We start from the raw sequence: 288,358 nt of genomic DNA on the forward strand, positions 1-288,358 counted from the left end.
TATTGGTGAAACCTAATCTCAGTTTAATCTAGGAAGTATTGTTGATCGATTCTTTCCCCATGTTGGTGAACCCCTGACTGAATCTTTGGGAGTCATTTATATTGGGGTAATTTTGCACTTTCAGAGATTAGGGTTTCTCTATATTGTAACACGACAAAACGCTATAATATGGGTTTGATCTCGTAGGAGAGGTCTGTGAGTGTGAGGGTTTTTTAATTCTTCATCAGAATAGTGGAAACTCTGATTTATCGCTCAGCCATGGACATAGCCCATCTTGGGTGAACCACGTAAATCTTTGTGTTCTGTGTGTGTGTATTTTTTGTTTTTTCATTTTTCTTTTGCCAATCGTTGTTCTGCTGCGTTAATAAATCCTAACATAATCTTCATCCTTAGCTTTATCCCTTCATTCATAACTCACCGATTCACTAAAATTTTCCCTAATTCTTCACATTTTCTAATGCAAATTCCAAGTCTTCATTCTTTTGGTTCAAAGTTTGTTTAAACAGATATTCATTGGTTCTTCATTTTCCGATGAAATCTCAAAAGACCAACATACTCTCAAGTGTCCCATTCTTCAAAAACCCACGAGCACTCTACAAAACATAAGTAAAATAAAATACAAGTCTTCGAAATAAGATACTTCTTAGTCCCCCCCCCCCCCTCCCCCCTTTCCCCTTTTCCTCACTTCTCTTCAACCTATAAACACTAAAAACACTTGGCACTAATATTATCTAAATTAAAAGAGAGAAAATAAATGGTGCTCAACAAGAGAGCTATGTACAATGCTCCTTACAATTTGAATATAACCATAACCATTTGATGCATCAATTTGATCATCATTGATAAATTAACCCCCAAGATCATAGCAAATCCATGTAAGTGTCTTCTATAAATCTCTTGAAATCACCCAAGTTTTCTCTTCAGATAACACTGTTTTGAGGATCAATGAATCTGTGGGCTTTGTGCACTGTAAGGGTTGTAGGGAGCATCATGTGTTCTAGGAGAAACAAAAAATATTATATCAAAATAGAATGTTTTGAGGGATAGCCTAAAAAGAAGAATTTTCTGCCTAGTAGAAAGATATAAATCTCAATACAAGGAATCCCATCATGCATTACCCTTTAATGAATCAAAAGTAAAATAAATTAGATTTTTATCTAGGAGAAATAAACCAAAAATTTCAATAGAATACAATGGGGGAAATCAAAGAAGGAAAGTCAGTTGCTCGAGGAAGAAAAAGAGGAAGGAAGAGCACTTAAATTCAAAAGGGGAAAAAAAAATCTCAAATAAAAAATGGAATGGAATTATGAAAGAATAAGGTGGAGAATATCAGTCAAACAGTCAAACTTAAATCACCCAAACTAAACACACAAGTTACAAACACATAACCCATATAGAATAGAATGACAGCAAAGACTTTTCCCTATATATGTATATAATGGGTGCTCTATACTTCCACCCATATTCATTTCATCTCACTCTACTCTCTTGGTTCTCTTTCTCTTCTCTTCTCTTCGTTGTCCCTTATTCCTACTTACCTCTTTAGAGGGGTGTTAAGGGAAAAGAAACTCAGAGAGAGAAAGAAAGGTTTAATAGAGAAGAAAACACAGAAAGATAAGAGGGAGAACCCATGAAGATTGTTACTATTAGGCTTGAATTTTGTTCTTTTCACTTTGGTTTTTAATTCTCCTTTATTTCTCTCCCTTTCACTTCATTAAACAATGAAAATGGCAGATTCCCAATCATCCTTTCCCCTCTATAGGAAACACTCATCATTGCTCCCAGCCATTCTTTTTTGCCATGGAAACCTGAGCTTTTAAGTAATTCCCTTCTTCTTCTTTTTCTTCTTCTTTCATCTTTCAATTTAAATATCTCTCCTTTATCACTTTCTCTCCTATAACTTATTCCCCTCTCATTACCTTTTTTTTACGATGGATCCTTCATCCACCACGACCTCTGTCAATGGCTTCTACTCGTTTCTCACTCGTGGGATTGATGATCTTGAACGCTCTTTCCTCTCCAACAACTTCATGTCAATTCAATTCCTTCAAAGGGCTCTCTTCTTACTTCGATCCTTCCATACCCAATTAACAATTCTAGTTCAAAAGCTTCATTTACCTGTGGGAGAAAAATGGCTGGACGAGTACATGGATGAAAGTTCAAGGCTTTGGGAGGCTTGTCATGTCCTCAAGGCAGGAATCTCAGGCATGGAGAATTACCATTCTGCAGGAGCTGAGATTGCTTCAACCCTCGATAGTCATCGTAATCTGAACCCACAGCTCTTTCGTCAGGTTAATCTTAATCATCCAAGAAAAACCCAAAAACCGCAAACCCGGAATTCTCTGTTTTCTTTGCTTTATGATCAAAAACAAAAAAATTGGTTCCTTTTCCTTTCTGCTTTTTTTTTTTTTTTTAATATATATTTTGATGATACAGATTAGCAGGGCAATCTCCGGATGTCGCAGAGAAGTTGTGGGTTTGGAAGAAGAAAACAGGGCTTTAATGGAGAACAGAATCCAACCTCTATCTCTGAGGCTGGATGAGAAGGTCTCGATTGAATCCAGGCTCAATGGGTTCTATGGTTTCCGTGCCGTTCTCTATGCAATGAGGAACGTGAGCTCACTTCTTCTGATGATCTTGCTCTGTGGATTGGTTTATTGTTGGCCAGAATCAAGCTTCAGACGAGGAGGTTATGAGGGTTGTTTATTCTTCGGATCGGCTTTCATGGTGTCCATGGCAAGGTTACAGCAGAGAGTAGCAACTGAGATCAATCGGATCGATGGGAGACCTGGGATTCTTCTGTACGAATTCAGGAGGGCAAGGGTAGCCATGGATGAGCTTAGAGCAGAACTGGAAAGGAGGGCTACTCAAGGAGGACTTGCAGACTGTGAATCTGAAGTTGGAATCCGGGAAAGTGTGGAGAACTTAAAGGGCTGTTTTGGAGTGTTGAGATCTGGGGTTGAAAGCATCATTGGTCAGCTTGATGATTTCTTTGATGAAATTGTTGAGGGAAGGAAGAAGCTTTCAGACATTTGCAGTCACAGGTAGCAAGAGAGAGAGAGAGAGAGTGAGAGAGATGTTAAATAGAAAAGGGGGAAAAAGAAGCAGTTGTTGGGGGGTGATTGATCTGTTTAGTGACCCTGTTTCTTTATTTTTGCTATGTACTTTTTCTTGTGTTCTCTCTTTGTTTGCAGCTACTACAGTTGAAGATTTTGAAGATGTTTTGATGAAGAACACTCTGAAGGAGAGAAATTTTGGGGAAGAAGATATTAAATAAAATAAAAATCTGGTATGAATTTCATGGAAGGTAACATCATTGTCCAAGAGAAACAAGAAGGAGAAAGAAGAAAATCAGACAAGCTTCAACAGAAAGCCTAAGTATCCACATCCCTCTCAACAACCTCACTCCAAGCAAAGCAAAACAACGGCTTTCTTCTACTTTGTAAAAGGAAATATAATATAATATTATTAAAAAGAAAAGGAAAGGAAGCTTCTTGACTTCTGATTACATTGTCACAAAACCAGTCATTAGAGACAAATCCAATGTTAGAATGTATTGAAAATTTTGATAAGTAAACAGGAAGTTAGAAAAAACTCTTTCCTTCCTTCTTTCCTTTCTTTTCTCCTCAAGTCTTCTTTACCTTTTTCTCACTTGCTTTTCTTGTTAGTGTTTCCTTTTCTTTACTCAAAATCTTCTAATTTCTTCGTCTTCTTCTTCTTTTCACTTTTTGGTGGGTTGGAGAATGGCCATTGGAGAGGGAGAAAAAAAAGCATTCCTAATCTCTGGTTGTCATAGTAAATTGGTAATCATTTCATTTGTGAAATAATGATGAAAGAAAGGGAACTGGGGACTGGTGATTCCTGGGTTTACTTTAAATTCAAAAGTAGTTCCTTTCCTCATAGAAACTTTTGTCTGACTCAGTTATTTTGAAAGCAATGGAGTTAATGATGAAAACTTCTCAACTCTCTAATCTCAACAACCCCCCCGCCCCCATCTTCTTCCCCTGTTTGCTGTACTCTCAATCTCTAACTCCCTCCCACTGTAGAGATGGACATGGACCTCAAAAAAATTATATTTTAACAGGGGAGGGGATTGATATTTGATACTTTTCGAAGTCCTTTATCAAGTAACAATGAAATTTTAATACATCTCACAACAGAGTTCAGTAGGAAAAACAAATGAGAGAGAGAGCAGTAGAGTTTGAAACTTGGGGGATTTGGGGCATGGAAAAACTGATATAATAAATAAGAACTCATGATTACATATATAGCAAGTTGCCATTGTTGCCACCACCCAGACAAGGCTACCTGTCTGTTCGGCTGTATATATTCAAACACTTGATTGTTGATAGCCGTACAATTACAGAGCTTAGTAGTCATGATTGTCCATCAGTTTTGTTGACCATTCAGCCATACTATGATGATCACCTCTCTCATTATTTTTTCCTTTTTGGAGTAATTGGTTTTCCCCCATATCTGATTATACAAAACCGCCAGCTATTAATACATGAAGAATGGAATGCCATTTGTAGACGCAGATATTTTGTTCAAGGAGTATGTATTTTGCAATCTAAAGAGAAACATTGGAGCATTTTTTCATCCTTTCTCAGTTGATACAGATTATGGTTTGAGGTATTGTAATCAGATCGCCCAATACGGCCAATCTGAACAGTTCTGAATGTGATCGATACTGATATCGCTACTTGACCGATATCATATCAGTGAATCGATACGGACAAAGGATAGACTAGTAAAAAAAATTCATAATTTAAGGAAAGCCAAGAGTAAACTTGTCTGATATAGCTGATCCATATCAATACCATATTGATATGTATTCGTCTGGAAGGTGACTACCCAATCTGATACTATGCACTAAAACCTTGATCCAGAGAACAATTATTAATCCCTTCCCTCATTTTTTTTTTTCTTGGTTTAAATTGTATCTATAAGATTTTAATTGTAGACCAATAATATCTCAAAATTAAAGGACAGTATCTCCATTATCCTCCAATAATTTGTTGATTTCTAGACAGATTTAGAGTGGCCTGACCTCTTACGGTTTGAGGAATTGGTATCAGATAAGTCAGATCGGCCAATTCATATCAGTATTGGAAAAGGCCGATATTGATTCATGTTAGACCCTTAGTCCATGGATCTCGGTAATTCTTCTTTTTTTTTTCTTGATAGAAGGATCAAAATCATAATAGGCTCTTCTGGTTCACTGGCTTCCCGCATGAAAGGTTCGATCTCAAGTATCAACCATCGAGGAGTTCACTGTACCTGAACATAAAAAACTGGAACTGAATTTCTTAGCCCTGGTTTGAAACTGGTTCCTAGTATCATTTTTTTGCATTCACCATGAATGTACTGCAGGTATCAGATGCACAGCCATACAGATAAGCAACAAACTTAAACATACCATACAGCATCATTTTCACAAGGATTGAAGGAGGCAGTTTCCCTTCACTCATGGTGAAAAAGGAATTCCTTCACCCATGGGTGTGTCGTGTGTGCGCCTTGGGATGGGCATCAAGAACAGTAGGGAGAGCATTATCAACTCCGTACACAACAGGAATAAAAAAGAACCTAGATGGGTTTACTTTTCCTTCATCCACGGTAGAAGAAAACTTTTCCCCTGAATGAAATACTCTCTTCCGGATCTGTCGCAAAAATAAACAAATAAAATGCTATAGTTGCCCCTCCCAACACATTACATGTCAAATCCTGGCATTGCAAACTGAGATGCAAAAGCTTCAACATGGTTTCGAAGCTCAACAATATCCTTGTTGTTCTGAAGACCCTTGAGAAAATCCCTCTGCAATTTCCCATGCTCCCTCTGCACAGTGCTTGCTATTTGTGCAGCCCTAAGGAGAAAGTCGGCCATTGTCTCAAAATCAGCCTCTAGACAACCTCTTGATGTCATGGCAGGAGTACCTGACAAAAGATGACGAGAAACCATGAGCATAGGGAGACTTAGCCTGGCCACAAGCTTGAAGAACTTTGAAGGTGGTAGCAAAATGCAACATGGGTTAGTTTTTACATACCAATCCTCACACCTCCAGGAGAAATAGCACCATTATCACCAAATATAGCATTTTTATTGACAGTAATGTGGCATACCTCACAGACTTTTTCATAGCTTTTACCTATAAAATTGAGAAGAAGGTCCGTCAGGACAAACCTCAATGGAAAAATATCAGGCTACCAAACAAAATAAGTCATATATCACATTACACCACAACTACATTTCTGTTGAATGGTTTGACGAAGTAGGCACTACCCACAACTTCAAGTTTCCTGCACCAGCTGTCAAAGACCCATTCTTGAACAATCTCTTATATCCACTCTGTGACAGCACAGTCAGTGCTCTGAATACATCGACATGTCTGTTTCAAACCCATTATCACCATACACAGAATGAAGTTTTGAAGAGAGGTTGATGATTTAGAAAATTTTGAAAACAGGTGAAAAGTTTTGAATAAAAAGGGGGCTTTACACATGTATGAACTTAGTTATTTGTATGTATTTACATATTATCTTTTGTTCAGCTATGGTCTAGAGTTACTTGCAATTTTATACAAGTGCTATGAAAAAGAACCATTTGTGAACGAGGTTTCAAGTGTTGGAATTGGAACAGCTGGAGTGGCCATGAAAGAGCAATCCGATATCGATACCAAAATTTCTTCAATACTTTTTGCATGGTTATGACTTGGTCACACTCAGGATCAGTCAGGATCAGGTTAGAATGGCTGATCAAGATTGAGGTCGCCCATGGCCAATTGGAGTTAAGATCCCGAGTTATAGACCCTTGTGTCAGAGGGTGTTAAGTAATTAACACTGCCTTTAATTTTGGGGTTTCCAGTATTTGGATACCATTAAAATAATTCCACGAGTACCATGAAAAAAGAAACCAAATTCTTTTTAAACACTTAAATAAGGGTGGTGGACATTTATAAACATATATTTGCCAGTAGTAGTAGATGGAGGAAGAGGATAAGATGTTTTCAAGTCATGCTGGTGTCAAAAACTCTTCCCACATATCAGACATTGGTGTAGATCCCATTTTGAAGTGTCCAGTTAACACAGCCAAATGTATATATTTCTGTAAAACATGCATTTAGACACTCCTAGCTTTCCAAATCTAAATGACTAGGAGAAATGCCCCTGCTATCCATACCTTATCATGACAATGAAGATGTATTAATCATGCTAAATACTGAAAGTAGTATAATGTAAAAAATTACTCATTTCTAGGGCCACTTAAGATATAATCCATATATTGACATGGACATGCAGAATGAATCTCCAAAACAATCTGGCATGGTTGGAACAATCCGAGTGTCAAGCTGATTGGTGAATAGGGTAGCACAACAAAAAGTAACTAAATGAGCCTAGGTCTTATTTCAAATAAAAGTAAACGAAGACAGTATCCACGTAAACAGAAAACACCAACAAATAAGTATACTTATGAAGTTGGTTTAAGTTTAAACAGCATCACATAATCCAATACAAAGCAGTATCCATGTAAACAGAAAACACCAACAAACAAGTATACTCATGTAGTTGGTTTAAGTTTAAACAGAATCACACCTCCCCCAAAACAAAGGCCATAGCATCATATCACACAGAAATCCTTTTGTAGTTTATAGTCAATATATTGTACACTTAACAGGATCAACGTTTTACAGTTTTCTGTCAATACATCACACACACTTAACAGCATCAAACGAACAGAGAAATTCTCAGCACCCAGTTCAGATATCACCCTATCATGACACCACTCCAAGGCTGCTATTAACACATAAGCACCCATTTCTTTTCTCACCCCTTTGACCTGACGCATCATTATCCTACATCCTTTTAACAGCTCGAATTTGCACATCATTACTTGCCCCTATGGCATCTATTTGTACTAGTGCATGATAGCACCATCTCAATCACCTACCCCTTTCGTCACCTAATTGTGTTTTTTCTGATTCTACCCATTCTACTAGAAAAAGAAAAGGATTAACATAAAGTGCCAAAATAAATAAATATTGACTCCCAACTAATAATGATAACATCATAGACAACAGAAGGCAGGGAAAGGAAAGTCACTTGGCCCTTCTTCTTTTAGGACCACTGCATTCACTTTGTACGTGTTCTCTTTTTTAAACAGATCCGTTTGTGCGGCATCAGTTTTTTCTGGACTGCAGTTAAAATCTTCTCTGCTTCTAAAAGATGGTCATATCATCATTAAATGACATATACAGGAAAGACTCGCTATCAAAATTCCAAAATCACTGATCACCACCATACTGACCCTTAATGCTAAAAATTCTTTGATCTTCTTCTCTCACCAACCCCTTTTTTTTGGCCAAATTTATCTTCTCACCCCAACCAAAATAGAAAATCTTGAACAATAATGCATCTAGGAGCACCCTACGCTTCTCACCCCAACCAAAATAGAAACTTTTGAACAATAATGCATGTAGGAGCACCTTGCGAATGATCTACGCAATCTTCCCAAACAGGTCATCAACAAATGTCTAGTCTGCATGAGTGTAAACATTCTTTAAATCAGATTTTTACTATGATTCCCATGTAAGAGACATTACTTGTTCAGAAACGCAAGAAATTTCTTAGAAGAAACAAAAACACTTAAAAACAATTCTGTTTTTTTTTTTTTTTTTGGGGGTTGGGATGGGGGTGGGTCGTCCTGGTTTATTTTAAAATGCTTTCCAATCCTAATTGCTTCTTTTCTATGGAAAGTACAATCGCTTCTACAGCAATTTTTCCTTTTGAAAATAACATTCTCATGACACCCACCAGTTCAAAATCCTCATCTTTTACAGAAACAATAAGAAAAATCCTTTTTTTTTTGGGAGTGCTGACAACTTTCTCCCTACTCCTGAATCCCCAACTCACCATTGTTAAGGAAGGATTCAATCCCAGAACCTGGCATAAGCAATGGTCTTTACCAACTGAGACAGCTGGAAGTTTCCAAGTTTAACGATATTTCACTTCAGTTTTGTTCCCCCCAGCTCCTCTAAATCACACAACTCAAAAGCCAAGCTTCAGCCCCAAGAAAGAGGTCGCATTAAATACCTGCTTCAAGGTAGATCTGGATAAATTCTATCTATACAGATCAGGAACCAGGCCCTGATCCAAAAAAACATTACCCGTCACAGATTCAAGTACAACCCCAGTTGATCCCAGATTCACAGATCAATCGAATGGTTGATAAGTAACATTACAAAATAAAGCATAGAGTGCACACTTAGGAAAGCAACACACACACACAGATAAAGAAAGAGAGAGGGAGAAATGAACTACCTGTTAACCCTAGAGTTCTTAGATCCCAAAGTAACAAATGGTTGTCTGTTCCTCCAGTGACCAATCTGCATTTTCTTCTCAGCAAAGCACATGCTAAAGCCTGGGCATTTTTTTTCACCTGTTGTATATAAGCTTTGAACTCAGGAGTAGCCACCTGCTTCAAGGCTATTGCAAGCGCAGCTATATGGTTATTGTGAGGTCCACCTTGCAGTGACGGAAAAACAGCAAAGTTTATTCTTTCCTCAAAGTCATATTGGTCATTATCGTCTCCCTGACTCAGAAGACTCCCACGCTTTCTCAGCTTTTTGCCCTTCCTATAAAATATTATACCTCCCCGAGGACCCCTGAGACTTTTGTGAGTTGTTGAGGTAACAATATCACAGTAGTCAAATGGGCTTATACATTCCTGTAGAAGGCACATCCAGACACAATAATAAGAAAGGATGGTCATTGTGAAAGGAAAAAAACATCAACAACAAATATTATCTTAAAAATCCATGGTAAAGATAACTCAAACATTTCCAGTATAATATAGAGGAGGAAAAGTGCAAGTGCATGCAGGGAAAATGAATTACTCATCACAAACAGCAGTAACAGAGTATTATAACTAATAAAACATTACAGAAAAAAGTAGAGTGACTAAAAAAAATTAATCTAGAATGCAATGTAATATGTCTTAAAGAAACTGATCCAGAGAATCACAAATAGCATGAAGATAACTAAGAGTGTCTCTAACCCCGAGCACGAGCAAGTAAACTGATAATTACAAACATAAAAGAAATATTCATCAATTTACTAAGGTCCAATGATCAAATCAAAACATACAAAGGTTTATTCTTTTGTTCTGCTATTTCATAAATTATCACTCCCTAAAAAAGGAAAAAATAATATACAATTTACTGCAGATATTTCAGAGGCTTTGAATTATAATTTCTGATAAAAGGCACTGCAATATAATTATACCCTGACTACCATACCTATGTCAGCATGTCATTCACATAGAAAACATATGTGCAAGTGCAACACCCTCAACTTCCAATCACTGAGGACTCTTCACTATCTATAACTGTATATTTCGTTTTCAGAGAAGAGATAGGGCCCCTCTTGATGTGGACCCAGGTTCTGAAACCCTTAAATTGGGTCGCTATGGACCCACCCAAGTAATAGAATGCTCAAATCAAGTTCTTAGTGGCAAAACAGTAAATATTTTGAAATTTATACGAGTAATAGCAGAATTGTAAATAAACTGAAATTTACAATACGGTGGGAATCCCATAATTTATTGGAACTTCAATTACAAGCCAAAGGACTGTAACGATAAGTGGAAGAGATAAACTTGGAATGAAGAATAAAATAAGGGTACAGGGTAATAATCTTAAGAAGGAAGGGCAATATTGAAAGAACAATAACAGGATTAAAATATGGGAATAAACTTAGAAGTAAGGCTTTTAAAAGAAGAAACACACAATTGGGCTGTCTTCAAACTTGGAATGACTTGCAGGCGGTAGGACCAGAATCGACATGGGAGTAAAGGAGTTCACTCATATGGCCACGAATCGATATGGGCTTTTAGATAGTGGATCACAACTCATGGTCCTCTAAAAACAAAGGGTGTACCCAGTGCCAGAGGCTCCCAACACTGCGGGGTCTGGAGAGGGTTATAATGTACACACCTTTACCCCTGCTTTCGCAAGAGAGGCTGTTCCAGACTCGAACCTGTGACCATAGTACTAAAACTCGCGAAATTTCGGTCGAGATATCGAATATTTCAAGTATCTCGACCTGTCCAAAACGAAATGCAAGTCCGAAATGAAAAAATGCAATATTTCGGTAATTTCAATGAAATTTCAACGAAATTTCAGAAATTTCGGTCATCTCGTTTCGGAAATTTCGGAAATCTCAGACATTTTTGGCATTTTACACCCACAGAAAAATACCATATTTCGACCGAGATTTCGACGAAATTTCGGTATCTCGGAAATTTCGGTCAGACCAAAACACCGAAACGAAACGAGATTTAGTACCATGCCTGTGACCACTTGGTCACGGTGGAGCAACCTTACTGTTGCACCAAGGCCCGTCCTCTAAGTCCCTAACAAAAACCAATCAAATCAGCAGCCGAAAAATCAAAGAGATCTAACTGAAGTAGGGCCTGACAATAGAAGAAGAACCAGGTATGAACTTCAGCTCACAACTCTTATTTTAGCAGAGTGTTGTTGCTGAAATCCTACAGATAGGATCGCCTATAGGTGTGCAAACAAGCCACCAATTTTCAATCCAATCCGTTAAGCTTTAGTTGGGTTACAACAAAACTTCTAAAAACCAGCAAGTACCACTGGAAGCAGGGTACAGCAGGGAAAACTGCAGGGAACTCAAAGTGGTAAGACAGAATATGGGAGAAAGAAGAAGAAGTCGAAGGAAGGGAGATAAGAAAGAATACCTGAGAAAGAAATAGAGGTATGCTCAGCTCCTGGCAGCCTAGTAGTTGTATGACCCAGAGTCCAAGTTTTGATCAAGATAACTTAATCTTCAGCCTATTCTTCCAGATTTTACCAAGGTGTCCAACAAAAACCAACACCAGATGAACGTTACACTACATATTCAATCAAGGATTAATATATCTGCTGTTTTCTAGGCTACAAAGTTGTCACAGTTACCACCAAAGATCAGCTGAAATAATATTGTCCATTTCCATTCTATTACACAAGGCAATCCTTCAATAAGATGTGACATACCTGTAATAATAGTAGTAATAAAAAAAAAACATACCACTCAATAGTATAAAATAACTGAAATTTGGATTTAGTATCCAATCTGTATTTTCATGATATGACAGAAGTATGAAGGCACGAAACTGCAAACATGGTGTTACAGACCAAACTAAAATGAAACTTATCTCTAGACAAAAAACTAAGAATCAATAAACACAAATATGTTTTCCAAACTACTTTTATCTGTATAAAACTAAGAAACACTAAACAAAATTGACACCATGAAAACTATGAGTGAAACAACAGTGCAAGGAAAGCATCAAGAATACACAATTTTCAGGAGTTGAACACAACATAGCAAGTAGCATTCACACCTTAGCCGCAACAAGACCACTGATATGAGCCATATCACACACCAACACTGCTCCACACTTATCTGCAATCTGTCTGAACCTCGCATAATCCCACTCACGTGGGTATGAGCTCCCACCACAGATAAGGATCTTTGGGCGGAAATCAAGTGCCCTCTCCTCAAGCTTGTCATAATCAATGTAACCCGTGTGTGGGTTCACCTTATATGGAAAACTCTCAAAGAAGATTGATGCACCAGAGACCTTCTTCCCACTTGGAGTATAATAACCATGGCTCAAATGCCCCCCTGATGGGGAATCCAAGCCCATGATTCGATCCTTAGGAAGAAGAAGACCAGTGTACACTGCAAAATTAGCTGATGTGCAAGAGTATGGCTGAACATTTACGCCCCACTGTTCAGGATTAAGATGAAAAGCAGCCAGAGCTCTCTCCCAACAAAGAGATTCGATCTGATCAATGTATTGGTTACCACCATAATACCTTGCACCGGGCATTCCTTCAGAATATTTGTTCGTTAAATGGCTACCAAGAGCTTCCATCACAGCCCGGCAAACAAAATTCTCTGAAGCTATCAATTCAATTCCTTTGAATTGTCTCTGTTTCTCCTTCTCCATAATCTCGTAAATTAAAGGATCAGAAACACAGAGTGGCTGATTGCCCCAAGCCCGTACCGCAGTTTTCCTCATCTCAAGGCTATGTTCAATCGAAATTCTCTTTGAAGGATTCAAAGAAGACGAAGATGTAGAAGAATCCGAATCTCTCCTCCTCTTCAAACACATGGGATGACCCAGCAGACTAAACTGTTCCTCTTCTCTCTGTTCATCCTCTTCGACCTTCTCTCTATCAACCCATGCCTCATTCTCTCGATTCTCCGGTTGTTGCTCAAGCAATTGCAACGGAATTGATGGAACCGAGTGCGATGGATTACGAAAGCTCGAATCAATCTGTAACGTGATTGAATCGTCAGCAATTGGAACTCGTGGAAACACTGGCGAGGCATGCGATGGATGAAGCCCTAGCGAGAGACCCGATTGTGCTTGTGACAGATCCATAATTGAATTAATTCTCTAAAGTTCCACAATCAAACCATTAACCACCAAAATTTTTTTTATAAAAAAAAACTCTAGAGGTGAAATTCAAGGCTGGGAACAACAATAGCAACAACAAAAACAGCGGCAACAGCGTCTGAAGTTGCAGAAGCAATAACGATAGCGAGAAGTGATTTGGCCGTTTGTTGCAGGCGAATGTTCCATAGAAATCTGGAGAAAAACTAACCCTAACCCGAGATCAAGAGATCGAAAGAGAGCGGGAGAGATTTACAGAGAGGAGGGATTGGGTTTTGGCGTGGCGTTTACGAGCTAGGCGAGGGATAGTTAATGGTTGGGTTTATGGGATGCCACCGCACCTCGATGGCATTTCGGTATTGGTTCGAATGGATCAATTGGTCCCATCAATTAAAATCCTTTGCACTGATCTTTATACTCGGTAATTCTCTGTCCGGTCCAGTTCCCCTAGTGTACCTAACAAGGTGGCGCAATGACCACTCCACCCCTGCTTGAACGGTCATTTTCAAAGTCGATATGATATCAATATGATATTGGCACGAATCAATCATATTTGATAAATTTACCCTTGATTTTCCTTTAAAAACGGGTTTTGACTGTTTTACATTTACTCTTTGTGTGCACCGTTTCACTGATATACCGTATTAGCACAATATGGGTATCAGTCACTTTCAAAATCTTGCATTATCGACATATCGGGTGATCCTATACCAATACCTCAACTCATGCTCGTAGAATAGTGTGTAGAGTCGGTTATCAGTCCATAATCGAGCTTAAGGTAATCAAGTTAATTGAATTTTAAATGGAATAATTGACTAATCTTGCTATAACTGATCCTTAAACAGATTACAATCAGAATAATCGGTCTATAAATGGTTGATCATAGTATTCGGTCAGTCCCAGTTAGGTAACTATCAGGCCACTACTTTACACCGAAAACACCCGATTATGAATCGATCATTGCTTGAGGCCAAAACATTTAGTAATTTGTCAGACCAATCTCGAGCTTCAACCTATCAATTCAGGTTAGACCTACAGAGGTGGGCCAACTTTTTGACACCCTAAAGGTCTAACACCAAACCCATTTTTATTTGAAAATTTGAGATTTTTTTATTTTTTTATTTTTTTGTATGGACATAGAGACTTGAGAGGTCATAACAAAAGAATATTAAATGTTCATTTGTAGACTATAAGAGGAGAATCAAGCCGGAATTGTAGTTGTATTCAGTGGGCCCATGCCAATCTGGTCGTGTTTGTAGTCTATATTCATTTTGTGTTCTAGTTCCGTATTCCATCTTTAAAGTCGTGAGTTGTTTTTTTTTTTTTGATGATTTACTGATGGAATATATTCACCAAAAAAAAATCATGGAACATATTCACAAAAAAAAATCATGGAACATATAAAAAAGAAAAAGAATGATGGAAAATGGTATAAGCTTATTTTCCACGAGGGAAAACGTCACGTTAGGGTTACCGACGTTAAAAATTAAAATTTATAATAATACTTGATGGTGATGGTACTTATGTGTTTGGCAAAAGTTTTCTTAGAAGAGCACCTTTGCATATGTTCTTAAGATGAGCATATCAAAATTTGTCATATGGAAAAATGATGTGCGATGATTTGCTCGTGGATATTCGGAGAATGTTTTGAGTTAATGACGTGATAAATTTCATACTCAAATTCAATCAGTGACGTTCTTATTTAGAGACAAATTTTTATACATGAAACTTTTATTTTTTTTGTGACATGTGATTACCACAAGTGAAGAGAGAGAGACAAGGGTGGATGAACGCCATTTTTGGTGCAAGGTGAAAGCTATAGACTCTGAATATTGAGTTCATGGAACTTGACAACAACTTCCAAAGAATCAAAGCCAACTACGCTAGTCAACTTCTTCGACAAATAGGGTTATGTCAATTGCGGTAGTAAATAGAAAGGGAAAAAGATTGCTACACTGCCATTACATAGATTCATTTAAATCCTCCTCACATAAATAAACTGTGGCACTCACATTGAAGATTCTCTCTTCTACTCTAATCATGTGGATCTTATGTAGGCGTCATATGGATTATATCATTTTCCAACCCTCTAAGAAGGTGTTGAAATGTTGTTAGATCAAAATCCAATATTAAGCAGGTCTCATCTAAAAGATTAGATAATATATAAAATTGAATATGACGTCAATGAAAATGTGTGATTTTTTTTCCAATATTGCTTTTAAGACACGATTGTTTTATGTTTTGACCCTATGAAGTTTGAATAGGTGAAAATGTGGTGTGTATTTCGTGCCCTATTATCTATATAATATATATTTAAAATTGAATTTGATAAGATGATGTCGCACGTGTTTCATATGTATGAATATTAAAACCAATCAATTATTGAGGCATTGTAATTTCTTAGATAAGATTAAAGGTAAGTGATGACGACCCATGTACCATTTAATCATGGGATGCAAGAATAGATTTTTCTTTATGTGTACACTTGTTGGGTAGAGGAAGTGCTACCTTGACAAGGTTTTTTTTTTTTTTTTTTTGGGCAGAAAGAACGTCACCCGATCGCGCCATGTCATGTGAAATGACCACCACACCTCCTGGTCATTTCTCGGGTTTCAGGAGGTGTGGTGGTCATTTTGCACATCCTGTGTCAGGGTACAGAGGTGACATGCGCTCCATGAGTAGGTGGCATTCTCTTTCCCTTTCATTTCTATGCGATTTGTGTGTCACAAAAGCATTTGTCTCATGTTTTTTATCATAAAAAAAAAGAAGCATTTGTCTCAAGCTAAAGTGTTTCAAGGAGAAAAACTATAGGGAATTATACCATCCACACTCAGACACAAGGGTGGCGAAATGGAATCGTTATCACCTCCAATTCCTGCCCACTCCAATTCCCTCCAATTCCTCACATAGGAGCGGAAATGACCACCTTATCCCCTGCCTGAACACATTGCTTAAGGTGGGGTAGGGTGGTCATTTCTACTCCTATGTGAGGGACTGGAGGGAATTGGAGCGGGCAGCGAATTAGAGGCGATAAAAATTTGGCGAGAATGACCTCAACCCCACAAAAAGTTATTTTCCCCCCTGATGCAATTGCGCATTAATTGGCCCTTGCATGTGCAAACAGAACGCTTCCCCACGGAGAACGCCAACCCCTATCTGGGAGAGGGATACCCTACGTGTCTATCCTTTAAAGAGAGGTAGAGAGAGACACATAGATTACTAGCATATGATATACCGCTAGCGTACGCAACCTTTTCCATATCTGCATACCTATTAACAAACCTTTCTTATCTGGTACGTCTCTCTCTCTCTCTCTCACACACACAATCACACACACAGTGGATGGTTTTTTGAATTTTGTTTAATAATGGCGGTACTTCAGTTGGGATTCCTTTCCTCGTATCTCCTTACAAACTCTTCTCCCGCAAACCTTTCGACCCAGAAGCTTAACCATTTCCCGCCAGAATCCAAGTCTCGGGATATAACGGTTGGAAATGCTGGCCACAAAGACATAACAGAACGATATTTGCCGAACCATCAAGCCCATATTACTGGTTTTCATGCAAATTCCAAAAATTCTAATGGAAGCAACGAAAGCAAGGATGAGATCAACCAGTGTCTCAACCTCTTGAACCGCTGCAGTTTAGATAGAACTGGTATCTATGATTCTAGGCAAATCCATGCCAGGGTTGTGAAATTGGATCTTTTTGGTGCGAACAGATTAATTGTAAACAAGCTGGCAATCAGTTATGCTAAGAATTCGAGCTTATTAAGGGAAGCACGACTCTTGTTCGATGAAACTCCCGAAAGAACAGCTCCTGCTTATGCTGCTTTGATAGGTTCATATTGCCGATCACAGCAATGGGAGGATGTTGTTTTAGTATTTGGATTGATGGTTCAAGAGGGTCTACGACTTGATAAATATCTTGTACCCACAATTCTAAAAGTTTTTTCTGCGCTTCAAAGTTTGGAGATGGGCAGAATGATTCATGGGTATATAATAAGGAAGAAGTTGGAGTTGGATGTTTTTGTTGGTAATGCACTTATTGATATGTATGCCAAATGCAGGGACTTGAGATCAGCGAAGTGTGTATTTGATAGCATGCGAAAAAAGATGTTGTTTCATGGACTGCCCTTGTTTCTGCATTCATGGACGAAGGACTTTTGGTTGAAGGCAGGGATACTTTTGATTCCATGCAATTGAATGGAGTAAAACCCGATTTGATCTCCTGGAACTCATTGGTTTCAGGCTTTGCACGGAACAGGGAGATAGATGTGGCCCTCCAATTATTAGAAGAGATGAAAGAGAAAGGTTTGAAGCCTGGAGTCGGTTCTTGGAATGGAGTTATCTCAGGTTGCATAGAAAATGGGTACCATGAAGATGCTTTGAATGTATTTTATGAGATGTTGTGGTCATTCGAGGAGCCAAATGCTATGACAATTGCAAGTGTACTCCCTGCTTGTGCAGGCTTGAAAGATTTGGATTTGGGCAAGGGTATGCATGCCTATGCTCTTAAATGTGGGGAATCTGGGAACATATTTGTGGGGGGATCACTGATTGATATGTATTCAAAATGTGGCCAAACTGATTATGCAGAGAGAGTGTTTATGGGGATAAAGAGCAAGAACACTGCTGTATGGAATGAGATCATTGCAGCTCATGTGAATGAGGGGAAAATGCAGTCTGCATTAGAACTTCTACACCTTATGCAAATTGAAGGTTTAAAGCCTGATATGATCACTTATAACACAATACTAGCTGGCTATGCAAGAAAGGGGCAAAAGTATGAGGCCTTTAAGTTTCTCTTAGAGATGGGTCAGAAGGGTTTGAAGCCTAACATTGTCTCATTTAATGTACTAGTCTCTGGTTTTCAGCACTGTGGGCTTAGTGGTGAAGCTTTGAAAATTTTCCGCATCATGCGACCCGATTCAAAAATTATCAAGACTGTCATGGATGGTTCCTGTGGCCATTTTCCTACTGAATTGCTAAGTGTCTCAACCAAACCAAACCCTGTGACTATTACTAGTGCTATTGCAGCTTGTGCTCATATGAATTCTTGGTTCCATGGGAAGGAAATCCATGGATACATTTTGAGGAATGAGTTTGACTCTAACATCTTTGTCTCAAGTGCCCTGGTTGACATGTATGCAAAATGCCATGATATGGGTTCAACAAGGAAGATTTTTCAGCAGATTGAGGATAGAAATATAGTTTCCTGGAATGCTTTGTTGTCTGGTCACAATAACAATGGGGAGCCAAGGGAGTCTATAAAACTATTCCTGAAAATTCTGGAAGATGGCCTCGTTCCAAGCATGATTACCCTTGTTATTCTCCTTTCAGCTTGCAGTGATGTAGCAGCTCTGAGGTTGGGAAGAGAATTACATGGTTACATTTTAAAGTGCAAATTTGAGGAATCTACCATTACACTTGCTAGTGCTTTGATAAACATGTATGCAAAATGTGGAAGCATTATAGAGGCCAGGTTAGTGTTCGACTCTGAAGTTGAGAAAGATGTAGCTCTGTGGAATGCTATGATATCTGGTTATTCAGTTCATGGAATGGCAAAGGATGCAATTGCATTATTTGAACAATTGGTACAGTCTGCTATTCAGCTAGACCACATTACGTTCACAGCAGTTCTTTCATCTTGTACTTGTCAGGGACTGGTGGAAGAAGGATGGAAATATTTCAATTCCATGGAAGGTGGCTATGGAATTAAACCCAGTTTGGAGCATCATACATGTATGGTTGGTATCATGGGCAGTGCAGGTTGGCTAGAAGAGGCTTTGGACTTTATTGGAAGAATGCCATACAGACCTGATGCTTCTGTGTGGGGAAGTCTTCTACGAGCATGCAGGGTCCATTTAAATACAGAAATAGGAGAAAGAGTAGCAAAGGCCCTTTTTGAGCTTGAACCAGGTAATGCTTCAAACCATATTCTCATTTCTAATATCTTTGCCATGGCTGGAATGTGGGATTCTGCTAGAGAAGTAAGAAATGCAATGAGTGCCCGTGGGTTGATGTCTATTAAAGAATGTAGCTCCATAGATGTCGGTAACACAATAGTTGCATTTAAAGCAGGAGAGAGTTCACATCCCAAGTTGGGGGAGATTTTGGAGATGTGGGATAAGTTGGCCAGTGAAATGGAACATGCATGATACTTTCCCCTTGATCCAATTTTAGAGGATGAAGAGATTAATATCTTTTCCTGTACGCACACTGAAAAGCTAGCTATTTGTTTTGGCATCATTTCTTTGACATCTCACCACCCCATCTCTATTTTAAAGAATGTGAGGATGTGCATTGATTGCCACACATCAGCAAAACATATATCCAAGATTAATGAAAGGGAAATTTTTGTGAGGGATGGTTGCTTCTATCATCATTTCAAGGATGGGATGTGTAATTGCCAGGATAGATGGTGAGATGTGGTGGTAATGGATGCATAAACAAGAGCCATACGCCTTGTAATATAGTGATGTAATTAAGAGTGATTAGATATAGTGATTATACTAGTTTATAGAAAAAATTCTTTCTTTTAGACTTAAATTGGCCATTGAGGATTTGGTGAGCTATAATCAAAGAGCTTTTATCTCAGGTAAATTTATAACTCATAACATCCTTCTTTGTCATGAAGTAGCTGGAGGGTTGAAAGGCAGCATCTTTCCCCTCCTGCCGAACTCAAGCTTGATATCCACAACACTTTTGATTCTATCCATTGATTATTTCTAGTGCTCATTTTTCAGCACTAGTTAATGAATCCCCCCCTTAGGGTTATTTTGAGTCTAAGGTGAGAATTCGACAAAGCTGTCCTATATCTCCGGTGTTATTCTCCATTGCAATGGAAGGCTTGTCCAAATGTTTGGAAGTACGAACTTTGCAAAATCTAATTGAGCCAATTCCGAAGTGCAAGGCCTTGAAGATTTCACATTTAACGTTTACCGATGACCTTATGATTTTTGCCAAAGGTTCTCCATCTCCATTTCTTCAATCAAGAAAGCTTTGGATACAACTTTCATATTAATCTTCTTAAGTCCTTGGCTTTATTCTCTGAGGTTTCTGATGATATCAAATTTCAACTAAAAGATATCTTGGATATTCCTAAGGGTCATTTCCCAATCAAATATCTAGGTTTTTCTTTACTCACTTCAAAATTATCTGCACATCATTGTTCACCAATTTTAGATCGACTTTGAAAGAGACTACAATTATGGAACAGTATGATTCTTTCTTTTTCGGGGCCGTCTTGAACTCGTCAACTCTGTTATGCGAAATTCATATATTTACTAGTCTGGTGTTTTCAGGCTCCCGGCATTTATTATTATTAAGATTGAATCTTTAATGGCTTATTTCCTTTAAAAAGCTCAGGTTACTCCCTATTAATTAGTCTAAGGTTTGCTTTCCAAAATATGAAGAGAGACTGGACTACATAGAGTAAAAGAAGTCAACATTGCAAAAATCATAAAACAAATCTGTATGGATACATGTCTTCTTCTCAATGGTTGTTGGATTGCTCAAGTGCTGATTTCCCTAAGAGAATCTACGTTTTTGGATTACTAGGTATGTCTAAAACCGTTCTATGTATTAAATAGAATAACAATTATTTGTTTACAATTTTTTTGAAAAAAGGTAGAAAATTTTACAACAAAATCAGATAGCCAACCACCTTGATTGTGAGGGGATAGATAAGGCATCTTACGATCTTAGATAAAAGCTGACACTTCTCTAGGCTCCATTAGGTTACAAGTAAAAAGGAAGGGAAGAGAAGTGAAATTAGTTTTTTTTTTTTTAATCCGTAATCATGATTATGTAACTTATTTTAGATCTCAGATATAATCTATATTTTCCTTTTCAAATCTCTCAAGGTTATGTTTGGATGCCAAGAAAAGAAAAGAAAAGAAAAGAAAAGAAAAAATTCAAGAGTGATAAACACATGAATTAATCATTGCATTGTCATAATTTTTGTCTTATTATGTTTTTTCTTTTCTTTTCTTGGCATCCAAAACATAGTAAGAATTGATTGCTAAAAATATAAATAATTAAAAATAACTTTAACAACCATATCTGAAATGTTTTGGAGTTAATTACATAATTATGACCAGTTTATATTTTAATTGTGTCAACATCATTGCCCTGCAACCAGACATAGCCTTGTGACCATTTGTGCCCAGAGGAAGTTACTGGCCCCAAACTGAACATTAAAGGTTTGTTTCCAGGTAAATTAACTTCTTATGGACCTTTCCAATTGATTTATTAGTGCAGAGCTGACTAATTTTTGGTGCTTCAGTGCCGAAGTTCACTTTCTGAGCTCAAACCACAAGGGAATTTGCACACAGCCACACAGGTGATGGAAACAAAATCGTGAAATTTGATTTATCATTTTCTGTACATATATAACTGAGATGAACCCACTATTTCAGAATTCAATTCCACTGATCCGTAGAACAATCCAAGCCCCTTATACAATACAACTCATCATGGGCATCTCTAACCATCACGGAGTATATTCTCATCACGCAAGGTCACCTACTTAATCTTACAAAATCTCTCTGCGCCCCCCCCCCCCCCAACAAGAACAATCGCGCCCAATCTTGGGATCTCCAATCCATTCCCACATCACTACTTGGCTCAGATGTGAATTGTGATAATCATGACAGATGCTTACAATCTACATACATACATCCATGCACAAGCAGCCCTTTCACTCATCCCATCTTTTCCATGATCATCAACAGATATTACAAACTTCTTAGTGTATCCACTCTGTCCATGACATCCAAAGCCTTGATCCTGTCAATATCTAAATCGATCGCAGGAAGGGCAGATGACCTCGTAATGGGGAAGAATTCCTTCTCGCTTTCATTCGTTGGTGAGTGACTACTACTCTTGCTCAGCCTATTGTATGTGCTTAACTTGGTCTTTACAGTATCAAATTCCTGACTTTTACTTATTCCTGGAGTCAGTTTCCTTTTATTCACATCACGCAGCATCACCTGGTCTTCAACAGTAAGGGAAAGCGATGGAGCATTTGGCTTGTGTGTGGGCAGTGGAATTGTTTTCTGCGTAGGAGAGCGGATTGGGGATTTAATGGGAGACCTTATGCCACAATTGGGCCCAGATTTTGATTGGCTGATGAGATGGTGAAGCCACACTACCAATTCAAGCATATAAGCTTCGGTCTTCTCCTTATTAGCATGGTGAAGTGTCTCCATCCGAATTAAGTCAGTTTGCCCAGCTTGCTTTCGGTTAACCTCAGACCTGAAAAACACAGAAATCAGAGCATTTTGTATTCCGGTTTGGCTGATTATGAAAGCTTTTACAAGAGTGGGAAAAAAAAAATGAACTAGCCATAGCTCACTCACCCTGTATTTGCCCACTCGCCAACCCAACCAAAACCATGATGGGCTCTGATTTGAAAAACGTTTGTGGTAGAAGACAAGAGAATAATTACTAACCAAATACGCAAATAAACAAGAAAATATAGGGAACACACTAAATAAGACTCAAACAGAGAGCTGTTTTTAGAGGCCAGCAACTTTACTTTGTTGTGTTAGTGGCAATTGGAACAAGCCACTGCAAAGTTTTCTCCATCTCAGCTTTGATTTGTGAAACAGTGAGCTGCAAAATAGTCAATCATAAAACAGTTAAAACCAAATGAGTAGCCTGATACAATAAATTGAGAGTTCTTTCAAATAAATTCTAGTGGGCACAAGAAGCCTACTAGAGATATTAAAATGGACTTGCATGAGCAAGCATAGATGAACTATTTGATCAATGAATACCTCTTCTTTGATCTGAAATGACTGCAACTTGGAGCGTAAGGCCGATTTTATACTTGGTGGCAGTCCTTGGTATAATGTATCCCTGCTATTTGGAGGCACAGAACTTGAACGGGAAACCTGATCACATACAGATGTTTACTCAGAAAAAGTCCCACCACATGAATTAACAGAAAGCATATCCATTATCCTAGTTAACGGATATCAGGATTTTTGGTACATTGTGAAGCACACGGACAAAACGTACAAGAGAAACAATATGCGACATGAAACTAAAACAATCACCAAAAGTAAGCGTCAAATGAAAGCAAAATGCATTCACAAGTTAAAACTACTTTACTAATATTTTAATATAAACTAGAGCATTAAAAATGAGTGCATAGTTTATTAGAAAATAAACAGGAAAACAATATCATGAGCTCAAGAGAAACCTTGGCAACATCAATCTAAAAGAAAGCACGACAGATGGAATATATTAGAAATTCTACTCTACAATATTGCTTCTATAATTTGCTCATTTCCATTTCTTGTAATAAAGACTAAATATCCAATTTCCATACATAAATCACAGTCAAAAAGGATCCACCACTTGTGGGCCCTACTTATATTTTAGTGAGAAGGATGACCTTAGTTGGACCAGAAGCTAAGTTATCTGAACATTTTTGTTTCTTTCAATAATATTTTTAATAGCTCTTCTAAACTTCTATTGGCAATCAACAGCTCTGAGTAGGAAGGCCCACCGATAGAAGTTGCTCAACAAGCCTTGGAGGGCGGATGGGACTGTTTTTACCAAGTGGTGATTGTAAAACTTCGTTTTAGAAGAGCTGAAGTAAGCTAACAAAGTGCAAATGAGGTGAAGGCTTCATAGTAAAACCATGATCCACATCTTCATACCATGGACGGGGGGTCCTACCTTGCATCCTGTTAGGTTGGAGAAAATCTAGGGGCTTGATTCCTCAATTGTATGTGCCAGTGGAGAGGCTCAGGCTGGTAAAGTGAAAAACCAGACTTAGGCCAGCATGCATTTGTTTTTCTCTTTTAGGTTGACTGCCAGTGGTCCCTGTGGGTTTGTTGATAAGTTCTACAGTTGCTGGTTTTGGGTTAGTTTGGGGTTTCTTCATATTCGGTTTTACAGACTGTGAGGGGTGGGATATTTTTGGTGGCATGGCTTGGTTTTGGATTGTGCTCTAGAAGATTATCCCCTCCTTTCCACTTCTCCCCATTGTTCCTTTCCTTATTTCTTAATATTTTTTCTGTTACCCATCAAAAGAAGAAAAAAAAAATAATAATAGAAAGGAAATGAAAATGGACTTCATTGACAAAGTGCCTGTATGTAAATTCGATATCATCAGCTCACTGCGAAAGCTAATAGGATGGTTGATAGACTTCATACTGAAAGAACTTTTTTTATGGGTTTAATGGATGATAGGAGTTAATGGACCACATTTCCTGCAAACAGTGCATTTTCCGGACCTTGATATAATTAAATTGTACCATCCTCACCTTGCAAAGTGAGTTATCCTTGCTCAAACCTTATTGTTAACTATTATACTGTGGGGAACAATCTGTTTGTAGAAAACCTAGGACCTGTAACCAGTAACTTTAGAGAGGAGAAAAGAGAGAAGAGACGATGGAAGTTGTAAACTACTTGAATTAATTAATTGATAGGTAAGCCCCTCTATTTATAATAGAGGGGAAATTACAAATAGACTAAACTAGGCGATGTGGGACTAAAACCCACATAGCCGACATAAACTTAATAATATAAGAAGAATAAAACTACCACAAAAAGACCAGAATACCCCCACGGTATTTTGGAGTACATATTCCAACACTCCCCCTCAAGCTGGATTATACAAATAAGTAAAGAAAGAAGATCCAGCTTGAACTAAAAAAAAAAAGAACTCCTAATAATGCTAACACTCCCCCTCAAGTTGACGCATACAAGGTACTAATGCCCAACTTAAACAAAATGGGAAAAAACTAAGTTGTAGTAGAATGCAGCTCCCAAATAAACCTTCAAGAACTTGAAAAAATAGATCTTCAAAACTTGGACAGGCATGATCAGTAAACCGGGACTGGAATGTCTTCCAAAAAGACAGTTTTCAACGATCTTCAATAGCTATCCAGTGATGAATCTCAGATTGTCATAGTGACATAGAATCTTGAAGTGAAATAACCTGGAGCAGCAAGCATAAATCAAACTGAATCGCACGTGAAAAAACTGTATCAACCCAACTGAAAGTCCTCAAATAGACAACAACCAAATATCTTCAATACTCTTCAATACTTCAATCTCCCCCTTACGACAAACTCAACCCAATAACAAAGTAGATACCCATTGGCAATGGTGAAAACTCTGATCTTCTATGTTTTGCACCAAGTGTTCTTGCAAGTTCTGCTTCTACAATGTCTGCAGGTGTACTGTACATAATCCCCCCCTCACGTGTAGTACACGTGGACATAAGAGAGATGATGTAAGAGATAGGGCAACAACATATTATTCCAGAATTTTCTAAGAGGTGCTAAGGGTAATGAAAAAAAAGGAAGAAATGACAAATGAGAGAATACCATTAACTTCCAAAGGGGTTATGGGTATATGCCAAATGTATGGGATATAAAGGGAATTAGAATTATTGAAAGGGAACGGTGTTGGAAATAAAGGATGGCATGGCTGCAATTTGATGACAATCCACTTTTAAATACAATCCAAGCCAAAGGGCAAACTGGTAATAAACCAGAATATTCAAGGATAAATTGGGTAGTCCAATTGGGGAATGTATTAAAAAGTAATGGCAGTTCCGTAAATAACCAGAATATTGCAAGGGCCTTTTGGTAAACAAAAAGCAATGGGATGCAACAAGTAAAATACTGCTTATGGAGAGTGGCAATTTGGTAAATAACCAGAATTTTCAAGGGGTAATTGGCAAATAAAGAAGTAAGGGGACATGAAGGGAATTTAGAGTAAAATAAGGACAAAGGTAGATAAGAGAAGATGACAAGGGCATGAAAGGAAACTTAAAGGAATAAAATAAGACTTTAGGAATAAAGTAACTAAAAGGAAACCAACTCATAAAAGGAAACCCATTGTGAAACATTCATCGTCTTCCTCAAGCAACCACCAAACCGTGAAAACAGGATCTCAAGGGTTTCGATAACAGGGGGGAAAATCAGCCAGAAGCGATAGAAACTACAAGAACATCTGCAAACGACAAGCAGCCAACAGAACTGGTAGATCGAGATGGATCGAGACGCAGCTGGTCTTCAAATTTAATTTAATTTTTTTTAATTTTCAGCAAATCGATAGCATCAATCAAAGAAAAACCAGCAACTGATTCAGTCTATACCAGAGAGAGCAGCAGGGTAACAAGGGGCTTGAATCAACCCAAAAGAGTGGATCAAAGACCTACTGTGAACAGTATTAAGTAGTCCTCAAGAGAGGAGTAGAGCCGTATGGCAGAAAAAAAAAATTTGCAGCAACTCAATGGTGGAAAGACAGAGACAAACCAAGCTATATGTCTGCAACCTTCAAACGATTCAGCAAAGCGATACCCAATTGAACCTAGCGGAACAACCAATGGTAGAAACAGACTTGCAAAAGCAAAATAAAAAGTAAACAGCGGCAGCCATAGTCGCAGAACTAATGAACCATCAGCAGTCTGGTTCGATTTAAACAACACCAACGAAAACCATCTTCTCCAACAGAATCATTCTATGTTTGTGGCTCAAAAGCAGAGCAAACGAAACGCAAACAACAGATATATATATATATGCAGCGCTAACATTGGCTGCTCACCATAACGGAGACCTTTAAACGACTCTCAAAACTGCAAACCAAGAAGAGAATCAATCACGGGTTACAACAACTCTGATACCATATAGAAAACCTAGGACCTGTAACCAGTAACTTTAGAGAGGAGAAAAGAGAGAAGAGAAGATGGAAGTTGTAAAATACTTGAATTAATTAATTGATAGGTAAGCCCCTCTTTATAATAGAGGGGAAATTACAAATAGACTAAACTAGGCGATGTGGGACTAAAACCCACATAGCCGACATAAACTTAATAATATAAGAAGAATAAAACTACCACAAAAAGACCAGAATACCCCCACGGTATTCTGGAGTACATATTCCAACACTGTTGTAACACGATAGGGGGAGTTTTCTCTCTATCGTGACTTGGTGTTTTAGTGTGGGTAGTTTAGTTTTAAGTTTAATTTTATTTTTATTTCTGATTCCTTCTTATCTACTATGTACTTTCCAGATTATAAATAAAGCCATTGGGTGAACTGGTACATCATCGACTTCTCTTCTCTAGACAGTCCCCCTTTCTCTCCCATCTCTTCTTTTTCAGACTCTGGTTGGTAATTTGAGATTTTGTTACATGGTATCAGAGCTAGTGGCAGCTCCATGCATACAGCGTGGATGTAAGGACAACTGAGCCGTGCCCCACAAAAGATGGATTTTGGATCCCTGAAGCTCTTTTGCAACAGCTACCACTTATTTCAAATTTGCGTTAGTTTCCTCAAGGGTTTCACCATCTGGTGCAATACCCTTATTATCATGGAAGCACCACCATTCAACTCCAAGTTTTTCTATAAACTCAAAGTTAGCTCTCATTCTTCTTTTGGCCATTGCTAATGGATTGGTACCATCTTCCCAAGGCCAAAGCTTTGTGGGTGCTCCAAATGGGTCAGCTCCTGATCCACGGAAAGTGTGCCAGAAGGCAACACTGAATCTCAGCCAATCCTTCATTTCCTTTCCAAGAATCTCTTCGTCAGCTTACACCATTTAAATGCCAGATGATTCTTACTAGAAGGACCCTCGTACTTAATTTTGGCAATTCCGGGGAAGAACTACCCTTCCCATTCATCAGAGCCACTGCCTCTGCATTCACTTCCAAGATCAGCAGGGCAAGTTGATGGAGCAGAAGCACTGCTGAAAAGCAAACCACATTCAAGCAAAGAAGCAGCAATAGGATCTCCGCAGACTTCATTATTTATTCTTTCTTTTCTCAAAAAATCTCTGGTTATTTACAGAACAGATACTTTCTATTTGTATTGACATATTTTTTAGTATCCTCGTGCTTGAGAGGTCCCATAAGTGTGGCCAATGATTGAGTTTCAACCTGGGACTGCATGGATTATTTACATAATTGCCATTGGGCTTGAATATATGCAAATTTTATTTCTTTAGTGGGCCCCAGATCGCATCAGTTTGGGGTTTGCATTTTTTTTTTAAATGGCACTTACATGGGGATTACTTGCTACCATGAGGGGGAGAGATTGGAAATTATTGGTGGGATTTTATTTGCTACCTTGAGGGGGAGATTGGAGATTTTTTTATTGGAGATCATTTGTAGCTGCTCTGGATTATGGGGTTTTTTTGTGACAGCTCATCCTTTGAGATTCTGATTATTGATGGTCATTATTTGTCCATGTGTAATGCCACACGTGAGGGGGAGATTGAAGATTATCATTCTCTTTATGCTAAGTCATCAGCTCAAGACTATTTTCATCTGAAGATTACTATTATTTATTTGTTCGTGTCCTTTGCAACAATTTTATCTGAAGATGGTATTCAACAACAATTCATATTTATTTGGTCTACAACCACCTGATGCTGTCTAGTCCACAGTAACCTATACTGCCTATTTGGTTTGCAGTAATCTATACTACCAATTTAGTCCACAGTAACTTATACTGTTTATCTGGTCTACAGCAACCTGATGCTGTCTAGTCCGCAATAACCTATACTATCTATTTATTATTGGTTTATCTGAGACCTCTGTTTGGGGCTCTATATCTACCTTTGTTTGAGCATAATACTACTTACTACCTGCCTTCCTTGAGAAGGGCTTTTGATGTAGCCATTGCATGCTGCACTTTTATCTTTCTTTGCACAGATGACCAACTACTGGCCTTCTTTGTGAAGTGCCTTTGATATTGTTGTTGCTACTATGATATTGTGGATTGCAATAGTGTTCACTACCGCCTATTTTGCTCGTTTCATATTCGACACAAAAATTATTATATATTGAAGTTGTTGATGATTGATGTGCTTGAGCTGATACTACTACTTGAACGAAGTTCTCCCTGTGCCCACTGGCGTTTGCCACAACTGTTTGTGCTCAAGACTGATGTGGCTTTTAATATCTGTTCTTGTTGTTCCAAGTTGGAGCCTTTGATATGTATACTCCAGCTTGAGGAGGAGTGTTAACTATTATATTGTGGGGTACAATCTGTTGTAACACGATAGGGGGAATTTTCCCTCTATCCGAACTTGGTGTTTTAGTGTCCTAGTGTGTCTAGGATTGGTTTGTTTAGTTTTAAGTTTTATTTTATTTTATTTCTGACTCCTTCTTATCTACTATGTAATTTCCAGATTATAGATAAAGCCATTGGGGGGACTGCTAGATCATCGACTTTTCTTCTCTAGACAGTCCCCCTTTCTCTCCCATCTCTTCTCTTCTCTTCTTCTTCAGATTCTGGTTGGTAATTTGAGTTTTGTTACACTTATCGAATAGGATAATTACCATAGCAGCAATAGTTAATTCCAAGATAAAAGAAAAACCACTACAAGATATAAAATTCAAGAACTTACAAGTGTATCAATTTGAGAGATTATATTTGCATAATGCAAAGCAAGACCAGTAGAACCCAATCTTTGATTGTTAGTCTGAAAACCTTTCACTGGTCTATCTCCACCTGCAAGTTGACAATGGGAAGAAACATCAGAACTTCTCAAACAAATATATTCAAAAATCTGGGCAAGAGAGAGATGCAAAATAGTTTAAAAACAGAAAGCTACAAGCACAGAACAGAGCATAAAATGCTGCCCACCGAAACAAGAGAAAATATATGCTTTCTAATCCAATTGGTGAAGTCATCTCCTATTAATTAAGTCTAAACAACTCCTAAGAACTAGTGAGAAAATCAAGGGCCCAACTCCCTAGGAGCTTCAAACATAGCCTTATGGTCGGCCACATGGATCCGAGCTCTCCAATCAGCTCTATTCGAAGTCATACATGATACGAGGCCTAAGTTAAGCATGTCTTTCCTCACTTCTCCCATGGTTATTTTAGGCCTGCCACTGGCTGATGCAGATTCATCACCGAAATAAACTTGTTTTATTAGGAATAAGTCCCTCTAGGGTTGGGTTTTATACATGTTGGGCATTTGATCCCATGGGTTTTCATGTAATTAGGTCACTTTTATGGACCTAAAGTATGAATAATAGGGTTGCATACGGGATTAGATGTTTTAGTTCCATACTTAGTTTTATTTTAGTATTTTTATTATTAAATTGAACCGGTTCAACCAGTGGTTCAATTTAAGTGACTTTAGTAGTTTTTCTTATAAGTGTTTAGTTGGGCTGTATTAAGACTTCGTTTTGAGTCTATTTCAGTTTCCTAGTCAATTTAGGTCATCTAAAATAGGTTAAGGAATGTAGGCCTTTTCTTTTTAGTGTAGGAGTCTGAGGTTGCAAGGGGGGCAAGTATTGGACACGAATTTTGATATTAATGAAAGTAAGGGTGTCAAACGGTGCGGTTTCGATTATATGGTACGGTACCGGTTCGGTGCACATTTTGTATGGTAGAAATCAAAACCGCACCGGATAAGAATCACCCAAAATCAGAATCGTTTTATATGCGATGCGTTTTAGCAATTTCTATTCGGTTTTCGTTATTTGGTTTACATGCGGTGTGTAATACCGGTTTCACCTTTGTAGCCTTAATTTTTTTTTCCATATACTTGTTATGTGGGAGAATTATATTGTTTCATACACATCTAACTCTAGGCAAAGTTCACTTAGACATGCTCGTTGCAATGATAATTTTAAGCGATCACTCAAGGCCGCAAAGTACCACAAGGGAAACCAACATGAGGACATCACCAATCCATACCCCACTCGGTTCATTAACAAAGTCCACTAAGTCATGCTCGTACTAAAACCTTTCATCCCTTCATGAATTTGGCATTCAAACTGAAATTCAAAAAAATCTCAGTAATGAGTCCTAATATTTTAGAGTGCTTAACCCCATTCTTAAACAAATAAGAATATTCCTAATCTCGGTTTTCTACTCAGTTTCTATTCGGTTAACCGATGGTTTTCTGGTTTTGAATCGAACCGAACCGGTAATAGAACCGATGAAATCAAAAGCGTGTCGTTTTTAAACGGTGCGGTCGGTTAGATTGTAAACGGTCAGTTCCAGTTCCAACAATCGGTTTCAGTTTCATTTTGACACCCTTAAATGAAAGCTTTTTGTTGCTCTTCTTCTCCATTGAAGATATTTGTTTTATGTTTGATTAAGGCTGGTGAGATCGGTGTCTGATCCAATCGACACCTTGGGGTGGGAAGCCCAGTAATGTAGTTCTAGATTGGTAGGAGACCAACTAGAAGCCAATAACCAGGATCTGCTATGCACTGGGTAATTTGGCTAGATCAAAATAGTTGAAAATTGTAAAATTAGGGTTAGGGTTTGATGGGACCTAGGGTTTGATGGTAGGGTTAGGTCAAGGTGATGTAGGAGAGCCTAACTCAATCCTTGACCTATTAGGTAACCTAAACTGACTAGGAAACTGAAATATTGAAGAAAATAGACTCAAAACATGGCTGGACTTATAGAGTCCTAATCCAGCCCAACTTAAATAGTCACATGATCACTTAAGTAATCACATGACCACTAATTACATAAAAATAAAACTAAGGAACCACTAATTACATAAAAATAAAACTAAGGAACCACTAATTACATAAAAATAAAACTAAGGAAGGAATCTCTTATGCAATCTAATTACCCATATTTTAGGCCCATAAAAGTGGCCTATTACATAGAAAACCCATGGGATCAAAAGCCTAACATGTATATAACCCAACCCTAGACTTGTTTCTAAGCAAAGAAGCCTAGTTTGGTGATAAATCTGCATCACCTGAGTGGTTCGTTTGAAGGAATCAGTGTTCGATCCGATTGACACCTTTCGGTGGGAAGCCCGGGTGGTTTGTTTTGGATACTTTGTTTTCTCCATTATTGTTCTACAGTCAAACTATCTAATCTCAAGGGTTATACATCATTAACAAGTAATTTCAAATCCCCAAACCCTTGGAACTGCAAAAAAGATGGAAGGAAAAGCTCTTTTCAAAGATGAGAAACTTGAGTACTTATGATTTCTTACCCCCATCCCTAACCTAATATATTTGGGTTCCCATTGTTCTCTTGGTTTCCTCATACGATTTGATGTAGATCGAAGCATGAAGAAGACCAAAAGGGGGGGGGGGGGAAGTTACTGTCCACGTGGTCAGTACCTCACGACACTGTTCACATGAACAGTGATTTGGGGGCTGATATGGACAGCTGGCTTAAAGGAGTTGATTTTTGGTGTTATTTTTATTATTAGACATTTAGTTTCCTATTTGAGTTGTAATCCTAATTGGGAATCCTAGTTAGAGTCTAGTTTCTATTTTATAGGTTTAATCATAGTTGTCAAGGTGTCGCCTTGGCGTCCAGGCGGAAATACAAATGCTAAGCGAGGCTACGCTTAATAAGAGTTACGAAAGGCGGCCGACTTGACCAGCTAAGCATCACCAAGGCGGTTAAAGCGACACCTTGGTACGCCATGTGGTAAAGTCAGCCGCCAATCTTGTGTGGTTTTGTTTTTTGGATTTTTCATGCATTTTATTTTATTCTTTTTGTTTAATTTTTATTTGTCGGTGTATATGTATTTCATGTATGCTGCTACATGGGATCAGGGTAACCTTGTAAAACTAAAAAGTCTAAAATCCCTAAAAGGCTAAAACTTCTCAGTAAAAAACTAAACCCTCGAGTCCTCTCTGCGCAAAAGGTTATGCGAACCTTCCAGTTCTGGCAGTATCTCACACTCACTATCTACTATTCCGGCAACAGCAACTAGACTCAGCCAATCAGGCGAAGCTTCCTCCTACCTTTCCGGTTCCGGCAAGGTAAGTCCTTACTCCCTAGTCTTCTTCTTCGTCTTCTACTTTTTTTTTTGTAACGCTAAAGGTTATGCGACCCTTCCATTTCCGGCTGTGTCTCCCACTCACTCTCTACTATTCCGGCAACAGCAACTACACTCGGGCAGTCAGGCGAAGCTTCCTCCTACCTTTCCGGCTCCGACAAGGTAAGTCCCTAGTCCCTAGTATTCTTCTTCTTCTACTTCTCTATTTTCCTTCTTCTTTTTTTTTTTGTAATGCCTGCAGCTGCTTCTGATGCAAATTTATCACCAAATTGGGCTTCTTTTATTAGGAATAAGTCTACGGTTGGGTTATATACATGTTGAGCCTTTGATTCCATTGGTTTTCTATGTAATAGGCCACCTTAATGGACCTCAAATATGGGTACATAGGTTGCATACGGGATTAGCCCTATACTTAGTTTATTTTCATGTTTTTAATGTTTTAAATTGAACCGGTCCAAAGTTGGTATGAACTAGTGTTTCAATTTAAGTGATTTTATTAATTTTCCTTTTAATTGTTTAGTTGGGCTGGATTAGGACTCTATTTTGAGTCTATTTCAGTTTCCTAGTCAGTTCAAGTCACCTAATAGGTTAGGGATAGGGTTAGGCCTATCCTTTTTAATGTCTAAGTCTATTTTTGAGTCTTCAATATAAGTTTGTAAGGGAGGCCAGCATTGAACACGAATTTGATTAATAAAAACTCAGGTTTATGCTTGCTGCCTTTGTTGCTACTATTGCTCCTTGAGAGTGTTGCATCCTTGTAGGTTTATCAAGGTGGGAGGGATTGGTGGATCTCCAATCGATTCCTTGCATCGTGAAGATCGGGAGGGCTGTTACTTATCTCCTTGCACCGTGAAAATCGAGAGACCCCATTGTCCATCTTCAAAGCTGCTACCATTGAAGATCAGTGTTCAAGTACTTTACAGTTTCAGCAATCACCCTTCTTCTCCTAATCCTCTACAGCCTACCCTACAGCCCCCCTTTTATTTTTATTTGAATTCCCTAAACCCTAGTTCAGTTACAGCCCTATCCAACCATCTAAACCCTAATTCCCCCTCTTCTCTGTAGAACCTAAAACAACCTAAAACCTGTTCAGACCTAACTAGCCATTAAAAACCTAAAACCTACAACTATTCTTCTTCCCTTCTAGAAGGTCACATGCAAGGTGAATTTCATGAGAATTCTGCCCAGCCAAATCTAATAGTTAGAACCTGCTAAAAATTTGATCGAATCTTCCTCAAACCCTAAGAGAGACTCAATTCAAATTTCAGCACCATCCACCCAGCCGGTTGTCTGAAAATACAGTTTTACCCCTCTCTCCTACTTCAACTAGGGAATTCCTCCATAACTTCAAATCTGTCCATCAGTTTCAAATCGAACTTTCAGCATACATCCCTTGCATTGTTATTGACACTCGATCCAAGTTTCATCAAACCCCCACCATCCTAAACCCTAGAATCCCCTTCTCCTACCTACATTAGGAATTGTCTCAAATAACCTTATCTTGCTGTCCAACTCATCTAACCTACTTCCATTCACTCAAACATCATAAAACCTATACCATTAGACTTCCCTACACCTGCCTATCATTACCATATAAGATAACCCTGAACTAAACCTAACTTTAACCCTAATTTTGACCTAAAACCTCAATTCTGCCTCCATCGAACCTGCAGTTCTACAGATCCTGGCTGAACTGGCTCCTAGTAGGTCACCTACCTATCTAGGACTACATTAGCTTCTCTCATTGATTTTTTGCTTGGTAACTTTTATGCATCTTCTTCTCTGTAGTCTGTAGTCCGTAACGCCTACTGCTGCTTCTTTTTCTTTTTCTTTTTTCTTAGTTAACTGCTGTTTGATTGTTTCTTTTTCTTCTTATCTGTAATGCATGTTGCTGCTTTTTTTTTTTTTTTTTTGCTTGGTTAACTGCTTCTAGCCGCCTTCTTCTCTGTAACTCACTAACTCCTGATACTGCTGCTTTTTTTTTTTTGGCTTGGTTAACTGCTGCCTGCTTTTTCTTCTTTTTCTTCTTCTCTGTAACGCACTAATGCTTTTTCTTCTTTTTCTTCTTCTCCGTAACGCACTAACGCCTGCTGCTACTGCTTCTTCTCTGTTTTTTTTTTTTTGCTTGGTTAACTGCAGCTGCTTCTTCTTCTTCTTCACCTGCTGCTTCTCCGTTTTCTTTGTAATGCACTAATGGTGAATGAATCACTGAATCATGATCTCTTTTTTTTCTTACCCTTCTCTGCTTCTCCTTTTTTTCTTATCTAATATCTACATCTGTAGTCTGTTATTTATTTATTTTTTGGTCATGAAATTCTTTATAGTTTGTCTTGATTTTTTACTTTTTTGTAGTTACTTTTATCCGTCGCGGCAGCACATTGCAAGTTTGCAAATTATTGATTATTGAATATTGATTCATAATTCATTACACAATGGATGTCACTCATGGTAATGTTGCTAGTAGGGATACTGGCAGTACTGCGGGGTACGGTCAATCCAAAGACCCAAAGAGGAAGGCCAAATCAAATGACCCAGGGTGGAAGTATGGGCATTGGCCTGACCTTACAGACAAAAACCTTGTCAAATGCAATCTATGCAAAAAAGATCTCAAAGGGGGGATTAAAAAGATAAAGCAACATTTGGTGGGTGGATATGGAGATGTTGCGAAATGCACCAAGACAACTGCAGCAATTGCTCAAGAGATTAATGCAACTATAAAGCGGAATAACAAGAATAAGTTAGAAGAGATATTGGATGATGCTGAGGGAAGAGAGACACATGTAGAGGTTGATGAGCAAATACACTCTGGTCCTGGTAGGTTCCAGTCTTTTACCAAAGTTTTTCCAAGCTTTGGGACAGCTGCAAAGAAAAAGAAAACTGTCATAATTCAGCCACAAGTAAGGGGTCCCACGGATGCTCATGTGAGATGGACCCCTGAACAAGTGGTTGCTGACAGGAAGCTTAAAGGTCATAATCAGACTACAATAGAGAACCAGATGAGATCAGTTGAAGAAAAAAAAAAGAGTTGATAATCACATTGTAGATTGGCTTTATGAGTGTGGAATTCCATTCAATGCACTAGAGGCAAGAAGTTTTGAGGTGATGATTGAATCTGTTGCACGATATTAGTTAGGATATAGGCCCTCTACTTGTCATGAAACGAGGGTGCCTTTGTTAAAGTCGACAAAGGAGAGAACTCCAGAGATGAGAAAGACATATGAAGGGTATTGAAAGCAATATGGATGCACACTCATGTCTGATGGGTGGACAGATAAAAAGGGAAAACATTTGATCAATTTCCTTGTCAACTGTCTAGAGGGGACTTACTTTATGGGTTCTATTGATGCATCGAGTTATGTACAAGATGCAAATATGTTGTTTCAATTGCTTGATAGCAGGGTAGAAGAAATTGGGGAGGATTATGTTGTGCAAGTTGTTACAGACAATGCTGACAATTATAAAGCAGCTGGTGCATTGTTGATGGAGAAGAGGACTAGGCTATATTGGACTCCTTTTGCAGCCCATTGCCTTGACCTTATGTTGGAAGATATTGGTAACTTGAAGGAATACAAGACGGTGATAGTGAAGGCTAGGAAAATAACAACATTTCATCTACAGGCACACATGCCTTCTAGATGTGATGAGAGCTAGAACAAATGGGAGAGATCTTGTGAGGGCTGTTGTAACTAGATTTGCAACTTTATTTCTGACACTCCAGAGCTTATTGAGACATAAGGATGACTTGAGGAATTTATTTATTTATGATGAATTGAAGAATTCTAATTTGGCAAAGACAGAGGCAAGAAAGAAAGTGGCTGGAACAGTCTTTGCTACTACCTTTTGGAATGGTGTGGAAGACGGTATTAGAGTATCAAAACCACTTATTGTCGTTTTGAGGATTGTAGATGCTGATGAGAAGCCTGCCTTGCCTGAAGTCTATGTTGCCATGAAAGAGGCTAAAAAGAAGATTAAGGAAAATTTTGGGGATAAAGAAAGGTTGTGGGGGAAAGTGATAAATATTGTTAATAGGTGATGGGAGTGTCAGATGGAGCGCCAATTGTATGCTACTGCATTGTTTCTTAATCCTGGAAAGTTTTATTAGTATATAGAAACTAAGAATTATCAAATGAGACAGACTTTACAAATGGCTTTTAATCAAGTCACTGCAAGACTAGTGCCTGATCCATCTTTACAAGACAAGATATGTCATCAGGCTGGTGAATATAGAAATGCTCGAGGTCCTTTTTCGAGCAGTATGGCGATTAGACAACGGACAACCATGAGTCCTAGTAAGTAGCTAACTGCCTAATTGTTTTATATTATTTAGTTATTTTGTTTGTAGTTTGTACCTACTTTGTATGATGTATTAATCCAATTTTTTCTTATATTTATACTTTATAGTTCTTTAGTGGGATACACATGGAGGTGTTGCTTTTGAGCTTTCAATGATTGCACGGGGTTTATTGGGCCTTTGTTGCACCTCTTCTGGTTGCTAGCGCAACTAGAGCACATTTGATTTTGTAAGTATTTAGTGATTACATATTTACATTTAAATTTTTTTTTTTTTTTTTTAGACTTTTAATTTTGTTATTAGTTTATAGAAGAATGACTTGGGATCCTCTAATGAATTCAGATTCACACCAAGAAGGGGAATAGACTGGAGCATGAACGTTTGAATGATCTAGTCTATGTTCAATACAATCGCCGCCTTCAAGAAAGGTTTCGACAAAGGCATTTGGAGAACAGAAATTATGATCCCCTACAGCTTGATGAGGTAGACTGGATTAATGAGTGGATGGTTAGCCAACTAATGGATGATTTAGTCCATCCCCAGGATAACTCACATGGGGCGCTGCTGACAGAGCAATGGGGCATCTACATCATTTGAAGGCCAAAACCGACTAAGGAGAGCTCAAGCATCAGCCTTTGGAGTAATCAACCTTTACACACGTCGTAATAGAGGGATGGCTGTTGTTCAAGATGATTTAGGATCAGATGGAGATATGGTAGAAGAGGAAGATGTGAATGACGACGAGGATGTGATAGATGATTTTGGAGAAAGGGCACATGGTTCCATGAAACAATAAGAAGATCAAGATCAAGATCAACTACTAACCACTGCTTTACTTGATGATGATTTTGATTAAATCATTTGACATTTGTATTTGGATATATATGGATATTTTGAGTCTTTGACAATTGACACTTAAACTTGGATATTTTGAGTCTTTGCAACTTGTATTTTTTTAATATTCATATTCTTCGTTTTATTTCCTTCCCCCCCCCCCCCTTATTTTGATTTATTTCTTCTTTCTTCTCTATTAACTATTTTTAACAATTAACATGCTTACTTGCATTGCTAATATTCAGGATTGATACATGGAGTCATGGAGACATGGATATATGAACATCCTGATTCTTGACATCTCTTCAATTTTTCCATTTTCTTGGTAGCATCCTGGTGAAGGTATGCTATGCAGCTATGTCTTTTATGAAATGATGATAATAGTTAGTTTTTTTATCTAGGACTTATTGATTACTGATTAGTGATTAACTGATTACTAAATAAGAGAATGTTGATTAATCATTTGTGCTAATCTTGGATCATAGGCGTATGCTTCATTATGTCCTTTTTTCTTTTGCTGCCTTATTATTTTTGAATCCTATTTGTAATTTGGCAGTCACTTAGTTGTTTTAGTTTCTTAATTAATTTATGATGTTTGATATTTCTGAATTTTGATGTATCACGTATGATTTTTCATTTTGATGACTTGAGGTGGCTTAAATTTAAATTTTAGTGATATAAGGTATGATACTATAATGCATCATGCCTTGAGTATTGGGGGGAGGGGGGAAACTAACACTAGACCATCTTTACCGCCTAGGTGGTCGCCTTACCGCTTAAGTGCTTAGACAGGCCTCCCCTGCCTTGGACCGCCATGACAACTATGGGTTTAATTAATTAGTTTCTTACTTGGATTAGAATTGGGTTGCTTTGTAATTGGGTTATTATAAAAAAAAGTATGTGGCTGAATAAAAAAGAGAGAGAGAGATTGAAGAAAAAGAACAATTGAAGAAGCTGTGAGATGCGGCAACGGTGAGATATTGTGGGTGAGAGGATGATGGGCTGAGATAGCTGATCCTACCCCCCCCCCTCCTTCTATATCCCTTCTTTCTTCTTTCCTAATCTTCAATGTTCTTCTTCATATGTAAACAGAAAATAGCAATAAAAAAAGAGTTTCAGTTATTCAATTTTGTTCTTTTATTGTATTGATTCTGTTGCAATCGAGGTCGATTTTGCATTACGATTTCTTGCCTCATTTTTCTCCTGTTTTTACCCTAAAACTGATTCACCTTTAATAAAGATCCTGGTTTGGTTCCTAGTTCGACTACTCAAACCTAGGACTACATTATTGGCTCTTTTAGTTCCTTCAATCTGAATCATATCACTCCTACTAGAGCATCCCAAGGCTTCCGTTCAACATGGTTATGCCACCTCAAACGGCTCTCTCAAAGCTTATCATGAATCGGAGCTTCTCCCAACCCAACTCTAATATGGTTATTCCTTACTTTATCCTTCCTACTTTTTCCACACATCCATCTCAACATCCTCATCTCGGCTACATTTGGTTTATCTATATGATGCTTCTTAACTGCCCAACACGCACCATACATCATAGCCGGTCGTATGATAGTCCTAAAATGACATGCAAATAGGCAATACAGATATAATTGATGATAATCAACCCTTGCCAAAATTATCATATTTTATTCCTCCAAACACTTAGGGAATGGTAGTATGATCAGCAATTGCTTGCAAAAAGGTGATCTAAACACCTTTTTTTTCTGAGAATTATCTTCCTTAGTTTTAATTTTCATTGGTTTAAGCAATTGCAGCATTCACACTTGCAATATTGTGAAGGTTATAGTTATGAATTAAATATAAAATGATAACCACATATTCTTGAAGCATTCACGTTTGAAATGTTGTAAAGGATATGTTTTTTAATTAAATATAAAACGGTAACCACATATGCTTCCATAGGAACATAAATAATATTTTTATTTAAAGTTTTGAAGTAAGTACCAGCACTGCCGAAGACATCATGGATCTCTAGATGTAAGAAGTGAACAATGTCTACAAGCTTCTCCATCACCTGCAGTGAATGGGATATTAGATTGTTGGAAAGCTCTATTTCCACAAAAATAATCAATCCACAAAATTCATGACTATTTCCATTATGGTCACAGTAGAAAGAGGAACAATTCATGGACCATGGTGCCTCTACGTATAAGAAAGCCACAGAGCAGCACTGACTAGCTACCTCTTCCAGGATCTTAGACCATAGCGATTTCTTCTTCAAACTTTTTACATGCTTCCTCTGGTTCTTCAACTCCTGTCTCAAAATTGCAAGGCCGTCTCCTACATATCAAAGAAAGACAAATATGGTTATAAACTCGTACAAAACCCATATGAAGCTTATCTCCTGAGGCTACCTTCAACCTAAGCCCTTAAGAGAACAAATTAAGGCTTAAATTCAAAAGTTCATTAACTTGAAAGAGCGAGGCATCACCCCATGATAAGCTGGGGACCATGTGCTTCAACAGAACAGTAAGATTGACAAGTTAGTTATGTATTGTCTAATTTATTAAAAAAATACATTGTAACCAAGTGGTCATGTGTTCGAGTCTCAGGAAACAGTATCTCGGTGAAGCAGGGGTAAGGCTGCGTACATTATGACCCTCCCCAGACCCCGCAGTGGCAGGAGCCTCAGATACAGCGACACTGGGTACGCCCCTTTTGTCTAATTTATTAAAAAAGAAAAAAAGAAAACTTGACTGCTATGTATTTCCTTTTAAAAATTCTTTTCTATTAATTAATTTATGCTACTGACATTCCCAAAGGAAAATTAATTAAGGTATTGTTGATGATAATGGTCAGAAAAAAACATTAAAATTCCTTATTCACCATAACATGGTACCCTGGGAAAATGAAGCTTCACAACTTCCACCTGTATCTTAACATTTAATATCCGCACAAAATAGCTCTATTATTTTGGATTTCTTCTATTTCTGTCAGACTAAAGATAAGCGAACCATTCAACTTACAACCAGGATTAGCCATGCTGGGAAGCCATCCATAGCATAACTAGTAGAGCAGATTTATGCACTTTTCCTTCTATGTTATTCTACTACATGCTGATTGTAATCCTAAGGAAGTAGTATATACTTGTTTCTACCACTTGCATGGAAACCACTCAAACTGCCACATCCCATCATCTTTCAAAAGTAAATGAAATAGAAATAAGACGAATACTTTGCATTGTGATATTAAATATTTATAGCCTATCGGAAGCTTACTGAGAATCAGACTACCTTCTAAGTTCTCAAAGACATGCTGCCATACTACCTATCCATATCTAGAAGGTCCTACAGTTGGAAGGAAAAAATCAACTCACCTCTTTGAGAAGCATTTGTATTATCCTCTTCGTGACGCTTACGCTGATAATCTTGTTCAAATCTGTCCAAGGCATGCAACTCATGGTATAATTCCTGTGCAAAAAGAAGCAGTGACATTTATTTTCCTTCATTTAGGTTCATAAAATTTATGGTACCTTCCAAATGTTTACATTTACACACAACACAAACAAAATAACATCCAATATTGTCTACTAAACACAGTTGTCAAAGCATCGCCTAGGCGTACTGCGTACATGCTCTTTCTTGGGTCCAAGGCGACAACACGCCTTGTTGACACTTCATGAGTTTACGTTGACTTACGTTTATTGCTTTGTTTTTTTATGAATATGCTTATATTGAATCCTATGCTGTGTTTATTATATGTTGGTTTTCTCAAATCCCAAGCTTTGTTTATTATATGTTGGTTTTGTCATATTAGGTCATCTAGCATAATTACATTATATTGCATTGATATGGATTTTATGCTACATATAAGCATAATTGTACAGGATTTCATTGTTATATTATATATGATCATATACTGCACACCTAGGCAAGCGCCTAAGCGCCCCTCCAACGCCTTGGGTCGCCTAGTCACTGTGACAACTATGCTACTAATATGTCTTAAGAACCACTATCAACTCAATTTAAGGATTATTGTACTTTATAAAAGACTTGAGGTGAGTTCCTGCACTGATAGGTCTACCATTTATCACATCCTAAAGATTTCACATTAATCCTTTATACTGTATAGCCATAGGTCTATAAATACAATGCAGAAGTGGGTCTTTTCAACATAGAGCCACTGATGGGGGGTTAGTAACTTAGTATTGATAGTCAATTTAACCATATTTCAAAGGAAGATGTCTTAGGCTGACACTCAAACATGACTAAGAAATGCTGAAGAAAAAGTGACCACAAGGATTTCTTTTTTTTCTTCTATTTTTTAATAAGAGCAACTTCTTAAAATCTATTCAGCAAGGGCCAATTCTGCAACTTTTTTTACAACACGATTTCAATATAAGATGTTTATCTTAACTACCAGTTAAATATTAAAATAAAACAATTTCCCTCCACTACTACAATGTCATTGATGCGTCAGTACCGAGTAGACACCTCCACACTCCAAAGCTTGAGTTTGCCCAAAGTACATTCACCAACTTTAGTAGACAAACCGAGAAAAGAGCATCAGAGACTAGTGCAGCACTAATAGATTTCTTACATTCTATATTCTCTAAGTTGCCATTTTCTTTCTCTTAGCCCATTTGATCACCTCTCTAAATTCAATTACATGATGTAGCACCAGGGATAAGCCCCAAATAAATAATGAACCAAAAAATGAGGCTTACAACTGATGCAGAATTCCAACAAGAAGAGAAGAGCCTGTTGTTCTGGGTTTGGTTCAGTTTTCAATGTCAAACTGAACCTGCGATTCAAGATTGTTTCCAGTTAGACTCAGATTTAAGTCAACAATGGGTTTTATGAGTCGTGGGCTGAGTATTCTTAGATTTTCTATTGGCCTAATTTATAAGCCAAGTATGAAGAATTTGAGGCCGATATGAGATTAGGTGTTTGTATATTTTCTTAGAGTTAAAGAGACTTCCTATTTTAAGAGTTTTTGTTGTAATGGAACTTCTCCTTAGCCACGTGTGGGAGAGTTCCTTTTTCTGTTTCTCCTTCAAGCTATAAATTGAGAGAAGGGGCCACAGTTTCCCACACGTTTTGAGTTAATGAGGTTTGGCTTCAGCCTTTATTTTGTTCGGTGGTGATCATAGTGTTGTCAAGGCATCACCTAGGTGTCCAGGCGCTAGCTCGCCTTGTTGCATGCACAAAAGGCGACAGCCTTGGCCACCTGGGCGTCGCCTGGGGCCCTTGAACTGCCTTGGAAGCTGGGTGATCAATTTTTGTGTGTGTGTTTTTTTTTAAAACCTTATAATGATTAAGTTGCTTGATTCCATTTCTTTTCTTTATATTTGCTTGTGTACAAAATTATCTTACCCTGGACAACAATCGCTCTGGCAGAATGACTGGAAGAACCCTATATTTTGTTTCTTCTTCTGTTCCTTGTACTAGTGGCATGAGCAGAAGAAACCCTCTTTGAAAGGGAAATAACCAGCGATGCTATGATGGACCAATATCAAGTTTCGTATGAGGATACTGTCTGATTTTATGTTAGGATAACCATCTAAATTATTCTCTGATGTTAACTCCCTGGATTTGGTTGAAGTGGGACTAGGTTTGTGGATCTGTACATGGAACTAAATCTCGATCGAAACTGACCGAAATCTTCGAATTGTCTCAGTTTCGAGCCTGGCTGAAAAGAAACTCAGGGTCGAAACCCAGCGTAGAAACCTCAAAACCGAGATTTAGAACCTTGGATCTATCATTTTTTTTTTTTTGGTAAATAATTATATTACCGAACGCCAAGAGGGGGCAGGGAAGAGCGAACCAAAGAATCAATGTACAAGAAAGTGAAGGGGGAGAGAAAGAGAGGGGGGGGAGTAAGAGGAAAAAAGGAAAGAGGGGAGGGGGGGCGGACTACCAGCCTACACAGAGGAGGACCGCAGGAGGGCAGAATCAAGGCCCCAGAAAGTCAAAATGTGCCTATTTCTATGGCTATCCTGGCAGTGCCTCTGGCGGATACTCCTAAGCTTGATGGACACATCAAAGGAGATGGCTTTCCAAATCACATCGAAAGATCTAGAGTTGGAAGTCCATCTCCTGAGGTTCCTTTCCATCCAAATATGATGAATAGAGTTGGAAGTCCATCTCCTTGGGTCTATCATTACTCATTATTGTTAAGCTCGTTTGCATTATATCACCCTTTGATGTTGAGCCCATTTGCTGTTAAAGTGGGTTTGAGTTTGTGGGCTTGTCTAAATTATTCTTTGATATGTTGAGCCCATTTGGATTATATCAAGTAATAATTTGATTTTATACTGCTGGCCTTTATGGGCCTGCCATTCCTGTTGAGCACATTTGTAGAAACTTCACATTAACATTTGCATGCCTATTGCTAGGTGCCTAGCCACCGCTTTGGGCTTCCTTGCGCTGTGACAACTATGTATTCATCACAATAACTGATGGATTGATTATGATTTTGTAATCCATGTTGCCAATACTATTTAGGAATTTCTGCAAAGAAAATAAGAGCATATATCCCGAAAACCTAGTGCAATCTCAAGTGGAAGCAGTTGGCGTCTACAGACTTATCTATCGATCCAATGATATGTCTTGGATTTGGAGAGATGTTTTTATATTCCATCTTTTTTCAAGAACTTGATATCTATTCAAGATCAACACCTAAAGGTTTTGTGTTTAGTTTTGATGGTATAATATTTAATTTGTATAGAAACAGTGTTTTAGTCAGATCTGGTTCGTTGACTGATGGTTTATATCTATTGCGTTTAGATCCAGTGTTTGAAAGTAATTCACTTTCTTCATCTAATGCTATTAGCATTAAGATAACTATTGTGGATGAGAAATATAATTGTGGCACCAGGGATTTGTCACATCTCTGTAGTAAATAATGGAGTATTTGAGACTTTAGACTTCACTGACTTTGGTACTAGTGTGGACAGAATTGAGGGAAAGCAAACCAACAAAATCAAAAGGGTGTCAGAAGAAGCATTGAGATGCTAGAGATCATACATACAGATATATGTGGACCATTTACCACACCTTGTCTGAATAGTTGGAGATATTTCATATTATTCATAGAAGACCATACAAAGTATATGTAACTCTATATTCTAGTTCATAAGGATAAGGCATTACATGTCTTCAACACCTATAGGGCAGAAGTGGAGAAATAAACCGATAAAGTCATTAAGAAGTAAGATCAGACAGAGCAAGTGAATATTATGGAAGGTACATATAATCTGGACAAAGATCCGGTACATTTGCTCGTTTCCTTACAAAACACCTCAATATATCATGCTTAGGTCTGTGGGCCAAAGTGACACTGCTGAAAGAAGGAACCGGATTCTTATGGACATGGTCAGAAGTATGATTATTAACTTTAGTCTTCCACTGACCTTGTGGAGAAAAGCCCTAAAGACTACAATGTATATACTGAATAGAATACAATCAAAAGTTGTTCTAAATACTCTTTTCGAGCTTTGGAGAGGATGAAAACCTAGCTTAAGACAAACACATGTATGGGGCTATCCAACAGAAGTGAGGGTTTACAATCCATGAGAGGAAGTTAGACCTAAGAACAATCAGTGGATTTTTCATTGGCTATCCGGAAAGGTTTAAGGGCCACAAGTTTTATTATCCATCTCATAAGAGTGTCATCATAGAATCTAAGAATGCCAAATTTTTGGAGGATGGCAGCAAATCAGCAATAGTAGAAGTTCATAGTTATGGAAGATAATCAGACTGTACTTATGCAGTCATCTACTCATCTGTAAACGATTCCAGACTGGAACAAACTCAATAGCTAATCGGAGAACAAGAAAATAATGGCTGACGAGCATATGCAGGAGGAATCTTCTATTTCTGGGTTCCCTATAAGGAATTTAATAAAGGACAAAAAGAGCATACATTCAAAAGGAGGACATTAGATGAGTAGAAAGAAGGGAAAAAACAACAGGGAGTTTTTACCAAAATTTTCCATCAAATCCATATGCATGGAAATACCAATTCACAGCCTCAAGCAAACATCAACTAATAGCACTCACAAGATTCTTATCAAATTGGTGCAAGATGCAGAATCAGAAAATCAGGATTCCAGCTTCACTTGGATTGCAGTAGTTCTGATAATATATGAATTACTCACAGCTGTATATTGAACCAAGATCATCAGTTGCTGCATCACTGCTTCTGCTTCTTCTTTCAATTGCTTTAGTGGTGTACATTCTGCAGCCAGCCTAATCATAAAGGAATCACAAGAGAAAAGCATGAACAATGTATGAAAAACATAGCAAGACACAAAAACAGAAGCATAGAAGAAACAATTAGATTACTTCTCAAAGTAACGGTCCAGATTGTGCCACTGAGGATCTTTACATCGATTTCCAAAACGAACCACTTCTCCTGAGAAAACTTTTAATTCTTCCCTGTAGATATGATACAAATTACCAATAAGATTAAATTCCAGATGTGAAGATACGAAAAATAACAACGCTACTAGAGTCCACATCAAAACAAACTAGCAATATGTCATTACCCACCTTTTGTCAGCAGCGGCAATCCTTAGGAGTTCATCCATATCTTTCGATACTAGATTTTGAACACCTTCTGAAGGAAGTACCTCTTCTTTCAAATGTTTTATGTTTTCCTTTGAAAGTGATTGCATAAGATTCGCACCCTTAACAATTGTGTTTGCAACCTCAAAAGCCAAAATTGAGATCTTATTGCCTTTTGTTGCCACACCCGAGACAAATCCACTGTTTGAGTTCAAACTTGTCATGCTACTTCCAAGTGTATCCAAGACCTCCACTGCCTTGCCAAGCCCGGCAGTACCAACTCTACCCAAACGTGAGCCAACTTCTGAAACCTGTTACACCACAGCAAACTATTAAAAACACACATACAATAAGATTTCAACAATGCAGTCAAAATCAACTAATTGTATGGTGTATTTCTTATTGCCTGAAAGATAAAAGGGTCTATATTGTGAACGGCATCAACCACTTCAAATTATATCTCAAACACCCACGCTGGATTCTCATGGCTTATTAACAATGCAGAAACATTAAGGAGAATTAGAAAGGTCAACCAACCCTTTCCACTGTTTGCAGATAAAACCATGCCCCATTGAACCAATGAAACAGAAATGTTTTCAGACATAGAGGAGGTGCAGTAATGGCAACAATGTTCTTGAATAATGGAAGAAGTAAGACGCAGATAATGTAGTTCTAGATTGGTAGGAGACCAACTAGAACTAATAACCAGGACATGTGATGGATTGGGAAAATCAGCTAGGTCAAATTATGTGAAATTGTGAAATAAGGGTTAGGGTTTGATGGGACCTAGGGTTAGATGTTAGGGTTAAGTTAGGAGAATATGGATTATATGGGAGAGAAGAGATGCTGAAAGTTATAGTTAAATCAAATGACTAAATCTGAATTATTGAGAAATCCTAATAAAAATACAATTGAGGGGTAAAAGAGTAATTTCAGACAATCGGCTGAGTGGATGGAAATGAAATTTGAATCAAGTCTCTCTTCGGGTTTGAGGAAGATTCAATCAAAATTTCAGCAGGTTCTAACAGTTAGATTTGGCTGGGCAGAATTCTCACAAAAATCACCTTGCATGTGACCTTCTAGAAGAGAAGAAGAATAATTGCAGAATTTCAATTTCAGACATACTTGTCGTTTGAAAATATCTTGAACCTTGCAGAGAAATTCCAGCAACTGAATATGTTTCTTCAAGGGATCGGCTATGGCAGAATTGAAACTTGAATAGAGCTTGATTGGAGATCAATGGAGGGAGTTGGGGAAGGGGATGGTTATCTCAGCTCACCCTGGGCATCTCACCCAACCTATCTCAGGATTTTTAACAAAGGCTAAAGCCAATATTTCATTCATCAAATTCGTGTACCATGCTGACCTCCCTTACAAACTTATATAGAAGACTCAAAAATAGACTTAGACACGAAAAAGGAAAGGCCTAACCCTATCCTTAACTAATAAGGTAACCTAAATTGACTAAAAAAGTGAAATAATAAAGAAAACAAACTCAAAATAGGACTCTAACTAAACTAAGGAAGTAAATCCCGTTTTCCTATTTTCTACCCATATTTTAGGCCCATTAAATTCGCCAATTACAAAATAAACCCATGGGATCAAAAACACAACACCTACATAAGCCAACCTAAAGCTTATTTTCAATAAAATAAGCCCTCTAAGTGACTTATTTAAATCAGCAGACTTTTGTTTGGTGCGATGCGATACCCTCATATTCACCACATACACATTAGAAAGCAGCATGCTTGCCCCAATTCCTATTGCTTCAGTTATGAAGAGCTTACATGTTAAACAGAATAAATAATTTTACAACAGAAGGTTGCATCTTTCCATTACCCTCTGTGATTATGCATAACAGGATTGTCCAAGGATGGCAACTTGCATCTTTCCATTGCCCACGGTGACTATAGATAACAGTACCATCCAAGGATGGCAACTGAAAATAACAAGCAGAGCCACCAAGTTCAGAATGGATTGGAGTGGTTCCTCTATCATAGCCCAAGTTCTTCCAGCCCAAGGAATTGATGTAGGAGAGTCAGTATGGTTGCTAACACATAAAAAATGATGGACAACAAAAGGTGAGAGGTTCTAAGTTGATAGTTTAAATGAGTGTTGCTCTCACCTATTCATAGGGATATTATTTACTCAATCCAAGTGAACACAGTGTTGTTCTCAATTTCTAATTTTGTGGTGGAAGCACTCACAATCCTGTTGCCTTAAGTTAATAGGTCTATTTGAGTCTGTTACATTTTTTACTTGACTTTAAGCGTGTCTAACATTAGATTATTTTGAGAGATAATCATAGGGGTTTTCAGGAATATAAAGATATCCTAACAGCTGCAAAGCAATTATTGAAGGTTATTCAGCATTAGTCATTAGGTGGTAGCAAATGAAGATACTTGCACCTCAGTAAACAGGCTAGATTGATTACCCTTGTTTTTCCCCCTTTTGGGAGGGGATTAATAATCTAATTATGCTCGGGTACCCTTTACTTTTTTTTAGAGGATGAGATCAGCTAACTCGTTGGCTAATGACATGGATAGACAGCAGCTGCACTAAGGGAATTATCCTATCTGGTAGTTATCGTCTGGGTAATGGCCTTTGGCCTTTCTTGTTTTTGCCTTTTGAATAGATGTCATTAAAAAAAAAAAAAAGTCAAGGTCTATCTCCAACTACCTAAGGGTGTCAATTTAGAACCGAAACCGCCCGTGTAAAACCATACCAAACCGTACCGTTACAAAAATGGTACGGTACGGTATGGTCAAACGGTATTGACCACGGTATGGTACGGTATCGGTATTGGGTACAATACCGTCGGTATGTACCGAAACCATACCATTATACCGAAATGGTCCAAAACCGTACCGTTTTAGAGGGTATACTTGTAAAATTTTAAAAAAATATATCTAAAGTCTAAATGGCTAAGACGTTACCTAAAAGGCTAAAACCTAAAAACCCTAATTCCTTTCGGCCCTTTCCCCTTCGCACTTCCCTTTCTCCTTCGCCCTTCCTGGTTTCCTTGCGGCGCCCAGAGCGGCACTCCGGCAAAGCCTCTCGATTGAGCAGTTACTCATCATTGTTCTCCGGTCGTTTTCTCTCTTTTTTTTCTGTTTTCTTCTCCAAATTTCTCGTTCTTTGTGGAGAGGGTTTTGGGATTTTATAAGTTTTTATCAGATCTGGTTTTGTTGTTTTCCTGTTGCGCCTGGGAATCGTTTGAAGGTTGTATTGGAATCAGATTTACTGTGGTTGCTGTAATAGTTGAAATCGAATAGGGAAAAGAGATTCATCCAACATAAGTAGAATAATCGGGTAATAGAGCTTCGTAACGCTGGATCTTCAACCACAGAACAAACTAACGAAGGAGAAAGAGAGAGGTTGAGACTGGGAAGGGGTGTGGTTTTGTTCTTTCTAGAAGGTTTGCAGTGGATTAATTACGAGAAGGAAAACGGGTAAAAGGATTACCCCACCACAGCACCAGACAAGGAGAGAGAAAAAAGAATCAGAAGCTCCTCTTCCCTCCTCTTCTCGCAATGTCTTTCTTTCCAGCATCGTGACTGTAGCTCGATTTCAACAAGAATCAGCTTGAGAGAAGCTGCAGCAAACACTGCCCTCCATTAATCTCCTTTTTTTCTTTTTGGTCTTTTTGTGTATAATGGCATACCGTTTTCTATACCGTTTTTATACCGTACCGAAACCATACCGAAACGGTACGGCATCGGTATTGAAAATGGTATTTTTAAACGGTACGGTACGGTATTGGTATTGGGTACCTATTTTTGATACCATACCGGTTGACAAGCCTACAAATACCTAGACATACAAGACCCAAAAACAGCCTACTATCCATCTCCAAGAATTTCTCTTTAATATCTCGATCAGATCAGATGACCAGTCGTCTGTGATAACCTGCTTTCACCATACCAGTAGGTGGGATCAGAATTGTAACCTCTCTGTAAGTTCTTTATTTACTATTTTTCTGCATCCTAATTCACTCATTGATAGACCTACCAAATTCCCCTCCCATAAAAATCTGTAAGAAGCTCCCACATTCAAAGGGAGACTTTCTTCATAATTTCTCTAAATTGCTTCTGATAAAACTTCAATAATCAATCTAATAAAATTAGGAGATAACTTCCCAAAGCTCACATTATTTGGCCATTAAACTGGGTTTCCATCAACCACCTTCTATTATGATGAAAACGCCAAGAGTGCCAAGAAGCAACATATCGGGACACTCAAGCAACACATGACAGTCCCTCACCAAAAGAAATAGCTAAGGGAGAAATCACAAGATGATCCCAATGGTCCAACTCCAGTATTAGGTAGGATTAGGATCTCAAAATTTTTGTTCCTTTCATCTCCGCTTCTCTTTATATAACTATTTTTGGTAAGTTCAGTATCACCATGTTAAAGTATGTTTAGCAATTATGGGTTTTAATCATTGAAAAATATAAAGCTGCATCTGGTTGCAAGGGAAGAGAGGTAAATTAAATCAAAACTAAAATGGAAACTTTTGTAATCATGATCATGTAACTACCTTAAACTATTATTAAATATAGTAATTAAACTTTTCAAATGGAGTCTCTATTTTCCTTCTTAAATACAAGGAAATTGATTGCTGAATGTAGTAAATTTAATAACCAGATTTAGAATGTTTTGAAGTTAGTTACACAATCAAGTTTTGGGAATGTAGTAAATTTAATAACCAGATTTAGAATGTTTTAAAGTTAGTTACACAATCAAGTTTATACAGATTACAAAAGTATCGATTTTTATTTTTAAACTGATTTCACTTCCCTTCCTTTACCTTTACTTGCAACCAGACGGAGTTTTGGGGATTTTTCTCTTGTCATTCCTTTGTGAGAGTTGGACAACCAGAGTGATTATCTGAAGCTCATTCTACAAGGAGATACTAGCTTTGGTGCTACATAAAAAGTTGAACAGCATTAATTTTGTTTTCACAAGGCTTATGCTGTATCATCTTACAAATCAGTTTTCATGGATGTTATCCAAAAGTTTATCTACCTCACGACGGGCATTACTTGGATCTTGCCAAAAATCTTTCTAGAGCTCATTTGTAGTTGGTGGTGCAGCAATCTTGATACAACAACAACAACTCAGCCTTATCTCAACTAAATGGGGTTGGCTACATGGGTCCTTACCCTCCAATCAGCTCTATTTGAGGTCATTCCAAATACAAGGCCAAAGCTATGCATGTCTTTCCTCACCACTCCTCAAGAGTCAACTTAGGTCTGCTCTTGGCTCTTTTAGCTCCTTCATTGTGAATCAAATCACTCCTCCGTACTAGAGCATCTAAAGGCCTCCGCCGCACATGGTCACACCACCTCAAATGACTCTCTCGTAGCTTATCATGTATCGGACCTACTCCCAAATCAGCTCTAATTTGATCATTCCTTATTTTACCCTTCCTAGTTTTGCCACACATCCATCTCAACATCCTTATTTCAGCTACACTAAATTTATCTATATGACGTTTCTAAACTACCCAACATTTTGCACCATACAGCATAGTCGGTTGTATGACTATTCTAAAAATTTTCTTTTCAAGTTTTAAGGGAATACATTGATCACACAACACTGGATGCACCTCTCCACTTCATCCATCCTATTTTAATTCTCTACTAAACACCATCCTCTATATCACCTTCTTCAGTTATGATTGAGCCCAGATACCTAAAATAATTACTTTGTGAATCTCCCTCTCATCAATTTTCACCACCTCGTTATCCTTCCTAGTGTAATTAAAGTTACAAATTCTATACTCCGTTATTGTTCTACTTATCTTAAACCCTTTTAATTCCAAGGTTGATCTCAATAACTCCATCTTCACGTTAACCCCTGCTTTTGTCTCATCTACAAAAACAATAACATCAGCAAAAAGCATACACCAAGGAACCTGATCTTTAATGTCTCTAGTTAAATCATCTATGATAAGTGCAAACAAATAAGGGCTTAAGGCTGATCCCTGGTGCAACAATCTTGATAAACTTGGTTCAATCTGGAGGAGGATGATCCCTTTTTCCTTTTTTTTTTTAATATTTTTTTAGGGAAAGAAATCTCACTTTTTTCTTTTAAAATTATCATTAACCAAGAGAATTCCACAAAGCAGAATACTTCCCATCAATATGCACAAGAATTTGAACAAGTGCATAAAGTGGGTAAAAGAGTAGGGCTTCAGATTTCTATTTGCACATGATTGCGCTATAAAGCAGTATTCTGATGCCTTCCCAAAGGCTGTGAGGTGGGGGGTTACCAAAATCAAAATGTGAACATGTATGATTACAGAATCAAGTGAGGAAAAGTTCAATTTTTGGGAAAGGTCATCCCAAAATTTTCTTGCAACCATTGCGTACAAAAATTGTATGGGGAAAAAGTCAAGGACGAAAGTGAAAGAAGTGACGGAATGAAACAAATGCAATACTGCTACTTGTAATAACAATATAAAAAAAATTTCTTTTCTTCTTTATTTCTCCTTCAATTCTGAGGGAAAGTGACCTTCCCTAAAATCTTTCCAAGAGTGAAGCAAAAGGATTTGGCCCAATATGAATTAAAAATCCATATTGAAACCTTGGAGAAGGTCAGACCTTCACAAATCATTCTTTTCCACTGTGTGATCCTTCCAAGGACTTGGAGAGGTCAATCAACAATCACATTGAAAAAGGTTCAAAGGCTAGGTGAGGGGTGCAAGAAGATGTAGTGGCTGGGAACAGGAAGAAGAGGAAAAAGACAAAGGTACATGATCCAATTGGAAGGTATTGGAAGAGGTGTAGGGTGGTGGCAGTTGTGTGGACAGGATGAAGCATGAAGGTTCCTTCTAGAGTATTTTTGTTCATGGTGGGAAATTAATATATAGGTATCTGCTATACATTTTATGCTGGTTCAGGAGATGAACCAATTTCTTTTTCTCTGTTTCTTTCCTTCCTTCTTTTCTGTTTCTGGGTGTCTCTCCTCTCATTCAATGATTCTCAAATTTAATATATTATGTGTTATCCATTTAACTAAGCTAAAATCTGACTCCTCCCACTCTCAATCTCCTCTTTTCATGGCACCAAAAGCAGTGTTCTAATGTAGCAATCAGTTTCTAAAGTTGCTTGTCTTGATAACATGGGTTTTGTACAGAGATTGGTTTTTAATGTTCATCTGACTAATGCAAAACAGGCTAGTAAAACTATTACATTCATCAATAATATAATAACTAGCATAAACCATTAAAGAGACTGGAGAGAACGGCCGCGGGGGGGGGGGGGGGAATTATAGGAAAAGACTTGTCTTGAGCCTACCTTTGCAACTGTCACCTGCTTGGACTTTGTTGATCTAGATTCGCGAGACAGAGACCTGGATAACCGGGGAATCCCATCATCAATTACATCATCCGGATTGGTCTTCAGGTCTGGAAACGAAAATTCTCGTAACTGCTTCTCCATGCCTTCCTCACTGGATGGGGGAATCAAGTTATTACCCTCCTTCAACCGCAATTCATGGGAGTCATGGGACTGATAAACCTCACCAGACCCATGATCAAGAAGCTGACCATTGATATGAGAGGAACTTCCACTGGGAGCATTATCTACAGTGGATCTCCTCGAGCATAGCCCTCCCATGGTGTCGATAGCTACAAAAATAAGCTCACTTCTTCGAGCTTTCCCATACAAAAAAACAAATAAGATTATTAATAATAACTAAAATTTGAGGGGAAGTCCCTAGCAGCTCAGACTGAGTGATTAGCAGCAAATGAAAGCTTAGCCTTCCTCAATCAGTCAAGCACAATACTTCTTCACTACAGAATCCGAGTTTCTAAGTCTATAATACCCGCCCAGCTCCACAAGTCTGATCCCGAGCTCCACCAAAAAGTTCCACAGCTTGGATTCCGTTCACTATTCGGACTCCAGTCCATCAAAATCAAACTGCAAACCAAAAAACCAAACCGAATACACATTAAAAAGACAACGCAGTTAAAAAAAAAATGCGGTTCTCAGAATCAAGAGAACACAATATCCCAGAAACCCCAATTAGTAAAAACTGATTAGAAACACCTTGAACCTACAAAATAAGAAAAACCCAAATCATCATCAAGCTTAAAAGCGAAACTGAACAGCATGGCATTCAGTACGATGAAAAAATTTAACCCTTGAGATCATTCTCCGCCATTCAAAGCATCAAACCCAGAGAGAGAGAGAGAGAGAGAGAGAGACTCACTAGCAACAGAGAGAAGGCCAGGAGGATTGGATCTGTGAGAACCCAGATGATGATATTGCAGCTCTGTTTTCTCCTCTTACTTCTGGTTGCTCCCCACGAGAACAGATGCAAAGCAAGAGATTAGAAGAAGATGCTTAGAGGGAGGTGGGGGTGAGGAGAAGTGCTACAGGAGCAGCAAGTCCACCACACCCAGCAAAGACACGAAACCGAACCCCACGGAACAAAGAATGGAGAAGATTGTCAAACCCATAGCTTCTCGAGCACGCCCCCGATTCACTCCCCCTTACCAAATCTAACCATGGTTTAGTCAAGCCTTTCAAAGGTTTTCAACTTTCAGACTTCCAAGTTTCAACACCTTCCCTCAGTCATGGTTTTTAATAAGGTATCAATCGGATCGGTGATGAATCTTTTGGATGGGAATTGGCTGGCTTTTTTAATCGGAATTGGATCAGCCAAAACAGATCCAAATCGGTTGATTCCTATGCATTTTCTCGACATCATGGCCTGATTCTTGATTCCTGAACTGATTCGATTTTTAGATTACCGATTCCTGAACCAATTCAGGTTGATTCAAATCGGAATAATCTCCAACCGATTTTGTCCCCAAATCCGAGTTTTAAAACCATGATTACACTCATCATGTGTCGGGTTAAATCGGACGCTTTTGCTCTTGATTTTAAATAAATAAATAAAAAATTGGATCACCTTGATACGTATCGTTCCACCTATTCCGTGTTGATGTGCCGGTGTGGTTCAGCCCATACTGCCAAACTGATACTGTGTTTTGAAACCGTGTCCCTCACTAGTCATTATAGTAGAAACACACGCTCACAGCTCCCCCCCCCTACTCCCAAGTCCCAACCTGTTCAAGAGTTTGGCTCAGGTTCATGTACGAGAATCATATCATATGCCGCTGAGCTGACTTGATGGAATCCACAAAGAGGGGTCTACAATATGGATTCCATCAAGTCGGCTCAGGAGCGTACAAAAATATTATTGTACGTGAATCTGAGCCAGCGTCCCCCTTCAATGGATCAATGTTCAATTCCGTGGTATCTTTCTTAATAAATTAAAGGAAAAAGGTTTTTTGAGCCGTAGTGTATTGTCGCATTTCAGGTGGGATTTGACATCCTCATATAAGCATATAATAATAGGATCTATTTACCAAATGGGATGATATTCTTTGCCTGGGAGCGTATAGGGGTGCAACCGTACAGGCTATGCCCAAACACATGGGGCAGGATGCAACGGTCATTTTGGCCATTTAGGCGAGCAAAATGGTAATTCTACCCACCCCATGTGTCTGGGCGCATCTTGCCCCCCTCCCCACTGCAGAGACATTTCCCCTTACCAAATGATATAATAATAGGATATAACCTATTGCAACCTTGAATCACTAATAATAATTTGGAATATTGAAACGCATATCACTTGACTTTAATTGGCCATAACTCTGTCTTTGCAGCAACTAAGGCAATTCTAATTTCTCCTTCTTCATTACCTTTAATGCACTCCATTCAATGGGTTTATAAGTGACTATGTGATTTTAAATTTTTCAATACTTTATTTTATCACTTGGCAAACATTGGAGTGTGTTTGATATGCATTCTAAGTCGATTTTTCATTCTCAGATGATAAAAACAACTATTTTTATCATCAAAGAATGTAAAATCGATCTCAAAAGCATTTCAAGAATGCATACCAAACACAGCCTCTATTTCAATTGGAACATGAAATATGAACACAAAACCTTTAAATGCCTGTCTATAAAATTTCAGACTCATTCATTTTGCAACATGGCATAACTTGGGATGCTAATGTAGAGAAACTATCCACTTTTAGATCCCTTTGAATATGGTTCATAATCCACCGAAACCCCTTTTCCTTCTTGAGCTAACCATATGTTCGGCTCCAGATCTCTTGCTTTTTGAAGAAGTCCCTACAACAATCCCCTTGCTTCTGGATCCTGTGCACGCCATGTGTGACCAGAATCCATTGAAACAGTTACAAAGCATTTATTACAAGCAATTACCGAAGCTCAGTCTGCTTCAGATGTTTCAAAATTAAAACTTCCATCACATATAACAGTATAAACCCCATAAGGGAGAAGCTCATGGTACTCAATTAGGGCTAAAGGGGAAGGCCAATGAACCGTAGAGTGAAATTTGATATGGAGTTACAGAAAACCCATGCTTTAAAGTGCAGCTTCCAGAACATAGCTGTAACAATCATGATTTTAAAAGTCGGATCAGAATCAACTGAGATCGATTCTAGGCATACTAAGTCCAGCCAATTCCAACCAAATCTGACCAATTTTAGGATAATTCGATTCATAATCAAAGGAGATAGACCCTGAACCCAGTTCCGAGTTTTTCTCTTTTTATTTTTTTATTTTTTATGAAACACCTGCTTGTGAGTTTTCAAACCTTAGTGATGCCCAAGGCGAGCCATGGTGGAAGGCCATCCGCTTGATGCCTTTGGCAATGGCTCAGAGGGGCCAAGGCACCCATGGCAAGCGACATTTTCCAAGTGTCATCAAATAAACACACAGTAAGAATTAGATGATAGCAACATACAAAGCTAGAAATGAGAAATAGATTGATACATAACCAGGAGGGTAAGATCATAAGGCTTTGGCACATAAGTCTACTCGTCACCTTGGACCTCATGGAGCACCCTGACAGCTATGTTCCCAAAACTCACTTCCATCCTGTTGTATCCTAAAGGTTCAGTGCCCCAGTCACATACATCTGTGCCACTTATGTCTTTCGAGGCACTGTGATTGTTGAGGTCAACTTGTATAGGCATATTCATGGTTTAATTGGGAAAACAAAAAAAAAATCTCAAAAATTTTCTTTCAGCAGGAGTTCAAACAACAACATCGTTAAAATCTGCCCACGCTTTTAATATAAACCCAAATCTAAATGTATACAGCTCTAAGGACAGATGACAACAATCAAATCCAAATACTCTCCAAGTTTCAGTGCAGATATTCATGTTGAAACATATTTCCCCGTTGCAACACCACTTTAAAAGAAATGGGCATTACTCCTACAAGCTATAAATAGGAAAATGATTAGCCATGGAGCACCAGAAGAACCACCATAATAGTCACCGTACTGGCATAGTCTCTGACTTTCACAGTTACTTCTAGTGGCAGAGCAGGAAAGTGATCAGTCCTTCCTGAGTTCCATAAATTCACGTCGAATACCATCTAGTTTAACGACGACAATTTCTAACCTGTCACCCTGCAGCACATGCATAATAGGATAAGGTAACATGAAACAAAGGGTGTAAAAGCAAATGGCATAAACTTAATCATTTTAATTTCTACTTTCCCTTTTTGTTCTATGATGCATCCTTTTCATGGATCTCCAGTAAATATCAATGAAAAGAAAACAAATAGTGGGCTGAAGCATGTACATCATTGAATGGTGTGAAGCAGTGTCAAACCAAAATACCCAACAAGCATTAGCTCTCCCTGAAAAGGAGGTGATCCAGCCGACTTCGATAATCACAAGGCCTTAAAATCTTGTTTCAAACACTCCACAAGAACTCCCCTGCCAAAATAATGAACTAGATCTAGATGGATAATCTCTCTAAGAGTTTGTTGTCCAGCAACTAATCCCAGTAATGCAAAAGAGAAAACTTTCAGAAAAAAAATCACCTTTTTGGTTTTCTCCCGTCATCATTCCGAGATTTGATCTTACTAGGTTTTAAGTGGTGTTAAATTAAGGCAACTTGTGAAAAAAAAGACAAACACAAGCAGATTCCTAATGTACTTAACAGAGAAGATCAGAAGAATACTGATCAAGGCATTGTTATAAGTTCAAATACAATTTGCCATCAGATATGTTGCAACATGTTCAATCTTTAATTGTGTTGGATGAACTATCCCTTGTCTCTCTTTTAGAATCCATTTCCCACAACCAAAGAATCAGGAATAAAGAAGGTACAATATCCATGTTCAAGCTGTGCCTTCTCTTACAGTTTCAATATTATACAACTTCCAATAGTTCTGGATTCTAAGCTAATACCGTTTGCAGAGTCCAACCAATCCTAACCCCTAGATAAAGCAATGGGAGCTCACAGTTTGGAAGTAAATTATCAGCATATGCACATATATAAAACTGTGGTCATCATCATGGTGGCATGCACCAAGAAATCCCGAGTCAACTTTCAATTTCTAGGTTTTCTAGCAAAACACTAGCAATATCAATTCGGTCATCTTAAGAAGGAAGAGATACAGTTGTTACCGCTAATTTTCTAAACAAAATTGAGTGAATGGTCTTCAAACCCATACATGTTAACAAAAATTCCTTAGAATACCCTAGAATGATATGATTTATGCCACTTATTTTAGATTTTCCAGACGAGGGGGGGAAGGAGAAAAGGAATTGAAATGTTGGATGAAAATAACAAAAGCTTACAGTATATATATCCCTTTCAACCGCAGATGCAAAAACATCTTTCACCAAGTCTACTGCTTCCGACTCCAGTAGTGGAGTCACGGCATCCTGCAAAAATTATTGGTATTGAGTTTGACAAGTGGAACAAGAATTAGGAACAGACATCTAACAAAGCAATTGAAGTCAGGCCATCACCTTGGCAGGTAATATGAGAGGACTAGGAGACTTCAGCTTATTGTCCAAAACAGGCATGATGAGTGTTGAACCAGAACCTTGGGTGCTGTATCCAACCCTTTCATAGGATCCAACTGCATCATATGTGAACACGCAACCCTTTCCTGAAATATTTTTTGGAGCAACCATAAGTTCACATGATAGATTGGGGACATAAATGTGGCTTCAGAAGATAGTAGTCCCACCCTTTTCGTCGAGACCACCCAAGACATTGAAGGCATAATAAGGGAAGAAACGCTTGTAGTACAGAGTATTTGAGAGAAGTTGGCCCATTGCAGGGCAGCTCATCTGCTTGTTGTGCTGATGCTGATAAATCTATGTCACAAGAGAAGGTGAATCAGCAATCAGTTTCCATAAAATTACAAAAAAAATTCTCAGATCATCAAAACTGCAATCTCCACGAATTAGATGCAGCATATGTTGAATTTGAAAATTTTAATTTTGGGAACTTAAATTGTTACATTGCATTTAATTTCACAAAATAATGATCTCATCTTTTCCCACTTTCAATATCAAGCCTCAAACCTTTCCTCCAAAAGGTGAAAAGCAAATAGTTTCTGGAAAAGTTTGGAGTTAAGAAAGTTGGGGGTGTAAATTCCCAAGACAGAGACCATTGATACAACAAAACTTTTTTGCTAAAAGGACAACTAACTTCTAAGCTCCTTTGGGAGAGTAACAAAAAAAAAGGCCTTTCCCCTCCAGATTACAAACCAATCAAGTAAATCAGAAAAAAAAAATCATTAAAGCATGTCTGAGCATTAACAGATTAATATTCAAAGGTCTGAATATATTACCCTACCAACTTCAACAAAATCCAGAGGATTACTACCATAAATTGAGTAGATTTTGACACAACTCTTTATGAATAATCACTCCCAGCAGCAAATATAAGACTCACTTTTTCCCAAGTAGAAAATGGAATTCGTCAAAGAAAACAGTAATAGAGACCAAAAGGTAGAGAACTCCTAATTTTTACTTAGATATTCACAATAATCTTACAAAGAGAATGGTTGTTTGAACCCTTCAAAACGTAAGTCACTGTCCTATCATGCCTCGGATTCTCCATATAGAACTAGTGTAGTAGTAATCTCTTAGTTTTTTTTTTTTTTTTTTTTTTTTTGGGGGGGGGGGGGGGGGGTTGCACACTGGGGCAGTTAGCCATTGCTGGCCAATAATATGAACCTGACAAGAAGTTTTGGGGGTTGAGTTGAGAGATATTTGACATAACAAGACATGACAAATTTAACAAATGAGTTGATGGTTGAGGATGTGCAATCCACCAACCCGTTTAGCACACCAACTTTAATCTAACATGACCTGTCATGACCCATTAACACAAAACTATAATGGCATTGACATGATAAGATCCTGCAATAATATCCCCTAATAGCATAAATTATACATCAGCCGTATTTCAATTTTTCATGGAGGAAAACTATGATTTGAATCAATATGCATTAGAATATTCCATCACATACCAAATGCCTAGCTGTCAAAACCTTCTGCAGAGCTCTTACATCAGCCTGAAACCCGGAAGAGGCTATTAGACATTTGTCTGCTCTGCAAGGTCAAAAACATAGAGATCAACATGAAATGAGATAACTTCGACACAATGATAATAATTCTAAGCAATGAATAATGAGACCACAATGGTACACAGGAATTGAATGCCCTTTTTAATAGTTGATATTGGTTTCAGTTTCGGCATTTTGTTTCGTTCATAACAGTGCTTTGAAGGGCCATTGGAACAGATGATCACATTGATCAGATTGAGTATGACTGTTTGGACAATCAACTAAAATGCTCAACAGTCCACAGCTGTTATGTAATATTCCAGTCCGATCCCAATTTTTAAAAAAAACTATGTTTGCTTATTGATGTAGATCAAAACATGAAGAAGAAAAGACCAAAACACTGTTTACATAAACAGTATCACAGCCCCCATCAAACCAAGTTATTGGGCTAGCATTGGACCAGGTAATGTAGTCCTAGATTGGTAGGAGACCAACCAGGATTTGTTATGAACAGGTGAATCGGCTAGGCCAAAATAGGTTTTTGGTGAAAATAGGGTTAGGGTTTGATGTATGGGTTATGTCATGTTGAGGTAAGGGAGTCTATCACTGAAGGTCCTGGGACGTTTTAATGGATGGAAGTATGTAAACTTGATTGGGCAGCAAATTAAGTTTAGGGTTTCGGGCTTTGGAAAAGAGGAAAAGAGGTGAATCTAGGGTTTAGAGTGGGAATTTGGGGCTAGGGTTTGGATCGAGTATTCCTAGTGAAGGGAATGAAATTCGATTCAGGTATGGTGTGTTTCTGATGGTTGGATTGGTCTGTGAAGAATTTGGGAGATGGGATGATATCCAGAGATGGGATGGGATGTTTAGGGTTTGGGTGGTTTAGAAGATTAGAAGAAGAAAGGCTAGGGTTTGGAGCTTCAAACTTTGGAGATGATGACCATGGAAAATGAAACACCAAAGAACCTGATATCAGATTGCTTGACTGTAGAACAGTAATGGAGAAAACAAAGTAAGCAAAACGAACCACCCAGGCTTCCCACCGTAAGGTGTCAATCGGATCAAACACCGATCCCACCAGCCTTGATCAAACACAAGACAAAAATCTCCAATGGAGAAGAACAGCAAAAAAACATTTCATTAACTAAAATTCGTGTTCAATATTTGCGCCCCCCCCCCCCCCCCCTCTCCCCTCTCCCCTCTCCCCTCTCTTACAACCTTATATAAAGACTCAAAAATAGACTCCTACACTAAAAAAGAAAGGTCTAACCTACTTCTTAACCTATTAGGTAACCTAAACTGACTAGAAAACTGAAATACTCAAAACAGAGTCCTAATCCAGCACAACTTACATAACAATTAAATGGTCACGTGATCCCACTTAAGTGATCACATGACCAATAATTACATAAAAATAAAACTAAGGAATTAAAACAGCTAATCCCGTATGCAACCTAATTACCCATATTTTAGGCCCATAAAAGTGGCCTATTACATAGAAAACCCATGGGATCAAAGGCCCAATATGGATATAACCCAACCCTAGACTTATTCCTAAGCAAACAAGCCCTATTTGGTGATGAACCTACATCACCAGGTCAAGCCAGATCAAACCAGCCCAGCTGGCCTTTTAGAAGATCCAATTTGCAGCCCCATGATTTTGACAAGGATGCGGGTCTTGATCAGTCAAATCCTAGTACCTAGTTACTAAATTTGTTAGTTACTATTTTGGTTATTCTTGCATATGACTAGAATATAAAGGCTTAGTAGTTTCTAATTCTAGTTTGTTTCTATTTTCAATTAGTTGCTAAGTTTTATTAGTTGCTACTTTTTAGTTTCTAATTTTGAAAGTTGGTCTAGGTCAAAAAATAGGCAGCTTTTGTCATAGTTTGAAAACAGAATTGATAAATAAAATCTTGAGGCATGTTGCTGCACTCGACTTTGGGAAGAAGCTCCCTGTTCAACAGGGATATCGGTTTGGATTCAGTTCGGTATCGGTTTTATATAACTAGTAAGGTTCGGTTAGTGCTTATTTTTCTTCTCTTTCTCTTTTAACTACATAAAAGCCTCCATCATATAACTAGTCAACATAATAAGATACCAATGCACAGGCTTTCCAATAACAGAATTGAATTAATGTTAAATGCATTTCTACACTAACTCATACAAAGTAAGAAAATCTCATGAAATAGTAAAAATTTCATTGCACACACAATCATTTCAAAAAATAATATGAATACCCATGTTCTAGATACTGAGTTCCCTTTTTACCAAACTAAAACAGTGAAGCTTCAAATTCATACAAAAACATAGAAACCCAGATGAAGTTTCTAGTTTGAATTCCCACAGACTAAGGAAGCCCAACTGACTACATCCTCTACTCATCCAAAAACACTCAAAAATCACAAATTCAGACAGAAAGAACACTTTGTTTCAGCAAACAAAGAGAAAGAACAACAAAACAATGCAAACCTCTGTTTCCAGTTTGAATTCACACAGACTAAGGAAACCCAACTGACTACATCCTCTATGCATCCAAAGACACTCACAAATCATAAATTCAGATAGAAAGAACACTTTGTTTCAGCAAACAAAGAGAAAGAACAACAAAACAAAAGCAAACCTCTGTTTCAGCTTGTGAATAAAAACAAAGTGTGTGATGATAAAACGCAAAACCAGTAGCTTTTAAGTGGAAAACAGGGAGTGATTACACTGCGTATGCCTGACTCTCCTTGAAGGTTTGAACCCTTACAGTAAACTGTAAACCTCTCACTCATGCTTTGAGTGCTTCTCTTATAGTGATATTGACAAATCTGAAATTGCTGGAGTGAGAATCCCATCTCCCATCACCATAGAAGTACCAATGATAGCACACAAGAACAGCAGGACATGAAGTACTTGACTGTTCTCCATAATCACTTTAACAAACTTTATTGTTCAAAATTTCAAATGGTCTCTTAATGATTTGTGACTAGCTACAAGAAGCCTAAACCTAACCAGAACCTAATCCCCTCCGTAGAGCGAAGTTGAGATGGAGTAGCAATTAGCATCCACACAAAGGGAAAACCGAAAACCTAAAAGAACTCACTGGGAACAACTGAACAAGGTTAAGAAGATGACCTGAGTGTGCCTGTGCCGTGATTGTTGAGACTCGAGAGCCTGTGCCGCCGTTGCCGGTGCCGCTGAGAGTTGAGGATGAGGTCCGGTGTCTCTGCCACTAAGGCGCTGAGAGAGAAAGAGAAAGAGTTGAAAGAGATGAGGTCACCGTCATCTGGTCTTGAGGCTTGAGTTCCGGCGGCGCTGAAGCCTGAAAGGCTGAAACTATGAGAGTGAAAGGGAAAGAGTGAAACGAAAAAGATTGGATCGACTGCTCGAATAGCGTCTTAGCCTCTTAGGGCATTTAGGCATTAAGGTATTTAGATTTTAGATTTTTAGGGTATTTAGGTTTTTAGTACAACGGTTCGGGTCGGTTTGGGTTCATTTTACCGGGTTCACCGGTGCACCGTCGGGCTAGCCCGAACCAAACCGAAACCGAATGGTACCTAAGTCTACAAACCGAACCCGATCCAATAAGGGATCGGTTCGGTGTGGTCTGGGCCGGTTTTATCGGTTCGGGTTGGGTATTGACACCCCTAATCACGACACAAAGAAAAATTAAAGGAAAGACCCTATGCGGAAATCAATGATGAAAACCATGAATGACCAAAATAAAAGACAACATAAACATCATCAAAACATCTCTAAACATTATTGTGATCCTAAACCTAGGTTAATCACATGTTGAAAATTATAAGAGTTGCCATTCTATAGACAATCATGGTATATGCCATTAGGGAGTATCCATGAATGGGGAATCAAAATCACATTCATGTTAAACATGATGAGCATAACAATTGGAAATATGGAATTACATTGTAGACACCTCATTTTGTCTTCTCCCTGAAGGTTTTTCGTGATGATAATGAGTACCCTCCAAGGCGTAGAGTCGTTGTATCTATGGATGTAGCGTCAGTGTATACTACCTAAATCCGTTTACCGATCGTCAATCCCCTTACCGGAGCCCAAAACCAGAGCCTCCAAGCCCTTCAAGATCCCCTGGAAAGACAAGTCCTAACCTAGACCCGTTGGAACCAGCCTGGCCCAGCACAGAACCTAGCCGAAACCATCCCTGTCGACACCGAAGTCTAGATCAACACTCAGAGACCCTGAGTCAATATCGACCCCACCTTCCATCGACATCGACATATCCTTACTCACTGTCGAGTAGAGCATTCCTACTGTTTAAATTACCTCGACAATCAGAACATTCGCACTGACACCCAAAAATACCCCCTCGATGTTGAAGACTGTTCATCGAAAGTCACTCGATGTTGGCCAAATCCCCCTGCGATGTCGACTCGACCCTAGTTCAATGTCGATCCTGTGCAAATTCGAGAAGCCCAAACTTGCCATGTTTATCTCCAATTTCGATTCTTTTCACGACCAAGCTTATTTTTGGCAACTTGGATGCGTATATTGGCTTCCTTTGGTCCCAAGAAACTTCATCTTTGGTAACTAAACACTTTCCCATACCCCCATTGGCCATAACCTTGACCAAACACCCACCGTTGATGCAAAGACACCTACTTTCGACGATCCAGATCAAATCCAACATCCTTACCAACTATAAATAAACCTCTCACTTACATGAATTTGGGACTCCCTCTCCCTCTCAATAGTCTGCTTGGCCTTAGCCTATTGCCTTCATAGCCTCTTGAGCATGCATACTTGAGACTTCAAGATCACAGTTTAGAGTCACTTACCCGGTGATTTTGGTGCTTGACAACGAAGTGTCACTTACAAGAAAACAAGAGAAGCCATCACAAGCGGCGATACTTGCTCCAAATGCAAATCTCTTGAGTCATAAAAGGAAAGCCTTCACTTTTTCAATCTTCGATCTTTTACTAACAGTTTGTAGGTGAGAGACCCAAGGCTGAGAAAGTCCAACCTATCCTTCCATCCTCTTCTTCTACCTTTTCCTTCTTTATTTTTCAATCATTCAAGTGGTTTGTGTTCTGCTGCAACCTATAATCGATCCTACTGTAGAGTGGTTCTTACTAGAACCTCTCTTATTTGGTATCAGAGCTATTTGGTATCAGAGCTAAGGAGAGGCATTTCAAAATCGATTTTTGTTGCATTCTACTTGAAGATTCATCATGCAAGTCAAATTCGGCATCTGTCCCAAACTCAAGGACGAGTTTTTTTTTTTCAAGATGAGGAGAGTTGATGTAGATCGAAATATGAAGAAAAAAGACCAAATACTATTCATGTGAACAGTGTCACAGCCATATTTGCCTTGTGTAGGGATGCTTTTTAGAAGATTTTGTGGGCCCATCAAGTGGAGAAAGCTTCTATCCTAATGCTGCCAAAGTTTAGTTTTTATTTTCATATTTAAAAAATAGGCTTAAGTTTCTAATTTCAGTTTGTTACTATTTTTTATTTTGTTCTCTAAAATAGAAGTTTCTATTTTGATGTATGGCATCTAGATTTTATAGGAAGTTTCTATTTTATAGGATATATGAATTGGTAGTTTCCTTTTCTAAATTTATTTAGTTTCTTAATTAGATTGGGACTGGGTTGCTTTGTAATTGGGTTATTATAAATAAGAGTATGAAGCTGAGCAGAGAAGGACAGAGATTGAAGAGAAAAGAGTTATGGTTGAAGCTGTGAGACGCAGCAACGGTGAGAGAGTCTGGCTGAGAGGGCTGATCCTATCCCCCCTTCTATATCCCCTTCTTCTTATTATTATTATCATTAGTATCATTAAAGAATCAGTTATATTCAATTTGTTCTTCCTTATTCTGTTGATCCTGGCAGCAATCAATCTCTAACTGGTTCCTTGATTCGAGGTCTACTTTGCATTACTTATGTTTCAAATATTATGTTTGGGGTTCCTTATTAGCCAGTTTTATTTTGTTGTTGTTGTTGGGTAAATTACAGCTGCGGTACATACTGTTCAAGAAAACTATGTTTGGAGTACTTTACATTTCAAATTTATGTTTGGGGTTCCTTATAAACCAGTTTTATTTAAGAAATTATATTTTTGAACTTGCCCTCATCAACCAATTCCCTTTGGGGCATCTTGCATCTCCCCCAGCATCTCTTCTCCAGCCCTCTCCCCCACCCCCACTCTCTCTGCGTTTCTCCCCCCTGCCCTCACCCTCAGTCCCCACTACCTCTGCCCTTCACCTCCACACACACCCTTTGTCCTCTTCCCTCCGTACTACTCATTACACAACACATCATCTATACCCTTTAAACTCTACCCCTCTCTATCTCTCTCAATTTGCTCAACCGACTGAGACATCCAAGGAAAGAAAAATCCATCTGTCCTGTACTTCCTAGTTCCTCCTCTTCCGTTAACAGTTAAAAGAGTTAGACTGGAAGCTCTCTTCTTTTATTTGTGTGGAAGTGATCATTCAACTACACCAATGTCGGGTGTTTGGTTGTTCAACTAGACATAGTGAGTCTACTATTTAAAAGTAGAGCTCTTAAGGCCCTTCTGCTTCTTACCAATGAACCAAATGATCAATTTGCACGCAAAGCTGGAGGAATGTTTACTGGAGCTGAGATGGAAATGCTACAACAGCGGCCAGCAAAAAACTTGATACAGTACCACCACCAATGGGGTCTAGGGTAACAATAACGCTTCCTTCTCTTTGCTCAAAGTGAGGGTGGGGAAAGCGCAGAAGGCAGGAGTGGAGGTGGAGGCAGAGAGAGAGAGAAAGAGGGCAAGGGGGAGAGAAATGCAGCGGGAGATGCAAGGTACCCCAAAAAAAACTGGCTAATAAGGGCAAAGTTGAAATTATATGTCTTAAATAGAACCGGCTAATAAGGAACCCAAATCATAATATATGAAATGTGAGGTACGTTTGCATAGGGGTACCACAGTTATTGTGTGTGTATATCATAACATATGAAATGTGAGGTACGTTTGCGTAGGGGTACCTCAGTTATTTTGTGTGTGTGTGTGTGAGGTAATATCCTCGAACATGATCTTTTTGTAACTTAGTGTTAGTTCTTAGAACAAATCATAATATATGAAATGTGAGGTACGTTTGTGTAGGGGTACCTCAGTTATTGTGTGTGTGTGTGTGTTTCATTTAGAAATAACTGAAGAATATAAGTGATGTAGATCGAAGCATGAAAAAGACAGACATAATTCCAAAAAAAAAAAAAGTTACTGTTCACGTGACACTGTTCACATAAACAGTGCCACATGAACAGTGATTTGGGGCTGATATGGACAATTGGTGGAGATTGAATACAACTTGAAGACTTTATTTAGTTTCTATTTTTATTAGGCCTAGTTTCTAATTCAGTCATTATTAAGTTTCTAATTTTATAGTTTCTAATTTGTTTAAGTTTCTATTTGTGGCTGAATTATAAAGCCAAGTAGATTTAGTTAATATCTCTTAGGATTTAGTAGTTTCTATTTTATTGAGTTTCTATTTTAGAATTAGCTTTTATTATTGGAAGTTCTATTGTAAGCTTGCCTATTAAAAGGCATCAGATCTTAATGGAAAAAACAGAATTGACAGAAAAGAAACTGCAGGCCAAGTTAGCCATCGAGTATGGGTATTCCCCTATGCTGCAACAGCTGAGATAGCTGTGGGTGAGAGACCCAGGGTGAGTCGTGAGAGGCCCATTCCCGCCTACCCCCTTCTTCTATCCTCTCTCCTTCCCTACCCCCTGTTTCGATCTCCACTGCAGCTACTACCTGTGACTGCAACAACTAATGAGAACACAACCTGAAGATCTGAATTCATCTTTCTATTGACCCCCAAGACTGTTGTTGCTACTTCCAATCAAACCAGGGCAGTTGTGTCGACACTCTTGTGCCCAGAAGGTCAATCGAGTGCTGCTGCTGTTGTCCCAAATTGTTGCTGCTGTTGCACACCATTAATAGATCCATATCATGTTGATCCTGGTTGCAATCGATATCTCACTGGTTTCTCACTGGTTCCAGGTCGACTTTTGCATTAATAAGACCCAAGAAAAGAGATAGAACAAGTACTGATGCAGTTGCATTAGACATTAATCTCATATGGAGGCCTATGCACAAGCATGGGAGGCTCATAAGGTGCTTATAGCAGTCCAATGGGCTGAAATTGACCTTTGGGTAGTTATATTATAGGTTGGCCCTTTTATTTTTGGGAAAATCTTGTTGTAACCAAGATTGGTGAAAAAAAGTTATACCCTTACTTTTTTGCCCATAACAAACTTTTTTTTACAATGTGGGTAAGTCCTGTCATTTCACATGCCTACTCAAAAAATGTGCAGCTTTTAATAAATGACATAATGACAAGTCCATTTCAAATTATTTTGAGAATAAGACAAGGGGCAATCAAAAGAAGGTTACAACTCCTCACTTCACCATTTTGGTGACAACAAGATGCACCCTTTATTTTTTGGGGCTTTATTGTAACGGGCTAATTTGTAAAACCATAAAGTGGGGATAAAGTTAGTACAAAGGATTAGTAGTTAAGTTGAGTGTTTGAGTTAGATTAAGACACTTAATAGCTAGACAAAATTCTGTTTTGAGTTTATTAACTATATTGATTGTGTGAGAGTGATTAGAAGTACTTTTATGAGTCAATTTAAGAATTTAGAAGGTCTTTATATATGTAGTACATCCCCCATCAATTAGGGATGATTTGAACAAAGAATATGAGTTTTTTTTAGAGTTTTGTACTGTTGAGCAGTGCATGAGGGATTGGTGTCCCAAACCTGATTTCTTCTGTTCTCTTCTCCTCTATTTTTCCACATGTTTTCTCTCTTCCCATGAAGATCAATCTCATCTTTTTTTTCTCTCCCCTTCCATCAATCCTTCCCTTAACAACACAATTGCTTCCTTTATCTCAGATCTGATCCCAGATCTTATTATTGGGCCTATTTGCATCTGAGATCCTTAATCTGGATTTTAAGATTGCATTATTTTGTACCAGAGCAAACCTAGCCATGGAGTCCTTCGTGTTCAAGACTAGAGTTTGCTTGCCCAACAGAAAACTTGCTATTAAAATCATTGATGAAAAGAAAATTGACAATTTCATCTTGCAGTCTATGGTGGGCATGTTATCAAAGACCAACAAAATTATCATTGAATCTGCAAATGATGTTTTCATTGAATTTTCAATTTCTCTGTATATTGATGGTGCTTATTGATAGTGATTCATTCTTCAAAAAAGAAAAAGAAAAAAATCATCAGAGTTGGTTGACAATGGTTGGAAGATCGACAGGGTGTTTTCGATCTTTAAGCAAATGTATGTATGTTAAAGCCTTCTCATCTACAACACAATTTTGAATTGAAAGGGTTGCAACGTTATAACACATTCATTTATTCAACTTGACACATGGGAAGGGTTACTCTTTGTCTGGCTCGGCTTGGTCTCGCTCCCTTCCCGCACGCTTGGACGATTGAGAATCTCGAGAACCTTTCTGAATGTCCGAGTAGAAGTTGGTAATTGAGGAGGAAACTATTTTGTCTAATATGCCATCAGATGAGGAAATCAAAGAGGCAGTTGTGGACATGGATGCAAACGGGGCCTGAATGGAAACTTTATAGTTTATACCAAGTTAGTTGAATTACCGGCGCTCAGAGCATAGCTCTGAGGGAAGCAGGTGGCGACTGATAAAAGGTCTTTATATTTGATGAATTCCTCAATGTCTTCGGCGGGCATGACCTTCTGAAGGAGTTTGTTCTTCAGCTTTCTCTTCTTCTTGGAACCTGGCGCTCGGCGGCGTCTAGTCCTTTGAGGAGCCAAAGTTGAAGTTTTGATGTTGTTGGGCATCCCTTGCAACAGCTACGTTGTTCTTTTGCTGACAAAAGTTTGCCACTCATCGTCGTGCAACTCGTCCTCTGAAGCTGATGAGTTCAAGTTTTCATCAGAACAGGAAGGCAACTTCTCTCTTAGGGAGAGGACAGTCCTCATCTGATTCGTTGACAGGAAAATGGATGTCTCCAGAAATCCTTACTCCAGGATCGTATCAGAGAGCTCGAGACCCCTAGTTGAGGAGTCAAGCCGATCCAAAACCAAGGCAGCCAACTCCTTAAAGCTAGTCAAAGTGATGCCAACGATGCAACCATAATAAGAGCCGAAAGGGTCCACGCAAGAGGAAGACCGCTCTGATGTGGGACAAGAAGTAATGATAAAGGGAGAAGAGACGGTTATGGTTATCGTGGGTGAGGCAACAACATACTCTACTACAATGATGTTCATATTGAGTTTGTTATTCCTTAAATATTTCAAGACATCATTGCAACAGATATTTTGGATCTTGTTCAAGTTGCAGACAAGGAGCAACAAGCCCCCCCCCCCCCCCCGGTTAGAGTGCTATTATTACTTCCCTTCTACAAAATTCGAGGGCAAAATTTTCTCAACATTGGTGGAATTGATGCAATTGCATTAGACATTAATCCAATATGGAGGTGTATGCACAAGCTAAGGAGGTTCATAAGGTGCTTATGACAATCTAATGGGCTGAAATTGAATTTTGGATAGTTTTATTATAGGTTGGGCCTTTTATTTTTTTAGGTTTCGTTGTAACGAGCCTAATTTATAAGCACATAAAGTGGGGCTAAAGTTAGTATACGGGATTAGTAGTTAAGTTGAGTGTTTGAGTTAGATTACGATACTTAATAGCTAGATAGAGTTCTGCTTTGACCTTATAAAGTGTGTGAGAGTGATTAGGAGTTCTTTTATGAGTCAATTTAGGAATTTTAGAAGGTCATTATATATGTAATATCGCCCATCAATTAGAGATGATTTGAATAAAGAATATGTATTTTTTATAACAGTTTTGGTGCTGCTGAGCAGTACATAAGGGATTGGTGTCCCAAACCTGATTTCTTCTCTTCTCTTCTCTTCTGTTCTCTTCTCCTCTCTTCTTCCTCCCAAGAAGATCGATCTCATCTTCTTCCTCTCCCCTCCCATCAATCTGATTTCTTCCCTTAACAATGCAGTTGCTTCCATATCTCAGATCTGATCCCAGATTTGATTATTGGGTCTACTTGCATCTGAGATCCTTAATCTGGATTTTCAGATTGCATCAAGTACCATCCCTAAGAAAAAGAATAGAATTCCAAACCCATCAAATACCATCCATCTGACAGATGAATTGCTATCTAGAAAAAGATACTACATTGAACCTCTTTAAAAAGAAGTGGCTACACAATCCACCGGACCAGATAACATTTCAATCTCCTTTGAACTACTTGGAAAGACGATACACTGCCATCGAAAATCAGCTCTTCCGAGTCCTTCCAACTGTTCTAGGATCTAGCCAAATGCAGTAATGCTATCCTATACCATCCTGGCTAGCTATGAGATCAGAGTGATTCCAGAAAAATCCATTCAGCCTGGAACATGGCCAGCATTATCTCCCACACTTCCTGCAAAAAGAGATATTTAGCCAACTCTTCATCAAACCAAGTACAAGAGTATTGAGCCCTCCATTGATCAGATTGTCCTTTGTCATCAGCTTCTCCATACCTAGCAATCTCATCAAAGAGCCCAACTCCAGGCCAGGCTTCTCAGACCAAACCAATCTTTCTGGAAATAAAAAGTATGCACATCTCTTAGTTGTATTGCCTTGAACAGGAACTTCAATCAAAATTTACAATTTGGACTTTTCCATATTCATTAATATTGCCCTCGCACTATCTCCACTTCACTTACACCTGCCAATAACTGGGCAATAGTACCAACCTCTCACTTAGAATGCTCTACCAATGAGTTCCAGATTCTCATCTCTTCTCCACTCTCCATAAACTCATTTACAAAAGCTTCCTTATTAGTATTAACCCCCTACAGAGCATGAAACCAGTCCTTCAGAGAACTTTCCCAGCACCAAATATCAAACCAAAATTAGACTACGGCTGAGTTGGAGACATTCATAGAGGGGATTGGAACTGTCTCTTGTTAATGTTTAGATGGATGTGATTACAGAAGGTGACTCCCAGTCGGCAATTCAGTGAATGCAAGCCTTCTGTAGAGGGCTTCAGTGTTACCTTTCTCTTAGAGAGCTAGAGTTTCATGCGTGCAAGGGAATTTCCTTTTTGTGGAGAGTGAGGGTCAGCTAACTCTTCAGCACATGATCTGGAGCAGGGGTTGCTAATATGGATTCCTTGTACATAGAATCATATATTCCTTAGTCTCTTTGTTGGGGATGTTTTTGTTCTGTATCTTAGGCCTTGTATCTTAGCTACGTTTTTTATCAATAAATTTACCATTATCTACCCAAAAAAAATCTTACTCTTTAACAATCAGCAACTAGAGATTTCAAGTAGCAGTCCACCAATGCCAGGCATTGCAGATGCCCTTCCCTATCTTAGAAGATGAGTTCTAGTACTTATATGTATCTCCCAATCGTTGCTTGAACAAACATACTTTGAGCCACTACTACTTCCCTACTGAGTGTTTTGCTGGTAAAGAGGTCTAGAAATGAGCATGACCTTCTTGAGACTCTTGCACATGGTGAGGTTGAACCTCAAAAGGAATCCCCGTGCTTGCCACATCATCCTTTATACATATGGAAAACAAGCCCCCCTCTTCTTTTTAACTTTTTTAAGATTAAAATATTGAACTTGTATTGCGATGTGAACAGCCAAGTGTATGATGGTTATAGAGAGCTGCCAATCCAGTAGATCCATCATTTGAAGAACAGTCTAGTACTCTGTGACATGCTTCAACTCGCTTAAAGGAAACCATAACGAGTTCAAGTTGACCCACCTAGAGCCCTTTCCATGCAAATACGGTATTTCAACTAGAGATTTGCATTAATTTGGGTGGTTAACTATTTAATGGATACAATCTTTTAGTTTTTTATTTATTCTATATGTCATTTTCCATAAGAATGGAAGATAGTAATAAAAAATTGCCTTGCCTTAAGAAAATGAAGAGGGCTTTCTTAGGAATAGCACTTGGAGTAGAAAGCACAAGGCTACATTCTGTCTCAAGTATTGCCTGCTTTCTGTATTGCGACTAGATTAAACTAATAAAAGTAAAGCCCTTGTTTCCTCTCTTACTTACCAATGCTCGCTTCTTTTCAGAAAAGGGTTCAGAAAAGAGATGCACATATTCCTGCCTCCCTAAACTCAAGTTTGGCTGCAGTGGAAGTTTTGATAGCTCCTACCAAATTAGCACACAACCAATAACAAAAACATTCTTACTATCCCCAAGAAAATTATCTTGGTGGATACAATAAATAAAATTTCATTTCTAAGTATCCTTAACTTAATTAACTGTTATTATTTACATGATCCCTAAGCCCACCCTCACTTTGAATTCTTCACTTCCACCAGGTATGGGGTGAAAAATTAAATCAAGGACCCCTACTTTATGCGGTCAAAAGAAGTAAACGAGCATTTGCCCCATCAGGTAATTCAAATTCTATTTCTTTGCTAACAAATTAACAATCAATTAACTGGTAAAATCTACAAACCGGCCCCGTGATACGGAATCCCCTGTATTCACTAACCAGAAGAGGATATTTGCAAGTCCCAACAAGTATTTCATCAACACAAACATCCAACGATCAAAGGAAACTAACCAAAGCCAAAGCTCAGTACAATTAATAAAATATAGAATCCGAGAACCCCTACTCCCCCCTCGTAGTAAGGAATTCCAAAACAACAACAAAAATAACAAACACACAAAAAATCGCAGATCGAGAAGCCATGGAGCGAATAACTTACAGTTTGCAGATTTTGGAGTAATCTCGAGTAAGAATATTGTAGCCACTGGACATTCGAGTATCGGCAGCTATAACACAGTAATCGGCCCCAGCAATGGCTACGCATGTTCTGCAGAGGAAGAACAAAGTAATATTGATGACAGGATATAGTTAAAAGAGTCCAAAAGAATTTGGAAAACCTACGAATGAAATTTACCCTCCATTGTTGTCGTAAGGAGACCAGTTCGCGTGTTGCTTTGAAGCCATGGCGGAATCCACAGAAAATGACGAAGAGGAGAACTAGAGCGAGTGAGGTAGGACTGCAAGTCTTTTCCCCTGGTGCAGAATGCAGATGCAGCTTTCTTTGGCCCCTTGAAATGGTATTTGCCTTCTGCTTTGCTTGGGGAAGAATCCTTCTTTCCTCGGGACTACCCCGGTCGACCCTTTTTGGTCGGATTATAATATAGATGAACCAAACCAAAAGAGCCAGCTTTAGGCCATAGCCATACTGAGTTGGTCTCGGACAAGAAGTCTCTCTCTCTCTCTTGAAAAAACTGTCACTCCCCAACAACTGCTAGCTCAGTTGATGAGCCGTGGTGCGCTTCATGCCCATGCTCACCAGGAGGTCTCAAGTTCGAGTCTCCTGGCTGGTACCCTACCCCCTTCCCCATTCGATCCCCCCTTCTATACAAAATATAACTATAAAGCTCCCAATTCCAAAAAAATAAAAATAAATGGCAATGGTATTTTTTTACTTGGAAGAAAGAACGCCACCCGGTTGCACAGTGCACACTGCCCCTGTGTGTAATAACCGTCACACCCCTAGAAGAGATGGAAATGACCAGGGGTGAAGTGGTCATTTCAGTGCTTATGTGTGTCTGGGCACGTGCATTGCACAACCAAGTGGTGTTCTCTTTCCTTTTTTCACTTTTTTTTGGTACAGCTTTGATGTTTTTTTACTAATCAAGAGAACAATTTTCATTACTAACACCGAGATATCTTTAATTAGCAATTGAGAGTAGCCCAATCCACCACAACAGTCAGGTGATTTGTTCAAACTTGCAACCACACCCTGGAAATCAGAGATCAGAATCAGATGTTGAAACCATAGACTCCGAGCAAGGAGGATCCCATCTCGTACAGCTTCACCCTCCATAGAAGTTGCTGAGAACCCACTGCTATGTTTACACTTTAGCAACAGTAAATTGTCGTTGACAATCATAGTTTTCCGCCCATGTGCACATCGGTCGACCGCCCATTTTTCAACAGATCGATTGACAGGTGCAGAAATGACCCTTTTCAACACAGCATTCGGACATAATTTCTAATAGCTCTTATGTCATACCAAGTGAACAAAAATAATGTCCTTCTACTTCATCACAAAAAAATAAATAAATAAATAATGTTCTTCTAGTTTACCACAAATCTAAGTCAATGATCATGATAAATATAAACCATTTAGGACCAGTTGACTTAATCAATCTACGCTAGAGCCACCTATCTTACGTTTAAAGGTAATTGAGCTTGAACTTGAGCATGAGCATTTGGACCATTACATCCTAGGATCATCTATATATTATAATGAAGTATAAGACCTAGGATACATTCAAGCAAACTACAAATTAGATCTGCCATTTCCAGCTTGAGTTGTTTAAATCCTCATGGATAGGCTTGACTTATTGATTTTCCAACTTTAACTCTTACCAATTCAAGACAAATCTCTTGAGCAACTTGATATTTCAGTATGACGTTTGGGCTCAAAGACATGCTTCTTCAATGCTTGAAACCTATAGACGCATTACAGCACTAGGAAGAGCATAACAATTTTTTCATAGCATAAATAAAATGTAGGGCTGATGTTCTCTGTGCCGCAGTGCAGCCTATGCCCAAACACATGGACCTGTCATTCAAGGGGCAAGGTGGTCATTTCACCCACCTCATGTGTCTGGGCGCAACCTATAGTCCTGGCACAAGGAACATTTGGCCTGAAATGTAATCACCAAAACATAATATCCATTTAAATCAATGATTGTACATATAACATGACATGCCTCAACAATTCCATCCTTCTAACGCCTAAAAACATAACATGGGAATATGGGAACATAGCTTTTAAAGTTTTTCTCAAACTTTTGGTAACCTCAGCATATTTTTCTCTCTCATAAATTCTAGGATGCAATAGTTCATTTCTCATACAATGAGAACTTCTATTTTGCTAGAATGATCTGTGAGATTATGAAAATTTCATCCATTCTTTGCCTTACGTAGCATATGTTAGAAAAATAAATGGAAAACTTGAGAATTTATGTTTGCATTCTGCCCTAAGTCAGCATAAATATTGAAGATGTAATATGCCGTGATAATACAAAACCTAAGGAGGGCTGCATTGATCAGCACAATTCACTGATACAAATATGATCACATCAACCCACAAACCTCAGTAGACTCGTCAAAGTTTCTTATTGAAAAATGAACAAAAGAATAAGAGAGGAGAAATCAGTTTGATATGTCTGATCATCCAACCAAAAGGTGGAACTCTACCATTTTCTGAACGACAGTAAATTAGATGGCCAAGACTCAAGAATGAACAATGTGCTAACCAAGAATGACACATCAAAATTGATTTAACATTACAAAACGATTGCAGTTTCAGATTTATTGATCACTAAAAACATTATAATTCTCCTCTGCACCCAAAAACTACAATCTTATCATCTCCATGATTGAGACCACATCTGGAAATGCAAGATCATTCTTTTCCTCTTTCACTACAAATGCAGGGATTAGATCCTTCCCCATACAGTTAATTGAACTAATACAACAAAAAGAATCAAATGGATCTACGTTAAGATATCAAAGAGAACTGAAAGCCATCCCAGAAATACATCTAGTCTGCTACTGTGCTGCAAAAGATAACTGCTTTCAGTTGCACACCTGGCTGGATTCCAAAATGGAACAAAAAATGATCAAATAAACTTGGCCTGCACAAGCAAACAAAGCTCCCCGAGCTGCAAGTGTAGAGTTACTGAAGTGGATGCAGGAATCAGACTTCAAACCACCAGTTTCATCTTCAAATATATACAATGATAGCGGCTTTCAGCAACTACTTTTGTGCTTGCAAGAGCCACCAGCTAGCTGTGTTCACAGAACTTGGAAGGTCACAGAAATACATCTAAGTAAAGTAGTCTTGTTGAATAATGGTAACAAAATCTGGGGACAGCCCCTCATCATCCTTTTGCTTCCATAATTCCCCATTGACTTGCCACGATATTTTGGGTGAAAGTGGAGTATATGAATCTGCAGGTATCACAAATCGGATATCATACTTTAATGTGTATTAGTGTTTGAAAGGGAAAAAAAAACTACTAGGATTTACATAGATTTATATCAGAATATTTGAAAACAAGAAACTTGGGTCCTTTTGAGTGATAAGCAAATTCTTTACTTTTCTTTTGGAGATAATTAGGGATAAAAAATTATATATTTATTCAGTACCGAACAAGTGACCCCTAAAAGAAAGGGCTTGAAGGACATCTCTATAATTATTCCAATGGGCAGGGTTACAAATTTTGAGAAGATACAATCAACAGTACAGAATAGCTCCTATCATCATCTCATTTTAAGATCAACTCCCAGTCAAGTTTATGTATTAGCTTACTCATCAGCAATCAGGAAAACTCCCCCCTTAAGCTCAGAAGACATCCTTGTATGTGTTCAAGCGATGGAAAGTCCAACTTCTTGTATATGGTTGTCATGGTGCCAAGGCAAGCCAATGTGGTGGCCAGATGCCTTAGCATATGTTATGTACCAGGCCATATTTCCAGTTATTTTTCATCATGTAAATGTGTAAAGTGGTATGAATGATAAAAACTTTTTTATGGAGGGCAAGATCATAAGTTTTTTAGTCTAGCCACCTTGGCACATATTGTGACTGACTGTCTTGGACCTCAAGTGATGCCTAGTTTCCTAGGCGATGCTCCTTGTCAGCTATGTTCATTTGAAAGAATATATTTTTCATCTTCCTTTCCTATGATTAATGCAAACCGTATGAAGTAGATCCAAGGTACAAACAGTGCTATACACATAGGGGGAAGAGAAGGCCAGCAAAGCCCCAGTCCATACCAGCTTCAATAAAACAGAATTTAGTTGTCTTAGTTGTCTCACATGAAACCGATCAGATGGGGATATAATTCTGGCAGGGCTATTAGCCTATTATGTGGGAGGGAACAATGGCTTAAGATATATCCTCAATCCAATGGTTGGATATGGTTTTATGATCAGTTCCAGAATTATATACCCATCAGATTGGTTGCATTGTTGTCAAGGAGTCGCCTAGGCATCACTTAGGTGACCACCCTGGCATTCAGGCACCTTCACAACTAGTGGTCTCCTTGGCCGCCTAAGCAAGCGTTTTGGTCGACTTGCGTCCAGGTCCCTAGATGCTGTGACAACTAAGATTGGTTGCGTGTGAGACAACTAACACCACTAAATTCATTTATTCAAGCCGGGCTGGACTGGGATTTGCTGGCTGTCTTTTCCCCCTATGGAAATACCACTGTTTGTACCTTGGATCTACATCATATTTCAAGGCATTGTTCCCTCCCACTTAATAGCCCACTGGCTAGAATTATATCCCCAACTGAATGGTTGCATGTGAGACAAATAAGACCACTAAATTCTGGTTTATTAAAGCTGAGGTGGACTGGGGCTTTGCTGGCCGTCTCTTCCCCTACGGATATACCACTGTTTGTACCTTGGATCTATCACTGTAATTTAATGAGACCTCCAAGATGTAGTCACACTTGCACTTGTGCATATTGCATACATCCACATAAAGCATCCACGTTTTGTAAGGTATGCTTGCTGACATGTATGATTACGCATACCTGTAAGAGGAGATGGATCTGGTTCTCTTGTACTGTGCAATACAGTGGTCCCAGAGAGCACAGTGATGAATCCACATAGTTCTGATACAATACTACTTGCACTCTGACCAGACCAATCCTACAAAAACAAAAACAAAAACAAACTCAACTAACAGTGGAGAGGGCATGGAGGCATGTTTCAATGTGCACGTGTGGGTGTGGCCCATGCGCATTTTCCAGAACATAAATCCATACCTTAAACATTATGGCACTTGCAAAAATAGTGAGAGAAGTGAACATAGCATAATATACAGGGGAAACAACTGTAGTGTTGAAAGTATCCAATGCCTGCAAACATGTCAGACTAGACCATTAGTTGCATAATATTTCATATCAACTCCAGACAATGGTTCAAGCAAGTTGCAACTTCAAAACAACAATAACAACAACTGAGCCTTATCCCAGCTAAATGGGGTCGGCTACATGGATCCTTGCCCTCGAATCAGTTATATTCAAGGCCATACTTGATACAAGGCCTAAGCTATGCATGTCTTCCCTCACCACTTCTCCTAGGGTTATTTTAGGTCTGCCTTTGGCTCTTTTAGTTCATTCAATCTGAATCAAATCACCCTCTGTACTGGAGCATCCAAAGGCCTCTGTTGATCATCGTCATGCCACCTGAAACAACTTTCTTGTAGTTTATCATGTCTCGGAATTACTCCCAAATCAGCTCTATTATGATCATTCCTTCACCATTCCACTACCCCGAGTTTATCTATATGATGATTCTTTACTTTCCAAACATTCCGCACCATTCATCATAATCAGTCGTATGACTGTCCTATAAAATTTTCATTTTAAGTTTTAAAGTAATACGTCGATCACACAACACTCCGGACGCACCTCTCCACTTTATCCATCCTATTTTAAGTCTCTGTGAAACATCATCCTCTATATCACCTTCTTTGTTTATAATTAGAGGATAGGAAAGTATACGATCCCAGTCATACTATGCACTGTACATGATAAGAATGAAATATCTTCATAATCTAAAGGGTAAAATAAGAAAATCATGCAGCAAGAAACAACATGAGAATAACTAAGTTGCCAAAAGTGACTCAAAAACATCTTAAACAATCAACTACCAACCAACTCATTACCGACTATTACCTAGTCAAAAAATAAATGTTAGCAGCACAAACAACCTCAGCAGATTTCAATTTCAACAGGGAATATGGCCAAGACAGCAACAGTTACTGATTTTAATATTAGACATGGTTTTAGAGGGAGCAGCAAACCAGGAATCATGTAGCCAGACCAACAGTGGCAATAAAGGTTTGTTTATCCAATACTTAGGTTTCTATAGGAACAAGATTTACACTGGTTATTGTCATTTCAATTTAAATTATTTTCAGCAAATTCTTAGGGTTATGTTTTGGAGTTTTGAAAGTAAATTCTTAAGATTAAACTTTGGAGTCTCTGAAAAGAAACTAAGGATCTTTTAGGAACAGTGGAAGACGAAGGGCAGAAAAAGCTAGTTGTATAGGGTCAGGAATGGAAGCAAGGAGGGTAAAGAAAGCAGTAAGGAGGTAGGACGGGTATGATGTTTAGAAAATCATTGCATCCAACATAAATGGTAGGAAGGTGTACATAGAAGGCATAGTTGTCAAGGCCTAAACCCTAAGGGGGCAAGGCCCTTCCAGATGGGCAAAGCCTTCATTCGTTTAGTTATTCTACAACTTGGCCCTTGCTTTCCTCCCCAAGGCCTTGTCTAGGTGTCGCCTTAGTCACCAAGGCCTTGCTTAGGCATCATTACGTTGGTCATCTTAGCGAGGTTTCGACCATGGCAGTCACAACTTGCGATTTTGGGTTTTCTTTTTTATTTTTCTTTTAACTCATGTATGTTTGTATGCTTTTGTGGTGCACCTTATTGCAGCTTGTCATGTCTTTTAAGCCTTTATCCCAACTACATGTTGTCTGTCATATGAACCCTGTTCTGCCATTCCACTTCTTTAGGAAAAAATGCAATGTTTTTTTTTCTTTGGAAAATAAACATGCGTACATTATGATCCTCCCCAGACCTCGCAGTGGTGGGAGCCTCGTACACCGGGTACACCCTTCAAAAAAACTTTATCGTGTACAAGTTGTTGCCATGCTAACAGAATGATGTACATCGGGTTTATTTTTTACCTTTTAAGAATGCATTAAAACTAAACGGACATGTTCTTCAACCAATTTAAGTATTAAACAGAATCTTCAAAGCTTTCCAAGAAAAAAGCATGTCATTCTTTCATAAACAATGAATGAAGATATGGGTACCAAATCTGCAACAAGTCTAAGAGGAAGTACTGACCATGTTTAGATAATTTAGCTGAGTTATGATACATGTTATTGCAACCATTGCAAATACCCATGTTTGGAAGTATGTGGCCTGGTTATTACCCTCCAATGTGAGTTTTATTGCAATGCCTATAGCTTTAATGCTCATTACCTGTAAAAGATAACATTCAAATAGTAAATTTGGGCCCATTTCATGAAATAACCTAAAGGAACCTCTAGGATCAGAAAAGGAGAAAACTGAAGATTCGAAGCACATCAAGATAAGCCTTAGGCACTGAGAACATCGAATTTAAAGAGCATAGTAGAGAGAGACACATGTTCACAGATTTAGTAACTAGTAAGACATCTGTCTATTAAATAAACAGCGTAACAATATGGTATACCAATATGATATATAGTCCAATACTTATCCATACGCTTTCAAGCATAAAAATTCATTTACCTGTTTTTTTTGTGGGGGTGGGAGGGGGTTGGGAGGAGGGGAAAGAGGATTCATGCTAGATTCAGCTAGATGGTCTATTGTGTAAACTAAGGACTTGTATATCTGAGGTGTATTTATCAACAAGTTTCAAACTCAGATTGTGATTCTTCAATCAAAAGGCAATAACTGTTGGGTTTCCTCCTCATAGGAGGGGACCACATATTGGGCTTCTTCTTTATAGGAGGAGGCACATGGATAAGTTATAAGAGCTATACGTGAAGTAAGGCAACTCTTACCTTTCTTGAGGTGGTGACACTCCACATGGTCACAAGGTGAGGCGGTTAGCCATACCAACTCAATATTATTTTTATTTTCTTACATAAAGAAAAGAATAAGGAAGGGAGGATTGTACGTACAACTCAATTGAGAGATCTTTTTTCATCTCTGTTTTTTTCTGCGAGTGGGAGTGGAGAGAAGAAGGAAGAGAAGGTGCTCTCTCTTGTGTTCTTGTATTGGGTTGCTGCCTGATGGCATTCTCTCTATCAAGAGAAAAAGGGAAAGTATTTTGACTTCTCCATATTTGTCACATTAGGTTTTGAGATGAGAGTACTGTGAGTCTGTGATCTTGTGAGTCCACCTTTGTTTGATGAGTTGCTTTGTAACCCAAGATGGTATTTTTCTCTGGATGTTTTGTTAGCCTCTATATTGTTTAGAGAGTAGATCTTGGAACCCCATTATTTATCATAATGAAAGTTTTACCTAGAAGAAGTCCTGTGATTTTTCCCTTTCGTCTTGGAAGGGTATTCCATGTTAAAATTGGTGTGTGCTTTTGCAGTTGGGTTGATGTTTTTCAGTGTGATATTACTTTACACATATTTGGTTATCATTGTGGATCTCCGTTAACTTGCACACAGGTGAGAAAGGGTTATTTTTTCCAACAAGTGGTATTAGAGTTAAGGACATGGAAATTCCCATTTGGCCGAGGATTCTCAGGTTAATATGGCGAGTTTATAAAGACTTGGGCACCCTCTCCTAAATGGCTAGCTTTAAGGATGAGTTCTACCCTGTAAAGTCCCTAACAAGTGGTATCAAAGTGAGTTCTCATGTGCAAAAGATTGAGCGAAACACCACAACACGGATGATCAACTTGAATGGGAGCAATTGGATGATTTGGAAAGCGAAGATAGAAAATTTTCTATATTGCAAGGATTTGTACGCACCTAGAGATAGTGATACGACGAAACCCGAAAAGATGACAGATGCCGAATGGAAGACCATGGATCAGAAAGCCGTTGGATTTCTCAGCCAATTTTTGGATGATACTGTTTTCCATCACATATCCACAAAAACGTCAGTGTATTCACTGTGGAAGAAATTAGAAGGGTTGTACAAAAGAAAGATTGCTAGCAAAAAGTTTTCTTAATCAGAAAGCTTGTGAATCTGAAGTACAAAGAAGGGAGCTTAGTTGTAGAACATTTGAATGAGGCACAGAGTATTGTGAATCAATTTTCCTACATGAAGTCATGAAGATGGTGCTTGACGATAATTTACAAGCCTTGTTACTTCTCAACTCGTTACTTGACAATTGGGAAACATTGGTAGTGTCTCATAGCAATTCTGCACCAAATGGGGTGCTCTCAGTGAGTTAACAGGAGGCATTTTGAATGAAGAGGCAAGAAGGAAATCCTTGGGCTCACCTCAACAAGAAGCACATGTCACAAAAACTCAGGGGTGAAATAAAAACAAAACAAGGAAAAAGATTACATACCACTACTGCAAAAAGGAGTGCATGAAGCTCAGAAGAGACTCAAAGAAAGAGGATGAGGATGAGAAGACACCTCCGCATTAAAGTGTTCATACTGATGACCTCATTGATCTTGTTCCAGATCCTACTCTAATGGCACCTATTTGATGGGGGAGATGTACAACAAGATAATAGGATGTAGATGGTGATGATGATGCTCTTATAGTTGGTATAGGTGATGTGGACAGGGGAAGCCAACCCTCTCAAGAGCCACTAGTAACCTCAATTGATGAGATAATCTAACAAGGAGCAACAGTTGTCTAACTAGAGTTATACCACATCAATATATGAAGGTAAACCGGAATGCTTTGAAGAAGCAAAGGTCGATGAGTGTGTGAAAGTCATGCAAGTGGAATAGCTGTATGATGGAAGTACAAGCAACCAGTGTGAAATTTGATCCGTTCCATGATCATGAATTGTGTATCCGAGGAACTAGCGTTGCACAGAATGGTACACGGACAGTGTACACAGAATTGTATAGATAGTGGTGTATACAGAATGAATGCCTGCAGAGATAGTGTTGCACATAGAATGATACATGCACTGAAAATGCGCAGGGTGAAGAATGAAATGAGTAAGCCATTTGTATATGCAAAAGAACCATGTTGTAGGATTGGCCAGATGCGATGGGCACTCTTACAACGTGAAAGCTTGGTGTTCGTCATGGAGAAAGCATGTGTTGCAGCGATACACAAATGTTGACATGACAGATTTAGGAGATCCCTCCTCATGAGTCGGAGGGGGGGTTTGTTGGGTTTCCTCCTCATAGGAGGCGACCACATCTTAGGTTTCCTCTTTATAGGAGGGGACCACATGGATAAGTTATAAGAGTTATACGTGAAGTGTGTAATACTCTTACCTTTCTTGAGGCGGTGAGAAAAATCCCACTTCACGTGGTCACAAGGTGTGGCAATTACCCATACTGACGCAATATTATTTTTTTCTTTTCTTATATAATGAAAAGAATGAGGAAGGGAGGAGGATTGTACGTACAAATCCATTTAAAGGTCTCTTTTTGTCTCTTGTTTTTTCTGCCGTAGGAGTGGAGAGAAGAAGGAAGAGAAGGAGCCATCTTTTGTGTTCCCTATATTGGGTTGCGGCGTGACGGCATTCTCTCTGTTAATGGAAGGGAAAGTATTTTGGCTTCTCCGAATTTGTCACGTCAGGTTTTGGGATGAGACTACTGTAAACTTGTAAATCTACCTCTGTTTTGTAAGTTGCTTTGTAGCCCAAGAGGGTATTTTTCTCTTGATGTTTTGTTAGCCTCTATATTGTTTAGACAGGAGATCTTGCAACTAAACCCATTATTTATCATACTTTGAAGTTTACCTGGACGAGGTCCCTTGGTTTTTGCCTTTCGTCTTGGAAGGGTTTTCCCTATTAAAATTGGTGTGTGCTTTTGTAGTAGGGCTGATTTGTTTCAGTATGTTATTACATCACACTTATTTGGTTATTGTTGTAGATCTTCGTTAACTTGCACATAGATGAGAAAGAGTTATTTTTTCCAACAATAACAACTTACTGTCAATGACCCAATTATGGAGCATATGCCGATGTAAACCATCATGTTAGTCTGCCCATAACGAGGACCACAATACAACATCAGTACCAGCACAACAGCTATTGCCGATGTCGTATACAGAAGAAATGCTGCACAAAACACATCAAACCAATTAAAAGAAAAGCTAGAAACAAGAGAGGATTAATAGTAAGAGAACAAGGCAAGGATGATAACTCAATCAAACATACCAGGTTGGGTTGCCAATTCCCAGATTTCTTCTACCGAAGTCAGAGTGCGCTCATCAGGCGCATGAAGAACAATCACTGTGGACCCCACCATGCAAAGAACACACCCTAGAATCCCCATCTTCGTCAGCTTTTCCTTCAATAAGAAATGTGCTAGCACAGCACTGTCCACAAAAGCTAATCAAATCAGACCCACTTACTAGTTTTCGAATTCTAGTAAAAATTGAAAAACCAACAGAATTTTAAAAAAAAACAAACAATCTTACCTAACAATTATACTCAACGCTCCAAGTGGTGTAACAAGAACAGCAGGAGCAAACATGTACGCTACAAAGTTGGCAATCTCTCCAACAATCACTGCCACAGTTTTTCCAAATCTATACCAATTTAACATTTAACTCAAAAAACGATTAAAAAGAAGCAACAAAAAACTTTAATCCAGCTTTCCAAACTTACTAGTTACCATGCCCACCCACCAAAGCGGCTCTAACAAGTAACCGTATCCTCCAGAGCCTTAAATAAAATTTAAAAAGAAACAGAAAGCCATCATCAGTAGAGCTTCAGAGAAAACCAAAGAAACCAAAATTAGGGTTAACCATTTGAGACAACTCAGAGCAAGTTCTTCCACTTACTGGCACGAGGACCCGAAGCACCAGCCCGCTTCAAACCCTTCTTCTTGATGATAAAGCTCGACCCAATAAAAGCACCAGATACGACCGCAAGAATAAACCCTTTCAAATTATCAGATGAAACAGTAGTTCCTACGTACGCGGCCGACGACGACATTGCCATCGCTCATCGGTTCGGCAGATAGCTCTTCTACTCAGAAATTAACTCAAGAACAGAGAAACTTGTGGAACCAATCGAGAAAAAGAAGATTGGAAACCCTAGAATTGAGATTTTTGTAAGCGAATAAACCTAAAAAGTACCTCGTAGATCTCAGCTATCTTTCTTTGAATTGAACAAATCGTTCAAAGAGGGAAGGTATAGCTTCTCCCACCTGCCAGTCCACAAGAAGGCGCAGGTCGTTGTGAGAATTTAAATTGTTTTGTTAATAATAAATTTTTCAACGAAATGAGTTTGTCCGGAATTCTTAGTTAGTTAAAGCGCGTGTATAATGTTGTCTTTCTTCGTATTATATCGTTTTAAACCTCCTTTTCTGTACCTAATCGAAAGCTATGGGAACATCCAAGTATAGGGAAAGAGACCGCCACCCGGTCTAGCCGCGCACGTCGCCCATGCACCCTGAGTCCCTGACATAGGACCACGCAAAATGATCGCCCATCTCCCTATACCAAGGGTGTAGCAGTCATTTCACACACATTTGTGTCAAGGCACAGGGACAATGTGTCTAGCACGATCAGGTGGCATTCTTTCTTCCATAAGTATTTCCAAAAATAACTGTTGTACAATCAGGTGACATTCTTTTTCTTAAGTATTCTTATGTGGCTCTTATGATTAGACAGAGAAGCACACGAAAGTACTACACTATCCCATGAAACGGCAAAAATCTCACTTAAGTCAATGTTTGAGGGCGAGCTACCATTGGTCAGCTCGTGCAGCTCTAAAAGCCCACACACACAACCATCTATTTCCCAAAAACATCCACATTTTTTCATTGCCCAGACCCCCTCCTGCTTTATACATGAGAGAGAGGACTCCTTTACCCAAAAAACAAAAAGAGAGAGAGAGGACTCCGCTTTTAGGAGTTATACAACTCAATAAAAAGAATTGAGAGTAAATGACTCAAACCTTCCTAATTATAGTCAGCACCTCTGGCATGAGAACAATTACACTCCTTAACCGAAAGGAGCTGTCGAGCCCATTATTTTTAATTTAAAAAAAAAAGAAAAGGAAAGAAGGAAAGAGAATAACTTTAATCGAAGATTAAGGCTATGTTAATATTCTAGGTTGATATTTCATTCTCGAGCGATGAAAATAACTATTTTTATCATTCGAGACTACGAATTTGACCTAGAATGCATTCTAAGAATGCATACCAAACACAACATAAAATTGTCAATTTCCTTTTATCTGTAATACCTAAGTTGGGACATGTGTAATTGTTGTAAACTCAGGGGTGTTGACTGTAGTTAAAGAATAAATCATGGGAGATCTGACTAATTTAGGGAAGAATTGATATAAGCATCATTCAAACTCTTTTACTTGAAAGAAATCATGCTACTGGGACCTGGTATACTAGGTCAAACAGATAAAAACCATCAAACCTAACCAAGGAAGATAGTGACAGGGAAGTGGGAACAGCTAATCAAGGCTACAATCCGATTTTATTGGACAGTTCTCCCTCAAATAGATCCTTTAATAACACTGATCTACTATTCTACTTCCAAGCCACATGGATGATGCCATGTTTTCTAAAGAGTCAAAAAGAGTAGCAACAACCAAACTGGGAGAACAGTTCTAATCAAGTGAGTTCTGTGCCAACATGTCTGATGCCATGTTTTCTATTTCCAGGCAGGTGTTTGTAGAGAAATAAACCAAAAGAAGTTCCTGGATTTGGAACAGCTTACTGTGGGTGTGCCTAAAACAACTAATTTCACAGAATAGGACCTAACAGTCAAATTCGATTAGTGATAAAAACAAGACTTTTTAATGGAAGTTAATGCACTCCAAAATTGTTTTGATTGCATTAGATGATCTGCTATAAATAAAACATTGGTACTCGACAAATAACAAATCGAGCATGAAGGACCATATCTTTACATTGTCAATCAGTTTTCAAAATTTGGACCAACTGAAATGCAAATAATAGTAGCAACTTGCAATTACAGGCTTAAATAGACATAGTAATCACTTCTATGGAATTAATCATATTTAACTCCCTATAAATCTATAATTGAGAAACGAGGTCATAGCTATCGTTATCAGAAGCCATATCGGCCTCCGGTATGAATTCTCAAGGAACATACTAGGCCCATAATCCCCAGAATTACTTTAGATGAGCCACTCAAGACCCTCATCAACCTTGCCATTGCTTGGCCTCCTTGAAATATCACAAGTTGCAATTATCCAGCTCTCGATAGACAGGTTGAAAGCAATTAATGATGAACATAGATCACGAAGATGAGCCACCAAATACCTGCAGAGAGCATGGTGGTTGAGTTCCAATGTATGGCAAAAGTCAAGAGGCTCATGTTTGGTGAATTGGCACTCGTGGGTAAGAGGACACTTACCCCAGCCAGGACATCTTTGGAAAGTTTGGTCTGTGCTGTCTTGTCTGCAACTGGTCGTGTCTGAGAGAATCGACGGATCACCTTAACCTCCATCTGGTCAACTGGGGACACAGAATTTGTGCCTGAACCTTGTTGGACCTTCTGCTTCTGCATGACAATGAATTATAAACAGGAAGCAATCATCAGTAATGCCTTTAAGCCAACTCAAGCTGAAGAGACTTATTCGATGGTCACAACTAACCGCTTTTGGTCCCGAATCTTTGGGGTTGTACCAGAATATATCCAACAGAAAGAACAAATAAAAGCCTATAGGGGATGTGATTACTCGGTGTCTGATCCTTTAAGCCATTAATTTATTTTTTTCTAAAAATTCAAAGCAGATAAATTTTTAACACCACCAATGTTACAGTATTATGTTATCAATTTGTTTTGTAAGCGTAAAGTTGAATTCAAAAGAAAGAATCCAGTCTAAGGATTGAGGCTCCAACCAAAAATGGATTTAAAAAGCCAAACTTAAAGTCTTTCTTGGAACCTCAGTTACCTTGGATTTTATTACTGTTGGATTCATAGGAATCACACTTCATATGTGTTACTTCTCAAATCCCCTTATATAATTGAATGATATCAAAGACTTCTTCATGCGAGTTTCAATTTTAATGGCTTGTTTCTCCTGCTATTTTAATGGGTTGGTATTTTCAATCGTTCAAGCAGTTCCACAACCAATCATTTGGGTTCAGACAATATCCAAAGATCAAGGCTTTGGGATAGAAGGTAACATTAAGATAAAAGAAATATGACATGAATTAAGCACAGAAGGCGTAATTCCCTTTTTTTTTTTAAAGGAAGGAGGCCTAGTTTGAAGCTGCCTAGCCTGCAGCCAATGTTTACAGTGAATTGAGAGATCAGCACCCCTTGTTTATCCACAACAGCTGACCATCAGATCCTTCTCTTGTGGTGGTGAACAGTTTCCAGGTGTCCTTAGGGACCTATTCGACCTTTATGAGTAGCTACATAGCTCCATAACAGTAAGGGTGAGCCTTTACCTAGGTGATTGTACAACGGAACATGTGAATTTATTTGTGATGTATTAAAGGGGGTAGGGGCATACAACATCAACACAAACTCTAGGCATGGTCCCTTCTTAGCTACGTACCACTTTTTAACTGCCCCACACTCCACTCTAGGTCTCGAAATGTAGTGTAATACAACAACATCATCACATCATCATGGTCCAACTAAATGGGGTCGACCACATGGATCTTTGCTCTCCAAGAAGCTCTATTTGAGGTTATACCAGAAACAAGGCCTAAGCTAAGCATGTCCTTCACCACTTCTCCTATGGTTATCTTAGGACTGCCCCTGGTTCATTTGGTTCCCTCAATCAGGATCAGGTCACTCCTCTGAACTGGGGCATCTGGAGGCCTCCATTGAACATGGCCATACCACCTCAAACGACTCTCTTTAAGTTTATCATGTATCGGAGGCTCCCAACTCAGCTCTAATATGGTCATTCCTCACTTTATCCTTCCTAGTTTTCCCACTCATCCATCTCAACATCCACTCTTTGCAACACCAAGTTTATTTATATGGCACTTCTTCACCGCCTAGCATTCCGCCTCGTACATTATAGTTGGTCTAATGACAGTCCTATAGAACTTTCCTTTAAGCTTTAAAGGGATACGCCGATCACACAGAACTCCGGTTGCACCTCTCCAGTTCATCCATCCTATTTTAATCCTTTGGGCAATGTCGTCCTCTACGTCGCCCTCCTTGTTTACAATTGATTCCAGACATCTAAAGTGGTCACTTTGCAGGATCTCCCTCTCATCAATATTCACCACCTCATTATCCGTCCCAAAGCAACTAAAGTTACACACCATGACACCATATATTCAGTCTTAGTTCTACTTATCTTCAGACCTTTTGATTCCAAGGTAGTTCTTCATGGCTCCACTTTGCCGTTAATCCTTGTTTTTGTCTCATCTACCAAAACAATATCATCTGCAAAGATCATACACCATGGGACCTCATCTTGTATGTCTCTATTTTAGTTGTCCATGATAAGCACGAACAAATAAGGGCTTAAGGCTGATCCATGGTAATGTAGCTCTAGATAGGAGAAGAACCCTACTAGAGGCCAAGCAACAGGATCTCAAAGGGGGGCTGATGGTTCGAATGGACAAAATTATAGTTTTAGGTCAAAACTAGGGTTAGGTTTGTGAGAATGGGGTTAAATTTTATATGGTTTTAATAGGCAGGTCGAGGAGAAGCTAATAATATAGATTTAAATGAGGTTTGAACAAAAAATTAAAATTCAGAAATTTAGGGTTAGGGTTTCAGGTTTTGGAAATTAGAAAAAGGATGAACATAGGGTTTTGAGTTGGAGTTTGGGCTAGGACTGTTGGTCAAGTGTTAGAAACAGTGAGGAGGTGATTTGATTGTGATATGGGTAGAATTTGATGGCTAAAAGTGATAGATCAGTAATTCTAGGGTTTTGGATTAATGGAGGTGGAAGGGGGAATTAAGGTTTAAGAGCTGAGATGGGCTTGGGGTTAAGATCGAGTGAAGGGAATTAGGTAAGGCTGCTGGGGTTGAATTTTGGAGGAAAACTGATGGTAAAATTGGGCTGGACAGCTTAGTGAATATTTAGGATTCATAGGGGTCGATGGGGATAAATGAGGGAATGAAGCTGGAGGTGGTTTAGGGTTAAGGAATTCAAATAAAATAAAAAGGGGTGTTAGGGTTGGCTGTAGAAGGTTAGGAGGAGAAGGGGATGACTGAAACTATTAATCAACTTTTTGGATTAAGCAGATCTTCAATGGCAGCTTGAAGAAAACATTTTGAAGAATGACCTCCCAATCTACAAGATGCAAGGAGTCGTAGGAGATCCACCTACCCTTCCACCTTGATATGACTCACAAGGTTGTCTTGATATGACTCACAAGACTCACTCTCAAAGGAGATAACCAGCAGCAACAATGGCAGCATCAAACGAAATATTTTTTTTTTTTAAACTGAATTCTGTGGGGGAGCCTCCTACATTTTCTATTAATAAAGGCCTAAGGGCCAAATCCTAATACAAACTAAATTCTTTCTCTCTTCCAAAATCGTGGAAGGAGTGTGAGACTAATAAAATACTTAAAAGAAAAAGACCTATTGACCCTAACAACTTAAAACACTTTAAATAGCTGAAATTCCTAATTAACCAATAGGATATAAGATCCTACTAGCCAATAGGAACACTTCACCTAAATTAGACCAACTTAAATTGAACCAATTGGATGCAACCAATTTGAACCGGTTCAATTAAAAACATAAAAATAAAACTAAGTATAGAACTAATCTAAGGCTCCTACTATGATCCTATGCCTAGGGTGGCTTCTTCAACTCGAGGAGGCTTGGACATAGTTCGAGAACTCGCGAGATCTCGCCGAGTTTCTCGGTTTTTGGAAAAGCCAAGACGAGACTGCCTACGAGTCTCAAAAGTGCACTATCTCGGCGAGATCTCGGATCTCGGTTGGATCTCGGTTTCGACCCATTATTTTAACCCACCTACCACTTAAATACCTTACCTAATTGGACAAAACTCGACATATCTCGGTGAGATCTCGGGTCCAGATCTCGGGTTGACCCAAAGTTGAGGCTTCGAGTAGGAAAAAAAAAAAATGCACCAACTCGGCGAGATCTCGACTCATCTCGGTTTTTCCAAGAGTCGAGTTGATACCGAGACCCGAGTTTTAGTACCTTGGGCTTGGATCTACATCACATGGAGTAACCCAATTGAGAATGGGAATTCACTACCTTGGCCCCTCATCGTTCTAACGCTAGTCACCACATCAGCATACATATCTTTAATTATGTCAACTTATTTACATGGCACCCTCCACTTCTCTATAATATTCCAGATTAATTCTCTAGGGACTCTGTAGTAGGCTCATATGGATCTATAAAGACCATATGGAGATCTTTCTTGCCCTCTCTATATCTTTCCATGAGTCTCCTCAGTAAGAAAATTGCCTCCATTGAGGATCTTCCTGGCATAAATCTGAATTGGTTTTCTAAAAAAGTAGTCTCCTTTCTCAGGTGAGTTTCATTAACCCTCTCCCATAACTTCATCGTATGACTCATTAACTTTGTGCCTCTATAGTTATTATAATTCTAGATATCTCCTTTGTTTTTATAGATTGGGACCACAAAGCTTCTCCACCATTCATCTGGCATTTTCCTAGTGGTCATAATCTAGTTAAACAACTTGGTTTGCTAGGATAGACCACAAGTCCTACGTTCTTCCACGCTTCAATTGGAATCTCGTTTGGGCCTGGAGCTTTGCCAACTTTCATTTTTCTTATCGCTTCTTTTACTTCAAGCATCCTAATTTTGCGTATATATCTACGCGAAGAGGTGTCCCTATGAATGACGCTTTCCGCAGCCTTGTCACTCATGGAGTCTTCATTAAGGAGCCCGTAGAAGTACTATTTCCATCTCCCTTCAATGTATAATGCAGTCAAACTAGTGCATTGTGCATTATACTGAGGCCAGATTTGAGTTGTAGCTCAAACGGTCATTTGCATGACTTGCTTTCAAGAATTGAATGACGAGTGTGCATGTGAGGATCGTTTATTCACCCCCCCTCTCAGTGATACATTGGGTATAACAATAATATCGTTTTGTTTTTCCCCTTTTCTTTGGGGCAGGGGTTGGGGGCACACCAACACACACACAACCCGCACACAAAAGGCAAAGAGAGAATTTTATGATTTAGGATTTTACCCTTATGATATAAATCCAATCAAATGTCGATATGTCTAGATCCCAATGTAGCTTGGCTTAAGGTTTGATTACTTTGATATTTAACAGCAGGCTAGGTTGCTCAATCCCAATATAGAAAATTGATATTTAACAGCAGATTTAAATCATAATTCCTCAAATCAAAGGGTTCTTAAAACCACTCAAAGTGACTCTTCAATAAACAAAGAGAAACAAGGCACTTGTTTACAATTTTTCATACAAGTCATTCAACTATATTAAGTCACTAAAAGTATTGGAATATACTAATTCAGACAAGGCAGTTTATACTTTTCAATAATTATTTATTACATTTTGGGATTATGAGATATACTCATAAATGAGCTTTTGGATGTTTGACTTGTCTTCACCAATTCACTAGCTTTTTTCTCCTTTTTTGTTAAAGAAAAAAAAATATGGTACAACAACAACAGGTGAGCAAGCTGGAACAAAACCAGCACCAAATGGATCCACGAGACTGAAGAAAAAAAAAAGAGAGAGAAAGAAGAGCAAAAGGCTACACCTTATAGAGGCCAATTGAGTAATATGCTCATCAAGCCTTATTTACCAGGTTCATCAGCTAATTCATCATGCATTATTTACGAAGTTCATCAGCTAGTTCATGTTTTCTCTTCATTTCCAAAATAAAGAAACATTTGGTGAAGAGGCCCAGTGAGTAATATGCTCAAATAAATGGGCAACCCTCAAAGGCTGAACCCCCCCCCCCTTCTCGCTGATACACCTAATGACATGCATCTCCATTCACCACAATATTAGAAGAACCAGATCTGAAGCTGTCTCTCAAGGATAAAATCTCGGACTTACTGAATCACATTCTCCTATGGGGCATAAACAAACACCAAGAATTGTCTCAGCAATATCCCTAACCCGTCTCAGCAATATCCCTAACCACTCCTCTCAACACTAGAGGATAGCAAATTCCCCAGGGAAACCCATTGAAATCTAGTTTAACATAATCCAACAGCTAAGGCTGCCACAATTTCATCACCCTCTCTTAAAAAAGTCTGGAGCTGATAACCTGAACCCAATCACAAAACAGAAAACTGACAGGGACGTCTATAAAGATGGGATCATCCACTGTCCAACAAGTAACTTTAGTCTTAGTACAGCACTACCACACAATGATAAGGCTGCCACAATTTCATCACCCTCTCTTCAAAAAGTCTGGAGCTGATAACCTGAGCCCAATCACAAAACAGAAAGCTGATGGGGACTTCTATAAAGATGGGATCATCCACTGTAAAATAAGTAACTTTAGTCTTATTACAGCACTACCACACAATGATGAGGACCTGTAACTCTTCAACTCTAAACAGCCTTGCATCAGGCTCCTCCCAAGGCTAAAAGTCCTTGGATTAAGAAGAAAAGATAAGCGTGAACTTACTGTTTGAGTTTCAAGATGAACTTTCCAAAGGGCTGAAGTGTTGTCATTAAGAACTGTTATCAATGTTGTTCTTTACATTTGTTAGGATTGAGTGATTGTGGAAGGATACTGCAACAATGACATTCTGTCTAATCCTTTGGAGGAACTGTCGAGGTTTGTCCAGTTCATCAGGCTGATATATCTCACGTCCAGATTGGACTGTACTTTCCACTGGATCCAAGGACCAGAATAAGATGGCTGATGAATTGGCAACATGGCAGATTGTCCTACTGTTTGTTAGGGCAATTGTATTACTCTATGAGAGGATTCTGTTGAAAAGATAGTTTTGTTTTGTTATTGTTGCTATTGTATGCCAGTTGTGGCTTTGCCCCTCTTTGGAGGATTGTAGTACCAACCAAAGGCGAAAACATGGACAGGGGAAGAAAGAGAAGAAGCAGTCATATCATAAAAAATGTAGTAAAAAGTATATGTACCTTCTTCAGCCGTTCTTGAATAGAAAACAAAGCACGGGACTTGTCAACCTTCGAGAGATAGAAATCTCGCTCCCTCTTAGCAGCAGATACCTCTAAAGCTAGCTTCTGCTCCCGAATGGCACTCTTGTAAGCTGCATTGCAATCATATCAACTTGACAAATAATTGAGCATTTAAGCTTCAGAATGTATCACAGAACACAACTCAAGCACTTGCATACCAATTTCTTCAGTAAGATCATCCCACTTGAATTTACTTAAATACTTGATGTTCCAAAGATCATAATAGAACGATGACCGCTTCCTCCCACCTAGATATGGAAAAGTGGCAATCCTGAGAAAACTCATTAATAAAATGGGCTTTAAACAATTATTCAAGTTTAAAAAAAGAAAGTCAAGTAAACATATTGTCCACACATACAAAAAAATAAGATAGGGCTATTTGAAAAGAAAACCTAAGAGATTTGCAGATCGTAAAAATGGAAGCTTAAGAACCCAGCTAACTTATGGATATTGCAAATAGCTTAAACCCAGGCAGTTACATATACGAGCACTCCTGTGATGACCTACTTTTATCTCCTAAAGAAATCTATAATGATGAAATTAAGTGCAGAGTAATCTTAATGAAGTCAACATATAAAACTCAACATGATAAAGGATGAATTTCTGAACAAAATAACTGCTAATCTTTTAGACGCACCTATCTGTTCACCATTTATCATACTTGCAACCCGCTTCGCAACACGTTTCTTGGTAAATTCAACCCACCTACATATACAAGAGATTGTTACATGATCATATGCTGATAAGGACCACATATATGGGCTTTGAAAACTTTTCAATGCAAAGCTAACATGATCAGTCAATTAAATGGAGAATGAGTCAGAGAATGCAAACCCATCTGATTTTATGGACAGGCTAATAATAATTAACATTCTTTTTATAACAAATTTTTAGTTTGTTAATACCCTTCTGAAAACTCTTGACCTCGAAAGCCACCGGCCCGCTTACGGTGTACTTGTGCTGCAGGGTCTGTCATAGAAATTAAGAAGAAGAACATGAGGACCAATCCCATGAGAAGAACCCTATAGAAGCAAATCTAACATGAAGACTTTAAAATTTAAAATCTTACAGAGGAAGCAGCACAAAACCAATGATCAGAAGAAAAATAGAAATGCAAAGATTATTTAGATAAAATAATTTCCCAGAGACCCACATATACGAATAATTGAACTACAATAATGAGTATATATTGAAGAGAAACAAAGCTATTGACTACCTTCAGGTGTGAGATAAATCCGTTGTATCTCTCCATACTGGGAAAGAATCTGACGAAGCTTCAAAGGATCCATGTGGGGAGGAATCCGGCTCAGATAGCAAATTCCACGTTTGTCAGCTTTCGCAGCTTCCTTTAATAACTGTTTTTTCCTTTTATTTTTCTGTTTTTGTGTCTTTTTATCATTGGCTTCTGTCTCTAATGAATTCCCTTCCCCTGGAGGATTGGTTCCATTTTGATCTTGTTCATCCTTAGTCATGTCAAAGTCTAGGAGATACCGGAGAACACGTACCAATAAAGCTGAAGATTTACAATGTGATCATAAAACCATAGGGCATAAGAATAAAATTTAAGGCTAAGTTTATTAAATAATGACCTAGATAGTGTTTAAACAATGAAGAGATAGTTATGTAATATAATGTGATGGCAATCATGGCGTAGACGCACAAGAAGAAACCATGATTTACAAACATCAACAACAGTTGGGACCAAATACATAATCTGAAAAGTTCAAAGTAAAGCATAACAAATTACAATAGTTCTACAAAGCAATTTGGAGACTTGGTGTCATAAAATACTGTACCACAAACTTATTTACACCCTCAAGAGTACTTCAAAGAGAGTTCAGTGCTTAGTTTAATTCATGAGCATAAATGAAAAAAATAAATGTAACAATACACAAAGTATTTACAGAGAATTGAGGAGAAGCGGGAAAGAGGACTCTGCATAAACCAGCCGGAGAATTCAAAAAGTGAGAAATAGCAATTTGGTGTCTATTGAAGTAAATACTTCAAATCATCAATCCATTTGAAAAAAAACACAGAAGTTTTCAGAGAGAGTGGATGAAAAGAATACCTAACTGAAATCAAAATGATAAACTAGAGGATTTGTCCCTGTCACCACTTCCTTGCCATCTCCAAATGCCTTGGAATGTACAGGACAATTTTTTTTTTTTTTTTTTTAAAACCTATAGCACAAAATTTGAAGAAGGACGACTACAACAGCTTCTAGACAAACTCATTGTGGACTGTGGAGTAGTTCAATTGACGGGATCTAAATCTCTCAGAGAGATTTTTTTTTTTAAAAAAGACGTTCAAATTTTAGCAAAGCAAATGCAACAGAATTCGAGGGTTCTAAAAAAGTCAACTGGGTTAAAAAGGCTAGGGAAACTAGTTTTCTGCTAGATTGCCAAGCAAATATTTATTTTCAATAGCTTTGCTTGATTAAAGCATAGCTAATACAACAGATAATAAAGAGAAATAGCAGATTTCAGCAATCAAATGCAACATTTGTAGTGTTGGCACATTTACAAGAAGTAAAACTATATGAGAAAAAGCAGTATCAAAAAGTATATACCCTCCAGAAGAAAAAAAAAAACCAGATTGAGCTTGCCAACTTGCAATATACTCAATGCTATATAACTAGACCAAAGAACTGAGAAAAGCAAAGAAATTAAAAACAGAAAAAAGCATGCAATCTAGAAACAGCAGAGATGAAATAAAAAATTAAAACAAAGAGCAAGAAGGATACAACAAAAACAGTTCTAGAGCTGTGGTTTTCATAATAATCCAGTTAGTAAGCTGAAAGTTCAGATTAGGAATTCATTGGATATTTACCAGTTAGTAAGCAAATTATTGATGACTCAAATGAAGAAATCATCAAATGCGTTCATATATGTTCCCTCATATACTAAAAAATTCAGAAGGTTATTCCCAGATTTACAGCTTATGAATATAAAAGATACATGAGCAGATAAACATAAGGATCTAATCTATGTGTTGCATACAATGTTAACAAACCTTAAAAGGATGGGAGGGTTATATAAGCATGACTTCATGCTGACAACTACATAAAATAAGTCCAAGAAACCAAGGAAAAACAAGACGTAATGGATATAAGAGCTAGTTAAACTTCCTAGACTACAATCAGGTGTACAACCCAACTGCTTCACAAATCCAACAGAGAGTAGATGGAGCATGAGGAACTCAATTAAATGGAAGAAAAATCGAAGAGCGAAGCACCAAGCTAAAAGTGAAATTGGTGAAGATGAAGTCTTGGTCGTTCAGAAATTTCAGTCTGTCGTTGAGAAGTCTAGGAAGATGATGGAAAATGATGAATTTGTTGAATGGTTTCTTTGCAAATCATCTCCTGAACCCTAGTTTTCTCTGTACTTGAGATTTGTAAAAGAAAATTTTGTGCAGAAAGAAAACAAAGAAGAAGAGGGAGAAGGTCACATACCTAGGCACTCCAAGTTTCAGTCATTGCGAGCTTAGTTAGTAAGTTTCGGAAAGACAATCAAACGGGTACAGATACGTACGGGAATTAAACAGATCAGACGGCAATAATACTTTTTAAAAATCCGGCATAATAAAACGCGTACGGCAATGATACGGTACGTGTTCAATGATTTTACTATATAACAGACACGCACCACTTAATAAACAAAATAATAGCATATAGACAATGATTTTATCAAAAAGAAACCCTATTACATCTCATAAGATTATCGTTTAACATATCAAAATATCAATAACAATATCACATCAAACATTAAAAGAAAAAAGTAATTGAAGAAGTTTGCTATGCAAAATAGATCAGAGAATCTGCGGTGAGAAACCATTACAGTACTCTGTTTTTTCTGCGCAAAATAGGTACTGTTTATCCTTATCTATCGGGTGTTGTTACTGAATGTTTAATCTCTGATTTTGAGCTGGTTTGATATCACTGATTTTGTTCTTGTTATTGATAGTTAAACCCTGTTTTCTATGATCTGATTTTGTTCTTGTCATTGATAGTTAAACCCTGTTTTCTATGATTTAAGACTTGTGGTTCCCCTGTTCTGTGTCCTAGTTTCAGCAATAGAGCTTTATGGGTTCAGGCAAATCAGTTAATCAGATCCTGCCACTATTTTGGGATTCAAAGGGTACCCAAAGGACTAACATTTGACCATAACTTGGGCCCTATCCGAAGCCTGAATCCCCCTGCTACTTCAACATCTCTGATTTTTCTCTAATTCCAGGATTTTAGCTTTCAGAATTAGTTTTCCACCACCTAATTCCAAAATTTTAGTTTTCAAATGGTGACTGTGTTTTCTTTCCCTCTCTTCTTCTTTTTTTCTCTCTGGCTGTGGTAGAATGGAGTTACATCCTCCATTAAGCCCCAACAAATTACACATTGTTCCGGGTGTTGAAAATTTTGATCACACAGAGATTTCATATTGTATTCAGAAGCCTCATGATAATTTGGTATGTTCTTTCTTGGATTAGGGGTCGAGAAAAGTGCCCCCTCCCCAGAAAAGCACACTTGGTATATCTGAAAGAGAGATGCATCCATCTGTGAAAAAACTTAAAGGAGAGAAGCCTTGATTGACTTGATGGAGACGGAGAAGAAACAGGGGGCACCGGGGCAGGTACTCACCGGAGAAGAGGAGCAGTGAGTCGCCTTCTCGCCGCTGCAATTGCCGATGGAGTTCTATAATCTGAAGCTTCAGTCACCGGCCGTCACTGAAATCATCCGGGAACGGAGCCGGAGAATAAGGGGATAAGGCTAGGGTTCCAAAATCCAACTCCAAGTGATCTGCTTCAAAGCTTAGGTTCGTACTGTGCATCTGAAGGGCGAGGTCGACAAGTCGATTACGGATTTTTGGGGTTAGGGGTTTAGGGCAAAGGGAATCAATCGATTATTATTTTTTTGGGAAATTTACCATCCCAGGTTTGACGAAAGGATATTTTCACCTTCCAATTTTGAAAAATTCTGCGTAATCCCCTGAGGTTTACAAACGGTAACAAATAAACCCATTCCGTCAGTTCATGAACTTTTAAAAATTAGACTTGAACTGACGGAATTGCCCTTATAAAAAAATAAAAAAAAACACCTGCAACTCATTTTCCCCAAAATCGATTGAGGAAGATGAGTTGCAGAAATGTGAGCCTAAGCCTTGCCTTTTGTCATCATCGTCTTGAATTCTTCAAAATTAACGTTACGTTTTCCTTCTTTAGCTATCACGAGGAAAACGCAACCCCTTTGTCATCCCCTGCTTCTCCTGTCTACATCTTATGAAAATGTTATCGTCGAAAGGTAACGGAGCCCCTAGAAGTGAATGCTGCACAATGTCGTCAAAAATCTACCTCAAATATTCGCTATTCAAGAAATCCTTTAAGTGAAAAAGATATTTCCACAATCAATGAAAATTTCTGATAAACTCAAATCACTGAAATGCAGGTCCAACAACCAAAAACAGATTTCTGATCCACCGATAATTCCAATCTCAATGATTTACTTTAACCGAATCCCCAGAGTAAAACTCAAAATGTAGTACGCGAGAAACCCCAAGAGGAAAAAAAAATCTTCCTTTTCTCCCCGTTGAGAGTGCAGGAAAAGCGCCTGACGTCGAAATCAAAGATGGCGTCACAAAACAACTACTTTCTCCTTCTTCACAAGAGAGGACAGGAGAATCCGAAAGTTCTAGATCAGAGAAGAGAGATCAAAGCATTCAACGTCCAGAGTAGTGAAAGGGAAAAAAAAAAAAAACAAAACAAAACAAAAATTTTTCAGATCGGAAAAACACGGTCAGAAGTAACTCAAGAAGGACCAACCGTGTCTTCCGCTTTGCTTTCTCTCTGTGGTTGTTTTCAAAACCCTAATCCATGTAAGAAAGGCCGGACAGCAAACACTTGAACAAGCAGCAGCTCGCTTCCTTCACCACCACTGCTGCCACTAAACCAAACGCCTCAACTCGGATCCCCAACCTCCCTTTCTTCCACCCTTCAAAAATAAAAAACCCTTATGGTTTTGAAACCTGCAACTCATCTTCCCCAATTTGTTTGGGGAAGATGAGTTGCAGTTTTTTTTTTTTTCCCTTTATAAGGGTAATTTTGTCCATTCACCTTTTTTTTTTTTTTTTTTTGTTCTTCTTAGAAGGGCAATTCCGTCAGTTCAAGTCTAATTTTTAACAGTGTTAGCCATGAACTGACGGAATGGGTTTATTTGTTACCGTTTGCAAACTTCAATGGGGTACGCAGAATTTTCTAAAACTGGGGGGTGAAAATATCCCTTCGTCAAACCCCAGGGGTGGAATGTGTAAATTTTCCTTCTTTTTTTTTTTATAATTTTAAACATAAGCGTATAATTCACGTTTTATTAGTGTTTAATATTGTATATATTAAAATCCGTGTATAAAATCGTATTAATTATTAATACATAAAAATGCATTTTTTTCCAATTGAACGTTTGGGTACACGTATAATACGTGAATATACCAAGGTTGTGAGAGAAAAATAGGGCATAGGGTTTCGGTAAATTTCATTGGATTTTTTAGGGGTGTCAAATGTTCGGTTTGGCTATGCCTAAGATCAAAATCAAATCGTTAATAAACTTCGATTTTCAGCCTATTTCGATCCGATGTGATTTCAATTTATTTCAGTTTTCAATATTGAGTTAATACTGATTTAGATCGATTTTGTTTTCAGATTTGAACCACAATGAAATCTTACAATCATAACTTGCAGTGACGAAAGATTCGATAAAATCACTGTAATTCAACTTCCTCAAGTCAAATAAGTAAACAACCATGAATAGGAAAATTGCTTTGATGCGATCATATTGTAATCCAAATAAAAAAAAAATATAATTGTTAGGAGAAAAACACTAATATTTTTTTTTGGTAAAGAGAAAAAAACTAATATTTAAATCAATGAATAAATAGAGTTGGCAGCGAAATCATTGTTACAAATCATAGCAAATTTTTTTTTTTGCCATTCCACGGTCCTAAAAGTCGGTTAACCTTTTGGGATTGGTGTGTGGTTTGTGTGATTACACTTTCACAAAAAAAAAAAAAAATCCATATACTTTTTTATCATTAATTCTAAGGAGAAGATAACTAATATTAAAATCACAAAATGAACCCTACTATCAAATCATTTATTTGACTATTCAACTAATTTTGTATAGTGAACAAGGAGATCAATGGAAGCTTTGTTACAAATCAATTTCCCTATTCATAACTTCATACTCATCGAGTTGTAACAATTTCCCTTACAACCAGTAATTTCTTGTTAATATTGAAATCAATGGATAATCAATTCGTCTATTCATAACCTTATACTCAATGATTTTTTTAGGGTAAATTACACGTCTTTCCCTGATTTTTAAATGAAACTCAGATCACCCCCTGATTTTTGAAAAAACTCAAATAATCGGTTGTGTTTTCTTTTCTTCTGACTGTTCAACAATCTTAAGAAAGTTAGGAGATGGGTTGTCGTAGGATTCATCCTCATTAGTAGTAACAGAGTGAGAACAATCAATATAATAAGAAATAACCTCTTTATTACTACAAAAGAATTGTTCACGAAATGAGATTCAAACAAAACAATTAACTTTAGAAGAAATACAAAATCCTATCGATTATAACAACTTTGACTCAGACTTGGACTATGATTATAACTCAAAAACAAACTTTGATACTGACTCAAGATCTGTCTTGCTCTATTTCTCTTCCATTCATTCGTGGGTTAAATACAATGACAATTCTTGAAAATGACATAATGGCAATCCATTTCTAATTATTTTGAAAACTCCTTTTTACCTCTCGCTTAAAGAACTTTTGACTATTTGTTTTAATAAGATAAGTAAAATTGATTAAACAAAAGCAAGTCTACATCATGATTGATATGCATTGATAATTTCCTTAGCCAAACTTGAAGCACAACCCTAGCTGTTATGGAAATTAAACGTATATTTATTATGTGCCTAATGAGGCCCACTCTACTGTATGGATGCCAGATTGGGCCAGCCTAGTATGAGATAGGTTAAAGGGTTTGATCTAACGCGTTCCATCAGCTCTGGAGCTTTCCTATCGATCAAGTACCTAACATTTAGTATCAGAGTCAATCACCACGTCATGACTTTGAATCACGGAAAGAGCTACTACCTAGGAGAAGGGCCACTTGGAGTAGACTGGAAGCTGTTAAGAAAGGGTTACCTACCGCCATACAAAAATAATGAGGTGATCTGTTATGTGCCTTATGGGGATTGGGCTCCTTTCCTTGGAGGACGTCGCCCAATGAGTGCCCAATGAGGCATCCAATAGTTGGGCTGTGCTGCACACATCTCGACGCACACCCAATCAGCCATGGAGATGTGTGCGACACAATCCAACCTTTGGATGCCTCATTGGGCACTCATTGGGCAATGCCCTCTAAGGAGAGGAGCCGAATCCGTCTAATGGAGCCCTACTCTAATGTATGAGCGTTAGATTGGACCAGCATAATATAAGATAGGTTAAAGAATTTGACTAAACGCGTTCCATCAACTCTAAAGTTTTTGGTGAATCGATCAATTGCCTAACATTTATATCCTTACACATTACAAAAATATTTAAGTTAGACATAACATTTAAAAGTATGTCAGACAAATCCAAAAGGCCAGACTTTGTGATGCTCGTCCTGCATTAGCCATTTGCAAAGCTCAGCAAAATCTATCCACATCGTCCTGACTCATGCCATTGCGTTGTGCAAATTCTGCATAACACCTCTGGCTTTTGATGCGCCAAACTTACAGAAACATACTGAAATTTGGAATGAAAAAGAACAACCACTCCATCCACTGCAATGAGAGAAGGCAAGATCTATACACCCATCACAGATGATGATTGGTGAAGAGAGAGAGGCATTTCTTTCTTAATCTAATAATATTTTACGGTTTGCTTCATGAGGTGAAGAGGGTCACCTTCACGTGCGTTGAAATTCAAGAAGACGGAAATAGAAAACGCGAGTGATTCGGTAGCGAAGGGCCTACGAGTCTCCAACTCCTTAACCCCTTCACCATGAGTTGTCAAAAGCTCTCTTGCTGTGATCGATTCCTTCCTTCCCTGGTGAAAGTAAGACATCAAATTATCACCAATATCTCCGATTCCCGCTTCTCTAGGAACTTTTCTCCCTCCCCTTCCCTCTCTCTTCCTATTTTCCTTGTTCTTTGTTTTGGGTCTTTTTCTTTTGCTCTAGCCATTAGGAGGGAGTGCCTGCAATGGAAGGGACTGCATTGGACGAACTGGTTGAGAGGCTATTGGAAGGGAGGAAGACCAAAGGAAAACGTGTTCAGCTCAACGAATCTGAGATTCGTCAGCTTTGCATTACCGCCAAGGAGATATTCCTGCGCCAACCCAATTTATTGGAATTAGAAGCTCCCATGAATGTTTGTGGTACGTTCCCATTTCAGGATTCTGATTTGAGCCCTAAATATATTACTTGGTGAATTCAATTTTTTTTGGCTTTAGTATTACTCGAATTTGAATGATTTATCAAATGGGTTTTTTCTTGATGAGGTTCCATGTTTGGGGTGAGAGCAATTATTAGATTTTGATCCTTATTCAAGTCTGTAGAAGCTCCTTAGGTAATGCTTCTATCTGATAAGATTCCAATAAAAAGGCCATTCTAAGTTTAATGGTTCATAAGCTGCATTCTTGATCTTGGTTTATCATTTTCATTTGAAGATAAAAGGTCACTGTTATTTTGATTGGTTTTATCTTTCTTTTCTTTTCCCACCAAACCTATTGTAGAAAGAGGGGAGGGGAGGGGAGGGGGGGGGAGGGAATCTTATGACAGAAAAAAAAGAAAGTTTTATTTGATTTTGAATTTTCTTTGATGCTCACCAGTTTGATTCTAGAGGAATTATATAGAGCAGTAAAGATGGTAAGATGAGATCTGTTGGCGAAAATAATCCAGCCCACTTTCAAATCACTTCATAATATATATTCAGATTCATGTCTCATGAACTCCATGACTGATCATCAAGGCATCTGGCAAGGATTCCGGAATTCATATTGTAGGATCAAGATTTTGGTACCTGGTCGATACTAGATTCCGGCTTGAACAGGGACTTAGGATTTGATTGATTCTAATCTAAGATGCCATAATCTAGACCAAATAAAAATCAGGCAATCACCTATTACGATCTGAACCAGATACATTGTAATTATTACTGTAATTAGCTTCCAGAATCATTGTCAAATGCCCCATAATATGTCGTTGGAGAGAAGTTGCTCATTGGGATGTAATGCATCATATTCCAATTCTCAATACGTTATATTCCATCACATTGATGGAGGATACATATAGCCAAAAGTGCTTACCTCTTTGAAGAGGTTATAGTGAAAATTGATCAATTTTTACCATCAGGTGACATACATGGACAGTTCCCAGACCTCCTACGCTTGTTTGAATGTGGAGGTTTCCCCCCAGAAGCCAATTACCTATTCCTTGGGGACTATGTGGATAGAGGAAAACAGAGCATCGAGACCATATGCCTTCTCCTTTGTTACAAGATCAAGTACCAAGATAACTTCTTCCTCCTTCGAGGAAACCATGAATGTGCTTCCATCAACAGAATCTATGGATTCTATGATGAATGTAAGCGCCGATTCAGCGTTCGTCTTTGGAAGACCTTCACAGACTGTTTCAACTGTTTACCAGTTTCAGCAATCATTGATGACAAGATCTTATGCATGCATGGTGGTCTGTCCCCAGAAATGGGGAGCTTGGATCAGATAAGAGCAATTGAGAGGCCAATTGACGTGCCTGATCAGGGGCTGTTGTGTGATCTACTTTGGGCAGATCCTGACAGAGAAATAAAAGGATGGGGGGAGAATGATAGGGGAGTTTCCTATACTTTTGGTGCAGACAAGGTGACTGAGTTCTTGAAGAAGCATGACCTTGATCTAGTTTGTCGGGCTCATCAGGTATTTCACCCCCTAAGCCAGGATATATATATGAAAAATACAAATGGTTGTCTTGTTTTTCTTTTGTCATCCTTTTGTCTGCAGCTGATGGTCCAAAATGTTGTGTCTAATGAGTAGGACCCTAGGTTAACTCATTGAAGAAGAGTCACCCTGCCCTTGATTTTTATTAAGGAGATACAATTTTTTTGCTTATACATGGCTGCTCATTGCCGGAGTGAGGAGGTGTTAATCCTTCTAGCATGGATCCTAAAAATTTGCTATTTTACCCCATAGAGTGAAATGGTGGCATGGGATTTGTCTAGTAATACAGCCTGTCTAATAATACAGAGTAAAATCTTCTATAAAAAGAATTTTTGGATTCTACATAGAGGACATCCAGACATTGAAAAATACATTGCAATGGGTTGATAGTTTATTTGTATGAAATCGATGAACAGGTGGTTGAAGATGGGTATGAGTTCTTTGCAGACAGGCAACTAGTTACGATATTCTCAGCCCCAAACTATTGTGGAGAATTCAACAATGCAGGTGCACTGATGAGTGTGGATGCAAGTTTGTTATGCTCTTTTCAGATTCTCAAACCCTGGAGGGGCAAATCAGTTCAGCCGGAATAGATTCCAACCAATGGAGGGTAAGGGAGAAATAAATTTGATAAAAAACCGAAAAGAACATGGTGGAACAAGCACATACCTTGATCTGCTGTGGCCAACATTTATGCTAATTGCACTTTGAGAGGCAGATGTATTTCTCCATTCCAATTTTCACAATGGAAGGCCTTTCTGTTTCCTTTGTTGTGGATCATCCAGATACTAATTTAAGAGTTATCAAGCTCAAGCTGATGTATATAATCCCTTACAGATAAAAGAATCTTGACACAGACAGAGGAAGCTAAAGTATCAGAGCTGGAGTATAAGCTCTGTAGGTGCTTTATACCCTTAGGGAATAAGAAGAGTGATTGAATTGAATGAGTTGACAAGAGAAACTATGTGTTTGCATTAACTGTTTTACAAATTAAGTATATAATGTATGTTTCAAGCATTTTGGTTACAGATAAAATGAGAATCTATTTCCTGTCTGATCACATCACATTTACAAAATAACTCAATTGACAGAATATGCAGAATCACACTCAAACATTTTGTCCTTAAGCTAGCACCTGAGAATAGCTGATATGAATCATAAGAGAATCACACCCAGGACCTGAAAAATGGTTGAGGCCGCTAACTCCCTCAGATTTCACATGGATTTGGCAACTCAAATTTCTTTAATTGTTTAGGGCTTCAACTCTTGTTCTCCTACTGTTAGAGCATCTCATTGCTATTTCCTGGTCGCCGTTTACTGGTATTCTGATGGTGAATTATGTAGTATTGTTGAAGTGATTGAAATTGCAACTAGAAATGCAGATGGTCTAATTTACTTTTGCAACAATGTCACTAGGAACTATAATGCATTGACTAATTAATATTTGAATATAAAACTCATTTCCTTGAGTCTTTAAACTATTTTTCGATACAACTGCTCAATTTGATAATAAGAAAGACTGCATCTACCAATTATGAATTGTTCGCATATCTCTTAAGCTGCACCTAGTAACTTCTTCTAACCATTTTTCATTTTTGAAAAACCAAGTGGTTTGGAATAAAATTTAGGAAGCTGATGTGAGTATTGACATGTATGTATCATATTTAAAAATGACAACATTGAAACAATTGTGTATCCTGTGTAGCAACTGAATTGATTGGGCATTAATATTCAACAATGATAGGGATTTCCTTAGGGATGTTTATTTATGATAGGATTAATATATGTTGAAATAGGAAGGAAATCTATATGGTCCCTAGTTTTGTTCTTAATAATGGATTCTGAAAGTAGAGGAAAAGTGAAATATGAAAAAAAGAAAAATCATCTTAGTGTAACTTAAAGAAAACAAAAGATTAAAAAAAAGACATTCTTGCAAAAATTTCTCCAAATGATATGAGGAAAAGTAAAATATGAATTTCACAAGATACTGAGAATCATGACTTTGTTCATTGCTGTGGATTATAAAAAGAAAAAAGAAAATAATCATTTAATCTACAAGTAAAGAAGAATGATAGATGATCAAGGCTTTTCTCTTCCATTGATTATTAATGTAGTGAGAAATGAATAGAGATGAGGAAAATGATCACCATGCATACATTCAGTTCACGGTATAGGATTGGGTATCGGGTCAGTTCCAAAATCGATACCGATACCAATACGTATCGGTCTGTATTTTTGCTTTCACCTCCCTCCCCCCCCCCCCCCCAAAAAAAAAAAAAAAAAAAAAGAAGCAAAAAACTGCATTTTTAAATGATAAAATTGCCTCCAAAATGACTTGTGGTTGGCTTATGGTTTACATTAAGATAGTTGGATTGGTTATTTGGTTGTTTACTGAGATGAATTGGGATAAAAAGTTGAAGCCATTCAAAATATGATCTCTTTACAACACCTTCCAATTGGATTGTTGTTGATCTGTCACACCTTAAAAAATATGTTTCCGCCTTCTGACATCCATTACTGAATTGTCACTTTCTTAATTGAAGCTTTTATTTATTTATTTTGATGAAATAATGGAGGCTTTTTAGTGATCCCTCATGTTAATATTATTTTTCCTTTCATCATAGTGACCTTGATGAATTCACGATGATCTTTATTTGGGGGATTTCTCAGAAAGGGGAAAAGAACGCTACCAGGTCGCGTGGCCCATGTAGCTCCTACGTCTAAACACAGAAGTACGTAAAAGTACCATTCTACCCCCATGGTAAAGGCAAAAATCCCACCAGGGTGATGCTTGTGCGTGTTCTCATTGATCAATGTGCGCATGCAGGCTCTAGAGGCCCAGACAAGGATCTTTTTTCCTAAAAGAAAATATGATTTTATATAAGCCAAGTTTGCAAGAGGGGGGGAGGGGCATGAAGGAGATGGTAATTGGTTTATGAGAAAAAAATATAATATTTGATAATATGACCCTATACGTCTCACAAATTTTGAAAAATTTCACTTTTTAGGAGAGATGATTATGCCATTAATTAATCACTAAAATCATTGAAAGTTTTAAAAATTACCCCAGAAATCCATACTAGTCTCTTTATTATTCATTTAAGTTTTAACACCACATATAACAAAGGGTAATTTGGTAAAGTCCAAAAACATAATGCATAAATAAATGGAACAATGGGGCAAAATTTGGGATATGGAAATTTCCAACTATAATATTTTTGTGGGATGGAGGGAATGTTAAAGTAAAGCAAAACATAGAATTGAGTTTCCTTCCACCCATAGTGAATGAGAGATCCCATTCACCGTAGGACAGTAAAAGATGAAAAAAGGTACCAGGAGAATATTTTGAAACATACGAAAACCCTAAGAGGGGTTTTTAAACCCTAACATGGTGGGTGCACCGTCTCCCATGGGTAGAGGGGAAGTTAGTCCCAAAACATATTATCCATCAAAGCCTTTCGTTTAATAAGAAAAACAAATCAAGTCAACCACTTATTTTTAACTTGCAAAAAAGCCTAAACAACGCATTTTTTCAAATCAAATCAAGAACTTGCATTTTTCATGCTTCAACGCCGATCCGGCATGAGAACAAAATACTTAAGCTGCGTCTTTCATCGGTGCTGGTCCTCTAATGAACATGAAATTTTTCTGAAGTTATGGATCATTATAACTCTCTCTACTCTGCTGATCCTATTACTGAACCGGCCATTGAGGAGGTTCTCTCGGTGGTCCCCTCTATAATTGATCATGACACAAATGCCACCCTCTGCTCCATTCCCACTTTAGAAGAGATCAGAACAGCAGTCTTTGCCATGGGCCCTTTGAAATCCCCAGGCCACGATGGTCTACCTCCCTCTTTTACCAACATTTAAGGATATGACCAAGGCCGACATTGTTAGATTCGTAGAGGAATTTTTACCACTTGCCTCCCTTCCCCCGATATAAATGACACTCTCGTGTGCTTGATCCCCAAAGGTGCAAACCCGGAAACCATTGATCAATACCGCCCCATAAGCTTATGCGGTGTAATTATGAAATTAGTTACAAAAATTATGGCAACCCGCTTGCAAGCGATTCTTAACTGTCATATCCCCTCCCGATCCAACATTTGTCCCCGACCGTATGATCTCGAGATAATATTTTGACAACGCATGAGCTGTTTCATTACATTCGGGGAAGAAAGAAAGGAAGACCAAATTTATTGCCATTAAGATGGACATGAGAAAAGCTTATGCGACATGAAATTTGGACCTTTATTGAGAATGCATAGAGCTTTGGGCTTTTCGGATCATTGGATATCTATGGTGATGAGTTGCATAACCTCGTGAGATATCATATGTTAATTAATGGAGCTACTAGAGGCACAATCACCCCTTCCAAAGGCCTCCGACAAGGGGACCCCCTCTCCCCCTCTATCTTCATTATTTGTGCTCAAGCCTTAAGTTGTGTTCTCTCTAGGGCTGAAGCATTGGGTACCATTCTTGGCATTAAGATCGAAATCGTGCTGATTTCCCATTTGTTATTTTGATGATTGTATTCTCTTTTCTAAGGTCAAGTGCAAGAAATCCATACTTTAAAACACTTGCATTGATACTTATTGTCTTGCTTGGGACAAGCCATCAACTTGAACAAATCCTTGATTACATACAGCCCCAACACTCCTCCACGTATCAAGAGATGGTTCTCTAAGATCTTGCATATTAAGTATGGCGATGGCCCTAGGAAATATCTAGGTCTCCCAACCGAGTTTGGAGTGTCTAAAGTTCAGCTATTTAGAGAGCTTGGGGAAAGAACCAGCAAGAGACTTCAAGGATGGAAGAACCATCTTCTTTCTCAAGCCGTAAGGAAGTGTTGTTAAAGGCAGTTGCTTTTTCAATGAACAATTTCGCTGCCTCTCATTTCAAGCTACCAACCACTCATTACACCCAACTTAAAAAGATGGCGTTTCTATTGGGGTGGCCAAGATGCGAATAAGAAACTCAAGTGGATCTCTTGGAAAAGGATGTGCCTTTCTAAAGAATCGGGGGCTTGGATTTGAGATTCTCAATGCATAACAAAGCTATGCTTGCTAAGGTGGCTGGCAGGTGTGGCAGCAACCAAACACAATGTGGGGAATTTAATGAAGCAAATCTATTTTCCCAAATGCTCCTTTCTTCGAGGCAAAAGCAGGTTCAAAACCCTCTTGGGGGTGGAGAAGTATAATTGAAGGAGAGATGTTCTTAAAATTGGTCTTCTCGGGTGGTGGGCAAAGGCAACCAAATGCGATTTGGGATGATAATTGGTTACCTAGTAACCTAGATTTTAAAGTACAACATCGGAAACACTGAAGATTGCCCTCTTATTTGGGTTTCTCAACTTATTGATCCTACCAACATGGTCGGAAAGAAGAAGAGCTTAATAAATGGTTCCATCCAGATGATATCGAGTGATCTTAGAAGTCCAACTTCCTTTATTTCCAAAAGAGGACATTCAAATTTGGGGTGGTACTCAAAATGGGATATTCACAGTTAAATCAGCTTATCACTTTTTGTGTAATCAACAAGCTCTCAAAGACAAGCTTAAAGCCTCACCCTCCGGTACTATTATCCCTCAAGTGCCCAAGCCGGTATGGAAATTAATTTGGGGTTGTAAGAGCATTCCCAAGATTAAGACTTTTCTTTGGAAGGCCTGCGGTTTTGGCTTAGCAACAGGGGAAGGCCTCCACCATCGGCGATTACCGTGGACCTGACTTGTCATCGATGTAGTGAACCTATTGAATCCATCGATCACATTCTCTTTCAATGTGAGTTTGCTCGGGCGTCTGGTTCGGCTCCCCTCTTACTATTAACTTTGGATGTGAGAATATGACCTTAGTGGAGTGGATATCTATTGGACCAAACTTCTCGCTAAGGATAAAGCTAATGGTCATTTAGTCATTAGTCTCTATTCCTTTCTCTGCTTGGTTCATCACGGAAAGCGAGGAATAACTCCATCTTCAATCAAACAACTACCTCTCCTTCAGAGTTTGCTCTATGGCGGTCAAGGCCTATGAGGAATTTTGGAGCTCAAAAGAGATACAGCATTGCCAAACCAAGCTTCACCTCATAGCACGCCAACGATACAAGGCTGGACCCCTCCTCCTTACCCCTCTATGAAGGTGGCTGCGACGCGTCTATTCATGGAGAAGGTAAGCTATCCGGTATTGGCTTTGTTGTAAGAAACTCAACTGGACTCGCACTCGGCGGTATCGGATCCCCTGCATTTCACTACTCCTCTTCAAGGAGAAGCTTTGGCTATTAGGTCCGGATTACTACACGCATTGGGTGATTGCATTGAGGACATCATGGTAGAGTCGGTTCGCAAAGAATTGTTGGATCTTCTTTCTCGTGGCAAGGATTCCTCTCCTCCCATATACATTCTCCCCATAGTTGAGGACATCGTATACTGTCTACTATGTTTTGTAAATGCCAGTTTGTTTATATTCCAAGGTTAAGCAATGTTGTCGATACCTTGGCCAAGAAGCGTTGTCTATTACGGGTATGACAACTTGGCGGTTTCCTCTTCATGGTTAATCAACCTTTGCAAAGGTGATACCATGTGTAAACCCCGTCCCTACGAATAAATGCTCGATTCCAAAAAAAAAAAAAAAAAAAAAGTTACACTAAGATGTTTTTTCTTTTTTTCATATAACATTTTTCTATTGATTTCAGAATCCATTATTATTCTGGTTTTCATTTGAAACAAAAAAGTAGAACAAGGGTAAAAATGTACAAAACGTCTTTATTTTAAAGTATTAAGGGTAAATCTGTCCGATCTAGATAGGATCCCGATTACTAAAACCCTGTGAGGTATCGGTATTCGATCGATCGAGGCCAATATCGATACTTGGCTGATATTGGATCGGGTATCAGTATCAGATCAAGGGTAAAATCATTAAAAAAAAAAAAAAACTCAATTTTGAATGAAAAGTAAAGGTAAAATTGTCTCGATTAGTATTGGATCAGTACCAACAAAAACCGATCCCAATCCCAATATCTCACTCCCTGGGCACAAAGGGAGGTGAAATGACCACCCATACGAAAAATCTCGCTCTTGTTGATCCTCCCATGCGTAATGCAATTGGCCTCTACATTGGCACATGGGCCATGCTGTCATATAGAGAACCCTCTCCATAAATTTATTACAATAAACTTAGGGAAAAAGATCTCTGTCCGGGAGTGTGGCCTATGTCAGCACTCTCATGAGTCTATCTCTCTCCTCCCCATGTGAAAAGACACCTCTCTCCCCCTGTTTTAAGAAAAAGAGAAATAGAAACATGAGAATGCTGGCATAGATCACAATCCCGTATAGAAAACTGATTCCCTTAAACTTAACAATGAGAGACATTACTATAGACACTAGAATCCAGTTTCCACCGACGAAGGAGTGAGTGATCGACACATCTAGTCAGGAGCACTTAATGAGAGAGAGAGAGAGAGAGAGAGAGAGAGAGTGTGTGTGAGAGTGTGGGGTCGACGATGGGATGTGAGAGAGACATGCGCATGTGAATCTACAAACTAGCATCGTGGGCTTCATTTCCCTATTTAATAATAATAATAATATTTTATATAATTTTTTCTGTATACAATAGAAAACTACCGTTGAAAGAGAGGAAGAGACAGACTTGGCTCTTGTGCAACTGTGGCGGGAACTGCACTGTGCAACTCGAAAACCCACCTCAAATACAGTGGGTAAGTGATCATTTCACATGTGGGGTCCAGGTGGGATCCACCTATGAAATGAGTACCTTACCCCTGTTTTTGTTGTCGTTTAGCGGTGCTGCACAGGTGCAACTCCCGCCACGGCTGGATAAGATCTTTTTTTGGAAGAGACCGCAACAACTGCACGAATTTTTATTCGCTGCTGTGCACTACAGCGCTGTTATGCCATCATGCGGTGCAACAGCGGGCATGTGTGTACAATAGGTTCCACTATGCACACATGGCCGCTGCTGCACCGCACGATAGCACAACAACGAATAAAAATCCAAATTGCACATCTTTAATAAGGTTCTTATTAATGAGATGGAATAGTTGCAATAATTTGTATCATTCCCTATTTAATAATAATAATAATATTTTATATAATTTTTTCTGTATACAATAGAAAACTACCGTTGAAAGAGAGGAAGAGACAGACTTGGCTCTTGTGCAGCTGTGGCGGGAACTGCACTGTGCAGCTCGAAAACCCACCTCAAATACAGTGGGTAAGTGATCATTTCACATGTGGGGTCCAGGTGGGATCCACCTATGAAATGAGTACCTTACCCCTGTTTTTGTTGTCGTTTAGCGGTGCTTGCACAGTGCAACTCCCGCCACTACTGGATAAGATCTTTTTTGGAAGAGACCGCAACAATCGCACGAATTTTTATTCGCTGCACTGTGCACTACTATTTATTATGCCATCATGCGGTGCAACAGCGGGCATGTGTGTACAATAGGTTCTACTATGCACACATGGCCGCTGCTGCACCGCACGATAGCACAACAACGAATAAAAATCCAAATTGCACATCTTTAATAAGGTTCTTATTAATGAGATGGAATAGTTGCAATAATTTGTATCATTCATGTCGGATCAATTATATGCTTAAACATGTTTTTTTTTGTGTGTGGTAAATATGCTTAAACATGTGAAGAACGTGAATGTTGAACCAAGTTCATGCTGGATTAGTTCATAATGACTTGTATGACTAATAAAGCTTCCATGGATCAAGATGGAAATTTATGGGAAAAAGATTGGTGTCTGGTCATGTGGTCCCCACGTCTAGACTCAATTCCCTTAAAATGGCCTCGCCCCTTGACAAAGTGAAAAATTCCCCTAATCGATGCTCCTACATGTTCCTTCATTGACCTGTGCTGGTGCCAGGGCCACACAATCGGGCAACAATCTTCTTCCCTTTATATATTACTATAAGGTGAAAGTTTTTCTTCACCTATAAAGAAGGAAGAATTCCTTCGCAATGGGTGAGTTGACAGTGTTAGACTCTTGAATCATCGTCATACTCTCACTTCTTATTGACGAAGTCGAAACTATACTCCTCTTTGCAATCTGTTACCAATCTTTCTTTTTACCCTTGGGGGTAAAAAAAAAGGAGGGGAGGGGAGGAAGAATTGCCTAGATCTACTAGATAAGAAAATTAATTACAATATAAGTAGGTTTAAAATATGTTTTACATCTACCAGTTCTTTTTTTGAAAATATTTATTTAATACTCATGGGTTCCCAAAAAAAAAATAAAAATTGAACTTCCTAAGATGCCCCAACACTACATCTTCTAACTCTATTTTTTTTTATTTGTAATTAAATACGTGAGACCGACCCCTCCTCCTCCTCCATCTTCCTATTCGGAGAGAAATTTCAAAGAAATATAATTAACGATATGTTGGGATTAATTTTCTTCACAGGAAAGGAAGTGGATTCAGTTCAAAAGGCTTAAGAAATTAAAAGCTGAAAAAATCATGTTCCTTGCTTGTGAGGTCGTCTTTCCCCCCCCCCCCCCCACCTTACTGCTTGCTCTCCCCTCTTCAAAAACTCTCATTCTTCTTCTTCTTAACTTGCAAATTTCTCTTTGATTCTAAATCAACCCATCTAGAAATAGCCATGGATCTGAAATTTAGACCTTTAATTTTTCTAATCTAGGGATAAAGATCAAAATTTATAAACATAAATTTCGTTATCAACGAAGTCCATATCGAAAATCTGGTTTTTGTAGCAGGAATTTGAAGTGAGGTAAGTTCAACATGGGAGAGAGATGAGAGAGAGAAAGGTAGATTCGAATGTGACAAGGTTTCTCCCCTTCTTCTGCAATAGTCTGCAAGTTGGGTTGATGAGAGCACAGTTGGGGAGGGTTACAGGGGAGGGAAGAGTGAGAGCAAGAGGAGGGGTGTTGCAGGTCTGGTTGGAGTGCGAGGTTGCAGCAGCGAGGATGATGGTGCAGCCTTCTAAGGGGGAGGTGGAGGAAGAAGAAGGAAGACAAGGGGATGGGTCCCACATGTGATTAAAAATGAAAGAATTGAAAAAAAAAATTAGAGAATATAAAATGTTGGGGTATTTTGGAAAATTCAATTTTGTTTTTAATAACTTGAGGATTGAGGAAATAATTTCAAAATCAAAACAAGTGGATGTAAAACATATTTTAAACCAATTCCCCTCCCCCCCCCTCCAAAGAAAAAAAAAACATATTTTACACCTACTTAGATTGTAATTAATATTTTTATTTAAATAGATATGGGCAATTTCCCAAAACACACTGGGTCCTAACATGTCACTTTTAGGTGTGATCACTCGAATTTTTATCGTCTCAAGTACATTATACCTCTAGTGCAACAAAAAGGTATATTTGACGGTACACCTTAAAGTGATTTTGTTTAGGTGTGATCACTCTAATTGAACACTTTGTAGATCTATAAATTTTAAGATACAATTCTATCTGTCTCCTTATGGGCATTAAATAGAAAGATATTGAGTCCACCGACCTGAAAGCATCATTTGTGGAGCAAAATGCGTTTCCTAGTTTGGACATGTGATGCACCTTCTACTACAAACCTAACTTTCAAACCTTTAAAAAACAAACTTCTCTTTCAAATGGCAAATCCAAAAGAAAAAATCTACCATTCAAATGGTCTTTCAATTTTCTCTTTATGGTTTATAGTTGAGAAACTGCAATAAAAGAAAGGCAATGAGAGCAATTTATATATATATAGCTGTTATATCTTATGCTTCATTTGTTTTAGAAAAAACCAGTTAGAATTAAATTGGTTCAATTTTGCCAAAGAGGAGTATAGTTTCTTCCATGTTTTGAGCTCTCAGGACTGCACTGTAGTGCCCCACCAGATATCCACACTACTGAGGATTTTAATCCAAAATGAATATATTGGATATGTGTAAATCTATTATCTTTAAGGGTAAAGACATTGAGAGAAACCAATTTTTCATTCATGATTGGGTCCTTTTAGGTTGTTGGGGGTGGTGGTCTTTCTTCCCTTGGGTTGCTGTGGTATTAAGTGAGTTGTTGGTTCGGTTTTGCCACGGAGGAGTATAGTTTCCTTTTCTTTTTTTCTTGACAATAAAGTTGATAACCTTTGTTGATCATGAAGCACATGCAAAATTGGCACATGGAAAAGTAACTGGTCATTGCACATGGATAATGATAGCTTTTGAAAACATCTGTTTTTTGAATTCTTTTTTGTCGGATCGTATTCTGAATTTTTATCTTATGCTATAATAGCATAGTGCTGTACTGCATCGTGAGGAGCTGAAGAGATCATGTGCGCCATGTGGGGCATGTTGTGCCACATGGCCTTTGTAGCATTGCACGATGCAGTACAACACCGTACTTTTACTACAAAGGATAACGATTCTCGTATTCTACGCTTAGTGCAAGGGGTGTGCACATGGCAGCCAATGAGAACGTGCGTTGGCACACTGATGGTAGAAATTCTGCCATTCATTCCGCCCCTAATGTGTCTGAGTGTGGCCCTTATGTCCCATGCAGATAACTTTTTTTCTCCTATTTTTTATTTTTTACGATTAAATAACTTTTAACAATAAGAAAATAAGCAAATAAATTAAGATTACAATATTGTTGTAACCAACCTTGAGTACAATAAGATTTTCTATTAGTTCCAAGTTACAACCCTTGTCTTATACATGTGTAATCTGTAAGACATATCTTTGTCCAAATTATTATTATCTATAAAAATAGGAAGAGTTCCTTACTGACGTATGGATAAGCACAAATGTCATCATAGCATAGATGGGCCCACAGAGGAGGTTTAAGTGGTCCTCCTTCCTCAAACCCACCTTTCATCATAGCACAGATGGGCCAGAGTTTCTTAATTTTATTTCTCCATTTTCTAAATATCGATGCTTTTTTTGTGCTTATAAAAGGAAAGCAGTAAGGTAAGATGCATCAACAAGAGAGAGAGAGAGAGAGAGAGATGGGAAGTAAGAGAGAGATAGAAGAAGAGGAGGTGATGGGGTGGTCATCATCTATGGAGCCTCAGTTGTCACTAAACCATGTTTCGTTTGTATGCAAATCAGTGAGCAGATCAGTGAGATTCTATGAGGAAGTATTAGGGTTTGTGCTCATTAAACGCCCTTCTTCCTTCAATTTTGAAGGAGCTTGGTAAGATATTTAATAATCTCTCTCTCTTTCTCTCTCTACATGTTTATTATTTTTCTTCACCCGCATTCCCGTCTCTACTGCTCATTGTTTTTGTTTAATTTGTTTTCTTCTTTTGTTCTTCCTTTGTTTATCATCTATTTACACTAAAAACTCAACATGGCTGGATGATCTTCATCATACGATGAATATACATTTCTCTATATATATTTTATGGGAGAAGGTTCCTGGAAGGTAGCATGGCCTTTGCCCTAACGCAGGAGCCAATGGGAACGTGCATAGAAGCATCGACATAAGGGTGGGATTTTTATCTTTTATGGGGATAGGGGTGGTCATTTCGCACCACTCTGTGTCTGGGTGCATGGCCAGACTGCCTTTCATGCTTCTTTTTCCGATATTTTATTTGGAGAAAAGCTTTTTGTGGGAGAGTGTATTATCGTCATATCCAAACGGGGGGAAATGACTGCCCCACCCCCTAGAAAGCTGGAAATTCCGCCCCCATGATGCTAACGCTTGCGTTCTCATTGGTCCCACCCAACTCCCAACGCATGCGCAGGGGTCATGCTCCCTTACAGAGAACGCTGACCCATTATTTTATTATTCATGCTTAATCTATCATCTCTCAGCAACAATTTCAATATTCTGAGATAAAGGGACTTACATGAGTGTTGTTTTAAGGTTGTTCAATCATGGAATTGGCATCCATTTGCTTGAAAGCAACTCTCCAAACGACATTCCAGACAAGAAAGGAGTAATCAATCCAAAGGACAACCATATTTCATTCCAGTGTTCAGATTTATGGTTGGTGATAAGAAAATTGAAGGCAATGAACATCCAATATGTGAAGGGTGAGGTTGAGGAAGGTGGAGTTAAGGTGGATCAGCTCTTCTTCCATGACCCTGATGGGTACATGATTGAGATCTGCAACTGTGAGAATCTCCCTATTCTTCCACTTTCTTCATGCCCTTTGAAGAAGCTCCCTTACTCCAATAGGGAGAATGATATGTCCCTGCTTATCTCAGGTGATGAGTCTTTCTTCTACTTCCAAGTTTATAATAATTTCTGTGATATACAAACTTTATTAAGTAAATTCCTATTTTGGTTTGATTTACAAACTGATCATATGTGTTTGCAGGAGAACAATGGCAAGAGCTGCCGCGTTCCGAGAAAGCTTTAGCCTTGATAATCAACAATTTGGTTACTGACATGATGGTCATCTCCTTCTGAAGAATTTCTGAGAAATATGATATACATGAAGGGTGCTTTTCAAGATCATGTGAACATTGTATAAATTGGGAGGTGAATGTAAGGTTTAGTCTATTTAGGGAACCTGAGTAATTCTCTACCTTCAGAACTCAATCAATAATCTGGACAAAAACCTTTCATTTTGTGTTGATATGTTTACAAACGCATGTAATTCCTTGTCCAAAGAGAATTCCACTATTATTATGAAGTTTTTACAGTTGGATTTGTTAGAACATACCACTTTACTCCACATTAAAGAAGTAACCAGAATTAGCTATTTTGAGAATTCCTCAAAATCATGATAGACCAAAGAGCATAGATCCCCTGCATTTATTTTAGCATAAAACAATTCAAAGGAATTGTCTTGAAGGGAAAAAAAAAATTGGGTCTTTTAACCATGACCACCATCATCTTCATGTGGTTGGATTATTTTCCTCAATCTAAAATGCCCAACTCCTTGTACAATTTGAAAACTACTCCCAAATAAAAATAAATTTCATAATTAAAATTGAATTTTCAATAAATATTTTTCGGTTCATACAAAAGGAGAGGACACATTATCCTTTGTACCCAGGTACTGGGATAGGTACCAAAGAAGGCCTAGGTACAACTTCCATTCAAAAGTTTTTGTTTCTATAGCTGCAACAATTATATTTATTAATCAATTGTGGAGGTTGCTCACAGATCTTCATTCAACACCTAGTACTCCATTCCAGGTAATAATTTAAACTATATTTTACCCACACCCGGGTACCAAGAAAAGGTTGAACAGTAGCAGAGATGCAGGCTACAAGAAGTAGAAGTGGTAGAATGGTTAGCAAAATCAATGACTCTAAAGCTACCATTTCAAGGAAAAATCGGATGTTGGAGCCAATATATTGCAATCTTCTTCATTCTCCCAGAGAGATGACAACAAAAACATCTTCAAGGGACCATTTTCGTGGTTTTTCTTTGTGCGAAGGATTGATAAAGGCACATTCTTCTGTTGCTAGGCGATAACCAATCACGATCTCCTGCTTTTGTCGACCTCTCTTCATTATATCATAGAAGCACAACTCTTCTTGCTCAAAGAGATAAAATTCTGCTGGCCTGATAAACATCTCGCTCCCCTGTGCAGAAAAACCATTAATACATCAAATACAAGTTTTGTAAATATGTTTCACTCTAGGACAAATCACCTAAATGATAAAGCAATAGGAGCCCCTCTTCTTTCTTGAAAAATCAGAGAATCCTCAGACATCTCACACGGGAAAGAACCTAATGGAGTTCAGGTGGGGAGGAGTGGGCCTTTTTCCATTTTTTGTTCTTTTCCAAATCAAGGCATGGTGAACAGTTCCCACAAATATTTTAAAGTTCGGCTTCTGCGTAGCATGTCAGGGAAAATGAAGCAATAAATAAACCCAGGAAATTAAAGGGCTACTTGCATTAACTTTTTTAAACTATAAACAGTTTGGCAAGATCGTTTCTTTTCATGTCCTTTCAGATGATCCATCCGTTAAAAAAACAAACATGAGACTAAGTTTAGAAGTTGACCAGACTTCTAGGAAATAGAAATGTATTACATCTTCTATTACCAAAATTTTATGTATCGTTGCAACTGGTTCAGATAGCATAAAATTTGTTGCTAATTGCTGTGACATTGGCAGAACGCTTACCAATGGCAGGGTAAGTGCTGTCATCTACATTCCCTCCACCCCCCCCCCCCCACAAAAAAAAAAGAGGCATAGAAACATTAATATGTGATTATTATATTTCATCTTGAAGAAGAAAGTGGTGTCCATGTCCCAGACACCATAATGGGCCACAGTTGAGGTGTTCCTGATTTACCTTTACCACCATTTTCATAAGTATTGATAATGAAACCACAAAAACTGGAAACCAGAAGCCAACCAGTTCAAGTAGAACCTTTCTTGACCCAGCTGGTCCATCCAGGTTTTAACTATGTTGCAATTATCCCTGAAGCTAAATACCCTAAAACACCAACATGAACACTTATAAAATAACTAGTTGCAGGTTAATTTGGACACGGTCATCATTTCATTGGCATATGTAAAGTACCAACTTCCACCAGCATGGTGTAGGTAAAATTTTCTCGGTAGAATAATCATGAAGTAGTAAACAATTTGTTCTTCTTTGTATTCTTTTTTCTTTTACTTTCCAAATTCCTTTTCATTTCTTGTTTGTCCCTTTTGCTCAAGTCTGCAGTGGTTGTGATTGCCCAGGGAATTTGGGTGGGTCTAACTAACTCAGGGTTATGTCCTCTCTCAAAATGCATTATCAATTCAGTAAATCCATAACTAGAAAGAAGTTTGCACATGGATATGAAGTACCTTCGCAGAAAAGAGTTCCTCGAGTACCCGATTGATTTGCTTGTCTTCAGCAACCATCGCTAGTGCCATACTCACTAGTTCATTCGACAACACATAATCACTTATTCTCGAGACGGATACCAGGTTTCTAGTCCTTGAATCCAGGATCTCACTAATAATTATTGATGTGTCTGAGGCTTGCTGCATTTCGCAGATCCAAGAGCTGTAAGAGAATCCAGAATGACGCAGAGGAGGTCGTTTTGCAACTCGATGTGGAAGACGCTTGGACTGAACCCATGAAAAGAAGTAGGCAATTAGCAGTGATAAGGGAAATATTTGAAACAGATTATCAATACCTAGAGATTTATCTGCCAGGATTAATTGTGTATAGAGCAAGCAAATGATGGTGGATGTGGAAGTCAAAAATTTCCACTTCCACCCCACCTTTTTTTGTTGTCTAAAAATCCCCATTTTTGGAGGGGTGATCATTAGAATATCTATGTTCCTTATCATCCACTTTCATTTTTTGTCCAAAATGCAGCAAATAACTGCAAAATCACCTAAATTCATATTCCTGATTTATGTTGTGGGGAGCAAATTCTAAGATTTTTGTATTTAGTCGACAGCTTGCAGAATAACAAATAGGGTTAGCTTCATGTTTGCAAGTCAACAAGCTGCTAATGCTAAGCACATTTACATCTTTATTAAAAGAAATGCTCAAGGCTATGAAGTTGAAATTATACCCACCAAAAAAAGTTTGAAACTATAATGTAAATGATTTTCTAGTAAGAAATTTATAAGAACACAAAATCACAAAAAAAATTCCTGAATTAGATCAACGTTGAACAATATAGAATTACCTGAATATCACGGATCAGAAGAAGAGTAGACAGAGACCGTGAGTCAGATTGCGCAATTGAGTCCTCCAGAGATTCATCTGCAAGAATTAAAATCTGTCTGCTTAGGGTTAGTATTCAATTGCTGGAGATACATTTAATAGAAAAATGCAAGAGTTTGTGAAATTTTCTTAATATATTTCATGCCAAAACAACTAAGAGTCTTTAAGATATTCCACACCCCTTGACCCCCTTCCCCCACCCCCCAACCACCCCCCCCCCCCAAAAAAAAAGAAAGAAAAGAAGAAGCAGAAATCTATAGTACCTTACTAAATGTTGTAGAATTAGAATTACTATATAAGTATATATAGAAACCTGGAAATACGTACTAAAAAGTTAACCATGATTTACTGCAAAAAGTAAATTGTTAATCACTAAATACAGAATAATACAAATTTACGAAAATAGTAACCTAGTAAAGTTGGCCATTAAAACCAAAGAACAACATAACATGGAAATAAGGAGTTAAAACAACATGAGGGAACAAAACTTCACCATCTTCTACAAGAGGCAATGCATACTCACAGAATCAAAAGTCTCTACCGGAAGATTCTCTAAATGTCGCCGGATGACAGCATTTCCTTCCCTGTGTACAAGCTTTATGTTCACCAATCCTTTAAGATCAAGCCCACCATCAGTCAGTTTGCTCTCTCTTTCCTTCTCTGGAACCTCATTAAACATCCATAGTTCTGAACCTGGAGCCAAGAATGCCTCTAGGACCTAAAAAACAAAAAATCATATATTCAGAAAACTGAAATTCTACCAGACCATATAATCAAGAATACTTCAGTGTCTGAAGTGCTTCAACACAGATATTAATGCAAAGACAAACCCTTCCCCCCCCAAAGAAAAAAAAGGTATGAAAATTTATGTAGTAAACCAAATAACGGAACCCGCAAATAAAGAAGTTGCATTTTTTCTTTCACTTTCTTCTGAAGCAGGTAAGAAGGTTAAGGTTCCCGCCCCAGGTCATGGCATACATAAACCAAGTTTAACAACTTTGCAAGTTGGTAAATTCTTAATTGCTTGGAAGCTTACTTACAACACAAGATACAACCAAGCCTCCACAATTAAGCAGTTTCCACAATTAATTACTACTCAACTAAACCTCATCCTAATTACTTGGGCTGGCTAACAGATCTTATCCCAAATTTCAACACTAGCTAGGGTAAAATTTTCTGTCGGATCATAGGAAATCATCTTTTTAACAATTCAACCAAATGCCATTTCCCTTGGGCTCCATTCATTTTGATGTCAAATGCCAGGAAGTGAAATAAAGAGTAAATTACTACCCCTATATTATCTTATAGAAGAGGGTGGGCCTTGGTGCAAGGGTAAGGTTCCTCCATTGTGACCAAGTGGTCACAGGTTTGAGTCTGGAAACAGCCTCTCTGTGAAAGCAGGGGTAAGACTGCACACATTATGACCTTCCCCAGACCCCACAGTTGCGGGAACCTCGTGCATATTCTTATAGAAATTGGACATAAGACAGTGGGCTCTTCTGTAAAACTTTATGTTTTGTCTTACTTTCTAAGATACACATTCTACAATTAGATATTTTACTTTCTTTCGTAAATTTCCACTCATTTTACATCAAAACAAACAGAGCCTTAGCTGCAACATCCTCAACTTTCTGAAAATAATACATTAACGATGAGAATGATGCTGATGACGATGAAAGCAACACCAGCTCCAAGCATTAATAACAAGTGGAAAATTTAAGATGTTAAACTAAAATGCTTTAAAAAAGGCACCGTGTAGAAAAGTGGCAAACTACCATCACATTAGGAAGCAGGAAAATATCATAACTAGAAGGAAACTATAGTTTGAAAGATAATTATTCGTTGTGCACCAAAAATTTATTGCAGACTTACATATAAGGATCTAAATTTTTTGCAATCAAATTACCATAATCATATCATGAATGTCACGGCGCCAGCCACAAAATAGTATCTTCTCTGGAAATTTTGGAGGGCAGAACATGTTAGGGAAAAAGCCCCTGTGTATCTGCAGCAAGAACATGGAGTGAGATGATAATAGGTAGACTTATAGATGAGTGAATCTGAAACGTTTTTCATAAGACCATGAAACATAAAGAACATACTTTGGTCCTCTTTTCTAGTAGACAAGCAGGGGGAAAAAGGCAACAAACTAAAGTTCCATCTGTTTTGATGTATGGTAATGTAAAGTAGAAACAACAGCAAAGTGGAAATTTTCCAGCTAATACCAACAATGATTGTCTAACAAAAAACTTATGGTTACTTAGATTTTTGTGGGGATATGACTAGGAAATATTTTATCTCACTTTTCAACTACAATGATGCCAGTAATTTCTGTTATGCAATAGGTCTTTCTTCTTAAAATATTTTTTATATTACTTACAAGTTACAAGATGGAGCCTATATGACTGGCAGTCCTGTCCCCCAAAAACACTCCGGCTCCCAAAGGAATATGTACAAGCTTCAAAATTTGATCAATACCAGATTCTGGCTACTGAGAAAGAACAGCTTTTCACCTTGGAGTTACCAGTTGATGCCATTCGGCAATGGATTGTTCAGGTTTACACTCATCTTCATTTTGGAGCTATACCAGTGAGATACTTGAAGTCTTATATTGCTTCAAGATGATTCAAACATTACATTACAAGCCTTTTATAGGCATTACATGGACTTCAAGCACTTTGAAGTACAGGCGGACTTAACAAGTTAACAAGCTGAAGAATCCACGGACTTGACAAACTCTTAAATCCACGGATGTTACATACTCACAAATCCAACAAAGTAAAAGCATAATAGCTTTATACAGACTAAAGCATGACACATTGACACATTGACACATTACACATATACAATTGTACATACACATTATTGCATATCGCATTTAGTCAGTACCATTGTCACTATCCGAACGGTGAAGCCATCCTTCAGATTCATACTGATTTACCATAAATTCCACATGGTTCTCTATTATTATGCTAATTAAAGGATGCTGCAACCTGACTGAGTGGTCCCACGCAGTATCAGTGGTGTTCAGAATATGGTGTTGGACCACAAGTGGCAGACTAGCTGGATCAACATTATTTTGTGCACACATGATGAGCATGAACTGTTTCCATTGATCTGGTATCTCTTTTCGTCTTTCAAAAGGATCATAAGCAGCAAGACTGTGGAGCTGGTAAATGGGATTACAGGTGATGGGGACTGATCTGGGAGGATGAGATGACAATGCAGGAAAGGGAGTGGGGGTCAATGAAACATAAGGTGACATACACTTGGTCATCTGAGAGGTGTCCGAGGCGATGGAGCCAGTTTCGGATTGAATCAAAAGAAGGAGAAATTTAGCAAAACAATGCTGATTGGGGGGGAATATGAGATTTTGTTGTTGGCAGTAGAGATAGTGATGAAGCATATGGTAGGGAAAACAAATGGCTATTTTGAAAACAACCAAGAGGAGCCAGAAGAAGACTAAAAACTCTTTATCAAAGATATAGAATTTATCTATGGTAAAGAGAGTAAGGTAGGGGTAATCAGGATGACACACAAGCTAGTCATATTGGAGGCCATATTTGTAAACCAAGATGGGGAGAAGATTTTTGTAGGTGTCGGGCTGAAACTGTGAAGAGTCCTTCCAGTGATATCACTAAGGATCTTTGGGGGGAGGTCGGGTAGAAAGGGGAATGGAGGTCCTTCGGGGGAAGATGAGGAGGCTCCTGGGGTGAGAGGAAAACAAAGAGGGATGAGGGATTGTTGTGAAGGAGGATCAGATGATTGGTTGGCCGCGATAAAAAATCAGCTAACACATTTTGCTTGCCTTTGATATGTTTAACTGTGAAAGGTGTGACCAATAAGGTGAAACTGAAACTTCTCAATACCTCCCTTAACTGCTAAAATTTCTTTGAAAGTAGAATGATAGTGTTGTTCAGAGGGCTTGAATGATCCACTATGATATGCACAAACATAGCGAGTATCATTTTGTTCTTCAAGGAGAACTGCTGCCCAATAGAGGTCCCTAGCATCTGTTCGGAGGTCTAGAATTCCATGGAGGGAATCTGAAGAGGAGAGAGTCTGAGTGCAATAACTTTGAGGGCTTTGACTGTTTGAGTGTGGTCAAAGGACCATGGAGGAGCATTCTTCTTGAGGAGAGAATGGAGAGGTCCTACGTACTGGATCCAGTTAGGGACAAATTCATAGTTGACTATCCCTAGAAACTACTGAAGCTGCTTGGTGGATAGGGGACCATCTGAAAACTGGAGCAGAGATTGACCAACGTGTGCTTGTAACTCATATTTACCATCAAGAATGGTGACACCAAGAAAATCAATTGTAGAGACTCCAATCTGTAGTTTCTTTGGAGAGAGCATGACACTGTATTGTTCACATATTTGGGCAAACTGATGAAGAAGCTTTTCATGCTCTGTTTGTGTCTTGGAGAAAAGAAGGATATCATCGATGTAGATCAACACATTGGTTTGCAGAGGAGAAAAAATCTTCATCATAGACCACTAGAAAATAGAAGGAGAAACCTTCAGTCCAAAGGGCATCACTGTCCATTGATAATGGTGGTCGGGAATGCAAAAAGCTGTCCAAGATTGCTTAAACCAGATTTATATTAAAGGAGTTATGTACCAGTCAAACTTAATTTGGTGTGCGTGAATGTTGTCTGTTGAATTCCGTGAATACTGGCTTGAGTCAGAGTGACTACAGCCATCATTATTTATAATAAAGAGAAGAACATTCTGGAATGAGTACAAGGATAAATATACCCTTAGGACAATTCTACCCTTGACCCATATTACAACACTCCCCCTTAAGTTGGCGCATACATATCAAACATGCCCAACTTGCTAACTATAGGAAAAATAAACTTATGACTGATTCCTTTGGTAAGGATATCAGCCAGCTGGTCACTAGACTGAATAAACGGAATACAAATAATTCTCTGTTCAAATTTCTCTTTGATAAAGTGCCGGTCAATCTCAACATGTTTGGTACGATCATGTTGGATCGGGTTGTGAGCAATGCTGATTGCTGACTTGCTGTCACAGTAGAGCCGCATTGGAAAATCAGCATTCATCCCCAAATCTTGAAGGAGTCCCTCGAGCCAGAGAAGTTCACAAATACCCTGTGCCATAGCTCGAAATCCAGCTTCAGCACTAGATCGAGCTACAACAGCTTGTTTTTTGCTTCTCCAAGTAGTTAGGTTTCCTCCAACAAATGTGCAATACCCGGATGTTGACTTCCTATCATTAGGACTGCCAGCCCAATCTGCATCAGTGTATGCTTCTATTTGGAGATGGTTATGTGGAGAATACAGGACTCCCTTTCCAGGACAGGACTTGAGATAACGGAGTATTCTGTATGCTGCTTCCAAGTAAGAAGAGTGAGGATCATGCATGTGTTGACTGACAACACTCACAACAAATGTGATATCTGGTCGGGTATGTGAGAGGTATATCAATCGGCCAACTGACCTCTGATAGCTATCCTTGTCCACTGGATCACCTTCCTTACTCTTCAAATGTGTGTTGGGCTCAAGAGGGGTATCTACTGGTTTACACCCATGCATCCCTGTTTCACTCAATAAATCTAGGGTATATTTTCTTTGGAAGAGAGATATGCCCTTAGCTGAATAGGCAACCTCAATCCCTAAGAAATACCTTAATCTGCCCAAGTCTTTAACTTCAAATTCAGTGCCCAAATAAGTCTTCAGCTTCTGGATCTCCTGTGCATCACTGCTCGTGATCATTATGTCATCAACATAGACAATCAAAATTGTAAACTGCTGTCTCATCCTTTTGACAAACAATGTATGATCAGCATTGATCTGCTTATAGCCATAAGCAACCATTGCCTTATGGAATCGGCCAAACCAAGCCCTTGGTGATTGTTTCAGGCCATACAGAGCCTTCTTCAACTTACACACCTTTCCCTGAGTCTCTGAAGAGGTAAATCCAGGAGAAATCTCCATGTAAACATCTTCTTCCAAGTCTCCATGTAGGAAGGCATTCTTCACATCAAGTTGTTGGAGCAAAGGTCTCTTGATAGTCAATACCTTGGGTTTGAGTAAACTCTTTGGCTACTAGTCTTGCTTTGTATCTTTCCACTGAGCCATCAGCCTTGTGCTTCACAACAAAGACCCATTTACAACCAAAAGGTTTCTTCCCTAGTGGAGGACTCACCAAATCCCAAGTCTGATTTTTCTCAAGGGCAAGCATCTCTTCATTCATCGCATCCTTCTATTTCTGTTCGGCTATTGCTTCTTGCCAATTGTTAGGGATGGAAACAGAGGATAAAGAAGATACAAAGGCATGGAAAGCAGGAGTTAGAGAGTTGTATGACACAAAGTTGGAAATAAGATGTTGAGTACAACTCCTTTTTGGTTTCCGAATAACAATGGGTATATCAAGACTAGGATCAAGAGGAGGCTTACTAGAAATATGACTCGGAGCAAGACTTGGAGTAGGAACAGGTGCCGATTGTGTAGTGTCGGTGGTGGTGGTGGTCTCTTTGTACCGAGGGCCATCTAGAGGAAAATCAGTTCCTCGAGTGTAAGTCTTCACATTATTCTCCCCCTGGACCTGTTGTTGTTGCTCAGTCTGTCCCACTTCTTGTTCTTGACTTGTAACTCCATCTTCTAGTTCAACAGAAACATCCTCTATAGTAGGTATCTCAATGTTTAGAGGAGCAATCAGCGGGACCTCTTCACCACTTAGAATCTCCCCTTGCAGAGGTACCTGTTGTTTGAAATATGCCTCAGACTCCCGGAATACTACATCCATAGTGACAATTACTTTCCGTGTAGGAGGATGATAGCATTTATAGCCTTTCTGGGTAGCTGAGTAATCGAGAAAGACGCACCGCAGTCCTTTGGGATCAAACTTTCTGTGTACATGGTGATTCCTGGCAAACACGACACAGCCAAAGATCTTTGGAGGCACAACAAAAGTGAATTTCCCAAACAACATGTCCAAGGGACAGCGGCTACCTAAGACTAGGGAAGGAAGCCGATTGATAAGATAGGTAGCTGTAAGCACAACATCACCTCAGAAGTGAGGAGGAACAACCATAGTAAACATAAGAGAACTAGCAACCTCCAATAGATGTCTGTTCTTACGTTCAGTCACTCCATTCTGAGCAGGAGTGTCAACACAAGAAATCTGCTGTATAATTCCATGGCTGTCCAAATAGGATCGAAAGGCACCATCCATATACTCTTTTCCATTATCTGATCGGAGAATCTTCACCTAGGCATCGAATTGGGTCTGGACCATTTTATGGAATAGAGTGAAACAAGTGGAGACGTCACTTTTACTATGCATCAAATACACCCAAGTTGTCCGGCTAAAACAGTCAATGAAAATTACGAACCATCTAAACCCAGAAGTAGAAACACATTTGGCAGGGCCCCACACATCAGAATGTATCAAACCAAAAGGCATAGTGCTTTGATTATCAAAAAATAGGAAAAATGCTTCTAGTTTGCTTTGCCAAAGTGCAAGCATTACAAGAAAAATTATGTTTATTACACCGTTTCACTAGACTAGGAAATAAATCAGATAAAACTCCAATCGGAGGATGGCCCAAACGACGATGCCAATTATTCAACTCAAATATTGCAGAATCAAAATCAGAAGATGCCGGCTGAAATGTCAAAGCTGCACGGGAACTATCAAGTACGTACATACCACCAACCACTTTACCACATGCAATCGTACTGTCCGTTGCCAAGTCCTGAAACAAACAATGGGTTGGAAAAAATGTTACTTTGCAGTTTAAATCCTTAGTTAGGCTACTAATGGAAAGCAAATTAGTAGTAAACTTCGGAGCATGTAACACAGATGAAAGGCTAAGAGAAGAAGTGCACTGCACAGATCCCTTTCCCGAGATAGGAGAAAGAGACCCATCAGCATCATGAAACTTATTATGGCCAGAAAGGGGAAAATATGTGAAAAAAATAGATGAGGAACTTGTCATATGGTCGGTTGCCCCCGAGTCAATTACCCAAGAATCGGGCATGACCGAGGAAAAATACGGCAAAAGGGGGGGGGGGACCTCTCGCGAGAAAGAGAGGCGAGAGGCCTGCAGGCTTGGGAGAAGTGGCGGAAGGTGGTGGGGTGGCCTGCTGTGGCTGGCGGAAGGTGGGAAAGGGCTGGAGGAGATTGGCGGTGGTGGAGGATATTGGCGGTGGTGGCTGTCATTAGGGCAGAATCACGAAGAAGAAAAAGAGAGAGAAAAAAGAAAAAAAGGAAAAAAATTTTAATTTCCATATCCCCGGAATATCTTTGGCTCTGATACCATGTTGAATTCCGTGAATACTGGCTTGAGTCAGAATGACTACAACCATCTATATTTATAATAAAAAGAAGAATATTCTGGAATGAGTACAAGGACAAATATACCCTTGAACCCATATTACAACATTGTCAAAATCACTTTGGATGAAAACATTTTTTGGACATCAAAACAAATGAATATTTTACCGCACTTTTGGTTTTTAGCAATGTTTTACCATATTAAGATTTATAGAATTTTTAGATTTGAGAAAAACCCCAGCATTAGAAAGTTGAAAATTGCACCTACTGTCGAAATCCAGTTTTTGTTCTTGAACTGGGGGGTTGACTTTTTTTCCTTTTGGAATTTGATTTTTTAACTATTTTTATTGGATTCAAATAGGGGGGTGTTTGCATATTTATGAATAATATCTTAAGTACTTAAATGATATTAGGCATAAATAAGTGTTTATCTTGGTTTCCCACTAAGTGAAACTTCTATTTGGAATTTGATTTTTCAAAATCTGACAGTGCCATTGTGTAAATGGCCCAAAATATACTATATACCAACTTTCATGACCAAACTGGGTCTAAAACCCATCGAAACCAGCCATCAAGTTCAAAAAAAAACAAAAAAAAAAAACCCAATTCGTCAAGATCTCGACCCAACTAGCTTTTTCGCCAGGTTGAAACCTGTACTCGAGACGAGTTCTTGATCTATGGTTTAAGAAAATTAGAGTCCTAATTAGCTGAAGTCTTAGTAGTTGAGTTGTTACAGGAGTTTTTGTTTCAGTTTCTATAAATAAGGAATGTAATCAAAACCCAAAACCCTCCCCTAACGGTTTGGAATGGTATGAATTTATTAGGTTGTTGCCATTTATGGCTGAAACTTTATCTATCTCTATCTCCCTTTGGTTTTGGTCTCTCTCCCCCTTACTTCTTGTCACTCTCTTTCCCCGGTTTGGACCTCCGCTTAGTTTCACCTAAGCTTCATTGGAGCAACATCCAGACGGGGACCACTGGACTGTCATTTCTGGTCTTCAAGACTTGCTTTCATCAACAATGTTGGTCTTGGGGCGAAGGGGAATGCTAAGAATTTCCAGATTTTCGGGAAGAATAGCTCAACCTAATTAGCTGAAGTCTAAGTAGTTGAGTCATTACAGGAGTTTATTTCAGTTTCTATAAATAAGGAGTGTAATCACCACCCCCAACGATTTGGAATGGAACAAATTTATTTGGTTGTTGCCATTAATGGTTGAAGCTTTCTCTATCTCCCCCTTATTTCTTGTCACCCTCCTTCCTCTCCCCAACGGGTTGCACTTCTTTTCTTCCTTATTCTTTCTCTTGTTCTTTTCTCTCTCATCTCTCCTCTCAACAACAAACTCAGCCTTATCCCAACTTAATGGGGTCGGCTACATGGATCCAAACAAAACAAAGTAGGGAAAACAACTGTCTAAAAAAAGGGGCGGGGGATGAAGAGAAGGGAAGAGGGGATGGGAAATGAGATGAGAAATGAAAACTGGAAGATGACAAAAGAAAAAAATGAAAATAAATACAGAAAAGAAAGATAAAATGTGAAAGTAAGAGGAAAGAGGCACAACCCAGCAACTTAGGAGACTCTCAACTAAATGGGGTCTGCTACATGGATCCTTGCCCTCCAATAGGCTCTATCCGAGGTCATACTTGTTACAAGACCTAGACTAAGCATGTCCTTCCTCATAACTTCTCCTATAGGCCTCTGTTGAATATGACCATACCACCTCAAACGACTCTCTCGGAGCTTGTCATTGATCAGAGCAACTCCCAAGTCAGCTCTAATACGTTCATTCCATACATTATCCTTCCTAGTTTTTCCGCACATCCATTTTAACATCCTCGTCTTAGCTACACATAGCTTCTCAATATGACACTTCTTCACCGCCCAACATTCTGCCCCATACATCATAGCCAGTCGAACAACAGTCCTATAGAATTTTCCTTTAAGCTTTAAGGAAATAAGTCGGTCACACAACACTCCAGACCACCTCTCCACTTCATCCATCCCACTTTGATTCTCTGTGAAACATCATCTTCTGTGTCACCATCTTTATTTATGATTGACCCTAGATATCTAAAATAGTCGCTTTGCGGTAACTCTCTTTCCTCAATTCGCACCATGTCATCTCTCCTCTCAACCCCATGGTAATGGTTCCTCCCTACCTTTCATCTCCTTATTTTTCTTCTATTTTTTCCCCTTTTAGTCGATAGTGTCCCTTTTCAGTTTCAGATCCTATATATTTTCTGGGAAATAAATTCTCTTCCCTCTCATCAGTCCCCCATCGACCACTTCTAAGGGTGTCAATCGGTTTGGTTTCAGTCCAGTTCCATGACTTGAGGGTGTGACCCGAAACCGAACCAAAAACTGAGTCGGTTCTGGGACCACAAACTCGATTTTGGGTTACGATTCTAATTCGGTTGCACACTTGAAGAGTTGAAAAGCGAAACTGAGAAACTGAGAAAGGGAAATAGAGAAAACCTGGAAAGTGGAATATGAAAAGTCATTCTGTTAGATGGTTACCAAAAATACAAAGAAAATTTAAAGGGTTTTTATTTTGCCCATGAAAAGTGGAATATGAAAAAGAAAACATAGGAAAGTGGAATATTTAAAATCATTTGGTTAGATATGGTTACCAAAAAATTTAAAAGATATATGGCTTTTGATTAAGTGGTTTATTTGGTTCGGTTTCGGTTTAAACCGATGGGTTTGGCATGAAACCGAACCAAATTAAAATACCATATACCACAACCAAAACCAAACCAAATTAATTCGGTTCGGCTCGGTTTCAGGTTCGGTTTGGTTTTGACACCCTTAACCACTTCCCTCTTTCTCTCTTATCCCTTACCTTCCTTTCCTATTTTTTCTTTCATGCTCACAAAATACAATTTTTTTAGGATAGAATCTTTATTCTCCTAACACCCAACCAACCACTTATTTTCTCTCCCTTGATATTCCCATCGATTTCCAAATTATTTGTTGTTTTATCCATAAAATAAATCTGATAATTTTGCATAGGGTAAGAGATCACTGTCTGGTCTCGCTTGGCCCCTGCACTAGGGCGGGGGCCAATGAGAACGTATGCAGGGGCATCAACATGGATGGGATTAGGTGGTAATTTTGAGCACTCCTATGTCTGGGCACAGGAGCCACACAACAAGGCAGCGTTCTTTTCCCCTTTTTGCATATATTATTATGATCCCTATTCTTGTTACAATCTTACAATTGGATCTGATTATTCCTTCCATTATTCTAGCTATTAGATCTAGATTCAGATCTAGCCATATCAGCCATTAGATCTGAGATCAGATCTAATCCAAATCTAGCCTTTAGATTAGAATCTTCTTCCTCAAATCCTTAAGTGAGCCCATCACTTGCAGATTCAATGATCAATCTGCATCATCTAGTGGTGATTCTAGGCAAGGTTTGAAGTATCGGTATCGGGTATCGTATCGGAAGGGTGATTTTAATGGACGTATTATATCATATTGGAGAGATGCAAGATACGCTTTTGATTACATATAAAAGATGCGGTTTCTTACATGTACTAATACCAATTTTTTTAGGTATCATATCGTATCGGCACCTGAAAAATAAGATACGTATCGGTTAGTATCGGCAGAGACGGAAGAATACTTTAAACCATGATTCTAGGTTATATCCCTCTTTTCTTCTTGCATTACTTCCTTCAGGTTCCAGCAACTGATTCCTGTGGTGGTTTGAAACTGCAACTTGGGTTTGATTTCTGACTTGGGCTCTTCTGTTATTGCTGCTGATCTTCCTTTTGTGAATTAACCAAGTTCTGTTTCAGTTTTCTGCACAGTTAACAGCATCCTACAATTCCCGAATTCTTTTCAATTCTGGTTCCCGAGTTGATCTGCAGTTCCAGCCAATCCATCCATCAGATTGGACTCATATTTTGAGGATTCACCTCTTTCAGGGCACCATTCGATCAGAAGTGGATTTCATCTGATCATTGGATCAAGAGTTTTTGCTTTTATTGGTTAGTTTCCATATTCTGATTCTTCATAGTTACTAGTTTCTGTCCTTATTCCGTTTCTGCAGATCCAACCATTGGATCATTCTGAATTCTGGAGCACATATTCAGCAGGATATAAGTCCTACTCGATCTGATTTCCAGCCCCATCAGAGAGTTGGATACCAAGATTTTTTATTCCTATCAATTCTGTTTTGTTGTTTCCCCTAGAATAATCAATGTGATTCTGTTCGGTGTGTTTGTCTTCTAAATCTGATCTCCAGGTTGTAGAAACACATAACACAGGATAGTTCTGAATTCTGGAGCACATATTCAGCAGGATATAAGTCCTACTCGATCTAATTTCCAGCCCCATCAGAGTGTTGGATACCAAGATATTTTATTCCTATCAAATGTGTTTTATTGTTTCCCCTAGTATTTAATCAATGTGATTCTGTCCGGTTTGTTTGTCTTTCTAAATCTGATCTCCAGGTTGTAGAAATACATAACACAGTAATGTATAATAAAGTAGTATTCCACTGTGTCCTATGGCCATAACTACACATATTGACTGTTTTAGCCTAAAGAAGATGACTCAAGTTTTGCAATTTAATATATTTTACTATGAACAATAGAACATAGGTATCTTGAAAAAAAATAATAGTTTGAGCAGGCACAATCAAATGATTTTGGTCAAAGATCAGTCCTTTGGCTGTGTCTTTTCACATCGAGAATTCTTTGCAGATGAAGGGGCTTCTTACTTCCCAAATAAATCCTCCTACATCTATATATAAATGTTGGTTCATCAGGAATACACAAGAAAAGCAACAGGCCCCTATTTGAGTAAGGCGCATGCAACCTATAAGCATGCTCCCACACCCAGCAATCAAACTACTGCGATGAGAAGACAAAAGATGTAGCCCCTAGGATGGAGTGCTCCTGATCTTCGGTAATAACTTTCGTTAGACTGGGCTAGGTCTGTATGCATAAGCATGTCTGTGTGCATGCAATTATTGCCAGGGCTTCTTGAATTTAAATTGCATTATTGCATGAAACAACTTTATCATTTGAAAAATTAAAATAATAATAATAACATCATGTGATATATGAAGATAGGGAATACTGACATCTGGTAAAGGGCCTGGTTCATAAGTATCATCATCTTCCGCTATAACAAGGACTTCATCTCCTTCTTCTAAAACATAATCATCATTTGGATTTAAAATGATCTTGCCACCCTGGGCAGCAACCTTCACTCCACAAGGTACAGCATCGGCAAATGAAATCAGTACGTCTTCAAATCGCAGACCATCTAACTGAGGCCACCTTTTGATATAGAACTCAGCATTCTCAAATCCTAAGATATCTTCCCATATCTGTGCAGAAGGAATAAAGTTATCAATCACCCAGAATTGCCAAACAATAACAAAAATGACTCGATTACACTGTAATCCATACAAAATTCATCCACCATCCTCAATGGGTCTTGAGTTGGACTACATCTAAGAAACACACAAATTATGTTTTATTATAAATAGGTACTAAAAATCGAAAAACAAGGCGCACCCAGTGCACGAGGCTCCCGCCACTGCAGGGTCTGATGAGGGCATAATGTATGCAGCCTTACCCCTGCTTCGCGGAGAGGCTACTTCCGGACTCGAAACCACGACCACTAGGTCATAATGGAGCAACCTTACTGTTGCGCCAAGGCCCGCTCTCTAAATAGGTACTAAAATCTTGTGCATCATAAATTCCAAAAGACAAGGATGCAATATATATGAAGTTATGTATAAAATACGGATGAGGATGTTGAAATGGATGAGTGACAAAACTAGATAAGATAAAATAAAAAAATTATAGCTAATTTAGGAGTACCTTTGATACATGATAAGTGCAAGAAATTTGTTTGAGGTGGCAAGGACATGCAATGGAGGCCTTTGAATGCTCCAGTACAGAGGAGCGGTTTAATTCAGATTCAAGGAGCTAAATGAGCCAATGGTAGGCCTAAAATGACTTTAGATGTGATGAGGAAAGACATTCATAGCTTAGGACTAGTAACAACTATGGCTATGAATAAAGCTGATTAGAGAAAAAGGATGCATGCAGCTGATCCCATTTAGGTGGGAATTTGAGATAAGGCTGGGCTGAGTTGAGTTTGAGTTTGTTTACGCTCCTATTCAACACTTGTACAATTACCTTCAAAACTGTTATACTTAACTTCTTTGAACAATCTCAAAAGGATAAAAAATGGGAAAGCCTTTTCTTTTTTTTTTTAAGAATTTCATAGTTGTTACCTTGATGAAATCCTCAAATTTGAGTGGAACGACAAAAATAATCGTAAGACAAGGATGAACATGGTCAGGAACTGAAAACGAGAAAATGAAAAGCACGCAAGAGAATGATACAGCCAAGGAACAATATGCAACCTTGACATATACTTTATAACTCCATCAGTAACCACCATTTCTGATATCTACCATTGAAGCTAGTCGTTTAACTAACCTGTGCAAGGCCAGGTTGGAGAGCACATTGGATCATCAGACGTCCAATCACATCATGTGCAACAACTGTTTCAATGAGTTCCCCTCCAACAAGCTTTACTAAAGGTTCATTGTCAAGATCACTCAACTCTACAACAATATGACCCTTCAAACCTTCCTTCACTCCAGTCAGGCTCAATACAACTCTCAAAGCACGTGCATCACTCTAACAAGAAAATTATAAAAAAATATATAAGAATTATAAGTTGATAGAAATTCTTTCTGAAAAGTCACAGAAGTGTTGGTACACCAAATGGAAATGCAACCTGATCTGCATTTTCATCAGATGCCAACACGATGATGGCACGTGCCTTCGAAACTGAAACCTATAAATAAGCCAAGAATAGTCCATGAAAGTCAGAATTTTGTACTGATCAAGTCAAAATGAAACATAGCAATATAAGATAGAAGAATGTTAACAACCATGCCTAGCTCCAGCATACCTTTTTTAAGTCGGCCAAAATGAGAGGACTGCCACTTCTGCAAATGACAGAGGACCCCATGAAATCGAATTCTAGCTTTGATATATCTGTTTCCATTTCTTCCTTGTCTCTTTCTGCAAGCACTACAACTACACCACCACCTATGCTCTTGTTCGCTATGGCAAGCTGCTTTAGAAGTGAACCCTGGAAGATAATCTAAGTCAGCAGAAGGGGCAATAAATAAATAAATAAATTTCACAGGAACTATGACATGTGGAAATCATTGGGTTAAATGAGAAGCAATAAGAAATAAATTAAGGACAATAATGACTAGTGCAATTAAATCATGTTGGTGGAAACCTAACTGCCCAAAGCTCCTGCTAGTTTCCCCCACCTCTCTGTTGTGTGAAATTTTTTTTATTAATTATATTTATGTAAATCCTTTATGTTTATGTTGGGTTGCCCAGGAATTGAAAGAAATGTGCAGATGAATCAAGGGGGGAAAAAGTTCTCTGTAGACGCACAGCGGATTGACCACAATGTGCTTTCCTTGGTTTTGTACTTTTGTTCAACCTTATGAGAAATGACAAACAAATTAGAAAAAAAGGGTGAAAGTGTGCGAGGACCCACTCTTTTTTTTCTTTTTTTTTTTTTTTTGGTACCTCTGAGCTAACCAAATATGGCCAATGAGAATTTCCGCATAGTAGCATCCGATTGGTGGATTAGTGAAGATCAGCTCTTAACAGATTTTTTTTTTATGGAAATAGCAACAGTGATGGTATCAGTCAGGAACAATTGTCATGATTCAAGAAGTTGTAACGATGCAGATAATAATAGTGATGACATAACACTAGTATGATTTTCCTTTTCTTCTTTTTCTTTTTCTCAGGTTTCTTTCTTATCTTGCATCAACCAGACCAACAACAGAAAATCACTTAGTGTCATCTACAATATGAAAATAGTTCATCAAGTCCAAAGTAATATTGGTTAATTTACCAACTTGTCACTCCATCCAAGGATTAATATATGGTTCATCTCAATGACTTCACTTTTCCCCTTTCGCAGTGAATCAACCTTCGCTGAGATTGCATCAGAGACAAGGCCGAGCATCATTGCAAAGATCAGCATACCTCCAGAACTTATTGAAACAGAGACAATCCTTGGACCAATGCCAACCCTATCCGTATGACTTCCCGAGTCCGCAACAAAAGTCCACGAAAGCCAAAGAGCATCAGAAAGGCTGCAATCACCTACAGCATACAATGCCAATCCCCCAAACCCAATAAGAAGTACAATCGCAAAAAGAAGAGCGAGCAACTTTGCATACGGATAGACTGAGAAAAACACGTCCACCCTGTAAGCAATTCTCTTCTTCAAGGGAACCTCCTCCTCACTATTCCTTGACCTCCTTGTAGTTAGTCGGGGAAGATGGTCAATATATTTGAACAAAACGAATGGTGTCATGAGCATTAACACCACGGTATACAAAGCAACAGTTCTACCGTCACCACTATCAAAATATGAAAATGAACTACTAACTTCAGGCTGCAAAATTTTTATGTCGTCAAGACCAACAACACTGTTCCCAGTATAAAGTCTACTAATCTCTCCCTGCAAGAAAATTAAAGGCAAATCAAAGTCAAACACGATCCGTACCCTTAGCTCCTCAAATCCTTAAATGCCATCCAAATTCAAAATACGGATTGGTTGTAGAGGTACAGACTGTACCTGGAGCTCTGCTATTTGGATTCGCAGAGAAACTGCATATAAAACAGTCACTATAAAAATGACTATGAGCTGCAGCATAAAACCATAAATGAATTAAAGAGAAGCTTAAAGCTTATACGAAGAACATCAAATGCACAAAGCTCAGGTACTGCGGAAGTCGATCCTAGCTCAAATTCCAACTTACCAAACGAAATACCAATGAGCTACTATGTCGACGGGTGCTTCTATCAGGACATGTATTAAATGGGGAAGAAGCAGAAGACGAAGGAGAGTTCGAGACCTGAACCAGCTTCGGTTTTATCTCATCTACCTCGATTCTTCTCGCATCTGAGCTCCAAAGCGACCAACTGCGACGATGAGGCAAAGTATGTGATTCAAGCATAACTCGACTTCGACTAAAAATTCCGCCCCTTCGTTTAACCAACGAATCACCGTCAATTGAATTTCCCAAGTCAAAGACTCGATTTGCCGATGAAGAATTGGAGGAGACTCGATCGCTAGAAGGGAATACGTTGGAGTTTGAATCTCCATTACTCTTAGGCATTGTACCGAAGAGAGAGAGAGGAAACAGAACTTGAACCTTGATCTGCTGCTGAATCTCTAGCTTCAAAGAAGCATCTGATTTGCAAACTAAGAAGAACAAGAAGAAACCATGAGAGAAAGAATGATTCCAAGAAGGGGTCTGAGATTTAGGGTTCGGAGCTCATCTTTAGAGAAGAATCTGAAGTTGAAGCTGAATTCGGTTTTTGTAGTTATCGATCGTTATTCGTTACAGGACATTCGAGCAAGTGAAAAACAGTAAACGAAGAGATGAAAAAGGAGATTCTCGGGAAAAAAAGTGGAGAAAGATTTAGTGGGAGATGCGTGGGATCCAGCATGTCACTGCCCCAAAGGCTACAAATTCCCACGTGAGTTATTGCCGTGGACTTGTGACCAGTAGTGGGCAGACAACTTTTTTTGGTTTTTTTTTTGGGACATTTTATCGGGAATAAAGTTAGACCCGGTCCATTGTTCGACCAGTATGAATAATCCCGATCCAACTGGGCAGGTCTGTGGAGTTTCTACTCTCTAGGACCAGACCTAAGCTTGTGTTAAACAATGGGCCAACGATTTGGAACTCTAGGATTGGGATATTAACATTTTCCCAATTGGCTAATCTCACTTGTAAGAGTTTGTTAATTATTTTATGGGCAAGAGATAGCTACTTGGTCGTGTCACCTCTGCACCAGCGTGGGGGCCAATGAGAGTGCATACACGAGCATCAATATGGATGAGTTTTTTTTTTTTTTTTAAATTTAATTTAATTTAATTTTTATTTCATAGGGGGTAGAATGGTAAATTTGCATGTCTATTTCTGGGCATAGGACATGACCAGGTAGCCTTTTTTTTTAAATTTTTTTATTAATGGGAGAGAGAATGCCACTCGGTCCTGCGGTTAGACACAGGGGTGCGCATAATGACCATTGCACCCCCTGGAATAATGGAAATGACCAGGGGTGTGGTGATCATTTTGCACAGCTCTGTATCTAGGTGCAAGGGCGATATGCGCTGCATGACTAGGTGGTGTTCTTTTTCCCTTTATTAATATGTTAAAAACTCTAGAACTAATGAACCACATACTAGGATAACGTAAACCAGGTGCTTATAATCGGAATTTGGCCCTACCAAGCTCATAATAACTCATTAGGATACTTACTTAGGATCTGCAGTCACTTTCATTTCCATATTTTATGATAGATTTTTTTTTTATCTTTTGGTAATCATCTTTTGGAGAAAAGTTCTTTGTGAGAGAGTATACCATCACTTATGCCCAACACACAAAAGGGCGAAATGATAACCAAGTCTTTCATGGAAAGTAGAAATCCCACTCCATGATATAAACAAGTATGCTCTCATTGACCCCCACACGTGTGCAGAGATCACACTCCCACACAGAGAACACCGACTCTTATCTTTTATGATAGGATTTACCATACCAAACAGTAACCGTTACCATAAGTTGTTGTCTTTGAAACTTTAACCAGAAATTCATATTATCTAGTGTTAGGTATCCATCAAATACACCTAAAGCTTCTTTTACCCTTTATTTATTTATCCCATAAGGTCATAATAAGTTTACACCAATTAGCACCTATACCCTAGAGTGGGGACCACCAAACACATAATTGAAATATGAAAAGCTTAAACTCGTCTCCTAATTTTTGAGCGAATTATCATTGGATTTTAGTCTCCACCCAACCCAAAAAAGGTTAGTTTTATGATTGAATATCCTTATTGAACTTATTCTAGGTAGGTAGGTAGTAAAAAATAATAACTCATTTTGATATTAAAAACAGGTTTGAAGCCAGCTATGTGGTTCAATTCGAATCTCGGGTAGGTCTTATCCGAGTTTGTTATTGCTGGACAGGCCAAAACTTGGCCAAACAAACCTGGTGTTGTGGCTATGGGGAGATGGATCATCACTACATGATGCCAGAGTATAGTTTCCCACCAATGAGGGAATGAGAAATCAAATCGTCGAATAAAGAAGTTTTAATAAGGAAAGAAAAATTGGAGTCCACGGGTGGAATATGAAAGGACGTGCGCAAGAATATACACACTAGCATCGTGGCAATTTTTTTCTCTTTTATGTTCCGTAATAGTAGAATCTAGACTTGCCGAAAAAGAAATTATATATAGGCTGGATGCTAGAGATCTTTGTCAAATGGCAGACTGTCTTACAACAAGACAAGATCGCGGCCGGCCATTGTACGGGAGATAAAGATTTAGATTTTGGTTAGGTGCCGATCCATCACCTTCTAAGGGATCGATGTCTTCAATCTGTAATAGTTGGCTTTGGTCCTTATTGTCTGTTGCCCTATAATCTAAGGGTCTCTGGTCTTGATATTTAGGGTCTCCACTCCCTTTTTAATGTTTCAGAGTTGGGGCTCTCCCCCTTTGAATCTAAGGGTATGTGAGCTAACTCTTTGATAGTTGCTTGGGAAAAGGATATGAAGTCAGAATTTGATGTCCCAAAAGCCAAATTAATTTTGGGTTTCAAATATTTGCTGATGATGAAGTTATGAAGTATTATCTCTTGCAATAAAGAGTGATTTCCATACTCTGAACTCTAATAAGTCTCTAACAGCCCAGATTCTCTTAGAGAATTAGCAAGTAAAGAAAAGATGCCAATCAAACTCCACCTCCCTATAACAGCCCGCACAACAAGGCCCATGGGCCAACCTTGCAAGCCCATAGACATAGTCCATTGGGCTAAGACAAAGTCCATGGAGTTCTCTGCACTTGAAGAGAGTTTAGATACGTCTAGAGAAGCTTCTACAACCTCTAGAAGCAAAGAAGGTTCTAAGAATTCAAAGATAGTCTGAATAAAACACATTCAATTCTATCTTAATTGAAAGAGTTGAATGATTGGTAAGATTTCCTTCTTAGTTATCTCAAATAACTTCCCTAAAACCCTTTTAGAATTGGTGATATGGTTTTCCTATCGGAGTCCATCACCAATCAATCCCCAAAATCATACAATGTGGATCAATATCTTACTAAGGTATGATTTTTGTATGATTTGAATTCAAACTTCAAATAATATAACGAAAAGATTCTCCTTCTCACCATCTCCTTAATCTTGAGGTGAGATCACATCTCTTATCAAGATTACAATCAAATGGATATATTATCCAAAGGGTTATGGTAAATATTAAATATGTTACATTGATGAATGGAACCAATTGGGAAGGAATAGAATCCCTTTGGGATCCACCCAACACGCCACATGTCCGGTTAATACCACATTCTCAATGTGATATTTTACCAATATGTACACAATTAAGTAGATGTAATCAAAATTTCCCAAATTAAATAGGTAATTATGCATCAGCCCTCTACAATACAATATCCTTTTTTTTTTTTTTGGTGAACTCTACAATACAATATTACATAATAGACTATATGGCATGTATAAATTTACTGTCATAATCCCAATCTACGAAAATACAATTTCAAAGATTCTATAATTCTGATTGGACCATTAAAAAACTCAAAACTTTGTAAATAATCAACCAAAATGCCACTGGATCCAGATTTGTGTCCAATCAATTACAGATATTTTCTCTTTACTATTCTCCCAATAAAGACATTGGACTCCACGTTGGGTGTCTCTTTCAAATACGTCAAACATTATGAATCAAGTACACCAATTTATACTCAAGAAGACATTAACCGTTGGCGCGCACCAAAACTTACAATGCATAATCACATCGATAAGGACCCCTCAGGTCACGGGATTGATCATACACTACTTACAAGAATTCCATTCCAAATCAAGTTACAATAACACACATGCAAAATTCTTAGATGATCCGGTTCAAGGTACACATAGTGCGACGACCATACGAATAGGATGTCCATTCCCATCTTTAGTCACGAACAATTTTAAATTAAAACTTAAGGACTATCAAAACCAATTAAATCACGCTAAACAATTAAGTAAACTAAACAATTTAAATTTAAATATCAGGGTCTGATGGATACACTTCCAACACACCATGATTCATGTTGCTCATTCTGCTTACAGTTAACTAAAGAAAAGACCAAATATGATCCATGCTGCTCATTCTACTCCCAACAAAACCATGATCCATGCTGCTGCTTTCAATTAACTAAAGAAAATACCAAATAAATCCTACAGCAAAATGTATCTAATAATCAGCCCAAGCTCTAATTATTATATTAATCACCAACTACTCAAGTCTTTTAAGAAACCGCTTTAGCCAACTACCAACAACCAATCACTGTTGGTTGTGCAGAACTTTTAGAGAAAGAACTCTAAACTGTACTTTGACAAAGGAATGGCTTAAGCAGAAAAGGTATCCGGTTCGTATTATGGGGATTCTTGGACGGTTCAGCCGGAGGATGTGGGGGTTGACCGGGGATTCAGGATTGGGACCGGCGAAGCTTATACAAGTCTTCAGGAGAGAGAGAGAGAGATTCAGTTTTCCAATATTGCTACAGCAACCTGAAGGCAGAACATCAGTTTTCCAATACTGCTCCAGCAACCTGAAGGCAGAACAAAACACACAGTGCATATTGACATTGAAACCACAGACTACCTATGCTCTTAAAGTTTAAAGTTGCAAACACCATCACCCTCTAATTAGGTCAGCATCCACTTAGATCTGATCCATTTGGGGAACAAGCGATGGTGATGATTATCCACAACATTCTAAGATAACGTGAATGGGATTCTTCTTGGATTAAATCATCACTTCCAAAGAAATAGATGGACCAAGAAAGGCTACAAATAAAAACTATGGCTCTGACTTATTTTATTTGTGGCTAGTAGAATTATTTAACAAGCCTTTCAGACACACAAATTCAAAGAGTAGGACACCATTCCCTTAAACTTGTTGATCTATACTATTCTAACAAAAAGTGAATGGGTTCCCAAAATATCATATCAGATTAAATGGTTAGCTATGTATAGAAGTTCTGAGCTTGAATGCTCAAACAGGAAAAAAAGAAGTACAATCATGGTTTAAAAACTGGAATAGGGGGGACACAGGATTTGCCTTCATTTCTGATCGGATCTGAATCAGTCGGAATCAGCCTAGAAAATGGAAACAGGAAAAAGAAGTTCACATATCTTCGATTCAAGTCTTATAGATCTAGCTAGAAGAGGTAAGTGCCATTGATTTTCTGTTATTTTACTGATTAAAAGAATGAAAATGGTCAAAAATAAATATCTAAGTGCATCGATGGTCGATTAAAAAAGAGGGTTTGAGAATCAGGCACAATCGGAATCAGGTTCCATCAAATCTGATTAGAATCAGCCGATTCCATTATTCCAATATGATTTTTAAACCTTGAGAACAATTTAAAGCCTTGCATCTTTTCTATGACATTTGAAGAGCAGTGCTGACTGAACAGCTGTGATGTTACCTATTAAAACATTGACTACCTTAACTAACATTTTTAGTTCCTGACAAGCCTTAAACCTTAGAACTCAAGGCTGAGAAAATGATTATGTCTCAGTGTGGCAAACAATTTATAGTATAAAAGCTAGATTATCCTTCCACAAACCAAAAGACAGCACATCTTGTTTACTGGATGCATACAGGGGTCATGGACAGGGGAGCTTCTAATGTTCTGACTAAGATGATAAGAGAATGGCCCCCTCCATCAAAAAAGATGGGTAGCTCAGCAATATGGCAGCCCTGCCGATAGGGTTCTAAAAACCTTTAAGATCACGGCTTGGAGCAATATGCTTAACACATGCAAGTCTGAACAATGGATTAGCAATCTGCCACTTTCGCCCACTATGCCATCTCTCCTAATTGAAAAATAGAATTCAAATTACTATGTTACAGTATCACATGAAGTAAGGATTAATAATTGATAAAGAGTATTTAAAATTCAATTCTAACTTAAGTTGAATTGAATAGTCAATTAATATTCTATTTTAAACTGAATTAAATAAAAAATCAAAACCTATTATCACATATTAACATCTTTATTAGTTTCAATTTTCTTTTAATACTTTTTTTAACAATGTTATATTCTAATAACTAATAATCTATTTAATATATATTCTCAAGAACTGGACCCTGACAACACAACCATTCGAGATCTTATTCTGTGATAATCGAAATGATATGAGGCAACCCATGCCTGCATAGAACAAACACAGGAAGGCGAGTATAGGAAACTTGAACACATTCGACTCATAATATATATTTTATTTATTGAATTATGAATGGAAGAAAACAAGAATCCACTATTTAGACCATCAATACTGTCTTAGAAATTATTTAAAGGAATGGAATGCACAAAGCAAGGTAATCTCCCAAGTAGGAGTGGAAAATGGTGCTTCCAATCCTTTACACCTGAATCACAACTTGTAATATGCTTCAAATTTTTTTGCTAATATTTAGTCTGACTTTTTCACTGAAAATGGTATGCCCATAAGGGCTGACAGGCTGACAGCACACTAAACCATGAAAACCTATGTCAACAAAATTTAAGTTATGTACCATATGCCATACACAAAAGTGGTTCGAACGCACTCCAGCATTGCAAACAAATTGAGATCTAGTACACACAAATAAGTCAGCCAATGTTTGTACAACACATCAAAGCTCCACACAAGCCCTGCTTAGAATCATGTGGCCAGCTTGACAAGGTGTATTGTATTAACAATTTTGAAATTACAGCAGCTAATTGATCTATTCACTATTCTTTTCTTGGGGATTGGTTTTGCAGTAATAAGGACAAAGGATTGAATTAGAAATTAGAGGCAGTGGGAATAACAATCCATAATCCAAAATTCAATTGTAGAGAATGATTTTAAACTAAACAGACTGAGTAGTAGGTAATAAACAAACTTTGTTACACTTGAATTGAAAAACAGTACATCTAATGATGGCAATCTCTCAAACATTTAAAAGCATAGCACTATACAAATTACAGGAATTACAAGTAATTGTGACTACTTCATCATAATGTAATAACAAAAGCATAGCCACATTCATTTTCCTCAGTTTCTTCGAGAAGATAAGCTTCAGGAAATTAGGGGCCAGAAGGCAGTCGTAGTGTACAAATTACAGAAGTGAAGAAAGGGGCTCAATTAAAATTCAATTTGATTGCTCTAGGGATGATGAAGTTCTTTCAATGTTCCTACCTGACAGAGATGATGAAACTCCCAGGGCTTGAAATGATGAAGATGAGGAGGCAACTGGGACTGAAGTTGCAAAAGTGGAGAGGGCACTGACAGTACTGCTGACATTCATGCTGGTGCCACTCACAGACCCTTCTGCTGTGGCCTTTGGCGCTGGTGGTTTCTCAGTTGCTGTAATACCTTCCAGCATCTGCACCACTTTACCCATCACTGGCCTCTGAGATGGCTGCTCCTGGATGCACCAGAAGCTAACCTGAATTGCTCTGATCACTTGCTCCATGTCCATCCCATGTTCAACCAGCCTTTTATCTACAATTCTCTCTACATTTCCCCTATCAAACTCTTCATATGCCCACAAAGAAAATTTCTTTCGACCTGTATCTTCAGAGACTTCGAAATTCCTTCGTCCACTCACTATCTCCAACAACACCATACCAAAACTGTAGACATCAGATTTGGAAGTAATTGGAAGGTTGGCAAGCCACTCTGGTGCCAAATATCCTCTTGTCCCTCTGACACTTGTTAAGGTTCGATACCTATGGTCTTTTGGATTTATAAGCTTTGCAAGGCCAAAATCTGAGACCTTGGCATTATAGTTATCATCCAACAGAATATTCTCTGGCTTTATGTCACAATGGACAATGCAGTCCCGACACTCTTCATGAAGGTAGGTGATCCCCCGTGCAGTCCCTAACGCAATGCTGAATCGAGTCTCCCAATCCAACAATCTCCCTGATGGCTCTTCTGAAGTGAAGAGCAAATTATCAAGGGATCCATTTTTCATGAACTCATAAACCAGCAGCCTGTGACGACCTTCAGAGCAGAACCCAATCAACCTCACCAAATTCAAATGGTGAGTACTACTTATAGTTGCAACCTCCATCCTGAACTGCTTTTCTCCTTGCTCAATCCCTTCGAGTTGTTTCACTGCAACCACCGTTCTATTGGCAAGAATCCCTTTGTATACAGCCCCAAACCCTCCTGCTCCAAGCTTCTCCTTGAACTCCTTAGTGGCACGCTGGAGATCCTTATATGAAAACTGGACTGGTGCACCAGAAGCATATTCAAGAAGTGCATACTGAGTCGACAATCTGCCAAACTTGGGGCTGTTCCTACAGCACCACCACCACAATCCACCCTCCAAAAGGACCAAGACCAGCAGAGTAACTGCAACCACAACCAGGACTACCCATGTTGGCAAATTCCATGCCTTACTACCACTTATACCCCCAGATGGAGGCGGGTTCGGCATTGCTGGACCACAGACCTTTACAAAAGAAGTACTAGGAAGCGCTGGGGACACATACCCACTAATGAAGTTTGAAGTTTTAATGTAGCACTCGCCCGTTCCATCAGCTAGGGAGGTGGATGCCGTGCATACTCCTTGAAGGCAATTCGAGCTACAAGCAGTAATCCCAACATAGAAGACCTGGTTAGAGATCTCAGGAGGGAAAGTCATGAACTGGGCATGGTCCAATTGCAACATGACTGTGCTATCAGGGCAAGTTGCAAGCGCTACCTTCCTCTGACACCCCTTTCTGCTATCATTCGGATCCACAAGAGCGAAATTCTCAGATGGACAACCACAAATAGGGCTTGTATCATTATAGCTACAGATGCCCATGTTACCACAGTACCCAAAAACCATACACTGATCTGCAACAGCTGCCCATCTCTCAACATCCGCACCAGAACCCCTAGCAGAGCTATAAATCCTTAAATTACCATCAGAATCCAACTTCAGAAACCTAAGAACATCGGTACCCTCTCCGTAATCACTGCTATAAGCCATAATAACAGGGCTAGAAAGCGTGGGATCATTAATCGTAACAGTTCCAATAGATTGGATGGTCAAACTAGGAGAAGTCAAGTTCGAATAACTAGAATTCAAAGCTTGGTTCCAATACACTATGGTGTTATTCCATTTAAGAGTAAGATTACCCCTGCTGAGAAGATTAAAAGAGTAAAACCCAGATTGAAGAACCATCGCAGTAGTAAAATTCTGGGTCGGTAGAATCGTATCTGTTGGGTTCTGGAAAGTGGACCAAACAGTAACAGAGCCGTTCATCAGAGAGAGATTACCTGAATCGTCGAGTGTTGCAGTCGTAATGCCACGATTAGCTGTGCCGGATTCCCAGACAACGCTGCCGTTACCGTTGAGGAGACGAAGATCGCCGTTTTGGAGGAACTGAAAGACTCCACTAGAATCAACGGTGCCGGAATCACCTCCGGCTTTCCAGACTGGAATTCCGTAGTAGGAGATTGCAGCGGTGAAGGAAGGTGAATTGGCCGAAGGAACGGAGATAAAGCCCAGAGAAAAAGTGCTGTTGGGAGATTTCCAGCTGGTGTTGGAGTTTGGGCTAAGGGTTGTTCCTGGTGAAATGTTTGCAGAGACAAGTGTGAAGAGAAGAGGGAACACAGAAGAGATCAAAACTAGAATTGAAATAGTGGGTTTTCCCATCTCTCTCTCTATTCCTGTGCTGTGCCTCTCTCCTCCTTCTTTTGCCTTTTTTTACTGCTCAGACCTCAGAGAGAGGCTTAGACAAACAGAGATGGGAAAGAAGATATTTGTATCAAAATCTGCAGTTCTACTGCGGCGAGAGGTCATGCAACGAGAGAGAGAGACAAGTCAAGGTGGGAGAGGGAACGGCTGACTGACAGACAATTTGATAAAAGACTGACGGAAATCTCGGTTAGGTCATATGTGCGATTGGTGCGAATGTAATTTTCGCATTTAATATACATAAACAAACAGTTCCTTAACCTTAATGATGAAAAGGTCCACTAGGGACAGGCATTTCTTCCCATTATTGGTTGATCAGATTGATCAGAACCGTAGGATCAGCATATTTGGGTTAGACGATTTCATACCTAACAAACTATAAATTATTTGATTCCCTCTCTTTGAAAAAAAGAAGAAAAGAAAAGAAAATATGTTTGTACCTTTGAGAGTTGAGACCATGTTGTTGGAATTGGATGGAAAATTATCTCTTCTAATTTCCAATTCTCTAGTGTTTGGAAGTAGGGTTGCAATAGGGTCGGGTTGTGTCAGGTTTTATAAAACCCTAGTCCAACCCTGAGTCCCCTTAGTTGGGCCCAGGCCCGATCCGATCCTAACTCGGGGCCTGAAAAAATCCAATCCTGACCCATCCTCAGGGTCGGGTCGGGCTGACCATGATTGGTCCTAATCATGGAGAGGGGTAAGGGAGATGCATGGGTTGGATTGGACCGTGGAGAAAATTATCAATTTTAGATAAAATAACACTATAATAAAATGTTTATATTATTTATTATCTTCATATATAATATATTAATATAACAAAATATGAGTGGCATTTAAAGTTGATAATATATATATTCTATCAATATATATTTTATAGTATAACTTAAAACAGAGTCGGGCCTGGCCGGGCCAGGCTCAGCCCGAAACCTCAACCCTAATCCGATCCAACCCTAACTTAGGGTTAGAAATTTTTAGCCCTGACCCGCCCCATCCTCAGGGCCAAGATATCTCAACCCAGGCCCTGTTCGAACCGACAGGGCCAAACTTGCGCCCCTACCTGTAATAAAGGGGTTGGACTCCACCCGGGTAGGGGTAGGGTGGTCGTTGCATCTCTCTTATTACAACAGAAAGGGAATTGGGCCGGGCAGGGAATTGGAGGGGAAAAAGATCCATCGTTGGATTGATTATATCAGTTGATTCGTATCAATATCAATTGTAACTCATATTGATATGTGATATTAGTAGTATCGAAATAGGGGAGGTTAAATAGTCAAAAACACCTAGGTATCCAGCATTTAAGGGTTAAAATAGACCGATCCGTATCAATACTAATATTAGTATCGGCGATGATCAATACTGACACTGATACGATGCCGTGAAATAAATCCTTGGTTGAGAGAGACTGTAAAGCCCCTTATACGTACATAAACTGGTTGGGTTTCATGTATAAAATCCATTGAACAACTTAATTGACTCGGTCAGTATTCAATATTCAATTCAAAATGTTTGATTTCCTTTCTTTGAAGAAAAACGTCAAAAAAATAGAAGCAACACTTGTTTTCAACTTTGGTATTGAAGATTTTGAAGCGGGCCTTGCCGTGTAAAGCAGCCTCCTTTTCTATTACATATAAAGATTATAGACTGGTTGGACTAACGTAAGACCCATTAGGCAACTTAAGATGACCAAGTCAAAATTCCATTTTCATAAATGTTCTGATCTATTTTTTTTTATAATTTGATTGAGGATTCTATGGTTCTAAACTTCTCATTCTTGGGAATGGTAGTAATTTGATTTAGCCAAGGGCCTTCTTTAGTGTCAAGTCTTTAAGGATATAAGTTGTAACTATGCCTTATTAAATGGTTTCTATTCTATCTATTTAATCAAATTTAATTATATATTTTTAATAGTAGATTGTATGTCTACAATATACATATCAATGATATTATATGTTATATTAGAAATAAAATAAGGGGAAAAGGTTTTTTGAACCTCTGGTGAAGGATATGTTAGCACCTCCGTGTCTACCTTCCTCTTTCTCACATGAAATGACCACGTTGCACTTCAATACACGATATTGTTTTGTTGCACTTCATTGATGAGCTTCGTAACCCTTTCCCTAAAGGTATATTGTCTTGGATTTATTCTCTGATCTATTAGGGCAAAAGATTAATGTTAGATTTAAAATATATTTTATTTTATTTTAAGTTTCAAAATTTTTGATTGCTTTGTTATGGTGTGGGACCCATGTGATCAAAGAAGTAATTCCAAAGGTTGTAACATTCTATGTACACCTAAAGTCTATTCATGGTCACTATCATGAGTGGGAAGGTGGGTCAAGGATATTGAATGAGATTGATTTCTCAATTCATGGCCATAGGTGATGTCTCTCCCTTTATGGGTATTAAGGCCTTTATGGTCCTTAGTGGAGAATGACCATTTTATGGGGTTTTAAGGCCTTTATGGTCTTAGTGAAAAATGAATGAATTTTAAGGTCATTCATGACCCTTAGTGGGAATGACCATGAATTTGGAATTAACCTCCAATTCATGTCCATATTCATGCCCATAAATCTTATTCTTCAATTTGGTCATAAGTGGATGGTTATTCTTGAGAATTCCAAGGAATGCAAGGATTGGTCTTGGGCCATATAAACCCAACCAATTGCTTTTCAGAGAGACATCTTTTGATACATGTTCATGCCCATACTTAGCAATCACTAGGAGTATTATTCTCTCTCTCTCTCTTTTCTTCTAAGTGTGTTAGAGGTTCTGTGTTGAAGCTCTTGGCTCCTTGGGACTAAGGACTGCTTCATCTTCTAGTTGGAGGTTGTTTTATCTTGGGTAGTAGTGCGTAACACTCCTTGGCGAGAGGAGGCATCAATTACCTTAAAGACCACAAGTGTGACTCAACCTCAAGCTTGTTCAAGTTGTTGGGTGTGGTTCTACATCAAATTCAAGCTTTGGTCTTCTCATTTCAGCCAAAGGTCAAGCCTAGTTTCTACTGCTTAATCTATTGTATTGCAATTCGTGTTGTTTCAATTATTTGTAAGGAATTGTAATACAATTACCCAACAATTAATCTAGGTAAAAGTGGGTTTTGGTTTAATAAGAATGTGTTTGTGATTGATGGAAGACATATTTACTTGGTTATAGGAATTAAGGAGACGTCAAAAGATTTGATAAATTTAGGTACCAATTTTTTTCATTCCCATTCAAAATCTAAGGAACTTGGGTGTGTGGTTAAAAGAGTGACTAATCGCCTTGCTTCATGAAAAACCAATTTTCTCTCTTATGCAAGTCGGCGTGTTTTGATCCAATCAGTCCTAGCTTCAATCCCCACCTACTTAATGTCTTGCTCCGCCTTCCCTCGTAAGATCTGTCGTACCCTTGATATATTTGTATTAATTTTTGGAATGGCAGTACAAAGACTTCAAGAAAGGCCTCATATATTACGTAGGATAAGATTTGTCTACCTTCTTCCAAGGGTGGTCTGAGCCTTTGCAAAGCTACTACACATAATTCAACTCTATTATTAAAGCTGAGTTGGAGATTAATTTCAGAGTCATCGGCTTTATGGGCAAAGGTGTTAAAGGCCAAATATTTTCATAATACATCAATTTTTGACCCCTAAGGTGATGACTAAATGTGGTTCATGGACCTGGAATAGTATCACCAATAATCTCACAACCCTGAAAAGGATTGTTGTGAGAAAAATTGGTAATGGGAAGGATACTTATTTCTGATCAGACCCCTGATTCCATCAATCAAGGGATCTTCAATCCCTCCTTCTCTAAATGTGTATGAACGGTAAGGATTTAGTCAGTCATTTGAGTAGTTCTAACAAGTGGAATGTTAATTTACTTTCTACTTACCTATCAGTTAGCTTTGTGGATAAAATTTTTGACACCCCTTTATCTGATGTTGATAACAGATGGTGGTGCATTCTTGCCTAGGATGACAGATTTTCTACCTATTTTGCTGCTAATTTCTTGACAAATAATGCGGTTTGTTTAAATACTAGAAATTCTACCTCGTGGCTTTTTCTCTTCGCATCCTAAGTTTAAAATATTTTTTTGACGTGTTTTACATGCAGGAATTCCGATCAGGGCGAATCTATCAAAATGGATCCCGTCTGAGCCCTATTGTATATTTTGTGGCTCATGTGTGGAGTCTATTTGGCACATTTTCCTCTCATGTAATTGGTCTAAGCACATCTGGGCTGCTGGTCTTTTGGGTTTGAGAACAGAGCTTCTCTCCCATCCATCAATGGAATATTTCTACACTCATACCCTCCTCCACTGTCATCTTAACAAACTATCTTTAAAGTGGTTTTTTTCGGTCTCTATCATCACATGCTATCTTATATGGGATACTAGGAACAAGGTTGTTAATGGGCTACTTAGCCCGATCCTTTGAGGACTTTACAGAATATTAATCGATGGCTAAGTGGCTTACACATTCATCCTCCCACCCAATTTCCCTGTATAATGTATCTAATTTACCTAATTCAGATGCAACTACTTCTGCTAATAGTATTCCATTCCCATGTTTAAATTTTCTTGTTTTGATCTGTGCCGGAATATTTAACCCAGGTTTAGACTCTTCTGGTTGGACATTTTGCATTTTGTTAGAGGGGAAACTCATTTTGGTAGCTGCAAGAATTCTAACCACTAATCATTTTTTGGAACCGAAGGTGTGTATTATAGCAAGAGGTCTTGAACATGCCTCTAAGTTGGTCGTCAGGGTGAAAGAAGTTTGGTATACCAACAAGGCAATTCCAAGCTTTCTTTCTGTACTAGCTCAGACAACATGGTCGTGGCCTCTAGTATCTCTATTTTTAAGGATCAATGATTTAATGGATGGAATTTCCTTTTTGGTTCCTAATGACTCTTCTATGACTTCTTTCGCTACTAAGATAGCTCAATTTGCATTACGTCAAATAAAAGATTTTTTTGTATGATGGAGATAATGTAGATATTTCTATTTATAGTTATTTTATTTTATTTTCAACAAAAAAAAAATTTCTGTGATTGCAACCTAGGACCGAAATTGCATCCCATTAACTAATGTCTAGGTAGGACTTTTATTTTGTCCTTAATTCAATTTTAACGAAATTTTTTTTTTGAATTTTTCATGAAATGAATGAATTTTTTTTTTTTGGGATAATGATTTTTATTTTCAAAGAACTCCAAAGAATAAAAATAGGGGTCCTAAAGAAAAGAAAAAAAAAATAATAACAAACAATCAGCCTCATGGGTATTTGTATTAATAAGATGCAATTGGATAGGAAGCTCCCAAGACTGAATTGCATACCTATTCCAAGAGGCGAACAAGCAAGATCCAATATCGAGATCAAACCTACCTCAAACTTCAAAGAAGATTGAGTCCCAAATCAGCTAAAAGGAACTTGAGTTCTTTGTCCATCTTTGAAGATTCTACTCCATTCAAATGTGATAGATAGTTGCACTAAATACACGTTTGCCCAAACATTTTTTTTCTTTGAAGCTTTTCCTAACAAAATACAATTACCTTTCAAAATCAAGGATTCGCCTCTGAGTTGGTCAGCATTTACTAAACAATCCTTCTAAAACTCGTCACGTTTTAAAGTCAAGTTTGAGTTTTCTTCAATTTTGTATGTTTTCTTATAAAAAAAATGGGAAAAGTTTTCATACACGGCTGTGTAAATGAGAGGGTCTCTCACAAAGAGTTGGAAAAATCATAAATCCCCACCCATTAATTAATGCCTTGAAACTCCCACCCAGCCACCCTCTCACATACACGGTTTACATGACCGTGTATGAAAACTTTTCCCAAAAAAAATTGTATATTTTTAAGACAAAAGTTTCTATGCACGTCCAACATTAAATATCATCATATGGGCATAAATACCCATCCAAAATGACCATAACACCCCTAGCTCCCTATTTGAAAAATCGATAAACGGATTCTCCTATGCACAAATCCCTTCCCCTAATTTTAAGCAGCTAGGCAAAATTGAATTTTATTATATGAAGCACATTACAGATCAGAGTTTTTTGCCTTTTTTGGTAACTATTACAGATCAGAGTTGAGAGAATCAACCATTGAAAAATTTGTTCAGTTTAGAGTTGAACGTCATAACACATAAATAAAGGAAGCATGGGTCATGGTGTTGTGTTCTGAGATCAGATTGTCCAAATTATCAGCTCCATTTTCTGCCCGGTCCAATTCTCCAAGTCCCTCTAATTTGGGGGGGGGGTGATCCCATCCGGGCAATAAGTTCCGGCAGGGGGTAAGATGGTCATTTTGCCCCTTATTATAGGTAGGGATGTAAATGAATAGCTGAAATCCGTTTCCGTATTCGTTTAGCACTATTCAAATCCGTCCGAAAGCTAAACGGATACAGATACATATAGGCTATAGCTATCCGAAAAGCTATATTTACACGTAAACGGATAAAATATCCGATCCGTATCCGTTTAGCACTATCCGAATTCGTCCGAAAGCTAATCGGATGCGGATGCAGATATAGCACTATTCGAGCCGAATCCGATCCGTTTACATCCCCAATTAGAGGGACTTGGGGAAATGGAGCAGATAAAGATCCCCAAATCAATCAAAATTCGAAAAATATCTCCAACGATTTCTTGCCCGGTACAGTTCCCTAGTGCCTCTAATAAGAGGGGGGTGAACTCCACGCAGACTAGGGGTAGGATGGTTATTTCTGCCTCTTTATGAGAGAAATTGCAGAAACTATACTGGACAAGGAATCACAAGGGATAAAGATCCGTCAAAATTCCAAGTCATCCGATTTCTTAATTAATATTGTTTATTTTTTCTAATCAGACTTGGGCCAAACTCAAGAAATGTCGTCAACTCAGCAGTTTTAAATCCTTAATTTGACTCGGGTACTAATGACCGAACCAAAATAGAAAATGACTTAACTAATTGCAACTTCCCCATATATGGAAGTGATACATAAAGAATAATTATCACCTCCAATTCGTAGGCACCTCCAATTCTTCTAATAGGGAGGAGTGGACCCCACCTTGGACTGTGTTTTTGGGTAGGGTGGTCATTTCCACCCCCATGTGAAGAATTGCGAGGGTAGCGAATTGGAGGGGACAACGATTCAATACATAACTCCTTTAAAATGAACAGGGTGATGCCAATAACCGGCATGACCAGATGACTCTTAATTGATCTTTCAAATTAAGCTATAAAGTTATTAATGAAAAAAAAATAAATTAAGTCTATAAATATATGATAAGGATTCTGATCCTCTACGGCCAGGCAGGTAGTGACCATTGTGTGGCCAACACCCAGACAGGGGCGAAATGACCGCCCTACCCACTACCCGAGCACCTTGCCCGGATGAGATCCATGCCCCTGTCTGGGTGTGGGCCGCACAATGGCCATTATCTGTCCGACCGTAGAGGATCCAAATTGATAAAGATAAACTTGCCTTTAATAGATATTTGCCTTAATTGGCATTCACATGTCGTCGAAAGTTGTAGATTGTCATCTGGGACCGCAATCCTCTCTAGCGTGGCAGCCCCTCCAGTGCACATCTGATGGTTAAAAACACTTAGATACGCATCTTGAGATTTTCCAGCCGTTGGATGCATGCTGAAGAGGATCTCTCCATCTATCCTTCTACCTATAATCCTAAAAGCATTTTCTGTGTTGACTTGAGACATATTGGACTTCAAGAGAATAGTTGAAAAGTTAATTTTGAAATTTTAGTTTAGTAATTAAAATATAGAGATAAAATTCAATAATTTGATAGCTACTAAAAATTAAAATCCAATACATGATAGGCTACTAGAATAAATGTCACATCAATTTTTTGTAAACTTGAGGTGTTCCTAATCCAAAGGATAAGCTATCATTTAAAAGTATTTTTTAATTGAATCCTATCGAGGGCCCATAGGCCACTAGGATAGCAACCCAAGAGGGCGGCTAAGGATTGGCGTCCCAACTCAAGGACGGGAGCCAAGGGCGGAGTGGGTTATTATCTTCTTCAATTCCTAAACTGTGGCAATGTGACAGTGTTTGGTGGAGATGTCGACACCTGGCAGCTGCTGCATCCAACAATCCGATCTCATTGACATGGGAGGAAGGGAAGAGGACAACATCAAGTTGTCAAGCATCAGGAGAATGGATCTTCTACACGTACCAACAGGTGAACAAACATGTGAGAGCCAATCAAATTTTAATTTTATTTTCATAAATACCCCTCATCCTCTTGTAAATGGCAAAAATAGAACAGATGATTGGCTCTCACATTTACATTCACTTGTTGATACGTCTAGAGGAACCGAACTAAAGCATCAGATGGGAAGAAGAGTCAAACAAACGACCTCTCCCTTAAACTTAGCCCAAGTGCCCAACACTCTATTGCAACTGATAACCAGCACCACCACGTCAAGAGACGCGTTCCACACTTCCATCCATTTAGAAGTTGAATTGACAAAGAAAGAAGAATCTTTCTAAATCACTCCAGGAATTTCCTCTTGGGGTCTGTTGAAACCAATTTAAACATATATTGCAATCCACTCCCCCAAAGTCTACCATCCCTTGGAAGCCTTTCTATGGCTCAAAATGGTGGACCGTCATGGCAAAGGACGGTAAAATAACTTCTATTATTTCTTTAAGTTTCTAATCCTCAAATTTATATATTATTTTCTATTATTTTTTATTTATTTTTATTTTTCTTTTGTCCCTGTAAACCTAAATAATTGCTATATAAGAAAGGTTTTAAGAATTGGTATTGGATCGGCTGAATTAATTGATTTGTATTGATATTGGTAGAGGTCAATATCTATTCTTTGTCAAGTGTATATCAGTGTAATGGTACAGACCAAAGGTAAAAGCGTAAAAAAAAAAAAAAAAAAAAACCAACTTTTAAAGAAGGCAAAATCATTTGATCTAAACCAATACGTATTAGTATCGATTGAAACCGATACCATGTATAGAGAAACATGTTTTTTTTTTTTTTTTTTGATAAAAGTGTAATCAGACAAACCACACACCAATCCCAAAAGATTAACCGACTTTTAGGACCGTGAAATGGCGGATATAGAGAAGCATGTTGATGCTGAACTTAAACCATGTATATAGAAGTATGTTGATGCTTCAAAACTGTGGATATGCTTTAGATATTGCTATTTACTTGTACGCTAAGTGTCACTTCAAACACATTTACGGAGAAGAACGAGGGGTTCTCTAAAAGCCAGCATGGCCCCTGTGCTAGTGCAAGGCTAGTGCTGAAGCATCAATGAGAAGAGATTTCCACCTTTAATGGGGAATAGATGGACATTTTGCACCCTTCTGTATCTGGGTGTAGGAGCCACACTACCTTTCAGAGATCTTTTTCCTCATAAAAGGGAACAATGGAACACGTTCTTCATCCGGGAGCATGGGCCCCACACCAACTTTGGGACCAATGGTAGAACACACATAAGCATCAACAAGGGTGGCATTTACACCTTTCATGGGGGTGGGGTGATCAATTTGCCTCGCTCTTTGTCTCGGTGCAGGGCACAGACTCCCAGACACTGTTCCTTTTCCCATTATACAATTATATAAAGCTGGGTAAAATGGTTAAAAAATTAGTTAGGATACATTGATGATTGGAATATACACCACCAAAAATTCAACAATATGATCGGTCAGATCAGCATCCATTCCATGTGACCTCAAACACTTGGTTCTAGCAAGACAAATAAATGTAAAAGACATGAAGAAAGCTCTGCTAGCACTACAAACTCTACAAAGCCACCAGCAATCCTCTTTGAAAAATGGGGTAGTGTTTCCTGTGGGGCAGCGTGGCCTGTGCGAGAGGGTCAATGGAAGCACACATGGAAGCATCATGGGGCATCATTTCCAAAAATCATGGGGATGGGGTGGTCATTTCGCTCCTTATATATATGGGCGTAGTGTAGGGCTATAAATGGATAACCGAAAATCCGAATTCGATCCGCATCCGTATCCGTTTAGGGTCATCCGTATTCGATTAGAGATATTTGGAAAAAAAATCCGAATACTCCGATAAAAATCTGAATCCGAATACTTAATTATAAAAAATTAAGTAAATAATGATCTTGAGGGTTTTTGAAGATTCAACAGGTTCTAGAATATGAGGAAAAGAGAATCATGATCTAAAACTATAGATTGAGAGTGAATTGTATCCACTAGGGGGAGGAAGGTTCGAGTTACACAAGGCAGAGGTGTAAACGGATGGTCGAAAATCCGAATTCGATCCACATCCGAATCCGTTTAGAGGTATCCGTATTCGACCAGGAAATATCCGAATCCGATTACATCCGATCCGTATCCAAGCCGAATCCGATCCGTTTTCAGGCCTAGCGCAGTGTGCGCATTCCCCCACAGAATTCTTTTTCCCTTGAAAAATTTAACAGAAAAAAGTACAAAGTTGAAGAAAAATGCTAGTACAGTGGACCCCAAAGATTCGATAATTGGACAGTTAAAATATTAATGTTTGATATGTGAATTATACAAGTCTATACTTGACATTGAGCTTTAGTTTGAGCTCTGCTTATTGATTTGGATGCTTGAGGTCACAGATTCATGCATTTCAATAAGTAAATAGGAAGTCATATATAGAATTAGCACAGTAAAAGAAAACTAAATTGTGATGGTCTGCCAATCCAAGTGTTTCAATGCACCAAATCAATATAAGAATGAGAAGTTTATAAGCTATTCTGGGACACTTTACATTGAGCTCCAAAACAGCTTAAGCATGTACTTCAAGTCAGTAATCTTTCTGTGTTCCATCATTCCTTCCATAATGCCAGGTAGGTTACACTGGTTGTTTGCTGTAAATATGTGAATCAATGCTGATGGTTCTATGTCAGCGCAAAATGAGATTTTACAGAGGTTTTTGTTGCTTGGGAATTCAGCAGCTTTGTCAAAATAAATTTTAGGCAAATCTGCCCCCATTGGTAATTAGAGAAACAACATCAGTGAATGATGAATTTAGATGGTTTGGCCATTTTCTGTAAGAGATCAGTAAAATCTTCCGAACTATGATGAAACTCCCATGGCTCGAAATGATTAAGATGAGGAGGCAACTCGGATTGAAGTTGTAAAAGTGCAGAGGGCACTGATAGTACTGCTGACATTCATGCTGGTGCCACTCACAGACCCTTCTGCTGTGGCCTTTGGCGCTGGTGGTTTCTCAGTTGCTGTAATACCTTCAAGCATCTGCACCACTTTACCCATCACTGGCCTCTGAGATGGCTGCTCCTGGATACACCAGAAGCTAACCTGAATTGCTCTGATCACTTGCTCCATGTCCATCCCATGTTCAACCAGCCTTTTATCTACAATTCTCTCTACATTTCCCCTATCAAACTCTTCATATGCCCACAAAGAAAATTTCTTCCGACCTGTATCTTCAGAGACTTCGAAATTCCTTCGTCCACTCACTATCTCCAACAACACCATACCATAACTGTAGACATCAGATTTGGAAGTAATTGGAAGGTTGGCAAGCCACTCTGGTGCCAAATATCCTCTCGTCCCTCTGACACTTGTTAGGGTTCGATACCTATGGTCTTTTGGATTTATAAGCTTTGCAAGGCCAAAATCTGAGACCTTGGCATTATAGTTATCATCCAACAGAATGTTCTCTGGCTTTATGTCACAATGGACAATGCAGTCCCGACATTCTTCATGAAGGTAGGTGATCCCCCGTGCAGTCCCTAACGCAATGCTGAATCGAGTCTCCCAATCCAACAATCTCCCTGATGGCTCTTCTGAAGTGAAGAGCAAATTATCAAGGGATCCATTTTTCATGAACTCATAAACCAGCAGCCTGTGACGACCTTCAGAGCAGAACCCAATCAACCTCACCAAATTCAAATGGTGAGTACTACTTATAGTTACAACCTCCATCCTGAACTGCTTTTCTCCTTGCTCAATCCCTTCGAGTTGTTTCACTGCAACCACCGTTCTATTGGCAAGAATCCCTTTGTATACAGCCCCAAACCCTCCAGCTCCAAGCTTCTCCTTGAACTCCTTAGTGGCACGCTGGAGATCCTTATATGAAAACTGGACTGGTGCACCAGAAGCATATTCAAGAAGCGCATACTGAGTCGACAATCTGCCAAACTTGGGGCTGTTCCTACAGCACCACCACCACAATCCACCCACCAAAAGGACCAAGACCAGCAGAGTAACTGCAACCACAACCAGGACTACCCATGTTGGCAAATTCCATGCCTTACTACCACTTATACCCCCAGATGGAGGCGGGTTCGGCATTGCTGGACCACAGACCTTTACAAAAGAAGTACTAGGAAGCGCTGGGGACACATACCCACTAATGAAGTTTGAAGTTTTAATGTAGCACTCGCCCGTTCCATCAGCTAGGGAGGTGGATGCCGTGCATACTCCTTGAAGGCAATTCGAGCTACAAGCAGTAATCCCAACATAGAAGACCTGGTTAGACATCTCAGGGGGGAAAGTCATGAACTGGGCATGGTCCAATTGCAACATGACTGTGCTATCAGGGCAAGTTGCAAGCGCTACCTTCCTCTGACACCCCTTTCTGCTATCATTCGGATCCACAAGAGCGAAATTCTCAGATGGGCAACCACAAATAGGGCTTGTATCATTATAGCTACAGATGCCCATGTTACCACAGTACCCAAAAACCATACACTGATCTGCAACAGCAGCCCATCTCTCAACTTCCACAGTAGAACCGCTAGCAGAGCTATAAATCCTAAATTCCCATCAGAATCCAACTTCAGAAACCTAAAAACATCAGTAGGCCCATAATCACTGCTATAAACCACAATAGCAGGGCTGGAAAACGCGGGATCATTAAGCGTAACAGTTCCAATAGATTGGATTGTCAAACTAGGAGAAGTCAAGTTCGAATAACTAGAATTCAAAGCTTGATTCCAGTACACTATGCTGTTATTCCATTTAAGAGTAAGATTACCAGTGGTGAGAAGATTAAAAGAGTACAACCCAGATTGAAGAACCATGGCAGTAGTAAAATTCTGGGTTGGTAGAATCGTATCTGTTGGGTTATCGAAAGTAGACCAAACAGTAACAGAGCCGTTCTTCAGAGAGAGATTACCTGAATCGTCGAGCGTTGCAGTCGTAATGCCACGATTAGCGGTGCCGGATTCCCAGATAACGCTTCCGTTACCGTTGAGGAGACGAAGATCGCCGTTTTGGAGGAACTGAAAGACTCCATTAGAATCGACGGTGCCGGAATCGCCTCCGGCTTTCCAGACTGGAATGCCGTTGTAGGAGATTGCGGCGGCGAAGGAAGGTGAATTGGCTGAAGTGATGGAGATAAAGCCCAGAGAGAAAGTGCCGCTGGGAGATTTCCAGTTGGTGTTGGAGTTTGGGCTAAGGGTTGTTCCTAGTGAAATGTTTGCAGAGACGAGAGTAAAGAGAGGAGGGAACACAGAGGAGATCAAAACTAGAAGTGAAATAGTGGGTTTCCCCATCTCTCTCTCTCTCTCTCTCTTCCTGTGTTGTGCCTCTTTCCTCCTTCTTCTGCCTTTTTAACTGCTCAGACCTTAGAGAGAGACTCAGACAGACAGACAGACGGGAAAGACGAGAGGTCTCTGTCTCAAAATCTGCAGTTCTGCATTTCTGCTGCGAGAAGTCATGCAAGAGTTCCTTAGTCTTAAAAATGAAAAGGTCTTGTAGAGAGACTAGGGACAGGTCCTTCTTCCCATTAAAGTTGTATAATTTGATCATGATCCATTAATGCGCCATAATTCCATTTCCAAGCTCCCCATTGGCCTTTTAGGTTTTGATCAATTGTTCAAACTTATTTTTAAGGCAGGTGATATCGTAGAATAGAATCTCCACACCAAGCCAATGGAAGCTCAAGAGGGGACGCCACATAGTTTAAAAAGCCTTCTCACTAAAACGAATAAGGGATGCAGTCTTCTCCATGGGATCGTGGTCTATGCCAGCACCCTCATGTTTCTATTTCTCTCTTCTTCTTAAAACAAGGGGGTAGAGATATCTTTTCACATGGAAAGGAGAGAGATAAACTCATGGGAGTGTTGGCGTAGACAGAGATCTTTTTCCCAATAAATAATTATTTAATCTCTTGTTAACTTTTGATCAATTGTTCAAGCTTATTTTTAAAGCAGGTGAAAGCATAGAATAGAATCCCCCACGTCAAGCCAATGGAAGCACACGAGAGGACGCCACATAGTTCTTATGTAAAGGAGGAGAGAGTGTGAGAGGGCGCATGACGATGACGATGACGATGGGGTCATAATTTTTCCTTATTTTTAAGCTATTGAATTAGAAATATTTTTTGACCAAGTATAAGAGCAAACTTGTATAACATGTTGGGATTGTCGAATATTCCAATATATTTAGGTCATATGCTTAAGACTTAAGATTTTGTTTAGAGTTAGTTAAACATCAACAAATAAATAAAGGAGGGCTGGATCATGGTGTTGTATATTGAGATCAGATTAGCCAAATCAGTCAAAAGTCCAACCCATTTGATTTATTTATTTATTTATTGGGAGAATTAGAACCTATCTCGAATTGGCGACATTTAGGATCCCGATCCTCTCTAGCATGCATTTGACGGTTGAAAACACTTGGACACGCACCCCAGAGTGTCACTAACCGTTAGATGCGCATTGGAAGGTCTGGCGTGCTAGAGAAGATCTCTCCATCGATTTGAGTCATTGCACTACAAGAGAATAGTTGAAAAATTAATTTTTAAATTTTAGTTTAATGGCTAAAACACGGAGATAAAATTCAATAAATTAATACCTACTAAAATTTAAATTCATATATATATATATGATACGCTATTGATTTAGATGTCACAGCAATTTTTATAAACTTGAGGTGTTGCTAATCCAAAGGTTAAGTTATCATCGATTTTTTTTTTTTTTTTTTTTTTTTGTGTCAATTCTTTCAAGGGCCTGTAGACCACTAGGATGGCAGCCCAAGAGGGAGGCCAAGGGGTGGCGTCCCAAATCAAAGAAAGGTGGCCGAGGGTGGGAGGAAGGGAAGACTGGAATAACTAGTTGTCAAACATTCAATGGATAAAAGAGTCAAACAAGCGACCTCTCCCTTGAACTTAACTCAACACTCCACTACTATATCAAGAGGCGCTTTCCACCCATCTAAAAGTTGGATTGATAAAGAAACCCTTTGGAATGGACCCAAGAATTTGCTTTTTTTGATAGGAAAAAAACCAAATATATTAATTAAAGAGAAGAAGGTACATAAGTATCAAAAGCCTCAAAGTAGACTTGATCCTCCACGAGATCATTTAGAGCTTGTCCAATGTCTTGGCATAGAAAATAGAGATGCAGAGATTTTCCAGGAGTTTCCTCTTGGGTGTCCGCCAAAACCAATTAAAACATATATGACGCTCCACTCCTTGAAGGTCCACCATCCCTTGGGAAGCAATGGGTCAAAATGGTGGACCGTCATGGCAAAGGATGGTAGAATAACTTCTATTATTTCTAATCCTCAAATTTATATATTATATTTGGAAAAGATGTCTACTTGGTGGTGTTTCTTATGTCCTCTTACATAACACCGTGACATGACGCCTACCTCGGGGTAGATACCCAGGCATGCTCTCCCATTGGCCTAGATGTTTGTGTAGAGACCTACCAAATTTTAAAACCTATTCCCAAACAATTGCACCAATATGCAAAGTTCAAGACCAAATCAGAAGCCCGAGTTAAAAAAAAATTAGATTTTTAGATGATATCCAAATTAACTGAAGTGTGTTTATTCAATAACTGACTCATAAACCTCTTGAGAAGTGAAGAAAGCTGATGCAGACAAATAAAAAGGAAGGGTCCTTCTAGTGTCACTAAGCCTAGCGAAGTATAACACTTTACTATTTGATCAAGGAAACTGCTCAAACTCTGATTCAAAGTTGGCTAAAGATTTCATACGCGGTCGTGCAAGTATGCACGGTCGTGTCCCCTCTCACAAAGAGTTGGAAAAGTCATAAACCCTCCACCCATATTTAATGTCTTGAAACTCCCACCCTCTCACATGCAAGCATGCACGGTTATGTCCCCTCTCACAAAGAGTTGGAAAAATCATAAACCCCCCCACCCATATTTAATGTCTCAAAACTCCCACCCTCTCACATGCACAGCTTACGCAGCCATGTATGAAAAGTGTCCCCTTCAAAGTTATAGTAAAATTTTACTCAAAAAAAAAGTTATAGTAAAATTACCCAAATGCCAACGAATGGAGAAGAATAAAAAATATAAAATGACATCTTTTATAATTTTAGTTACTTCCTGTACCCACAGACTTGGCAGCGAAAGATAAAAGGGATGGAGAATCTAATTACTCTAATGGATAGAAAGGGGAAAATTATCACCTCCAGTTTGCTGACCGACCCAGTTCCCCAGTTCCTCTAATAGGGGGATGGTGGACCCCACCCAGACAGAGTGTTTGGGCATGGGTACAGAAGTCATTTCAGTCCCCCTTTGTTAGAGGAACTGGGGAACTGGGCCGGGCAGCCAACTGGAGGTGATAAAGATCCATAGAAAGGAGAGAGTTTCACTGACACTAATCCATTTGTGGGGGGGGGGGGGGAAATGGCTAGAGGAAACATTCGAAGTGCTGCTATGGATGTTGGAAAGAAATAAATCTTGTTGGTTTTTTTTTTTAGGTTGTTTTTTTTTTTAGCTATGAGTAAAGAGGTTTATCATTAGGGCACTTTATTCATTAGATTCCTTAAAACTAACATCTAACGTTCCAGACTAACGGACTGGACTAGAATGTTACAAAGTTTGAAAAGTAAGGGTACATTTGAACATAGTGAAAGTTCAAGGGTGCATTTGTACGTATGGATAATTTGAGGGGGCATTTGAAAAAACACCTTTTTTTTTTTAGTCTTGTTCTATAGGTCACTGGTTCTTTATATGGTCTGGGTTTCGGGCTTCATGGTGGTGGGCAGCAGCATTAGCCTTAGGGTCAACACTATTTTGGGTTGGTGGTGGTGCGCAGCATATTTAATCCTAGTTAATACTTAATAATCATAACTTATAACAATAATGTTGTAAATAAGAAAAAAAATTAGAGTTGATGTTTGATTCTTTGTCTGGTTAGGAATATAAATTCAATTATTTGTATGTTTGGAAAATTATATGTATAATTAGGAATTTTGAACTTGTTGAAGTGTTGGAGTCCATAAAAGTATTAACCATCCCATTATTAAACAAGACAAGATCCTAATTTTGAAATCGTTTAGTAAAAGGAACAGTTATGGGATTTATGCCTTCGGACCAAAACCGATTAGGAACCCTGCTGATTACCTAGAACCATCCCGATTGACACCTTTAGAATGACCTTTCTTGCTAGAAACCCTTGCTCAGTCAAAGGCTGTCAAAGATGGCCTTGAGTCATGTACGAGGTTACATTTTCAAAGTAGTGGTTCTCTGTGATAGGGGAGGTTCTGCCATCAACCGCATGAAATAGGTGAGTTAGGGGTTTTTATGACATTTTAGATTGACATAAATGCCAATCCTACTGCATTATTTGGAGTAGTATTACTTATATAAAGTTCTGGTAGCTTTGGTCAGGATTTGGTCTTGCAAGTGTCTAGTCTCCCTTCTTTTCAACAATACTCATTTTCTTTTTTGGATTTTTGAACCTTTATAGTATTAGGATTATACATAGGTTGTTTTTAAACACTTCAATGCTTGAGGTTCAATGGAATTTCCAAATCTTCCCAAGTTCTCCCAGCTTTCCCTGTGTTCCTTTGCTTGGCTCGAGTGAGCTCTCTTGTTACCCTCTATATGGGGCTTACGCGGTGATTGGAATAGAGAAAATTTTGATTTAGAATTATTATTGATATTAAGACGATGAATTGCGACCTCTAGATCAAGCCCAAGCATTTCCGCATAACTCCATGCGAATATGTCGGAAAATTTCTATACCAAGCGCATGTATTCTGCTATTTCTTCCTCACCCACAGGAGCATTGAGGAAGATTGGTCGGGCTTTTCAATTAGGTCTAGTACACCCTCCCCAAAGGGAAAGAGTTTTCTGTCTCGGAGCATGAATTTTCTGTCTTGAAGCATGGTCCTTGTGCCAACACGAGGGCCAATGGAGAGCACATGTTGGAGCATCAACATGGGTGGTATTTCTAATTTTCATGGCAGACAGGATGGTCATTTCACCCTTCCATGTGTCTAGACGCAAGCTTATAGTGATATAGATAACCAATTCAGACTCCCTTTGATGACTGAAAATAATCAGATTTCCAGCACAACATTATCTACCATACTAAAACAAACATGAAAAAGATGAGAAATTCACGGGAATACAAATCTAGGTAGAAAAAACTTAAAAGAACACTCAAATGGTAGAAACAGAACTTTCATTTGGAATACAAAATCTAGGTTAAGATGGAAATATAGAAACATTGTCCATTTTCGAAATTCGTTTTATTTGTGAAGCTTTCATCCTCGACGAACTCGTAGTTGACAATGAGATGTCCCGTGTTGTAACCATTTCCATCCGTATCCAGCTCTTGGAATACACTCCAATCCAGGTCTAACCCTCCATTAGAGCACTGGTCCACGATCCTCACTGTTTGTTGAGCACCGGTCTTGGCGTTGGTCACCTGCATTTGCAAATTGCAGCAACTCATTAATTTGTCAAAATCTGAGTGAGTGCCTTTCCTGATTAAACTTTGGGTGACCCACCTTCCCCAATTTTCATATCGACTTTAACCCAATTTGAATCTTCCCTCCCTAGACCTGCATCTTCTTTGCCCTAAACCTGTTCGACGAAATTACACCTTTTATTTTAGAGGAGGATTATTCGTTTGGACTGACCTTCAAACATTTGCCGCAGGCGGCCTGACCTGTAGGGCCGGAGGTGCCGCAGAAGGCCGTCCATCCATACTGGCTGCGCCAAGACAACGGCTTGTTAGCATCCCATGTAGGGGTGTCAATGGGTCGGGTTGGGCCGGGCCTGTCTAAACCCTGACCCGACCCTAGAGGCCTTAACCCTGACCCGACCCTGTCAGGGTCAAGAAACTCTTAACCCTGACCCGACCCTGCCAGGGTCGGGCCGGGTCGGGTTGGTCTTGATTTATGGCACCGCCACGTGTCTCATTAGACCATGTTTTTGTAACATGATCTCAACCTATGGGACAACTAATAAATATGTTGAAAAAAATGGCGTGTGTATAAACTCTCTCTACAATTGTAATCGTGTCCCCTCAATAGGCCGGAAGCTTATAGGGGCTACAACTAAATAACAATCATCGTGACTCTTTTTATGGTCCCGATCAAAATAGTAGATGATCTACTCTTTTTATGGTTCCCACTTCATGATATGACAAAGCTAGTAGTTATCTCTGTACAATTCTCTTCTTTTTTTTTTTGTCAAGAAAATACTTATATTAAGTATATAATATATATATATATATATATATATATATATATATATGTAATATTATATACCTATAATTAATACAGTCGGGTCGGGCCGGGCCGGCCAGGGTCGGGCCCGGGCCGGGCTCAGGGCGGGTTCGGGCGGGTTCGGGCCAGCCGGGCTTTATTGACACCCCTAATCCCATGTGGAGCAGTAAGCACTCACGGCATTCAAATCATATCCATTCTGCTTCGCATTATAGTAATGGTAAGTTGCTTTCACGTTCGAAGCCCTCTGTGCTATGGAACTTGCTGTTAGATTGAGTAAGAACACAATGCACAGCAGATGATTGTACAAAGTATTCCCCATTTTATTTCCCTTCTCTTTAGGCTTCTATTTAGGAAGATAGTGCAGAAAGGCTTAAATCCATGAACGGTGGCCTGTATAGAGGTCAACAGTCGAACAGTTGAAGATTGAAACTCAGGGCTTGAATTGATTAACGGGTCTACTGGGTTAGATATTGACTAGTGAGAGTCTTGGAGCTTGTAAGGGTTGAAAAGTGAATCACAAGACCTGTTTACTGGTTTGTGGTGGGTATAACTTTCTACTGGTCCCAATTTTAGAGATCATGTCCAAAAAATAGTTGAAAAATCACAGGCATGGATAAGAGATCTAAAAATTAGATGGCCAGAACTCTAATTTGTAGGAAAAAAAAATGCTTATCTTTTGGGTGTTAAAAAATTCCATTTCAAATTAAGATGATTAAGCTCTAATCTGAATGGATTTTATGGGTCTTTACAGCCAATGGCATGGGACCAACCCAGTTGTCTTCTTTTTTACCAATGCCAGTTCATGACATGTCGTCTGACTGCAAGTCCTTAGGAACAGTCTAGCTCAAGGGTCTGCATGATAACATTTATGTTTCTTGGTCTTGTTTCTATTCTAAAAATGATTTTTTGTATTTCAGTTACTGGGTCAAATTTTTGTACAACAAAACGCATTTGGTAATGCATAATAATTTTTATTTTTATGCTAGAAAAGAAACAGAAACGCATTTATTATGCACAATGATTTCTGTTTCTAGAATTTCTATAATACTTCAAAAAAGCCATTAAATAGCCAAAAATTTGGTGGTGGTTGAAGTTGCATTGGAAGTGGTGTTTTATTTTAAACATGCAATTACTGCCTTGCCCATCAAAGTAACCATGTGCTCCCTGCCCCCCTTATTTCTGGGTACAGAAGCTTCAAATTAGAGGTTTTTTTTTTTTTTAATTTCTTAGCATTTTTTTTTTGTTGTGGTTCATTCCGAGTAACAAAAAAATTATCAGTATTAAAAAACGGATTTCCCTACTTTTTTTCCCCCTAGAAACGAAAAAAAACAAAACAAAAGTGTTATTATGCAGGCTCTAAGCTTCGATTGTGGATGGATAGTTCCTCATCGAACCTATTCCAGTCATCTTACAGGGTCCACTAGATTCGAATAAAAAACAAAAATTTGAATGCTATAGAAATCTTTATCCTATAAGATCTTTCTATGGTATGACTCATCTTGAGAGTCTAGATTGGTACATCACCACTTGGATCAGCCTTCTGATACCATATTTTAGCTATACAAGTCTCTTTCCCTAATAATAATAATCATATCACGAGCTAGTTAGGACAACCTGTCCTACTAGATGAACATTCCTCCATTAAGCCGACTAGTACTACAGTCTACAGTCCAAGGCTAGCTTAATTGCCATCTTATTACAATATACAATAACAGTAGGACTTCAAGTCTTTAACCAAAGAGGAAGGATGGAGGATGGAGGGTGGAGGGTGGAGGTGGGGGACACAACTCTTGATCTCTCTCCATCTTTATTAGTAATTACAACATGGAGACTCTCTCCATCTTTATTAGTAATTACAAGTTACAACATAGAGATTCTCTCTCTTTATTAGTAATTACAACATAGAGTCTCTCTCTCCCAAATTGCTCTCTCTCTATTAGTAATATCAAGTTTGCAACATGGAGTCTCTCTCTCTCCATCTTTATTAGTAATTACAACATACTCTCTCTCTCTCTCTCTCTCTCTCTTGTGTGATAATCAAATTGGCTTCCCTTTGGGAACAATATGATCTTTGAGCCACATGTAGCTAGTTATGTTCACATAATAAAATGCTGCCACAAGACCAACAAGAAAACGTAGAAGGAAACCAAAAGAACTCACACCCTTCTTCACATCCTCTACCTTTGGACCAAGCAGTAATGGAGAATCTCCTGCCACTGGCTTCACTCCTGTTACAGAACATCCAATGATTAACCCATAAGTCTACGAACCCCTCTGAACCATTTTGGACCAATTCTTTTCAATTGAACCTCTTTAAATCCAGCCTTTCCAAACCATTCCATATACTCTTCTTCCTTTGGAAATAACATCCACATATCTGCAAAGAAACGAGACAACCAATAGGATGGATAAACAGGGTCAATCATACATGCCTTTCCACCAGGTTTCAAAACCCTATAAGCTTCAGTGATTCCACGTTGTGGGTCAGGCCAGTATTCAATACTTCTTGCAGATACATATCTATCAGCATAATCTGTTGGGAAGGGAAGATCTTCAGCATCACCTTCAATTATGATGCAACCCTTCAATTGTTCCTTTTGTTTTGCCTTAGCAAGTTGGTGAGGTGATTGGTCTAAAATGGTAACATTCTTGGCATCTACATGCTTAACAACACCACAAGTAGTAAACCCAGTTCCACCACCAACATCCACCACAATTAGGTTTCGATCATAGAGGTCCAAGGGCTGTAAAGCTTCTTCCCTCATCTCCTCTGTATATTGTTGAGGGTTTCCTATGGTATCATAGAAAATGGAGACGATTCTATAGAACCATAATGCCTCTTTCTTGTGTTGAATGAACCTTTGTTGGGAAGCCATGCGTAAGATGATATAGGGTGAGAATACTTTGAATCCCACTACCATTTATATAATAGTAGTCATAGACATTTCGTCAAACACTGGGGGAAACCTGTCAATTACAATGGGAATAAAAAACAATAGTGAGGAAACCTTATGACCTTTGACGGCTGTCTTTGCTGAATGGGTGGTTGACAATTGCTAAGCTACAAGCACCAGGTAATCTCCATTTATGAGCCTGTCTGTATCTCTATAAAGTTACTACTAGCTAGAATCTACTCTCTTTGAATCCCAACTTGGATTTATTGTTTGATAATTCATCATTTAAGGTTGGGATAAGGTTGAGTACAGTTGAATTGTAGTTTATCCTTCAAAATTTTCTCTCCAAAGTGGAAATGCATTGGATTGCAAACAATCTCAATCTCCTATTATTAGTGGTATCTATTAAGAGAATGTTTAGAATTGGTATTGGTGAAGCCTAAGCTTAATCCAAAAAGTACTGTTGATTCTTCCTTAATAATGATAGTTTCGTTTGCTGATGAGCGACCCCCTACCAAAGGTGTGTAAGACTGTAAGGTGATGGAGCCTTTGGAATTTTGTACTTTCGGGAATTAAGATTTCTCTATCACTATATATATATATATAGGAAAGCAGTTTTTTGTACGGTAGTGTGGCCTACGCCAACACTCCCAATCTCTCTTCTCCTTAAAACAAGGGGGCAAAAGTGTCTTTTCATATGGGGAGGAGAGAGATAGACTCATGAAAGTGGTGGCGTAGACCACACTCCCGGACGGAGAACTTTTTCCCATATACATATTAGGGTTTTGTAATTTCAAACTCATCAAATTCACACGATAAACTCCATGATCATCTCTTGATTATTATCCTTTTTTGTGATGCCATTCATTTGTGACTTCTCAAGTGAAGGGGGCTCCACATGCTTTCTTTACAACATTAATGAAAGCTGACTTTACAAATGACAAACGGGTTTTCTCTTCCCAAGTGATCATGATGATGCACACATGAGAGAGGAGGCTTCATGAGAAAGGCAGGAGAGAGCATCCAAACCAAATGGCTTGAGCAAATGGGCAGTGGAGCAAAGTATGGTCTATTGTTTCTGTTTCGATTGACGTACCATATCGAGGGTCAATCGAGACGTGACATTGGAAAAACCCGTCACCAGTAGCGCGCAAGTCCATCAGCACAAGCCCTCCATAAAAATGAACAAAAATTTGGAAAGATTTTGCAATTCTAGATCTCCTTCCAAGCTGTGATTGGGGTAAAAGCCTAATTACACCAAGAAGAAGACGATAGGATTTCAATATTCTTCACATAAACCATACACCAATCCCAGAAGATTAACCAACTTTTAGGACCATGGAATGACGGATGTAAAACCTAGATGTTGTATTGGGATTTAAACGGAGGTTCGATTTCTTTACATTGATAGTTTACCCACTGACTCAGCAGTACAAACTAACACGATCTTTCAGATTATGTATCTCTTGGTTAGATTTTGACACAAGACTTGTGCCATACTAGTAGGTTGTACCACTAGAATTTCATTTTCTAGGTTTGTCCCTTGTGTGCACCCCCAGTCCCCACCTTAAGCCTTCATAGAGAGAATAATAATGTTTAGGCAAAAATTTTCTCATTTACCTGTTTTTGGTCCCCCCCCTTCTTCTAAGTTTCGTTGTAGACGCCGGCATTGACGAAAGACTTCCACAAGTCCAAAAACCGATAGAAAATTATATTGAAATTAAAGCCTAGGCAATGTACATACATACATAAAATATTTTATACCTAATCAACGATTAATAGCTCTTTGATATCGGTCAATCGACGTATTAGGATTTTTGGCAGTTTCTTTTTTCATATCCATATATCCGTTATATGATGTTGATAAGTGAAGGGATTAAAACGTAATGAAAGTTTCTATCACTTGGAGAATATATGGTTATAACTTGCACGGGTTGTTCTTGGATTATAAGGTTATAACTTGCACGGGTTGTTCTTATGCGTGATAATGGACAAGTTATGAGATCACCATTTTGAATCACATCACTTGACTCAATCATAACCTACATGTACTGCTTTGTTTTTGGACATAATTGGGTTTGAAATTTAGTAACTTCATTCCCATTTTTTAACCAAAAATAGAAACCGAAATTAAAGCCTAAGCAATGTACATACATAATTAATTAAAATGGGTTTAAAAGATGGAAGACTTAAAGCTTGGCTAGTTCTTTAACATTTATGGGGTAAGTTTCAACAGTGAAACTTGAAGCATAAGCAATCTTTGCTATCAACTTGTTTACAGCTTCAGTTGGATGCAACCCATCAAAGAAGACATGAGAATTCCTATCTCCACATGTATTCCCTCCTCTCTTGCATAATACCCCACTCCCACCTTCTTTCCTCACACTTACTTCACAACAAGCATTGCTTGTATCTTTAAAACCTGAAATTAAAACCAACATATTCAATTACTACTTCATTACACATTTAATTAAGTAGAAATTAATGAAATATATATATGAAGGTGTCTAATAAATAATGGTTACCTCTAGGGTTAGGGTCCTCGATAATATCATCGATGATTTTGTAAGAATTAACATAAACTAGATTAGAACCTGGCATGTCAGGCTTAATCACATCAACCAAGGATTTCAATTCAGAATTGAATAGAGAGGCAGCTTGATTAAGGGGTAATATGCAACCCTGACGGATTCGAAATTTCGTCTTAACTACAGGAATGCATCCGATCGGATATATCGATATCAACACGAATTTCCGAGCTCCCAAACTATACAATTTCTACATAATCAACAAAAAGGAGTGAAATTAGATTAAGTTTAATCTTTTTTTTAAAAAAAAAAATTTGCTCATGATCATGTAACAACCTTTAATGTGGTACTTAGGTTACCCTAGTTGTGTATGAACCTACACTATATCTGGGCCTAATTTTGGGCCTGGAACTAAATCAACTTGGCCCACTGATACACCTCTACATCTCTTAAATCATAAATTGAGAGAATTGGGGATAGATGAGGATTATTACCTTGAGTTTCATAGATAGTACCCTAATCAGATTTGCAGTGAAAGCTTCAAGACTGGCACTACTAGTGGAGTTTCTTAGAAAGTAATTCAATAGATAGTCATTCCCACCTGTTCCAATCACAAACAAATACTTCGAGAGGATACCGGAGGAGATGAGTGAGTTCTTGCTTCCACGCCCTAATTGATGTGCTAATTGTCGCAATGTGACCTTCTGGTAATTCCTAATTTGCTTCCTCAAAGTGATCACACAGCCCTGAAAAATGGTAAAACGGAATGTCATTCCATATATAATAACATTAGCTTTGATCTCTAGCACCTTGTGGATTTTTGGGCTAGTACGTTTGGGATTGGAGAAGCCCAAAATTTATTTAAGCCCATAAAGCCCATCAAGAACCAAGCTGAACCAGTCCCATATTAGCAAGCCCAAGCCCAGCAAGAACAAAAACTTAAAATCTCTGGGTCCCTAAGGACACTTATATTGCTAAAACAATTATACCAATTAATTGGTAGGTGAGTTGGTTGTTATATAGGAATGTCATAGAATGATTAATAATGGCACCTAATTTATGAAACCAATTTGATTGATTGAAACCAAATCTAAATATTCCAATCTAATGGTTCAGGCTTAAGATTGGGGTGGTTGATGGGTTAAGCGGCAGTCGAAAATCCTTTAATTAGGTTTAAAACCTAATTAAAGTACAAGGCCGACTATATGGGCCTCTCAAGTACTTTTGGCCTATATCATGTAGGACAGTCTAACCCAATTCCATTCCATAGCTTCAGGAGTTATGTTCTGCTCCTACCATGAATTTACATAATAATGACTAAATCACCTCTTCCCCTCTCGGCGGTGGGGTTGGGGGCTCTTATACCCAAAACAAAACAAAAAAAAAAAGTACACTTGGCCGATCAAATCCAATGAGTATGGAGTAGGAGACTAGGAGGTGGTGAGCCACAAAATATAAAATTCCCATCGGGTTGTAAGGGAAATTAAATATATTTTATAAGAAAAATCACTTTTAATGTTTGATTGAAGGAAAATGCAAATATTTCTTAAAAAAGTGAAATAAATTTTACCAAAAATGCAAATATTTTTTGCTTCATTTTCCTTTTTCCACTTCCCTTGCAACCAAACAGATCCCCTAGAGTTAAAAAATAATGAAAAAATGATGGTAGAGGAATTTGTAAGAGGGCCCGTTTACAAAGGGTTCATTAGGCAAGGCATTTGTTCTGCCACATGCAACGTCATAGGGTGTCTCTACTCACATACTAAGTTTCATTTTAATTAGAATCAATCATAGAATCGAATATTAAAATTGAAAAGGGTTGATATTCTCTGTACAGCAGCACAGGCAACGCCCAGATACCTAATCTAGGTATTTGTGCCATTTAGAGGGATGGGGCAGTCATTTAGCCCACCCCTCATGTGTTTGGGCGCAACAGAGAACATTTGGCCAAATGATATAGAAAATGTGTACTTAAAACAAATGGACGACTAAACAAATACGAAAAAACACAGATATATAAGGGCATATGAGAGAGAGAGAGAGAGAGAGAGACTTACTGAAATGGAACCAGTGTCATCAAGTATACCAGAACCACCAGAGGCAAAGTTGACACCATGAAGGATATTATGTCCCTTCGAAGTGGGGTTTTTGAATGATGGGATGAAAGAAGGAAGCTTAAGCAACTCTCCTAACTCATCAATCACATTCTTTCCATTAGAGAACCTTCCAGTAGGCCCAAGAGGAAAATCTATCCCATAAGGCAGATAATCAGCTCTAGAGGTGGAGTTCTTCAAGAAGTTGTTGTTTCCATTATCAACCAGAGAACTCCCAAAAACAAACAACCCATTGGTCTCAGCTCCATTAATATCTCTCCTATTAATCTCCTTACACGCAGGGTCACAACAACTACACAGAAGAAGCGAAGGAAGAAAGATAAAGAAGAAGAAGACAAGAAGGTTTGATGAGAATGCTTTTTTACCCATTTGAGTCATACACTTCTTTTCCGAACTGGGCTAATGAGAGATTGGTTGAAGGGGAGAGAGTGACAACTCAGGGTGGGTTTTGTGTTTTGAAGTCCTTATATGTTGAGACATGTATATTCAATCACCCTATTGTGCTGGAACCCAAATTAATGGATTGAAGAGACCTGATTTGATGTTTCATCTCTAACAGTGAGCAAAGCATACGTCCTGGCATGTCTACCACTGGTATTGGTTCATTAGTGTAGAGAGAGAGAGAGAGAGAGAGAGAGAGAGAGAGAGAGGTGGGAGATTAATTAGAAAAGGCAGATGGGTAGTTGAAGGGGTGGTCAGAAAAGGGTAGGTCTGGTCCGGAGACTCCAAGAGACATGCATGAGTGTGTAATGGCGTCTCCTTATTTGGTAGACATCATTTAATGTGTCACTCCAGCCTTCCTTAGTTTATTATGCTTGTAGTACTGCCGTGTGGTTTTCCCATGTTATTGTCTCTCCATATTTAGTGTAGTATATTTATATATGTTCGGCTTTTGAGGCAGATTGCATTTAAAATGATTCGGTTGTTGAGAGAGAGAGAGAGATTGATTTCTTATTTTATGATTTTCTTAAATGGTCACATTTTGTGTGTGTATAGTGGTGTAGGAAAAAAAATCCTGTACAATGCCCTAATCTTGGGGCATACTCTAGTTCTTATTTTATGATTTTCTTAAATGGTCACATTTTGTGTGTGTATAGTGGTGTAGGAAAAAAAATCCTCTACAATGCCCTAATCTTGGGGTATACTCTAGTGCAGGTTTGAAAGCTCGATACGCGGAAGATGCGACATCCAACGGTGTCGAGCTCAAGAAGAAAAAAAAAAAAAACTGCCTTGCATTGAGTTCACTCTGTTGGATGAAGTTTCTTCCATGTGTCGAGCTCTCAGGCCACACTACAGTGCACCGCAAGATTAGAGCACTGTAGAGGATTTTAATCCATATATATAGGGGAGCGTTCTCTCTAGGAGAACGCAAGGGTCACGTGTGCACGATAGCCAATGAGAGCTTGTGCTAGCATCTTAGGGGCGGGATTTTCGCTTTTCATGGAGGGTGGGGCCGTCATTTCGCTCCCCATTGTGTATGTGTATGGGTGTGGCCCTTGTGTCCCCCATAGAGAACTTTTCTCCATATATATATTGGGAGAAAGAAATTTTATCTTTCCATGGGGGCACAACGGTCATTTCTCCTGCCCCTTGTCTGGATAGTGTACCGCATGCGTCCAGGTAGTGTGAACTCTCTGGGGGGGAGCGTGCAAGTTGTGCCAGACATAGAGGGGACACAAGACCACCCCCCCCCAATGAAAGGTGGAATTGCCCGCCTTTTTTATGCTTTAGTGCGCACTCCCATTGGCCTCTGTGAGCGCATACGGACCGTGCTCTTCCACAGTGAACTCTTCCCCTATATATAGTTGTACATGTGTGTGCATGTACGAGTGTTTTCATCAAATCTATTTCAATAGAGATTGAATTTATTAATTTGCGTTGATTTTATGTGTGATGATTACCCTAGGTATGATTTTAGAGTTTTCACAACTAGGGATAAAATTGGGCATTCTGTTCTTATGGTTATCACACTGTATATTTTCGCAATGTGATTGTAAAATATAAGTATGAGCATTCATATGGTATGTGTGTTGAATGTGATCATCATTAGAGATTCTTGTATGACATACTGCATGTTGTTTGTGCAATAAGAATGTTTGATAGTTGTTTTGTCGATATACCTAAAAGGTTCTTACTCTTGTAGCTACACATATCAATGCATTCAGTGTACTGCTATAGATGCAAGAGATGCTCAACAAGGTATCCACTTCCCAAAAGAGAGAACATATTGTGAGAGTAGTTTGAATGTGATTGGATGGAATTTCAGTATCGGTAGCAGTGATGTAAATTGTTTACCAAGAACGCCACCCGGTCGAGCCAGGCATGCCGCCCCTGTGCCCTGACATACGGGTGCATGAAATGACCGGCGCCGCACCCCTACTTATTTTTGGGGTTCCAAGAGGTGGGGCGGTCATTTTTCACACCCCTGTGTCAGGACGCAGGAGTGGCGTGTCTAACACGATCGGATGGCGTTCTCTTTCCCTTTTGTTGAATTATCGGATTAGCTTAATTGAGTTCGACCCCAATCGAATCATCTAGATCGTATCCAACCCATTGGCAGCCCTAAGAGGGTATAAATTTAAAAATAACACTATCTAAGGCACCAACCAACTGAGCAAGAAGTTGTATTCCCTTACTTTAGCATAGATGGATAGATATAAATATGGTTCCTCATTGTGTTTAGATAGAAATAGATAGATATAATAAGTGTGTCCTTAAAGATATAACCGCTATAATTGCACAATGTACGTATATAATGCATGTCATGTCAACACAGATTTCTGGTACTAAAATAAAATCTTTAGTGAATGATCTAATAAAAGAATTCAACAAAAGATTTAGGTGCCCTTAAAGACTTCTGCATCCTCGGGTTTTAATATTTCATTTTTCACCAGTTGGGAAGGAAATAAAAGAAAAGTTTTAGGTGCCCTTTATTCATGTATTAATGAAGGTTGGTGACGAATCATTGTGTACTTAGTTCCAATCTCTCACTCAATTCGCTCCCATGCAGTATACAAACAGTGCTATGCAGGTGAGAGAGAGATTCAGCCATAAAGGAAGATCTGCTCTTGCTTGACACCAAGAGATGGATAAGACTTTTACTATACTAATGATGCTGCTGTGGGATACTAACATACTTAGGGGTAGGGCTACGACTGGGTGAGGTTGGGCCGGGCTTTATAGAACCCTAATCCAACCTTGAGTTCCCTTAGGGCCCTAGACCCGACTCGACCCGACCCGACCCTGACTCAGGGCCTGAAAAATCTAACCCAGATCCGCCCTCAGGGTCGGGCCGGGCTGACCTTGATTGGCCCTGATCATGGGGAGGGAGAAGAAAATGTATGGGCTGGAATAGGTCGAGGAGAAAATTATCAATTATACGTAAAATAACGCTATAATAAAATGTATTATATCACTTATTATCTTTATATATAATAAAATGTGGATGACGTTTGAAGTTCTAGAAACAGCCTCTCTGGAAACAGGGGTAAGGCTGCGTACATTTGACCTTCCCCAGACCTTGCTAAACGCGGGAGCCTTGTGCACTGGGTATGGCCTTTTGTGGATGACGTTTAAAGTTTATTATATATGTTATATCAATATATATTTTATAGTATAACTTAAAACAGGGTCGGGCCGGGCCGGGCTGGGCAGACTTAGCCCGAGGCCTCAACCTGGCCCGACCCGACCCTGTCTTAGGGCCAGAAATTTCTAGCCTTGGTCCGTCCTCAGGGCCAAATATCTCAGCCTAGATCATGTTTGGAGGGAAACGATCAAGATTCCATTCCATTTAAGAAAGGGGTGCATCTCTTTGTAACTTGTAACTAGGCCTGTAAACGGATCGAATTCGGCTCGGATACGGATCGGATGTAATCGGATTCGGATATTTCCTGGTTGAATACGGATACCTCTAAACGGATTTGGATGGATTAGGATGCGGATCGAATTCGGATTTTCGACCATCCGTTTACACCTCTATCTTGTGTAACCCGAACCTTCCTCCCCCTAGTGGATACAATTCACTCTCAATCCATAGTTTTAGTTCATGATTCTCTTCTCCTCGTATTCTAGAACCTGTTGAATCTTCAAAAACCCTCAAGATCATTATTTACTTATTTTTTATAATTAAGTATTCGGATTCGGATTTTTTTTTCCGGATATCTCTAATCGAATACGGATACCCCTAAACGGATACGAATGCAGATCGAATTCAGATTTTCGGTTATCCATTTACAGCCCTACTTGTATCCAAAGTGATGAATTGAGAAGTTATAACCTTCTTTTGATTGTCTCTTGTTTTATCGGAAAAATTCTTTACTTCAGGATCCAAATTGACAAAAGAATACCTATAAGAGATTCTTTCGTGGTTGGGCCAACAGGAAAACCTATCGATATTTAAAATGGAACTTATTGCCTATGAGAGTAGATGATGAGTTGGGCTGAGCCCAACTTTGAGCATCCAAATTCCTAAATATTTTTTATTTTTTATTTGTTGGGACTTTTCAGTATCCAATTTCAAAATATTGTGTTTCTCCTCTGGATCTCCTCTTGCTTAAACTCTTAATTTCACCTACTTTCCTAGTTTCTCCCCTCTTCGGTTTATCTCCGTTGTTAGCCTTTTTTTTATCTGATTTGGGTCAGATTAGTTTGTTTCTTCTCCAATGATTTCTGTATCCTTATCCTTTACCATCCCATAACTGGCCAAGTTTTGGGTTCCTCAGTAACCCACTAATCATTTTTCGTAGCCCTATTTATATTTCTCTTCATTTACTTTTTTAAGGGTTGATGTTCTCTGTGCCGCATCGTAGGCTGCCCGCTGACACATGGGAGAGGTATTTCTGCCATTCATGGGAGTGGAGTGGTCATTTTGCCCATCCCCATGTCCTTGGGTGCAGCTTGCGCCCTCGTCCAGAGAACATTTTCCCCTTATTTATTAACCTCATCTGTTAAGCAAAAAACTTACCTCTCTCCTTTCTTTGTTTTTACTTCTTGAGGCGTTTTTCTTCATCTCCACATTTCTCCTGCCAGACCTCATGTATCAATAATCAATAGTTATTCTATAAATATGTTAGAAACATTTTAGATGTCCAATCGACGGTTTATAGATGTTCAATTGGTGGATTAAATTCTCTATACATGAAATTACAATGGACTAGGCTGGTGATGATAAATATTTCCATGACATGAGATTCGCTATGAAATATTGTTAATAGGAACTTGTAGGATTTGTAAGAATATTTTTTTTCTATAAAGAAAAGTAGGGTTTGTACAAGTACTAAGTTTCCCTCCACCCATGGTGAATGAGATTTCATTCACTGCAAGGAGCGGGAATGGGTATCGAGAAGGTATTTTGGAACATACAAAAACCCTAAGAGGGGTTTGTGAACTGTCAAAAAACTTCGTCTATTTAATTTTAACTTTCTCCTGTCTCTAATAAAATTCATTTCTTCCAAAAAAATAAAAAAAAATCCACAATAAAAAAGAAATACAATGTATTACTAAGTTATTAGAGATACAAAATCTTAAGATAATTGTAACAACAACTAGTAGTACACAATCTCTTGTTAAAAGAGACGAACAAATAATCTAGTGTCAAAAGAATTAATACATTTACAGACATATAAATGTGAGAACACCTAGCTCTTAACTATGTTCCTCAAACCAATTAATCACCATTATATGAACATGAACCAATCCTTAATTAATTTGTTCCTCCTTAAAACATAAACAAAAAAAAAAATCAATTTTCTCTTCTCTCCTTTCACTTACACTACTTGAGTAACACCAGTTGCCATTTGCAATTGAGTTGGATGGAGTGTATCATCATTAAGGTACCAACCATGTCTAGTTGAATCATATTTCTCACCATCACCCCACAAAGCATAAGCTTCTTCCCCATGTACGGCATCATCTCCTATCAATAATTGATCTTCTGACATCCTTAATGGCATAAATATCTTAATTACCAAACAAATTATAGATGTCACCACCAAGTTCCAACCGATTATGAAAAGAGCTCCCACGATTTGTTTTCCAACTTGAGTTCCACCTGTGGTTCCTCCATAGACTAAACCTTTACTGTTTGTGACTGGTAAGAACATGGAACACAACACTGGCTCGGCGAAGATGCCTGTGAGAATGCCCCCTAGAGCGCCTGCTACGGCGTGAGTGTGGAATACACCAAGAGTATCGTCTACCTTTTGTAGTAAAGTCCATCTCTTGTGGATCACCATCATGGTGAACCAAGGGACACTGCCTGATAGTACTCCCATCACAATAGCAGCCCAACCTTGAACTAGACCTATAAGCAAACAGTTTATGGACACAAATCACAACAAAAATTAGAACAATAATATAATATATAACATCAATTTCTTAAATATGTTTTTTTTTTTTTTTAATTATGTTGAAGGCAGTCAAAAGAAGGAGGGTGGACCTTGGTGCAACGGTAAGATTGTTCCATTGTGATTAAATGGTCAAGCCCGTAGTGGCAAGAGCCTTGTAAGAAAACTAATCCACCCTTTTCCAAGGATCCATACTGGAAACTTAATTTTGGATTTGGTATATAGGTTTCAAGAAAATGGGTTTTTTATTTTAGTTTTTGGGGAATGAGAATTTGAAAGATGATGAAATTTCGTTTTCCATCACCCTAGAACGAAGAATCTTTCTATAAACAAAAAGAGAGAAAGAAGAATCTTTTAACACGGGTGATGTGACCTTGTAATTGGACTCCTTTGACATCATTAACCTTAAGGATGCCCAAGCCTTGGGTTGGTAGTTGGCGACACTCATAGTAGTGGCTGCCTCACGCTTGTGGTCTTGGGTTTGAGGTACCCGTACGCTATTACATGTAGTAAGAAAATCACTCTCCTTAAATAAGTGTTGGCCTCTCTTTTCGAGTCTCTGTTGGGAATCTGAATCAGCTACCCACATGGGGACGGGTGGGGATAAATCCGACCCCTCCATGGGGCATAGGTCTCACACCCTAGGAGGCAGGTTCCACACCCCATGGAGGGTTCAAATCTATCCCCTAGCAGATCTGAACTCCTCTCTTGGCTCCTCATGGGTCCTTTCTAGCTCCTGTTCATGGGTTTGGCCCCATATTGGCGCAGGGCCACACAGACTGTCAGCAATCCCCTCGAAGATTCCTTTCTTAAGTTAATCAAAGAGTCAGATTTCTAGGTGAAAAGAAACTGGGTCCCATGAAGGATGTGGTTATTCTTTGTGATGGGAGAAGCGCTCCAGTAAAGGTTGCTAAATATGCTCTATACATTTTTTTATTAAGGCTTTAAGCAGATATGTTTTTTCATTCTTCCCTATTAGTGATTTAGCATTTTAACTATTGATGATTGGAGCCTATAAAGAATGAATGTGATCATTAATTCCCCACTCGTGATTTTACGAGGTGGAATATATTCTTTTTCAGTCTAATCAAATGGTTAGACCACATAGTTGAAGAGATTCTCTCTTCATCATCGGTGATTCCAAACCTAGTTTGAAAGGAATACATATATTTACATTGACTTCTTCAAGGGGTGTCTCAATCTCTGAACCAGGCTTAAGCTTAGACTTTACCCACACACACCTCAAATCCATATTAGCTACCCACATGAGGACGGGTGGGGACAAATCTGACCTTTCCATGGATTGATTATGATTATTAATTATACTTATTAATTATGCACCAATTATATAATAAAATTTCATGTGGTCGGTATACGAAAGCCTCTAACCACCCAATGTGTCACATGAAGGACGATCAACAACCACAAGTTGTAAAGTTTGAATTCTCTATTTAATTGAATATAAAACCTAAGTGATTAAAAAAAAAGGGAGAAACAACACTCAATTTGGATCCTCTACTGCCGAGCAGCCCGGTAGGATCGTGCTGCCAAGACACGGTGAGACGTGTAATTTTCGCCTTACTCCCACTCGGGCAAGTCGCTCGGGCAGGGGTAAGGTGGACATTGCGCGCCTCACCGTGTCTTAGCAGCATTGTCCTGTCGGGCAGCTCGATAGTAGAGAATCTGAATCCAACAACACTACCTAGTCGCTTGCGACTCCTATGTCCAGACACCTCATGGAAAGACAGAAATTCCTGAAGATGTGGTAGTCATTTCGCACAGCTCTGAGTCTACTAGACACATGAACCGCACACCACACGCAACCTGATAGGGTTCTCTTCACTTAAAAAAACAAACTAGTTCCATATAGAAGTAATGTTGGAACAAATGCTTACCTGCACCAGGAGTGATGCAAACAAGACCCGTGATCATACCCTGAACGGCACCGATCACCGATGGTTTCTTAAAGACAAGCACATCAAGAACCGTCCACACCAACAAGCTCGTGGCCGCACAGATATTAGTGTTCAACACGGCCATCGATGAATCCGTATTTGCCGAATACGGGTCACCACCATTGAACCCGGCCCACCCCATCCATAGAAGCCCAGCACCAGCTAACATCAGCAACACGTTGTTCGGCGGAAATCTCTCCCTATCCTTTGTTAACCTTGGTCCCACCTGAAATAAAAATAAAAATAAAACCGATTCCTTAAAGTCAACGACTCAGAAATCCTTGACTCAACGAGTCAAACTCAAAACTCAAAATTCCTAAAAAAAAAAAAAAAAAACTAACCCAGTAAGCAGCTGTGAAGCCGGAGATTCCAGATGAAAGGTGGATCACATAACCACCAGAGTAATCAATAACACCCCAATGGAACAAAAATCCACCACCCCACAGACTAAATGCACCGACGGTATAGGAAAAGGTGAGCCACAAGGGAACAAAAACCATCCAAGCCCTGAAATTCATTCTACCAAGTAGAGAACCAGCTATGAGAACTAGTGTGATTGCAGCAAACACAAACTGAAAGTAAACCATAGACGCCATCGGATAGAACGGTGCCGCCACCGCTGTTTCGATGCTTCCGTCGCTATGGTACTGCGTAGTTGCCGGCAATCTAGCCTGCCTGATCAGAAAATTCTGACCAAGAGCAGCACCAGCTTTACCCCAGAAAGGCAAAAGTCTATCTCCAAAAGACATTCTATAAGCCCAAGTGACCCAACAGATGAGAACAGCAGCGAAGGCGTAGAGAGCCATGAAAGCAGAGTTAACAGCCCATTTCTTCTTAACGATAGAACCGTATAGGATAACTAGTCCAGGAACGCTTTGAAGCCCAACTAGGGTTGCTGCTATCATCTGCCATGCGTTGTCACCTTTGTTGAGCCAATCAGGCACCGACAGGGATGCGTTCTGGTAAGCTATAGGAACAACGTTCGCCATGATTGAGGAGGAGCTTTAGAAAGATCTGATCTACAGTACTGGCACAGGAGGTGAAGGAGAGAAAGTCTATCTATAATAAAGGAAGGAGGAAGACTTCGGAGAATCCATTTATATTTGGAGGAAGTAGCTGGAGATTATTACAAATGTTTTTATGATGGGCCGCCTATGGTGTTAAAATGAGGTTGAGTGCGGGTGTACCGTTGATTTTGGAATGAGCGGTTGGGATATTAGATTCTGGAATATTCTTTTGGTGGAGGAGAGGAGAGAAGTAAAAATAAAAATAAAAATAAAAATAAAAATAAAAATAGAAATAAAATAAAATTTGGAAGTGATAGTGGATTTTTTTAGTGGAATGAAAGTGGGCGAGAACTGGAGTCTGGCGAAGGGGGAAGAATATAATGAATCTTTTTTTAGTATACATGAACGGAATTTCAACCAAATAATAAAGGACTAGTTAATAAGAGAAGATACTATGTCCACGTTTGGCAAGCTATCGTCAGTCTTTGTGTTGACGAAATTACCCTTGATTTTCTATCAAAGGTCATTTGAGGGTCCCAACTGTCTTATCTCAGTGGAAAGTGTAGACTTTTCAATCCCTAGTGTCCAAAGCAAAATGATTCACTAGACTTTCGTTTTTAGGGATCTAGCTCACCTAAAGAGTGAGAGCGAGTGTGTGAAATTAACATTTTGTGTGTGTGTGTGTGGGGGGGGGGGGGTGTTGTGCATGTGCACGCACAGGCACACACCTGGACAAAAGATTTCTATTTTTCCATGGTGTAGTATGGTACTTTTGTGTGTTTTTTTAACTAGGTGCACAAGCCACAGGAGCCACATGACTAGGTAGTGCACATCCAAAACTATATTGTTCAATTGGTGTAACCATCTCATTTAAAACTATTTGTTAACATTATAGATCCAAACCATAGAGTCTAGACGTACCCAGATCCTCTCTAGCACACATCCAAGGGTTAGATTGCACTTGGGATGCATGTCGGATGCTACCGACCATTGAATACGCATTGGATGCACTAGCGCGCTAGAGAGGATCCCCTTCCATAAAGTCTTCCTAGTAATTTTCTTCATTGCTTGGACTTGATATTTGTATTATGAACACACACACATGACTTTAGGTCTTCAGCTTCATTATCATGTTTTGAGGTGTCACTATCGCCTATATTGAGTGATTCGTATTCATATCATTAGTCATTGATCCTAATACCTGGTCGAACTCATGTTGGTAAAACTATCAAAAACCTGATTTCTGTATTAATATCATATCAATTTTTTAGATGATCAATACCCGATCCAATACCATGCACTAAATCCATGTAATCATTAAAACTGATTGTGGGCTAGTGAGTGGTGGCCGCACATAAAGACAGATAAGTGAAGATGACTTGAGGATTTAAATCCTTCAAAGTCAGTCAAGGTCTCAATTCTCAAGTGGCACACGGAATTCCCATTTCTCACTTACTTTTTTTTCACGATTTGGGACTTCCATTTTCATCATGGCATTGAGAAAAGTTCGCAAAAAGGTTTAAGAGGTACTTTAAGGATTCAAAAGGGTTAATATCGTCTTTGTGGTGAAAATAAAAAAATATCAAAATCGAACGCTTGTGCCAGCTCAGTAACAGCTAACGCTTAACCCAGATTCTACAGCTGTGATGTGTTCACTGGCCTGTTAAACATTTTGATTTACCAAAATCAAAAAAAATAAAAATAAAAAAAGAGAGAGTTGGAGATTTGATTTTGAGCCGTTTTAAGTATTTCTTTATGTTCTTAGTATTTCTCCCGAAAAGATCACATCGGAATTCGGAACACGAGGAGGCATACGTGATTCACGGAACGTAAAAGATGAAAGAAACTAAAGTCTCATTACGTCATGGTTTTAGGAAACGGATCGGATCGGCTGTACCAGGGTGATCCATATCGGTATTGATCAACATCGATCCCAACGTGGCTGATCTCGTATCAGTGAATTGGATGGATAAAGGGTAAAATTGTAAAAATAAAAAAAACTTGATTTTTATGCAAAACCAAGGGCAAACCTGTCTGATACGAGTCAATTTGTACCAATACATATCGATATCGTATCAGTTTGGAGATGGCCAATACTTGATCAATGTGTTCCCATTAGCCCCAGCGCATTGTTCACAGAAAACACATACAAGGCTTGAAGGTTCTATTGTTTACCAAAAAATGTTTCAATTGGTTTCAATCATAATTAGCAGAAATGAGTTTAAAAATGAGTTTTAAATGTATTCTCCTTTTTTTTGTTTTAAATTTTTTGTTTGTTTCTCAAACATACATGAAAAAATGGCAAATGACAAATATTTTTAATTTAACCGTGTTTAAAACACATTCTCATTTTTATGATATTTTTTTAAGATCTTAGACTTATTCAATATAATTTACTGAAGTGATTATATCTCTTTCAATTGAACTCCGATCAACTTGAATTTTACATGTAAAGTTAACTTGAAGGGCTATACTTTACATGCTATTACATTTAATTCATGTTGAATGCACGAATCCCAAAATTGAGCTATAAACTAATGCATCTATTAAAAAGGGTTTCTAAAACAATGACTCTCAACTACAACTAAACATGCATCATTTTGGGAGTGTGTTGGTTGTTTTGACAACAATGAACAACGTCATAGCCAAGCCACATTGCTCAATAGAACTTTGGACATGTTTTCTTTTCTCCCTTCTTTTTTTTATTTTTTTTTTATGGTGTGTAAATTTTAAGTTGTATTTTGGATGATATGTCTTGGACCTTATAATGGATTTTGGAATATATATATACATTAATGTTGAATGTTATATAGTTGCTTTGGAACATTAGATGCAAGTTTTTAGGTAATAATTCCTCAGTTTATATTTTCTATGAGTGTACTGCCCTTTTTTCATCCCGATTTTTTTTTAGGTCAATACGTTTAAAACCCGTACTATCTGTTTTCCTTTTTTTATGTTTTGTTTTTTTTTACCGTACAATTTGGAGTTTTACGTTGTTTAAAACCCATACCGTTTGTAAACTCACCAACACAAGCAAGAGAGATAAAAGGTTTTTTTTTTTTTTCATTCCTATAACACATATATATCTACCATAAAATCAAAAAACTCGTCTATGTTGATGCTCTTGCATGCGATTTTCTTGTCTCTAGTGGTTCCTAAAGCATCATCAACAAGGGTTTTTTCCTAGGTTTTTTGCTTCAGTCTCTCAAGATGGTATGATAGTGTGTAACAAGCAAAGCTACGACCCTGTCCAAGTATACCACTTCCCTACCATCAAGGGAAGTTACCTAATGATTAACAAAACCACCAATTACACATTCATATGTTTACACTAGTTTTTTGTTTTTTTGTTTTTATTTTAAGGGCAAAAGAGAAAAGATATATTATAAAACATAGAAAAGATTACATATGTTTTTAAGAGCCTTATAGGCTAGTGTGTTTCGTAAGAGAAAGGAGTATATCATCTTGAGTAGTGAAATTACTAGTAAGATCTGCAAGTTCAAAAAAACCTATCAATAAGCTTCTAGGAAACTATAGTACTAGCATTAGGGTGAAGGAGGACATTGAACTTGCTATTGCAACACTAGATTTCTTTAGGGGACACCTTCATATGTATGCCAAATTTTCATTATCCAATGATGCTATGGAGTTTCTATTAAAAAAAAAAAAAAACAATGATGCTATGGAGTTCAGCTTCCATTCCATCTTTTGATTGAGAAAAACATGCAAAGATGAGTGCATCCTCACCGGCTAACAAAAATTAAAAAGCCCATTCTATAAATCCTAAAACATTGTTTACACTAGTTGATATGACAATGGTCACATAAGCCACCATGGCTGTCCAAATTCCCCTGTGGAAGGTTTTTTAATTGTTTATTGGCAGTGACATTTGTTTTTCTTTATTTTAACATAGAAAATCAATATATATATATCCTTTCTTTATCCAAAGTCAAAACACAAAACTATCCATGTTTTTCCAAGTCATTGTGTGGACTCAAGTGGTATCAACCCTTTTATTTTGTGTTAATTGGTATCACTTGTTTTTTTTTTTAAATCTCACAAATCACACGTTAATTCCGAAACGTTAACCAACTTTTAAGATCGTGGTATCACTTATTATGTTCATGATTTTGACTCAATCATTATTGGCCACTAAGCGACTCCTACCCATGTTTATCCAAGTTATTATGTTGACTTAAGTAGCATCATTTCTTTTTTTTGTGTGTTCAAGTGGTATCACTTGTTTTTTTTTTAATCACACAAACCACACGAAAATCCCAAAAGATTAACTAATTTTTAAGATCGTGGCATCACTTATTACGTTCATGGGTTTGACTCAATCATTGAAGGTCACTAGGCAACTCTCTCTCTCTCTCTCTCTCTTTTGGATTTTTTAGACTTATCATTCATTATATTCTCACAAATTTCTTTTTTCCATGTTACTTGCATCATTAAATTAAGGGGAAAAAACGCTGCCTGTTTGCGCACTCCTACACCCAAACACGGGGTTGGCAAAATGATCACCCTGCCACATGTTGGATGCCTCAATACATGCTCCCATTGGCCCCCACACTGGCGCAAAGGCCACGTTCTCTCTCCCATTAATTAAATATTATTTCTCTTTAACCTGTTTTAGTTATTAATCATGGTTTTTATATAGAAAAGTCAAATCCCATGAGGTTCTTTGTTAATTGCGTAGCCATTATCTAGTTGATTAGCAGATGACCTAGTTGGATTACAAAAATATATATGCAAAGACCTCCCATGCATATTCTGGTTAATGTTATGCCTCTCCTTCTCTAACCTACCAATTAAGACATGGTTCATATGATTAACAATGGCCTAATATAATTTTTAGCTGCTTTCTGGTATCTTCTATATATTATTATATTTTTTAATCTCTTTGCTTAATTTGAAATAGATTTGTGCTCGAGGTCTCTCCCATGTCTTCTGCTTTAAGTCTGAAAGTTGACTATGGCATATATAAGAGCCAAAATCTTAATTAAATACTTTAAGATTTAATTATTTCCCATCCATATACATACAATAATGTATTTTGGGCCCAAACAGTCCAAGACCCAGTCCATTTTAAACAACGAAAGACAAATATCTCAAAGGTATTTCAGTGAATAAATTGGTGGGATCAATTAAATACTTTAAGATTTAATTATTCCGGTCAAGGCTTCACTTTCCAAATGGACACTGATCGATCCCTCTTGTGCATTATGTGAAAATTGTATCGAATTTTACTGGCATCTCTTCTTGTCTTGCGACTGGATCAAACACATCTGAGTGGCTGGCCCTCTGGGTTTACGCACTGAATCTCTAGTTTATGAATCCATAAGTGACTTTTGTCTTCAGTTTCTTCATTCTAAACAACCAGATAAAGCTTCAGTTTCTTGGTTCTTTGGGGTGTTTATAATTACGTGCTACTTTATTTGGAACGCTCGGAATAAAGTTTTATTTGGGGCTGAAAAACTGAATGCGATTGGGGTTTTGCACCAAGTTTCACGCTGGATTTCAGATTTAAATTTACAACCCTCTCCCTCTTTGCCCAATGTTGTACTTAAGGATTCTTGATCTAATTGTGATTTACGTCTTTGGATACCTATCCCTAAATATGAATATCCTATCTTATTATGTGCTAGAATCCATACCCCAGGGCTAAGATTGGCAGGCTGGGCGTATTTGTTTTTTATGGATGGAAGGTTTTCGTTTTTTGGAGCAGGAAATATTTTGACATCCAAGGTTTGGGATCCGAAATTGTACAGCATCAAGACGGGTCTAGACCATGCAACATTACTAGGTTTAAAAATTAAGGAGATATGGTGCTCTAACTCATAGTTAACTAATATTCTTCCATCCCCTACTAATTCTCATTGGCCGTGGTTATACATTAAAGAGTTTATGTATATTAGTAATCGTACTTCGGACATAGTGTTTAGTACTTTTAAGAATCAAGTATGTTTAGAAATAGTATGTAATCTTGCGATCTATGCGCAAGGCAAGTAGGTTGTACTTATTTCTTTATTATCATCGGGAAAAAAAAATCCAAATCTGCACATTTTCTAGGGTTGTACCTTAACTCTTCTTGTTCTTGTTTGAGCACTTTTTATTTTGTTGGGTGACTTTGTATTGTTTCTAGCAGTTTACACTATCAATCCTTCCCATGAAAATTTTATTTTCACCCAAAGAATGAGAAACAATCCTTCTCCCAAAATGGGAGGAGTGGTTTACGAATGTTTCCATGAGGTAAAACGGGTCTAGACCATGCAACATTACTAGGTTCAAAAATTAAGGAGATATGGTGCTCTAACTCAAAGATAACTAATATTTTTCCATCCCCTACTAATTCTCCTTGGCCGTGGTTATACATTAAAGAACTTATGTATATTAGTAATCGTATTTCTGACATAGTGTTTAGTACTTTTAAGAATCAAGTATGTTTAGAAATTGTGTGTAATCTTGCAATCTATGTGCAAGGCAAGTAGGTTGTACTTATTTCTTTATTATCATCGGGGAAAAAAAAAATCCAAATCTACACATTTTCTAGGGTTGTACCTTAACTCTTCTTGTTCTTGTTTGGGCACTTTTTATTTTGTTGGGTGACTTTGTATTGTTTCCTAGTAGTTTACACTATCAATCTTTCCCATAAAAATTTTATTTTCACCCAAAGAATGAGAAACAATCCTTCTCCCAAAATGGGAGGAGTGGCTTACGAATGTTTCCATGAGGTCACCCCCAAAAGAAATTTTTTAAAAATGGGAAAAGATCCCTGTTTGGTGGTGGGATCCGGCTCCTCTCCAGGGAGCTCAGTGCCCAGGGGACATCCAAATGTTGGACTGTGTCGCACACATCTCGGTGCATGCCTAGGGATGTGTGCAGCACAGCCCAACGGCTTGATGCCCCCTGGGCATGCTAGGCTCCCTGGAGAGGAGCTCAATCCTTGGTGGTGCCCCCCTACGCCCTTGTGAAATGACACTCCTGTCCTCTGAGTGGATACCCAGACACCCTCCGCCAAAGAATGAGAAAAAGAATTATGTACAGGTGTGCGCCGGCCTACGCCTAGATAGAGGGGACGAAATGACCACTCCACCCCCATGAAAAGCGGCAATGTCGCCCAGATAAATGCTTCCACCACGCTCCCGCATTGGCATAGGGGCCATGGGGGGTGCGCTGGTCATTTCACACGCGATTGTGTTTGGGCTCAAATACACACCGTACCGCGCACTGCGTGACCAGTTAGAGTTCTGTTAACCTTTTGATCTAAAAAACAAAAAAACAAAAAAGGGGGTCAACTTTGTTCTACGTAGTGTTTCAACAATGGTTTTAGTGCATGGTATTGGAACAGATATCGATCAACCTAGAAACCGATACAGTAATAGATCGGTTGTATCAGACAAATTTGCCCTTGATTCTTTTTTTAAAATGGGTTTGTTGACCATTTAATTACCCCTTGTGTATATGGTGTCACCAATATAGTGTCACACGATATCGAGATCAATCACTTGCAAAACTGATATGTACCGCGTGTACCGATACCTCAAACCATGGTTTCAATTTTACAATGCAAGCATTGGGGGTATTTGTAGATCAAACGACTTGTCTTTCATTTGTTGCTTCTCTGATGGGATTGGTTGGAACTACGCGTTGGTTGCAGAAGCATTAGCTATTAAAAAGGCTCTTGAGACTGCTATTCAATATCTAATCTCCAAATTGATTATAGAAAGTGATAATATCCTAATTATAAATATCTTAAGGGGGGCATCTCAAACCATTCCTTGGAGAATCTCTTCCATCATCTTAGACTGCCTTAATCTTGTCTTGGCCTTTGAGGACATTATTTTTTCTCATACTCTAAGGGAAACCAATGTTGTTGCTGATTGCCTTGCAAGTCTTGGTGTTCGTTCTCAAGTTTTCCTATTCTCGTTGTTCTCTCCTCCTAATTGTATTTTGCTTCCCTTGTATGTTGACTCTTGCGAGACTTTGTTCCCTCATTAATAAAGTTTTATTATAATAAAAAAAAAAAAAAAATCTTTACAATGGAAAGCACATCTTGGGACTTAAACACGAGTTTTCCTCCTTGGCACTCCTTACCAAGGAAAAAAAAAAAAAAGGGGATAAAAAAAGTGTTCCTGCGTACCAGAGAGAGTGGTTACCAACTACCTATTGATCAATCAAGAAATGGTGGGTAAAGTTCCCATGTGTTGCGTTTCAATTGAGGATCTGTACTCCTATTTTTAACTTTTCTCACCTATTGCATATATTTTTTCAGCCATGTAATCTCTTCTCTGATCTGGTAAGCTCTTCTAGATTGCATTGTTAACTCAATAGTTGCTATGACAGATCAAAACAAAGACATTTCATAAACAACAATAGGGGGGGTTTTAATCCAAGATTTAAGCACAATTGTTGCCACAGCCTTACTTTTATATGAAGTTTGAAACAAATATTGAAGTATCACTATGTTTCTCCCTTCATCGTAATATCTTCTCCTATGAGTCCTATCTCGATTAAACCCTAGTACTTATGTATGCATTTTATCCCATTAGTATGACCCACATGACCAATATTAGCTTATCAATTGTTTGATTTTATTTCCATAATTATTAGGAAGGAACTCCCATGTTGGGGGTGTCAAACGGTCGGTTCGGTTTGGTTTATGTCGAGTTGAATTGGTTTCGATTTGAAAATGAATGAGACCAAAATCAAACCATTAAAAACTTTGATTTTTGGTCAATTTCGATTTATTTTGGTTTTTTAGTATTGGTTAATATTGATTTAGATCGATTTGTTTTCAGGCATAAACTGTATTGACATCTGACTTTTATAACCTATAGTGAAAAAAGATTTAGTAAAAATACTTTAAATTATCTTCTCAAGTCAAACAAGTAAACAATCAAGAATAGGAAAATTAATTTGATCCACAATAGAATTTGTATCGAAATCATTGTTTATCATTATAAGGGGAAGATAACTAATATTGAAATCAATGAATAAAAAAAAAATATTGAAATCACAAAATTAACCTTACTATCAAATATGAAACATTTAAATGACCAAGTAATTTTATATAGTGATCATGGAGATCAATGGAAACATTTTTAGTTGTTACATATCAATTTTTGTATTCATAACCTCATACTCATTGATTTATAACAACTCCTCTCATAACCATAAATTTTATCACAAATATTGAAATCAATGGATAATCAATTCTTACAAAAAAAAAATATATGGATAGTTAATTCACCTATTCATAACTCATACTCGATGATTTTTTAATCGATTTCATTTGGTTTGATTTGATGTGATCCTGTTTTCAGCAGGTCCCTTCATACCCAAGTCCAAAGCCAATCCGATAAAGATCGCCTTCAAATGTCAAAATTACCATATCAGCCTTCAGCATCGCACAACAAGGTATGTCCACCAAAAGTTTTATAAACAGAAGAAGTTGATTTTCCATGAAAAATTTTCCGGTGTAGCAAACGCAGCCCAAAGATTCCAACTGCTTGTATCCTCTGTACGAACGCCGGTCCGACCATCCGGGTCACTCTTGCAGTCAATACTCCATGGATTACTTCGAATCCCACAGCCCAAGAACTCAAGAAGGTTGCTCGTTCTTGCCGTCGACTAGCAGTGAATAACAGTGAGGCACCTCTGGACTTCAGAACCATCACCCACGCCTTCCTTCTCTCATGATGCGTACATTTACACGACGGCTCAGTTCTGTAAGTGCTTCTCTGTTTCCCCAACTCTCTAAACCCTAGCAGTTTGGATGGATACTTCATTTGGTCCTACTCTCTATGGTGAAATTTAGGGATAGAAGAATTGTTTTCTATTGCTTTTGGTTGCAAGATTGTGTATTTAATGATTCTGATCATTTGAATTTTATCTTTATTGGTTTAATTGGTTTTTTGTTTTTTTTGGGTTACATTTGATTGGAATTCTGGTGATTGTTTCTTCAGTATTTGTGTAGAAGGAATCCTGAGATTGCTCCCGCTCGCAGGTTCTCATCCTTAAATCGAAGAGGTATGCCATTTCCTTCTTCATTGTTGTTTCTGATGTCAATTTGGTAGATTTTCTTCCTTTTATGGCTTTCGCAGTTTTCTTCTTTCTAAGCTTCAGTTGCAGATGAAACCATCTAAGAACTTGAATCCTTGTTGAACAAAAACAATTAGAGAACGTGATAAGAACTGCTTCCCTTTTGTGAAACATATTCCGTGGAAACCATTGACAGTGTTGGTTTGGTGAATCAAGAGAAATCAGGGTGGCAGCATGTGATGATCAACTGTACACTTCATGATATGCAATGTAATGATTTAACCTATGAGGTTTAATAATTCCTGTAACTCTTACTGACCATTCACCATGCATTCTAGGGACATTATTTTATAGAAGTGCAAGTTTTATACAATTTTATTGGGCCAAATACCCCAAGTGGCCAGGAACTCATCCCTCCAAAAACTAGATAAGAATTTTCGTCCCTTAATTTTTTTGGGGTGCACATTTCTTTATTCTGTCGTGCTCATCCTATGACTTTTCCAATGGCCCATGTAAGGGTATAGAATGGAGAGATCTTTAGATATATACACTTGGTGACCATGTGATTGATTATTTGGCTAGGCCTAGAGACACCCTTCTTGGCTTAGCTATGATGGATTATTTGGCCCAATCAATAAATGAATGAAAGAGACCGGTAAACGAAATGGCAAATGGTCCAATTTGGCTGGACTCACAGGGAAGATCCGTAAGATTTGGGTTGGAAAAAAACAAAAAAAACTAGTGAACTATCTACTGATTGCAAATAAGAATTCTATGAATTTGAATAGTTGGAATTTGGAATAGTAGTAATCGGAAGACTTGGACTAACAGAGAAGACCCGTATGATTTGGGCTGGAAAAAAAAAAAAAAGCTAGTGAAACCAACAACTTCTGATTGTTAAATGGACGGTTTGGTGTCATGTTCCTGCAAGCTAATAAGTGACCCTTAATTAGTTTTCTTGATTTTGGCTTAGCTATGATGGATTATTTGGCTAGGCCTAGAGACACCCTGCTTGGCTAACTCATAGATATTAGAGTTTGTCGAACATTACCTGGAAAAGATGTTCTAGAACAAAGTGAATGAGGCACTACTGTCTGAGCCTGTTCCTGACTGATCGATTCCTAACCACAGCTCCTTCAACCAAAACTCTCAGGTATTCAATGGCATCTTTGCAAGTGGCCTTGGGGAAGGGCAAGATCATCTATTTAGATGGAATCAGCTATCCTAGCAGGAGCTGAATAGTACTGCTAATCTGTTTCTAAATGCATTGGCAATACTCGAAAAAACCAGGGTTCCCCATTTGTTCATCCATCAACATTAAACTCGATTTTGAATTTGTGAGGAGGGAAACAAGTGATGTCCCCACAGGGGAGATCTAGGGCCAGACTGTGCCAAGAGAGGCCAATCTCTCTCAATAGTACCTGTAGCGCTCCCCTAAGTATATCTGAAGTATCAGAGCAATGCAGAATCTTGGAGAACCTTCTATGTTAAAGGGGAGCCTCCCTGGAGCATTCCCTAATGGGAAAAATATGGTCTATTTTAAGCAATAAAGTAATTTAAAATCGAGTTCAAATACATATGGTCATATACTAATTTAAGCCTTGAGTGATGAAGTTAGTCAGTTCTTCAATCTAAAATTTTACTGGGGCTTGTGATACCATATAAGGATGATGAATAAGGACTTAATATCTTTAAAAAACAAAAGGCCTGTGGACTACTGAGAGGCTTCCCTCAAGATAGTAAATTCAACCTTATTAATAATGGGATGAGACCTTGGCCTCTTCACAGTTGGCAGCCCAAATTAGAATCAAGTCCTTTGCTTTTCTGGTGATTTTGCACATAGGTTCACATGATTATCCAAAGCCTGCTTATTTCTCTCATGCAGTAAGGACCATCAACTGAAGCAAGATTCATTCTTCAAGCTTGCAACTTGAATTCCAAAGGAAGAAGTGAGCCGCCTTCAAATCAAATTCTCCATCTTTTCCAGAATAACTATGCTAACGCTGAAGACCGAGATTTGACCTACACCTCGAGTAAAGGACAGTTTATTTATTATGGCTATCTGAAAATCAATGTTCATTTGCAACTCAGATATAATTCAATGATTTTTTTTTGTGGGGGTGGGGGGTTGAATTGGTCCTCAGTTTATTTTAGTTTCAACTGGCTGTTTAAGACTTATGAGAAATTCAAATGTTTTGATGTTATGCATGTAATGAAATAATTGCAGTAAACTTGATTCATTATTAGAGTAAAATTTGATTACTGACGTGAGAGAACCAATATTTTCTATTAATTTCTCGAGAGATTCTGTAGATCTCCCATTATGGGATTAAAAATTGTATTGGCTGCACTATCTGTTGAGAACTACTGGAGGTTTGATGTGCATGTTACTTGGTTCCAGATGAGCTCTCACTTGAGGAGGATGCTGAAAGGAAAATAGGATGGCTGTTCAAACTTATTTTTGCTGGGACTGCTACACTTGTTGCTTACCAGTTTTTCCCTTACATGGGTATGCATATTGGTTTCCTAGAGCAATGCTTGCTTTTTCATGTTGCTCAATTACTCTTTGCTTCATACTCGTCAAGGCTTTAGATGGAAGAAAATTTATTCTCTTTTGATGATTGATTTCCCAGGTGATAATTTGTTGCAACAGTCTGTGTCTCTCTTGCAAGTCAAGGATCCATTGTTTAAAAGGATGGGAGCATCCAGATTATCCCAGTTTGCAATCGATGGTATTCTCCATCTACATTCTGTGAATTATGGATATGACATTCTATCATATTATGGTAAAATGGTGTGTTTTCATCAAAATGTGAACAAAGCCTTGCTGCTGATACTTAAATGCCAGTGCTATGTTTTAATGTCTATTTCTGCAACTAACCAATGGCTAAAATTCTTAATGGACAGTGGTTGATCTAGAGGTGGTGATTTAGAATACTTGAATGGTTAATTTCTGAGTTGTGTTTCTGTTATACATTTTCTTTGTGTAGATGAGAGACGAATGAAAATAGTAGAGATGGGTGGAGCACAGGAGCTTTTGAATATGTTAGGGACTGCCAAGGATGACCGTACACGGAAAGAAGCTTTGAAGGCTCTTGTTACCCTTTCACACTCAGGTCAGGACCAGAATTGATATTTGCATGTCATCATTTCTTTACACTGTCAATGAATTTAATGTTCTGATTTTTTTTTTCCAATTTTCTAGCAACATGCATATTAGCATCTTCTGAGAGTTTCCCTACCTGTGTGCTCTTTGAAATCTAGAATTGTAGCCCATATCAAGAATTTGGGCTAAATGGATATCATGTTATACTCCTTGAAACTAACTATTAATGGTCCATAATTGATCCAATGGGAATTATATGCCAGAAAAGATGTGTATTGGAGTTATGTCTGCTTATTGTTGTGAGAATCAAAACTAAACGATCGTGTGTTTGAGATTTTAAACTTGAAGAACCATACATAGGTGGCATCTAGAGATGGAATATGATTTGGTGATAGTTAGGGGTGTAAATGAATAGCCAAAATCCGTTTCCGTATCCGTGTCCGTATCCATTTAGCGCTATCCGAATCCGTCCGAAAGCTAAACGGATGCGGATACGGATAGGTTATAGCTATCCGAAAAGCTAAATTTACATGTCAACGGATAAAATATCCGATCCGTATCCGTTTAGCACTATCCGAATCCGTCCAATAGCTAATCGGATGCGGATCCGGATATAGCACTATCCGAGCCGAATCTGATCCGTTTACAGCCCTAGTAATAGTTTATATTTCTTTGTATTTTATTCTTGAGGTGGATTATGTTTTATCTCAAATTCTTGACCCTCTCTTTGATGTTTTAGTTAAAACTGCTCAGAACTCAGAAAAGTTGTAAGCACTACCTGATTTATATCTTGACCAACCTGCATTCTCTGAGAAGGTATCCTTGATGGAACTTCCTTCTATTGTAAGTTATCACCTTTGCCAACATCAACTAGATCACGTAGTAATGTGTGGTTGGAAAGTAAGCTTTATCACATTTACAGTATTTCCTTTGATGCTTGTGTGCTGGAACTGGATGGCCTCACCATGTACAGGGACTCTTAGCTGAATAAAAACAGCCTGGGTGTGTCTGAAGCCCACCTTTACCAAGTAAACCTCTGAATCAGTAATAACCCTGCACCTCGTACTCCCCCCCCCCCCTCTCCAACAAAAGAAAAGAAAAAGATGGGGGGTGGTTTTCTGTGAAGTAAATATTAATGATGGGATCCAACTTGCACTCTGCATCTCCGGTACCCTAAGACCCTTTAAAGTTGATGAAGCGGGAATCAGCTGTGGGTAGTTTTTCCTGTGAAGCTAATATTAATGATGGCATCTGTGAGACATTCTGCTTCTGGTAACTTCAGACAATCTGACCATGCTAAAGTTGATGAGAAGATCCACACTCCACAGCACATAATTCAGCTCATTTGATGGGATATTTAGCTAATTCTTGACCAGAAGATGCTCTTGGTTGGGGACTTGGGGGCCGATATACCATATTTGGAGATCAGTCAAAATGGAGTCTTTAAATTACTTGTGTGGAGAGATGTGCTCCATACCTTACTTATTTCCCATGTTGAGAATGTGTCATGACATGTCAAACCAAACTCCAGTTTTTTTTTTTTTTTTTCTTTCTTTCTTAAAGCAACCACTTTATTGATAAAACTCAATGTAAAGAAAGAGTCCAACCCACAGAAGTGGGGAAAGTAATCCCAAATTTCATACTGCATGTAAGAAGAAAAACAAAACAAAAAAAAAAAAAACACTCGGAGCACCACCTTGGTCTCACCACCCTTTTCTTATCCATTTGATGCAGTTGTATTAGGCATTAATCCTTAATCCTGTATGGAGGCCCATAAGGTACTGGTGGCAATCCAATGGGCTGAAATTGACCTTTGGATAGTAATATTATTGGCTGGGACTTTTTTTTTTTAAGGTTTCATTATAACGGGCCTAATTTAAGTAGGGGTGAAGTTAGTATACGAGAGTAGTAGTTAAGTGTTGGGTTACATTGGGATACTTGTAGCTTTTAAGAGTTCTGTTTTGTGTTTATTTACTTTATTGAGTTTCTGTGAGTGATTACAAGTCCTTTTATGAGTCAATTTAAGAAATTTAAAAGATCTTTATATATGTGATACCCCCCCCCCCCAATCAAATAATGATGTTTTGTGTAAAGAAATTTGAGTTCTTTGAAGAGTTTTGATGTGGTTGAGCAGTGCATACGGTATTGGTATCTCAGACCTGATTTCCTTCTTTCTTATTCTGATCTGCTTTTATCATGTGTGATCTTACTCTTTTCCTCTACTATTCTTCTTCTTCGTAGTTCTTACACCAGGTGGAACTCCCTCTTTCTCCAAAAGAATGAAAAGCCAAAACCACATATTCCCCCCCCCCCCCCCCAAAAAAAAAAACATCTTTTGACAAATTCCAGTTTAAACGAACACCCTCAAAAAAGGAACCACTCCTTTTAGGCAAAGGGACATTGAAGAAACAAGTGATTAACTGTTCCACCCTCTCTAGACACGTAGGACAGACGGAGGGAGAAAGGACACATCATGGTCTCTTATGTGTCTGCCATCATAACCTTCCTATTGGCAATCTCGTATCCCAAAGCCTTATTTTTGGAGGGACCATGTGGCCTACATGTAGGTTTGTAAGAGAAGAGATTCCCTGGATGTGCCAGGTCCGCAGGATAAAACAAATGAAATTGCATGGAGAAGAAAGATTTGGAGGACAATTTGCCATCTGATGTCAAAGACTAAACCCTCGTGTCCTCATGAGCCAATGACACCACCACCACCTGCAGACCTCCTAACAAGCTCTTGACACTCTGTAACTTGCTTTCCCTGAACCCTTTCTTAAAACCAAGATTCCAACTTATCTCATTCTCCTCTTGAACCAAACTTTTTCTCACCAGTGTTCCAAACATCCAAAATGCCATAAAGCCTGTGGTATCTTCTCTCAAAGAGATATTTGCCCACCAAAGATCCTCCCAGAACCTAATCCTATCATCATTGCCACATCAAACCTTAACTACAAAATCACAAGTGGGAGAATTCTCATAATGCTCTTCTAAGGAGCTCTTGAATCTTCCCATTTGGCCTCCCTAAAGTCCCACTCGTTTTCAGACAATCCATAGATGGATAGAATCACCTTGTGCCACAAAGACTGCTGCTCTAAAGGGAATCCCCAAATCCACTTAGCTAGGAGTGCCAAGTTCTTTTTATCTCCATAATCAACTAACACTCCCTCTTACCGTGTCAAGGATCACTCCTCCTTCCCCTGGCTCCCACAAAAATAATCCCTAAAATTATTTTCTCAATGATTTTATCTACCTTCTTGGGATCTGTAAACCAGCTAGTAATATGTGGGGAGATTTGAAAAGGTGGATTTCATCAATGTGATCCTTGTCCCAAGAGAATGTAATTCCTCTTGCATGTATATCTTGATTAAGGGCTCCCACAATATCATCGATCTGGATTTATCCCCCAAGTGGAGCCTTAGGTACTTCAGTGGCCTAGGTACTTCAGGGAAGTCCAAGGATTGAAACATAGAGGTTTCTTTGTTGGGAATACTTAACCAGCCACCATCGAATTTCCTAGTTCCACTCTAAGACCTGAGATCGTCTGAAAGCTAGAGGCTTGCAAAAATAGTGTTTCTATGATAAGTAACACGGTTGCAGTTCAACATGTCATTGCTATGGAGGTGTAGACACAATTACCGATAATTAGGGTTTAAGGATCCTATGGTTGATTTCATGGACTTAGCTACCTTTTCCTCCAGGAGTAACCTTGTTACTTATCATGAATTAGAACCAGCAGTGATGCCAAGAAGTATGTATGTTTACCTTCTGTGTGTGTGTGTGTGTGTGTGCAAGAAGTAAATGTTGTTCTAAAAATTTGCAGATGAAGCTGTCAATGCTCTGCACCTGGCTGGGGCGATCTCAGTTATTAGGTCAACTCCAGATTCTTCTGAGGATCCTGAAGTCATGGTCCAAAAGTGCAGCTTGCTGAAGAGGTTCCAAGATATGAAATATGATACATCTTGAATTTTAATAGATTTGGTTAGACTGGAAAGCATATGCTTATTAGTTATTCTCATTTACGTTTTGATAGTTTTGTCCAAATCTTAAGGGAAAATCTATTCCTATCTATAAAACAGATAGATGGAAGTTTTCTGTGCCATTTTTGCAAAAATAATTGAATTGTAAATTATCTGGAGGATTTTTTATGGTTACGATATTCTGCTTAATTCAGGTTCTCCCTGATTTATAGAGATTGACTCCAAGAAAAAAAATTGTAGTGGGGAATGTCTCATGGTGTTGGAAGGTTATGATTTTCTTGATGCCCAATATCCTGTTTACATGCCTTTCAGTGCTATTTTCTTTTCTTATTTCTATTATCAGATTCATGGTTCTCTATCCCAACCTAGTGAAAGTTTGAATGCTATTTCTGCAAAAATGGTGCTGGAATCCTTCACGGTAACGAGTTCTGAAGTTGCAAACACAACTAGAACTCTGCATGAATTTCTGCATTGGGAAAGTTGTATTATAATGCAAATTATATTATTCAGAAGGATTAAGGTTTCCTTCATCCATGGAGAAGGAAGAATCCTTCACCACTGTAATGTGACAATGTGATTGAGACTCTTGTGTCTATCACTAAACTCCCACCCCTTCCTGTTGTACAGGGTTGAAAATACCTTTCTCCAAGGTAATCAACGGGTCAGATCTCCATGGTGAAAGAGAAAGCGGGTCCTTATTCAAATGCAGATTTTTTCAGTGAAAATTGATGGGAAAACGAACTGCAAAATTTGCATGGTTTTAATAGTTAGGTTCTCAAAGAATTCTGGGAGGTAAGGAAAAATATTTTACCCAAGGTTTTAGAAATTGGTATTGGATATGGGATTGGTCGCTCTGTTTCATTCTAAATCGGACGTATTTACCCCAAATTTTATTTAAAAATGATTTTTTAACCTTTTTACCCTTGGTCCAAATCTATCCACTAATACGAGATCGCCCCAGAATCAGTATTGCCCTCCATCGATACCGATCCAATCCCTAGAACCATGGACTCTGTGGTTTTCTTTGCTCACTAAAAATTGAACGAACCAAGTTCACCTATATGAGAGATTGTGCCGGTTTGGAACACAAGAAAAAAAATTCCCAGTTTGATGTCTCACGATTCTACTAATCAAGAAACTAAGGAGAATGCCAAGGGTCGCCAGGTCAGAAAAGTGATAAGTAGAAATTCTTCCAAATAGGATTTGAACCTATGACTAGTCAATTATAACAACCGACCGTTATACCACTAAGCTACCGAAGAACTCCCTTATTTAAGGAAGCCAAGAAAAGGCATGCATGCAGCATTATCCTTCATGACAATCAACTTGGGTGGGCTGAGATCCAGCACAGGCCCATCGTGAAAGTTAAAGCCCAAACCAGCCTGTGTTCCACTTTCTCAAACTAAAACAACTTTTGGGTTTCCTTACGGATGTAAATGGGTATCCGTAAATCCGAATTCGATTCACATCTGTATTCATTTAGGGGCATCTGTATCTGCTTAAAGATATGTAGAAAAAAAATTGAATAATCCGGAAAAAAAATTATCCAATCCGAATAGATATTCAACCAATACTACAAAATTAAATAGCTAATGATCTTAAGGGTTTTTGAAGATTCAACAAATTCTAAGGAATGAGGCAATGAGAATCATGAGGCTAAGAGATATGGTATTTGCCGAGGGAGGAAGGTCTGGTTTACACAAGTCAGGGATGTAAAAGAATAGTCGAAAATCCGAATTTGATTCGTATCTGTATCTGTTTAGGGATATTCGTATTCGATCATGAATTTCCAGATCCGATCACATCTAATTTGTATTTGATCCGCTTAAATCTCTAGGTTTACTCCTAAGGGTGTTCTTATTCTGGTTCACACTTCATTCCATAATTCTTAGTGAATTAACTTGCAGTTCACCTTCTTTACACTTTTCTGGTGGGCAAGAGTGTTTGGAGGGTCAGCCAGTGGAGATCTTAATTTTTTTCAAACCAAAAAGTCTAATGTCGTGTATCTACAACTGGAAACTCACAGAGAGAGTTATATAAGAAGCAGCCAAAATCACTTCTCACTCTTGTGACTCAATCTTGTCCATTCAAAAACCAACGAATAATATCCACCTCACATGCACTATCTCCCCTTGCCCTCAAATATGTAACCTCAGCTTGTAAGGCCACTTTTAAACTACTTCTTAAGAGCCTAGAACAGAAGACCTCACTCAATCTTCATCCTCTACAATGGCCTCTGCTACAATTCTCAGGACTTCTTTCCTTCCCAAAAGATCAGAATGGTTTGCAGCCAACTCACATCAGTCGACCTCTCACTTGCAGCCTACTTCTGTGGCCTTCACTGTCCATGCTGGTGCTTACTCCGACGAGCTTATCAAAACTGCGGTAGTAGTTGTTTCTTATCACTTTCTATCTTGGATAAAATATTTGCTCCTTGTAACTAATTATCTTATAAGAATCAGTAACTTTCAATTAACATGAGCTAAAGTTGACTTGCCTAACTTGGGTAAGATAGGTTTCTTAGCCAAAGATGCAAATGAATACTCTGCCATCTCCTGTAATTGCCTTTTCCCTGTTATCAGTAGGGAAAGTTGAGGAGACCAAAAACAATTTTGTAACTGATGTTTCTTATTCTATGTATAATAATTAAGGGATTTAACCAACTGAATCTGTCTTGCAATTAAAAGCAAAAGTAGAATTACTTCTCAAATACTAACAAGTTACAGAAACAATTAAATTCAAAAACCAATTAGTCCCTACCCAAACATGTTCCTTTCACTATCACCTGTTTCTGCTCCACAGGAACACTAATATTTCCTTGAGCACTATATAGGCCCACAACCTCTCTCTCAAAGTAACAACTCTCACCAATTGTTTCTGATTTGGTTTATCATTTTATGCCATAAAAACTGGGGTCTAACTGTCATGTATTCGCAGAAAAGCGTCGCATCACCAGGCAGAGGTATATTGGCCATGGATGAATCTAATGCAACTTGTGGAAAGAGATTGGCCTCCATTGGTCTTGAAAACACAGAGGCCAACCGCCAAGCTTACAGAACACTCCTTGTCTCTGTTCCAGGTTTGGGACAGTACATCTCAGGAGCAATCCTGTTTGAGGAAACACTCTATCAGTCTACAATAGATGGTAAGAAAATGGTGGATGTTCTCAAGGAGCAGAATATAATGCCAGGAATTAAGGTTGACAAGGTAAGGAATGTTCATAAGAATGAACCCATGACAAACTGCAACATGAAAATGAACCATAAGCATGATTATTAGAAGAGGCATGCATATATACATGCATCATAGTATATAACAGTATTTTCATTTGTAGGGACTGGTGCCACTGGCTGGATCAAATAATGAATCATGGTGCCAAGGACTGGATGGTCTGGCATCTCGCTGCGCAGCTTACTATGAGCAAGGGGCGCGCTTTGCCAAATGGTGAATGCCCTATAAAAGCCTCTAGGAATTATATTCAACTATCTACTTTGTACAATTCTATCTGTAAATGCTGATTCTATCTTTGTTGTTGATCATATGCTAGGCGTACTGTTGTCAGTATTCCAAACGGGCCATCAGCACTTGCAGTGAAGGAAGCTGCCTGGGGGTTGGCAAGATATGCTTCCATTGCACAAGTAACTCATATCCTTCAGTTCATTTCTGTTTTCTTCATTATTTAATGTCCAAGGTAGCTGGACAGGGAATTTAGAATTGGAACACAGCAACCCATTGATACACTGAACAACCCTGAGCTTTTGTTAATGTAAGACCTCAAGAGAATCTGATGGTTTCATCAATTCAATAGACTCAATTGGCTTATAAAGATGTCAAGCATGAAGGATGTAGCACCTGAGTTTACATGAATAAGAATATAGTAGAGTGTAACTTGAAGAACTTTAATAAATCATAGGATTTAAAGCTTAAAATAGGTTATTTTCTAAATTAAAAACTATTAGAAGAATAGAGTAAATGAAGCATGCATTGAAGTACCTTTTGTTAGAGAAAGAAGTAGGACTGACTAGTTAGTTCCTTATTTTGTTGATGCAGGACAATGGTTTGGTTCCTATAGTTGAACCTGAGATTTTACTGGATGGAGAGCATGGAATTGAGAGGACCTTCGAGGTAGCCCTGAAAGTGTGGGCAGAGGTTTTCTTCTACATGGCAGAGAACAATGTTATGTTTGAAGGGATTCTGCTCAAGCCCAGCATGGTGACACCTGGTGCTGAATGCAAGGAAAGAGCCACACCAGAGCAAGTTTCTGAATACACTCTGAAACTCCTTCAGAGAAGGATTCCCCCTGCTGTCCCAGGAATTATGGTATGCTTATCTTACCAATCTACATATTTCAATTGTTTCAAAAAAAAAAAGTGAAAGAAAAAAAAAAAAAATGGAAAAGAAAGTCTAAGCAACCTTGAACTTGAATGCTATGAACCAAGTGAAGCAACTTGAACTTGAATGCAAAAAAAGTTTCTGTCAGGAGGCCAATCTGAAGTCTATTGAAAGTTTACCTTGTGACTAATTTTCCTTCTTCTTTTGCAAAAAAGTTTCTGTCAGGAGGCCAATCTGAAGTCGAAGCAACCTTGAACTTGAATGCTATGAACCAAGGAGCAAACCCATGGCATGTTTCATTTTCTTATGCAAGAGCACTTCAGAACACATGCCTGAAGACATGGGGAGGAAGGCCGGAGAATGTGAAGGCCGCACAAGAAACTCTCCTAGTACGAGCAAAGGCCAACTCACTTGCTCAACTTGGAAAGTACACAGGTGAAGGCGAGTCAGAGGAGGCTAAGAAGGGGATGTTTGTCAAGGGATACACATACTGAGTTCTTGAATCTAGTAACTTATGTCATGGGTTTTGATGCAACTGTTTTGTCATAAGAAAAACAACAATGGAGCATTTATATATTTGCAATTACCCTAAACCAAAGGCATGCCAATGCCATGTTAGCAGTATAAGCTCATCACCATTAATGTTGGAGAAGCAAGTTGCAAACTCATGTGATTTGTTTCTGTCATACAGTTATTACATGAGTTTTTATATTAAAATTTTACAGAATATTGTCTGAGTCAATTTTAAGTATTATCGGTTTAGGGGGCCAAGTCATATGCTGCAAAGTACTAGACAATTCAAAACTTGAACAACAATGGATGATCTGGAATAAACCATCAAAAACATGTATTTTCATGTCTGTCTGGAAAATTCTATAACTGGCCATCAGATTTCCTCCTCTCTCTTTTTTTTTTTTCAAAATTTCAAAAGAAATACATAAAAAAATGATCATTCATCCTTTTGTCATGAAATCTAGATGAAAATTGATCTAACACCACAAAAGCTTAGCTACTAAGTTTGCCTGAACTTGAAACGTAAATCCTTATCTGTCTGCAACTTGGTGGCCACATGGTCAGGTTCAAGAATATTGGAGCCAGGCTCCTTACTGCATGCGAGTATGGAGTGGATGCCCCAGCTCTGATACAAAAATGAATTATGTGGACTGGGTACTCAAAGAGGTAGAAGAGAAGAAAGAAGAGAAGGGAAAACGAAAAAAATGGGGGAAGCAGACAGAGTTAGTGTAGAAGATGGTGTGAGCAAGATGTCGGTTTCTCCCTACCAAACCCTGACCAATTATACTGAATGACATTATTGCAGGAAAAAGAAAGGCCAATTAAAGGGCCACCATATACACCTATATCCCATATACAAAATTGAACTAAATACCCCAGCACAGCCAATTTTTCTTTGATGCTATAGATGATGATATTTTTGGAATTTAAATAACTTTTTACTAAAAGTCATTAAAAACCAAATTGCATCCACTCAATTAAATCCAGATTCTTCTTTAAAAAAACCTAATAAGAGAGAGGACAGATCATAAATAGTAGCTATTAAGTATCACGAAACCCACTTATAAGTGTCTAGTTAACCTATAGCTGATAATCTGTGCATTTCCTTTTAGAGTCTGAGCTGGCCTTATTTCTATGGCTTCCTGAGTTTACTTATTTCTGTGCACTTGCATTTGCTTTTGGTCCCTCTTCCTTGGGTGAAATACTTGTTTACAAAGTGCCCTAATATTATTTTGCCTCCTAAGGCAGAATTATTTGAAGCATGATCCCTTGTACCGTATGGAGGATCATCGGGAAGGAAAGAAACAAAAGAGTACTTGATGACAAGTAAAAAGGCAACTTTAGATTGGCTCTTAATGTTGAACAGAGATTGGCAGACTGGGATGCACTACAAAGGAATTTACCAGCATCAGTCCTCAAGAATTTGGCGGAGAAAGCAATGCTATTTTGGAGATGTGACACTATTCTACCCAGACTGTGCTTTGTGTATAAGTTCCTGAGTTGCTGATACTTAGAAATATGCAGTGTGTATATGTTTGTATTTCTGTTGCATTACTCATAAAAATAAAAATAAAAAACAGATAAAATGTTGCCCAGATCACCATGTTCTCAAGCCATTAATTTCAGGATTTTCAGCACAATGCATTTCCTCACCATGGCAATATAAAGCTTTTAAATATGGTTAAAATTCAATCATCGGAAAAAGAGGTTTAGTGGCTAGAAAAACATGGGAAAGGCAGCAGAATTTTGCATGTGACTAATTCATAGAGTACCCTACTAGCTATCCAGTGGTCATAAATGAGTTGGCTGTCAGGGTAATCCTTCCTTAATGGACCTTTTATGAGGACATGTCTACATCCGATTTTTAGATTACCATGTAACAAACGAAAACTGAGACACCTGTCAGTGTCCTTCTCATGTAGTTAGCATATGAGTCACCTACTGTATAAAGTAACTCCCAAAGAAAAGTGTGGCATCATCAGGAAATCAAATTCTAATTTACAAAATAAACAAATAACAAAACAATTATCTTATCAAAATTCGAATGGAAAGAAAGTAGTTTTGAAATGGAATCAGTGAAAAGTAATAAAGAATCAGAGTCTAAGAACTATAATATAAGATTACTGCTATATCAACACAGCAATACAAAGCAAGTAATATATTGCATTCATAATTTTTTTTTATCGGTAACAGCGATTAATAATTTAAGATAAAGAAATATTGCATTTATATTATAGAGACAATGTTCAGTTAAGAAGATCATCATTGAATGCCAGCACCCAGCGTTTTTCAAGGTTATTTTGTTTCATACTATAGATAGCACTACTATAAAAAGATAATAATCTCAAAAGAGAGGTGTAATGGTGTATCCAAACTCATTTTAACAGTGATACCAAGTAAGTGTTGAACTTGTCATTTTACATATAGTTTTTCATCAAAATGGAAGTTCTCATTTGGACCCCATTGTTTACATTACTTCATCCTAGACAACTTTGAAATATTACTTTGCTTGATCCTAGAAAATTTTGAAACCAACTTCAATAAATGAATGACATCATTTGCTCAGATATCCCCATTAGAATAAAAATTGACACGCCATTTGTCATTAAACTCGCACCATCAATCAGTCGGATGTATGAGATCTGTGTTTGGAGTTCAAATGTGTACATAAAGCACAACAAGGGTATGATAATTCAAAGCAGAAACATATACTATGATATGGACAATTGGATGTATTTAAAAATAAAACAAAAACCATTAAAAGAAATAAAAAATTTGCACCAGTGGGAAAAACTGTAGGGAGGAGTAACCTATAATTTTTTAGGATTAGTGGAGTGTTTAGAAGATAGGAAGGCACAAAACTATTGAATCTATTGAGGTCTAGTGGAGGTAGGGGACTTCATAAGGGCGGAGGAGGTCTGCAAGGAATGGCAAGGGGAAAGATCATCCCCTGGTGCTTGTCACAACTTATTAGACAAGCAAGATCTTTATGTTTTTCTTGTTGGGAGAATAGTCCCACATCGGTTACCCCGGAGGTCTTTCGTCCCCTCATACACTTGTGAGTCCGTCCACCCAATAGTTCGAACTTTAGGGTTGGATATTTACATAGTATCAGAGCGGGTTTTTCCAGCTATCCTGTTGTCTTCCGTCCCCTCGCATACTTGTGAGTCCCTCCACCCAACAGTTCGAACTTTTGGGTTAGATATTTACACTTATATGGATAACTTTTGTCGTTCACTTTGTATGTTCAAATTATCATCGTTCAATGTACATATTTTGGTAATTTATTAAAAAAAATAAAAAAAAAAAAGTTATAGAGGGAGTAAGAAAGAATTAATAAATTAGAACAAATAAAGTATTGACTACAAAAAAGAGAAAGGGGGAAGGATCTATAAGAAGATCGTTTTTTTTTTGGTAGAAATCTATAAAAAGATCCATGACACAATAATGGAACCAACCTAAGGTTCAACAACATTGAAAAGTTCAAACACTACACCACTTAATAGTAACAAGTGCATTCTGTATGAGAGCATACATAACAGTGATTCATGATTCAAATACCACTTAGTAACTACAAAAATTCAGTCGTAAATGTGTAAGACCAAAACATAAATAGAATTATATAACGGAACTTTTTGAAAGAAAAAAAACATTAAACACAAATTATAAGAAATTCACAATCCTAGAATTATAATTATGTAAAGGATGATGAAAGGGAGAAAAAAAATTTACTTATTTGTTTCCATTGTTTGCAACTTCAGTGATTCTGAGAGATGTAGAATGTCAAAGCGACAATCAAATATCAAAGTACATAACTAAACTCTTCAACACCATAATGCACTCCATTCCACTCACTGGGAAGAAAACAACTGATTGCAGCCTACATGTAACACAAACAGCAACATATTCCTTAAATGAAGCAGGGCATATACATATATTTGAAGAATATCTTTCGTGAAGGTGATAATTTAAATCCAACCAGAGGGAAAGATCAGATAAAATATACAATGAATTGATTAAAGCTATTGAATACCAGAATCAAGATCTCGGTTTTGGAGGAAGGAGAAGGATAGACGATCTCAATGACATTACCGACATGGAGACCGCTACGATAAAGAGGAGGTAGAAGCAGTAAGAGACGTCCTGTTAAGACCTTTTCAAGCATTTATTTGGACTGGGTAATCAAAGAGGTAGAAGAATAGAAAGAAAGAAGAGAAGGAAAGAAAAAAAGGAAGCAGACAAAGGAAGTGTAGAAGACGGTGTGAGCTAAACACCGGTTTCTCCCTCCCAAGTCTTGACCAATTATATTGAATGACATTATTGTAGGAAAAAGAAAGGCCCCTTAAAGGGTCACCATATACACCTATATCCCATATACAAAATTGACCTAAAAACCCCAGCACAGCCAATTTTTCTTTGATGCTATAGATGATGATATTTTTGGAATTTAAATAACTTTTTATTAAAAATCATTAAAACCCAAATTGCATCCACTCAATCAAATCCAGGTTCTTCTTTAAAAAAAACTAATAAGAGAGAGGATAGATCCTAAATACCATCCAAACTCATTTTAACAGTGATACCAAGAAAGTTTTGAACTTATCATTTTACAAATAGTTTCTCATCGAAATAAAAGTTCTCATTTGGACCCCATTGTTTACATTGCTTCATCCTAGACAAGTTTGAAACATAACTTTGCTTGATCCTAGACAAATTTGAAACCAACTTCAATAAATGAATGACATCATTTGCTCAGATGTCCACATTAGAATAAAAATTGACATGACATTTGACATTCAACTCGTACCATCAGTTAGTCGCATGAATGAGATCAGTGTTTGGAGTTTAAATGTGTGCATAAAGCACAACAAGGGTACGATAATTCAAAGCAGAAACATATAATATCATATGCACGATTCGATGTATCTCAAAATAAAATAAAAACCATTGAAAGGGCGGACTTCATAAGGGCGGTGATCCTGCAAGGATTGGCAAGGGGAAAGATCATCCCTAGGTGCTTGTCACAGCTTACTAGACAAGCAAGATCTTATATGTTCTTCTTGCGGGAGAATAGTCCCACATCGGTTACTCCTGAGGCCTTCCTTCCTCTCATACACTTGTAAATCCCTCCACCCAGTAGTTCGAACTTCAGGGTTGGATATTTACATGGTATCAGAGTGGGTTTTTCCAACTATCCTGTTGTCTTCCGTCCCCTCGCATACTTGTGAGTCCCTCCACCCAACAGTTCGAACTTTTGGGTTAGATATTTACATTTATATGGATAACTTTTTTGGATCACTTTGTACGTTTAATTATCTTCGATCAATGTAAATATTTGGGTAATTTACTTTAAAATAAATAAAGAAAAAGTTGTAGAGGGAGTAGGAAAGAATTAATAAATTAGAACAAATAAAGTAATGACTACAATAAAGAGAAAGAGGGAAGGATCTGCAAGGAATGGCAAGGGGAAAGACCATCCCTTGGTGCTTGTCACAGCTTATTAGACAAGCAAGATCTTTATGTTCTTCTTGTTGGGAGAATAGTCCCACATCGGTTACCCCTGAGGCCTTTCGTCCCCTCATACACTTGTGAGTCCCTCCACCCAATAGTTCGAACTTTAGGGCTCGATATTTACATAGTATCAGAGCGGGTTTTTCCAGCTATCATGTTGTCTTCCGTCCCCTCGCATACTTGTGAGTCCCTCCACCCAACAGTTCGAACTTTTGGGTTAGATATTTACATTTATACGGATAACTTTTTTGGTTCACTTTGTACGTTCAAATTATCTTCGATCAATGTAAACATTTGGGTAATTTACTTTTAAAAAAAATAAAGAAAAAGTTGTAGAGGGAGTAGGAAAGAATTAATAAATTAGAACAAATAAAATAATGACTACAATAAAGAGAAAGAGGGAAGGATCTATAAGAAGATCTTTTTTTTTTCTTTTGTAGAAATCTATAAGAAGATCCAAGATACAATAATGGAACCAATCTAAGGTTCAACAACATTGAAAAGTTCAAACACTGCACCACTTAATAGTAACAAGTGCATTCTGTATGACAGCATACATAACAGTGATTTATGATTCAAATACCACTTAGTAACAACAAAAATTCAGTCGTAAATTGGTAAGACGAAAACGTATATAGAATTATTTAACGAAACTTTTTTGAAAAAAAAAATATTAAATACAAATTATAAGAAATTCACAATCCTAGAATTATAATTATGTTAAGGATGATGAAAGGGAGAAAAAATTTACTGATTAGTTTCCATTGTCTGCAACTTCAATGATTCGGAGAGACATGGAATTTCAAAGCCACAATCAAAATATTAAAGTACATAACTAAATGTTCCAACACCAAAAGGCTCTGCATTCCACTCACTGGGAAGAACACAACTGATTGCAGCCTACATGTGACACAAACAACAACATATTCCTTAAATGAAGCAGGGCATATACATATATTTGAAGAATATCTTTTGAGAAGGTGATAATTTAAATCCAACTAGAGGGAAAGATCTGATAAATTTATATACAATGAATTGATTTAAGATATTGAATACCTGAATCAAGATCTTGGTTTCGAAGGAAGGAGAAGGAAAGATGATCTCAACGACGTTACGAACATGGAGATCGCCGCAATAAAGATAAGGTAGAAGCAGTAGGAGATGTCTTGTTAAGACCTTTTCAAGCATTTTTGTGGACTGGGTACTCAAAGAGTTAGAAGAGTAGAAAGAAAGACGAGAAGAAGGAGAAAAAAAAAAAAGGAAGCAAACAGAAGAAGTATAGAAGACGGTGTGAGCAGGACACCAGTTTCTCCCTCCCAAGTCTTGACCAATTATATTGAATGAAATTATTGTAGGAAAAAGAAAGACCCCTTAAAGGGTCACCATATAAACCTATATCCCTTATACAAAATTGACCTAATTACGCCAACACAGCCAATTTGTCGTTGATGCTATAAATGATGATATTTTCGAATTTAAATAACTTTTTACTCAAAATCATTAAAAACCAAGTTGCATCCACTCAATCAAATCCAAATTCTTCTTTAAAAAAAAAGAAATTAATAAGAGAGATGACAAATCACAAATAGTAGCTATTAAGTATCAGTAATCCAGCTTATAAGTGTCTAATTAACCAATAGCCGATTATTTGGGCATTTTCTTTTAGAGTCTGAGCTGGCCTTATTTCTATGGCTTCCTGAGTTTACTTATTTCTGTGCACTTGAATTTTCTTTTGGTCCATCTTCCTAGGATGAAATACTTGTTTAGAAATGGACTTGATATTATTTTGCCTCCTAACGCAAAATTATCTGAAGCATGATCCCTTGTACCGTATGGAAGATCAACTGGAAGGAAAGAAACAAAAGAGTAATTGATGACAAGAAAAAGGCAAATATAGATTGCCTCTTAATATTGAACAGAGATTGGCAGAGTGAGCATGCACTACAAAGGAATTTACCGCGTCAGCCCCAGACTGTGCTTTGTGTGTAAGTTCCTAATCGCTGATACTAAAAAATTTAGTGTAAATGTTTGCATTTCTGCTAATTTAGAAATAAATGAGAAAATGTTACCCAGATCACCATCCTCTCATGCCATTAATTTCAGCTCAATGCATTTCCTAATTATGGCCATATAAAGCTTTTAAATATGGTTAAAATTCAATCATCGGAAAAAAAAGGTTTAGTGGCTGGTAAAAAAAGGGAAAGTCAGCAGAATTTTGCATGTGACTAATTCGGAGAGTACCCTACTAAATATCCACTGGTCATAGATGAGTTGTCTGTCACGGTAATGTTTCCTTAATGGACCTTTTATAAGGACATGTCTACATCTGATTTTTAGGGTTACCATGTAACACATGAAAACTGATACACATGTCAGTGTCCTTCTCATGTAGTTAGCATATGAGTCACCTACTATATAAAGTAACTCCAAAAGAAAAGTGTCGCATTATCAGGAAATCAAATTCTAATTTACAAAATAAACAAATAACAAAACAATTATATTAGAAAAATTCAAATGGAAAGAAAATAGTTTTGAAATAGAAACAGTGAATAGTATTAAGGAATCAAAGTCTAAGAACTATAAGTCGATGAACACCAAATCCATCTGCTTCACTTTCGCTTTGAAGTTGATGGTGCAATGTATACAAATTCAATCAAATAAAATAATTCCATGATATAATATAAGATTACTTCTATATCAACAAAGCTATATCAACGAAGCAATACAAAGCAACTAATATATTGCATTCATAATTTAAATGCGGGAGCGTTGTGCACTGGGTACGGCCTTTTAACTGTTATTAATAATGTAAGATAAAGAAATATTGCATTTATATTTTAGTGACAATGTTCAGTTAAGAAAGTCATAATTGCATGCCAATTCCCAGTGTTTTTTAAGGCTATTTCGGTTCATACCATAGATAGTACCACCATACAAAGATAATAATCTAAAAGAGAGGTGCATCCAAACTCATTTTAATAGTGATACCAAGTAAGTTTTGAACTTGTCATTTTTCAAATAGTTTCTCATCAAAATAAAAGTTCTCATTTGGACCCCATTGTTTACATTGCTTCATCCTAGACAAATTTGAAACATTACTTTGCTTAATCCTAGACAAATTTTGTTGGAATATGTACTCCAGAATACCGTGGGGGTATTCTGGTCCTTTTGGGGTAGTTTTTATGTTATTAAGTGTAAGTCGGCTATGTGGGTTTTAGTCCCACATCGCCTATTTTAGTCTCTTATAACTTTCCCCTCTATTATAAATAGAGGGGCTTACCTATCAATTAATACAAACAATTATTCTCTCATTCTCTCTTTTCTAGCCAACGATTCTGCCAACATGGTATCAGAGCAAGTCTGATCTAGGTTAGAAAAAGAGAAGAAAACCCTAATCCATCTCTTCAATCGACTTCTCCTTTCTTCTCCCTTTCTCGGCTTCTCCTTCTTCTGTTCTTCTTCCTCTCAACCTTGCAAAGGGGCAGCACTAATAAGGTAAACACAGCATATCAATGATTTAGTCGCTGCCCCCCTCCCTTTCTACCTTTTTTAATTAAAAAAATTCTATTCGAAATCTGCTGGAGCCATACCTGCGATAGTGGAGCTGTTCGGAATTTTTGGACATCTGATTTCTACCTAATGAAGACTGATCCTCCATTGTTGGAGCCCCCTATGCAGCCTTTTCCAGCACTCTATTCCATAGTCTTCCTTCCCTTTCTTTCTTTCTCTCCATCTTTATTAACTTTTCCAGCCTCCATACCCAAATTGATCTCAACTTGTCAGGGTTTTTCCAAAACCCTGACTCCAATCGATTTTGGGGTTTCCCTTATCAGATGCAACTGATTTTTTAGGGGTGATTCCCTACTACTACAAGCCTTAATTGACCTAAGTTTAGACACTTTCTGATGGCTGGATTTGTTTTTACAGCAAAACCTTCTCAACCTGCTATTTTTGGGTACCTGTTAAAACCCTGACTCAAATCGACATTAGGGTTACAAGTTTCAGTTTTTGCTGATTTTTGGAGGGATGATTACTCCAACTACAAGGACCACTCGACCTCAGTCTTAGCCTCTTTCCAAGTGTTTGAAGACCCCTAACCCCAATAGATCCTCCTTTTCAGGGTTTTACAAAACCCTAACACATCGATTTTAGGGTTAGGGTTGATTGCTGCTGTTGGAGTTTTTTGGAGGTGTTTCTACCATCAAGTGGGACATTCTACTTCAACTATTCATGGCTTGAAGAAGTTATATTACACAAGATAGCTGCCGCCCTATTTTTTCTGCAATTTTTGGTGTTTGTCCCACTTGAAGACCAAGTCTCAATCACCAAGGAGATTGGTTATTCGAACTGGAGATCCATTCCCGCAGTTGTGGTCAGCATCTATTACCAGAAGACATCATCTTTGACAAGTCATCATCACTTTTGTTGAAGCCCCCTTCCCTACAATCGATCTTCACTTTCAGGTTTTTTTTTACAAAACCCTGACTATAATCGATCTAAGGGTTAGGGCAGTACAATCTTGCTGATTTTTTTGAGAAGAGTTTTATAACCATCAGAGGAGTATTCAACCCATATTTCAGCAACATTCATCAGTTCTTTTTGGAAAAAATTCAGGTTCATTCTTATGGCTCGGTTTCTCCAATTATCAACCTATTTTTTACTTGTTCCTATGTGGCCGGCTACTTCAACTGCCTATGGATCTGTCGGGTTCTTTATCTTATATTTGCTGGTTCTATTGAGCTTTACTACATATATTGCTGGTTTTATTGATTGGCTTCTGTAAGCATGACTAGTTGACATGTTACTGCTACCTTTATGTGGACTACTGCTGCCCTATTATTGAGGCTGAGTATCCTACTATTGGAGATCGAATTTCTTTCATTATTGAAGACTCGAATCTACTACCCTGGAGATCAGCTTGTTTGGGATTACAACAGTGTGTTCCAAGGTTATTGATTGCAAATACAAACCTATTCAGTTATGTGAAGCTTTTCTGGTTCATATCTAGCTCACTTTGAGAGCTTGATCCTAGCATTGTTCACAAATTCAGATTTGATCCAAGTTTTTTGTTGAAGCTTCTTACATCCATTACTGTTCAAATATCTTCGTCAGTTCTATTTAGCATGTGGGAGTTTATAGTTTGGAATTTTGAACACTAGTACTTCCTTGTGTGAAGATCGATCAAGTTTTTGCAGAATGGTACCTTCTCCTTCTACAAATTAGACCTGATTTTTTATAATTCAGATCTGATCATTGGAGATTGGTGTTTTGGAATTAGTTTGATCGATTGAAAAAAGGTTGTAAATTACTGTGTTGCTTTGTCCATGGTTCATTATCCCACTGCTTCTTTTCACTTCACCACCTCCCAAACCATACCTTTGGTCACATATACCCATAACCACCTTTGAAGTTTATGGTATTCTCTAAATTACCATTTCTTCTCTTTCCATTACCCTTGGCACCTTTTGGAAAATTCTGGAATATTATGTTTTTGCCCTATTACTTACATCATCTCTGTTATGTCCACGTGTACTACACGTGAGGGGGGGATTATGTACAATATACTGCAGCCATTGCAGAACGCAGAACATGTAGGAACACTTGCTGCAAAACATTGAAGATCAGAGTTTTCACCAATTGCCAATGGGTATCTACCTTGTTATTGGGTTGAGTTTGCCGTAAGGGGGAGATTGAAGTATTAAAGTATTGAAGATGTTAGATTATTGCCTGCCTATATGAGGTTCTACAGTTGGGTTGATTTTTTCCGCTGCTTAATCTTTTCTACTGCTTATTTATCTGCTCGCTACCCTAGTTACTTATCTTCAAGATTATCATTCAGAGATTCATCACTGGACAGCAATAGAAGATTGGTGAAAACTGCCTTTTTTGGAAGACATTCCAGTCCTGATTTGCTGATCAAGTCTGCCCAAGTTTTGAAGATCTATTTTTTCAAGTTCTTAAAGGTTTATTTGGGAGCTGCATTCGTCTTGAAGCAGGATTCTGCTACAACTTATTTTTTCTCATTTTGTTCAAGTTGGGCATTAGTACCTTGTATGCGCCAACTTGAGGGGGAGTGTTAGCATTATTATGGAGTTCTTTTTATCTTTAGTTCAAGCTGGATTTTCTTTCTTTAATTCTTTGTATAATCCAGCTTGAGGGGGAGTGTTGGAATATGTACTCTAGAATACCGTGGGGGTATGCTAGTCCTTTTGGGGTAGTTTTTATGTTATTAAGTATAAGTCGGCTATGTGGGTTTTAGTCCCACATCGCCTATTTTAGTCTCTTATAACTTTCCCCTCTATTTATAAATAGAGGGGCTTACCTATCAATTAATACAAGCAATTATTCTCTCATTCTCTGTTTTCTAGCCAACGATTCTGCCAACAAGTTTAAAACCAAATTCAATAAATGAATGACATCATTTGCTCAGATGTCCACATTAGAATAAAAATTGACACAACATTTGACATTAAACTCGTACCATCAGCTAGTCAAATGTATGAGATCTGTGTTTGGAGTTCAAATGAGTGCATAAAGCACAACAAGGGTACGATAATTCAAAGCAAAAACATATAATATCATATGCACGATTCGATGTATCTCAAAATAAAATAAAAACCATTGAAAGAAATTAAAATTTGCACCAATGGGAAAAACTGTAGGGTGGAGTAACCTATAAACTTTGAAGATCAGTTGTGTGAATAGGGAATAGCAAGGCACAAAACTATTGAATCTATTGAGGTCTAGTGGGGGTAGGGGACTTCATAAGAGCAGTGGTCCTACAAGGATTGGCAAGGGGAAAGATTATCCCTAGGTGTTTGTCACAGCTTATTAGACAAGCAAGATCTTATATGTTCTTGTGGGAGAATAGTCCCACATCAGTTACCCTTGAGGCTTTCCGTCCCCTCATACACTTGTGAGTCCCTCCACCCAATAGTTCAAACTTCAGGGTTAGATATTTACATGGTATTAGAGCGGGTTTTTCTAGCTATCCTGTTGTCTTCCGTCCCCTTGCATACTTGTGAGTCCTTCCACCCAACAGTTCGAACTTTTGGGTTAGATATTTACATTTATATGGATAACTTTTTTGGTTCACTTTGTACGTTCAAATTATTTTCGATCAATGTAAATATTTGGGTAATTTACTTTATAAAAAATAAAGAAAAAGTTGTAGAGGGAGTAGGAAAGAATTAATAAATTAGAACAAATAAAGTAATGACTAGAATAAAGAGAAAGAGGGAAGGATCTGCAAGGAATGGCAAGGGGAAAGATCATCCCTTGGCGCTTATCACAGCTTAATAGACAAGCAAGATCTTTATGTTATTCTTGTTGGGAGAATAGTCCCACATTGGTTACCCCTGAGGCCTTTCGTCCCCTCATACACTTGTGAGTCCCTCCACCCAATAGTTCGAACTTTAGGGCTGGATATTTACATAGTATCAGAACGGGTTTTTCCAGCTATCCTGTTGTCTTCCGTCCCCTCGCATACTTGTGAGTCCCTCCACTCAACAGTTCGAACTTTTGGGTTAGATATTTACATTTATATGGATAACTTTTTTGGTTCACTTTGTACGTTCAAATTATCCTTGATCAATGTAAATATTTAGGTAATTTACTTTTAAAAAAATAAAGAAAAAGTTATAGAGGGAGTAGGAAAGAATTAATAAATTAGAACACATAAAGTAAAGACTACAATAAAGAGAAAGAGGGAAGGATCTATAAGAAGATCTTTTTTTTTCTTTTTATAGAAATCTATAAGAAGGTCCATAATACAATAATGGAACCAATCTAAGGTTCAACAACATTGAAAAGTTCAAACACTGCACCACTTAATAGTAACAAGTGCATTCTGTATCACAGAATACATAATAGTAATTTATGATTCAAATACCACTTAGTAACAACAAAAATTCAGTCGTAAATGGGTAAGACGAAAATGTATATAGAATTATTTAACGAAACTTTTTTGAAAAAAAAAATATTAAATACAGATTATAAGAAATTCACAATCCTAGAATTAAAATTATGTTAAGGATGATGAAAGGAAGAAAAAATTTACTGATTAGTTTCCATTGTCTGCAACTTCAATGATTCAGAGAGACGTGGAATTTCAAGGCCACAATCAAAATATTAAAGTACATAACTAAATGTTCCAACACCAAAAGGCACTCCATTCCACTCACTGGGAAGAACAAAACAGATTTCAGCCTACATGTGACACAAACAACAACATATTCCTTAAATGAAGCAGGGCATATACATATATTTGAAGAATATCTTTTGAGAAGGTGATAATTTAAATCCAACCAAAGGGAAAGATCAGATAAATTTATATACAATGAATTGATTTAAGATATTGAATACCTGAATCAAGATCTTGGTTTCGAAGGAAGGAGAAGGAAAGATGATCTCAACGACGTTACTGACATGGAGATCACCACGATAAAGATAAGCTAGAAGCAGTAAGAGATGTCTTGTTAAGACCTTTTCAAGCATTTTTGTGGACTGGGTACTTAAAGAGTTAGAAGGGTAGAAAGAAAGAAGAGAAGGGGGAGAAAAAAAAAAAAAGGAAGCAGACAGAAGAAGTATAGAAGACGGTGTGAGCAAGACACCGGTTTCTCCCTCCCAAGTCTTGACCAATTATATTGAATGACATTATTGTAGGAAAAAGAAAGACCCCTCACCATAGAAACCGATATCCCTTATACAAAATTGACCTAAATACCCCAACCCAGCCAATTTGTCGTTGATGCGATAGATGATGATATTTTCGAATTTAAATAACATTTTACTCAAAATCATTAAAAACCAAGTTGCATCCACTCAATCAAATCCAGATTCTTCTTTAAAAAAAAAAAATTACTAAGAGAGATGACAAATCACAAAGAGTAGCTATTAAGTATCAGTAATCCAGCTTATAAGTGTCTAATTAACCAATAGCCGATTATTTGTGCATTTTCTTTTAGAGTTTGAGCTGGCCTTATTTCTATGGCTTCCTGAGTTTACTTATTTCTGTGCATTTGAATTTTCTTTTGGTCCATCTTCCTAGGGTGAAATACTTGTTTAGAAATTAGCTTCATATTATTTTGCCTCCTAAAGCAAAATTATCTGAAGCATGATCCCTTGTACCGTATGGAAGATCAACTGGAAGGAAAGAAACAAAAGAGTAATTGATGACAAGAAAAAGGCAAATATAGATTGCCTCTTAATATTGAATAGAGATTGGCAGAGTGAGCATGCACTACAAAGGAATTTACAGCGTCAGCCCCCAGACTGTGCTTTGTGTATAAGTTCCTAATTGCTGATACTAAAAAATTTAGTGTAAATGTTTGCATTTCTGCCACATTGCTCATAAAAAAATTTAAAAATAAATGAGAAAATGTTACCTAGATCACCATCCTCTCATGCCATTAATTTCAGTTCAATGCATTTCCTAACTATGGCCATATAAAGCTTTTAAATATGGTTAAAATTCAATCATCGGAAAAAAAAGGTTTAGTGGCTAGTAAAAAAAGGGAAAGTCAGCAGAATTTTGCATGTGACTAATTCAGAGAGTACCCTACTAAATATCCACTGGTCATAGATGAGTTGTCTGTCACGGTAATGTTTCCTTAATGGACCTTTTATAAGGACATGTCTACATCTGATTTTTAGGGTTACCATGTAACACATGAAAACTGATACACATGTCAGTGTCCTTCTCATGTAGTTAGCATATGAGTCACCTACTATATAAAGTAACTCCAAAAGAAAAGTGTCGCATTATCAGGAAATCAAATTCTAATTTACAAAATAAACAAATAACAAAACAATTATCTTAGAAAAATTCAAATGGAAAGAAAATAGTTTTGAAATGGAAATAGTGAACAGTATTAAGAAATCAGAGTCTAAGAACAATAAGTCTATGAACACCAAATCCATCTGCTTCACTTTCGTTTTGAAGTTGATGGTGCAATGTATACAAATTCAATCAAATAAAATAATTCCATGATATAATATAAGATTACTTCTATATCAACAAAGCAATACAAAGCAAGTAATATATTGCATTCATAATTTAAACGCGGGAGCCTTGTGCACTGGGTACGGCCTTTTAACTGTTATTAATAATGTAAGATAAAGAAATATTGCATTTATATTTTAGTGACAATGTTCAGTTAAGAAAGTCATAATTGCATGCCAATTCCCAGTGTTTTTTAAGGCTATTTCGGTTCATACTATAGATAGCACCACCATAGAAAGATAATAATCTAAAAGAGAGGTGCATCCAAACTCATTAGAACAGTGATACCAAGTAAGTTTTGAACTTGTCATTTTACAAATAGTTTCTCATCAAAATAAAAGTTCTCATTTGGACCCCATTGTTTACATTGCTTCATCCTAGACAAATTTGAAACATTACTTTACTTGATCCTAGACAAATTTAAAACCAAATTCAATAAATGAATGACATCATTTGCTCAGATGTCCACATTAGAATAAAAATTGACACAACATTTGACATTAAACTCGTACCATCAGCTAGTCAAATGTATGAGATCTGTGTTTGGAGTTCAAATGTGTGCATAAAGCACAACAAGGGTACGATAATTCAAAGCAGAAACATATAATATGATATGGACAATTTGATATATTTAAAAATAAAACAAAAGCCATTGAAAGAAATAAAAAATTGCACTAGTGGGAAAACTTGTAGGGTGGAGTAACCTATATACTTTGAGGATCAATGGTATGTTTAGGGAATAGGAAGGCACAAAACTAGTGAATCTATTGAGGTCTAGTGGGGGTAGGGGACTTCATAGGGGCGGTGGTCCTGCAAGGATTGGCAAAGGGAAAGATTATCCCTAGGTGTTTGTCACAGTTTCTTAGACAAGCAAGATCTTATATGTTCTTGTGGGAGAATAGTCCCACATCGGTTACCCCTGAGGCTTTCCGTCCCCTCATACACTTGTGAGTCCCTCTACCCAATAGTTCAAACTTCAGGGTTGGATATTTACATGGTATTAGAGCGGGTTTTTCCAGCTATCCTGTTGTCTTCCGTCCCCTCGCATACTTGTGAATCCCTCCACCCGATAGTTCGAACTTTTGGGTTAGATATTTACATTTATATGGATAACTTTTTTGGTTCACTTTGTACGTTCAAATTATCTTTGATCAATGTAAATATTTGGGTAATTTACTTTAAAAAAAATAAAGAAAAAGTTGTAAAGGGAGTAGGAAAGAATTAATAAATTAGAACAAATAAAGTAATGACTACAAAAAAAAGAAAGGGGGAAGGACCCATAAGAAGATCTTTTTTTTTTTTTTTTGGTAGACATCTATAAAAAGATCCATGACACAATAATGGAACCAACCTAAGGTTCAACAACATTGAAAAGTTCAAACACTACACCACTTAATAGTAACAAGTGCATTCTGTATGACAGCATACATAACAGTGATTCATGATTTTAATACCGCTTAGTAATTACAAAAATTCAGTTGTAAATGTGTAAGACCAAAACACAAATATAATTATTTAACAAAACTTTTTGAAAAAAAAATAAAACATTAAACACAAATTATAAGAAATTCACAATCCTATAATTATAGTTATGTTAAAGATGATGAAAGGGAGAAAAAAAATTACTAATTAGTTTCCATTGTCTGCAACTTTTGTGATTCCGAGAGATGTAGAATGTCAAAGCGACAATCAAATATCTTAGTACATAACTAAACGCTGCAACACCATAATGCACTCCATTCCACTCACTGGGAAGAACATAACTGATTGCAGCCTACATGTAACACAAACAACAACATATTCCTTAAATGAAGCAGGGCATATACATATATTTGAAGAATATCTTTTGCGAAGGTGTTAATTTAAATCCAACCGGAGGGATAGATCAGATAAAATTTATATACAATGAATTGATTTAAGCTATTGAATTCCTGAATCAAGATCTCAGTTTTGGAGGAGGAGAAGGACAGACGATCTCAATGACGTTACCGACATGGAGACCGCTGCGATAAAGAGGAGGTAGAAGCAGTAAGAGACGTCCTGTTAAGACCTTTTCAAGCATTTATTTGGACTGGGTACTCAAAGAGGTAGAAGAGTAGAAAGAAAGCAAATAAGGGAGAAAAAAAAAAAAGAAGGAAGCAGAAAGCGGAAGTGTAGAAGACGGTGTGAGCTAGACACCAGTTTCTCCCTCCCAAGTCCTGGCCAATTATATTGAATGACATTATTGTAGGAAAAAGAAAAGCCTCTTAAAGGGTCACCATATACACCTATATCCCATATACAAAATTGACCTAAAAACCCCAACACAGGCAATTTGTCTTTGATGTAATAGATGATGATATTTTTGGAATTTAAATAATTTCTTTCTAAAAATCATTAAAAATCAAATTGCATCCACTCAATCAAATCCAGATTCTTCTTTAAAAAAACCTAATAAGAGAGAGGATAGATCCTAAATAGCAGCTATTAAGTATCGGGAAACCAGCTTATAAGTGTCTAAATAACCAAGAGCTGATTATCTGTGCATTTGCTTTTAAAATCTGAGCTGGCCTTATTTCTATGGCTTACTGAGTTTACTTATTTCTATGCACTTGAATTTGCTTTTGCTCCCTCTTCCTAGGGCGAAACACTTGTTTACAAAGTGGCCTGACATTATTTTGCCTCCTAAGGCAAAATTATCTAAAGCATGATCCTTTGTACCGTATGGAGGATCATCTAGAAGGAAAGAAACAAAAGAGTAATTGATGACAAGAGAAAAGGCAAGTATACATTGGCTCTTAATGTTGAACAGAGATTGGCAGACTGGGCATGCACTACAAAGGAATTTACCGCGTCAGCCCTCAGCAGTTTGGCTGAGATAGCAATGTTATTCTGGAGAGGTGACACTGTTCTGTCCAAGCTGTGCTGTGTGTATAAGTTCCAGAGTCACTAATACGCAGAAATATATAGTGTGTATATGTTTGCATTTCTGTTGCAATGCTCATGAGAAAAATAAAAAAATAAAATAAATGAGAAAATGTTGCCCAGATCACCATCCGCTCATTCCATTAATTTCAGCTCAATGCATTTCCTAACCATGGCCATATAAAGCTTTTTAAATATTGATAAAATTCAATCATCGAGAAAAAAAAAGTTTAGTGACTGGAAAAAATGGGAAAGTAATTTGGGACGTGACTAATTCATAGAGTACCCTACTAACTATGGCTATCAGGGTAATGCTTCCTTAATGGACCTTTTATAAGGACATGCCTACATCCGATTTATAGGGTTTCCATGTAACACAAGAAAACTGATACACAAGTCAGTGTCCTTCTCATGTAGTTAGCTTGAGTCACCTACTGTATAAAGTAACTCCCAATGAAAAGTGTGGCATCATCAGGAAATCAAATTCTAATTTACAAAATAAACAAATAACAAAACAATTATCTTAGCAAAATTCAAATGGAAAGAAAGTAGTTTTGAAATGGAAACAGTGAAAAGTAATAAAGAGTCAGAGTCTAAGAACTATAAATCAAACCTAGGAAATGAACATCAAATCTATGTGCATCACTTCTGTTTTGAAGTTGACGGTGCAATGTCTACAAATTCAATGAAAATAAAATAAATCCATGATAATATATAAGTTTACTTCTATATCAACACAGCAATACAAAGCAAGTAATATATTGCATCATAATTTTTTTTAGGGTAAAAAGTCACAGTACAAACGAGAGAATAATTTTCGCAGAGCGTACTTCATAGATAGCCATGGATTTAACCATAAAATCTGAATCGTTGAAACACTTCTCTCATTTTAACCAAGACCGACTTTGACGGTGACAGCCCAGCTTTGATGGTGAGAGCAGGTCATCTCCATGAAACCACATCCCAACTCTGAAGAGACCCTTTTGCAGATGTCAAATATAGTGAGCACCAAAACCATGGATATCAGCTACCAATCTTTTTCGTCTATTAACCCAATTTGAGTCAGGGACAAGACACAAGTTTTCTATAGAGGAAAGGGAAACAGGAAGAAAAAAAACACATAGGAACATTGAGGTTGATCTCTACAAGGCAATTAGGCAAACAAGTCCTTAGTTCACAATTCCAGGTGAGGTGCTCAACCATGACGACCTCAATTACCCCTTGATACTGGTTAACCTCCTCTATCATTACCTCTGAATCTTTCATTTGACGGCCCTAATCCCACTTCTACCAGCACCAACACTAGTCAGGCCAACAAGGACCATAAAATGTTGTCCAAGCAGTTTGTACTCGAGCTCAATAACCCTAATCTTAGAGAAAATGCCTTCTTCACCTCTCCAAAATAAACATTAACAATGAACTTAGCTTTTGGTTCATCCTCTATTTCTTTTCCTAATCTGTCTCCGTGAAGCACATTATTGATGGGGGTGGTTTGAGTACAATAAACCCAAAACTGAATCCATTTTTAACTAAACCCGGTTGTCACCGTAGTAGCAAGTAACCAGTAATCTAGGTTCATCATTCATCGGTTGAGAATAATTTCACTTCAAATGGGCAGTCACTATTAAAGAGCGGAAGAATAAGTTCACAAGACGTACGTTATGCTACCATTCGCCCATTTTTTTATCAGTAACTGCTTTAAGAAAGTCATCATTGCATGCCAACACCCAATGTTTTTTAAGGCCATTTCAGTTCATACTATAGATAGCACCACCATAAAGATAATAATCTCAAAAGAGAGGTGCAAGCAAACTCATTTTAACAGTGATACCAAGTAAGTGTTGAACTTGTCATTTTACAAATAGTTTCTCATCAAAATGGAAATTCTCATTTGGACCCCATTGTTTACATTGCTTCATCCTAGACAAATTTGAAACATTACATTGCTTGATCCTAGATAAATTTGAAACCAATTTCAATAAATGAATGACATCATTTTCTTAGATGTCCACAGTAGAATAAAAATTGACACGCCATTTGTCATTAAACTTGTACCATCAGTCAGTCAGATGTATGAGACCTTGGATTTCAAATGTGTACATAAAGCACAACAAGGGTATGACAATTCAAACCAGAAACATATAATATCATATGGACAATTCGCTGTATTTAAAAATAAAACAAAAAACATAGAAAGAAATAAAAAATTTGCACCAGTGGGAAAAACTGTTGGGTGAGTAACCTATAAATTTTTAGGGTCAGTGGTGTGTTTAGGGAATAGGAAGGCACAAAACTATTGAATCTATTGAGGTCTAGTGGGGGTAGGGGACTTCATCAGGGTGGAGGTCCTGCAAGGATTGGTAAGGGGAAAGATCATCCCTTGGTGCTTGTTACAGCTTATTAGACAAGCAAGATCTTATCTGTTCTTCTTGCGGGAGAATAGTCCCACATCAGTTACCACTGAGGCTTTCCGTCCCCTCATACACTTGTGAGTCCCTCCACCCAATAGTTCGAACTTCAGGGTTGGATATTTACATGGTATCAGAGCGGGTTTTTCCAGCTATCGTGTTGTCTTCCGTCCCCTCGCATACTTGTGAGTCCCTCCACCCAACAGTTCGAACTTTTGGGTTAGATATTTACACTTATATGGATAACTTTTTTCGTTCACTTTGTACGTTCAATGTAAATATTTTGGTAATTTATTAAAAAAAATAAAGAAAAAGTTGTAGAGGGAGTAGGAAAGAATTAATAAATTAGAACAAATAAAGTAATGACTACAAAAAAGAGAAAGGGGGAAGGACCCATAAGAAGATCTTTTTTTTTGGTAGAGATCTATAAAAAGATCCATGACACAATAAGGGAACCAACCTAAGGTCCAACAACATTGAAAAGTTCAAACACTACACTTAATAGTAACAAGTGCATTCTGTATGACAGCATACGTACAGTGATTCATGATTTTAATACCACTTAGTAACTACAAAAATTCAGTCGTAAATGTGTAAGACCAAAACATAAATAGAATTATTTAACGAAACTTTTCAAAAAAAAATAAAACATTAAACACAAATTATAAGAAATTCACAACCCTATAATTATAATTATGTTAAGAATGATGAAAGGGAGAAAAAAATGTACTGATTAGTTTCCATTGTCTGCAACTTCAGTGATTCCGAGAGATGTAGAATGTCAAAGCGACAATCAAATATCAAAGTACATAACTAAACGCTGCAACACCATAATGCACTCCATTTCACTCACTGGGAAGAACACAACTGATTGCAGCCTACATGTAACACAAACAGCAACATATTCCTTAAATGAAGCAGGGCATATACATATATTTGAAGAATATTTTTACGAAGGTGATAATTTAAATCCAACCAGAGGGAAAGATCAGACAAAATTTATATACAATGAATTGATTTAAGCTATTGAATTCCTGAATCAAGATCTCGGTTTTGGAGGAAGGAGAAGGATAGACAATCTCAATGACGTTACCGACATGGAGACCACCGCGATAAAGAGGAGGTAGAAGCATTAAGAGACGTCCTGTTAAGACCTTTTCAAGCATTTATTTGGACTGCATACTTACAGAGATAGAAGAGTAGAAAGAAAGAACAGAAGGGGGAAAAAAAAAGCAGGCAGAGGAAGTGTAGAAGACGGTGTGAGCTAGACACCAGTTTCTCCCTCCCAAGTCCTGACCAATTATATTGAATGACATTATTGTAGGAGAAAGAAAAGCCCCTTAAAGGGTCACCATATACACCTATATCCCATATACAAAATTGACCTAAACACCCCAGCACAGCCAATTTGCCTTTGATGCTATAGATGATATTTTTGGAATTTAAATAACTTCTTATTAAAAATCATTAAAAACCAAATTGCATCCACTTAATCAAATCCAGATTCTTCTTTAAAAAAACCTAATAAGAGAGAAGATAGATCCTAAATAGCAGCTATTAAGTATCAGGGTGTCTAAATAACCTAGAGCTGATTATCTGTGCATTTGCTTTTAGAATTTCAGCTGGCCTTATTTCTATGGCTTACTGAGTTTACTTATTTCTATGCACTTGAATTTGCTTTTGCTCCCTCTTCCTAGGGTGAAATACTTGTTTACAAAGTGGCCTGAAATTATTTTGCCTCCTAAGGCAAAATTATCTAAGGCATGATCCTTTGTACCGTATGGACGATCATCTGGAAGGAAAGAAACAAAAGAGTAATTGATGACAAGAAAAAAAGGCAAGTATACATTGGCTCTTAATGTTGAACAGAGATTGGCAGAGTGGGCATGCCCTACAAAGGAATTTACTGCGTCAGCCCTCAGGAGTTTGGCTGAGATAACAATGTTATTCGAGAGAGGTGACACTGTTCTGCCCAAACTGTGTTGTGTGTATAAGTTCCAGAGTCACTCATACTCAGAAATATATAGTGTGTATATGTTTGCATTTCTGTTGCATTGCTCATGAGAAAAATAAAATAAATGAGAAAATGTTGTCCAGATCACCATCCTCTCATTCCATTAATTTCAGCTCAATGCATTTCCTAACCATGGTCATATAAAGCTTTTAAATATGAATAAAATTCAATCATCGGGAAAAAAAAAAAGTTTAGCAGCTGGAAAAAATGGGAAAGTCAACAGAATTTGGGATGTGACTAATTCATAGAGAACCCTACTAACTATGGCTATCAGGGTAATGCTTCCTTAATGGATCTTTTATAAGGACATGCCTACATACAATTTATAGGGTGTCCATGTAACACAAGAAAATTGATACACATGTCAGTGTCCTTCTCATGTAGTTAGCATATGAGTCACCTACTGTATAAAGTAACTCCCAAAGAAAAGTGTGGCATCATCAGGAAATCAAATTCTAATATACAAAATAAACAAATAACAAAACAATTATCTTAGCAAAATTCAAATGGAAAGAAAGTAGTTTTGAAATGGAAACAGTGAAAAGTAATAAAGAATCAGAGTCTAAGAACTGTAAGTCAAACCTGTTGATCTTAAGGAAATGAACACCAAATCTATGTGCTTCACTTTTGTTTTGAAGTTGATGGTGCAATGTCTACAAATTCAATGAAAATAAAATAAATCCATGATAATATATAAGTTTACTTCTATATCAACACAGCAATACAAAGCAAGCAATATATTGCATCATAATTTTTTTAGGGTAAAAAGTCGCGGTACGTACGAGAGAATAATTTTCGCAGAGCGTACTTCACAGATAGCCATGGATTTAACCATAAAAAATCTGAATCGTTGAAACACTTCTCTCATTTTAACCAAGACCGACTTTGATGGTGACAGCCCAGCTTTGATGGTGAGAGCAGGTCATCTCCACGAAACCACATCCCAACTCCGAAGAGACACTTTTGCAGATGTCAAATATAGTGAGCACCAAAACCACGGATATCAACGACCAGTCTTTTTCATCTATTAACCCAATTTGAGTCAAGGACAAGACAGAAGTTTTCTATAGAGGAAAGGGAAACAGGAGTAAAAAAAAACACATAGGAACATTGAAGTTGATCTCTGCAAGGCAATTAGGCAAACAAGTCCTCAGTTCACAATTCCAGGTGAGGTGCTCAACCATGACGACCTCAGTTACCCCTTGATACTGGTTAACCTCCTCTATCATTACCTCTGAATCTTTCATTTGACAGCCCTAATCCTACTTCTACCAGCGCCAACGCTATTCAGGCCAACAAGGACCGTAAAATGTCGTCCAAGCAGTTTGTACTCGAGCTCAGTAACCCTAATCTTAGAGAAAATGCCTTCTTCACCTCTCCAAGATAAACATTAACAATGAACTTAGCGTTTGGTTCATCCTCTATTTCTTTTCCTGATCTGTCTCCGTGAAGCACATTGTTGATGGGGGTGGTTTGAATACAATAAACCCAAAACTGAATCCATTTTTAACTAAACCCGGTTGTCACCGTAGTAGCAAGTAACCAGTAATCTAGGTTCATCATTCATCAGTTGAGAATAATTTCACTTCAAATGGGCGGTTACTATTAAAGAACGGAAGAATAAGTTTACAAAGACGTACGTTATGCTACCACTCACCCATTTTTTTATCAGTAACTGCCATTAAAGTATTAATAATATAAGATAAAGAAATATTGCATTTCTATTTTAGTGACAATGTTCAGTCAAGAAAGTCATCATTGCATGCCAACACCCAGTGTTTTTTAATGTCATTTCAGTTCATACTATAGATAGCACCACCATAAAGATAATAATCTCAAAAGAGAGGTGCAAGCAAACTCATTTTAACAGTAATACCAAGTAAGTGTTGAACTTGTCATTTTACAAATAGTTTCTCATCAAAATGGAAATTCTCATTTGGACCCCATTGTTTACATTGCTTCATCCTAAACAAATTTGAAACAAAAAACATTGAAAGAAATAAAAAATTTACACCAGTGGGAAAAACTGTAAGGTGGAGTAACCTATAATTTTTTAGGATCAGTGGTGTGTATAGGGAATAGGAAGGCACAAAACTATTGAATCTATTCAGGTCTAGTGGGGGTAGGGGACTTCATAAGAGCGGAGGTCCTGCAAGGATTGGTAAGGGGAAAGATCATCCCTTGGTGCTTGTCACAGCTTATTAGACAAGCAAGATCTTTATGTTCTTGTTGGGAGAATAGTCCCACATCGGTTACCCCTGAGGCCTTCCGTCCCCTCATACACTTGTGAGTCCCTCCACCCAATAGTTCGAGCTTTTGGGTTGGATATTTAGATGGTATCAAAGCGGGTTTTTCCAGCTATCTTTGTTCTTCCGCCCCCTCTCATACTTGTGAGTTCCTCAATCCAACAGTTTGAACTTTTGGGTTAGATATTTACACTTATATGGATAACTTTTTTCGTTCACCTTGTACGTTCAAATCATTTTTATTCAATGTAAATATTTTTGTAATTTATTTAAGAAAATAAAGAAAAAGTTGTAGAAGGAGTAGGAAAGAATAAATAAATTAGAACAAATAAAGTAATGACTACAAAAAAGAGAAAGGGTGAAGGATTTATAAGAAGATCCATGACACAATAATGGAACCAACCTAAGGTTCAACAACATTGAAAAGTTCAAACACTACACCACTTAATAGTAACAAGTGCATTCTGTATGACAGCATACATAACAATGATTCATGATTCAAATACCACTTAGTAACAACAAAAATTCAGTCGTAAATGGGTAAGACCAAAACATATATAGAATTATTTAAGAAAAAAATTATAATCATGTTGAGGATGATGAAAGGGAGAAAAAACTTTACTGATTAGTTTCCATTATCTTCAACATCAGTGATTCCGAGAGATGTAGAATGTCATAGCGCGATCAAATTATCAAAGTATATAACTAAATGCTCCAACACCATAATGCACTCCATTCCACTCACTGGGAAGAACACAACTGATTGCAGCCTACATGTAACACAAACAGCAACATATTCCTTAAATGAAGCAGGGCATATACATATATTTTAAGAATATTTTGAGAATGTGATAATTTAAATCCAATCAGAGAAAAAGATCAGATAAAATTTATAGACAATGAATTGATTAAAGATATTGAATACCTGAATCAAGATCTCGGTGTCGGCAGAAGGAGAAGGACAGACGATCTCAACGTTGTTACCGACATTGAGACCGCCTCGATAAAGAGGAGGTGGTATGAGCCGTAAGAGACGTCCTGTTTAGACCTTTCAAGCATTTCTTTAGCACTCTCCTCGTCATTAATCCACCATTGGAGCTCCGTTGCAGAATCCATCCGTTTCTATGGTCGGAGCATTCAATTGGGGTTTCTATTTCAGTTTCAGGTGCGGTGGGGCTGGCGGTTTTATTTGAATACCTCATTTTATATGGAACTGGATTTCCTAAAATGTTCTTAACAGGCACTAGTTCCACACACGTGTGGAATCCTATTTAACAAAAATCGCTACCAAAATAAAATTCTTAATTTCTGGCTAAAAAATTGTAAAGATTCTAATTTCATCCATAGTGCATTAAATAATTTAATTCAAATATATAATGTAAATTTAAACTTTTTGAACTGAAATATTTGGGTTCAGAATTGTTCAAAAAATAATTTGGAGATCATATAAAGAGTGCATTTTTTTTTTTCAAAATTTCTTCTCAAATTTTGTCCAATTATTCGTGAATTTTAAAATTATGCTTAACAAGATAACCTATTCACATGTAATTCCAGACTAAATGGAGTTGGCTACGTTGTAAAATAAAATATAAATAATCTAAGACCACCTACAGGGTTCACGAACTACTAGAGGGTGCAACGGTATGGACATATGGAAGTAATTACCTTACAGAGGGATTCGGCTCATCTGCGGCCTAGGATTGAGTGGTCATCGTGTTGCACTCAACTCATAGACCACCACATGGATTTCATGTCGATCGAATGGGTGGTAGGCGAGCTCCTCAATGGCCTGACATTTTTTAAATTTTGAGCAGCCATCATACTGTGCTCGACTCACAGGATGCAGCATGAGTTGAACACAACATAATGGCAGCTCAACCCCAAGCCACAGACGACCTCAATCCCTTATAGAAGAGGGAGGGTATGTGATTTAAGATTCTTTCAGTTTTGTCTGCTACTTCAATTTCATTTTTTGTGCAATTCTTACTTTCAAGTTATTAAAAAAATGTTATACTCTACTTTTCCCTTATTAGTGGTTAGATATGTAACCAACCTTAAACTTGGATTCAAATTGTGTCTCCAATGATGATTCCAATTTATTTTCTCAGGCTTTGAGGACCCCTTGATGGTATGTTGCAGCAATGGCGACCTTCCAATAAATTACAATGTTTTAAAAGTGCTAAATTTTCTATTTCACGGAGTTCAAAATGATGATTTTGTATCCCATTCTAGTAATGTGTACTCGCAAAAGTTGAAACTAGTGTCTTTGCTTCTTTAAATGCAGGAGCTTCAGAATGAGTGTTCTAAAAAAATCTATGCATAGCTATTAGTTCCAAAAAGGAGGAAGTAACAGCCATTTTGAAACATTTTGAAGGATTGAAAATAATTTCTAATCCACCTGCGAATTTCATCCCTTGGCATGTTCTTAATGTCATGCGAGTACAAAACACATTGTGTGTCATTGGTAGTCACTACTCACTAAATTATCTATTGACTTCACTACCCATTTTAATCCTACTTTGCTAGCAAGTTAAGTGTTATACCACCAACTCCGAAAACCTTGAAGCCTCTTAATTTTATGGAAGCTTTTAAAGGGGACCAGAGACCTACAGAAATATGTACCGAAAATGTTATGTTAGTTGACCATGATGAGTCCATCATAGCATCTTTAAGACAAATCACAGTTCTGTTGGTTGGTTGGTGACTCTTCTACTCGACTAGAAGGAAACAATTCTTGGCTTTCATGATGAACGCCCTAATTGATTGGGACCAAAATCCTGCAATAGACAGCTCAAGTGATGGGTTACAAGAACAGAAATGCAAAATGCAAAATGCACAAGTTCTCACTAGATCCCATGATTTAACACAAAAACAGAGAGATGAGGTCCCCTTACCAGTTGCATCTGGTAATGGGAAGAGTTCAAGTATGAAGCATCCGAGAAAGAGAGTGTTTGGTATGCTAGGACTAACAAAGCTTCAACGGTCAGACCCATGAGAAAAAGCTGCAATACAGTTTAGTCCAGCAAATTTGAAATAGTCAAGCAATCTAAAATATATTGACTTCTTCTCGGCTGTGAATTATTAAGAGCCTCTTGCTTCTACACTTTATGATTTCTTACCACCCCTACACTGAATTCAAGCAAACACCAAGCATTACAATCAACATATTGCTATCATTACCTTCCTAAAGCCATCAGACCACTAACTAAAAAAGAAAGGTGCAAGGGGAAAAATGCCTTTATGTTGTATCTATATGAAGCATTGGTTGGGTGGGTGGGTGGGTTTTGGAGAAGGGGGGGGGGAAGGGGGGGAAGGGGGGGGGTGCGGAAAATTGTCAAATCTTAGGTAAAACAAAGTCTTCTTCGGCCTCAATGGACGGAAGTCCTCTATCTCCCATCTCTCGTAGAGCAGCAGCTGTTGAGTCACTAATGCTCAGCAGATACTGTAAACGGGAGAGCTTCTCTGGTGCTGGATCACTCTTCATATAGATGGTGAAAAGGTCAGAAAGCTCCTCAGGCACCTCCCACGACAGCGGCTCAGCAGGCACAGCTTTGTCACATGCTAACATGTCATTAAGAGAGGAAACCTGAATGAACAAAATCAGACTAAGCATGCATGTAGTTGGGTAAGAGCAAAACTCACTAAAAGCTACCAATGTCATCTAATTAGCAACAAGCTACTTAGTTCATACCGCTCCTTTATGGTTCCTCTGCCGTAAGAGTGCCACAGCCTGAATTAATGAGTTGGACAGCCTTGTCCGAGCAAGCTCATGAACAACACCTTTCGCCTTCTCAGCATTTATCCTAAGATCTATTGGAATCTTCTCATATACTTCCTCCTCACCAAACTCCCCAGTACCTGATGAGAAAATCTCATCAACAGTTTTCTTAAAGAGGTTCTCTCGTAAGCTTTCCGAGATCATATTGTCCAATTCCACATTAGCTTCCTTCAGTTCCCGGATTTGCTTTATATTGAGTCTTCCCTGACTGATAGCAGTTTCGATTGCAGCCGCCATCTTTGTTGTTGTTATACTCTTGGTAACTTTTTGTGCATACTCTGCTGGCAAACCTACCTGCTTCTGCACTTCATTAAGCTGCTCAATCCTGGCCTTGGTAAGCTGCCCATCAGCTAAAATTACTTCTGCTTGTTGCCTGAAAGCCTGCTCAGCAAGACTCCTATGAACTTCCACAATCTCCTTACCAGACAACCCTAGTATCCCACCCAGTTGATTTAGTAGCAGATACTCTGAATTGTCCTTCTTTGTGGTGATTTGGGCCCCAAATGGAATATTAGTGACCTCTCCAGTGATGCAGAAAAGCAAGTATGTCTTGTAAAGGTCCACCCTATCCCTTTCTGATAGGTCATCCTTCAGAGTTATCTCTGTTTGACCAGGCTTCCCTAGCTTTACTTCAAGCTCCTTGCTGGGTCTTGTTTTCCTCAGAGTCTGAAGGGACTCCCATTCCTCTTCTTCATCTACTTGTTTCTCCTCCTCCTTAACTGGCTCTTGTGATGCAGTATCAGTGGGTTCTCCCTTGATATCTGCAATTAATTCAGTAACAACCAAGGTATTGAATGCTATCATCTTCTTTAGCTCTTTAGCGGACCCAGTACGGCTACCAGCTGCTCGTGATCGTTGTATGTAGTTCATAAAAATCTTGCGCACCTACATCGACATTGGGAGTATGGGAAAGCATATTAGAATTGGATACATAACATTCTTTTGATATTCATATACCATTTCAGGAAAGACTGAAAAGATGAAGCCTAATTACTGTCTTGCTACAGTCATCTAATCCAACAGATTCATGTGCTTAACGTCATAAATGTTTTAGTGATGGCACAGAACTTCTGTGAACCAAACCTCCAGAATTCACTTACTACATGATTCTGATTATGAGATATAACATATTGAGTTCAACAATTCAAGAAGGATAACCCAATTATTTGACATGTAGGGCATGTGACTCATGGCTCATGGATAAAAAATACAATAAACAAAGAGAGAAATATAAAAAAAATGTAGAGCAAGACTGATGATACTCACCGCCTTGCTAGCAATAGCCATGGCAGCTTCCCTTGTTAAGCGCAAGCCATGTGCAGCCTTCCTTACAGAGGCTCTGACATCAGGATCATATCCATCAACACCTGAAGCAACTGCATCCCTCACGACCTGAGAAGGACTTACATGTTAGTGTCAAACCCAACAAAAGAACTGCTATCACCAAACTGGATGGATTCCATCCAACTGACAATGATTTATGTCAGACAAACTGAAAATAAGCAGCATTCTTCATGCGCAAATAAATAACCAATTTAACCCTGATGCTGAAATAAACAGAACCCAGGAGGAAGGCCAGAGACTAGCAGTGGCCCAACAGAATGATCAATTAGCTAGTCTATCAGAATTTTGTTATACCATAAAGGTACAAACACAGTATTTTCTTTTAGATAAAAGCATAAACACATTATTTACAACTTGCCAAAAAACCAATATGCTCAAATAACAATGAAAACATGGTATATGCCAATATGCCATACAAACCTAGGCAATAGGCCAAAAAAGGTAGCATGTAGACCCAAGAAGAGATCACAACTCCCAAGGCCTTATGAAAGATAATTACTCTTGTGGAAATGCAAGTATTTTTAGGGTCTCATTTTCCTATGCTAGGTTCCAAGAGACAGAAATTTCCTGTTTTAGTTTGATATTGGATCCAACAGAAAGGTCACCCAGATATTTATTTAATGATCCGAGATCTTGCAATCCTTTGTGAATAGGGTGAGTTCCATCCAAAAACTAACTATTAATTGGTCTTTACCCATTAGATTTTTTTTTGTGGGGGCTTGGGGGGGGGGGGGGAGTTCACAATTTGCAATGGAATTAGTGTCTTCAGAACTTCACTAAATTGGAGGTAATTAGGTTTGTTTAAGAACAGTTCTTGTAAATTCCTCCATACGGAGGTGTAGTGCATATTTGAGAATCAGTTTATAATTAAGTTCTTTCTGTGAGAATTGCAATTGCAATCCCAATTCCTAAAGCCAGTACGATGACCTGAAGTTTCATTTAAAAGGAAAAAAAACAATAGATGATTATAATAGTTTACCTTTTCAAACAGGCTGCCACAAATATCAGCATGTGCTGCTTCCACAGTCGATTGAGGAATGCAGAGCATAACTCGTAAACGCAACAACATAGCAACATCCTCCTCACTCAATTCTCCATCAGCAACAGATTGCTGAAGTTTTTGTCGATAAATTTCTGAGATGAAATGAAAAAAAAAAATCATATTCTTTTTTAACAAGGAAAATGGATTTTGGTACTAAGAAATATCAGGACACGGTAATAACCGGCCAATGCCACATGGTACTTCTCCTTTCCTACAACAATAGCCCTATGCATTAAATTTATAATTGTTCCAATTACAAAGGAAAATATTTTGCAAAATCACTCGACATAAACAACAGAATATCTCAAAGCACACTATGCAACTTTTATTAAACACAAGTTAAAATTTAAAAGCTAAATAAAATCTCATGCCCATGAAGGAAAGTGATCATACAGATAAAGTAAATAGGATTTCCAATAGTTAACTTGAGATATTACAGTTCTGAAAAATAAAATACCGTTATGGATCTCACTGGCCTTCTGTGGATCAAAGTGCAATTCATCACAGAGGTTCTGAAGGAAGGCCGCTTTGCTATCCGCAGCCTCTAAATCACCACTAGAAACAGACTGTGCAAGACGTCTACGATAGATTTTTGAGGTAACTTCCACCATAATCGCTTCAGCCTCACGTTTGCCTAGACCAAATATGTTCTTCAAATGGTTCAAAGACACAAGCTACATAAAACAGTAAAGGGACGAAAAGGATGGTTAAGCTCCATATCAAAAAAAGGTTATGATATATTTAAAGAACACAGATTCTCAGGATATGATTTGAGCCAATCAAATACTAACAAGAAAAGGCACATCTACGAATCACCTAATTGTGTTTGGTCCACTGCTTGGTTTTCCTGCTGACCAGATTCTATGATGAAACTTGAAAGTAAGGGATCACTCTACTAAGTTACTCATACCATAGTTATCAAGGCGTCGCATGGCGTCCAGGCACCTTGGTCACCTTGGACGCCTGGGCGAGCACCTTGCCGCCATGTCGGTGTCATCTTGGTTTTTGGCCCTCTAAAACGCCATGGTCACCTTCCCACCTTGATAACTATGATTCATACTGTTGAATCTCTTTGCAGAAGGGTGTTGGGAAATTACATGCATTATCCATGCCCTCATACCTCGAACCACCCATAGGTCTATCTTAGAAATCACAGTGTCAAAATTCAACCAGACAATGTATATAACAATCAGCATTCTCTCTAGCTTCCTTATTACTCCCTACTTCTTTCTCATGAAGCTGAAAAGTTGGATAAACATCCACCGCAATTGAAGCTTTGACAGAAAATATACAACTCTTGTAAGGCTAAAGGAGACTTAAGTGGGCATAAACACAAGATGCACCATATCTACATTGACTCATCCACTCACTGCCTGGACACGAGCAATGTAGAATTCTATAAATAGGATGATTTTTCAAACTCCAATCAAATTAAATTTTGAACAAAGATCTACTAAGTGTTCAAAGGAGCGTCAGATACCCCTTTGCCCCTTTTCTTGACCAGTTAAAGAACAATAACTTGTAACCACTAGTGGCATCCTAAATGCACTTTCTTTCAATACAAGTAAAATGTGAAGTCTGTGAACCATTCGCTGATATTTTCTTATCAACTTGTGGCTTTGAAATGAAATGCTAGAAAAACCCAATATTCACAAGTCTCAACAACCACACCACCAGAAGCAAGGGGGTCGGTATGCTACGGAGGTGTGACCAAGTTACTACAGACCCAAAATATGCCAACCAGATTGAGTGATCCAGTGGCACCCAGAAATAGGTTAAGATACAGGAATTTCACCCCTTATTCATGTTTCCATGTTGGATTTTGCCCAGTACTCCATAATGTGGAGATATGTTTTACTGATGATAAATCATGAACACCTAGTTGATAGTGGCAAATTGGACACCTTAGTGATGACCTAGATTGGTCATGATGGTTTTGGGAATACTAATGATTTGTCAAGTGTTGAAAGGTTTTTATATTCCAAACAAGCTCAAAAAGAGCAACCAATGAAACAGCAAGCCTAAGCTTAACTGGACGTATCAAGCAAGTGTCGCTTGAAGAGCAATGAAACAGCAAGCCTAAGCCTAAGCTTGAAGATCACAAGATACAATCTTCACCAACCCACGGCTATTCAAGAAGTGGATGAATGTCAATGACTTGGAAGAAGCTACACACATCATTGGAATAAAGTGAGCAAGTCCAAGCTTCAAGTGATCAAAGGATTAGGCTTTTGCTTGTATATTCTCTTGTGATTCTATGTTTCACTCCATTCGCCTAGATACCCCTCTTTAAAATATATAATCACTCCCAAGGAAATAAGGGAGTAAACCAATCTCTTAGGACATAATAGATCGGCTTCAAGAACCAGTCGACCGGCAAAAGACTGGCTTGACAAGCCATAGCAGCCAAATCCAGATGGACGATCAGCTTAACAGACGGTCGACTGGACAGAGCCTTGTTCTATTAGAGAATTCTTCCCCAGAGCAAAGTCTGGATTTTGGACTGCAGTCGGTCGACCAGATGCCAGAAGAGTTGACCGGACAAAATAGTGGTTGAAGGCTAAATAGATTCATTGGCTCTAACAGCTAGTCAGGACAGTCGACCAGACACAAGGGACGGTCGACTGGAGGAAGTCTAACAGCTATAATCAGCTACTTTCCTACCGTTATGAATGTAGCTATAAATAGGGACTTCATTACTCCCCTCTAAAGCCCTTTAAAAGCATTTATTGCTTGTATTATTGTAGCAACAAGGGCCAATAGGTTAAAGGAGTTGCAATTTATCTTCTATATTCACCCAAAACAGAAGGTTACGCAGTGAGCTTTCATTTGAATATCTTCCTATTAAGAGGCTTGTTGTCAAAGTTGCAAAACTCAAACCCTTAACTCTTGCATGAGTTAAGGTTGAATACAACAAGAAGAAGATAGCCTTATCACAAATAAATGGGGTCGGCCACATGAATCCTTGCTCTCCAATCAGCTCTATTCAACGTCATGCATGATACGAGGCCTAAGCTATGCACTTCTTTCCTCATCACTTCTCCTATGGTTAATCTAGGCCTGACCCTGGCTCTTTTAGTCCCTTCAATCTGAATCAATCACTCTTCCGTACATGGCCATGGCACAAGGTGTATGTGAACTCATATGGCACAAGGGGTTGCTTGGTGATCTAGGGGTAACATTTGAAGACCCTATGCTGCTCTACTGTGAAAATAAGGCAGCAATCAGTATAGCCCATAATCCAGGCCAGCATGACAGAACCAAGCATATAGAGATTGACAGACATTTCATCAAGGAAAAACTTGAGCAAGGCACAATCTGCATTCCGTTTGTCACCTCCGAGAAACAGCTAGCTTATGCATTCACCAAGGGAGTAACTGACTTCTAAATCATTCCATCCTATTGTATTCAAGTTGGGCATGTGGGACAACTATGCATCAACTTGGGAGGGAGTGTTAATGTTAAAGATGTCCATGTTCATTGTATCTGTATGTTTGATAAGACATGTTGAGTTAGTCCTTATCTTTCATATCTTTCTTATCTGGTAATCTCATTTATAAATAAACAAGGCCTTTGTCATTCTAGACAAGCCAGTCAATTCATCTCATTCTTTCTTCTCAACTATTTCCAACCTTGTATGCATTAGCATCCATTGATATTAGAGAAATGCCTTCAAAGGGAATGCATGACAGCATGCACAAATGGCGAACGACAAACTTAGTAATGTTGATATCAATCATTACAAGCACATATACAATGATATAAAAACAAATAAAAATAAAAACCCTATCAAGGAAATTGTGCCAAAATAGATGAAGTTTGAAAGATAACAACTAACGTAAATAAGTTTATGGTGACCAGAAGCATAGTTGTCAAGGCGTCGCCTGGGCATCTAGGTGGATCTCTAGGGGCCTAGGTGACTGCCGCCATAGTGTAGGGTGCCTTGCACTGGTTTAATTGGTATCAGACCAAGTTCTGGCACCTATTTATGCCAAATATCATTTTTGTATAAAAACATTTACTTAAGATATTATTCATAAATAAACAAATACCCCCTATTTGAATCCAATAAAAATAGTTCAAAAATCAAATTCCAAAAAAATAAAAGCTAACCCCCCCCCCCCCGCGTTCAAGAACAAAAATTGAATTTTTGGCGGTAGGTGAAATTTTCAACTTTCTAATGCTGAGTTTTTTTCTCAAATCTAAAAATTCCATAAGTTTTAATATGGTAAAACATTGCTAAAAACCCAAAGTAATGTAGTCCTAGGTAGGAGTAATCCCACTAAGAACCAGGGTAATAGGATCTCTTAACAAGGCTGGCCGATTGGGACAGCTTAGGCTAATTAGGGCAGAATTAGGGTTATGGTTAGGGTTTTAACTTAGGGTTTTATTTGGTAATGATGTGCAGAATTTTATGAGTCTATTGGTGTAGGTTTGGATCAATTTGGATGAAGTTGGAAATCTAAGGTTTCGGGTTAGAGGCCTTATGAAAATGGACTGTTTGTGACATCTAGGGTTTAGGGGCAGATTTTAGGAAAGAGGTTTATAGGGTATTAATGGGCAGGTCTAGGGGGTTATTTTGGTATAAAGAAGTTAGGGTTTGGATGAGTTACAAAATTCTGCAATTTAGGGTAGAATTGGATTTAGGGTTTTAGGGTTCTAATGGATCTATGGATTAATGAAAGGGGTGATAATAGGAGTAGATGGGGCTTAGGTTAGAGGATTAGAAGAAGAAGGTTAAATGCTGAATTAATAAACTACTTACTTGAAAGATTAAATCTTCAATGGTAGCAGCTTTGAAGAACTAGAAGAAAGACCTCCCGATCTACAAGATGCAAGGAGTCGATCGGAGTCCACCAATCCCTTCACCTTGATATTACCCACAAGGTAGCCTTGATATTACTCACAAGGTTCACTCAACAGAGCAGAGCAGCAGCTATGGCAGCAAACAAAAGCTTTTTCATTAATCAAATTCGTATACAATGCTGGCCTCCCTTACAAACTTATATAGAAGACTCAAAAATAGACTTAGACACTAAAAAGGAATGGCCTAACCTTATCCCTAACCTATTAGGCAACTTAAACTGACTAGGAAACTCAAATAGACTCAAAATAGAGTCCTAATGACTTAAAACAACTTAAACTACTTAAAATAAAGAAGATTCCCTAGTAGCCAATAGGATATAAGAACCTCTTAGCCAATAGGATCACTTCACTTAAATTAGACCAATTGAACCAATTGGATGCAACCAATTTAAACCGGTTCAATTAAAAACACAAAATAAAAACTAAGTATTGGACTAATCCCGTATGCAACCTATATACCCCTATTTCAGGCCCACTAAAGTGGCCTAATACATAGAAAACCCTTGGGAACAAAGGCCCAACATATATATATCCCAACCCTACACTTATTCCCAATGAAACAAGCCCTATTTGATGATGAATCTGCATCACAAAGTGCAGTAAAATATTCATTTGTTTTGATATTTAAAAAATATTTTCATTCAGAGCGATTTTGATAGCATTCACGCACACCAAATAAGGTTTGACTGGAACATAACTCCTACCATATAAATCAGATTTAAGCAATCTTGGATTTGTTGGAAAACTGGTTTGGTGTTCTACCTAATACAAAAAATCTCATGTAAAAATAAAAGGGAAAATATCTACCCCCTCCCCTCTAACTTTGCCTAATATCAATCCAGTACCCAAGTTTTGAAAAATATCTACCCCCTCCCCTACTTTATAAAGATTATATCAACCGTACCCTAACCGTTAAAAATGACTATTAACTGATGACGTGGACAAATCTAATTTATCTAAAACCCCAAATTACCCTAAAGTTATTTTAATTCCAATTTTACCCCTCCAATCCCAAAATCCCCTTTTTTTATCGTTTTTCCCCCAAAAGGCATTTTTTTATCGTTTTTCTCTCAAAATCAAACCCCATTTCATCGTTTTTCCCCAAAAGCCAAAAACCTTTTCATACCTGCAACTAAAAAATGAAGAAATAAACAAGGGAAAGAAGACGTTCTACCAAAAAACAAAAAAAAAAACAAAGAAGACAAACAACCGAACTGGCCCCACCTTCTTCTTGTCTCTAACTGCCTGTTCCGTTTCTTCGTCCTCTGCTTCTCTGGTTTCTTCTTCTCTGGCAGATCCTCTTCTTCTTCGTATTATTCGCAGCAGCGGCCAAGACCACCATCATAACAAATAAACAGCACAGCGGCAAAGCAGAAGAAACGAATCTTCCCCAAATTTCACACATTCACACGAGAACTAGGAAGACTTGAGAAGCTTTATTCTCTCATCTTTTTCACATTAATATTTTATTTATGTTAATCAATATTTAATTACAAAAATCCATCTCCTTCAACACCTCCAAATACGAGTTTGGCCCACATATCACGGGCTCTCTCTCTCTTCGCCTCCATCTCTTCCTTCTTATCTATCTATCTATCCATTTCTTCTTATAAATAGAAGAACAGAGTTAGTTCTCCCAAATCGTTCTCTTGCTGGAACAAGAGAGAAGCCTGAGTTTCGAATTCAAAATTCACAAAACAAAAAATGGGAAATATAATAGGAGAAGGAGAAGGTTAGCGAAGGTGATGACCGTAGATGGCGAGACGGTTAAGTTTAAAACGCCATTAAAAGTAGAGGAAGTAACGAAAGACTACCCAGGCCATATCCTCATAGAATCAGAAGCTGTGAAGCACTTCGGCATCAAAGCAAAGCCTTTGGAACCACAACAAGAACTGAAGCCAAGGAAACAAAATTTCCTCAACAAGAAGATAAGAATATTCTTTAGAGGAAAGTGATGACAGGGGTTCGGACGAGTGCAAAAGAGAGAATGGAAAGCCTCATGTTAACCCGACGGGCAACTTCAGATTTGTCGTCCGTGAAGGAAAGAAGTCTCGTGACCGACGCCGGCATGGTGAGGGTAAAATTAAGGTTACCCAAGTCGGAGTTGTCGAAGTTGATCAATGAAAGCCAAGATTCGTTTGATTTGCCTTTTAACTCTACATAAGGGTAATATAGTCTTTTCATAATCAAGGGAGAAAGACAAATGTTTTCCATAGATATTAAAAAGGGTAATTTTGTCTTTACACAGGTTTTTTTAACGCCGTTACATGGTTAGGGTACGATTGATATAATCTTTATAAAGTAGGGGAGGGGGTAGATATTTTTCAAAACTTGGGTACTGGATTGATATTAGGCAAACTTAGAGGGGAGGGGGTAGATATCTTCCCAAAATAAAATCATTTGATCAGTCAAACTTCTTAGAGAACAAGATCATTTCCCTAAATCGATAGCAGTTTAATTACTTATTGATAAGATCATATTTTTAAGAACAATATAACCAAATATATGCTTTGATTGTTTCAAATTCCAAAAGCTTGCTTCTTCAGTTCTGCTGTCTTCTAGTTCTATGTTGATTTTTTATGACTTTATATGGCTTAATATTGATTTTTAATTACTTAATGTGACTTAATGCTGATTTTTTATGACTTCTTGTTGCTTAATATTGATTTTTTATGACTTGATTTGGCTTAATGTTGATTTTTTATGATATAAGGTACATATTGTAGCATACTAAATAATGTTGGAAAAGAGGAGAAATAAAAAATAACACTTGGGCGCCTAGGCGGGAACCTTGTCGCCTAAGCGCTTAGGCACCCCTTCGCTGCCTTAGGTCGCCTTGCTGCCTTGACAACTATGGCCAGAAGTTGGAATTTCAAGGTTAAAGAAAACCAAAATATGTTTACGGTGACCAGAAGTTGGAACTTCAAGCTTAAAGAAAACCCTCTATCTTAAAACATTGACATTAAAATTTAGTCATTAGGACATGACCAGATGAGCTACATGTCACCAAATCTACAAACAAAGTTGCGAGAGAGAGAGAAAGAGTATACCTTATTTTCTTCCAAGCGACCGCTTGACAAAGATTCTACCACATAAGCTCTATAGAGGAGCTTCAAGTCATCCATCTTTCTGTCACCGTCGTACTCACCACCTAATCCAGAGAAACAAGGAAATCAGTGCCTATGCTTATCACATGTAAGGAACACAAAGTTCCATTCAGTGTCAAGTAGCATGTTTACCTATTAAAGAAACAGGTCCAACCCCAGGAGCAAAGCGTTCAGCGTCAGGATGTTTGTTTAATGACATAAGCAAATTATTAAATGCCAAAACTTCATCCAGCACTTCCACCACCTCTGTTGTTCCCCTGCTGGAAACCCTGGTTCTGTTAGCCAAAACGGATGATATGGATGTTGTGTAAATTCAGTCAATTTTCATAATTTATCCAATAAGCTCATGTTCAATGCTCCAAAGAACATTAGGACACTCCATTGGAATACTTCTATTTAGACCGCATTCTCATGCAATACTTTGAACAAGATATCTTCTTCCACTTTTAGTATGGAGAAGAAACAAAACATTTTTAAGCCAGCACCAAAAGGGCACAAGCTTAGAACATAATAGCTCAAAGATGAAGCAATTTAAAAATGAGGAAGCCGTTTTTCATGGGCGGCTCTCTTATAAAGCTCTAGGCGGGTGAATATCTGCACATGGGAGCTCATGGTGCCCAAATTTTGTAGATTGGTAAATCACGAGGTCCCTGCATATATGTCAAGTTCCAGTCAAATTGTAGTTGGCGAAGTGTCAAAATAAAGCTTTGAAAATCCAGGAATATTGAAGGGTGCATGCCAATACACAGACGGCTGAAAAGTACAGGGAGACACGGGCATACATGGAAGGAAATTAGCTGAATTTGGATCTGAAATTTCACTCATTGCTAATTCAGACCATTCCACAGATATCCAACAGTTTGAATTGCCAAATCACCTTCTATGTGTCACAAATGAGGTATGATGTCAAAAGAGAGATTCTTTTCAGTGGTTTGCCTAGAAGAACTTTTCCCCACTAATAGTTTTGCTCTTCTTAAACAGAGAAAGAAGATATATACACAACTACAACCTCAGGATACTATCTACAACATGAATTAAAACAATAGATGTCATACACTGCTCTTGTCCTGGACTTCAAGATATCAAGTGCCTTTGAAATGTTCTCCTCAACCAGTTTTCTTGTATGTTCCCGGAACATGTCAGCAGCAAGCTGTGAAGAAACAAAACCTACCGCATCTATAAGTGTTTATAAAAACTCAAACTACAGAAAACATCTTCAAATCATTATATAACAAGCATACAAGAATGCCTACCTCCTCCGAAAGTCGATATTGACGGTGTGCTTCCCTCAGGCTAACAAGCTGATGGTCATCAATATCTAGACAAAAAATTCAAATTTTATTTGCATTTGAACTGCAAATGCAAGATTGTCATATATACACACAAATTACTGAGTTATTGACAACATGCTCTTCATCAAAATCTATGGATAAATATGCTAAAAGACTCTTATTAGAATTAGAAAACCAAGAGTGGCTGTTATATGTGCTACTGAAGCCGAACAAACAAACTGATAGCACAACAGAGTAATAAACAAAGTACAGTTCCAATCCAATAGTGTTTTCTTCTTTCTTGGATTTCTTTTCCTTTCTTTTTGAAATAAGTCATACAATAGATAGAATCCTTTTAAGGGAGAAAGAACACTGTCAAGCTGTGTATGCCACGCTAGCGCCTCACTGTCTCTCTCTCTCTCCTCCCTCCTATGAAATGACATATCTGCCTACTATTGTGGAAGGAGAGAGGTAGAAACATAGAGACGCTAGCGTAGTCTACGCAGCCTGGCAGCGTTCTTTCTTCCTATTTTTAAGTATCAGGAATTACGAGACGGTGCATAAAAAAATTAGCATACATCATACATCATACATCACACATCACACAGGTTATACTATTACCAGGATGCAGTGATATAGATGCATTCCATTTTTTACCAAAACTACAATTTAAATAGCTCCGAAAACGACTTCTGTCAAAAAAGAAAAAAAAACACGAAGATGTCTTAGTCTTCAGTGCAAAACAGGATAGGAGGGTGTCTCCTGATGGCAATGGTAATTAGTACTTACACTTCTAAATCTTTCCTCATGGCTCTATGCAAATCTACTCGTGATAATGGACTGTTCTCACTCAACGTCTATATGTAAATTGCCAGTCCCTACCACGTGTGATATCTTTGGCTGAGAGGTTGTTCATAAGAAGATAAATATGCATTATATGCTCTGGAAGAAGCCTAAAAAGGCTGGAACCCCTTTCGGAGTCTCTCAGGTACAAGGGAAAGGGGAAAAAAGAGGATCATCTCTTCATTCATCAATTGTGTTGTTAATAAAGATTTTCTAATCAAATATCATTCTAATATGAAAACTTGGATACATAGCTCAAATAGGAGGATTTTTAAGTATCATTCTAATATTTCCATTTTATTGTGCATTGGAGGATTTTTACATTCCCATGTTATAAATACTTTTCCACTCATTCATCCCCAAAAAAAAAAAAAAAAACTACAAAAAAATGAAGAAAAAAAAGGAAAAAAAGAAAACATATTCATTTCATTACCTTCTTTTTTTTGACAGGTAAATTTATAAATCCAATTTATATTTAGCAACACTTGGAAACAAGTACTACTATAAGATTCATGTAGGCCTTGTATCAAGTATGACCTTGAATAGAGCTGATTGAAGGGCACAGATCCATGTAGTCGACCCCATTTGATTGGGATAAGGCAGAGTTGAAACAAGTAATACAGTAAGACCCACAGTCACTTCTGTTCATTAAGACTATTTAAAATATTGTTACGTATGGGCAACAATAAAACATTTTACCAAGTATAATGTCTACAAAATTGTTTCATAGGGCAAGGATACAGCCAGCTTTATTTATCATCTTCTTCTGTCTTAGTTATTTATCATCTTCTTTATGTATTGAATGACTGAAGTAAATCTATTTAGCTTTAGCAAGAGCCAATAGAATAAACCAAGAAGCATCACATTAAGGTTCCTTGAATCACCTCTGCCAACTGAGTTTAGCTTCAATGCATAGAGTCTCAGGGCACTGTCCCGGACAGCAACTTCAACCTGGCAAATGAAAGAACTAAGACTTTTAATAACTATTAAAAAAATGATTTTTAAAGCAACTGACAACAAATTTAGGGTAAAAGACTTGTCAAACAAAAAGTTAGTCTTAAAGACTAGAAGATCACAGATTGGCTTGGTTATGTGAATTTAGATACTCCTTCCATTTCCATATTAGAGAAATAAGACTATGGAACACCAAATGCAGCTCTAGCAAAGAAACAACTAATAAATATTTTACTGATACAGAATAACGAATAACATTACTTGATGATTAATAATTTAATACCTGAGAATCAGTAACCTTGAAAACACGCTTCCAAGGCAAAAGGAATGTTGATGCTTCCCCAAACACAAGTGTTGAAACATAAATTAGCTTCTGAAATGCCTGCACTGGAGACTCACTAATAATGATCAAGCTTCATATCATCTCTCAAGTCTCAATGCAATTACAATATTTTGCAAACAGCTATCACAAGTCAAAATGGCATAAGTTACAAGAAACCTACCCGACGCTGCTCTATATCATCATCACGATCACCAGTTTCCAGCCTTTGCCTGAAGATGCGCCTCCCAATCTAAGTGTCCAGCACACAAAACTCAATCAATGAAGGTAAAAAAATAAAGATTGCAAGACTGCCAGGTTTCAAGATAATAATAATAACCAAATAAATATCACTAGCTACCTCCATGTGCACAGCAGCTGCATCTGGGTCATCAATGCCAAGAGCGTTCTTAAATTTCATAATGGTTTCTACTTCATTGCCTTCAAGATTCTCACTTCCAGGTGGAAGAACAGAAGATACAAACCTAAACAGACACACTAAGATCACATTAAGGGAATCCACTGGCAGAAGTCAAACAGTCTAAAGGAGTCAGCAGACAACATCATACAAAATTAGACAATGCAAGAACTGCCACAAGCCCTTGAAAATGTGGTACTTGTAATACTAGTAGTAAATAAAAGCTTTTTCTTTCTTTAAAACAAAAAAAAAGAAATGAAAGCAAGATAGCAAAGGGACAATGGAACAGCTCTTCCATACTATTAGATAATGAATACATAATCAAAAGTAACTACCAGTACTAATACATGATGATTATAATAAATACAAACGAATGTTTCCTTAATGGCCTTTGAGATAGACATGCCTACATGGCCAAACCTTTATTAGCCACATGAAGATTGAGCTCCGTAGAGAAACCACTACATAGAGCAGTACACCATATGGATCAGCCATGTGTCAAATCGGAAACCCATCTCAAGTTCTCAACCACAAGGCCAGGATAACCCTTTCATCAAAGTAGAGTTTATCCACCTTTACACCTCCAAGCCAGAAAAATAGTTTGCCTCAAATTAACAGATAGATAGACAGAGGCATAGACATTGTAAAGGCTAAGCACCAGCTAATTGGGCATGTGTCAGATATTAGGACTATTAACAGAAACCTCTCTTAACTAGACATCCTCATTATACTATCCCTGCCAAGATGGAGTAAACTTGTGGTAGTCAAGCCATCGAATCAGTGCACCACAAACATCAGAATATGGAAAATGCCCTACAGCTGAAGAAATAATGAATGTCCGACTTACCGGCTATACAACTCACAAAGCTCTGCATTGAAGGCCTCATCTTGTTTGCTAACCCCATATCTGAAAGGTAAAAAAAAAACACATTGTAGAGCCCAAGAACAAATGAAGGGACAAAGAAGAACAAAACCATTGTACTCAGTAAACCATCTAACGACCCTCAGACAATGCTTTTCTCACCAAATATACCCATTCCCAATAGAACCAAGAATTCGTAATTTCATAACAGGCCCAGCAGAAAAGGCCTAATTATCTCTGGACACCAATAACCACCAGAATAACCGAAAACATATACTCAAGACCGACAAATTAGAACTTTATACAGCTCTGACAAACTTGATAACACTAAAAGAATTGGCAAATGTTGGTTCTAATGTAACCCATGATTTCCCACCAAGTACATCAATTAGAAACAATCAACAAACTCAGAAGATAATGAAATTAACTCACTTTTTGGCTATCCCTTCAACATCTTCCCTTTCCAAAGCCCCTGGGTCATCAGAACTCAACACGAAATTATGCAAATTCACGGCCGCAACCTCCGGTAAGCAAGAATTCAACGCATAGACCGCAGCACCACCAGCCGCACCAAGAGCAACAGCACCACCCAATCCCGTATTTCGAGACCCTCCAATCCGATAACCAAGACCATACCCAGCAGCAAGAGCACCTGCAACGATGATAACCGAACTCGCTAACCTAACCGGAGGTGGCAACCCTCCAGCAAGTAATTGGATTCCTGTGAGCTCCTTCTTACCCCCGAAGATCTCAGAATTCACTGGAGTTCTTTGTTGTGTTGCATCTTCAGCAGAACTTCGAGTAACAGAGATTCGATGTCGGTGTCGTCTGGTTAAAGAATTTCTAGGGTTTTTTGTGAAAAGAATAGGGTTTATGAACTGAGACGGAGATAGGAGCAAGGAACGAGAGGGACTAGAAGAAGAAGGAGAAGGGAGTAGAAGAGTATGATTCATCTCTCCGTCTTCTCCTCTAAGAAGATGAAAACGAAAATTAGGGGTTTTTTTAGGGTTTTTGAAATGGTGAAGAGCTGTAGTGAGGCTTTCAATGGAGACAAGATGACAGAGATGATAAAATGGAGGCAGAAGGAAATGGCAGCTTATCTTAAACCATTTTCATTATTTTTCGGGCAAACTTCATGGACACCCCCTATAACTATTCGAAATGGCAAGTACACCCTAAATTTTGCAAAAATGTCAACCCTCCCCCTGACGTTAAGCAAAGTTACCCCCAAAAGATAAAATGACAATTTTACCCTCTTAATAAGAATTACCATCCAAAGTGACAATGTTGAATTTACCCTTTGAGTAAATTTTCCTAAAAATTATCTATCATCTTCCACATTTCTCTTCCCACTGGAGCGCGTTGAGGCACCGTAGGAGAGCACAACCACAGTGGGCTGCTTCAGCTCCAGCTCCAGCTCAAGCTGTCCACAATCAACTCCGGCGACGATTACTTGCAGCGACTCATCATCACCCATTTGCAGAAAGTTCATTCCCCTTATCTTTTTTCACCATACTTCCATTAGTTTAATCACTAATGTTAGCAGAACTCAATAATAGACATATATCCATTAGTTCACCTCTTGACAGGCGAAAACCAAAAAAAAATTGTCCAACAGCTACTCAAGAGAGATCGGAACACCTAAGAAACCAATGAAGATATCAACGGAACACTAACCCAAAAGAAGATTCTTACGTAGGTTCGTGAGAATACAATTTTATGAAGCTTAGTTCACTGAGCAATACCGAATGAGACGCATAAAATGGGGATCTGAGATGTACCTGAGCGACTGATGCTAGAGAAAAATCAGCCGCTGAAATCCCTGGCCGAACGAAGGAGGAGAAGAACAACAACAAAGTGTGTCCACACTCCACCGCTGCGATCGCCTTGGAACTAGATATTATATTTCCGCCGCTGCAACTAATCGGAGACGGAGAAGATGAAGGGAGCAGAGTGAGCAAGATATTCCTAGGTTTGAGGTTTGAACGGTCGTGAATTTCCACAAACATCTGATTTCAACATGTTTAGAATCTTTTTTTTGTTTTCTTTTTTTTTTTGAGAACTAATCCATTGATCATTCATTCAAGCGATCAGACATCGGTAGAATTCTGATTGAAATTTCAAAACAAAACCCAATGTAAAGGTACCAAAATTCATACTCTGTTTCTCTTACAGATTTTAGGGGGGGGTCTCCAAAATTTAAAACCCTAACTAATTAACCAACAATAAGTAGCAGAAGAAATAACCTTCTAAGCTGTGAGAACTACGGCACCTCCGGCCTCCTTGATTTTCTTCTCTGCAATCTTCGAGATCAGCTTCGCCTTGACGACAATGGGTTGTGAAGCAGGCAACACCCCTTTGCCCAAGACCTTGAAGAAACCATACTGGGTAACATCGATCATAGGTGCGTTCTCCAGAGATGCCTTGTCTTTTGCCTCTTGCGATATCAACGACCAGAGCTTGTCAATGTTAACGATGGGGCAGTAAAATTTGTTGCGCAANTNGNGNANGNANCNCNTNCNGNCNTNANCNANGNANCNTNGNTNGNANTNANCGAACAAGATCCTGTGATGATGCATACCTCCAGCGTTACCTCGACCACCTGGATGCTTCCTGTTATACCCGCACCCCGATAATATAATTAATTATTATTTTCTTCCTCGTGACATGTAGATACCGCTGCCATGTATGCTGGTGACCTGTTCTCCATGATGGTCAAATCTAGCTGCAAAATCATTGACCACAGTACGGGCTTGCCTGTGGAAGAAAGATTCCTCAACCGACGGTGGGGGGAATTCTTTGACGGCGACTTCATTGATTTTCCTCCAAGTACTAGTCCAGGAAGTGAAGAGTACTGGAGCATCGCCTCACTTGGACACCCCGTTCAGTGATGAGCTTGATACTGCCGTGGCGAGACTGTTCGGGTCATGGGTGACAAACCATGACAAGGGAAATGTAAGTTCTAACCTTTAATTTAATTACTTACCCCTCCCTTCGGTGTCCTCAAAGTGCGGGTCGGGGTTTGAACCACCCGAGCTATTATGGTTGAATAGGGAATACTTCAATTATGGGTCCCACTTATTTAAGGGAGCGTGTGATGGGCTTATAATCCCATGGTGGATGGACCCATCCCCAAGTGGGTTCTTTTCCATTTGAAACCTGTGGGCAGGCCCATTTAGTTAAGAGGCCCATTTAACTTGAGAGCCCATTTGACTCTATTTGACCCAAAGATAGATTAACCCATTCCTTTACCCTAAATAAGACCATGGGTTGACCCATTACCTCTTGACCCATTTGACTTAAAAGATCCAAGACCCATTTTTACAAATAAGTCTAAAGGGGGAGAGAGCACTCATCCCTCATTACTTCTTCCATCCAACCTAAATCGTGGAGGAAAGAAGAAAGGAGAAGAAAAGAATGAAAGAAGGAAGAAGTGAAGGAAAGAGAAGGGAGAAGGGCTTGGTTGAAGATTGAACCACATCTCTTGGTGGCCAAATTGTGGAGCTCCTCTCATTGGTAAGGTAAGCCATTAGAATCTCCTCCCCCTCTTTGATCGATTTTGGGTTTTGGGGTTGGAAGCCATGGTGGAGAATCGGTCTAGGGTTTGTTTTGAGACCCAATAATCGATGGGAACTCATGGCCTTGATTTTGTGGAGTTATTTGACTCCATTGGATAACCTCAAAGCTCCCAATCCCATCCCCATCAATAGACATAGGGTTTCTACCTTATTATGCCCTAAATGAGGTTCTCCTTGCTTTCCTTTATTGAATCAATGGGTTACATAGGCCTAATGGGGTCTTAGGACCCTAATGTGCCAAGGAGAAAGCCTTCTTGGTGTTTTCTTTCCTCCAATCTACTTGAAAATGAAAGCCTTGGTGAAGAATCCTTTGATTTTAGAGTTTGGAAGCAAGTGGTTTTACCTGCGGTTTTAAGACCTACGAGAAACCACCCCTGCAACCACCCTGAGACCATCTCTTAAGAAGCTCTCTATTGAAGTCGGTTTTACCTGCAGTTTCACATCTGAGGTAAAACCACATATAAAACCACACCTAGAAGAACCCTTCCTGAGCCCCTGTTAAAGTCGGTTTTACATACAGTTTCATGCTATCTGAGAAACCACCCATAAAACCGCCCGTTCCCAGAACTGCTGACATTTGACCTTGACCCACTGTTTTGACCATAACTTGATCTACGCATATTATATTAATATGATTCAACTTGCGTTATAAACTAGACTCAAAGGGATACAATTACTATGAAGAAACCTTGGATCCAATATGAGTGTGTGATCCTTAGAAATGGATTCAAACCTGATGGATGTGTTTAGACAGTAACTTTAGAATTTAAGTTATATGTCAGTGACCTTGCCTACTTCGTGGCTATTGGAGTAGAACTTATTAGGGTTTAATGGGGATATAATTACAACCTAAGGTGCCCCTAATCATACTAATTAATTGATTTATTATAGTACCAAGATCTACCTTTAATGCCCTTAAACCCCTTTTCTCTCATTAGTTTTGGGTTGGGAAACTTTAGAAATTAAGGTTGGACCTTGAGGTTCCACTTGGAACCTAAGGGGTGACCTTGGTTCAATGTTGGACCTCATTAGTAAGGCTTTGCCTCTAAGTACAATCCTAAAACCCCTCTTTGCAACCTTGTTGCTGAGTTTGGGTTTCATTACTCAAAACCCTAGAATGTGACCTTTGGGAGTTCAATCCCTTAAGTTCTCTACACCCAATGAATTTAATGATGTAACCAGGCCCTAGTGGACCCTAGGACACCATTCCCTTGTCCTTGGAACTTAAAGATCCAAGTAGGACAAATTGGGTTAAAGAACACCTTCAAAACTGTATCATGCCTTGATCGAATGCAAGGGTGGATGCAAGGCCCTGCCTACAACCGTGCTTGCATCCGTGCTACCCTAAAGGCCTACTGGCTATGTAATTTATGAGGTTTCCCCTAAGGGACTTTCCCCCACCCTTTTTAACACTCTTCTATACTATCCTAGGCTTCATTAATTGTGTGAGGAGACGCACTTAGCGGACATCGAACGACAAATCAAATCAACGGAACACGAACTATATTGTGAGTGGGGATTGGATCTTATTTTATTTTGAGTGTTTCTATGATTAAATGTTATGTTTGATGCACTTCATGCATAAATACATGTTTATACTATTATCCATGAATGTGTTCATATGTGTGATAATTGATGACTATGAGTTACAAATGTGGTTAGAATTGTATGAGATGATACTGTGATTTGTTTAATGTCTTTCTTCATATATTATATTTGGCCTATCATGTGCCGTGTCGTGCTGGTATCCTGGTATTAGATGGTATGGGACGTCGATACACCTGGAATACCTCTCGATACAATAGTTTTATATAGCATGTTGTATATTTGATCTGATTTTTGTGTTAAAGGGATACAGAAGGTAGATGTGTAAGTTCCTACGTCGTATCACCTTACTGGTAATCCAACCCGGGGATCAAGGGTAAGTTCTGGTACCGTGGTTGAGATTATCGGAGGCTTGTTGGGAGACCAATGGTGTGTTCTGGGACTGGCAGGCTTCCACTGACGTAGTTAGGGGTATATCATTGGGGATCGATGGTGTGTTCCGGTACCAGGGATATGGCCTTACTATGTCATAGATTAATGGTGTTGTATCGTTGGGGATCGAGGGTGTGTTCCGGTACCAGGGATACAATTCGATTACTCTACACAGCATAGCATCCATGAGTATATTACATCTCATCATCATAATCAGGGATACGGAAGGTAGATGTGTAAGTTCCTACGCCGTATCACCTTACTGATAATCCAGCCCGGGGATCAAGGGTAAGTTTTGGTACCGTGGTTGAGATTATCGGAGGCTTGTTGGGAGACCAGTGGTGTGTTCTGGGACTGGCAGGCTTTCACTGACGTAGTTAGGGGTATATCGTTGGGGATCGAGGGTGTGTTCCGGTACCAGGGATATGGCCTTACTATGTCATAGATTAATGGTGTTGTATCGTTGGGGATCGAGGGTGTGTTCCGGTACCAGGGATACAATTCGATTACTCTACACAGCATAGCATTTATGCATACATTATATCTCATCATAATCATCATCATTATTCATATTACCTATCATATTGTTGTGTTTGTTGCATGACTGTAAATCGGATCTGATGTGTAAATCATCATTGGTGGTATGGGACGTCAAGGATGTTTGCTCATCAGGTTCGGCTTGCAGTCCTATATATGTTGTGTGTGTGTGGATTCAATTTCCTACTCATTGGGTTAGTGGAAGCTCACCCCTCGGGGAACCCTTCTTTTTAGAATGTGATGCAGGTTGTACGGTACCGGTGATGATGAAGGACTCGGTAAGAGATGTTGATGCGAAAGTTGGTCTACGACCATTGATGCTTATCTTTACTCCTTGTAGCTTCGATATTATATTTTTGGATGTATGGTTCATTCCTTTATCTGTATTTATCAAACAATTTCAATTATATTAACTTTTAAATTCAAGGATAATCCACCTTATGTATTTATTACCATTGTAGTTATTCCCTAAATGAGGATCAATAGTCTTTATTATAAGTCTTTCGCTATTCTGATAATTGATCTGATTCTCATTTATATGACTGTGAGGTAAGCCACTGTGTCCATGATCCTGGGGGCGGTTTAGGATGTTGGTAAGCATCCTAGTCATACCCTTTTTATTATATTTTATCCCTTGTCGGGATTGGGATGTGACATTTCCTGTGCTTACCTATTCTTCCATGGCCGGCAGAAACATGGCCTCTCTTCTTCCTGTTCTACTTGAATCTCGTCGTCATTTGGGTTGCCTCGTTCTCGCTCTCTCGCTCCTTCTCCTTCTTCCATCTTCAGCGCATGGTAGCGCATAGTGTTCTGGCGTCTTCTCCGTTCAGCCCAGAGACAACTTCAAGAGATGAAAACGATGACTGTAGTTTCTTCTTTTTGGTTAAGTTGGGGGTTTTACCCTTAAGGGTATTCTGGTAAGTTTTTCACTTTTTAAGGGCAATTTGGCCATTATCGAAAAACTAACAGCAACTTAACTGGAAAAGCCTAACAGACTTGACTAAGTTGATAAATATTCATAAAATAGGGGTAATCTTTGATATTTTTCCAAAATTTAGGGTGTATTTGCCATTTTGAATAGTTACAAGGGGTGTCCGTGAAATTTGCCCTTATTTTTCTAAAAAATTAACTGTCTCTGTTATGACTCAAATGTCCTTGACAACGTTCTAAGAGAAGTGCCAGCCAGCCAACCGTAATTTTCTGTAATTAGGTTATTTTCGTAATTCAAATATCATCTGTAGATCTGTTGCAGCGAAGACAGAAGACGAGTTGGGATTATTGAGCATGCCCATGTGTTACGCGTTGCATACATTAAAAAATAATAATAATCCTAATAATAAATACGTAGAGAGAGAGAGAATGCTGCTTGGTTGCGTGGCCCCGGTGCCAGCATGAGGGCCAATGAGAGTGTGACCTCGACATGGCTGTGATCATTTCCCCCACCCTTTGTCTGGCGTAGGGACATGCGACCAAGTAGCGTTCTTCTTCCCTAATAAATTAATAACAATAGTGACAAACTTTCCAACGTGTCAAAGTGTAATTTCTCTCTTCCATACTTTGTTTTATTATTATTATTTTTTTCTCATGAATATGTGGGTTTCATGTGAATGATATATTTTTTTAAGACAACTATTGGTGTGACATGTAAATTCCTCCCCACATTGGTAGCGACGTAGCGTAGAGAACCCTCTCTCACAATAATAATAAGATCGCAAGAAGAACGGCAAAATAGGTGAATTGCTCGAACTTATCAATAGGTCAAAATGGTTCGATATTCAGGCCATTTTTAAAACATTGGATTTAAAATTCAAATTCAATCATATACTCTTGCATGACTTAATATGCACCGATACCCAAAAGAAAAATTAAAACTACTACACCCAAAATGGATTCGTTTTAGTGATTTACCCATCCAACCTTCAAGATAAAGATGTGTACTACTGAAATGTCTTAAATAATTTCTACCAAAAAAAAATGTCTTAAATAATATAGTTCTATGGTAACTAAGGGTATCAAATGATTTGGTTTCACTTCGCTTCAAGAAACAACATGAGAAAATCGAAAACAAATAGGAGCTTATTTCCCAATCGATAACCAAATTGACTTGGTTTGTTTTCAATTCGATTTTTATTCAGTTTCATATTTGATTCACAACGCAGTTTGGGCTCTATTTTATGTATTTGGAGCTACTTTTTACATATTCAATAACAAAAAAAATCCTTTTATTTGTTAGGGTCATAATCTATCAATTTTTTTCCAAACATTAAAAGGAATAGAATTTATCATCTACATCGATTAAAACAATCAACCAATATTTGATTTATTTAGTTCGAAGATTGGTAATTTGATTCAGTTTGATGGTTGCAATCACGAAACCATATCAAAATGAATCGAAAACGATTGTAGGGTTTGAAACAAAAATTGAACTGATTTGTTTCAATTCGGTTTGATTTGTTTTAAATGGCCGGTTTAGTTTCACTTTTCAGTTTCAATTCTAAATTGACACCTTTAATGGCAGCCTCACATTCAAGTATATTTTGAGATTTTTGCCCCATGTCCATAAAAAAAATGTATGAAGGAACTATTAATCTTGTGTGCCATGTGTCTACCCAAAAAAAAATATCTTGTGTGCCATGCATGTGCTTCTAACCTGGCTAAAGATCTAATGCAAAAGTGGGTCTCCAAGTGGAAGACAGTTGATCCTATGGGTTGGGAATAGAAATATCAAACACTTCCCCCCCGCTCCTCAGACTTGTTATAGTCTTCTGTCATGCATATGATCACACAATTAACAACACATTTGGATCTTTTTTATGGCACCGGTAAAGAGTAAAATGTTAAAGAATGCCCACAAGTAAAGGACTGTTGTAGAATGTGCATTCTTAAGGATATTTCAATAATTTGATAAACAAAAATTATATGAATAATTTGGAAAATTAATACCCATTTTTTGTAATCTTATGATAATTTTCCCATGAATTTCCACTTGAAAAGAAAGAACATGTAATGAAATTTTCTATCACGGAGGGTTTTTAGGTTTCTTGTAGTATCATCATTTAGTGTAATTAAAGACAACTTAAATGATACATTTTAGGATCCCACAACTTGGCAGGATCTAATCAATTAGATCATAACCTCCAAATTTAGTTTTTATTATTATTATTATGGGAAGCAGTTTTCTGTCCGGGAGTGTGGCCTATGCTAGCACTCCCATGTGTCTATCTCTCTACTCTTTAAAACAAGGGGGTAGAGGTGTCTTTTCACATTTGGAGGAGAGAGATAGACTCATGGGAGTGTTGGCGTAGGCCACACTCCCGGACAGAGAACTTTTTCCCTATTATTATTTAAGAGAAACTTCATTAAAACTCTGCAAACATAATTGCACAACACAATTAAGAAAAAAAAAAAAAAAATCCTCTCCTTCAAGAAATGGTTTTGACCATTGTAGGAGATGCACTCAACGGAGATCATGACCATGTACTCCATTCCTTTGGGGAACACACCACTTGTGTGTTCTAAGTAACTAATAAGCCTGGTTCATATCATTATTGCATGTGTTTACACAATATAGATGTCTTTTGGTACATTCTAGCAACCCACCCCCCACCCCCTCCAAAAAAAAGTATATATATATATAGAGAGAGAGATAAATAAATACAAGAAATGCTAAAATGCTGATTCAGATGGATAGGTAAATTTGCAAATTAATGTTTTTTCTGCTCCAAATTCAATAATTTGCTCCACAAACTTAAAACATGTTTTACCAAAAAAATATTAATGTTCCAAGCATTGACATGACATTGCAATTGAGGTTCCACCATCCCCTAGTTTGTGAGGTCACTCCAACTGTTGATAGCATAAACCTTGGATATAGTCTTGCTCAAGGCTATGGAGTTTTCTTGTAATACCCCAAAAGAAGAAAAAAAAATGTAGCAGCTTAAATGTTGTAAGAAGGGAAATGAGTTGGAAGGGATGGCAAGGTTACGTCCCACCTTTTTATTGGTAACACCTTCCTAGAATTATCACATGGATTCAATTCCCCTCATAATGTGGATTGGTTGAATAGAAGAATTAAGAATACTCTCCTTTCCCAGCTAATTCCACCTGTTTCTTGTGGAATGAACAAGGTTTTAAGTTCACGTCAATACCGATACCTTATCGACACAGATCGGCCATCTTGGTCCGCATCGGACTAATTCCAGTAAAAACAACACTTTTGACAGTTATCGACGAATACGTATTAGTGCTGTATTGGTATTAGTCACCGCCGGCCGATGCATCCAATATGATATCAATACCTAAATCCTTGTTTTGGAAAAGAAACCACATGCACATTGCAAAGTTTTTGGTGGCTTTTCCTTCTCAATCTTCCCAGGAAAGCAACTAAAAGCAGCCTAAAAAGGTAGGTCATCCTCACAGACCCAAATCTAATGTATTACATAAACCAAATTATAACTTCTTTTGTTAGTATTTGCTTCTAACATCTCCAATGAATTGTCCATGGAGAACATAGGCACTGTTTGAACCAGAGCATGGATATAAAGGCTTGAAAAATGCATTTTACTCTGACTCCCCCCTTCCCCCCAGTTAAAATGTTTACTTTTAAATCATAACTCAAACTATATAAACCATGTATGTTGCTCACAATTACAATTCATTAGAAATACAGCAAGAGTATAAAATACCCACCTCCCCGTTACAACTTTCATGACTATACAGACCATAATAAATACAAGATTCAAACACTAAAGCAAATCATAGTAAACATAATAAGAGACTGAACAAAATAATTCCCATTACAAATTTCAAATGCTATACAAATCAAATAAAATCCTTAAATAAAAAGTAAATAAATACCAGAAAGAATAAATCATTCATTTTATTGCAACCTCATCTGTCCGCATATCTATGCAGATTTGGAAGCCATTCACTAGCCGAGCTGAAGGAAAGAAAGACATACGATCCTCCTTCAGTTGCCTCCACCTGATCAAAACATCCAGTGCATTATTGGATCAAGAACAAAAAAAAAAAAAAAAAAACCATGGCAGAATCATAAAAATATCAGCTTTTCAATGATCAATTTGTCCCAAAATGTAAACGGATGATAAGATAATGGATGATCATAGTCAAATAACAATAAGATCTATTCATCTATAATAGCATGGCTATCTTCTTAGTGTACAAAAAATCAGATGACTACATGATCTGCATTCTTGTTTTCTTTATTATCTTCTAGGGCACTGTAATTTAATTTGAAAGAATGGATGGGTGAATGTGTCAAAATGCATGAATGAATTTCAGTCAAGATCTATCATAGCAGTTGCTAACCATTACACAGTTACACAAGTATGGTGGGCCATCTATGGGGTTATAAGCTTCGTGGTCTTACATAGTACAGGACTGCAAGTAAAAAGGACCATCTATATACTCCATCTAGTAGACATCCTATTTGCAAAATATGATCTAATGAGACAATCAACCATCTTATCTAATCTATCTCATTAGAATGGAATAGAGAACTGTTAAACAAATCTACTATGTGATGGTATTGGTAGCTACTGCATTATGTGAATAATTTGCAGTCAGTGTAACTGTGAGCATACATATCTCTGTGTGTGTGTGTGAGAGAGAGAGAGAGGACCTGTATTTGGTCACAAAGTAATGGAGAAAGAGAGCAATTTGAAGACGAGCCAATTCAGCTCCAGGACAAAAGCGAGCACCTCCTCCAAAGGGAGCATAGAAAGGGCTGGTTCTCCAGTTTCTCTTTGCCTTCACTCACCACATCAGATATTAATATCACAAGAGAAGCACACACAAACACACACACACACATATATATATGTATACATATATATATATATATATGAAAAAATGAATGGAGGAAACAAGTGCAGAGTATATATAAATTTGTAAAACTTAAATCTTGAAATCATGGGCACTTCTGATTAAATAACTCATACTATCCTAAATGGGTAGTTCTAAGAGCTAACCTGATTCTCAGGGTCTAGCCATCTCCAAGGATCAAACCTGAGAGAATCCTCGTAAAAGCTTTCATCCAAGTGAACTGCTGAAAGAAAGGGAACTACAAAACACCCTTTTGGAATGATGTAATCTGCTACACATTAAAACAAGGTTTAATATATAAAGAAGACAGTAGGGTAAATGCTCGATCTTGATTATTAACCAGAGTTAAGAACAGCTATAACCCTACTTAGAACACACTTCAAATATGATGAATTATACATTTGACTTGACAAAAACAGTTAATTTTGTTTTAAACAATATATCAGTTCAAAAGAATGAAAAAAAAGAAGTAATCTTGGCTGGACTACTAGCAATGTTTTCGCATTAAGAGGTAACATCCGATTGCTTACTAGCATGGTTCAAAATTTCGCGATATATCGCCAAAATTTTGGCACTACCGAGATGAGATGGGCTTTCGAAATGAAAAATGTTCAATTTCGTCGAAATTTCGGTATATTTCGGCATGTCACCAAAATATCGCTGAAACTGCTACATTCCTATGCACGTGACCCTTTAAACTTAAGTATAAAAGCAACATCTCGTTTTCGACCGAGACCTTGCAGAGAGTGCTTTTTTTTTTTGTCTTCTAAGCCTCTTCCAAGTCATTCTTTGTGGGGGAAACACTTGTTCTTCATCATTTTCGACGGATCGTCACCGGAAACACATCGAAAATACCTCCTAGCACATTTGTGAAGGTTTTTTACTGTTTAAGGTAATTTTTTTTCTTCTCTAAAACTACTTTTTTGAAAATACTATGTTCAATACTTGTTGGATGGTGATGATATTATTATATGTTAGACACCGGAGGCCGATCTGCAACCTCACGGTGTCGAATTTTTTTTCCCAAATGTATTTTATTTTTTTAATTTGCTGATTTAAAAAATTAAAAAAATATTATTATATGTTAGACACCGGAGGCCGATCTACATTTGACTTTATTTTTGTTTCATTACTTTGTTTAAATTTCTTATTATGTCTTTTAGTACTTAAACAATGTGTATTTAACTATTTATACATCAGGGTCCGACAGTATACTGTCAATCAAGGGTACAAACCCAAAACACCACTTTGAGTTCATTTTTTTGAAATATGAAGATTTAAATGTGTTTATTTAGCTTAAATAAAGGTGTATATGAAGTATCAGGCCTTAATATGGCTAAAAACCCATCGAGATGGAGTGCTGAAATATGGCAGAAAAAATACCATATTTCGACCAGCCCGAAATGGCGAGACGAGACGAAATTTCGAACTATGCTTATTGGTGCTATGCTTTGGTTATTAACAATTATACAATATGAAAACACCAGGGTCACACACATGGTCCAAGCTAATAGAATGGGAATCCAAGAAGTTTTCTGCATAGCCTGGTTTAAAGCTCCCTTCAAAAGTTTATTGGCCAGGTTGGCTTGAAATTGGTGCTGAATGCATAAATATTTGGCAGCTGGGATTCACGCTTTCTTCCATGAATCAATTCTTTTGCCCAAGCACAACCTCAGTTCAATGCCTCAACTAGAACATCGTTCCTTGAGATGGAATGGAGCGTTATAGTTCTAGGACAATGACAGGATGCACAGAGCTTATGCATAGCTCCTTAGATCCCAGGCAAGGTCTAGTTTATCTTCCCTGCCCAAGCCATCCAGAACTTTTCCAAACCCCTAAAACCTATAAAGTACATTCCTTTTTTTCATTCCTCACTTTTCCTCTCTATGCATGTAATTCCAATTGTTCAGAAGAAAATTTTAGTTTTGAATTTATTTTGGGTAGGAGCATGTAAATGTGCAGAGACACGCACACCCACATGAGAGAAAGAGAGAGGATGTAATTATGGAAGAATTTACCTTGGTAGGAAATTTCTTCTTTTGCCTCTCTCAACAGCCATATTGCAATCCCACCCAGTCGAAGTGTCTCATCAATAACCTGCATGGTTAAGTCCCACCAAGAAGAGAAAAGTATAATTATACCTTTCAAGAGTGGGAAATCCAGAGTAAATAGTATTACAAATAGGAACTGATTATAACTACAACTCAGGGCATGTGGTTCCAATATAAAATGTTAGGATAATTTCAGTAATGGGACCGCACACTCAGATACTATATAAAGATAGTTGAATAAAAATGCATCAGCTTATTGATCCCCTCCCCCCCCCCCCCCTCTCTTTTGTGGGAGTGTTTGTGTGCTGGTGGCTTTAGGGAGGGGCATCTAACGGATCAGACTCAGGTTGGATCCAATTAGAATCAGTTCCAGATCTGATATTCACTAACAGGACCAGATCTGAATCCAAATCTGTGACAAACAATGATAGTGGATCCATGCCCGATATAAAATCTTAATGGATCTTAAAATTAAATTGGTATGGGTTGTATATTCAGATGTAAACCCTCTTTCAGTGAAGGATCCAGGTCCTAGTCCAGATGCGGCCAAGATACAACATGCCTAAAATAAATTAGATGCCTCCCCCTTTTTCTTATACAGTACCTTAAGTTTGCATAAGGGAATGAAAAATTGTTACATTTTCCACTTTCCGTCATCAATAAGTGCAAATTAAATAAAGCATACAACTTACGCATTGAGTGAATGGCATATTTTTGTAATCTTCCCAAGTAAGCATGTCTTCATTAGAAGTTCCTTGCAGGCTATCATGTTCTTCCTGTGAGAGAGCGAGAGATTGAGAGTCAGTGAGTAAGTGTCTAAGTGAGTGAGTGAGTGTGTGTGTGTGTGTGTGTGAGAGAGAGAGAGAGAGATTATATGAATAATATTTACTCTAACTAACTGAAAAGAAAGAAAAAAAAGATTTTGGAAAAGCCCTGTAGTGAATGTCAGAAGTCAAACCCAACTCAATATTTCAGTTAAGAAAAAAGGCTGTTAGTCCAACATCAATGTTTCAATGTTGAAAGAAGGCCCTCATTTAGATGTGTCACTAACCAATAATGATGTATAGGCTAAGAGGGCGGGTTCACCTTGGAAAGTCAGTAAACCCAAACACAATAAAAAAAAAAAAGAACTATAGAAGTAGTTCTTAGCCTTCAGGGGATGAGAAACATACTTTACTTCATTTGGATAATTCATCACTATCCAAAGAATAATTTTATGCATATTGATTAAAAATAAAGAGAGGCAGTGGAAACTGGCAAGTGAAAATGGGATTAGCCAGTGACAATTGTATTGGATGAAGTCTAATGAGGTTCAAGCACAACACTTGGGTTTGAAACCTGTCTTCATCTACTAAACACTTAACTGCTGACCCACTACCCAGCCCATCAAAAGCCAAATAAAAAAGAATAATAAGTAGAGAATTACCCCTCCTGTGTAAAGGGAAGCATAAAAAATTCCTAGAGAAAGCCTGTTCTCACGTGCAAAGAAAATCCTATGCCACGTGGAAGCGGCAGCTCCGTAGCATTTTCAATTCATAAGGACAAAGTTGTCCAAGAAAATACAAGAATTAAATAAAAATTAATACAAGACAGTGAAAGTAAAATGTCATCTTACTAAAGAAATTTAGCATAGCTGCATTAAACCAATTAACGAGCTTAAGTTGATTTACATCTTACCATTAACTGCTTCAGTGCCATGGGAGATTGAGTGAGATAATATACAGCAAAAAGCATAGTTTTTGCCGTTGTTTCATTCCCAGCAAATAGTAAGTTGATAATAAAGTCCGCAATAGCATCGTCTGGTAGGTTTTCTTCCTCCAGTATTCTCCCAAGCATGCCATTACCAACTTCTGATGTTGGTTGTTGTCTGATTTTCTCTATTGTCCTGTTGATCTTTTTAATGATAATTTCCCTTGCCTGATAAGGGTTATACGTACATCTATCAGAAACTTTCTTAACTTGTGAATGTTACAACATACTACTGCTCTAAACAAAATATATTTATAGGTAGAGTTACAAATATTGTTTCCAGAACTTATATATGAAATGAATGGTTATCAGATGAAGAAAGCTTTCAAGACATTTCACCTGCATTGCATTGCCGTAAGCAAAACCAGGCAATTTGATGGGAAATGAAAGACAACCATCTGCAAAGTCCGAGAATAGTTGGGCCATCTCATTTATTTCTGATTCATTTGATACTCCCAGTAGTTGATTAACCATCAGATGAATAGCCACCTACACTCAAAATATAATAGAGAATATTAATCAGAAAGATACATAGATCATTTTTCTTTTCCCATTTAAATTATTCTCCATATCATTCCCTGGGGTTCCGTTTGGCTGCAAGGGAAATAAATGGAAGGAAGTAAAATCAAATTAATGTTAAAGTGGACTCGTTACCTCACATGATGGTGTAACTAACTCAAAACATACCAAATTTGGTTATTAAATTTCAAGTTACTTTGCAACCAAATTCCTTTGATTTGAAAAGTATATTTATCAAACATGGTACGAGTTTTAGGTAGGTTACACAATCATGATTACAAAACTTTCCTTTTTCTTTTCAAAGGTGATTTCAGTTTCCTTTACTTGAAACCAAATGGAGCCTGGGGAAATTAAGTGTTCAGATGCAAACAACAGAAAACTGAAATTTCAAAAATTTCTCTTCTTATTTCTCTATACTTAAGAATCTAGTGACTTAGGTACCACTCTGTTTGTCAGACGTTGTCCGGTTATCTATGGTCCAATCGACCAGGAGGTCTAAAGGGGTGTAGACAATGAGAAAGTAGGCACGCTATAACTGTGCAGTCACTATGTATCCTAGGTGTGATCCTAAGCCATAAGGCAACAGCCTAGGTCTGCCTTATTTGCCTATGTGCCTGTCTGACATATCTATTGAAGCAGTATGCCTTTTAAAAGGGTTTTGTATGCTCCAAACTCGGTCATTATATATTAGCTTTATAGTTTATATCTCTGAGGACTGTAGGCAATGAAAAACTAGGTGGGCTATAAAGATAATCACCAGCCAAGCCTTTGCTATGGTCAATAGGCATTTTAATAACCTCAGAACCAGTATGTATTATATACATTCTCAACCTTGTTAATAATGATGGTCTGAAAATGGTAACTGAATTTGATCAAGAGAAGTAGATGAATGATGAATTTTTCATAACAATCAGAAATTAGAGACTAATTAGGGCCAGTTTAGATGTCCATATATTTAAATATCATGGATCACAGTAAAGGCACCAGCATTGATGGATGGAAAATAACTAAACCAGCGGTTTCGGACTCATTTTGTGGGAATCTACAAGATGCCAATACGGAACCACCGATTAGCACCCAATCCCAAATCAAAGTTTGTGCACATTCAAAAATAACGCCAAACACGTATAAGAGTTCATCCAAACTGTCAACTAAGATAATCAAGGAGTGATAATCTACCATAGAATATGGGAAAAAATTTACTTGCCTTTCTGCAAGTATCCTCAAGAAGAATGACTTGACCATCATGGAAATTCAAGGTCTGAAGCATAACCATCTGAATGTCCTTTAAGAAATGAAACTTGAGCCGCTCAAACCTCATCATGTTCACAGCCATCCCATGTAGTTTCCTTTGTTGCTCTCCTTGCATAGTGATCAACCCATTTTTTCCAACCAAATCTCTAAAAGACTTGGGATAACTTGATTGGAATAATTTGCCTTCATTTTGCATTATAAAGCGGTTGAAGGTTGGATCAGCTGAGACAACAGCCAATCTACCAAACAGGCTACATGAGAATATCCTTCCAAACCTGCAGCAATCAATTTATAACTTATGAACTCCTAAAAGCAGAGAAAAATGAACCTAAAAAAGTATATATTCAGAACTAGTCAATATTACACTTTGGCAGATTGAGGAGTGAGAGCAATAATCATAAAGGACTATTTTGAGCAGCAATAACTGGATAGGGACCTTATCGACACAGTTAGAGAAAGCTTACAGACTCCATGAATCAAATTCAAGCTTTGATACTGTAGAATGTGGCTTGTGAAAACAGAGTTTAATAAAGGATAAACTGATTCACAGGTCATTTTCCAACTCAATGATTTGCATGGAGTTCTATTAGCTCAGTTTGTTACAATGTCTTTATGAATTGGGTCAAATTGTACGAAACCCATGGGCTCAAGCCTGTATTATTATTTGCGTTGCATAAACTCTTTCAAATCAATGAGGTATCTGTTTTGGACAGTGTTTGATTCTTAGGCTATCTTCAAAGGAAAATGGGGTAACAGAAACCCACATATTCCTCTTATTTAGTTTGCAAGAAAATTCTTTGCTTGGTAATTCTCTATTTTCCTATAGAAAACTGGGGAAAAGGCAGTGTGTGCCATTGAAGTGTGGATGGAAATACTTGAAAAGTCTCCAAGTTAATGGGTACATTTTTTATTGATTTTTTTTTTTTTAAATTCCACAGAACACAGCCTTACACTCTGCGGACACTTGTTCTAAGTTTCCCTCTTTGTCAGGGGATACAAAATGGTCAGTTTCTGCAAGGATTTTGGCCAACCTAAGCAGCCCTAATGACAACCCAAAATTTCCCCAACCTGATCAGTGAACAGGACAATCTCTCTGAATATAATATGGTCCCACTGTTGAAGACCTCCTCCAAGAAGTTTTACAGACATCAATAACTTCTTCAATAGAGATTTCTTTAAAGTAATCCATACATAATTTTGTGATTCTGATGGAATCTTAGAAGATTACAGTGCAAGATGATTGTTCTTCTTCTAACCGGAGCAATCTTAATACTAGTATATCATCCTTTTCTGAAGGAACAGAAAAGATATGTCTATATTTTACTCAGAGGTGTAAATACGTCTGGGTCTTGGTAGATTTTCTATAGGATTGAGTCTGAGCCCTTCTTTTGCATGATTTCAATATGAACCTAAGCCTATGTTCTGGCCAATTAACTGTTCCGTTCCATTTGCTTCAACTTTTTTCCTACTAAAGCAAAGTATCAACCTCAAGCTAGGAATTAGGTGAAACCAAAGAACTGAGATGGAATTGCTTTTATTATTCTTTTTCATAACTTTACATACCTTTTAACCTGGTCTTCAACAAAACGAGGTGGATGAGAACTTGCTACGGCACTGTACCAGCCAAAACTATCACCAAATAATGGCCAACCTCTTCTCCCAGGTGGCAATTTGGAAATGTCTCTACCAATTCTTTTTACCTTATGTCGTAGATATTTAGCGAATAAAACAGTTGAGAATATTATTGCAATAAAAAAAGACCATGTTACAAAATACTTTTCTCCCATATTATTCCAAAGTGTGACAAGAAGTTGACAAATTTTGCAATCCAACTATAGTTTCTCGTAGATGGATGGGAGTTGAGACCTGTAAGAAGAGATCAGAGAATCAGTTGAGCCCGCTGATAAATAATCAAATAATTATCTCAATAAGAAAACAAAAGATGAAGTAATGTATGATTGTTCCACTTCTGTTTCATAGAAAATTGCACATAACTTGTTGCCATAATACACTTTAAGAACTAGATTAACAACCAACGTCACACAAACTGTAATAAATTGTTCCACAAATAGATAAGCCATTCTGTCTTGATATGCTTAAGAACTGGAATAACAATCCATATCAAACAATCTGTAATGAAGTATTCCAATAACAGATAAATTTCATAAGTCTTCATGAAGCTAATATAAAAGGCCCTTCAATCTTGAACATTTCCCACTTTTAGGTTTCTGCTTAGAAGCATATGGAAATTCAAGCTCTCATAAGTCATTACTTTTAGTTAGACTACCTTTACTTTCCTGGGATAACCAGAATATATGTTATATCATCAGTTATTTTAATCCAACCCACCCCCTCCCCCCCCCCCCAAAAAAAAAAAAAAAAGGAAAAAGAAAAAGAAACAAAAACTAAAGTTAGTGAAAGAAGAAATCAACAAAACCTTCTTACACAAAGGGGCTAAACTGTGACTACTGCCACCACTCCACCTCTTACCTTGTTAGAAGGTTCTCTTATCTTGTGAAATACTATGAAGTTTGTGAGTAATGACTAGGAAAAATGTAAACAAAGAAGCCAATTTTCACCCCAAGCAATTAAAACTACCCAGGTAGCATATGATCCACAGGAGACCCTCAATCATAATCAACAATTTCAATTGAGTAATAGGGAAAAGAAAGGAGGAGGGGGGGGGGGGAGGTGGTTTCCTACTTAGAGCTCAAGGAGCAATATGAAACCTTCAAGTATGTTTTTCATTTTTAATTTCTTCAGCAGCAGCAGTTTAAGTAAAAGGGAATAATAAAGAAGAAGATAATGAAGCTAAAGCATAATCAACTCCAAGAATAAGTAAAATTTGTAAGTACAAAATATATTGGAGAGCAGGGAGATTCTCTAACATTTACTACCATGCATTGGGAAGTGATGGCTTCATCATTAATTTTTTCCTTTCCATACCTCATTTCCTATTGGTAAATGAAAAAGACCCATAAAGGAAAGAATCAGCAAATACAGTAAACATGTGAAAAAGGGAGGTGGGGGGGGGGGAGATGAGAAGACTAAGCTTACCTCTCCCCATTGCCAGGATGAAACAAAGACAACCCATAAACTTTACAACTCCTAATCAATGATGAAGCACACAGAGTCATATAGGATGAAACGCAAACATCAAATTAACAACAACAACAACAGTAATGCAAACAATGGCATTCAAGCTAGTTGTGTGAAATGGAGACTACACGGGAAAACTAAATGACTTGAGCAAAAGTGTAAAACCCATAAACCAAGAGGCAAAAAATATATTAAAATCCTTCAAACTGAATGAGTAGAGAGCTATGACTCATACATTTGGGGTGGCAGCAACTGGTATGTTCTCAAACACCTCTTCCAGCCATTGATGAACCGTTAGAGAGCTCAGTGAAACAGAACTCAAATGATATGTCTCTTTTATAGCCTCTTTTAGTTCCATCCCTGTAATGGTTTGTCTGAAACAAGAATTGATCTTCGAATCTAACAAGAATAAGCACGAGTGATAATTCATTTCTTCCTTAGTCAACAGATATAAAAATAAAAGAAAATTTAAAAAAAAAAGTGAGGACACCCTTTCAAGGAAATTGTGCACACTATTAAATCCCCTTTCCATTCTGGCAAAAGAGGTCAACTCTGAACTTGTCATGGCTCCAAAACCCAACTTGGATAAGCTGCTTATTCAGGAGAGAAAACAGTGAGATAATTTTCTGCTAAATCATTCAATTTTTACACTGTGAAATAGGTGATTTCTGTGAAGGCAGCAGAAGGGTTTGAACAAAAGCCCAGAATAGAATAGAGCAGAGTGACCCTTAACAAGGGTTTGATCTGGTGAAGTGTAAAGGTGACCAATCCATTCATGGCTGTGGACTTTTTCCAGAAATTCTGGAGTCCATCATCCATGCTGGCAAAGAATGTCAACTCTGAACATGTCTTGAAACCAATAAGAGACAAAACCTTGGATTAAGTTATATTCCGTCAATACCTACTTTTTCATTCATGGTTGGAGCATAGCAGACAGTGTTGATCTGTCTGATGATTTTATTTTGCTTTAATCTGTCTGACGAATGTATGCTGTTATGGCAGTGGAGGGTCAAAGTTCGACTTTAAGCATAAGATTAAGAAGATTTCTCTTAAAAAGTGTCTAAGCTTCAAAAGAAAAAGCCGAGATAACCCTCCATTAAGAATTAAGATGGGGTTGGTGACCCAAGGGGCTAATGGTAGGGTTTCTCTTCTAGAACCTTCTTGCTTTCTCAAGGTCATTGAGTTTCCTATCTTTGTGACATTTCATGGATCAGGGTGACAGTTGGATTGTTAAAACTTCAAGCTCTAAATTGCCAGGCTCTTTTGGTCTTCTCAGCTTTCTTTCTTTTTTCATATTTTATTATTGGGGCGTTGTTCTCTGTGCCGCAGCGCAGGCTGCGCTCAGGGGGGTCATTGTGCCCACCACCATGTGCCTGGGCGCAGCCTGCGCTACGGCACAGAGAACATTCTCTCTTTATTATTAGGGAAGCAGTTTTTTGTACGGGAGTGTGCCCTACACCGGCACTCTCATATGTCTATCTTTCTCCTCCTTGAAACAATGGGGCAGAGGTGTCTTTTCACATGGGGAGGAGAGAGATAGACTCATGGGAATGCTGGAGTAGGCCACACTCCAGGACAAAGATCTTTTTCCCTTATTGTTATTAGGGAGAGAGTTCCCTAAAAGGCAATGTAGCCTTTGTGCCAATCAGAGCATGTTGAACCATCAACAGGGGGATCATTATTCTCTCAGGTTCCCTACTCAGTAGTTAGTACAGTTGTCCGGTTCCTCTCATAGGGGGTGGAAATGACGACCTAACCCCCTACCCGAACACACTACCCGAGTGAGGTTAAATCGTCATTTTCGCCCTCCTATGAGAGGAACCAGCAACCGTACCGGACAGCGAATTTGAGAGAAAAAAATTTCATCAAGAGGGATGTGATTTCTACCTATCATGGGGGTAGGCTGTCAATTTACCCCTTCTATGTCTGGATGTGCGGTCCACACTACCTTTCAGGATTCTTTTCCCATTATCATTATTATTATTATTATTATTATTATTATTAAGGAAAATTTCACGAACACCCTCTATAATGTAATCATATATCAATATATCACAGACACCCAAAAAATCAGTGAAATCTCAACCTTCACCCTGACGTTAAGCACAGTTAGCAACCAAAGTTAAAATGTCCATTTTAACCTAGTTATTTAAATAATAAGCTCTCTTTCCATCTTCTTCTCTTCTTCCTTATTCTTTTCGTGGAACATCTTCCTTTTTCGTACCTTCGGAAAACTCGATGTGGCTACCTTGCTTTGATCTGCAACTTTCTTTCAACAAGAGGCCACGAAATGCTGCGGATTAGAAAGAACGAAAGCTTCCTGTAGAGGAAACCAGAGAACCTAAACTAATTAAGTTATTTTATCACTCATTGGATCTCTCTTTCGTACTCTTCAATCCATGGGAGGGAATTGTTCGAATGAGTTAGGGTTTCTGCAACTCGATGGAGATCACTTTTTTACTAACGCTGATCCAACAAACTAAAAATAATCTTATAATGTTTTGTAAACAGACAAGTGGAAACAATTTAAGAAGTATCTCATATTGCAGAAGAGTGTAATAATCAAATTAAAGAAGAAAGAATGAAAAAAAAAAAACCGTAAATCAGATGTTGGGAAGACTCAAAAGTAAAAGGGGTTGGAGCAGCAGAATGACAACAGAGTGAGAATAGATTTGTAGGTAGTACCTGAAGAGTGAAACTTGTGATGGTTTCTTTTGAGGAGAAAATGAAGGTGAGGACATTGAAAATTGAACAACCCTAAAAGCAAAATATCCACGAGATGTATGCTCGGCTGAACCTGAGCCTAAGCCTGTGCCTGTGCTATCCGGGAGAGAGCAGAGGAAAGAGAGGAGGAGAGAAACTGGGTGAGAGAAGGAAACCAGAAAGGACGGGGCGAGGGTGAGTGGGTCAATCTTGCCTCTGTACGCGAGAGAGAGAGAGAGTGGCTTCCCTGCTGGATTCTGTCAAGAGACTCCCTCTACAAATGGGGCAGCTGCATGCGTTGATTCCATGGCGGATGAGTTGCAGATCAGTCCTCTTCCCTGTTCTTGTTTCTTCCGCCATCAGAATGGTTTGTAATTTGGGGTTTTACCTTCAAGGGTACTATGGGAAGTTCATCCTGTGGTAAGGGTAATTTCATCATTATAAAAGAGTTAACAACGATTTAACTGCACAGAACTAACGGAGTGGACTATAAGTCGAAATAAAGTCATAAAGTAAGGATTGTCTATGATATATCACAAATTTTTTGGGTGTCCGTGAAAATTTTCTTTATTATTATTATTAATTTTAAGGAAAAAAAACTCTACTTGATCGCATAGCCCACGTGGCTCTTGTGCCTAGACACTAAGACACAGAAGCGCATGGAAATAACACGTTGCCCCCATGAAAAGGCGAAAATCCCTCCCTAAGAGATGCTTGTGCACATGCTCCCATTGGCCAACGTGCATTTAAGCTCTAGAGGTCCAAGCAAGGATCTCTTTCCCTTATTATTATTAGGGAAAAAGAAAACTGCTTGGTCACGTGACCCCTGCGCCTAGATACATGAGCACATAAATTACCACCCACCAGCCCCTCCTAAAATAAAATAAAAAACCCATCAATGCTGATGCTTCTATGCATACTCTCATTGGCCCCTGCATAGGTGCAAGGGCTATCCAAACAGTGATATCTTATTATTATTATTATTATTATTAAGGATAATCTTCTCTGCCCGAAGGCATAATCATCCTTTGTGACTTTGGTTAATTTCTTGCATAGCTTCTAGGAAAGCCTTTTTTTCACTATCCTAATATCTGCCACATGGTAGATCAAATGAGACTTGAAGTGTATGAATAAGTGTGGCCCAAGGTTCTTAACTTACATGTCTAAGTATCAACCGAATAGAATTGGTCATGTGATGAAAAAGGTTTTAAAAATCTCTTGAAACATACTTGATAATATGCTGAAAATTGGTTAAAAACAAAAGAAAAATGTCAATTCATGGGTATTTATAATCAAATTTGAATTTTGAAATTTAACATGTCCATTTCAGATCATACACTATTTATCTAATGATTGGAATTACCACATTGTTTTCTTTAATTGCATTTTTACACTTTATCAATTCCACTTTTTTTTGGGGGATGGGGAGGGAGGGTTTGGAGTGTTTAGAATTGCCAATAGTATCCCTTTTAATGGTTGTGAAATATTTTGTTAAATTCAAGTTTACACCACTTCTTGTGCTATTTAGGGTACAAATCCTATAATCAACATTCAAATAATAGATTCATTTCCTCCAATTTAGACAATAGGGGTTTATCTCATATTCTAGAGAGCCAACTTCTACAATTGAGAATTTATGAAAAGTATATCTAATGGGAAGCTAAGACTTGGAATCTTTACTAACGATAGCTAATAAAAAAATGGGTTGCTATAGGCAATTATTTTGCTTCACATGATTTCGAAGACTGGTTTAAGGCTTAACCTAAATAAGGGCAAATTTTTTATTATCTTATTTCATGTTCGCTTGTGTGGCTTAGCCATAATTATTTTGTTTCTTGTCACAACCATTATTAATTATCATCAAAATAGAGAGATTTACTCAAATATTCCCTCATTAGATGAGATCAAGTTAATTTCACCAAAAACTATTGCCAAATAATGTAGTTTTGGCAAATGCATTAAGCCTAAACTTGTGTAGAGACCAGGTTCATATTTATGCATCTAGTCACTTGTTTGTTTGGTTAACATGTTTAGATTAAAAAAAATAGTTTAAATTTTAAAATGTAATACATTTAAGGGAGATTATTATTGAAATTTTAATAAGTCGCTTTAGAGGAGTCTTCCCTTGGGATTTGAATCTATGCATTTTAAAGGATTGGGAAATACTTTAAGATTTGTAGGGTATTCTAATAAAAATATCCGATAAGATAATAAACTTTAGTAACAAATGTCTCTTGAATGAAGGCATTTGGATTTATACTACATAATTGATAACCTCAAACATATACTAACTAATAATTTGTTTAAGATGTTTTAGTAATACAATTAATGTATGATTTCCACTAAAAATATCGATAGACAATGTTTTTTAATTTTACATTTTTTTTGGGAGGGTTGGTTACCTATTTTCTAACTATTATTTTATTATATTACAAGAAATATCATTAATTAGACTCTATACTTAATGCAACCTTTAATACGTAATATATAATACATAATATGTATGTATGTATGTATGTATGTATGTATTATTATTATTATTATTATGTATTATGTATGTATATTTTATTGTCACCAAGTAGGTGAACTTAGAAGTTTTAATCTTACATTTTGCCCCTTATATTATTGGACAAAATTTTCCTCCACCCATAAAGGATGGTTCACAAACCCAACCCCACCTAGGGGTTTTAATACGTTCCAAAGGACTCTCCTGATACCCATTCTCGCCCCTTGGTGAATGGGATCTCATTCACCGTGGGTGGAGGGAAACTCAGTCCTATCTTATTCTCAAAAGTTATTAAAGTCAAGGGTAAAAAAGCATTTTCAAAATAAGTTGAAAGGGCCTTAGTATTATGTCATTTTCAATAATTGTCATTGTCCATGTGAAATGACATAATTTATTTTCATGAAAAAAGAAGTGTGTTATAAAAAGGTACAAAAAGAAAATGTTACAATTTTGTTGTAACTAACCTTTGTGACAACAAAATTTTCTCATTTATATAAAGTTCTCTAAGCCTACGGCATACATTGCGGGTCTGCACCTTCGCACATGGATTATTATATATTTTTAAGAAATATAACTAATTATTAAAAAAATCAATGTGAAAGCGTGTAGTGTACCCTGCTTGCTTAGAGAAACCTCTTCCATAAATATATATAAAATAAAAAACTTAACATATGAACTTAAGGAAGAGGTTTTCCAGTCTAGTATCCATATAACTATGCCTTAGTTGAGTGCCTACTTCAGCCTCATGGAAGATTGGATTGGGCTGAATTTTTTTGGATAGATAAGCCCTATGGTCCCCTATTCATGTGTCAAGTTTCACCTTAAACAAAGATCATCATATGATGAAACAAAACATTGAAGATCATAAGGGATCTAACAGTGACCAAAGTACCAGTAGATGTGCATTGACATACATGGGATGGGAATCCATACATATAGGTAAATAATTGAATTTATGTCTAAAATTTGACATATGGTCTATCCAAATCCATCTCCTAGGAATCCAAAGATCGGATTTATCACTTTACCCTTTTCACATGGTGGAACTAAGTGTTCAAACCAGAGATATCTGTACCTAGTGTACCGACAATGGAAACTTTTGCCATAAACTTATGTCTCTTATTATTGTATAGGGCAAGGGTTCTCAGACCTGCTAGGGTTTTTTATTCACTTTCACTTGAAATATTTTATTTAAAAAAAATTCATGTGAGGGGGTATAAGAAACCCTAGCGGTTCAAAGAACCTTTTCCTATTGTATATATATCAAGTTGAGTAATCTTATAGATTTATGCATACCATAATGGATCGACTACATACAACCCCTTTACTCTCATAGTTTACTTAGTACTTCCTAGTAAGTTGACATTACTTTAAAAATGATCAAACTAAAAGCAAATTAAAGCAAAATATTCCTAATACTTTCAATGCTAGCTCCTTTAATGTTGTAGATTTAAAAGCAATAAGACTTAGTAAACTAAAAATAAAGTAAAATAGAATGTGTCTATTACTTTCCATTTTCCTTTAATGTTTTCTTTTGAATGAGGAACCTCTCTTTCCTCTTATTTATACATGTCATAATTTTTTCTATTTTGTGCAAAACTTAACTGAGGATGGTCTTCTTTGTTTATTTTTCCAAAAGTGAATATTATAGAACGCAGTAGACATTATGGAAAGGGAAGTTTTTTGTTGGGAAATTATTAAAAAATATTATCTTTAATAAATATGGTGAAATTATTATAGTTATCTCCCAGTGAACTAGTAAATAATATTGTAACTAATAATTATATATTACATATTTTATTAGGGGATATATTAATGAGATTGAACAATTTATGTCTTCTATCAAAATTTTTTTTTTTTTCTATCTTAGTATAATATATTTTTTTAAAGGTGTCGTATGACAAGTGAAAGGAAGAAAGATATAGGAAAGGGATAAATGCTACTACGATTAATTTAAATACTCTACCAAATATAGATGAAACATCAATAATCAACATCAAACAAATTTTATAGTCTATTCGATATAATTTAATATTTTATATAAAGTAAACACAAAGCTAAATAATGGAAAACAAGGAGAGCGAAAAATAAATATTGACCTCTCTCAATCTTATAGATCCTTTTAGATCTTTAGCTAAACTAAGGCCACCAATAATTAATAATCTTAATGGGAAGGAGTCTTTTTTTTTTCTTATATCCCCAAATTTTATTATGGAACAAATAAAAAAACAAGTACAGTAAGGGGGAAACATCCTACTTGACCTCTAAATGTCATACAAAAAAACACATCGACAAAATAGTTGAACCACCACTCCCAAAAAACTAAGTACAAAGACAGGCACAAGCCTAGCCTTCCAAGGAAAAAGGAAAAATCAAATATAAAATATCTAAAATATAGCAAACCAAAGTTACCGCCAAACTAAAACAATATAACTTCATGGACCGAGTTTTCCTCCATCCACGGTGAATAGAAAACAAGGAGAGCAAAAAATAAAGCTTGAGCAACCTCTCTCAATCTTATAGATCCTTTCAGATCTTTAAATAAACTAAGCCACCAATAATTAATAATCTTAGTGAGAAACAATATTTTTCTTTTCTTGTAGCCCCAAATTTTCTTAGCAAATAAAATTTATTATGAAACAAATAAAAAAGAGTACAATAAGGGCGAAACATCCTACTTGTCCCCTACATGTCATACAAAAAATAACACTGACAAATAGTTGAATCAATACTCTATCCCTAAAACAAAATATAAAGAGAGGCACAAGCCTAGCCTTGCAAGGAAAAAAGAAAAATAAAAATAAAAAGATCTAAAATATAACAAACTGTACCATCAACTAAAACAATATAACTCCATGGACCGAGTTTTCCTCCACCCACGGTGAATGGAAAACAAAAAAAGAAAAAAATAAAGCTTGACCTCTCTCAATCTTATAGATCCCTTCAGATCTTTAGTTAAATTAAGGCCACCTATAATTAATAATCTTAGTGGGAAGTAGCATTTTTCTTTTATTGTAGTCCCAAATTTTCTTAGCAAATAAATTTTATTATGAAACAAATAAAAAACGAGTAGAATAAGGGGGAATATCCTACTTGTTCCCTAAATGTCGAACAAAAAATCACACCGACAAAATAGTTAAACTGGCACTCTATTCCGAAAACAAAGTACAAAGAGAGGCACAAACCTAGCCTTGCAAGGAAAAAAGAAAAATCAAAATATAAAAGATTTAAAATATAGCAAACCAACTCTACTGTCAAATTAAAACAACAAATTTCATGGATCGAGTTTTCCTCCACCCAAGGTGAATGAAATTCCATTCACCACGGGTGTGGGATGGGCAGGATGAGTTAATCAGAGGCATCCAAGATGAGGTCCCGAAATTAATGCCAAACTAGAATTATGAAAATCAACATTGAAATAAAAAAGTTTTAAGATAAGTAGGATGAAGACAGAGTATAAGGTATGAAACTTTAGCAAAGTAACATTTTTAACCATCTAGGGTCAATCTTCAGTAAGAATATGATATAGAAGATGATGTCTCATAGAGGATTAAAGTAGGATGCCTAAAGTGGTGAGATGCATCTAGAGTGTTATGTGATCGATAGATTCCCTTAAAGCTTAAAGGAAAATTTTATAAGATAATCATAAGACCATCTATGATGTATGACTCAGAGCATTAGGCCGTTAAGAATTGTCATATAGATAAGTGTAACGGAGATGAGAATGGTGAGATAGATGAGTGCCAAAACTAGGAAGGATAAAATAATGAATGACTTTATTAGGGCTGGTTTGGGACTAGTCCGGGTTCAAAATTAGCTACAAAAAAGTCGCTTGAGGTGGTATGACCATGTTCAATGGAGGCCGCCGGATGCTCCAATTTCAGAGGAATGACTTGATTCAGATAGGAAGTACTAAAAGAACAAGGGGCAAGCCTAAAATGATGCTAGGAGAAGTGGTTTCTAGTATGACGTCGAATAGGGCTGATTGGAAGGCAAGGTTCCATGTAGCCGACCCAATTAGTTTGTTTTAGTGTGATTTGAAGTTGTGGTTGTTGTGTTCCTTTTCACTTATTCTTTTTTTTGTTTGTCCTTGTAAGGATCCGTGTATCCGAACCCATTTAGTTCGAATAAAGCTGAGTTGCTGTTGTTTTTGTTATTTTTCAAATGTTTAATTTTAAACAAAATTTTTCAGAAGATTTTCAAAGTCTTATTTCCCAAGTGACATACTACATTTTTTCCAATGATAAAAATCAGTTCTAAACAAGAAATAGAATCAATGAAAGACATAAGAATAACCGTTCTCACTTCTTGTTAATTTTCGTCCCCTTATGAGGGAACATGGTTCTACCTTCCAATGAAGTGTAGTAAGATAGAGCTACAACGGTTATTGGCCATATGTGACAATATCTAACATAGTTCAAATTTAACAAACATATTGTCCATGTCATCATCTAATCATATGTTACTTTTGGACCAATCTTATTTATTTATATTATTTTAAAATTTTTATAAAATCACTTTTAATTTGTTATGAGATGCAATATACACTACAAGCAAAGCGCTTAAATACCACACTTGCACCATGATTAAAAGGCCTCTATTGCAGTAGTTAATAACTACCACAGCCAAATGTTCCCATCTACAGCTGCAGTTGCCGAGGATTGTCATGAAAGAGACCATATAGCTGCGGTTCTCATAAATTGTGGCCAAATATACATCATATAGTTGTAGTTGCCATTAACTGAAGCAATATGTGTATAAATGACTCTGGTTTCCATTAGGTGTAGTTTTGGAACTGCAACAATTGATCTTTTGCTGCAATTTTTAGACCTATGACGGTAGTAAAAACCGTGGCCAAAGATGTTATTTCTTGTAGATATGATAACCCTTGACCATACAAGTAAAAATTAAAGAAGTTTTTGCAAAGTATGCCTAAGGGTTGATATAGGCTCTCAAATCTAACCTACAAAGGATCCAGGTCCTCACCATTTAACTGTTAGAATAAGGGTGTCAATTTTGTATCTACTTTGTGTCTGTTATACCAAACCAAAACCGTATCGATTGACACCCTCTTATGTAGAATGATCAACATCAATTGACTCAACATGGCAAAACAAGCCACTTTTGCAATTAAAATTGGGATTTGGGCGAGAGATTTGAGGTGAGGTGAGGTGAGGTGAGGTGAGGTGAGGTGGAGGTGGGGGTGGGGGAGGGAGAAGAGAATAATTATCGCCTCCAATTCGCGGGCACCTTCAATTCCTGTAATTCTTCTAATAGGGGGGAGTGGATCCCACCTTGGGCAGTGTTTTCAGGCAATGGGTAGGATGGTCATTTCTGCCCCCTGTGAGGAATTGAAGAGATTGGAGGGGATAACGATTTAGGGGGAAGACAAGATTACAAGACTATCTAGAAAGCCTATGATGTTTCTTCACTTTCTAATAGAATTAGCTTTACTTAAAAAAAAAAAGAACAACCAAGCCAACCAAAAGAGGTACACTTTGAATAATATTAATATTACTTCTAGTTCATCAGGCGCCTGTAGCTCAGTGGATAGAGCGTCTGTTTCCTAAGCAGAAAGTCGTAGGTTCGACCCCTACCTGGCGCGGCTTAATTTTAAATCTAATTTCATTTTTATTTAGTAATTAAAAAAAAAAAAAAAAAAAAAGACCACCCTATACTTGTTGATTTTAAAACCCATAGTTTTTCTTCGACCCGAGCCTTAGGGGCATGGTTCGTGATCTCGGTATCGACTGATCAGATCGGGATCACCCGAACTTGGGTAAGTATGACACTTTTGTCCCTATTTTCTTATTAAAAAAACTATTTTTTTTAAAAACATTTTTACCTCTATCCGTACAGTTGGATCGGATCAATATCGGGATCGGACTCGACCGATACCGATCCGATCAGGCCAAAACTGGCCGATCCGATTCGATACCTCAAACCATGCTTAGGGGGGGGGGGATCTTACCATGATTAGGATTTTAAAACCCAGATTTTCATGTTCTTCTCCTAGGTCTCTCGTGCATGGTTTGTAATCTCATATCAGATTGGCCGATATCAGTCAGATTGGATTGGTATCGGTCAAGGCCAATCCCGAGATTAGACCGATATGGCAAGGTTTAACTGGATCGTTCCCTGGATCGGTCAATACGATACTTGTCATTTTTTTGGGTTTTAGAACCCATATTTTTTCTTCATCCCGGGCCTTTCAAGCTATGATTCATGGATTTGGGGTTTCAAATCTGTGGGAAAAGGGGGGATCTTGCCATTTTTGACTAGGGAATCGATCTAGGGAATATTTCATTCTATATAAACATTGATATACTTAAGGAAGTTAGGGTTTTAAAACCCATATTTTCATGTTCTTCATTTCTTCTTCGAGTCTTTCAGAAATTTAACTTCAAATCCACAAGTGAAAAGGGGGGTATCTTACCGTTTGGACTAAGAATCTATTATGAAAAAATTTCATTCCATGAAAACATTGATTTTAACGCACAAAACCTGGAGTTTTTAGATAATGGTGGTAGTGAGTGAGGTTGAGAAGGTGGAAAAAATAAGTTCAACCTAAAAAATAGGATTAGGGAAGCAATCATAACAGTGATTGCTGTTTTTTCAGCCTTGTTTTTTTTTTTTTTTCCCTCTTAAAATTTAATATTTTGATGACCAATACAACAACTGATCCAACAAAACCTGGATTTTTTGTCATTTTTGGTCGATCTAAGACAATTTTGACAGATCTGGATTGGTATCGGTCCTGACCAATTCCGAGATCGATCCCAAGATTAGGAATCTTGACCTCTGGTCATTTCGAGGGTTCCAAGGGGTGCGGTGGTCATTTCATGCACCCTTGTATTAGTGTGCAGGGCCGGTGTGAGGGATTTTTATCCTCTCAAGTGCGGTGCACTATACCCAATGCACCTCATTTGAGAATCCAACCGTACACCAAACACTTGAGAAGATAAAAATATGCCACTGCCCACGTTCTAACGATTGGATTCTCAAGTGTGGTGCACTGGACGGTGCAGTGCACTTGAGAGGATAAAAATTCTGATGTACACTGCGCGACCGGGTGGCATTTTCTTTCCCTAATAATAGTAAGGGAAAAAAAACTATGTATGGGAGTGTGGCCTACGTTAGCATTCCCATGTGTCTATCTCTCTACTCCTCATATGAAAAGACATCTCTACCCCTTGTTTTAAAGAGGAGAGAGATAGACACATGGGAGTGCTGATATAGGCCACACTTCCATACAGAAAACTACTTCCCTAATAGTAATTAGGAAAATTTTCAACGACCCCCCCTCTATTGTACCGTGGAATTAATGCCACCCCATTAAGGTCCAATATATCAATTTGGGCCCAAAAACTAATGAACCGTCAATTAGTGATGTGAGCAGGTAAGATTTTTTTAAAAGACTATTTTTCCCCTCCCCTTAAAACAAGTGAACCAAGTCATCTGACCAAAATGCCCTCTATCTTCCTCAAATCGTTTCCCCAAAACCTGCAACCCATCTTCCCAAACCTGCAAATGGATTCAGATTTAGGTTAAAAAAATTTAAATGGATCTTCCCAAGGATTCATGCTCGCCTTTGATCGAAAGGAAGAAGAAATTGAATCGAACCAAGAAGAAGGCTTTTGAAACCCTTTGCTCTCTTCTGATTTCTCTAATTTTTTTTTTCCCAACATTCATCTTAAAATCGTTTAGGGTTTGATTCAACATGGAAGAAATGGAAAGATGGGAATCAACACTTGTTCCTGGATACTTTGGAGTTAAATCGCCGCCAACTGCGGCTTCACCTGACGGTGCTCTGGTTTTCAAAAACCACGGCAAACAACAATGAAACTTCGATCGGTGTCCATTTGCCGGAAAAACAACCCAAAAAAATACCCATTCTTCCTCATTCGATTACCTAACCCACCCTGTGACTTGCAGAATTTGTTTTTTTTTTTAATCTGCAGGTTACCGGAGAGGCCGGCGACCGCAACAAAACTGGTAAAGGGGAAGTCCGGCTGGGGCTGGCCCATGAGAGCATCACGGTTATGGCAGCCTGGCTGCACAGTTTTTTTTTTTTTTATAAATCTAAACAGTTACAGGTTACCAGAGAGTGATACTTCACTCCGGTGACCATCTCTGTCGCTGCCCTTTAACCAATCACCCTGCTGTCCGTTAATGGCAGCCTTGGCTGCATCTGCAGGTTTTTTTTATTAAAGCGATCACAGGTCACAGGAGGGAGGACGACCTCACCGTGGCAACCACCATTGCCAGTCTCCCTGTCCCTTAATGGCAGCCATGACTGCCTTCGTAGATTTTTTTTTAATTTATACTCAGACAAACAAATGGCTACTGATTTATTGGAGGGTAAATACGACAGAGGTATGGAGTCGAGGACGAAGCTGCTGGAGCGAAATGCAGGTCAGGGACGGAATGGGGTTTCGAGAGGAAGAGTAGATTCCCAAATTTATATTTTATTCCAAATCAACACTTAAGATTTATTTGTTCAGATCCAATGGTCCAAAAGACGCCCTTGAAAACCCCAACCCTTTTTTCTATTTTATCATTTGTTTTTTAATATTTTAATATAGAGGGTAGTTTAGTCATTTCCATTACACACAGTTAACTCCGTTTGTTTTTTGACCCAAATTGATATATTGGCACTTAATGGGGTGGCCTTAATTCCACAGTCCAACAGAGGGGGGGGGGGGTCGCTGAAAATTTCCCTAGTAATTAATAAAATAGTAGTGAAGTCTTTAAAAAAAAATAGAAGGGATAAATAGCCAATTCTCCTTTGACCAGATTCAATTGCCAATCTTTTTCCAGGTTTCAATATCATATTTGTAGTTAGTTTTTAGTAAAATCACATTGACCAACTGCTGAGAAACAACTGTCAAGTGAGCGCAAGGAGCATGCCTTTAGAATTAGGAGTCAATTGTGCAATCCTTTAGCCTTCTGGGTGGTTTGTTAATTAATTAATTACTTAATTACAACCCTGTGACGTGCGAAGGCTTTTCCACATGGTCTTCCTACAATTTGCCACATGGCATTCAATTTCATTAAAATTCAATTTTTTTTTTGTTTATTTTTTTGGGTAAGAATTAAGAAATAAAAATTCAAATTCTATAAAGACTGTTTCCTTGTATACATGTGCTGTACTTTAGCTAGTTGTATGACTCAAAAACCACTTTTTCTACATAAAAGACAAACAAGCAGAAAACCCATGCGATGCACAAGGATTTTAAAATTTTAATATAAATCTCTATTAGAAGTCACAAAAAATGATTAAGTATAAAATACATATAAGAATATACAAATTAGATAGATAATCTATTTTGTAATCAAGCTAACAACCCAAACAAACACTAATAACCCATTTATGTAAACCAACTAGGACATTTTAGGCTCTAGATTTACTCCCACCAACCTATAGTTAATAAAAACAAAATGTTGAATTGGTACATGACCATGAACCCAGCCAGGCTTACTTTAGGGTTCTCCAATCCTGTTTAATGGATTATGCTTAGTCATTCCTGTAAATTGCCACCTAATGGTATGATGAGTATACATTGTTATAAACCATGCATGTGTATTCCATGGTTGGGAAAAAGATCCCTATGATGTCGAAATGAAATGGAATCCGCACGATTTATAAGG

General features: G+C 38.0%; 19 protein-coding genes, 1 long non-coding RNA gene, 1 other non-coding gene and 4 pseudogenes across 32 annotated transcripts; 9 read left to right on the forward strand and 16 right to left on the reverse strand.

Moving 5' to 3' along the window:
* The first annotated feature begins 1,601 nt into the window (after nt 1-1,601).
* On the forward strand, nt 1,602-15,243 carry LOC122654797. 2 transcript variants are annotated; one of them, XM_043849054.1, is made up of 3 exons: nt 1,602-2,291; nt 2,437-3,078; nt 15,231-15,243. In XM_043849054.1, exons 1-2 carry the CDS (start codon nt 1,932-1,934, stop codon nt 3,046-3,048), a joined length of 972 nt encoding a protein of 323 aa, XP_043704989.1. In that variant the 5' UTR covers nt 1,602-1,931; the 3' UTR covers nt 3,049-3,078; nt 15,231-15,243. The 2 variants fall into 2 exon arrangements, with proteins under 2 accessions (XP_043704989.1, XP_043704988.1); XM_043849053.1 differs by lacking the exon at nt 15,231-15,243 and having other exon boundaries at nt 1,603-2,291; nt 2,437-3,502.
* LOC122654793 (serine hydroxymethyltransferase 6-like) lies at nt 5,572-13,701 on the reverse strand. 2 transcript variants are annotated; one of them, XM_043849046.1, is made up of 5 exons: nt 12,401-13,701; nt 9,316-9,721; nt 6,045-6,146; nt 5,713-5,934; nt 5,572-5,665 (listed from the first exon to the last, which is right to left on the reverse strand). In XM_043849046.1, coding segments are annotated over exons 1-5 (1,782 nt in total). In that variant the 5' UTR covers nt 13,451-13,701; the 3' UTR covers nt 5,572-5,663. The 2 variants fall into 2 exon arrangements, with proteins under 2 accessions (XP_043704981.1, XP_043704980.1); XM_043849045.1 differs by lacking the exon at nt 5,572-5,665 and having other exon boundaries at nt 5,686-5,934.
* A 1,586-nt stretch (nt 15,244-16,829) lies between the features above and the next one.
* LOC122654961 (pentatricopeptide repeat-containing protein At1g20230-like) lies at nt 16,830-19,621 on the forward strand. Its single transcript, XM_043849215.1, has 2 exons — nt 16,830-17,548; nt 17,641-19,621. Exons 1-2 carry the CDS (start codon nt 16,830-16,832, stop codon nt 19,619-19,621), a joined length of 2,700 nt encoding a protein of 899 aa, XP_043705150.1.
* Nucleotides 19,622-22,056: 2,435 nt separating this feature from the next.
* LOC122656945 (protein PSK SIMULATOR 1-like) lies at nt 22,057-55,309 on the reverse strand. 2 transcript variants are annotated; one of them, XM_043851650.1, is made up of 14 exons: nt 55,095-55,309; nt 54,706-54,815; nt 54,177-54,535; nt 46,858-47,183; nt 46,651-46,743; nt 46,464-46,554; nt 41,680-41,773; nt 40,546-40,643; nt 40,308-40,377; nt 29,847-29,950; nt 23,246-23,362; nt 23,005-23,081; nt 22,826-22,870; nt 22,057-22,721 (listed from the first exon to the last, which is right to left on the reverse strand). In XM_043851650.1, exons 2-14 carry the CDS (start codon nt 54,788-54,790, stop codon nt 22,202-22,204), a joined length of 2,079 nt encoding a protein of 692 aa, XP_043707585.1. In that variant the 5' UTR covers nt 54,791-54,815; nt 55,095-55,309; the 3' UTR covers nt 22,057-22,201. The 2 variants fall into 2 exon arrangements, with proteins under 2 accessions (XP_043707585.1, XP_043707586.1); XM_043851651.1 differs by having other exon boundaries at nt 54,706-54,800; nt 55,093-55,309.
* Nucleotides 27,624-29,116, reverse strand: LOC122653777 (annotated as a pseudogene).
* LOC122656949 lies at nt 52,246-60,782 on the forward strand. The gene is made up of 3 exons (XR_006332194.1): nt 52,246-52,413; nt 60,314-60,316; nt 60,771-60,782. It is a non-coding gene; the product is annotated as an uncharacterized LOC122656949 (long non-coding RNA).
* LOC122656948 (proteasome subunit beta type-1) lies at nt 57,977-75,442 on the reverse strand. Its single transcript, XM_043851654.1, has 8 exons — nt 75,341-75,442; nt 75,180-75,304; nt 74,985-75,092; nt 61,214-61,295; nt 59,921-60,050; nt 59,697-59,839; nt 59,523-59,609; nt 57,977-58,340 (listed from the first exon to the last, which is right to left on the reverse strand). The coding sequence occupies exons 2-8, from the start codon at nt 75,227-75,229 to the stop codon at nt 58,266-58,268; spliced, it is 675 nt and encodes a 224-aa protein (XP_043707589.1). The 5' UTR covers nt 75,230-75,304; nt 75,341-75,442; the 3' UTR covers nt 57,977-58,265.
* On the reverse strand, nt 61,065-87,139 carry LOC122656947 (probable magnesium transporter NIPA6). 2 transcript variants are annotated; one of them, XM_043851653.1, is made up of 9 exons: nt 86,771-87,139; nt 86,595-86,651; nt 86,405-86,495; nt 86,142-86,302; nt 85,915-86,042; nt 82,181-82,318; nt 80,083-80,175; nt 79,730-79,966; nt 61,065-61,076 (listed from the first exon to the last, which is right to left on the reverse strand). In XM_043851653.1, the coding sequence occupies exons 1-8, from the start codon at nt 86,928-86,930 to the stop codon at nt 79,736-79,738; spliced, it is 1,059 nt and encodes a 352-aa protein (XP_043707588.1). In that variant the 5' UTR covers nt 86,931-87,139; the 3' UTR covers nt 61,065-61,076; nt 79,730-79,735. The 2 variants fall into 2 exon arrangements, with proteins under 2 accessions (XP_043707588.1, XP_043707587.1); XM_043851652.1 differs by lacking the exon at nt 61,065-61,076 and adding an exon at nt 77,586-78,259 and having other exon boundaries at nt 79,849-79,966; nt 86,771-87,116.
* Nucleotides 87,140-89,050: 1,911 nt separating this feature from the next.
* Nucleotides 89,051-98,244, reverse strand: LOC122656969 (pre-rRNA-processing protein ESF2). Of its 2 annotated transcripts, none has more exons than XM_043851688.1 (8): nt 98,124-98,244; nt 97,272-97,545; nt 96,961-97,024; nt 96,693-96,760; nt 96,214-96,303; nt 95,996-96,126; nt 89,333-89,479; nt 89,051-89,238 (listed from the first exon to the last, which is right to left on the reverse strand). In XM_043851688.1, the coding sequence occupies exons 2-8, from the start codon at nt 97,525-97,527 to the stop codon at nt 89,215-89,217; spliced, it is 780 nt and encodes a 259-aa protein (XP_043707623.1). In that variant the 5' UTR covers nt 97,528-97,545; nt 98,124-98,244; the 3' UTR covers nt 89,051-89,214. The 2 variants fall into 2 exon arrangements, with proteins under 2 accessions (XP_043707623.1, XP_043707624.1); XM_043851689.1 differs by having other exon boundaries at nt 98,129-98,232.
* A 6,736-nt stretch (nt 98,245-104,980) lies between these two features.
* Nucleotides 104,981-120,462, forward strand: LOC122655974 (metallothiol transferase FosB-like). Of its 2 annotated transcripts, XM_043850380.1 has the most exons (4): nt 104,981-104,988; nt 119,004-119,169; nt 119,845-120,188; nt 120,302-120,462. In XM_043850380.1, exons 2-4 carry the CDS (start codon nt 119,018-119,020, stop codon nt 120,391-120,393), a joined length of 588 nt encoding a protein of 195 aa, XP_043706315.1. In that variant the 5' UTR covers nt 104,981-104,988; nt 119,004-119,017; the 3' UTR covers nt 120,394-120,462. The 2 variants fall into 2 exon arrangements, with proteins under 2 accessions (XP_043706315.1, XP_043706314.1); XM_043850379.1 differs by lacking the exon at nt 104,981-104,988 and having other exon boundaries at nt 118,965-119,169; nt 120,302-120,461.
* LOC122655973 (serine/threonine-protein phosphatase PP1-like) lies at nt 105,000-108,052 on the forward strand. Its single transcript, XM_043850378.1, has 3 exons — nt 105,000-105,465; nt 106,442-107,001; nt 107,439-108,052. Exons 1-3 carry the CDS (start codon nt 105,291-105,293, stop codon nt 107,613-107,615), a joined length of 912 nt encoding a protein of 303 aa, XP_043706313.1. The 5' UTR covers nt 105,000-105,290; the 3' UTR covers nt 107,616-108,052.
* Nucleotides 120,463-121,073: 611 nt separating the features above from the next.
* On the reverse strand, nt 121,074-141,250 carry LOC122657078 (probable ion channel SYM8). 4 transcript variants are annotated; one of them, XM_043851840.1, is made up of 12 exons: nt 140,770-141,245; nt 140,586-140,654; nt 139,854-140,468; nt 138,879-139,061; nt 138,702-138,761; nt 138,398-138,601; nt 137,023-137,271; nt 125,525-125,623; nt 124,142-124,336; nt 123,581-123,673; nt 122,742-123,008; nt 121,074-121,520 (listed from the first exon to the last, which is right to left on the reverse strand). In XM_043851840.1, exons 1-12 carry the CDS (start codon nt 141,127-141,129, stop codon nt 121,302-121,304), a joined length of 2,613 nt encoding a protein of 870 aa, XP_043707775.1. In that variant the 5' UTR covers nt 141,130-141,245; the 3' UTR covers nt 121,074-121,301. The 4 variants fall into 4 exon arrangements, 3 of the variants coding, with proteins under 3 accessions (XP_043707775.1, XP_043707776.1, XP_043707777.1); XM_043851841.1 differs by lacking the exon at nt 125,525-125,623 and having other exon boundaries at nt 140,770-141,246; XM_043851842.1 differs by lacking the exon at nt 121,074-121,520 and having other exon boundaries at nt 122,875-123,008; nt 123,581-123,657; nt 140,770-141,249.
* Nucleotides 141,251-147,938: 6,688 nt separating this feature from the next.
* Nucleotides 147,939-150,758, reverse strand: LOC122657080 (G-type lectin S-receptor-like serine/threonine-protein kinase At1g34300). The gene has a single exon (XM_043851843.1). It carries the CDS (start codon nt 150,713-150,715, stop codon nt 148,211-148,213), a length of 2,505 nt encoding a protein of 834 aa, XP_043707778.1. The 5' UTR covers nt 150,716-150,758; the 3' UTR covers nt 147,939-148,210.
* An 11,057-nt stretch (nt 150,759-161,815) lies between these two features.
* On the reverse strand, nt 161,816-164,241 carry LOC122654962 (G-type lectin S-receptor-like serine/threonine-protein kinase At1g34300). Its single transcript, XM_043849216.1, is given in 2 exon segments — nt 161,816-163,494; nt 163,497-164,241. Coding segments are annotated over 2 exon segments (2,415 nt in total). The 5' UTR covers nt 164,233-164,241.
* Nucleotides 164,242-169,147: 4,906 nt separating this feature from the next.
* On the reverse strand, nt 169,148-170,502 carry LOC122654963 (barwin-like). The gene is made up of 3 exons (XM_043849217.1): nt 170,339-170,502; nt 169,590-169,695; nt 169,148-169,375 (listed from the first exon to the last, which is right to left on the reverse strand). Exons 1-3 carry the CDS (start codon nt 170,500-170,502, stop codon nt 169,148-169,150), a joined length of 498 nt encoding a protein of 165 aa, XP_043705152.1.
* Nucleotides 170,503-172,182: 1,680 nt separating this feature from the next.
* Nucleotides 172,183-173,065, reverse strand: LOC122657081 (annotated as a pseudogene).
* Nucleotides 173,066-175,260: 2,195 nt separating this feature from the next.
* LOC122653906 (GDSL esterase/lipase At1g29670-like) lies at nt 175,261-178,123 on the reverse strand. The gene is made up of 4 exons (XM_043847864.1): nt 177,663-178,123; nt 176,100-176,351; nt 175,603-175,855; nt 175,261-175,499 (listed from the first exon to the last, which is right to left on the reverse strand). The coding sequence occupies exons 1-4, from the start codon at nt 178,095-178,097 to the stop codon at nt 175,267-175,269; spliced, it is 1,173 nt and encodes a 390-aa protein (XP_043703799.1). The 5' UTR covers nt 178,098-178,123; the 3' UTR covers nt 175,261-175,266.
* Nucleotides 178,124-183,434: 5,311 nt separating this feature from the next.
* Nucleotides 183,435-187,025, reverse strand: LOC122654187 (ammonium transporter 3 member 1-like). The gene is made up of 3 exons (XM_043848174.1): nt 186,360-187,025; nt 185,959-186,244; nt 183,435-184,020 (listed from the first exon to the last, which is right to left on the reverse strand). Exons 1-3 carry the CDS (start codon nt 187,005-187,007, stop codon nt 183,485-183,487), a joined length of 1,470 nt encoding a protein of 489 aa, XP_043704109.1. The 5' UTR covers nt 187,008-187,025; the 3' UTR covers nt 183,435-183,484.
* LOC122654188 (fructose-bisphosphate aldolase 1, chloroplastic-like) lies at nt 183,602-209,070 on the forward strand. 3 transcript variants are annotated; one of them, XM_043848176.1, is made up of 8 exons: nt 183,602-183,606; nt 188,024-188,030; nt 206,370-206,540; nt 207,093-207,362; nt 207,490-207,599; nt 207,703-207,793; nt 208,206-208,475; nt 208,703-209,070. In XM_043848176.1, exons 3-8 carry the CDS (start codon nt 206,385-206,387, stop codon nt 208,979-208,981), a joined length of 1,176 nt encoding a protein of 391 aa, XP_043704111.1. In that variant the 5' UTR covers nt 183,602-183,606; nt 188,024-188,030; nt 206,370-206,384; the 3' UTR covers nt 208,982-209,070. The 3 variants fall into 3 exon arrangements, with proteins under 3 accessions (XP_043704111.1, XP_043704112.1, XP_043704110.1); XM_043848177.1 differs by lacking the exons at nt 183,602-183,606; nt 188,024-188,030; nt 208,703-209,070 and adding an exon at nt 208,626-208,665 and having other exon boundaries at nt 206,316-206,540; XM_043848175.1 differs by lacking the exons at nt 183,602-183,606; nt 188,024-188,030 and having other exon boundaries at nt 206,320-206,540.
* LOC122654190 lies at nt 196,712-204,384 on the forward strand. The gene is made up of 6 exons (XM_043848178.1): nt 196,712-196,756; nt 196,994-197,057; nt 199,471-199,578; nt 199,703-199,801; nt 200,060-200,185; nt 203,999-204,384. The coding sequence occupies exons 1-6, from the start codon at nt 196,724-196,726 to the stop codon at nt 204,139-204,141; spliced, it is 573 nt and encodes a 190-aa protein (XP_043704113.1). The 5' UTR covers nt 196,712-196,723; the 3' UTR covers nt 204,142-204,384.
* Nucleotides 209,071-237,411: 28,341 nt separating the features above from the next.
* Nucleotides 237,412-253,896, reverse strand: LOC122653678 (protein TIC110, chloroplastic). Its single transcript, XM_043847607.1, has 15 exons — nt 253,323-253,896; nt 252,876-252,935; nt 251,972-252,095; nt 251,795-251,863; nt 251,575-251,673; nt 251,222-251,288; nt 249,477-249,541; nt 249,279-249,373; nt 248,356-248,483; nt 248,167-248,267; nt 240,708-240,924; nt 240,188-240,342; nt 239,131-239,256; nt 237,778-238,749; nt 237,412-237,672 (listed from the first exon to the last, which is right to left on the reverse strand). Exons 1-15 carry the CDS (start codon nt 253,841-253,843, stop codon nt 237,421-237,423), a joined length of 3,051 nt encoding a protein of 1,016 aa, XP_043703542.1. The 5' UTR covers nt 253,844-253,896; the 3' UTR covers nt 237,412-237,420.
* LOC122653779 lies at nt 243,363-247,280 on the forward strand (annotated as a pseudogene).
* A 1,043-nt stretch (nt 253,897-254,939) lies between the features above and the next one.
* LOC122653531 lies at nt 254,940-259,753 on the reverse strand (annotated as a pseudogene).
* A 3,930-nt stretch (nt 259,754-263,683) lies between these two features.
* Nucleotides 263,684-273,879, reverse strand: LOC122653530 (abietadienol/abietadienal oxidase). The gene is made up of 10 exons (XM_043847387.1): nt 273,734-273,879; nt 271,963-272,265; nt 270,353-270,674; nt 268,966-269,115; nt 268,555-268,794; nt 267,570-267,653; nt 266,845-266,923; nt 264,973-265,094; nt 264,624-264,751; nt 263,684-263,965 (listed from the first exon to the last, which is right to left on the reverse strand). The coding sequence occupies exons 2-10, from the start codon at nt 272,184-272,186 to the stop codon at nt 263,857-263,859; spliced, it is 1,458 nt and encodes a 485-aa protein (XP_043703322.1). The 5' UTR covers nt 272,187-272,265; nt 273,734-273,879; the 3' UTR covers nt 263,684-263,856.
* A 10,360-nt stretch (nt 273,880-284,239) lies between these two features.
* On the forward strand, nt 284,240-284,312 carry TRNAR-CCU. The gene has a single exon. It is a non-coding gene; the product is annotated as a tRNA-Arg (tRNA).
* The last annotated feature ends 4,046 nt before the right edge of the window (nt 284,313-288,358 follow it).

The sequence above is a fragment of the Telopea speciosissima genome, chromosome 3 (assembly GCF_018873765.1).
Source record: "Telopea speciosissima isolate NSW1024214 ecotype Mountain lineage chromosome 3, Tspe_v1, whole genome shotgun sequence".
Classification (NCBI taxonomy): Eukaryota; Viridiplantae; Streptophyta; class Magnoliopsida; order Proteales; family Proteaceae; genus Telopea; species Telopea speciosissima.

Bases quoted from the DNA above. Each gene is read 5' to 3' on its own strand.
- LOC122653530 (XM_043847387.1), bottom strand. From the start codon at position 272,186: ATGGGAGAAAAGTATTTTGTAACATGGTCTTTTTTTATTGCAATAATA. The intron at 270,675-271,962 runs GTATGTAAAGTT...TGATTGCTGCAG, and splicing joins GTTGAAGACCAGGTTAAAAG to GTTTGGAAGGATATTCTCAT. The intron at 269,116-270,352 runs GCAAGTAAATTT...TTTTGAGTGTAG, and splicing joins TTGAGGATACTTGCAGAAAG to GTGGCTATTCATCTGATGGT.
- LOC122657080 (XM_043851843.1), bottom strand. From the start codon at position 150,715: ATGGGAAAACCCACTATTTCAATTCTAGTTTTGATCTCTTCTGTGTTC.
- LOC122653678 (XM_043847607.1), bottom strand. From the start codon at position 253,843: ATGAATCATACTCTTCTACTCCCTTCTCCTTCTTCTTCTAGTCCCTCT. The intron at 251,289-251,574 runs GTATTAAATTAT...TTCATTTGCCAG, and splicing joins TCAAGGTTACTGATTCTCAG to GTTGAAGTTGCTGTCCGGGA. The intron at 237,673-237,777 runs GTATGAACTAAG...TTGTTCATTCAG, and splicing joins AGAGGAACCATAAAGGAGCG to GTTTCCTCTCTTAATGACAT.
- LOC122656947 (XM_043851652.1), bottom strand. From the start codon at position 86,930: ATGGCAATGTCGTCGTCGGCCGCGTACGTAGGAACTACTGTTTCATCT. The intron at 86,303-86,404 runs GTAAGATTGTTT...TTTTGTGGACAG, and splicing joins GCGTTGAGTATAATTGTTAG to TGCTGTGCTAGCACATTTCT. The intron at 80,176-82,180 runs GTCAGTACTTCC...ACATGTTTGCAG, and splicing joins AGCTAAATTATCTAAACATG to GCATTGGATACTTTCAACAC.
- LOC122655973 (XM_043850378.1), top strand. From the start codon at position 105,291: ATGGAAGGGACTGCATTGGACGAACTGGTTGAGAGGCTATTGGAAGGG. The intron at 105,466-106,441 runs GTACGTTCCCAT...TTTTACCATCAG, and splicing joins AGCTCCCATGAATGTTTGTG to GTGACATACATGGACAGTTC. The intron at 107,002-107,438 runs GTATTTCACCCC...ATCGATGAACAG, and splicing joins TAGTTTGTCGGGCTCATCAG to GTGGTTGAAGATGGGTATGA.
- LOC122656948 (XM_043851654.1), bottom strand. From the start codon at position 75,229: ATGGCTTCAAAGCAACACGCGAACTGGTCTCCTTACGACAACAATGGA. The intron at 75,093-75,179 runs GTAAATTTCATT...CTTCCTCTGCAG, and splicing joins CCTTACGACAACAATGGAGG to AACATGCGTAGCCATTGCTG. The intron at 59,840-59,920 runs GTGGGACTACTA...AAAATATTTCAG, and splicing joins GGGTGGTCTCGACGAAAAGG to GAAAGGGTTGCGTGTTCACA.
- LOC122657078 (XM_043851840.1), bottom strand. From the start codon at position 141,129: ATGCCTAAGAGTAATGGAGATTCAAACTCCAACGTATTCCCTTCTAGC. The intron at 140,655-140,769 runs GTAAGTTGGAAT...TTTATGCTGCAG, and splicing joins GCTCATTGGTATTTCGTTTG to CTCATAGTCATTTTTATAGT. The intron at 123,009-123,580 runs GTAATTCTATAT...TCATGGGTTCAG, and splicing joins TTCTGATCCGTGATATTCAG to TCCAAGCGTCTTCCACATCG.
- LOC122654963 (XM_043849217.1), bottom strand. From the start codon at position 170,502: ATGGGGAATACTTTGTACAATCATCTGCTGTGCATTGTGTTCTTACTC. The intron at 169,696-170,338 runs ATGGGATTAGGG...TGACACCCCTAC, and splicing joins GTGAGTGCTTACTGCTCCAC to ATGGGATGCTAACAAGCCGT. The intron at 169,376-169,589 runs GTCAGTCCAAAC...TTGCAAATGCAG, and splicing joins CCTGCGGCAAATGTTTGAAG to GTGACCAACGCCAAGACCGG.
- LOC122654188 (XM_043848176.1), top strand. From the start codon at position 206,385: ATGGCCTCTGCTACAATTCTCAGGACTTCTTTCCTTCCCAAAAGATCA. The intron at 206,541-207,092 runs GTAGTAGTTGTT...ATGTATTCGCAG, and splicing joins ACGAGCTTATCAAAACTGCG to AAAAGCGTCGCATCACCAGG. The intron at 207,600-207,702 runs GTGAATGCCCTA...ATCATATGCTAG, and splicing joins GGGGCGCGCTTTGCCAAATG to GCGTACTGTTGTCAGTATTC.
- LOC122654187 (XM_043848174.1), bottom strand. From the start codon at position 187,007: ATGGCGAACGTTGTTCCTATAGCTTACCAGAACGCATCCCTGTCGGTG. The intron at 186,245-186,359 runs GTTAGTTTTTTT...TTTTTATTTCAG, and splicing joins GCTTCACAGCTGCTTACTGG to GTGGGACCAAGGTTAACAAA. The intron at 184,021-185,958 runs GTAAGCATTTGT...GTTTGCTTATAG, and splicing joins TTGCATCACTCCTGGTGCAG to GTCTAGTTCAAGGTTGGGCT.
- LOC122653906 (XM_043847864.1), bottom strand. From the start codon at position 178,097: ATGACTCAAATGGGTAAAAAAGCATTCTCATCAAACCTTCTTGTCTTC. The intron at 176,352-177,662 runs GTAAGTCTCTCT...ACCATTTTTCAG, and splicing joins ATGACACTGGTTCCATTTCA to GGCTGTGTGATCACTTTGAG. The intron at 175,856-176,099 runs GTAATAATCCTC...TTGATTATGTAG, and splicing joins TACTATCTATGAAACTCAAG to AAATTGTATAGTTTGGGAGC.
- LOC122654190 (XM_043848178.1), top strand. From the start codon at position 196,724: ATGATGCGTACATTTACACGACGGCTCAGTTCT. The intron at 197,058-199,470 runs GTATGCCATTTC...ACTTGGTTCCAG, and splicing joins CTCATCCTTAAATCGAAGAG to ATGAGCTCTCACTTGAGGAG. The intron at 199,802-200,059 runs GTATTCTCCATC...TTCTTTGTGTAG, and splicing joins ATCCCAGTTTGCAATCGATG to ATGAGAGACGAATGAAAATA.
- LOC122656945 (XM_043851650.1), bottom strand. From the start codon at position 54,790: ATGGACTGGAGTCCGAATAGTGAACGGAATCCAAGCTGTGGAACTTTT. The intron at 40,644-41,679 runs GTGAGTTGATTT...TTTGATATGTAG, and splicing joins TACAAATGCTTCTCAAAGAG to GAGACGGCCTTGCAATTTTG. The intron at 29,951-40,307 runs GTACTTACTTCA...GTCAACTTGCAG, and splicing joins TGATGTCTTCGGCAGTGCTG to GTGGAGATAGACCAGTGAAA.
- LOC122654793 (XM_043849046.1), bottom strand. From the start codon at position 13,450: ATGGATCTGTCACAAGCACAATCGGGTCTCTCGCTAGGGCTTCATCCA. The intron at 6,147-9,315 runs GTAGTTCATTTC...TCAATTTTATAG, and splicing joins AAGAACTCTAGGGTTAACAG to GTAAAAGCTATGAAAAAGTC. The intron at 5,935-6,044 runs GTATGTAAAAAC...ATCTTTTGTCAG, and splicing joins TCCTGGAGGTGTGAGGATTG to GTACTCCTGCCATGACATCA.
- LOC122656969 (XM_043851688.1), bottom strand. From the start codon at position 97,527: ATGACTAAGGATGAACAAGATCAAAATGGAACCAATCCTCCAGGGGAA. The intron at 97,025-97,271 runs GTAGTCAATAGC...TTTCTATGACAG, and splicing joins GATTTATCTCACACCTGAAG to ACCCTGCAGCACAAGTACAC. The intron at 96,761-96,960 runs GTATTAACAAAC...TTGTATATGTAG, and splicing joins GGTCAAGAGTTTTCAGAAGG to GTGGGTTGAATTTACCAAGA.
- LOC122654797 (XM_043849054.1), top strand. From the start codon at position 1,932: ATGGATCCTTCATCCACCACGACCTCTGTCAATGGCTTCTACTCGTTT. The intron at 2,292-2,436 runs GTTAATCTTAAT...TTGATGATACAG, and splicing joins ACCCACAGCTCTTTCGTCAG to ATTAGCAGGGCAATCTCCGG.
- LOC122655974 (XM_043850379.1), top strand. From the start codon at position 118,982: ATGGGAAGTAAGAGAGAGATAGAAGAAGAGGAGGTGATGGGGTGGTCA. The intron at 119,170-119,844 runs GTAAGATATTTA...TGTTGTTTTAAG, and splicing joins TTCAATTTTGAAGGAGCTTG to GTTGTTCAATCATGGAATTG. The intron at 120,189-120,301 runs GTGATGAGTCTT...ATGTGTTTGCAG, and splicing joins TATGTCCCTGCTTATCTCAG to GAGAACAATGGCAAGAGCTG.
- LOC122654961 (XM_043849215.1), top strand. From the start codon at position 16,830: ATGGCGGTACTTCAGTTGGGATTCCTTTCCTCGTATCTCCTTACAAAC. The intron at 17,549-17,640 runs GTGTGTATTTGA...GGTTGAAGGCAG, and splicing joins AGGGACTTGAGATCAGCGAA to GGATACTTTTGATTCCATGC.